The sequence below is a fragment of the Siphateles boraxobius genome, unplaced genomic scaffold (assembly GCF_051911475.1).
Source record: "Siphateles boraxobius isolate OS27281-9 unplaced genomic scaffold, OSU_SipBor_1 8, whole genome shotgun sequence".
NCBI lineage: Eukaryota > Metazoa > Chordata > Actinopteri > Cypriniformes > Leuciscidae > Siphateles > Siphateles boraxobius.
The window spans coordinates 25441054-25659809 of NW_027509208.1; the positions used below are offsets into that span (position 1 = coordinate 25441054).

Consider the following 218756-nt stretch of genomic DNA (forward strand, 5'->3'; position numbering starts at 1 on the left):
CGTGATGTGAGTTTTTGCTGAATTCTACAAAAATTAATCAAATAGGGATGTCAGTTATTATTTTACAATGATGACTCATTTTCAGAAGCATTCAACACATGTGAAAGCGTTCATACAGAGATGAAGATCACATGAATTCAACAGAACACACAGATAAAAACACGACAGAGTGCCAGACTCCCGTCAAGCCAGTCTCAACGGAAAGTGTGCATGCTTATTGTATATGATTATGACTGTTATCTGTAGTCAGCACAAAACTCTGTCTTTGAGGTGTTTTTCATTGAGAAGAACCGTCATCAATCAGTTAATATCAATGCCTGTTGTTTTCTTGTTCAGAACAAAAATAACATGTTCTGCAGAAAAGTTCTTAAGAAATTCTGGCAAATTGCACTCAGGAGCATTCTTACATTCTTACAACCTTTTTAGAATTTATCTTCAGAAATGTCTCAAATTCTTAAGAAAATTTTTGTGAATCCAGATTATAGAGCAGTGTTTCTCAGCTCCAGTTGAGATTGCACCTCCCAGAATGTTTTAGATGTCTCCATACCAAGCTGATTAGTTAAATCAGTTGTTTTAATTAGAGGGACATCTAAAACATTGAGAGGTTGAAAATCACACACGATGCCGGTTCTTTGATTAGAATACAAAATTCAGAAACTTAAACCTAATTCTTACTCTGAAATATGATTCATTTGTAGTTATGTGATACCATATGGATAAATTACGTTACAATGATAAGATGGCAGGGACACTAGCATACCAGCATCCCAAACAATATATTCTGGTAGCCTATTTTAGCAGCCTGGCTCACTTATACTTATTTAAATAATTGTATACTCTTAACACAAGATCAATGAAGAGTGTCTGAGATAATAATCTGTGCTAATCCCCTTGGAAGTGTCTCTCACTCAAACTATGAACACATTTGTACAAATGTCCATCTCCATACAGCATCCTCTCCACCCTAGTAGCCACTTTTCCAGGCTCCAGCCGAACTCTGTTTCATTAGCCTGTCAAACTCAATAATAGTTAAAGCTCGTCCACTCACCAGGCACTGCTAACTCAATCAGTTTGATGATTTCATAACCCTTGCTTTGTGACAGGGCTTATTTTATCGCGGCACCGATCGTCTCTGATTAACTGTGCGTGTGGGGTGAAATACAACACCGCCAGAGTGCCTGGGCTGGGGGAGAGCGAGAAGGCGGGAACAACTGTGTTCATAAATCAGGATTGTGGGATAGAGGAAGGTGCTGATGGGCCAGCAGAAGGCAGGCGTCCAGAGACAGTGATTATCTGTGACGGCCCTCGAGAAGCTGGAGATGGTAGACGATGTATGAAGAGTCAGCCACCATAAATAAACCCAAAGAGAAAAACAAACCTGACATTTCAGTCCCCATCCAGTCTGCTACCCTTGACAAATAGGGGAGAGAAGTAGAATATAATGCTTGCTCCATGATCCTATTTGTGTTGGTAGATTTGGCTTCACTTAAATGTTTTTTCTGTTTGTTTTGTCTCCACACGCCTCTGGCTGATCCAGCAGACGACGGATGACATTGTGTCCTCCGCAGAATGTTCCAGCGACGACGAGGATCTGGAGGAGTGTGACGGGGGACACACAGGTGGGATGGGTGTGTTATGGTTGTGCTTGCTTAAACTTGGTCTCTCACTCTCTTATATTTGAGTTCTCCCTCTCAAAGCATCATCCCCATGAGAACCCAGTGTAACTACAAAAGTGTCACTAAAATACTTTTTTTTTTTCAAGCTCAAAAGCATATATCTATAGTGATATTCAGTGGTCCCCAAATGTATTTGGACAATTAAGTCATATTAAATGTCTGTATGTTGAATAGGTTTGAATATAAAATATCTAAGCAAATGGCATCTGCAAACAAATTATGCTAGATCTTTTCTTAGGAGAAACTTTTTGTGATAACTTTTAAGACACTTTTAACTTTTGGAGTCACTTGACTCCAAAACATCAACTGTGCAGATGTTCTACTCATATCTGACTTTCAGAAAGTCTCTGTTAATTAATTATACTTAAGGCTATCATTAAAATGTTGGTATGATACATAAAATGCTGATTAATTTATCAAATAAATCACTATAAATTGCACTGATACACATTTGACTCTGATATATGTATATAGATTTGCTTTCAAGGTATGATATTTAAGATAAATATTTAAGATAAATTTGGCAGAGAACAAAATGTATTTGAACACTAGAATGCATTCTGTGTGAATAGCTCATTGCTTATTCTGTGCTGCCTTCTCCCGGCTAATGTCCTTTGTTTAAATAAGTTTTCTAAATTTTGAACAGTTTATCTATTGAATAATGTTTAGCAACATTATTGTTTGCCTGAAAAGTGTTGGTCTTTAAATACATGTCACTTGCTGTGATATTTTGTAATCTATTTTGCAGTGACATTCATACATTTTAAGGTGTGACTTGACTTTGGTCCAAACACTTTTTGGGACCACTGTTGTACTGAATCCAAATAGCTTGTGGACTTATTTGTCTAAATCGGTTCACATGCAGATGATATCGTAATGGAATTAAAAGAGTCGGGAAGCATTGGCCTGTTTCAGAGTTACACTTTATTATGGGGCCGAACGTCACTAACATGGTTCTGTGTTTATACTAATTTTGTCCTCTCAGCAATCAACAGAGAGCAAAACTTTATTCCAAAAGTACAAAATTAGTATCAAACTCCATGTAGTTCACTCTGATGCTTCAAAATGTATCAATCCTGTACACAATGGATTTCTTGCAGTGCGTGTGTGTGTGCGTCTTTGACGGATGATACATTTTGAGATGTTTACAAATCAATAAGAATAATGCTTTCAGCATAGAGATTTCTGATGTGTATCGGACTAACTGCAACAGAAACAACTCCTCCTTCCTGTTTGTTCCTTTGTTTCCTCACATTGAAGGCTTGCCTTTAAACATCTAATAGAGAACAGATATCTTCGAATTTCTGTGCTCACCTTTCTCCACATATAGCTTCTGTTTCCTCAAGGTTAAACAAGTGTTTTGCGCAGCATGAGTATGAAGTATTAATTGGTACAGTTTTTAAAGAACTTGGGATTCATCAAACTCCTGCCATCAGCCATCACAGTACATCAAAATCCTGCTGTTGATTTTAGTGCTTACAAGGCCATTATGGATGCTAGGGTTGTTTAGTTAATGAAAGTTCCGTGGTCTGCCTGTAGCCTTGTGGTCACCATTATTTTGCCAAGTAAGAATTGTTCCTGGATCAACATATTTTCTTGATCCTGGAAAAACATACCCTGTCCGAATTCCTGCCCTAACCCCATCCATAACCCTAAATCTAAACCTACCCATAACTTATCTCTAAAATCAGAGGGAAATGGTAGGTGAATAACACGGATGTAGACGCACCTAACCCTGGTTGTAAACCTAAACTTCACTGTAAACTTGTCCCTCAAATCTAATTGTTTGATTGCAGTGTTATTTTACTCACCCCCACGTCATCCAAGATATTCATGTCTTTCTTTCTTCGGTTGAAAAGTATTTAAGGTTTTTGAGAGAAACATTCCAGGATTTATCTCCATATAGTGGACTTCAACAGTTATCAATGGGTTGAAGGTCCAAATTACAGTTTGAATGCAGCTTCAAAGGGAAGTAAGGGTCTTATCTAGCCAAACTATTTTTCATTTTCTAAAAACATTTTTTATACATTTATATATTTATTGGGATCCTGTAGAGTCATTTGAAGCTGAACTGAAACTGCAATTTGGACTTTCAACCCGTTGAAAACTGTTGAAGTCCACTATAATAAGAAAGATCCTGGAATGTTTTCCTCAAAAACCTTAATTTCTTTTCAGCTAAAGAAAGAAAGACATGGACATCTTGGATGACGTGGGGGGGAGTAAATTATTGGGAAATTTTAATTCTGAAGTGAACTAATCCTTTAACAAAGATGTTGATCCAGGAGCATGCTGTACTTGGTGAACTCACGTTCACATTCATGTACCTCTCATCTGAAGGTGAACGTGATTATACCAAGTACAGCGTGTTTCTGAATAGGAGTAGGGATAAGGTTAGGACCAAGTTTTCAGACAGGAATGTTGTTCCAGGAACATGTCTTACTTGGAAAAATCACATCGACCCTCAACTGAAGGGCCTTTAATTGCTCCAAAATGTCTTCAGGAAAAAATAATTAAGGCCCTTAAAATTTACCTCGAACTACTCCCTGCATTTTTTGTTGTTGTTGCAGTTTTAAAAAAACAAAAAAACAATTCCAAATACACCAATTAAAACAAGTTTTGTTTGTTTGTACTTTCACTATCTATTCAGTCATAAAAACAACTTCTAGCAAAAGCAATGTTTTGTTATCATCGTTTTTAAAGTGTGTCATACCTGTTTACCTGGCAGGCTAGAATCAATATGGTTCCGTCCTTACCTTTGACTTTACAGATGGCCCCTATTTATTTGTTTGTTAGTTTTACAGTGTATTTCTCTCAAACTTACAAGGTCACTCTGCTCAAACCTGATGGTAGACAGTTGTGCTTCACATAAATTCTCCCTAACTGCATTAAATCTAATAACAGCCCCAAGTCCTCTCAAATTCAGCGGCAACAGGTAGTATGCTTAGGGACGGTTCCAGTGTTACCTTTCATCTTTTCTCATCTGAAATTCGATGCGGGTACACTTAGCCACAAACCACCACACTCATACGATTTCATGTTGACACAGAAATTCACATCATCAGTCTGACCTTCGCTTCAGATTTCGTGGAAGTTTGCATGATACTTTTCTGTTCTGTTTCTGTTTTGGTTAAACCTTTTTTTCATGTAGAAAAACATCTTCCTTCTGTATCCACTCTTTGACATCCCATTTATGTGATTTTGGTCAATTTGCCGTATTTCCCAGCATTTTCTCTTTTTTTCCCCCCTTTTGGGGGGCTTTTTTCGTTGAAGTCCTCATCCTTCCATTTCCAGGATTAAAGATGATCCTCTTGTTTCATCTCATCTTGTGCCGCATGGAATTTTGGTGGTTGGAAAAAAAAACGTAATAAATCTCTTCCTCGTTTTTGTTATGTTTTGTGCCATTAGGCTTAAAATTAAACATCCCCACATTCTATACAACAGGAAATAAAAGGCAACAAAATCTTTTCTTGCCATCATATATTTTATTTATAATTTTTGCCTTGTTCAGGCAACCCCATTCTGTCTCAAGAAAGTTGTGTGTGAAAGAATGACCCCCCCCCCCCCCCCCACCCCTCCATCCCTGATCTCATCTTTATTTCAGTGCCTTTCTGCAAAGACATGTCTGTTTGAATGTAGATGGCATAAAAAGAATTTTTTTGCCATAAAAGTATATCTGTTTTTCTATTCTATTTGTTGCTACTGATCTGATCAGTCGCGTTTGTGGCATGCATTGATTGCAAACTAACCAATCCCCAGTGGGAGATATCCATCATGACTCTTGCATGGAATCGGCTCCATCTTGCGTGCTTCTCCACCCATGCGTTTGCTAATGGGCTGACCGTTTGGGCTGACGTGCTTATCATCTGTCTGTGTGCTGATGTCTTTGTATTTGACTGTTCTATCTGTCTGATGTCCTGCTGATGTCGTTTCTTGTATTTTTGCACTGTGTTCTGTGAAACTCTAGAACACTTTTGAACTGATGGGAATTCCACAAAAGGGCAAATTTAAACATTTAGATAATGAACAGGGGTTACATTTGAATTACAGGGGGAAACTCCTAAAATCTTGTGGTGATTCTAATGTTCTAAATAGGCAAGGCTTGCCATGATGACATAAATGATCCAACGTAGGCATAATGGTTAGGGGCTTGTCAGGGTGTTTTAACAAAAACACAGTGTATAGAAATCAATCATTTAGTAACAATAGATATTTTATTATATGATATGATTAATAACATATTTTTTGATATGATGGTTTCATTATAAATATGGTGGCCATCTCTAAGATGGGTATCTCTAAGACCCAACTTAATATATATTATTTACCATCTGAATCTAACCATGTCCTGTCAACAAAAACAGTCAGCAAGCTGGTTATCATGTTAATTATTGTGCCTTCTGCCCCAAATACCTTAAGTTTAATTTTTTTTTCGTTGTTGAAAAACTGTTGCTTCAATTATCTTGAACAAAACTGAAAATCATTAAGAATTGAGTCTCAAATTTACTCAATTTTAGCAATTCTCATTTTCTACTTTCTACTACATTTTTAAAAATATCAAATATTAGATCAAATTAGCACAGAATCAACTTTGCATTGCTGCCCCCGATCGCTTTAAGGATCAGACAAATTTCCACATGCATCTTAAAAAGCGGATGTTTTGGAAAGTGCTGCGGCAAATTGTTGTGCCATCTAGTTGTTAAGAGGAAAATCAAATCAAAGACGCCTTTTACCCCGGTGTGCCCTGCTGTACCCTATAAGAAACAAATTAACGTAAACGTACATTGATTGTTGTACGTATCGTGGCAGTTTAAAAAATTAAATGTCCGCTGAGTGGCGCTACAACAGTCATGACACTAAACCTGACTGACCCTAAACTTAAGTTTTAACAAAAGCAAACGTGAGGTAAAAACACATTTACATCAACCCAACAAGTATACTATGTCAGAAAAGCTTTACATACAGTATAGCTGATTATGTGATGCAAATGTCTAAATGTATTAGTTTACAAATCATGCAATATGGTAAAAGTGTTTTTTGCAGACATAATAGTATGTGCAAAAAACCATGCAATTTTTTTTAGAGTAGAGGCACATTTTTCCAGTGAGCCTACTGTACAGTATGTTGATAGAAATAATAGTTATTAAACTGGGATGGAAAAGTATTTTAACATCCACAATTCAGCATTAAGATAACCAATAAATAAAGACATTCATGTTCTGACTAGTTTATAGGAGTGAACTTTGCCTAAAGACTAAAAATAAACTCAAACTCATGCACAAAACAACTGACATAGTTTCGACAATCCTTTGAATCAGAAGGGGGAGGGGGGAAGCTGCCAGTAGTGTAGTTCATGAAGGAAGAGTCTTTTAAAGTAAAACTGATGCTGGGTCTGTAGGGTCCCTGAGGTTTTCTCATGCTGTCATCGGCGCGTTTTTTTAAGATGGAAAAACAGTCTTCAAAGCAAGACATCATTCAGGAGGATGTGGAGAGGTGCACAGAGACCATGGGACCCTAAGGAACGGGTCACTGAACCACTGGCACCGGCTGAAGTTTGGTGTAGTCAGGCCCTGTTGGGCCGGCTATCACTTTGAAGCAGGTCTCAGTTAAAGGTTAACTGTTTAAAGCTTAATGGCCATACAACAAATTGTGCAGCAGACAGTGGTCGCATGCCTCTGGCTAAGGATACCAGTTTAACACCTGGGTCACATCGAGATCAAAGAAGTAGCAGAAGAATCTGTGACACTCCAAGCCAAAAGAGGCATTTAAAAAGACAAACTAGAGGAAACACAATTACAGCAACTTGACATCCCAACTAGGAAGGCCAAAGTAACTGACCCTACACAAAAACATACATTACAAAAAGTAGTTACTAGGGGTATAACAATATATGTTGTCACAAAATATCGCAGTACAAAAATGCAACAATATGTATCATGGATACTGACAATTATTTATTGTATATTTCACCCAAAATAAAATATACTGTGTGAGAAAAAAATTCAAGTTTTAGTGTCAGTACTACATTAAACTGCTATATTTAATGTTGAATATAATGTAGAGTATAATAATGCAATGGGGGAATATTTGTGGATCCTGATAATGCCAAATGTCTTATGTTACCAGTAAAAATTGTCCTAAATTATTTTAAATAAATCTAGTCAGTGACTGAGTGAAAGCCTATTAGTCTAAAAATAATTATTTTTTCAGCTTCAGAATCATGAATACTTTTATTCTGGTGTCACTATTGTCCTGTGCATTGGGTTTCCAGCACCAAGTCCAAACCATTTCATTTACACCCACAATGTAATATCAAATTTAGCATTTTTATCCACGGTAAAATTTTTGTTAACCTTTTATCACGTCTTGGAGTATCGCAATAATATGTATCGTGAGTTCAGTATCATGATATTGATTGACATGTGGTTATCATTACACCCCTAGTAGTTACTAAAAGTACAACAGAAATAAAAAAAAATGTATTTATTTATTTGCTCATAAGTAATTGAATGAAGATTAAGTAAAAAAAAAAATTAAGTAAAAGTAAAAAGCTCATAGTACAATGTTGAATTCACTGACACAGTTTTAAATAACTCTTTATTAAATAACTGCTAATTTATGAGCACAATTTACTGAAAAATAGCCATGTTTGAAATCTCAATTCATACAGGATTAACTTTAACCAAGGAGGGCGGAGCTTACCGCTGGCTCATTTGCCCAATCCCAGTGCAATCCGATACTTTGAGGAAGTGTCATAAAGGTCAGTTTTTGTATCTATAAAAACAGCCCCTCAGCAGTTACACAACCTTCTCATTTCCCAGGGTTTTCAGTTCTCATACTGCTGATGAGTTATCAGAGGAAAACCGCAATAGTCGCAGACTGGGCACAATGCATGGTTGACACAAAAGGATTTGACTGAACCACAGGGGCCAGCTCACACATACTCCTCTTTTAGGGGATCAGGGAGGTTTAGCCCCACACACCTGCGGCATTCATTGCTGTTTGGCTCGACTCAGCGAAAACAAGATGCTCACAGAATTTAGGCACGGATATCTGGACCAAGGGCTCTTGGATTTGGTTGGGGCCGCAAGAGAGAGAGCACTACTGTGAATGTCAGCTGTTATGGTTAATTTATTTCGTTTCGCATCCTCTCCGCTCTAAACGTGGAATTCTTTGCCGGAGACGCTTTTAGAGAGCATTAACAGATGAGAAAGAGGGTGGCCCTTCACATTTGTTTACAAGAATGAACTCCTGTAAGCAAATGAAGAGAACGCTGCAATCTAGCTGAGCTGGAGGCTTAAAGGAGAACTCCGGTCAATTTTTAAGTTAATCTTGATCGTTATACGTTTGTGAGTACTGTCTATAGAAAAAAAAAAACGAACCGGATTGTTGCTTGCAACACGGAGCAGTTCCTGCAAATGCCCAGAGCTCCCCCTCAGCTAAAACGGCAGTTATGGGGGCATATACATAAAGAGTGTCTTTGTGCCTTTTAATAGACACAAAATGCAATTAAAATGTCTGTCCAACATGAACAGGGCCCTTACATGTGAACAAGATGCGTTTAGCAACTTAGCCATTGTTTAAATTCACCTAAATAGTGTTTTAGACGGCTAGCTGTAGTCTCGCACTGAAGTCCCGTGGGAACTCCGTTGTAGCCAAAGGTAAATAGTAGTGATGGGAAGTCCGGTTCTTTACCGCGAACCGGTTCTTTCGGACAGTTCGTTTCAATGAACCGGTTCAAAAAACGAATTCACCGGTTCCCTTTCGTTGTCACTCCGAGTTACGTCGGATGTCGATGAATGGGGTTTCGCTTAGAAAGCCTATCAACTTCGAGTATTACAAAACGAGCCAATGGCAAAGAAATCCCATGGGTCTGTGGAATTTGTATAGCGTAACTCCGCCCCCCCTCGTGGGTATAAAAGGAGGAAGCCAGCAACATGCAGATATGTTTTCGCTTCGGAACCAAGTGTAATTCTTCACTCCCTAAGCTATCTCTGATTGTCAGCTTCTTACGAGACGAGCAACTCTCCAGTGTTGGGCGGACGGCGATCTCCCGGCGATTGCACACTTCCTGCCTATCTGAGCGTGGTTTGCCAGCGAGTGTGTTCTCCGCGGGCGCTTCAGCAATGAGTTTCTCTCACAAAAAGAGCTTGCACGCAGCACGTCTTTTTTTAAAGATGCCTCGCCCGTGCACTTCTGGTTGCGGTCGGCTTGTGTCTGACTCTGATGGGCACGAGCGCTGTCTGGTGTGTTTGTGCATTAATCACGCTACAGCAGCGCTCGTGGATGAGTCATGTTCTCTCTGTGGGAACATGACCATCGCAACACTTAGATCGAGACTCAATGATCTCGCAAGAGTGAGAGTCCCCTCATCCACACCCCGATCTAGCGCCTCCTCGAGAGGCTCTACTTCGGCTGGTGGCCAGGGTGATCTTAGGGTGACTGTGTGGAACAAAGCGCCGACTATTTGTCCATGCCCTACAGCACCTTCACCAGTGTTGCAACCCGCGAGCGTTCAGGGGATTCCGGCAGGACCGTCGTTTGAGGTGACGCGGGTTTCCTTTGGCGCTCCAGAGGAAGACGTGATGTCAATCGCAGCATCACAAGGCGGGTCTGATTCATCTGGAAGTGATGACTCATCACAGCTGCCACCTTCGGGTGTGAATACGGCTGTGGCTCAGTCTGATCCAGAGATGACGGCCATGCTTTCCCAGGCGGCCGCGAGCGCTCAGGACAGGGTGGAGGGGTCCACTCTAAACCAATGAGTGGACCCCTCCACCCTGTCCTGAGCGCTCGCGGCTGGACGATTGGTTTTTGGGTGCAGCTGCGGCTTCCCGTCCTCAGCCTGCCCCAATACCTTTCTTCCCGGACGTGCATGATGAAATCTCGAAGTCCTGGAAGACTCCCATGTCTTCCCGCGACCGCTCGCAGGTTTCATCCGATTTTCCTCCCCTCGATGGGGCAGCTGCCCGTGGGTACACTGGGCTCCCCCAGGTTGAGCGCTCTGTTGCGATGCAGCTGTGTCCTCAGAGTGCTTCTTCTCGCGGCGAGCCTAAGCACCCATCCAAAGCCTGTAGGTTCTCGTCTACCCTAGTGGCGAAGTCCTACAGAGCGGCGGGACAGGCGGCTGCCTCTTTGCATGCCATGGCCACTCTGCAGGTCTATCAGGCACAGATGCTAAGGGACATGCACAAGGGTAGGACGGACCCAGGGCTCTTTGATGAGCTGCGCGCCGCCACCGACCTCGCCCTCCGGGCGACGAAGGTGACCGCACGCTCCCTGGGTCTGGTGATGTCCACAGCTGTGGTCCAGGAGAGACATCTATGGCTGAACCTGGCTGACATGCGGGATGCTGAGCGTTCCCGCCTGCTCGACACCCCCATGTCCCAGGCCGGCCTATTCGGCGGTGCGGTGGAGGATTTCGCCCAACAGTTCTCCACCGCCCAGAAACAGACTGAGGCCATTAAGCATATTCTGCCCCGACGGCCCGCTGCTGCCTCCACCCAGCCGACTGGGCAGAACCCTCAGTCTGTTTGCCGCCGAGGGTGCCCTCCTGCGGCTCCCGCCCGTCCCGCCCGGCCCAAGCAGCAGCCTCCACCCGGGCCGGGTCGCGGAGGAAGCCGTAAGAAGGCGCCCCAGCCCTCTCCAGCCCCGCCCCCCGCTAAACGCTGGGCCAAGCGGCGCTCCTGAGAAGGGCTGCTCAGGGATGTTGAAAGTTACTTCACAGGAGATGGTAGCAGGACCACTCCTTCCCCCTTCCAATCATTTTTTTTCTCCACTCCCCGCTGCTCACCCCGGGTGGGCAGCACCCTAATGTGGTTAAAGAAAGAAGTGACATTCCATCCCTGAGCACACAGAGTTCTCGGACGACACGGTGCGCCGCCCCCGAGCCGTGCAACCCTCGTCCCCCTCTGTTCCAGAGCCGGTTGACAGTGCGCGCCGTCCCCGGACCGTGCCGCTCTCATCCGCCTCTGTCGCCAGCCCCCTGGCAGAGCAGACCCCCGTGGAACGTTCTTCCTTCCCTGGTCTCCTCTGTCAGGGCGCGGTTAATGACTGTGCCCCCACACCGGGCCGCTATGCCGTCCACGTCTGGGCCAGTCATTCCGCCCTGCTGCACCACCGGTGGTGAAGTCTGTGGTTTGAATGACCCCGCTGGTACAGTTCTTGGGAGCCTGGCTAGAGCTTCCCCTCCTGTCCCGCTGGGTCGCGTGGACGATCAGGCTCGGCTACGTGATTCAGTTTGCGCAGTCTCTTCCCCGCTTCAGGGGAGTCCGCTCCACTTTGGTCGGTGGCAACGCCCCTATCATGAGAGCAGAGATCGCTACCCTGCTGGCGAAGGGTGCGATCGAGACCGTCCCTCCGGCCGAGATGAGGACCGGCTTCTACAGCCCGTACTTCATTGTCCCAAAGAAAACCGGTGGAAATCCTGCACCTGCGCGTGCTGAACCGTTCCCTTCACAGGCTGCCGTTCAAGATGCTCACTGCCAAACGCATTTTCGAATGTGTGCGGCCCCAGGATTGGTTTGCAGCAATCGGCCTGAAGGACGCCTACTTCCATGTCTCCATTCTCTCTCGACACAGACCGTTCCTACGGTTTGCTTTCGAGGGGCAGGCATACCAGTACGCGGTTCTCCCTTTCGGGCTAGCCCAGTCTCCTCGCGTCTTCACGAAGGTCGTCGAGGCAGCCCTTGTTCCCCTTCGGGAACACGGGGTTCGCATCCTGAACTATATCGACGACTGGCCGATCCTAGCTCACTCTCGAGACCAGGTGTGCGAACACAGGGACCTAGTGCTCCAGCACCTAGCTCGTCTGGGCCTTCGGGTCAACTGGGAAAAGAGAAAACTTTGCCCCATGCAGAGGATCTCTTTTCTCGGAATGGATATCGACTCGGTCGCCATGTCCGCGCAGCTTACGAGCGAGCGCGCGCAGTCACTGCTGACTTGCCTGAGACAGTTCGAGGGCAAGAGTGCGGTTCCACTGAAACTTTTTCAGAGGCTCCTGGGGCATATGGCTTCTGCAGCCGCGGCAACGCCGCTCGGATTGCTTCATATGTGACCGCTTCAGCTTTGGCTTTGCGACCGAGTCCCGAGGTGGGCATGGCAACACAGCACCCTCCGAGTAACAGTTACTCCGACCTGCCGTCAGACCTTCACCCCGTGGTCGAACCTCAGTTTTCTACGGGCCGGATTGCCCCTGGAATTAGCTTTGCGGCATGTTGTTGTAACGACAGATGCCTCCTCCACGGGCTGGGGTGCCATGTGCAATGGACGTGCTGCCGCGGGCTCCTGGACAGGACCCCGACGCCTCTGGCATGTCAATTGCCTCGAGTTGCTGGCCGTACGTCTTGCTTTGCGCCGCTTCCGGGCCGTGCTCAAGAACCAACACGTACTAGTCCGTTCAGACAATACCGCCACTGTAGCGTACATCAACCATCAAGGTGGTCTACGCTCCCGCCGTATGTCGCAACTCGCCCGCCACCTCCTCATATGGAGTCAGAAGCATCTGAGGTCGCTTCATGCCATTTATATCCCCGGAGCCCTGAACTGTGCAGCCGACGAGCTCTCACGGCTTAAGCCCCTCCCGGGAGATTGGCTACTCCATCCCCAGTCGGTTCAGCTGATTTGGGACCAGTTCGGGGACGAACAGATAGATCTGTTTGCCTCTCACGACTCGACCCATTGCGACCTGTATTATTCCCTGACCGAGGGCACGCTCGGCACGGATGCACTAGCGCACAGCTGGCTGCGGGGCCGCAAATATGCGTTTCCCCCAGTGAGCCTTCTTGCACAGACCCAGCGCAAGGTCAGGGAGGATGAGGAGCAGGTCATTCTGGTCGCGCCGTACTGGCCCGCCCGGACCTGGTTCTCCGAACTAGTACTCCTCGCGACAGCACCTCCTTGGCCGATTCCCCTGAGGAAGGACCTCCTTTCTCAGGGACGGGGCACCCTATGGCACCCTCGTCCCGATCTTTGGAACCTCCACGTGTGGCTCCTGGATGGAACGAGGCAGGTTTGAGTACCCTACCTCCAGCGGTGGCGGCTACCATCACTTCCGCTAGAGCGTCGTCCACTACACACGTCTATGCGATGAAGTGGAACCTCTTCGTCAACTGGTGCTTTTCTCACCGAGAAGACCCCCGGAGATGTTCGATTAGTGTCGTGCTTTCCTTCCTTCAAGATGGGTTGGAGCGAAGGCTGTCTCCCTCCACCCTGAAAGTCTATGTTGCCGCTATTGCCGCACACCATGACCCGGTCGAAGGTAAGTCTGTTGGGAAGCACGACCTGATCGTCAGGTTCCTGAGAGGAGCGAGGAGACTGAATCCTCCTCGCCTTCCTCTCGTTCCCTCTTGGGACCTCTCAGTGGTTCTAACTGCCCTGCAGAGTGCTCCCTTTGAGCCTTTGCAAACAGTGGAGCTTAAGTTCCTGTCTATGAAGACAGCGCTCCTGATTGCATTGGCCTCCATCAAGAGGGTAGGGGACCTGCACGCATTCTCCGTTGACGAAGCGTGCCTGGAATTCGGGCCGGCTTACTCTCACGTGATCCTGAGACCCCGGCTCGGATATGTGCCCAAGGTTCCTTCCAAACCCTTCCGGGACCAGGTGGTGAACCTGCAAACGCTGCCCCTGGAGGAGGCAGACCAAGCCTTGGCACTGCTCTGTCCAGTACGCGCTCTCCGCGTCTATGTAGACAGGACGCAGTGTTTCAGGACCTCAGACCAGCTCTTTGTCTGTTATGGTGGGAAGCTGAAGGGAAAGGCTCTCTCCAAGCAAAGGTTGTCTCACTGGATAGTGGACGCCATTGCCTTGGCATACCAGCAGCAAGGTCGACCGTGCCCCCTTGGTGTGACTGCCCACTCCACCCGGAGTGTGGCGTCCTCTTGGGCTCTAGCGCATGGCGCCTCGCTAACAGACATCTGCAGAGCTGCAGGCTGGGCGACACCTAACACATTCGCCAGATTCTACAATCTCCGAGTGGAGCCAGTGTCCTCTCATGTACCTGCTTCAACCAGCTAGTACTGGATCCGCTCAGGTGTCTTCGCTTGCTCGCCATTCCACTACACGGACTGGATACGTGCGATATTCTCCTCAGGTGAGCTTCTCGGAAAGCCCTGAGTTCCTCCAGCACTCCTGACGTCGGCGCCAGTGTCAATTGCCTGCGCGTCGGCTAGGTGCCTCCCGTGTGCATGGTCCCTCCTCTTAGCGACCCCCACATGTGTATTTCCGCTGTAAGCCTCTCTGAGCATGTGTCTTTCCCTTGGCAAGCCACCTTGCCACCCCTGGGGTTGAAATATTCCACCTGCGGCTGGACACCCCAGTGTTCTCCATATGCATCCTTCGGGTCATATGTGTATTCTCCAAGTCCCCCCCGTTGGGCTGGCAATATTTTGCATATTTCCTCTAAACTATGGGATATGCTCCCCAGTGTACCTTGGTGTTCCTGTGCTAGATAGGAGTCCTTCGTCCGTGCCAATCTCACGACAAGCATCTCAGATTTACGCAGGGCACTGGAAGACAGCCGAAGGGGGGTGATTAGACTGGTAAACCCATTCGTCGTCATCCGACGTAACTCGGAGTGACAACGAAAGGGAACGTCTCGGTTACGTATGTAACCCTCGTTCCCTGAGTAGGTTACGTCTGCCTGCCACTTTCCGCTGTACCGCAGGGATCGCCTGAGCTCAGTCTTGGCTCCTTAGCGAAGAAACATATCTGCATGTTGCCGGCTTCCTCCTTTTATACCCACGAGGTGGGGCGGAGTTACACTATGCAAATTCCGCAGACCCATGGCATTTCTTTGTCATTGCCTCTTTTTGTAATACTCGAAGTTGATAGGCTTTCTAAGCGAAACCCCATTCGTCGTCATCCGACGTAACGTCTCCGTTCCCTACTCAGGGAACTAGGGTTACATACGTAACCGAGACGTTATTTTACGTCTTCACGCAATGACGTAAATTCTTTCATCCCGCGGGGATCATCGGTTCTCAAATGTAGGGTCCGAAAAAAGTTTTCGGTTCAGTGTACTGGTGATTCGAAACTGCAACAATTCTTGAGAATCGCTGTAGCAAAACGGCGCTGATCGCGCGCCCGTGCGCGAGAGAGAGAAATAGTAGTGTGCACATGGGAGGAGCGTAGTGTGTGAAGAGTAATGATCGGAGAGTTGCTCACAAGTGAAGAAGAAATGGTTCGCGTTTGTGCCATTCCGAATTATGGCAACAGAATGCGAAAATACAAGAACTTATTTTCATCGTCTTCCTTTCCATGAAGTCAAGATTCTGCATTTGTGGCCAGTTGTACTTCAACTTGATGCGCAAACTCCCATATAAGTACTACGCGCTAAAGATTACCGCATTTGCAGCGAACACTTTGACAAAGATGACTACACAGACAAAACACAGCGGGGCCGGTTGAAGAAAAAAACGATTCCGTGGATGAAGACGGGTGCTACCACTGTGTAGGTAATGTAAACTTTATTTATCCTTCCATTTGGGCGCTGTGTTGTGTCAGTGTAGTCATCCTTGTACGGCACAAACGGGAACATTTTCTTCTTCACCTGCACACTGCTATTTACCTTTGGCTACAACGGAGTTCCCACGGGACTTCAGCGCGAGACTACAGCTAGCCGTCTAAAACACTATTTAGGTAAATTTAAACAAAGGCTAAGTTGCTAAACGCATCTTGTTCACATGTAAGGGCCCTGTTCATGTTGGACAGACATTTTAATTGCATTTTGTGTCTGTTAAAAGGCACAAAGACACTCTTTATGTATATGCCCCCATAACTGCCGTTTTAGCTGAGGGGGAGCTCTGGGCATTTGAGGGAACAGCTCCGTGTTGCAAGCACCAATCCGGTTCGGGGTTTTTTCTATAGACAGTACTCACAAAGGTATAACGATCAAGATTAACTTAAAAATTGCCCGGAGTTCTCCTTTAATGCAGTGTGGAAGTGTGTGCTATGTAATGGAGCTTAGCCCAAAGAACATTTACTCCTATCTTCTCTCTGCAAAACAAATACAGTCCCCTAAGACAAGCACTCAATGTTTGAGCTGAATTAAAACACTGTGAAAATGATCAAAGCTAAGTTACTATTAAAGTATTTACTGAGACATGTCGGGGTCCTCTGTGGCGCTGTCTTTGTGCCTGTGGTTTTAGTAGATGCCTTCATCTTGATCAAATCATCTGAAGCCAATAAATTCACCCATTTAGCTCAGGACGAATTAGGGAATCAGTGAAACGTGATAAACATGGCAAAATTAGGCAACCTTTTTGCCAATTGCTATACTAGTGGAATTGCTCATTTGTGGAATTCCCAGTCTTTACTGTCATTTATGTTGAGCGAACGGCTGTTGGTTATGCAATGATTTCTGCAGAATATTTCTGTTCTAAATTGGCTGAATGCATTCAGGATTAGCATTATGTTAAAGTCGTCATAAGATCAACGAGGTCTTTATCTCTGTATTGAGATTGAGATTTGGTTGATTCGAGTTGATATCCAACAGCCTTTAGCCCATGGGTTTCTCAATATCCTGTAACCCTGTTCTCAGCCCTCCTGATCCAAGCTTGCAGTGCTGTGATTCTACTTTCCCTAAATGCAACTTGTTAAAAAGCATGATTTCACCTTGCAGAAAAAAAGAAGAAAAAAAAGTGATTTTCCTCCTTTTCCTGAAATACACCTACCCCTGCTTTTTGCTGTTAAGCTACTAATAATAGGATTTACAAAAGAAAACTAATAATGGTGTTATTAGTTGTGAAGGTGGTGACGGTACAGTGTCCCTCCTCTGTTTGGCTTCACTATGTGTTTTCTGATTATTTCAATCTTGATAGTGTGAGAGATTTTTTTTCAGTTATTCTTTTTTATTGCTTATACATGTATACATGTGTATACATATATATTGTCTGGTTTGTCTATATTTATATATGTATTTATATTTGTATGTGTATATTTATATATGGTCTATATTGATTCCTGTTTAGTTTCTCTTTTTTCTTGATTAGCTTGATTTGAACACTTTGATAGCTTTGATTTGAACACTTGATTTCAACATATTGATAGCTTTATATACAGATAATTTTTATTAAGAAAAAACAGAAGAAGCTAATTTTTAGTCGCCACTATCTACTCCAAACAATCAAAACAGTTACAATTATAGTTATGATTTTTCCCTGTGGAAATCTGACTCCTAAATTGTTTAAATCTGAATCTGACATTAAAACTGCATGGGACCGAAGTTGCAGCTTAGGGTCAGTATGAGTATCAGTCTTGAGTTCTAAATGATCTTGTAGATGGGCATGTATATGCTCATTGTTTGTATATCCCCATCCCTTCCTTACAGCCCAAAGCTCTATTGCCGCCCGACCGCTTCGTACCGCCCTTACATGGACATGGCAACTGACGTACACGTTCACTTCCATCTATGTCATTTCCTACCTAGTCTGTTCATAGGCCCCTCCCTCTCTCTCTCTCTCTCTCTCTCTCTCTCTCTCTCTCTCTCTCTCTCTCTCTCTCTCTCTCTTTCGACCCTCTCTTTCTCCTCTTAGAAACAGTACAGTATGTACAGTCATTCTATTGTTTAAGAATTCATGTTAAAAAAAGAAAATATGTATCTGTAGATACTTCAAAGCTAAATTATCTTTAAAAATGTACAGTTTTCTTTTGTAGAAAAAATGATTTATTTATCAAAAGAAAGAACAAATGAGCAGAATGGTGAAGTTATTTTTCATGTCATGGTGTGAATGTATGTGTCGTTACCTCCCTGTATCATCTTGTCTAAGAAAAAATATTATATATAAAATTAGAGGATAAATTGATTGCCTAATTAAACTTTTAAAGATTAACCATACTTATTCCCAAGCACTCTTACACAACTTTCTTTTGTAAAAAATTTTCTTCCTGCCAAAATCATGCGGGCAATTTGTTGATGTAAGTCACAGAACTGTTGGTATGCTTCCACCTTTTGATGAATTGTTTAATAGGCTTATTATTTTTTAGAATCATTTCCTTTTTTATGTGCTTACTACTCTCTTTTTGACTCTGTGCATTTGGTTTGCGAATGTTTCTAGTGATTTGCTCTAACCATTAACCAGTTGTTTGCATTGCTTTTCATTTTTCTTTTCTTTCCTTTCCTTTTGTTTCTTTTGGTCTGTTGTTTGAGACCTGTGTTGCCTTATAGTGCCCTATGTTTGTAATCAGCGAAGCCACCTTGGCGCAAGTTTGAGCAGATTCAATCAACATCTGGATGTATCCGTTGTAACAATAAAAAAAGGAAAACATCTTCAAGAAATGTACAATAGGCCTCCTTCATGAAAAACAACCAGGTTTTATTTGTAAGAACATTGGGCCTTATTCAGTAAATCGTTAAAAAAATCCATTAATCCTGTGAGCTAAATGCGTCAGTTTACTTAAGAATGGTTTTATGTTTTAACTTAAATTTAAAAAAAATTAGCATGAAGCCCAATGTGTGTATGTAATGTGTGTATGTACTGTTTTCAACAATTAAAATATCACCCTCAATGTGAATCGTGTGAATCAAACCTATAGTATGACAAAGTGAAATATGAGACAAAACATTCAGGTGTTGTTGAACTGTCTTGCGACTTGTGCCATTGTGGCAATTTCATAAGAACTGTCAAAAGGCAATTGGCTTTCATCTCAAGTGTGACAGACTTGAAAGAGAAAAGTAATAAGGTGATTTTCTTTACAGTCTTGATAAGCCGCTCAGAAAATTATAAATCTCAATACAATAATGGTATTTTTTGGGAGTGTTCCATATATTACTCTCTTCATTGGTCTTATGTTCGTTGATCCAACAGGATGCTTAGACATAAATTTCCTAAATGAATTCACAACGTGAGCAGTCAGATCAGCTGAGCTTGTTACTTTCACCTCTCTACAATTCTCAGGATGTAGCAAAATTAAAGACTATGTTTTCTAGTTTAACTTGTTTCAGATGCTCTACGTGGCAGGAGCGCAGTAATCGTGAGTAATAGGTGTTATGTAGAGGTCAGTTAAATACGCCAAAAAGAAAGCTAAGACCCTGCATGTCCCTACAAGCCTTTTGATAAATGTACCTGCCATTTTCACATTTTCATTCTTTCTTTCTGTTCTTTCTTGGTTTGGCCAAGAGTGTTTTTTGTCATATTCCTTTCCAATTATTCTTGCTTCGTTTTAATTTCATGTACAGTTGCCTGTTTAGCAAGCAACCGAACTTGAATGGACACTAATTTCCTTTCTTCTTCTTCTGCTTCCCAGGAGGGGAGTTAGTCATCCCCGTTCTAGTCGAGGATCCCATAGACATTCCCCCTGTTTCCACTCGAGCCCCTTTCATCCCTTTTCCCCCGACCCTTCACCCCGTCCTCACCATTATTAAGACCACCAAAGAGTCCCTGTCAATTGCCATCGAGGCGGGGGTACCTTGCTTGTCGCACCAAGGCAGCGATGATTGTGATGATGATGATGGTGATGATGATGATGGTGATGGCTTGGTGATTTCGGGGTTTGGCTCTGGGGAGGCCTTCGACTCTAGCCTCCCCCCTACTGACGATGAAGATTTTTACACAACCTTCTCCCTGGTAACAGATAAGATCTTGACCACGTCGACTTACGAAGGTGGCTACAAAGCTCTCGCACCCAAGTGGGAAGTAAAGGACTTTAAACCTAGCAAGGCCTCTGAGGCGGGCAGGACTACGGCCATCCCGCCTCTGCCTGACCTCAGGAGCTCATCCCCCGTCACTCCCGAGGCCGCTCCTAAAATCCCTGCCGGGAAAATGAACAACCGTGAGATCAAACCCCAACCGGACATAGTGTTGCTCCCACTCCCCACATCTTTGGACATGGACGGCACCAAACCGAAGGGGCCGTACATCACGCAGCCCATGTTGCGCACCATCCCCAGGGCCCTGCCCACCGAGCCAGGTATCAGGAGAGTGCCCCCTGGTGCCTCGGAGGTAATACGCGAGTCCAGCAGCACTACGGGCATGGTGGTCGGGATCATCTCTGCTGCCGCCCTGTGCATCCTCATCCTCCTCTATGCCATGTACAAATACAGGAACAGGGACGAGGGCTCCTATCAGGTAGATGAAACACGGAACTACATTAGCAATTCGGCACAGAATAACGGCACGGTAGTGAAAGACAAACAGCCCAGCACTAAGAGTGCGAGCAACAAGAGACCCAAAGACAAGGACAAGGAATACTATGTATAAAACGAAATCTAAATGACAAAATACAGAGAAAAAAAACTTGAACAGGAAACGGTAATTTTACACACAAAAAAGTCCTTTAAAAACTCAAACTCATTGAGTCAAAATGAACCCATTTCCAAGCTCTGTGATCTGAAGTACACTTAAGTGTACGGTAAGCGTATAGGGAGAAAGCAAATAGGACTCTGATACCTTATTTTCTGTCTGGTTGTGGGACAATGCCAGTGTAAAATATCTCATTGTTACATTGTTATCCCTCAAGTGACTTTCTAAGGTACAAAATACTTGGTGTAAAAAAAAAGACGAAAGGAGAAACAAAACCAACCCTTGTAACCCTGTATAAATCAACGCAGATCATGGGTAATGGTCATGATTTTGGGCATGCATGTGATGTGTGTGATGTAGTACTGATATCTTTGCAAAGAGGAGATCTAGAGGATGTTGTTTTGAAGATGCAAAGTGGGAACATTTGCCATAAAACAGTACTTTTCTAACCCAAGCAGGAGAAGAAATGTTCCATTAAACAAATGGTGTTTTTTCCCCCACATTTTTTTAGCATACTCATTTTTCCTTTGTTTCTGCTTTTATTTCTCATCCTTTTCTCTTCCAGTGTCCGTCAAGTACTAACTTGCTTTAATATTCATATTGAGCTCTGCCATGTATAAACAGATTCAACTCAAAAGCATCCATCTATTACAAATGGAAAATGAGTGCTTCTACAGTAAATTCGGGATTTTACTTTCAGTTTTGACTGCTTAAGTCATTTGCTACACACACGTCTCAAATATGGAGCAACTGTGAGCGAAGCAGTCTGTATTCTGAAGGGGGGCTGAAATATGATTTGCGGAAGACGAATTCAATGTGAATGAGTGTATATTTCATGTTGTCACAGTCAACTGTGTCAAACAATAAATATGTTTACATATTTTATTACATCATAGATGTGGTACTTTGTAGCTCATTATTGTACATAACAGTTGATTTTGAAATGTTCATATTCTATCTGTACCAACTGAACAAACATCTAGTTTATTGTAGCTCATACTGGAAAGTCCAAAAGTCTGAGCCCACATTGAAAATCTGTAAAACATTCAAAACGTAATATAAGCCTGGAAATGAGCAGAACTACATATACTCTTACAAAGTAATGGTGTAATGTACAGTGAAGATGAAATAGGTTGCTAATCAATAAGCTAATTTTTCCAACTCCAAATCTGACAATGGATCTGATTGCTTCCATTGATGTGCACAAATTGCGCTGGATAACATGGACCTGTGGAGTCCAGGCTGCTATCGGGCAAATCAAAAGGGGGACATACCAAAAACAAAGGCAATTAAAAACTCTTGACTAATTCCTACTTTTTACTCAAATTCCTTATGTATTTTATTATGACAAAAACAGATGCAAAACAGACACATATTAACTCTGTGGTCTCAGACGTATGGACCCCACTCTATATGCATAGTGTTATGAAAGATGCTATTCTGTCTCAATGGTGTTACTGAGTCAGATGTGCGAGAAGACGTCAACTGAAAACACCTTCCGCATTAACAAGGCTCCATGTTACTAGTTATTTTACTACTGGTTCTTCTGTTTTTTATTTAAACAAGCTTACAAGAGCTCATAATAAAGGTGGATGATGGATTGGATTCATACTGCCACCACATTTCTGGAGTCCATGATTATTTGGTTTTGTTTGTCTGTGTCTCATTCTGTGTGTTTATGATTTTCACCATGTTGAGTTCTATAGGTTTGTTGCATTATGACCATTTGTGTCGGCAATAGTGGAATTCCTCATCTTTTTATTCATGTATAATTTTTTTTTTTTTTCAACACATCACAGCACACATTTGTGTGCAGTCATTTTAATTTTGTGTTATTATTTTAAGTTCATCAGTTATTGTTTTCCCTCTTGACAGCTATGTCCAGCAATAAACTGTTCCCAGTTGTTTTCAAAGCTAGTGTGAAATTTTCTGCTTCTTATCCTAAGTTTCTGACACCACTGGTTAATGATATCGCAAATTACTGAACTATTAATTATTAACAGAGTAGAGTTTAAAAGTAAATATTTAGCAGCCTTGTCATGAGCCATCAGAAATTAAGAGATTGTCAATGTGATTCCAAGTTTAAAAAAAAATTAATTCCTGGAGAGATATCCTACCCAAAGTCCTGAGAAGAGATCTACCAATCAGTTGTTGTTACCATGAAAATGGGAATCACATCAAAAGAGTTCAGCAGTGACCGCCAACTCTCATAAAGCATTGCTAATGACACAGCAGTGTTAAGAATGTGTATGTCTGTGTTTGAACATTTTTCAATAAACCTTACATATGTTGTACTTTATCAAAAGTCAAGTCAAGTCACCTTTATTTATATAGCGCTATATCCAATACAAATAAAAAGCAGCTTTACAGTGATAAACAGGAAAATAATTCAATGATGCAAACAGTTTGTTTCAGCTGTACAGCAGCTCTGTTAGCAGAACAGTGTTTGTATGAGGGCGCCCGTTCAATAACAAAATAGTGTTATTGTTCAGCCGGGTTCAGTTCAGTGTTGGTTCAGTTTCGTTGTTAAGATCGACAATTATTCAATTTGAAGATTTAAGATCACAGACACAGCCAGATCATTTCCTTAATGACCAACACAATCTACCAAGAGCAGCGCAACTTAGTGTCTGGTTCAAAACATGCTTTTTTGGGGCGGAAAATAATGTCGCAAACACCAATAAATTGACTAGTGCAAACCTTAGTAAATCAACTTGCATGACTCTTTTAATTACTCTCCTCCCATACAATTTGCATTTGCATCTCAATTTTTATGGTTGGATAAATTGCTGAAGAATTTCTGCATATTGAAAAAGAAAAATGCTTTGGTGAAAATGAATGGAAAATAAGGCGGCTAAAAAGTGGATAGTGTTTCCTATCAGTGCTGAGTATCTATGCTTCTATGGAGATTAAGGAACTACTAGTTCTCTTACGAGAGGTTCTCTCGTATTGCGTAAGTTTAGCTTACGCTACGGGAAAGGTTCATTTTCTCGAGATATTGAAGCCAAAAAATTATCCTTAATTTTGTATTCATTGTCAACGCAGTGCAGCAGCTAGCAGACCTAGAGCAGGCCATCTCGCGTGCTCATTGGCTTCCCTGCGGGCAACTGCTGCAGCCTACCAGTGAGCCCGGCGTGACGTCACGCCCAATGAAGGGCACCCGCGCCTTCATAGCGTCACAGCCCGCCAGAATAGGCGTGGCTTAGCGTATAAAAGTAGGGGCTGTAGGCTGACTTCCCTGATTTTTCGTCTCTTCAGTGAGGTCTTCGCATCGCTGGATCTGAGAGAAGCCACCGCTGCCGTCGAACAAGCGAAACAGCCAGCTTAGGACAGCGCTGAGGAAGCCGGCCGTCTTCGCCACATTCAGCCATCCGTGCGAGCTACGCTATCCGGCAACATATCCTTTTATCTCTGTATTCTGTGTTCTACACTTCCTAAAAGAGCAGCGAGACGTCTTTTTCAAGATGTCTCGCACATCTTGTGGCTCGTGCAGAGTTGGAGACCGCCCATCTGCGCTCTCTGCCTGGGCCAGGAACACGCAGCCTCGCCCTCTATATGGAGGATGCGAGCACTGCGAGGAACTTCCGATGTTGACCCTGCGGGCTCGAATCGAAGTCTTTAACCACAGCGCCACGCGGCTAGCTCTCTTTACGTTACAAGAGAGTTTCCCCGCCCTCGCGCCCCCATTTCGCGCGTCATGCAGAGCCCTCTCGAGCCCTCTGCATGACCCGGATGGGCATCATCTGTGTCACATGTAGGTCCCGTGCCCACTACTAGTGCGCGCGCCCTCATACAAACACTGTTCCCAGATCTGCTCGACCAACGAGCACGCGGCTAGCTCTCTTTACGTTACAAGAGAGCCACCCCGCCCTCGCGTCGCCGTTCGCGCGTCATGCAGAGCCCTCTCGAGCTCTCTGCATGACCCGGACGGGCATCAACATACGCAACGTACTGGATGTGTGGTAAGAGCAGAAATTTTTATACAGCTCTGCTCGAGCAACGAGCACGCGGCTAGCTCTCTTTACATTACAAGAGAGCTACCCCGCCCTCGCGTCCCCGTTCGCGCGTCATGTAGAGCCCTCTCGAGCTCTCTGCATGACCCGGACGGACTTGCACGCCGCCGTCAAAATGTCTCATCCTGTCAGTCCCCTTAGATAAGGCTACTACAGCGGTGTATTTGGCAGCCAATGAGCCGGTAATGCAACCCGCTCGCCTGGAGACATCCGCCGTTCTCATGGCGACCCAGAGAAATCTCAAGTGAGTATAATGTCTGGTTATCCGGCTCACGCCGTTGGTGTCTTGAGTGTAGAATAGGTGCCCACATCTCGGTGTTCACCCTTACACACAAACACGATACCCCCCGTGTCTCCCGCAGAGCCCACTCTCATAAAGCTGGCAAATGCCGCTCGAGTGCTAGATGTAGGAAACGTGCCCACAACTCTGTGCTCACGCCTATTTTCTGCCCGCTCTGTCTCACGGCCAGAACAGCCTCATACATGTCAGGTTAAGAATGTAAGTTACGTGCCCGCTCACGAGCGCTCACGCTTATAAACAGACACATCGCCTCCGAAAAGACGCGCATGTCCCGCTGCGGCCGGACCGCCGTCAAAGTTTATTTCCCTGTCAGTCCCCTTCAAACAGGCCACTGCAGTGGTTCATTTAGCAGCCAACGAGCCGGTTTTTTCACCCTCTCGCCTGCACAAAAACGCCGTTTTCACTGCGACCCAGAGAAATCTCAAAAAGAGTATAATGTCTGGTCCGGCTCACGCCGTCGGTGTTTTAAGTGTAGTGAAAGTGCCCACACCCCAGTGTTCACCCCTACACACAAGCACTTCGAATCTCGTGTCACTGACAGAGCACACTCTCATAAAGCGCAGAAAAGACGCTCGAGTGTTGAATGTAAGAAATGTGTCCACAGGTCTCTGCCCACTATCTGCCCGCTCTGTTACACGATCAAAAAAGCAGGTTAAGAATGTAAGTCTCGTGCCCGCCAGAGAGCGTTCACGCTTGCTAACACAAACCTCCCCCCGGGCTCCGCCCGCGCGTATAAGTGTTATATCAAAACGCAGGGCATCAATAAGACGCTCCCCGTCCATTATGATCGGGGCGTCAAATACACTTGTAAGTCTCGTGCCCGCGCTCACGCTTACAGGAAGCTTTAAGCCAATGCGCTGCTCGCGCGTCATAAAGTGAAAAAAGAATGTTCCCCATCCCTTATGATTGGGACATCTCACATAAATCAGCCGGTTTCGGCTTTCAGCGAGCAGCCATTGCCCAGAACTGAGAGCACGCGCGCCGCGCTTTCGGCTCCGGTTCAGTTTCACAAGCCCGCAAATGGCGGCGATCTGAACCCGGAGGCCATTCTCCCCCTAGCGGCTCACATAGCTGCGTGGGAAACTATCCCAGGGATTTCAGAATGGGTGGTGAGCACAATAAAGCAGGGCTATACACATCAATTAATTCGCAAGTGAATGTGGAAGTAGCACACCTACTTCACGCAGAAATAGTCAAGTCAAGTCAAGTCATCCTCATTTATATAGCACTTTTAACAATGTAGATTGTTTCAAAGCAACTTTACAGAGATAAACATATAATTTAAGGTAACAGAGTTTGGTTTTATAGTGGCTCTTGAAAAATGTTTTTTCCAGCTAAAGTTATTTTTGATTGATTCACTTCCGTCTAAATGATCATTTGTTATTAAATTAGGGGCCGCTAAGACGACACCGTTCTCTCTACTTTAAACGTGAACCTGTGATAGACGCTGATGGCGTTCACATGCGCATTAAGAATTGATTCTATAGTTATGTGCATTTGAATATATGTGCGCAGGTTTGTAATTCCTTACAAACCATGCCTAAACAAACTACTTGTCTATAAATTTTGATGCAGACTTTTTATTTTATCTTATCACTTTGGGTAGGTACGCGAACCGAAAAATTCCACAACGCTTTATCTGTAGAGTGGTATAGGGATCCTCCATAGGGAGAGGCTAGTTGGCACTTCAGCACTGCATTCATCAGGTCCAGGCGAAAGTCCTTCGTCAGGTCTGGAAACGGCCTGGATCCAGCAGGCTGCGGGAAAACCTCGGGATAAACAAAGACACTAAAATTAGCGTAGATGACATTCTTCTTATGATGTAACGAGTACATCAGGATTTGAGGGAAGTGTTCCCAGTTCCGGCTGACCTAATCTAAGCAGCCTAATATTGAATTATAGAAGTCTATAGAGTGTTATGTGAATGCTAGGTCAAAGAGATGTGTTTTTAGTCTAGCTTTGAACTGACAGACTGTGTCTGCTTCCCGGACAATGTTTGGAAGATTGTTCCAAAGTTTTGGTGCTAAATAGGAAAAGGATCTACCGCCAGCAGTCGATTTATATATTCTAGGTATTATCAACTGGCCGGAGTTTTGAGATCCCAATAGACGTGCAAATAGCAAAGCTGCTGTGCAAAGGGGCTATAGAAAAGGTACCGCCTTCTCTGAGCGAGTCAGGTTTTTACAACCGATATTTTCTCGTACCCAAGAATGACGGAGCCTTCAGACCTATCCTAGATCTGAGACATTTGAACAAAGTGCTTGCGAAAAGGCCGTTCAAAATGCTTACGACCAGGAAAATACTCACGCATGTTCGCCCGAGGGACTGGTTTATTTCTCTAGATCTGAAAGATCCCTATTTTCAGATTCAGATAATACCTCGTCACAGGCAATTTTTGAGATTCGCCTTCGACGGTCAGGTATATCAATACACCGTCCTGCCGTTCGGCCTGTCCCTAGCACCCCGTAGATTTACGAAGTGCATGGACGCGGCGCTCGCCCCCCTGAGAAGTCAGGGGCTGCGAATAATGAACTATCTGGACGATTGGCTGATATTGGCCCAGTCAGAGACAGACCTGCTATCTCACAGAACAGTGCTTCTCAGTCACTTGGAAATCTTGGGTCTCACGGTCAACTGGACCAAGAGCTCATTACTGCCCAGCCGGTCAATTTCCTTTTTAGGAATAGAACTGGACTCGGTGACCATGACGGCTCGTTTATCGACACAGCGCGCGCGCCGTGTTCGCCACCTTGCCGCATCTTGCCAGAAGGGCAGCTTTCTCCCTTTGAAAACATTTCAAAGGATGTTGGGCTGTATGGCATCAGCTGCAGCGGTGCTTCAGCTGGGCCTACTGCGCATGCACCCGCTCCAACGCTGGTTGAATGCTCGCGCGTCCCGCCGAGCCTGGGTTTCTGGCGGCCAGAAAATCAGAGTGACTCAGACCTGCATAGCAGCTCTGCAGCCCTGGTTAGTAGCCGACTAGTACCAGCAGGGAGTGATGATGGGAACCATCTCTTATCGGAAAGGCATTCGACAGACGCGTCCAACTCGGGTTGGGGCGCGCTGTTCGAGGGCAGACCGGTCTTCGGCCAGTGGTCAGACCAAGAGAAGTGTTTTCACATAAACTGTCTGGAAATGATAGCGGTCAAGAACGCGCTGAAGCGCTTCCTCCCGTTCATACAGGACCAACATGTTCTTGTCCGCTCGGACAACATGTCTGTGGTATCCTATGTAAACCGTCAGGGCGGTGTCAGATCCAGAAATCTCTGCAATCTGACGGAATGCCTCCTTATTTGGTCTCAGATGCACCTGCGTTCGCTGAGGGCAGCGCATGTCCCTGGCCATTTGAACGACGGCCCAGACAAACTGTCCAGGGACAATGTTCCCCCAGGGGAATGGCCCCTGCACCCCCAAATGGTCCAGAAGCTGTGGCGCCTATTCGGCAGAGCGGAAGTCGACCTATTTGCGTCAAAAGACAACGCTCAATGCCCGACGTTCTTCTCAAAGGACGAGGACGCGCTGGCCCAGGTTTGGCCCAGCCTCCCGCTATATGCTTTCCCTCCGGTCTCTCTGTTACCACAGGTGATCAAGAGAATCAGGGAAACGCGCCACTCGGTGCTCCTCATAGCCCCGCGTTGGGAGAACCAGATTTGGTTCCCGGAACTAGCACGGCTGTCACTTACAGCTCCGTGGCCGATTCCGGTGAGGGCAGATCTCCTCTCTCAGGCTCGCGGCGCGATCTGGCATCCCCATCCAGAGCGCTGGTCTCTGCACGCATGGTTGATCAATGGGTACTCGTTGCCCTGCCAGAAGGAGTGATGAACACGATCACGCAGCCAAGAGCTTCTTCCACGAGAAGGCTCTACGCGTCTAAATGGTCGGTGTTCTCCGGATGGTGCACCGACAGAGGTCTGGACCCACGGACATGCGGGGTGGCGCATCTGCTCACCTTCCTACAAGAGCTGTTGGATAAGGGGAGGTCCCCACTCAAAGTATACGTGGCGGCCGTGGCAGCTTTCGCAGAATCGACACACGGTCAGTCACTGGGAAGACATGAGTTGGTCATCCGCTTCCTTAGAGGAGCTAGAAGGATGAACCCGCCACGCCCCCCGTCGGTTCCTATGTGGGATCTTTCATTGGTCCTCGAGGCCCTGAAAGCCTTTCCATTTGAACCACTAGACTCCGTGGGGTTGAAATATCTATCACTGGAAACCGTCTTTTTGACTGCACTGTCGTCAGTAAAACGTGTGGGCGACCTGCATGCGCTGTCTGTCAGCGCGTTGTGTCTTGAGTTCGGACCGAATGACTCTAAAGTCATCCTCAGACCTAGACATGGCTATGTTCCTAAAGTGATGGGCACTCCATTCAGAGCGCAAGTTATTTTGCTGTCAGCTCTGCCAGCATCTGACAGCGAAAGTGAGGTGAATCTCCTCTGCCCTGTCAGGGCGCTGAGATTTTACATTACGCGCTCAGCCTCCTTCAGGCGTTCAGAACAGCTTTTTGTTTCGTTTGGTGGGCGCACCAAGGGTCTCGCCTCCTCGAAACAGAGCCTGTCCAGATGGATAGTGGACGCTATAGCAGCTGCTTACGTGTCAAAAGGTCTGCAATGCCCTCTGGGCATCAGGGCTCATTCCACGAGAGGCGTGGCCTCATCGTGGGCGTGGTCCAGTGGGATTTCTATCCATGACATATGTGTAGCGGCAGGGTGGAGCTCTCCGTCTACCTTTGTCAGGTTTTATAACCTAGAAGTTCCTGCCTTGCAGGCTAAACATTTGTCAGTTTGAAGGAGAGGTGTATTCTGCCCCCTCCTGGTTGAGCTGCACTAATAGGGTATGTGCCATGTGCCTATACAGACCGGCGCGCTGCTCTGTTTTCCCTATGTGTGCTTATGTACAAGTGATGGCCTGCGTGGCTGGCCACCTTATTTTTTCGACTTATGGGGTTCCCCTGAAAGTTCGGGTTCTCATGGTGGATGCTTGGCGGGCACAGTGTTGACAAAGTGTTCCCGTAGCGTAAGCTAAACTTACGCAATACGAGAGAACCTCTCATAAGAGAACGATACTCGGTTACTATCGTAACCTCGGTTCTCTCTAGAGAGGGAACGAGTATAGCGTAACTGGCCGTGCTCGCGCCACGAGCGACTTCGCTTTAGTCGACGAAAAACCAGGGAAGTCAGCGTACAGCCCCCTACTTTTATACGCTAAGCCACGCCCATTCTGGCGGGCTGTGACCCTATGAAGGCGCGGGCGCCCTTCATTGGACGTGACGTCACGCCGGGCTCACTGGTAGGCTGCAGCAGTTGCCCGCAGGGTAGCCAATGAGCACGCGAGATGGCCTGCTCTAGGTCTGCTAGCTACGTTAACATGAATACAAAATTAAGGATAATTTTTTGGCTTCAATATCTCGAGAAGATGAATCTTTCCCGTAGCGTAAGCTAAACTTACGCAATACTCGTTCCCTCTCTAGAGAGAACCGAGGTTACGTTAGTATCCGAGTATCGGCTTTTATTATAAAACTTAATAAATTTTAAATAAAAACTTTTTATTATTAAACTGGTTTATCAGTTTAAGAACAGTAAAAAGTGGTGATCTATCTGTATTGACTGGTTAAGTAACTTTTTCCACATTACTCACAACATATGCCGGCCCAATAATCAATAGCCCAACCAGTGTCTATATTAAAGACTCAAGGTCTATTGTAAGCATAAGTGACTTTGAAAAACAGATTAATAGATCGCACACTGTCATTTAGAAGTCTAACACTTCCCAAGTGGAAACGTGGCATTGTGCAATTATATTCTTCCTCCTTTCATTATCTCCTGATTTATTTGACAGTCCCTCAGCATTATTAAATGATACATGGCTGGTGCATCATATGAGCTCAGTTATATCTGATCAGTGTTGTTGCTAATGTTGATGAATGAAATGAGAGCATGCAATCATCTTTCCTTATCATACTGCAGCTGGAGCCCAAATGGAGCATTTGATGAGCTCTCATCGGCACTAATTAACGTCCGTTTCACAAGCTCTGGCCAAAATTGAGGAAGGCTGCAATTAGGAGTTTAACTGGAGAAATAGTTCAGCCCAGAACGGAATTTCTGTTATTATTTAATTACCCTCATGTTGTTTCAGACCTAAAGGCTGCTATTTTTCATGTAACACAAAAGTCCTTTTGACTTGTGCACTATAGAATGTCACTTGCTGTAAAGGCATATGATAGTAGGGCAGTTTTTTTTTTTTTTTGGGTTTATTAAACCCTTTTCCCAAAACATCATTAATGTTTTGCATCACAAAAGGATGCCAATGCACAAGTGAACTTGAACATAGTCAGAGTGTGTAACTCCAGTTTTGGATGCACTTGAGCAAATAAAGAAAAAAATAGCAAAAAAGTAAAAGGAACTGACACAAAAAGAATTTACAACCTTGGTTTCCAGGGTTTGAAAAAGTGTGTAATTTGATTTGAGTAATTTCCAGGTCTGGATAACTATGGGAAAAAGACAACAAAGTATGGAAAATATGTTTCAAGACTATTGCCCCTATTCAGTTTGAAGAATGAAGAATTTCTAAAAATGAATTTGTCATGGAAAAGGTTTAGTGATTGTTTAGTTATTGTTCATGACTGAATGAATGCAAGGCTATTTTCATTACGCCAAACTGTTTGTCTTTATCATAAGCGAGTCTCTTTTGAACCTCGCTAAACGAATGTGCGTGTGCCACTCAAACCAGTAACAGATAAAGGAGCAAACAATCTAAATAGATGCAGATATGCAGGGTATAAAGTGTTTTAGGTTCTTCTCATAATGTAAGTGCATGGTATCACTTTGTGAAAACCAATGGGAAAAAAGTGAGAATAAAAATACAGATGACCGTACAGATACAGATGTACTACATGCTAAATTTAATGCTGAAAATAATGCTGTGTGAACCATTTATGTTTAATATGGTCTGAAAATCTACAGATTTGGAAATTTAAGAATGGAGAAGTATGGAATTTTGAAATGGAAAATTTGAAGGAACCCTGGGTTTCACTTTATTTTGATGGTCCCCTTTTAGACATTCTTTAGACATACTGATTATAAGTAATGTTGCATCTACATGTCAACTAACTCTCATAAGAGTATGAGTTATGTATTAGTAGACTGTTTGGTGTAGGGGTTGGGATAGTAAAATAAGGGGTTAGGGATAGTAGAAGTTGACATGTAGTTGCAAAGTAAATTAAAGCTGCAAGCAGCATTTATCGGGGTTCAAGCATTTAAGGCCTTTAAGCACATAAGTATTTAAGACATTAATTTTTATTAAGACCATTTACAGCCAATACAGGCAATTTACTAGGGGTGCACGATTCAGAAAATGTCACGATTCAATATCGATCTTTACTCTCAAGATTTGATTCAAAATCGATTTTCGATTCAAAAACTATTCTTGATTCAAAAAACGATTTACAGTATGTAAATGTAGTTTAATTTTTCCTATGTGATTGACTGTAGTAGATATACAATTTAAAAGAAAATAAACTTTATGTCTTCATACAAAAATAAAAACTTTTGCAACTAAAAATTGCAAAGTGCCAAGCTTTGGCCAGCTTTTAAAGGGATACTCCACCAGTTTTTCTTATTAAACTATGTTAGTCCCTTAACTAAGACGAGTTGATACATACCTCTCTCGTCTCAGTGCGTGCACTATATCGCTCTGTATTGCCGCAAAACTATGTTAGCACTTAGCTTAGCCCATGCATTAAATATGGGCCAAGCAGAGAAGCGACCAAACACTTCCACGTTTTCTCTATGTAAACACAGTTACTCGAGTAGTGTAACTTGACCTGGGCTGGTGACACAAAATAAACCGTTGCGCTTTTCTAAGCGTTTAAAATTGATGACTATATTGTATGGCGGAATACCATAACAAGTGCTTTTGAGCACTTCGACTTGGCGCAATAATATCTTCACTCGTGAAAAGTCCTCTTACCGGCTCCCGCTTCCTCTCCCCCTCCCTCTGACATTTCCGTCAATACAACCAACGTGACATGCGCCGGTAGTAGTAGTTCGAGCGGAGTTGACGAAGTAACAGGTTGTTGGAAGCTAGTTTGTGTAAAATAAAGGTTAAAGCGTGCATCGTAAAGGGTTGTGAAAATAAGGAGAATGTACATAGTGCTGTCATTTTTCACCGAATTCCAACACACAGAGAGCAGAGAGCTTGGTTAGCTGCTTTGGCCTTGGTTGGCCAATACAGCAGAGAGCTTGGTTAGCTGCTTTGAACAAGAATCCCAAAACACCATTGATGACTCTGAAGAAGTGGCGTGTTTGCTCCGAACATTTCACAAAGGAGGACTATACCTGCACAGGAACACGCCTAAAGGATGAGGCTACACCAACAATATTCAGATCACTTACACAAGAAAGAGGATCATCACCCAACGCTGTAAGTGTACTTTTGCATGGTATTTAGTTGTCCTGGAAGTGTCAGTAACCTTATTTGAGTAACATATCTGTGAAATCAGTGCGCTTCTGAGACAGGAAATAAAAAGTTACTGTTTTATTTAGATAAGGACTGAGCTCAGAAAGAAACATGTAGTATAAGCCTTAAACCGTATAACTCCTTAGTATAACGTTATAGTGACAACATATCTGATTCTCTGTATCTTGAGACTGCAAGGTTTCATTTACCATGCTAATACATTGACTAATGGTAGGGGGAGGGGTATTTCTGTCTCTGGTAATACCCTGTGACAATACTTTATTTTTACTTTGAACAATGTAAAAAATATATAAATATAATTGATATTTGTGTTTGTATTTGTTTTCCAAAAAAAATATTCTTGTCATTGTTTTTCCTGCCATAATTGCGTCAATTATTATTCAGGCAGAGTTGAGTTATGTACAGGAAGATCTGCCAGAACAAGAGGAAAACTTTTTTGTTGGTGTACCTCAATCAACCCCCCAGAAGCACAGAGCTGAAGAGCCTACTGCTGCATTCAAATTGCCCTTGTCTGTACAGCTAGCTAGTACTTTACGTTCAGGCAAACCAGCTGTTGCCCTGGCTCCCACATGGACAGTACAATCAGTAAGATAATGAATTTTCATGTTTTATACAGACTTATGATTGTAATATGACCTATACTTATTTGACATCTGATTAATGTCTAGGACCATGACTACACAAGGCCATCATTGTGTGTGTCGATGCAAAGATATTTTTACAAGATATTGTCTTGTATTCGAGGTGAGTGACAAGCTTCTATGTTTGCTATCAATAATCCATAATCCAATTTATGGAAAGCATTACATTTCATTTCCTATCATGTTATCTAATTGTTTAGTCACAATGTACTTGATGTGGCACTGGTATGCAAAACAAATGCATATTTTAATTTTTTATTTGTGTACAACAGGAAAAACACCACATTGAAACTACTGTGATGGATATGAGTGCAACATCAGTGTTTGATGTCAGCATGATTTCCGAGCCTGCTGTCGATACTGCAGACACTAGCTTTGTACCAAATTCAAGCCCCTCCACCACCACCACCACAGGAAGCTGTTCAAGCATCTATGGACAAGCCAAAGGTTGGAAAGAGAGGAAGTGGATTATAAATGAGTCCAAACTCATGGAACTATTTCAGAAATGTACAACCTGTGGTTCTGCGATGTGTGAGCTGAACCAGACAGTAACACATCGCGGCAGTAGAATCAATATAAATTGGCAATGCAACAATGGCCATTTGGGACAATGGGAATCATTTGATGCAGGTAAATTGACAATTATTTCCACAAATATATTGTAAATTCTATAACATTTTTTTTTTATTTCACCATGCATTGATTTGTGCTCTTTAGGTTTCCCAGACCTCAAGTTCGGTCGCAATGGAACCACTGGCCTTCAAGAAAGGCCTGGAGAAGATCCTGGAAGAGGGCATTGATGTAAAAGTGGTCACCAAGGACCGGCATCCGTCCATAAGAAAAATTATGAGAGAAGAATATCCTGGTATCATTCATCAGTTTGATCCGTGGCATGTCGCCAAAGGTTAGTTTACTGTTAGTCTAAGCTGTATAGCTAGAGAACAACTCCAAATAATTTATCTACATTATTGTCTGTTACCAGTGTTTCAAAAATGACTTTGTTTGGGTCTGTATAATGTGTGCAGTGTACTCATTTCCATGTTTCAAAAGCCAAATGTACCTAATTTGTTAGTGATGAGAAAATTTTAATTAATTCAAAAGACAAAAACAGGCAAAAGACAATGAAACACATGTATGTATGTAACAGATATGGCTGAAATGGTGCGCCACCGTAGTCTATGCAATATATGTGATTACCCATTGTACTTAGTTTCTATATTTTTTCAGGATTTAAAAAAAAAATGGTTGCCGCATCCAACAGAAAAGAATACAAGGATCTTGCTCCTTGGGTCAGGAGTGTCAGCAACCACATGTGGTGGAGCTGTTGCACCTCCAAAGGAGATGCAAAGGTAACCAAGCATACATTCATGCTATTTAATGTATCAAATGCTATATACAGCTCAAATGTTCATGCAATTTTTGGTCTTCAACAAGGAAGCCGAATCAATTGTATTACAAACGGTTAAAAGTGTGCCTCTGCTCTTGTTTTTTTCAGGAGCTGCTCCGACGATGGACGTCTCTTCAACACCACATCACTGGGGTCCATCGCTGGGAAGAAAACGGAACGGAATACAGATGTTTCCATCAGGACTTGTCAGCAGAGGAGCAAAGAACAAAGAGGTGGCTAAAAGGGAATTCCCCTGCCTTCAAAGCCCTTCAAGCAATGATTATGGACACACGTCTCATAAAAGACCTACAACAGATGACACTGTTCAAACACACAGGTATGTGTATCAAAGACATTGACAAACTAAATAGTAATATGGTTAAAGTCAAGTCTGTGTTAGTGAGAATAGATTATGGAAAACTAATTTGCAAAAAGTCTGTATGAGGGGGGGATTGTTACCTCACATTTGAATAATAGTACTATGCATCCTATTCATGTTGGTACAGTGCTTCGAAAGGACATAACTTTTTATGCACTTGTTTTTACATTGCAAAACATTTTCTTTTAATTTATTTCTCAGGACAACTTGAGGTCTTTCACAATGCACTTTTGAAGTACTGTCCAAAGCGACTTCATTTTCAATACCCTTCAATGAAGGCACGCACTATGCTAGCCATTATGGATCACAATGAGAATCACTCCACAAAGCGGGAACAGGCAACAACAGGATCCGGTGGGTGCTAAAGGAATGCAAATTACTATAATGTAACCGTGTGTTTTCCCTGCACTTCTCTGTATCATCCATACATAAACATGATCTTCCAAATAATGCTGGCACAAATATTACGGACTAATTTTTTTAATAATATATAAAAAAAACACACAGACAGCCACAGTCCGAACATATGTAATAACATTATAAATATCAGAAATTATACATGTACTAGACTACCAACACGTTCATTCATAATATTTTTGATTTCAGGCCTCACAAGACACAATGTTGTCTTTCAAAAGCAATCAAAGCAGTGGATTGCTAGACCAATATATGTGAAGACAACTCAAAAATTCCGAGATGATCTCATGGACAGAGTGATCCAAAGAAGACTAGACCCCACAGTCAGATTCAAAGACCCATCATCCCGTATCCAAGTACCTCGCCTAGCTGCCAACATTGCATTGCTACCAAAGCCCAGCAAAGAGGAGGTCATACAGTCACACACCTCGAGATTCAAAGGTCCATCGGAGCCATTGTAACTTTTGTTTACAGCTGACATGAAAAGAAACCTGTGCCATTGAAAAAACACAGGAGGGGACTTTTTCTTGCTTAGCAAGTGTAGAAGGCAAATGTCAGTTATTATAGTTAATATTTTTGTTGTTATATTTTTAAATTAAGTATTGTACAATTTTGTGACTTCACTAATGTTTGAATAAATCTGTCAAAAAACATTTTGCCAAGAGAACACATGGCCTGTCTTATTTAATAGGGGTTTTAATTGAAAAAAAAATCCTGGATGTTGCATGAGTGATTATATCAGAAGACATTGGATTTATCAAACGAGATAAAAGTATCACTCCAGATGTTGTAGGTTCAAAGCTTTATTTTTACAAAAAAATATAGGAAACTGAACTGAATACAAATAAGGACATTGAAAATAATAAAGTGATAGAAACACATCTACATTATGGTTGTAATATAGAAAAATATACAAATAGTAACAGTCATATGCCTACATATCCATTGCCTCATGTAGTTCTTGAAATCCAACATAGACACCGGACTCTGAAGGATATCTTTGTCGTATAGTCCCGACCACACATGATGGCAGTGGTTTCCGATTGCCTCTGCCCAAAGTTTCACCCTGTAGGGCCCATTCCAGCACTATCCGGTAGCATACCAACCTATTTTGACTGAGAAGACAGAGATAGACTAAGTTTATACATTTATAATTGAAACCATGATACATAGGCATATTTAAATGGTTATAGCACTTACTCTGATGATAGCTGGCCATCTGGTCCACTCGGCGTCGGTCGTTTCCTCCAATTTACTTTGTCACGATGAAAGAAAAATTTTACGACTGCCGGGTGAATCATCGCTGCAAACGCGTCGCTTGCCGAGACACATGCGATTTGTCCAGGGTCTTCTGGATCTACACTGACCCCCACCTTAGATGGCAATACCTTGTCCCATTCTAAACAGCACAGGCTCTCAATTTCGGTCGGCATCTGTTCGCAACAGTCACACTTGCACCACCAATTGCTGTTTGCCCGTGGTCTTTCGCCAGCTCCGGTCTGTTCTGGATCATATCTTTCTTGCCTCTCACGGTCCATAAGAGCTAATTCCTCCTCCGTGTACTCGGGTTCAAACAGATATGGCTCTGGGTCTTCTACAAAGAAGTCATAATCATCTACAAAGTCCGCCATTGCAAATGATCTGCAGTTTGCTAATAGCACAGGTAGTAAAAGTCACGTTGGTTGTATTGACGGAAAGTCAGAGGGAGAGGAAGCGGGAGCCGGTAAGAGGACTTTTCACGAGTGAAGATATTATTGCGCCAAGTCGAAGTGCTCAAAAGCACTTGTTATGGTATTCCGCCATACAATATAGTCATCAATTTTAAATGCTTAGAAAAGCGCAACGGTTTATTTTGTGTCACCAGCCCAGGTCAAGTTACACTACTCGAGTAACTGTGTTTACATAGGGAAAACGTGGAAGTGTTTGGTCGCTTCTCTGCTTGGCCCATATTTAATGCATGGGCTAAGCTAAGTGCTAACATAGTTTTGCGGCAATACAGAGCGATATAGTGCACGCACTGAGACGAGAGAGGTATGTATCAACTCGTCTTAGTTAAGGGAATAACATAGTTTAATAAGAAAAACTGGTGGAGTATCCCTTTAAATACATTTAATTCAAGTTTAAAATAAAACAAATAAAAATCTTTTACTTTTAGCTTTAAAATGCTGCAGTCAGATAAAACAAACAATCATGCTAAATTTGGTTTAAAGGTGGGGTATGTGATTCTCTTTTTGGTCAATTTTTTCAAAATAACTTGAAATCCTATTCCTAACCCACTTACAGCCACTGAGTTAGAAGCACTGAAATGAAAATTAAGCAATTTAATCATCTGTGGAACGGGCAGGACTCGAAAAACTCCAGCCAATCATTTCCAAGACCACCTAGAATCACTGGACAGTAAGTTCTCAATCAAACGGTCGTACCCCACACCCCTCCCCCCAGTGCGCGTGACCCCCTTCGTGCGCATACTCAAAGCCCGTGACGCATGCGCATCTTGTCAGTAAAACCGGTTCCATGATTAGTAGTAAATCGTCATTACAATCTCTCGCGCATCTGAGTTTTCGCTCGTGCATGATTCTTCTCCCATGTTCTTCGAATGGGTGGAGCCAGCATTGGAGGAAAGAAGGTAGGACCATTTGAATAGTATTTTTCCAAATTCCAAGCCACCGCTACTGGTAGCATCTATGGTTATATTGATTTGTTTAGATCCAGTGAAGTCGCATCATAGGCCCCCACCCCTTTTTCTCAGGATCAATATTGTCCCCCACTACTTTTTGAAACATTGAGGCACAGATGTACCTAATACAAATAAAACATCTCCAGTTACCTAGCAGGTAATTTAGTTCGCTATTAATAAAGAGATCTAGCGCATAAATCTGTTGTTTTTGAGATCCAGCTGAGCGCTCGTTGCCGCTGTTATCAGTTGCATGGATATACTACAGTTGTTCTCTTGTGGCTCGCGCACATTCTTCACTTGGACGCGCTCTTCAATCGATCGCCGTTGCAGAGACTCTCTATTCGTTCCGGTGTAATCACAAAATAAAATGCACACAAACATGTCCCTGCTTGATATAGACTGTAACCACTGATGGACATATTCGGTTTTGATGAGAGAGAGAAAAACTATACGAGTGCGGATTAGAACCCGTAACTTCTGACATGCTTGGCAAAAGATCTACCATTAGACCATTTAAGAACTCAAACGAAATTCCCGGATCAATGCATTTATTTACGGGTTGAGTTCAGAGGCTGCACAGTTTGACCAGCGGCCGCACACCAGGCTGCCGGATGGTGTTACTAACAACTTGCAATGTATAACTATTATCAGACTGGCCCTTGTGGACACTATCAGACCACCGGGAAAAATCCTGACTCTCTCGATTGCCACTCCGCCCCTGCACGCCATTTAAAGTAAATAAATAAATAAATAAATCGATTTTTGGAATTCTATGAATCGATTTTGAATCGGTTAAGCTTGAATAGCGATAAAAATGTTATAGCGCCACCTATGATACGATCTCCATAAAATGTTGCATGTTTGTTGAAGTGGTCACATATGCTCACCAATTTTTGTGAAGTTCTGAGTTTTTATTTACGATTTATAGGCCTTTGAGTGTATTTTGCCATGCCCCTTTTCTAAATCACCCTGTTATAGCTAGGGATGGGACGATTACCAGTTTCACTATAAACCACGATAAAATTTACAGATGGTTAGTATTATCGTTTAAAAGGTAATTATTAAAACCACGTTTGATTATCGCGATTTGAATAACTCACTATAAATCCTGTCCACAGTCTGGGACAGGCGCGCAGCCCGCAAAGTTTTTTTTTTATTGGAGAAGGAATGGTGGAAGGCAGTGTGCATGCTCGGGAGATTTTTCAGCCTTTTAAGAGGACCAAATGGTCATATTTTGGCACAAAAGTCTTGAGGGAAACTTAATCGAGGATAGTCACCCTGTCTGCAGAACATGCACAAAAAAAGTCGCTGCAATAGGGGGAAACACTTAAATCTGTCAATCGTCTTATGTGACCATCACCCACTGTTGTATAGGAAACGAAACATGGAAGGCAAGTTAACTTTGACCTCAATAACAAAACTACGTCTGGGAAATAATTGGGAACAAAATGTTATTTTGAATTGAAATATTATATCTCACTCACTTGAAAATAAACGTGAAGCTTCCGCTAAGAAAAAGTTCCCTGCAAGTGGCTTTGAGCCAAAGACGAATGAACACACAAACAAGACTATTAAGGGTGATATTTAAGAAATAATAGTGTATTTTGCACTTATTATACAGATTTTTCTTTGCCACATAATTACGGGGACATATTGAATTTAGATTAATGTTTTAAATCTTAACTTCTAAATCCATTTTGTACAGCTGATTTATTTTCAGTATAATCAAAAACGGAGACGCAAGAGTCAAGACGGCAAATTGTATTTGAAGGAAATGAGAGAGCGCGTTATACATGGATGTGCTGTGTTATAATGCGTTGCTATTGACAACGGTCATTATAAGGAAGGAAATGTCACAGAATAGAATCTTGCTTTAAAAGGTGCTTAGAGCTGCTTGTTTTATTTGTTGTTTGTTGATTTTCAAATATATATATTTTTTAATGTTTTCAGTGTGAGCATCAGTTCTTTTTAAAACTTTCATCTCGTTTTAACAAAACCGTGATAATATGGATAATCACGATAATTTTGCTCACTATAATCGTGATAATGAAATTTTCATACCGTCCCATCCCTAGTTAAAGTTCAACTTTCTTTCAATAATTACTGACCTAGAGTCCAGAGAATTGTCCTAGACTGGTCTGATTCCGATTAGGGAGAAAACCAGTTACTAGTTCGCAAAATGTATGTGTGGTGTGGCTTGGACGTGGTGTCCGTCGAAAGTAGACTAGGCGCCTATCTTTAGGGAAGCGGTGTCGAGAGACGCTTCTGAAATGTGCCTGGTGTAAACACAAGCATTCACTAGATTGGGCGCGATCAGCTCTGGTAGCCGAGCGTCAGAGCTCTAACGCACTGGAGAGTGTAAAAAAGGGGTTACAGTCAATAGCCTACGAATGGAATGTTATTATGCGTCATGGAACATTGCACTCCCCAACTTGCTAAAGGTTGGATTTGCTCCATCTTTTGAAGTTTTGTTGATAAAACCTTGAATCCATGTAAGACACAATGTCATTAGACACAATCCATGTCATTAGAGTCAATAAATCCATGTTATTCAGCACAACGTTAACACATGTAAAGGCCAATTATTTTTAATGTGCTGCGTCGTCTGTTCTCATCTAATTCTCGTCTGTTCATGCTGACTGACTGACAGCGGCGCCGGCGCGAACTGTGGGCGGGCCTAATGAATTGGCCGCATCTGTTGGCTCTCAGGGCTGTCAGTCACTGCAGCACAATCAGTGATTGGATGAATAGTGTTTCTTTGTAGAACACTTTAATTCTTTCTTTTCTTAACTTTTTCCAACTCTCAAGTCATTTACTGGTGGCCTGGGTTACCCGGGTTACAACTGTATTTCTAAAACAATGGTTCTAGCTTAGCTTATTGCCCAGTTGTTTAGTTGAGTGCATAAAGACAAAACATTTAAGAATAAGAATGTGCTGGTGAAAGATTGTCTCTGTTTTGTTTTATAAGAAATATTTCTGTGTCTAGAATTCCTAATTTCCTGTACTCTCAATTTTTGTATAGTAGTGCTAGTCATGATTTTAATACCAGGCATGCATAAAAGGGATGTTTTTATTTTATTTCTAAAACCACTGCAAAACATCGGACTGTAATGTATAGAAGAATGAAACTATGGAAGAATTTACAATTGATATTACACATTTTGACAAGAGACACTCTACACAAGAAAAAATTATCTAATCTAAATGATCTAATAATCGTAGATCATACTTAGGAAAGACAATTTAAACCCAATACAGGCAATTTAGTAAGGAAAAATATATGTTTTACAGTTATAGCACCTTGTCTTGCCTGATCTCCGCCACTTTTATTAGTAGTCCTCAAAAGTGTGCCCATATATATGTGTCAAATTTGTTGTAAATATCTCATTTCATTTTGAAGTAGAGACACTTATATTTATGAGAGCATAACAAATATTCATGGGTGTCATTGATTGGATTTTTTTTTCTCAGTTCCTATCATAATTTTGACATTTGGGCATTATTGTTTCGCTATTTACCTATGTTTTTCAAATTGCCTGTTTTTTTGTTGTTGTCTCGATCAGACTAATGGTCTTTGAAGATAACAGCAATTTTTTTAAGCTCTAAATGACACAAAACAAAAACCAAAAGTAAAAACTTGGCATGTTTGGTATCGTTGGATTCGGCAAGGATTCAGGAGTATAAGGAGGTCACTCCCGTGAAAAAAAGGCTGGCGTGAAAAATCTCAGGCTCCTTCAGGGCATTGTGCTGATGACGTATAATGAGTTTTTTGAGATATGCCAATGTTCTCATAGACTATTAAGGTACCCTGGACAAAGACACTGCATGCCATCTTTCATTAAACTAACGTTTGGATGCGGTTATAACCATTTTCATGATTTTGTTCCTTGTTATAGCGCCACCAAGTGGCCAATCGTCGCGATTTTTTTCATGTGACCTCAGATTGAGCTCATGAACATGTGTCCCAAATTTAGCAAAAATATCTCTTTCCGTTCACGAGTTATAACCGTTTTAGTAAAAGTGGCTCTGGTGCCATCAAACATTTTGGTTCCCCTAGACGACCGACAATTGAAATTTCGATTTTTTTTTTTGAAGATTATTGACAGTCAGACTCCAGAGAATATTATTGCAGTGATTTGGTTCCGATCAGGCCAAAAACCTATGAGTAGTTCACAAAAATAGGTTTTACACAAAAACGCAATTTACTCGGAATTGGAGCCCGAAGGGCCAATCCGAGGCATGCATCTGGTCCGGCTTGAGTCAAGGATTCCAACGATGTAAGTCACTTGAGCCTACGCCTGACGGTAGAGGAGTTATGAGCTATTTCGTACTTTTGGCCGCTGTAGCGCCCCCGTCAGGCCGATCGGGGCGGGCCTCGGTGACTTTGTAGGCGGTGTGAGTACTACCAGCCCCCAAAGTTTCAAGTCTCTACGACTTACGGTTTTTTCTGCCCAATCAGTTTTATGTGAAGATGTTGCATCATGGGAAAATTAACAATAACAATAGGGTTTCAGCACTTCGTGCTTGAACCCCTAATTATAGTCAGTAGAATGTCTGTTTGGCGCATTCAAAAGTGTTAGCAGATATTAAGCAGGCAGTCTACTATTAATCTAATGAGATTAATCATTTTTGGTCTTATGTTTGACAGCCATAATCACTTTGATGGGCACAGATGGACAGTCCATCACAGGGATAACACACATTCATATTATTATTATTATTATTATTATTATTATTTGTAGTAGTTGTAGTAGTAGTATTCCTTTAATCCCTTAGCATTTGTCCAAATAATTGAAAAACATATGTCTGTGCAGATAACTGAAAAAATGTCATGGTCTCACAGACTTTACACCCAGACAATGAATTTTATTCACAATTAGAAATGACAGAACAAAGCTTCACTGTTATCTGCCAGTGAAGAGATTGTTCAAGGTTTTGGCTCCAGTTGTACTAAACATTTTCTCTCTTTCAACCTGGCAGTTGTTAAACCCTAAAATTGCCACGGTTGCCTCCAAGAACAATTGTGTCTGGTCTAGAAAAAAAAAGAAAAGAAAAAAAACCACTTGTAATTGCAATTATGTAGTTAATTATGCAATCATTTGATCATCTGATGCTGTTCCAAACTCGTATGGCTTTTTGCTTGTGTAGAACATAAAACGGGATATTTAGAATCTATATATTTTTTTCCCATAGAAAGAAAGTGGATGGGAGTAGAAATAACTGTGGTCATTATTTACTTACATTCTGAGAAAAAGGGCTGCTTGTCATTCTGCTTGATAGCATTTTCCCACGAAAAAGAAAAAGAAAGTAATATAGGATGTGAAGGTGATAGACAAAAGCATGGCATTTTAGTTAATTTAATTCGTTTTTCAGTCAAATTACAAGTCTATCATTCTGTTACAACGAATATCACACTGAGCCTTGTGAAACGTTATGTCTACAACATAAATCTGCCATAAATTAGCAAATGACTTTATCCTCCTTCGCTCTATTGCTGGTAGACCGCAGACGGTCAGAAATCAGAATAAAAATAGTAAAAGAGAGTAAATAATTCACATTGAACAATAAATCAGAGGGAAAATGCAGATTTGATTATAAAATGAGATTTTGTTTTGTATTAAATTACGCAAATGCACAAATCAATGTACACAAATTAGTTTACCAGCTATGCTCAATGTCACACATTTTTTTATTTTATTAGTGACTTATTTTCTTAATTAGTGACTTATAATTTTCATTATTTTCTTACCCCAAGGATTTTGAATTCTAATTTTTCAGATCGTACTGTGTTAATGCAGTAGATTGTCGTAAAAATATAGAATAAATTTGCATTTGGGCATCATCCCTTTTGCTCTCATGAAACAATAAAAAGAGTGAAAGGGAAAAGGAAGATGGAGAAAAATATAGCAATTTAAGGACTTGCCATTGCACAGCTCTGGAACTGACAGTGATGTATTTTGTCCGGGAGGCTGGGATTTTGCATTCTCTAGTGTGATTGCGTCCAATGAGAATCCTGCAGATGAACACTCCCCTGGCACTGAAATCAGTCCCTGTTGATTTCGTCTCAGGCGATGGAAATGTGTTATCACAGCAGGAGCCACTGTAATAATGCGCCCACCAACCAGCCTTCATATACAGCACAGCACAGTTCTCTGTTTCAATCCAGCTATTTTACATGAACGATAGTGGAGATCTTTTAAAATAGAAATAAGGAAAAGGTCAGTTTATTTGTTTGAGTCTTTGAGTATGCATGTTTGTGTATGAATAAAAATCAGACTAATGTCTTCAGGATAGTTGAGAGCCAAAACCGACAACTGGAACGACCTAAATTCAGTTGGCAAATCTAAAGACACAGTGAGAGGCCGATTATTCGTTCATGCTTCAGTGATTTGAATATGACTCCCCTGTATGTCACTGAATCATATTTGAATGCATTTGGTTAGATTTTTTTTTTAACCAGCATCCACTCAGTGTTGTAATTCTTCCACAGAATGAGGGATGGGGACAATAAGTTAGCCCTGGCCCAGTTGCAGAAATTAACTCTGAACTCTAACTCTGACCCGTCTGATCACGAATCATTTCTTTCCACCAATCCTCAGCCATCCATGGGATCATCCCCTTTCCGCCGCCGGCTTCATCGCGTGGAAGTCGTTTGATCCGAACTGCCACTCGCATCCAACCAGTAAGACATCAACCTTTCCTCCCCAGGATCCTCTTAGACTCGAGTCCATCTTACAATCCCAGCCATTGAAATATAGACAGTTTAATCTGACTAATTCATATATTCAGTTTTCAGTACAGTTATATGACCTGTACAGCCAACCCTTTCCCTGGATCTACTTCAGGCTCCAGTCCAATTAATCAAGTGAGAAAAAATTACAAATGGGAAAAATGACAAAAATGACAATCCTATGGCAGGTGGCCTGAATCCGGCCCGTAAGCATTGATTTTGTGGCCTGTGTCATGCTAAATATTAATGCAGTTTTAGTATAATTTGAGCTCAAAAGTAGCATAAATATTAGGCAAAATGCGATTGACATTCATGATACTTTGCAGTGTGTAAGTGGCCGATGGTCCTCTTAACAGCATGAAAAACAAAACTTTTATTCAAATCGTCAATGGGTTTTTAACAGAAAGCAAGTACTCCCATTATAATGACGAGCTGTCATCACGTCAATGAGTTCAAGGTACTCTTGTGAAACCTCCTGTTATAACTGGCAGTTTAGTTAAGGAAGTAAAGTAACATGCGCATGCGTTACCATTGCTCCAGGACGAAGGAAGGAAGGATGGCAATGAAAACAGATTTCAACCCTGCGTGGCAAATGGATTTCGCCTTTGCGGAAAAGGCATTTGCATTTTTTGTCAAAAAACAATTGCTGTATTAAAGCGAGCTAATCTGCAACGCCACCATGAGCGACTTCATACCGATTTCAGTGTTGCCTATCCACATAGCAGCGATCTCAGGAGTCAGAAGGTACAGACATTGCTGGGTTTCATGCCTAGCGATTCATGTTCTACAGCAATGTTAAAACCGCTGACAATATTATAGAGGCCTCATTCAGAATCGCTTGGAATATTGCAAAAGCAAAGAGGCTGCTACAGAGGGAGAATTTCTCAAAAATACATTTATGGACTGTGCAGAATCGCTGTTTTCGCATTTTAAGAACAAGGACGACATCATCAGGCAAATCTCAAACCTACAGTTGTCAGTTGTCAGTAGAATTAATTTCAGACGATCTCTTTTCACAGTTGGTAAGGGGAGATATTTGTCGAGGAAATGTTGACCTTGCTCCCATTAGGGCTGGTCCGAATACCATTTTTTGAGCTTCGAAGCTTCGGTAGTAATGAACATCGAATATGCGAAGCTTCGGCGAGAGGGGGCTGAACATATTCTTTTCACTAATAAAGGCAGGAATCTCTGTGTTGGTCTGTCTTTTTGCATTTTGATTATTTCGAGAACCGTTCATCCAACCGACTTCACAAGGGAGTGCAGTGTTGCATTTGGTGCAATATAGATGGACACGCGAGACGCGACACATTCAGAATTAATAAACTTTTAGTCAGCTACAGAACAGCGCGAGCGGGAAGCAGCGCACCTCACGCGGGCAGGGTTTATATGCTCCGAGAACGGACACTCCACTATGATATAAAACGCACACACACAGGTCTGTTAAATTAAGCAATACTTTTAAGGTAGTCTAATATTTTTCTGACTAACAAATTACTGACACAGTAAAGGGTAGATTTAAATAAAGAAAAACGAAATTTAAATAAAGAAAAAAATAAATTTAAATAAGGAAAAACGAAATTTAAATAAAGAAAAAAATAAATTTAAATAAAGAAAAACGAAACTTAAATAAAGAAAAACGAAATTTAAATAAAGAAAAATGAAACTTAAATAAAGAAAAAAGGAAATTTAAATAAAGAAAAATGAAACTTAAAAAAAGAAAAAACAAAATTTAAATAAAGAAAAACGAAATTAAGTTAAATTAAAAACGAGATTAATTTAGATTGATAATAACGGGTAAAAGGCTAATACATTTTGTTTCTATTATTCTATTTTCCACAATGTCAAAGCAACGCAGCTTAACCCAAAACACAAGCTCAGGCATGCACTTCGGTCCATACAAACTCCGCTGTTCTGCGCTCTAGCCAGAGAACACTCGATCCCGTTGCAGTTAGGCGTCGGTTCTATTTCTAGCATGCATGCATTTTCCGCGTGGCTCGAGCCGCGCCTGAGACGCGTGTTTCACACAGGCAGTGTGCAAACTCCAACCTGTTAACATGGGAGCTGAAATAAAAACGTACATGCCACACAGCTGAGACGCTCACGCCATGCAGCCAGTGTGTCGCCGGCCTTATTCAAGCGCGAGTGAGAACCGTTTCGCGGGGGATCCCAGGTGTGCAAAAAAACAAAACAAAAAACGAATATTCGAATGTCAAATTTTCAAATCGAATACCAACCCACCGAACGAATATTCGAATATTCGAATATTCTGGTCCAGCCCTAGCTCCCATTGAAGGGCCAAACCGTTGGAGAGGTCATTCACTCTCCACTGATGAGTTTTTTTCATGGACCAGGCAAAAACATACATTTAAAAAACCTTGTTTCTGTGACTACTGATGGCACCACATCAATGTTTGGAAAGGGAAATGGATTAATTGCTTTACTTAGAAAATATCCTGAAATACCAGCCTTCTTCTAAGACCACTGCATTCTGCATCAGGAGCAATTGTTTAAGCAAAAGCTTAAAGGAGGAGAGCTCAAAATGACACAAACAGTTAATTTTATTCTTGCACACGCTCTGAAACACAGACAGTTCTGTACCTTGGTCGCAGAGTGTGAAAGCGCGTACCCTGGCTTGGCAATGCAGAGTTTCACTCACGTTTCTGTTCTGCATTCACAAGTCATAGAACCAGGCTCATTTTCACCCAGCGCTTACTGTTCATATCTCAGGGAACTAAAAGACCAGTTTTGCAGAGAGATTCTGGATCAAGTGTTCTGAGAGACATACCCTGCATTAATCTAGTGTGCTGAAAAGCCTGCTTTGGATCAAGGTATGTGTTTGAAATTGCTTTCTCTGCAATGGGAATAATAAAGTCAAAGCAACGTTCTCGTCTAACTGACAGACACTTGACAAACTGTCTTAGAGCAGATACCAGCGAGCAACCACCAGACCTGGAATTACTGGTGAAAATAATGCAGACTCAGATTTCCCACTAGGAATAAGGAGTTCTTTTTATCAGGGCTTGAGAGGTGTATTTGCTCAAGTTTGTTTTTCTTTATATATTTTCAGTTTTTTATATATTTTAATAATATTAATATTAATAAGTATTAATAAAGTTCAATTTAAGCTCAATATAATATTACAAGTTTCAATTTAATATTGCAAGAAAACTGTTAATCCACTTTTTTGTTCCAGATTTTTAACATCATGTTCAGTATTTCTTTAAATAGGACAAAGTCTAGCAAGACTTATTCATAGCCAAATAGGTAATAAACTGCATTTATAAATAAGTAAAAACTGTAAATATGTTTTTGATGCAAGCTGTAATTTGTGGCCCTTCACATTTTGTAGTTTAAATGTGGTCCTCTTGGCCTGTGAACTTGAGCACCCCTGCCCTACGGTCTCATGGACTTTAAAAGCTTATTGGTCATTGTAAGCCCACAAGGCACATATGAAGTGTGCCATTTGGGACAGGGTAAAAAGACAACTCAAGTACCAGGCCCGGGAAGGAGAGGACTTCACATTAGTCCACATACTCAAAGGTACTCTGGTGGTGGTGGTTTGGTAAGTTTAGAACAGTGTCTTTAACTGTGCAAATGAGTTCCACAGGGAGAAAGAAGTGTGAACACACTCTGTTGTCAACAGCAAATCACAGAACTGAAATGGAGAAACATCTCATCCTCATCAGAAAAAATAAAGGTATGCTTTCAACAGACACTCCTCATTTTGAGTCTCCGTCCAGAGACAAAAACAGGAATACAACCACATTCTGAGTCTCCAGCTTGCAAGGAAAGAGACGCTTACAGACATTATGTAATGGGCATTAAGAAAAATAACTTTTAGCTGATCTGAAACTTTTAAAAGATTTTATATTTTATAAATATTTTTATATTTTATATATATATATATATATACTTTTATCTAACATGGAGCCAAATATACTTTTTTAGTACAAAATACATTTTTTTTTGCTTAATATAAAATTATACAAACCAAACTGTTGAGTTAATGACAGGGAATGCGCGTGACGTCACCGTCAGCTGGAGTGATTGAGGCCACGCGAACTGAGTGGCAAAAAGACTGAGCGACAGCATTGGTTTTCAGCGTGAATGCCGTGAAAAACACAAAAAACACATCTAAAACGGGAACACGCTTTGCAATTGACTGTACAACTATATTTGACAAGAAATCTGAGGTATATTTTTACAGACTGCCTAAAGCTACAGAACAGAGAAGCAAATATCGCTGCAATTCATAGAAACAACTGGACTCCAGGCAGCGAAAGGTGGATTTGCAGTTATCATTTTTGTGTCAAAATGCTGAATTTAGTGGTAAAATCATTCTCTATATATTGTATTGTTATATATTGCAGTGACAACTCATCAATCAAATATTTACCACTGTATATTCTGTATAATTTGACATTTTTAAATAAACACTGACAAAAAACTATACAAGTTTTAAGTCTAGATGATAGGATGATATATATAACATTGATATAAGTGATAACCTGGATTTAGACCTGCCTATTTTGTATTTATATAAAGCGTTCACAGGCAAATTTGCTGTATGTATTTCCCCGGTGTCAAAATCAGGCACATATAAATGTCAGGAAACACGATTCCTGGCTGCATGTGAATATCCATGGATCACTGGATCTTTAGTAAGTTGTAAGGAACACTATATTGAGTCCAATCTTTAGTTTAAACTGATAATCGTTTGTTTTACTTGCGTTTTCGCAGTTTCCCCTATTAAATCCAGTCACGCAGCTGCTCTTCTGCCACTCAGTCCGGCTGAGGGGGCGTGTTCCGGCGGGAAAGTGACGTTAATGCATTCCCTCTATTATTGAGTATGTCATTACTCAATTCAAAGTAATGCGTGTGAGAACGGAAGTGAAGAGTAAACTACTAGATGGATGAAGTTCGCTTTATTACTTTACGCCTGAGGGACACCACAGAAACTTTTATGTTGAATTAAAACATCTAATAAACTAACTTTACATCTAAATAAAACGTTAATATCTAAATAATCTTTAACTACCAGGAATCAAGTGTCCTAACATTTAGCAGTTTATAAAGCAAAGCCTAAAGTCATACAAAAGCTATAAATACAACATAGCTGTATCTAAATCCGGAGGATCGCTTAAATCGTTGTACATTGTCATAGTGCTTTAACAAGTTTTTAGGTCTGGGCATTACGGACATAACATTATGAATTTCTGTTTTTACTATTGCAGTATTTAAAATAAAAAGTAAGCAAGATATTCTTTTCTATATCATTTTGCAAATGGCGTATCTTTACAGTTATGAATGCAAGAATATGTTCTGTGCACCCAATTTTGCATCCTGAGACAAATTATTACAAAGGAGTTTTGCAGCTGTGTGGTGATCATGTTTTTATTTGTTTCACATTCATTCAAGTATGAGTCTCATAATGTATATTCATTGTTTCAGACTTAGAAGTTAAAAAAAAACATTAATTCACAACATAAAAAGGTATAAAATACAAAAACTATCAGGAAAGGCACTGTAATGTAGCACAGAGTTCCTTAAATTCATGTAGCCTATAAAACTTAGGATAGTAGAAAAACAAACAAAGCTCAATTTATGTTACTAAGTTAAGGTAAAATAACAACATTAAATATTCAAAATGAGATATTTTAAAATATAAATACAGTTGAATCATAGAAATTAGTTTTCTTTAGTTAATACCAAATAGGTTTACCATGTTCTAATCATCTGATGAAAATATCTGACAATATACAGTTACATCATAGTTACAGATACATAAAAACAAAGACATATAGAACCAAAGCTAAGCACTACATTACCAGTACAATTAGCTGTAACTGGACTGTCATACAGGCACTAAATAGGAACTGTATGGGAACTAAATAAATGACACAGTATTACATTTGTACAGTGCACTCATTTTCTACATTGAAGCAATCTGATAAGTCTACCTCTGATTCCTACCAGATCCCATATGTTTAGTCAATCCCATGAGTTTTATCAATAGTTTATTACTGCCAAAAGTTTCTAGCTGTAGAGAGAGCACTACATGCTTGTGTGTTCAGAGTTTGCACCGTTGATTGTAGAAAAGTCTTGGGTCAGACTGGATTCCATATCCGGACTGGCAAGAGTTTTCCGTGTTGCTTTAAACAGAGAAGAAAACTGGATTTAAGTGCAGAGATGGATACAGACAAGGTTTATATATATATATATATATATATATATATATATATATATATATGTATGCATATATGTATATATGTATATATATATATATATATATATATATATATATATATACACATATATATTTATATACATATATATGTTTATATACATTAGTACCCAGAACACATCCATATTCTGAAAAGACCACATCCATCATCCAGGCATATTGAGCCTTTCTAAAAGGTGTTTTACTCTGAAATAGTTAAATTAAACTGCAAACCATAACAATATTACAAGACTTCCATCCAGCATATATCATCATATTTTAGGTCATTTTGCCAGGCAACACCTAACCATCTGATTATTAGCTTATACTGATAATGAGCAACAATCAAACTTTTTATAACTAGAGGAAATAAAAGAGATGGCCTTCTTCCACCCAACTGACTTGCATTGCCATTGACTTGAGAGTTGAATAAACTTGCCACCACCTCAGAGTCTTCCTTGTCAACCTCGCCACTCTACAGTATAAGCACCTAGGATTGTTTTTGCACTCCATTTTCCCGAGTCGAGTCATTATGGTGCGAGGCTTTTCTCTTTAACTTTCTTCAAACCAGCAGTCTTGGACTGGTTGCCCACTGAAGCTAAGCAGGGCTGAGCCTGGTTAGTACCTGGATGGGAGACCTCCTGGGAAAACCTGGAAGAGGTGTTAGTGAGGCCAGCAGGGGGTGCTCACCCTGTGGTCTGTGTGGGTACTAAAGCCCCAATATAGTGACGGGGACACTATACTGTCAAAGAGTACCATCCTTCGGGTGAGACGTTAAACCGAGGTCATTAAAAATCCCGGGTTGTTCTTTGGAAAAAGAGTAGGGGTGTAACCCCGGCATCCTGGGCAAATTTGCCCCTTGGCCTCTGTCCATCGTCATGGGCTCCTAATCATCCCCATATACTGATTGGCTTCATCACTGTCTCCTCTCCACCAGTAAGCTATGGCTGCCGTCGTTTCATCCAGGTGGATGCTGCACATTGGTGGTGGTTGAGGAGATTCTCCTACGGTGGCCGAGAGGTGCAAAACAAATCACAATTATAAAAACAAAACAACAAGTCAGAAAACACAACGACAATTCAGAAAACAAAATAAGTCAGAAAACAAAATAACAATTCAGAAAACACAACAATTCAGAAAACAAAATAATTCAGAAAGCACAACAACAATTCAGAAAACACAACGACAATTCATACAAAACTGAAAAGGCAGGTACATTTTGAGAATGGCAAACTTATCGCTGATTGGACAAGACACCTGCCCATCAAGCTTTACAGGAAGTATGAAATTTGTGATCAACTGTTTTGCTAAATGCGAAAATGGAACACATTAAACATTACTTTGAAGAAGGACATTCATATGCCGTGATTGTGGACATGCTGGCGACATACCACGACGTTAAAATGAGCTTGCGCTCAAATGGCTTTAGTTTATCGTACGCATCAACATGCCAAACATAGTTTGGTCTCATGGAGTGATATGTAGACATCCCAAGTCTCCCGGAAGTTCCGGGAGTCTCCCGCATATTGATAGCGGCTTCCTGATGCCCGCAAATTAGATAAAATCCCCCGGAATCTAGAGCTTGCGGGCACCAAACCGTGTAGCGCACGCACGGCATAGAGGGAGAGAGCGAGAGACCTTGCGTGTGTGTGCAAATGTGCGTGTGTGCCTCATGAAGCGCATGTAAGACTGGTACACGCAGCTCTGCTCTTATAGCATTCCTTACATCGTTTATAGGTGAATATTTCTTTCTTCTGAACATACCTGCATCCTTCAGGTGTGTTTTTAAAGAGCGCAAGCTCATTTTAATGTCGTGGTATGTCGCCAGCATGTCCACAATCACGGCATATGAATGTCCTTCTTCAAAGTAATGTTTAATGTGTTCCATTTTCGCATTTAGCAAAACAAAGTTGATCACAAATGTCTTACTTCCTGTAAAGCTTGATTGACAGGTGTCACGTCCAATCAGCTATAAGTTTGCCATTCTCAAAATGCACCTACCTTTTCCGTTTTGTATGAATTGTCGTTGTGTTTTCTGAATTATGTGTCCTGAATTGTTGTTGTGTTTTCTGAATTGTTGTCTTGTTTTCTGACTTGTTATTTTGTTTCCTGAATTGTTATTTTGTTTTCTGAATTGTCTTTGTGTTTTCTGACTTATTTTGTTTTTATAATTGTGATTTGTTTTGCACCTCTCGGGCACCGTATTCCCCACTTCCATATGTAAAGTTTTGTGAGAATCATCTTAAATGTTTTACCAAGATCTGGTTTAAATTTTTTCTTAATTTTAAATGTATATCTCAAATCCTAGTCACAAGACTATGTGAGCTTCTCTTAAACTGTTCCTGTACATAATTCTGACTCTTTGACAAAAAAAAATTCTAGACATTTTTAGCTTGTATGGGTGCAGGTTAAGGTGTTAAATTAAGTTTGTTTAATGCCATCTTTTACCGAACACTATAAAAGCCAGTATTGCCTGTATCAATACCACTATAAAACTGATTTTTTTTTCATCTTAGAGCAAAATGAGAAATTATAGCAATTTGACATCATATTTAAAAGCCATCATTTAGGCCTAAACAGCAAATAATAATTTTGTCTATCATTTATTAACAACAATCACAGAACATGATAAATTTGACAACTTTTAACTGCAGGTGTCCTGTACACGTTTACTCACAGGTGTGGGTAGACTGAGAGGAACTGGTCAGGAAATTGTTCTGACTGAGCAGAGATGATGTCAGACCAGGGAGCTGGAGACTCCGACAGGCGGCATCCAACTTCTCACCCTACAATTAACAGCAAGAGATCAGTCTTAGAGATTGAAGTGTTAAGTCTAAGATTTAAGATCCAATCTTACACAGTAAGAAAAGTGACCTGGACTGTTGGTCTAATATTGTTGTTGCTGAGCGAAACCAATTTCTAATGAGTAAACCATTGTTTATAGAGAAAATCTATAAAAAATTAATAACCATATTTTATTTGTCCTTTAATGACAAAGCTCAATGAACAGGCATATATAAATAAAGGTGACTTGACTATTGTCAAGTCACCTTTATGTAAATAGTGCTTTATACAATACAGATTGATTCAAAGCTTTAAGAGTGATAAACAAGAAACCGGCGATGAATGATCTGCTCTAAAAAGACAATAGCTGAAGTCAGTTCAGTGTTTATTCAGTTAAGTTGAAAAGCTAGAAAGTTAATCAATGGCTCTGCAGAATACAGTGATATCATCATTCAGCTCAGATTCAGTTCTCATTCGACAGTGTCAATGCATTCACTCAATAATATTGCTAAATATTAAAGTGATCGCACACAAAATTTTAAGTTCTGCCATTAATTACTCATGTTGTTCCAAACCCGTAAGACTTTCGTTCATCTTTGGAACACAAATGAAGCACTTTTTGATGAAATCTGAGAGCTTTCTGTACTCTATGCAACTGACACTGACGCTTCAAAAAGTTCATAAAGAGATCGTAAATCTAATCCATATGAATTGAGCAGTTTAGTCAAAATTTTCTGAAGAGACACGATCGCAACAGATTGAATTTAGGCTTTTATTTACATATTCACCAACACAGCAGTTCTGGTAAACGGAAGCTCAAGCATGTTCGCTTGACGTGCAAAAACCAATGAGGTTCACTCTCGTGTTACGCAGCACGTTTGAGCTTCAGCAAGAACCAATTAGGTTTATTCTCATGTTACGCAGCACGTTTGAGCTTCTGCAAGAACCAATGAGGTTCATTCTCGTGTTACGCAGCACATTTGAGCTTCTGCAAGAACCAATGAGGTTCATTCTCGTGTTACCCAGCACGTTTGAGCCTCTGCAAGAACCGATGAGGTTCATTCTCGTGTTACGCAGCACATTTGAGCTTCTGTAAGAACCGATGAGGTTCATTCTCGTGTTACCCAGCACATTTGAGCTTCTGCAAGAACCAATAAGGTTCATTCTCGAGTTACGCAGCACGTTTGAGCTTCAGCAAGAACCAATGAGGTTCATTCTCGAGTTACACAGCACGTTTGAGCTTCTGCAAGAACCAATGAGGTTCATTCTCGTGTTACGCAGCACGTTTGAGCTTCAGCAAGAACCAATTAGGTTTATTCTCCTGTTACGCAGCACGTTTGAGCATCGGCAAGAACCAATGAGGTTCATTCTCATGTTACGCAGCACGTTTGAGCATCAGCAAGAACCAATGAGGTTCATTCTCTTGTTACGCAGCACGTTTGAGCATCAGCAAGAACCAATGAGGATCATTCTCGTGTTACGCAGCACGTTTGAGCTTCTGCAAGAACCAATGAGGTTCATTCTCGTGTTACGCAGCACGTTTGAGCTTCAGCAAGAACCAATTAGGTTTATTCTCATGTTACGCAGCACATTTGAGCTTCTGCAAGAACCAATGAGGTTCATTCTCGTGTTACGCAGCACGTTTGAGCTTCAGCAAGAACCAATTAGGTTTATTCACATGTAACGCAGCACATTTGAGCTTCTGCAAGAACCGATGAGGTCCATTCTCGTGTTACGCAGCACATTTGAGCTTCTGCAAGAACCAATGAGGTTCATTCTCGAGTTACGCTGCACGTTTGAGCTTCAGCAAGAACAAATGAGGTTCATTCTCGAGTTACGCAGCACGTTTGAGCTTCCACATGAACCAAACAAGGTTTGTTCTCGCGTGTCAAGTAGGTTCGGTTGAGCTTTTGTTTGACTCTGATCAATGTTTAAATGTGAATAAACTATTAAATTAAATTTGTTCATCGTATAAAGCGATCGAGTCTTTTCAGAAAATCTAGTCACTTTTGATTATATCACTTATTATATAGCACTTTATACAATACAGATTGTTTCAAAGCAGCTTTACAGAAATAAACAGGAAAAGCAGTTCAGTGTTGATTTAGATCCATTGTAAAGATCAATTATTAAATTAAATTATTATTTTGCAGAACTGCTTTAGATGAAATTATGTCATCATCCAGCTCAATTCAGCTCTCATACAAGTGTGCCATTATAGTCAGAACAATGATATTGTTGGAAATTAAGTGATGAATATTATGTTAAAATGTAGACTAAACCACTCAATTCATATGGATTTGTTTTACTTTTTGAGGCGTCAAAGTGGTAGTTGCATAGCTGTCAATGGAGGGACAGAAAACCTCATCAAAAATATCTTAATTTGTGTTCCGAAGATGAACGAAAGTTTTACGGGTTTGGAACAACATGAGGGTGAGTAATTATTGACAGAATTTTCATTTTTGGGTGAACTATCCCATTTAAGTGTCACCAACTAAGCAAGCCAAAGGCGACAGTGGCAAGGAATCTAAACTCCATCAGGTGACAGAATGGAGAAAAAGGACAAGTTCGGTATTTTACACTTTAAGTCCTGTTTTAAGATTGTTTCTGATGAAATAGAACGGTTAAGATTGAAATTTGGACAAATGCTAGTGTCCCGAGAATTTTCGGTTTCTGTGGTAGCACCCCCCCACCTACACAATGGTTTCATAGGGGCACTGGAAGAATCATTCATAAAACGCATTAAACTTTAGTTTACAAAGACGTGAATCTCAGCGAGTGGTCTGGGGTGTTTACTGATATACTCACACAAAAATCGCTGCAAAAGACTCTTTCCAACAGGTGTTTTACCATTCGTTGTAAATCTGTGGACCTATTTTTCAAAACGCCTCACAAACGGACATTCTTCCGTTGAGAGCTTGAATAATAGACACTCCAGCCCAGTTGGTGGCGATAATGCACCTTTGCCAATGTTTGGATAGTTTAGCCTACGATACCGCGTACCCCTAGAATACAAACAACCCCATTTCCGGCGGCGGAGTAATACCGTACCTCTCAGAACATCCAAAACAAGTCAATGGAGCTGGACAAAAACTACAATAAAACCTGTTGGAAAGCATCTTTTGCAGCGAATTTTGTGTGAGCATATCAGTGAACATCCCAGACCACTCGGTGAGTTTCACGTCTTTGTAAATGAAGTTTAATGCGTTTTATGAATGATTCTTCCAGTGCCCCTATGAAACCATTGTGGAGGTGGGGGGGTGATACCACAGAAACCGAAAACTCTCAGGACAGCAGCATTTGTCCAAATTTCAATCTTAACCGTTCTATTTCATCAGAAACTATCTTAAAACAGGGCTTTAAGTGTAAAATACCGAACTTGTCCTTTAACCCTTTCACACGTAAGTTTAAAATATTCTAACTGACCCCCCAGCGTGAGTTTTTCAAGGCGACCGTTATTTAGAACTTGTCACTTTAATGTTTCCATTGTGACGCGTCATTGCTTGTCACGTGACACAGCGCAACCACAACACAGCGCTGAATGAATGATGATCTGCTTTTATGTAATTTTCCCTTTTTTATTAAAAATATTCACAAATGTATTAGCTATAGCATGAAACACTGATATTCCGATTGTCAAATGTGCAAGTGGATGTGTTTTGTTGTTTAAACACCTTTATAACGATCGCGTTAGTTGAGCTGTATGCGCGATGGGCGGCGCCATGTTAGTTTGTTTCACAGTTCAGAGAATCGGATCTGTTGGATTTACACGTCAATTCCTCCACTTCTCACGAAATGCATGAAAGTAAGTGGCCGGTGAACTGGGAGAAGAATAGGGTCAAATGTAAAACTACTTACACAATGTGTATCTGATATGAATAAAACGTGTTGTCTTATTATAATGTAAAGGATTATTATTGCCGCTTCCATAGACATCGTGTTACAAACTCAAAATCATTGTTTTGCTAGTACTTGTGTGTATTTAGATGTCTGAAACCTAAAATAAACATTATGTGGTTGAAAACACTCAATAGTTGTGATATATGACGGCACTGAGTGGGTCCTTCTCTGGCTCAGCGCCAGCAAACGCGCGAAAGCACGTTTGAATTTAGCAGTTGATCACGTGATGCACTGACCGTTCTAATCACACTGGTGTGATCGTACGCTCCAGGGACCAGCCAAGACTGATCACACCGGTGTGATCGTACGTGTGAAAGGGTTAAGAGAAACCAGGCTCAGTCAGGGGACCAGTCCTCTTCTGGCAAAACTAAATTTATTAAGTGCATGGCATCAGCGCTATATGTTCATACCCTGTATTCCTGAATCCTCCTCTTAGATTCCTCAAGCTGATGCTGGAGATCCCCAACTATCTCCTTATATTTGGCATAACGTTGTTCCACCATTTCTCTCTGCCTCTGTGACTCCTGAAACCACATAAGCCAACCATGATATCAGAGGGAGGTTAAATCTTGACCAAAACATCACCTATGATCCAACCTCGAGATCCTTGAAGTTTTCCAGCAGACTGAGTTTCTCAGGAACTGACTCCAGATGATCCAAGGCCAGCCTGGTGCTCTGGAAAATAATAATATTCTGTTGTTTATATTTATTTCATCTTAGTCTTTGAGAATTGCACTTTGTTTATTGCTTCAAGTCAATGGAATGAGTGCATCTCCCAGAAGAGGAAAGGGTCAATTTCTGACACCAGCATGTTGTTGTGCCAAGCAGTAATGATGTAAATAGACGGAGCTGTGAGTAAAGGCTGAAGGAGCAAATTTAATGTTCGTCAGTCAGCCATAGCACATTATGGTGATTGATATGGTAGGCGTCAGATAGCTTTTTTTAAACTGTATAAATACTGCTGAGTCGATACAGGCGTCAATTCTTATAACAAATGACGGCATATTTCTTAGCCAAGTAATGATTTGTAATTCAGACATTTAACAGAAATCGTTAGGCTTCTGCAAATAGTGTACTAAGGACTGGAACATTTCAGAAATGTCTGAAACATTTCTGAAATGCAAATCTAGTTTACGTTGTAAAGCTGAGTTTGCAGACAGAATATTCTGTATATATAGACCCTTTCTTTGCTTTGGTACAGAATATTCTGTCTACAAACTCAGCTTTACAACGCAAACTAGATTTGCATTTCAGAAGTGCTTTCAAGTCACCAAAAGAATAGTAGTGTATGTAGTTCTATGCAAATGAATTGTAGCATAAACAAAGATAAATTATAACAGAACTTTGCACGTTTAATGTAAAAATTGCAATCTATTCAAACTAAAGCAACACATTTCAGAGGAAAAAAAAACTAAAGTTAACAATAATTAACTGCATAAGTGGGCTGAACTAATCCTTAGTTGAAACACCCTTTGTTAGTTTATTTAGATAGGAGTCAATCAGTTTGGTACATCTTGAATTGAGAATATTTTCCCGCTCTTTTTTTTTTTTTTTACAAAAAACATTCCAGATCTGTTAAACTGCGAGGCCATCTTCTGTGCATGGCCCTCTTCAGATCCCCCACAGATTGTCTATACGATTCAGGTTTGGGCTCTGGCTGGACCATTCCAAAACATTCAATTTTCTTTGCTGAAATCATTCTTTTGATGTGTGTTTTGGATCATTGTCATACTGAGTTTCTCTTCATTTTCAGCTTTTTGCATTTTGTCCCAAAACTGGCTGGCACTTGGAGCTTTTCATGATTCCCTCCACCCAGGGATAGATTATGACTTGCAAAGGCCCTTCAGTTCTTTCCTTTAGCGCAAAGTGGAGGTTATGATGATCGTGAATATTAAAGCAGTTCTCACTATGGAGGCATCAAATCTCATAATGAACTGAAAATATGTTTAAACTTCGTAAGCTTTGGCAAAGTATCTGTCACACAAACTAAATTAGAAAGTGCAATATGGCCTTAATGCCCTTATCAAATCAGGAAAGACTGAAATTTAAGTATTAGAACTGCGCACTTTGTTCATGAGATCAGCTCGTGATTCAGTGTTTTCAGAGCAGCTCGGTTCACAGTATATGCAGTAAACTCCATCTCTACATGTGCTATCATTTTAATGCGCATTTAGGAATGCAACGGCACAAGTTAAGGCCAATTCACACTGTACGACAGTTGTCGACAGACTGTAACGGACACTACATCGGATTTTGTAGGATTAGTGTGTTATCCCTATCAGTGATTGTAGTTTGTAAAATAGTTTGTAGTAACTGTTGTAGTTGTGACTGTTAGCATTGGTTGCCATCTGTTGGTGTAGTGTGAATTGGCCTTTAAAGGCAGGGTAGGTGATTTGGTCCAGAAATGTTTTTAAGTTAGTTGAAAGTCTCTTCACATCCCACAAATGTATTTATATGTATACATGTCTGTGGAAGGCGTACGACCATAAAATGTTTGTCCGAATGCAATGATATGACGTCAGTCATTGTCGGAGCACCGTAACCGAAACAGCAGCCACCTTTTACAGTTACTGTAATTTGTTAGAGATGGAAACCGATGATGTTATACATGGAGCGGCTCGTGACTCTAATTTATGCGTTTCAATGGCAACTCTATCAATGCTGAAATTAATCTGCAGCAGTCAGGTGGATACAGGTTTAGAGCTCTTTAAGTTGTTTATATTCGCTATTATTATAATGTTATGTGCTTTGTGTCATGAGGTAATTTAAAGGGTTAGTTCACCGAAAAATGAAAATTCTGTCATTAATTACTCACCCTTATGTCGATCCAAACCCGTAAGACCTTTCGTTCATCTTCGGAACACAAATTCTGATATTTTTTATGAAATCCGAGAGCTCTCTGATCCCTCCATAGACAGCAATTTAATTACCACTTTCAAGGCCCAGAAAGGTAGTTAAGACATCTTTAAATAGTCCATGTGACTACCGTCGTTCAACCTTCATTTTATGAAGCGACGAGTTCTGAAGCGTTCTGACATATAACCCAGGAGCGCTGCACTGTTTTCACCAGCAGAGAAAGACGCACGCTGTTTGTAAGCTATTGAACTTCACATGAATTGTGCTTTAGATCTTAGTGTAGTGTTTAAAATGGCGCTAAAATGTGCATTTCCTGGATGCCCAAACAGTCAGAAACCAATGAGAGTACGTAAAAGTACCTTTCCAATACCGCCAGAAGAAAGGCTTACCTTTCACACCTTCCCATTAAATGATTCTGAGTTACTGAAGCTATGGCTGCTGGCTGTTCAGCGAATGTTAATTTACCGCTTCGATACGTCAAGCAAATGAAGTTGTGCAGTGAAAAATTTTCACCAGACGACTTCAAACCAGGTCAAGGAAAGCTACAACGATTTCTGAAATCAACAGCTGTGCCCAACCTGTTTTTACAAAACACAGAGGCATGAGTGAAATCGTCATGGGGAGATTGTTTAGGGTGTTACAGTACAGTAATTTAGTTATTTACTTCACTTTGATGTGATATTTTTAAAATATTATTTTTACAATGCTTTGCATGATACAGTAAATTACATTCAAGTTACAACAGTAATATGAAATGTTTTTGAAAACTACAAATGATCCATCACAGCTCAGTCAGGACCCCCAATCAGTAGGCTCTACACAGGAACCACGATCAGCAGGTCCATTACAGCCCAACCAGGACCCCCAGTCAGCAGGTCCACCGCTTACCAGTCTTCTCCCACAAGTAACTGATAAATGTTGAATTATTTTATTATTAACACAGAGGAATTATTTTCTGCTGCATATTTAGCTGGTGTTCCACAGTCAACCCCAGTTAAGCCACAGAGCATCCAAAGTTCTACATGAGAATCCAAGGATTCAGTTCAAAACTTCTGTTGGTGCTATCAAGTCCAGAAACAGCTGAACAGCGGTCACATCCATTAACGTCAGGGACATACTACTCCTTACCTCCCACGAAGTCCTATCAATCAGTAAGCCAACTTTAAATAATGGTACTAATCCTGTGGTTCTTATAAATCAAAACTGGACTATTATGTGGTCTATAAAGTCTACAATGTCATGTCTTTACTATATTCTATTCTAAGTTGTTTTTATTCTTTGTAATTATTCAAATCACAAAATTTTAATCAGTACTTTTCTTCATGTAGGATGAACAAATATGCTGGAAACCTGTCTGAAGATCTTAGTCAAGACATCAGCATGCTTTCCCTATATCCTCTAACAGACAAGAAGAACCTCAGTTTCTTTCCTCTATAGCAGGGATGTCCAAACTCAGTCCCGGAAGGCCACTGACATGCAGAGTTTAGCTCCAACCCCAATTAAACACACCTGGACCACCAGCTAATCAAGGTCTTATAGGCTAGAAACTTCCAGGCAGGTGTGTTGAGTCTGGCTAGAGCTAAACTCTGCAGGACAGTGGCCATCCATGACTGAGTTTGGACATCCCTGCTCTATAGGGTTGATAGACAATTGGAAAAGTTTTTGTGGCAGACCTGACCTGTTAAAAAGAGATGCTATTCATCCCTCCTGAGGTGGTGCTGCTCTTCTCTCTAGTAATATGGCACATAGTCTTAGAGTTGAACCTTGACTATCTGATTCTGAGGCCCAGGTCAGGAAGCAGACAGACTGGCTAAACCGACCGTCTGCTAGCTGTCTCACATCACAGAAGTCAGATAAATCCCAACACATGGAGACTCTTTCACCAAGAAATCATCACATAGAAACTGTCTGTTCTCCGAATAAGGAAATACAAAAACTCCCAAACCCATTTAAGGGTAAAACTTGAATTGGTGTTCAACAAATATAGATGCAACAAAAACAGATATAATACAAATGAACAAATTATAAAACTTGGGTTGCTGAATATTCAATCCCTTTCTCCAAAAGCACTTATTGTTAATGATATGATTACAGATCATAACCTAGATGTGCTGTTTGACAGAAACCTGGCTAAAACCAGACCATTACATTACTTTAAATGAGTCCATGTCCCGTGGATTGTTATAAACATGAGCCTCAACTGAAAGGCAAAGGGGAAGGTGTTGCTGTAATTTATAGTAATATCTTGAATATTACTGAGAAGTCCAGTTTCAAATATAATTGTGTTAGTGCTTAAATATGATACTAGGGCTTAGTGTAAATGATAAATCCCGTTTGTCATTTGTGCTGGCTACTGTATACAGGCCACCAGGGCACCATACAGACTTTATCAAAGAATTTGCTATTTGCTTGAATATCCATGTAGATAATGAAAAAGATGCATTGGGATTGGCAAGTAGAGACATTCTAATCTCTATTGGAGTTAGACAACACGTGTCAGGAACCACTCATTGTCGTAATCATACTTTAGATCTAATATTGGCACATGGAATCAATGTTGAGGCCGTTGAAATTCTGCAGCAGAGAGATGACACCTCAGATCATTATCTAGTCTCGTGTATACTTAATTTAGGCAAGGTTGCAGAGCCGACTCTCTATTACAAATATGGTATAACTTTCACTTATACCACTACAGATTGCTTTATAAATAATCTTCCTGATCAGTTTCATCATCTCAGCATCCCAGATAGCTTAGAAAAACTCGATGTTGCAACAGAAACTATTGACTCTCTTTTCCAGCAATTTAGACACGGTTGTTCCTTTGTGCTCAAAACAGATTAAAGAAAATAGTCCAACGTCGTGGTACAACGAGCACACTTGGGCCCTAAAGAGAGCAGCCAGAAAAATGGAGCACAAGCTGGAAGAAACAAAACAGTACAGAGGGACATTACAAACTGACAGATCTGCTTCTTTTTCGACCCTCTTAGAAGAAAACAAACACAACCCTAGGTATTTATTTGACACAGTGGCTAAATTAACAAGAAATAAAGCTTCAACTTCAGACGTTTCCCAAACATCATAGCAGTAATGACTTCTTTACTCTCAAGATTGATAATATTAGGGAGAAAATTATAACTATGCAACCATCTACTACAGTATCGCATCAGACATTGCATTGTAGTGTCCCTGAGTAGAAATTCTATTCATTCGTTGCTATAGGAGAGGAAGAATAGTCTAAACTCGTTAAATCATCCAAATCAACAGCATGTATGTTAGACCCTATACCGACTAAGCAACTGAAAGAGATGCTTCCAGAGGTCAGCTTCTTAAAATCATAAATCCATCTTTGTCATGAGGATATGTACCGGAAACTTTTAAGCTGGCTATTATTAAACCTCTTATTTAAGATCCTAGAGAATTAGTAAATTACAGGCCGATCTCAAGTCTACACAAGCTTACCAATTCACAATATTAACAGAATGCATAGCTGATATAAGAAATTGGATGACTAGTAATTTCATACTACTAAATTCTGAAAAAACAGTTTCTAATTATTGGACAAAAAAACTCTGCACATAGTAACCTATAATACTGTCTAACACTTGATGGCTGGTCTGTTAAAGGGATAGTTCACCCAAAAATGAAAATTCTGTCAGTATTTACTCACCCTCATGTTGTTCCAACCCTTTAAGACCTTTGTTTATCTTCGGAACACGAATTAAGATATTTTTGACTAAATCTGGGAGCTGGATCACTCCTCCATAGGCTTCTTAAGGGATTGAAACTTGTTCCCCGAAAAGTTAAAGACATCGTTAAAATAGTCCAAGTGACTACAGTGGCTCAATTTTAAGTTTATCAAACGACAAGAATACTTTTTGTGCGCAAAAAAACAACAAAAATAACGACTTTATTTCAACTATTCATTTCCTTAATCTTAAAATTATATCTAAATTACGACATATGCTTTCAATGCCAAATTGAGAAAAGTTAGTTCATGCGTTCATGATCTCAAGATTGGATTATTGTAATTCTCTACTGGCTGGTTGCCCTGCATGCTTAAAGGGGGGGTGAAACACTCGGTTTCAGTCAATCTCATGTTAATCTTGAGTACCTATAGAGTAGTATTGCATCCTTTATATCTCCAAAAAGTCTTTAGTTTTATTATATTTATAAAAGAAAGATAGGCTGTACCGAGTCTTTCCGGAAAAAACCAAGCGGGTGTGGGCGGAGCTAAATAATCACGAGCGCGCAAACCTTTTGCGTTGAGAGCGTCTGGAAGCTGTGACATCCCAAAACAAACCCTGGCTAACAATCAGATTCAGCCATACATTTTTGATCCCGAATCAGATCCAGTGAGATGGGCAGTGAGAAGGGGTTAAAAACACATGGTCTCGGGAGTTTTTTAAAAGTAGAAATTATTTGAACTTGACCGCAGTGTTTTTATAACACCATGTCATGCGCGAGTTTACAACATTTGTGTGTGTTTACTCGTGGTTTATGAGGACATGATTTTGTTTTACAATAAACAAACAGACACCTACAGTGGCCAGCTAAACAAATGTATTTTAAACACACACACACAATACATCGCATGCTCCATAGATACATTAACTATACGTGATCTTGTTGTTTACTTTCTGTTCTTACACGCCGATAGTTAACAACACTCAGACATTTGAAGCAGTTCTACCGCCTGCGGTTCCAACGCACGACCGTGAACCTTTATCGTTGGGACTGCTCCATCCTTAAGCATTAGACGATCTGCAAAAGCCGAGCACAGCACTTTGATGGGCAAACTGCTTTTGCTCTCTCGCTCTAGGCTACAGGTGCGCGCGCCCTTCCGGGAGAAGTGCACTTAGGACCCGTATAAGGACATTCCGGCGCATCTGACGTCACACACGCCCATAATCGAAAAAAACTTTCCGAAACTTGTGGCAAACCGGAATGAGTATTTGTGGCACAGAAATGTACTCAAACGTACAACTTAATTTTTTAAACTTTGTCCATGTTTAGCATGGGAATCCAACTCTTAAACAGTGTAAAAAAAACTCACTATGCATGAAATAGCATTTCACGCCCCCCTTTAATAAACTCCAGCTGGTCCAAACGCAGCAGCTAGAGTTCTTACTAGAACCAGGAATTATGACCCTATTAGCCCGGTTCTGTCAACACTGCATTGGCTCCCAATTAAACAATTTATATATTTTTAAATCTAGCTGATTACTTACAAAGCATTAAAACGTTTAGCTCCCCATTTCTTGAGCAAGCTCTTAACGCTTTATAGTCCTTCACGTTTATTGCGATCACAAAATTCTGGCCAGTTGATAATACCTAGAATATCAAAATCAACTGTGGGCGGTAGATCCTTCTCCTATTTAGCATCAGAACTTTGGAATAGTCTTCCTAGCATTGTTGGAGAAGCAGCCAGACTCTCTCTGTCTAAATCTAGACTAAAAACACATCTCTTTAACCTGGCACATATAACATTATACATTTCTATTATTCAAATCAGTTAAATGATTGTTAGGCCGCATAATCTATGTAGGGTATGAGCGCAGAATCATGGAGTCAGCATTCCTTAACACAATAAACACACGTTAACAGGGGTTTCTAAAGCCCCAACCTATGACTCTTCCAATTCTAAATCTTCCGTTAGCGCCAGCCAGTCTGGAGGGTAGATTAGTTTGTGACACCTTTACAGCGTAATGAGTCCCCACAGAGATCCTCGCGCGATCCTGATTTGTTCGTAACCTAACATCCAAGAAGACCGTTATCTCCAAACCCCCCCCCCCCAGCGAGGAAGGAATGCCAGATGCGCAAATGGACCACACACACACACACACACACACACACACACACACACACACACACACACACACACACACACACACACACACACACACACACACACACACACACACACACACACACACACATATATGCATCTATATGCATCTATAACATTAAAACCCAGAAATGAGTGATTATGAAATGTAAACATGATGTATTCCTGTATGTTTGAAGTTTATACTGTATCCTGTCTATCTAGGACTGTTAGTTATGTAGTTGAACCTTGCGGACTACTATAAAGGTCTAAGAGTTTATATATATCCTTGTATGCGTAACAAACACGGAGTGATTGGTATTAAACGAAATCGCTCAACTTGCTCGAGCCAAATATATGTAAGAAGTTAATGAAAAATATAGTTTACTATGTTTTCCATCTTTGGAGTGAAAAGAGACCAAAACTAACATCACTGGTGTTCTTAGATAACGGCGTTTACGACCCAAAGGAATGTTCACAGAACTGCCACCCTCTCTGAATTCTAACCAAGGAGGTGAAATGAATCCTGTATTCATATATATATACAGTATATGCTATTATATATCCACTTGAGAATTGTATGAACAATGTATCTAAGTTCCCTATTTCATGAGTTGCCTTTTTGTGGTTTGGTCTATGTTTCTCGACAACTCTAATGCGATAATGTTTTAAACTTGGCCAACTAATGTTTAACCAAATCCATTTGTGGCAAGTTTGGTCTTGATAAACTCCAATCTTCATTCCCCATTTGTTAATTGACATTACATTTTGCTAAACTTGTGACACATTAGTATTATAAGAATTGTGAAGATTCTGCTCTTAAACACCCTAATTTCGTCGGTTTCAAATGTCTCTCTCTTAGACAAAGAGCAATAAAAACCAAAGTCCCGCCTGTGAAATTCCAACCCTCTAATTGGCCAAGTCAACAGGAAGAGGCCGGATTTCTCCAAGGTGATAAATGACGCTTCCCCCCTCCGCTCTCTCTCTGTTACTTTCGACTGTCAAAATGTAAGGTCTCGCCTCCGGGCGAGCTCTTCGCCTTTCTTTTATTTGTTTCTAGTTTAGTTTGTGTTTTTCAGTCTTAGATAAGTCTCCGTGTTTAATTCCAATCGACGAGTGAAAAGAACACCGCGTGACATATCTCTTCAGCAAATCCATCTACAAGGGACCTTTAAACGAGCGCGCGCTCGTTTTGAAGGAGAAACACGCGCACGTGACCACGTGGCGAGAGACGCACACACGCTTCTTCACCAGCCATGCGAAGATGTGACGTTAACTCCGCGTGATTTCCCCGTAGAGATCTTTATTTCTTTTCTTTGTTAGTCAAAGTTTTGTTTTCCGTAGTCGACTCTGTTCACTTCCACAAAGTGAAACAAACTTAGCCGAACTATTTTCCTTTGGTAATGTTACCCCAAAGACTTGGAAACTCCGTTCAACGCGCGCCAAGCAGCACCCAGTGACGCTTCCTAAAGGACTCCGCTCACGCACGCGCAGGAATGCAGAGAGACCCAGAAACTTAAGTATATCTCTTTATAGAGCTTCTAAGAAGCATTAAGATGATGTTTTCGTGTTGTCACAGGCAGGGGACTGTCAGGGGAATGTTGCCAATGCTCTCTCTCTCTCTCGCTCTCTCTCTCTCTCTCTCTCTCTCTCTCCCTTCCCCTCTCACACGTGTTTCCATTGTCCACACTCTATGCATTTCTCGTCCATCTATGCCTTATCGTGTTTTGTTGTTTATTATGTTTGTAAATAAATATATCCCATGTAACCGTAGTAAATACATAAGTAGTTCTGCCTTATTAAATTCATTATATTCATCTGATTGATGTACTGCCTTTTTGCTCATTTAAGTCCCTTAAGTGCCAAAAGATCTTATAGCAACAAGCTTACAAATTAAAGATACTTTAAAGAGTATGTGTTTATAGGGCAGGAAACCCAATTCTTGTGGCCACAGAATTGCTTTTCCTGAAATCCTATAAAGTAAGATGATATTGTGGATTCCCACAGATATTAGTCTGACAATTGAGCTAATTAATTTAGCCTGTTTTGTAAGACGTGGTCCGTGCAGGTAATTGCAATCAACTTGTGGTTAAGTGCAAGGATACACAAGCATGCATGCAGGTAAAATTACATATCATCCCTTATCGGGAGTTTTATTAACATGTAAGACTGATCTAATCCAAACATGTATGAATAATTATTAATTACCAATTATTAATTATGATATGCAAATTCCCCACGGATTAGATCCGCCCCAGAGTCTTTACATAAATGGTGGAGAATGCAGGCACATTTTAAACTTGTTTTTGAGCAATTCAGTTTCAATCGATGTCTATATTGTGATTTAATATTGTACGCGCGCCTCGAGTGAGCGAACGCAACGCGAACTCACTGGCTGACTGATTAAAGGCACAAAGCCGAGTCCAGTTCAGCACATTAACAGCTGCAAAATAATGTCTAACATTCCTTTTGCCATTGTTAATAACTAAAAGTAAAACTGCAGTTTCATAGTATTAAATTTGTCCAACAAAAGACGAAGAAACCTCTTTTGAATTGTGACATTTTAATGTTAAACTCCCCTGTCCGAACGAGATTCTTCTGTCAGGTTGAAGACTAGATTTAGTGAAACGATGCTCTTTCACTATTCTTAAGAAAGGCCTGATATTATAATCGTTAGATTAACGATGAACTCCTGGTTAAACATTGACGTAGCTACTCAATTGTAAAAAACCTAAAGCATATTTAATCATAAGTGCTATTTGATAATATGTCATGGGAGTCGAAAAAACAGACGAATATTTCCTGTTTTATTTTTGCACGACGCAGCGAAGCAATCCTGTCAGACGTGTTTGTTAAAATATAGCACCAAAAAAATCCAAAACCGAAAAACATTTTTAATCATAAGTGCTATTTGATAAATGTTATTTGGATCCGAACGACAGACGTATAATTCCTGTTGTCCATATTAGTGTGTGGAAGCGAAGAAATCCTTCCGTGCACACGTGTGTCGAATAGAAAAAACCCGCCGAGGTTTAAAATTCATAAGCGAACACGTGTGAATAATAGCGCTAATTGTTTATGTGGGAATTGAAAAACCGATGCCTAATTCCGGTTGTCCCTATGTGTGTGTGTAGAAAAAATTCCTGCCACGCCGTTTTGTGAAATATAGCTGAAAAAAAAAAAAACGCTGAGATTTTATTTTGGATAAGTGTGATCTTACAGAAAACAAAGCGTCTGCACGCTCAAATTTGAATCACACATGGAAGCAGGGTGGTTGTTATTCCGCTGACAAACACTAGAGGGCAGCACTGAGGCCTAAGTGCTTGACAGTTCTCGAATTACGCACCGCCCCCTGACTTTACCCTCCATGAGCGAAATGGCGCCATCTCGTGGACACTAGTAGCGAGGCCGTCTTTTCCTAAACAATCTCTCTCATCACAATTTCAGATTTTTCCAGTGAATTTCTGAAATTGTGTTTCTAACTTTCAATGCATGTGCAAGTTCCAGTTTTACTAACATGATTTCACTCCCGACTGTGTACACTTATTTTGAATTTGGTTCAAACCACAGTTGAATTTAAAATTTAAAAGTAAGCAGTACCAGTTTCTGATGACCACTTAGGAGGAATGCGCCCCTTGTGGCCTCCCCCCTCTACGTCAGCTCATCACTTAGTTCCTAACATCATTCTTTTCTGAAGTGGCTTTCTCCCAGTTGGTTTTATTTTGGTTATTATCATTGATACCTCACCGTAGTCGTGATCATCATCAAATATAATGCCAACCTTTAATTTCCTACACTTAATCAAATTTGGTTTGAAACAAACAAATTTCAAGATCAATTTGAATTGAGTCTTCTTTCCTGTTGGGAACGGTTTTATGGCTTTATTACTATATTTCCTTTTTCAAATTATTTTTAATAATTTTGATTTGATGCGTTACGTTATGTATTTGATACGTTATGACAACTGTATCCTTACTATTCTAGAAGTTACTTAACATCTATGCATACGCTTGAGTTGAATTGTATTTAAACCAGTTTGAATGCAATTTAAATCAAGTTCTCTGTCAGCCAGGTTGACCACTAGGAGGAAGTGGCCCAAACCCTTAGTGGCCCAAACGCGCCACTACAGCTTGCTTCCTCCTGTGCTCTTCCTGCTGCACTTAATCTCTTCTCTGAATGGAGGCTAGGTTGTTCTGATAATTAACATTGTCATAATTCCCTTTTTGTTTGTACCATAATTTTAGTAAAACCGTTGCCTTTGATTTTTCTACAAAAAATAGACACTCAATTTGATTTAGATAGAGAGAGCTTTAATTCACGTTGAGGTTCACTTGTCCTTCATCCTGTTTTGTGTTTGTAGGTAGAAATTTCTCTCGTGCTGTGGTGATTTGACAGTCATCTCTGCTTGGGGTCCAGCTGGCTGGTTCGTCTGACCTGCGTCACCAGCGCTGACTGAGCACGGGTCTCGGACTTTCCTGCATTTCTCCGTTGGTGCAGCCCGCAACACGACATCACCAATTTGGCACTGCCGGTTGTGTTCAAGGTCGGGTTGCGTGAGGGCACACATCGGTACAGATGTGCGGAAGGGCCCGGGACACTGCTGTCAAGTGTTTGGGGACGACAGAGAGACCAACCAAAATGCTGACTCCAACCCGAATGACCTCAGTTCACCCCAGGGAAACTAGAAAAGGTATTAAATCCATCACTTAGTATTGGCCACAGAATTTAGAGATTCTCCCGGTCATTGAAGTGTTTGGCGCCCTCCTACTCTCCTAGCCACAAATCGCAGGCTTAGGCCTCCTCTTCCCCTGTAACACTTCCTGTGTACTATTAACGCCATTTCATTACAGACCTTTCCATCTTGGATGGTTGCATGTTACTTAAAACTTTGCTATCTTGCCATTGCTCTTTTCTGTTGTGCTCTGCTCCTTTCAGTTCACTTAGAGACAGAACCTATCTGAGACAACAAGGAACGCCGAATAATAGTTTGACAACCAAGCCGTTAGCATCAACAGGTGACCCCTAAGCTACCGCCCCGTTAAAAATCTTTATTCAGGCCCATGCTGACCTACCCAAATTGTCCTACCAAATGATTTAACTGTCGGCATCAGTTAACCAAAATTTTCATACGCGGCATAGCCCGTATTATAGCTTGTTAAACGTAGAACGAACCTGCATACAGATACAGATAGCTTTATTAATCCCCAAGGGGCAATTTAGTTCCATTGGTCTCTCTGTGTGTGTGTTGTGTTCCTCTCGCCCACAGTGAAGCCAGTATGTACCGGTCCTACAGTCCTACAACCCGCTGGGACAACCTGGAGGCATGGCTGAGATTCATGAAACCTCCATTCCTGACCAAGGTCGCCAGTGACTCAGAGCCCCGAGCCAAGAGCATCGCAGACGTGGACAGGCTGATGGCGCACAAACCAAGCCAAAGCTCCCACGACAAAGACCGGTCAGACACGTCAACCTCACTTGCCAGCTCATCGTACAAGCACGTCTCCACGAAAGGAGCCGCATCGCCCTGGAGCACGAAGTTGCAACGCTAAGGATGCAAGCCGAGGATGACAACGACCCCGAGCTACAGAAGGAAGTGGAAAGACTTCAAACTGCCCTATCTGATCTTCATCTGCACATAGACCAAAGAGTGCAGTCAGAGAAAAGAACCAGAGAGGAACTCAACGAGAAACTCCGACAAAAGTGAAGCCCCTTGCAAAGAGCTGAGACTGAACTTAAAGAGACTCGAAAGCCACGGCCTGCGAAAGAAACTCGCAAGAGGCCCGTGCTACCATCCACAAGCACGTTCAGCAGAGACAAGATCTCGAACACGAACTTGACACCGTTCACACAGAGTTGAAACCCTCTTATAGACTGCAGAAGGACCGGGAAGGGGAAACGCACACCACAAAGTTTCCCTGACCAGCCAGTCCGCACCTTTCAGCCAAGAACCCAGAGCTGTACAGGGGGGTGAAAGCCCACTGTTCAAAACATCACCAGCCAACCCACAAGAACCCCCGTCAGCAGCGAGGGGGGAAGAGCCTTTCCAGGAGAGCCCCGGCCACTAACCACGGCATGGCTCCCAAAAGACTTAACAAGCTGGCCAGAAACATCCCTATGTTCACTCCGAACCATGCAGGAGGCCACAACGTGCACGCCATCCGCAGGACATTGACTTTCACTTACAAACTGTTACCAACGTCACCGCGTGGGACAGATTGTACCTGCTCAGAATCACGTCCAGTCGTGATGCGCGCAGCTTCCTCGACCGTCAACCAGAGACAGTCAAGTCGGACTACCAGCCGCTGCGGCAGGCCTTCACTAAAGAATTCTCTGATCCAGAATCAGACCAAAGACTAATCACAGCCATAGACCTCAATCAGTCCGGCATGGAGGATGATTTCAACTTCAGAACTTTGTCTCTCCGAAATCTGCACTCCACAGTGAGTCATCATCTAGACATCCTGGCCTGACCACATAGCATGACTACTCAACAGCTAAAAGAAGCTTACACAAAGCAAAAGACTGTGTCCGAAAAGACTTTGAAAAACCCCACAATCTACTCTGTCTCTGAGCCCTACTCAGAGCTGCCTCTAGAGGGCGCCCCACAACACCATAGCCCTGTTTACAGAGAGTCAAGACCGTTCCAGGCCAACAGAGGGCAGCACTACTGCGATGGTGCTCGTCCAAGACACCAGAGCGAGGGCTTTGACAGATTCTGGGACCTGCAACAACCACCCGACCACCCAAAAGGTGGAGCCACATGGGAAACCGACCAATGGCCCAGAAAGAGCCGAGCCCCATCGACCAGACCATCAAGCCCAGAGAGCCCAGAGCGGAACCCCTCTCGACATGCCACTGGTAAGCACAAGTCTGAACCCACATCAGAAAAAAACAGTGCCGCCACATCTGAGACAGCTGAGACCCTGAAGTCGCTGAAAGAGCTTCTTCACAAAAGACTTTCCAAAGGAGACAAGAGGGACAAGACAGACATCCTATGTCTAAGCGTAAGACCTGAACCAGGCAACCAGAACACTGCTCGTCAGCCTCAGAGCTAACTGTCACATCACAAAATGACAGCATCACCCAGCCACCACAGCTGACAGCTGCACAGCCTGAGCGACACAGCACAGTTTCCCACAGCTGGGTCCAAAAGCCCAAAATACCTAGAAATGCTGCTTGTCTGTCTGTCTCCGCAGAGAACTACACAAGACCGGCCCTAACCGCCCATCGATCACCACACCAGCCCCTACACTAAGACTCCTGGGGAACCTGATCGAAAAAGGGGGTGGCCCGGAAACTCTACCTAGCCATCACTTTGGAAAATGAGGTGAGCTTGGAAGCCCTGGTAGACACCGGCTCAGACCTCACTTTAATGTCAGCTCAGCCCTTTGAAAGACTCGGCACTAAAGCTAAGAGCAAAGATCGAACTCTTATACCCCAAACGTGACAGCTGAACGTGCAGTCCTACAGCCAGAACAACATCCGGCTCGAACAAGTAGTTCCCAGGAACTCCAGCAGCCATCCATGGGTACACAGCCTCAGCACCAAGTCAAGATTCAAGTTCACTACCCTGCACCTTCCAGCTCGCCAGAGACCAAGAAATGCTGCTCAACGATGCGTGAACTGATACAGAAGGCCTCTAACACATAAGGCCTCCTCAGAAAGGGTCCCCTAAGATCCCATTGTTTCCGAACTGCAAAACCAGAGGGCACACAGAATGAACATAATGCAAGACTCTGTAAAAGGGTCCCTGGTCAGCATAAAACATAAAACTTTTAAAGTAGATGAAAATGTGTGCTCGAAGAGAAGCAAGACTCTGCATTAGACAATTTAGAATTTAACTGATTTAAAGAAAATCTTGAATGGACGTGTATGCCTCACCTGCCAACACACTATACACAACTTTTTCGAAACAAACATTTGCTACATGCTGGTTGAAATGACACTGCTAAACATTAGTTTCCATGACAATAAAGGGTTACAGGAAACCCTAGCTCCAAATAAGGCATACGTCACCTTGACGCCATAGTGTAGGAAAACCACCTGAGTTGAAACTACTGTTAACCTACAGGTTTAATTTGATCATTGCAATCCAAACGGAACACAACATGCGATAAGCATTTTGATCACTGGTTGCTGGCTTGTCTAAATGCAGATAAAACAATAGCTGGAATTGACATCTCTACTGTAAGTGAAAGAGTCTTAGATTTCCAACTAATATAAGTAAGTTCAGCAGTAAAGCGTAAGTCTGTTTGACAAAAAAAAAAATCTCATCTCAGCAGCTTGTAAACTGTACCGATATCTATCCTGCTTTGGTTAAAGAAATCCAAATTGCAGTATTGCTAAACCTGTTTCTGACAAAGGAAGCTCAGGACAGTGTTATATATACGTAGACCTGGGTGATGCTCCCCTTTCTACAATGTAAAAGCCTTACAAATTATTGTTAGATTGATGTAATTCACCTAAAAATTTTAGCTGCATCTACAAGCAGAGAGCTACCTAGCGATCAAAACTGTTCACTCGCTGAAGAGCCAGCATTTGTGCATGAGAGGGACGTAACTATAGATGCTTAGACAACCTTTGACTTACAGCAAATCTATTTCCTTACTCGGTAAACAAATAGAATAAGTTGTGTTAAATAAAGAGAAGAGTTACATGAGTAAAACTAGCAAATGCCAAAACACAGTCGCATTTTACTTAATGTAACGTCAAGTTCTCAAAAGACTTTTAAGTATAGGCGCCCCCTTATAACCCTTTTAACCCGTTAAAAGGTGCAGACATTCTTCAGGTACTGTCGAATTGTTCTGACATGCTCTAGTTCCCATGACAATGACTTGTCACAGGAAGTGCTAACTCGTGATGTCACGTTGTAAACAAACCAGCCTAGGTGGCTAAGCTAACCTAACCTAGCGTCCATCCAGCTTAGGCTAAGCTAACCTAACCTAGCATCCATCCATCCAGCTTAGGCTAAGCTAACCTAACCTAGCATCCATCTAGCTTAGGCTAGGCTAACCTAACCTAACATCCATCCCGCTTAGGCTAAGCTAAATAATAACTTCTACAGTTAGCAGTTAGCATCATTTACTTTAAGCCTTAATTACAGCTGCTGTTTATACAGCCCAAAGTATTCTAGAATACTTTCTTTAACCCCAGTTAGGGTTTGTAATTCTTCACTTTCCGTACTTTCAATTCTGCTCAGCTAAAGTTCACCTTCACTAGTTTAGGCATAGGCCTTGCTGAGCACTGTAGGCTAAATCGCCAATTAAACTTAAGCTTAAGTACATGTAAAATGTGTAGCTAGAGAAGAATCTGTATAGTAATGAGAATTTTCATCAGCATGTTGACTAAACATTTGAAGGGACACACAAAGTGGTCGTGAACACGCAACCGCTGTAACCCACCATCGAGTGTTGGTCCAAGCGAATTCAAAGTTTAGTCACTAGTGCTACTGACTATTCTCACATTCAGATCATTCCCGCTGTTTTGACCACTCACCCACGTTTTATTTTTATTTTTACTTTAATAATAATAGCATTCAGCTATTACCTTGTCTTTTCGGTCATCTATATGATTCAATTCCATTTCCTCTCTTGTTGGAATGTGGTTCCATTTCCCATAGGGCCCAGAAAGGAAACAGAGACACCTTTATTTGTGATTTTGTTTATTTTCAACAAGTGCACTAATTTTTATGACCCTGCAACACAAGTAATTTCAACGATTACTAGGGCATAACTATAGTCCTGAGGATTGATAATAACCATAATTTGAATAGGAAAGCTGTCCTTTTTCCCCCTATCATTCACTTCGTCAAGCCGTAGTGAACCACTAGTTAAGTCCTGAGAAATAATTTAGTCATAAGAACCATCTTAAGTCAGTTATTTCATCTCGGCTATGCCCTTTCCGGGAAATACTCTCGGAACCACATAAGTCTTAGCCTCCTAACATCCACAGCTAAGATGATAAGGATACAAGACACACTTCACTAGCTAGATACACGTGAAACGCATAGCTTTATGCTACATTCCTAGCGAACCCATTAAACCTTGGTTCTGAACTTTTAGGGTCATGCATTAGTCTCACCCCAAGTGCGACAAAATGTCACAGAACCTCTGCTTAACCTGACCTTAACGTTCCAGCTTACCAAAGACTATGACAAACAATGGACACTATGAGAAACCACCTCTCATACCCCTCCAACCACCCACGAACGCCGTCTGCACCCACCGACAACCAATGCCCCTGACAACCGACGTCTACCGGCACATGCTGCGTGCACAAGACAACATTCAGCGTTCTGCACCTGATGCCATCACTGCGCCACAGCTTGTGGTGCCACAGTGCAAAAGGGGGGTCATGCCAATGTATGCCCATGACGCACCATGTGCTGCACACCGCAGCACCAGAGACACTTGCAAGACACCGAACCAAGTGGCATACCGGCGTCCTCAAAAGCGGAAAGACTGTCCTAGCCAACCAAGGACGACACTCGCTGAAATTTTTCCTCCCTTTCTCTTTCTCTCTCCCTTTCACTTTTACCAGGATGCTGCTGTGGTTTGCCATCCTGTGCCTTCAGTCGACCAGAGGCCAGCCGCAATCGGAGATCATCTCACCAGGTCCGGCATCAGGCATCGTCCTGAGGGAACAACCGGGACTCCTGATCACCAACTGCCGGACCCACACCCAGAAAGTATATGTTCGACTAGACCCGCGTAATGTTTACAGAGCACATTACCCCAGCGCAGTGGCCCAATACAGTTGGGCCGGTGCCCGATGGACAGAGGACTCCCTCACTCACGCTGAGGCCGATGTCAGGCACATGCTCAACCAACTTGAGAAAATGACTGTCACACAAGCGGAGCTAAGTGGACACAACCGCCGCTCCAAACGGTTCCTTGGAGCTTTGCTCGGAGCCGCCGCTGCCGTCGGAACTCTGTTTAACATCGGTATGTCTAGTGTCAACTCAGTGAACTTAGCCACCGTGAGACGGCACGTGGCCGAAATCCGGACTGAAATCCCACAGATAAAAGAGCAACTCAACACACAAAGTGCCTCCCTTCAGACCATCGGCAAGACTTTGAGGGGAACTGTGGTGGTTCTCAACACTCACAGCGTCCTGCTGAACCAGACCGTGAACTCTATGAAACAGCTGTTTACGGTTTTCCAGAATGACTTTGCTCAAACTCAGCGCGTCACAGCCCTGATGGCAGACATGCTGCGGGAGGTGAGCTCTTCCATTGACAGCCTAGCCATGGGAAGGATTCCACCGTACCTGATACCCTTAAGCCTTGTCCAAACGGTGCTGGCTTCCGCCGTCACCACGCCAACTGACCCTCTACAAATACACCTCACCTGTTGTCCAAGCCTGGACCGCAGCCGACACCGCGCTGTGTATCTCTATGGTAGTCAGCCACATCCTGTCACTAGGCCTGGCCTTCATCCTGTATAGGAGGCTCAACGAGATGCGAACATCGACAGCCAAGCTCACGAAAGCCGTGTCTGGAGGTTTCCGACGGAACCCCCGGAAAGAGGGGATCACACCAGACACCGCTTTGAATCTCGCTGAGCCCTCAGCCTCAATAACCACCTGCTACAAAACCCTCATGATTCACCTGCCATCCGCCATTGTGATGATTGTCGTCCGATGATGTCTCCACAGAGACGTCATCCGACGAAAAGGGGGACTGTAGGGTATGAGCGCAGAATCATGGAGTCAGCATTCCTTAACACAATAAACACACGTTAACAGGGGTTTCTAAAGCCCCAACCTATGACTCTTCCAATTCTAAATCTTCCGTTAGCGCCAGCCAGTCTGGAGGGTAGATTAGTTTGTGACACCTTTACAGCGTAATGAGTCCCCACAGAGATCCTCGCGCGATCCTGATTTGTTCGTAACCTAACATCCAAGAAGACCGTTATCTCCAAACCCCCCCCCCCAGCGAGGAAGGAATGCCAGATGCGCAAATGGACAACACACACACACACACACACACACACACACACACACACACACACACACACACACACACACACACACACATATATGCATCTATAACATTAAAACCCAGAAATGAGTGATTATGAAATGTAAACATGATGTATTCCTGTATGTTTGAAGTTTATACTGTATCCTGTCTATCTAGGACTGTTAGTTATGTAGTTGAACCTTGCGGACTTCTATAAAGGTCTAAGAGTTTATATATATCCTTGTATGCGTAACAAACACGGAGTGATTGGTATTAAACGAAATCGCTTTTAAACTTACATTTTAAACTTGGCCAACTAATGTTTAACCAAATCCATTTGTGGCAAGTTTGGTCTTGATAAACTCCAATCTTCATTCCCCATTTGTTAATTGACATTACATTTTGCTAAACTTGTGACACATTAGTATTATAAGAATTGTGAAGATTCTGCTCTTAAACACCCTAATTTCGTCGGTTTCAAATGTCTCTCTCTCAGACAAAGAGCAATAAAAACCAAAGTCCCGCCTGTGAAATTCCAACCCTCTAATTGGCCAAGTCAACAGGAAGAGGCCGGATTTCTCCAAGGTGATAAATGACGCTTCCCCCCTCCGCTCTCTCTCTGTTACTTTCGACTGTCAAAATGTAAGGTCTCGCCTCCGGGCGAGCTCTTCGCCTTTCTTTTATTTGTTTCTAGTTTAGTTTGTGTTTTTCAGTCTTAGATAAGTCTCCGTGTTTAATTCCAATCGACGAGTGAAAAGAACACCGCGTGACATATCTCTTCAGCAAATCCATCTACAAGGGACCTTTAAACGAGCTCGCGCTCGTTTTGAAGGAGAAACACGCGCACGTGACCACGTGGCGAGAGAGGCACACACGCTTCTTCACCAGCCATGCGAAGATGTGACGTTAACTCCGCGTGATTTCCCCGTAGAGATCTTTATTTCTTTTCTTTGTTAGTCAAAGTTTTGTTTTCCGTAGTCGACTCTGTTCACTTCCACAAAGTGAAACAAACTTAGCCGAACTATTTTCCTTTGGTAATGTTACCCCAAAGACTTGGAAACTCCGTTCAACGCGCGCCAAGCAGCACCCAGTGACGCTTCCTAAAGGACTCCGCTCACGCACGCGCAGGAATGCCGCGACACAGAGAGACCCAGAAACTTAAGTATATCTCTTTATAGAGCTTCTAAGAAGCATTAAGATGATGTTTTCGTGTTGTCACAGGCAGGTGACTGTCAGGGGAATGTTGCCAATGCTCTCTCTCTCTCTCTCGCTCTCTCTCTCTCCCTTCCCCTCTCACACGTGTTTCCATTGTCCACACTCTATGCATTTCTCGTCCATCTATGCCTTATCGTGTTTTGTTGTTTATTATGTTTGTAAATAAATATATCCCATGTAACCGTAGTAAATACATAAGTAGTTCTGCCTTATTAAATTCATTATATTCATCTGATTGATGTACTGCCTTTTTGCTCATTTAAGTCCCTTAAGTGCCAAAAGATCTTATAGCAACAAGCTTACAAATTAAAGATACTTTAAAGAGTATGTGTTTATAGGGCAGGAAACCCAATTCTTGTGGCCACAGAATTGCTTTTCCTGAAATCCTATAAAGTAAGATGATATTGTGGATTCCCACAGATATTAGTCTGACAATTGAGCTAATTAATTTAGCCTGTTTTGTAAGACGTGGTCCGTGCAGGTAATTGCAATCAACTTGTGGTTAAGTGCAAGGATACACAAGCATGCATGCAGGTAAAATTACATATCATCCCTTATCGGGAGTTTTATTAACATGTAAGACTGATCTAATCCAAACATGTATGAATAATTATTAATTACCAATTATTAATTATGATATGCAAATTCCCCACGGATTAGATCCGCCCCAGAGTCTTTACATCTAGGTCAGCCAGAACCGGGAATACTTCCTATAACACCTGATGTACTCGTTACATCATGAGAAGAATGGCATCTACGCTAATATTAGTCTCTCTGTTTATCCCGAGGTTTACTGTAGTCAGCCGGATCTGGGCCGAATCCAGATCAGATGGTAGATCTTCAACCAAACCATATGGAACTGAATAAATATTCTGAATGTTCCAATCCAATCTGAATTCTGACCTGTAATTCTGCCTGAATCATAATCATCACTGTTCGTTCTTTGGCCAGAGGAGACACCATTATATGAGAACTGAACTGAGCTGGACAATGACATCACTTTTTTCTCCAGAGCGGCAGTATAGATACATTAACTAAATTAATAACTTTTTTACAACAAAAATTAACCATCACTGAACTTACTTAAGCTGGACTATGACACTATTTTCAGCTGTACAGCTGAAACAAACTTTGTTGCATTATTTTCCTGTTATCACTGTAAAGCTGCTTTGAAACAATCTGTATGGTAAAAAGCGCTATATAAAGGTGTTGTAAAAAAGTTATTAATTTAGCTCATTTATATATATATATAGCCGCTCTGGAGAAAACCATGATGTTATCGTCCAGCTCAGTTCTCATATAATGGTGTCAATGCAGGCAGATCAATAATATTGTTGAATATTAAATGTCCCCAACTAAGCAAACCAAAAGCCAAAGGCGACAGTGGCAAAGAACCAAAACTCCATCAGGTGACAGAATGGATAAAATAAAAACCTTAGGAGAAACCAGGCTCAGTCAAGGGCCAGTTCTCCTCTGGCCAACGAACGAACAGTGTATGATTATGATTCAAGCTATTCAGTCACAAGCAGAAACAACAATTGAGGAAGTAATTATAATTTTAAACATTTTTTAAAAGGTTACAGAAGCATCAAGCTCTGTTGCCATTGCTTTAAGAGAGGTCTGAATTCTCTTTTGGAGAATGGAATTGACATGAAAGTGATGACTATGGACAGATCCCCGCCTATATAATTCATCACGAGTTATTCATCATGTAGTGAAAGGTACGTACATCTTGCATTACTAAATCTTCTTATGGTTGTTTACATGTATAAATTTCATAAAATCTCTACAGCAGTATATAATTGCTGCTTTGAGTATTTTTTTTTGTGAATGCTCCTTGTCAGTTGCTCCTCTTTCTTGTGGGGTACCACAAGGTTCAATTCTTGGCCCAATCTTGTTTTCTTTATACATGTTACGGTTAGGGAGTATTATAGGAAAACATGACAATCTGGGGCTCAGGTCAGGAAGCAGACAAACTGGCTAAACCGACCGTCTGCTAGCGGCCTCGCGTCACCAAGGTCAGATAAATCCCATCACATAGAGCCTCTTTCACCTAGATATCATCATATAGAGACTGTCTGTTCCCCGAATTTGGAAATCCAAAAAAAGTCCAAACCGATCTAAGGTTAAAAATGTAATTGATATTCAACAAATAAAAAATAGATATAATACAGATGAGCAAACGATAAAGCTTGGGTTGCTGAATATTCGATCCCTTACTTCAAAAGCGCTCATAGTTAACGATATGATTTCAGATTATAACCTAGATGTGCTGTGTATGACAGAAACCTGGCTAAAACCAGACGATTACATTACTTTAAATGAGTCCACCCCCCATGATTACTGTTATAAACATGAACCTCGCCTGAAAGGCAAAGGGGGAGGTGTTGCTGTAATTTATAGTAATATTTTCAAAACCACTAAAAAATCTAGTTTTAAATATACTTATTTTGAAGTGTTGGTGCTTAATGTAAAAATATATAATGTAAACGATAAATCAAGTTTGAGAATTCTGGTGGCAACTGTATACAGGCCACCAGGGCACCATAAAGATTTTATCAAAGAATTTGCTGACTTTCTATCAGAATTAGTATTGACTGCAGATAAATTCCTAATTGTTGGTGATTTTAATATACATGTATATAATGGAAAAGATGCAACGGGATTGGCATTTAAAGACATTCTTAACTCTATTGGAGTTAGACAACACGTGTCAGGACCTACTCATTTTCGTAATCATACTCTAGATCTAATATTATCACATGGAATCAATGTTGATGCTGTTGAAATTCTGCAGCAGAGCGACGACATCTCAGATCATTATCTAGTCTCATGTAATTAGTACATTTAGCCAAGGCTGCAAAGCCAACTCCGTGTTACAAGTATGTTAGACCTATCACTTCTGCCACTAAAGATTGCTTTACCAATAATCTTCCTAATCAGTTTCATCGTCTCAGCATCCCAGATAGCTTAGAAGAACTTGATATTGCAACAGAAACTTTTAACTCTCTCCTTTCCAGCACTTTAGACACAGTTGCTCCATTACGCTTAAAGAAGATTAAAGAAAATAGTCCAACGCCGTGGTACAACGAGCACACCCGGGCCCTTAAGAGAGCAGCCAGAAAAATGGAGCGCAACTGGAAGAAAACAAAACTAGAGGTATTTCGGATTTCATGGAAGGAGAGCTCGATTGCTTACAGAGAGGCTTTAAAAGCTGCTAGATCTGCTTATTTTTCAACCCTATTAAAAGAAAATAAACATAATCCAAGGTATTTATTTGAAAAAGTGGCTTCACTAACGAAAAAGAAAAATGCTTCAAGCCCAGAAGTTTCCAAGAAACACAGCAGTAATGACTTTATGAACTTCTTCACTTATAAGATTGATAATATTAGGGACAAAATTATAACTATGCAACCGTCTACTACAGCATCACATCAGGGAGTGCATTATAGTCTCCCTGAGGTAAAATTTGATTCATTTGTTGCCATAGGAGAGGAAGAATTTTGCAAACTCGTTAATTCATCTAAATCGACAACATGTATGTTAGACCGACTAAACTACTGAAAGAGATGCTTCCAGAAGTCATAGATCCTCTTCTTAACATCATTAATTCGTCTTTGTCTCTAGGATACGTACCAAAAACCTTTAAGCTGGCTATGATTAAACCACTTGTTAAAAAAATGCAACTTGATCCTACAGAATTAGTCAATTACAGGCCAATCTCAAATCTACCTTTTCTGTCAAAGATACTAGAAAAGGCAGTATCCGCACAACTGTGTTCCTTTCTTGAAAGAAATGGTATCTGCGAGGATTTCCAGTCAGGATTTAGACCGCACCATAGCACTGAGACAGCTCTCATTAGAGTCACAAATGATTTGCTCTTATCATCCGATCGTGGTTGTATCTCTCTATTAGTGTTACTTGATCTTAGTGCTGCATTTGACACCATTGACCACAACATTCTCTTAAATAGACTAGAAAACTATGTTGGCATTAGTGGAATTGCATTAGCATGGTTTAAATCATATTTATCTGACCGCTATCAGTTTGTAGCAGTAAATGAAGAGATGTCTTATCGATCACAAGTTCAGTATGGCGTACCACAAGGCTCAGTACTAGGACCGCTGCTGTTTACTCTGTACATGCTACCTTTAGGAGATATCATTAGGAAACATGGAATTAGCTTTCACTGTTATGCTGATGATACTCAGCTCTATATTTCTTCCAAACCTAAAGAAACTCACCAATTCACAAAATTATCGGAATGCATAGTTGATATCAAAAATTGGATGACTAGTAATTTCCTACTACTAAATTCTGAAAAAACAGATATTCTAATTATTGGACAAAAAACTTCCACACGTAATAAACTAGAATACCGTCTAACACTTGATGGCTGCTCTGTTAAATCTTCGTCATCAGTTAGGAACCTGGGTGTGCTCTTTGATACCATTCTTTCATTTGAAATCCACGTGTCTAGTGTCTGTAAAACCGCATTTTTCCATCTTAAAAATATATCTAAATTACGTCATATGCTCTCATTGACCAAATGCGCAACAACTAGTTAATGCGTTCATGACATCAAGGCTAGATTATTGTAATGCTCTACTGGGTGGTTGCCCTGCACGCTTAATAAACAAACTACAGCTAGTTCAAAACGCAGCCGCTAGAGTTCTTACCAGAACCAGGAAGTACGACCATATTAGGCCGGTTTTGTCAACACTGCATTGTTTCCCTATTAAACATCGTATAAATTTTAAAATATTGCTGATTACTTACAAAGCACTAAATGGTTTAGCTCCCCAGTACTTGAGCGAGCTCTGAACGCATTATAGTCCTTCACGTCTATTGCGATCTCAAAGTTCTGGCCAGTTGATAATACCTAGAATATCTAAATCGACTGCTGGCGGTAGATCCTTTTCCTATTTAGCACCAAAACTTTGGAACAATCTTCCTAACATTGTCCAGGAAGCAGACACAGTCTGTCAGTTCAAAGCTAGACTAAAAACACATCTCTTTGACCTAGCATTCACATAACACTCTATAGACTTCTATAATTCAATATTAGGCTGCTTAGATTAGGTCAGCCGGAACTGGGAACACTTCCCTTAAATAATGATGTACTCGTTACATCATAAGAAGAATGGCATCTACGCTAATTTTAGTGTCTTTGTTTATCCCGAGGTTTTCCCGCAGCCTGCCGGATCCAGGCCGTTTCCAGATCTGACGAAGGACTTTCGCCTGGACCTGATGACAATGCAGTGCTGAAGTGCCAACTAGCCTCTCCCTATGGAAGATCCCTATACCACTCTACAGATAAAGCGTTGTGGAATTTTTCGGTTCGCCTACCTACCCAAAGTGATAAGATAAAATAAAATTCTGCATCAAAATTTATAGACAAGACAAGTAGTTTGTTTAGGCATGGTTTGAAAGGAATTACAAACCTGCGCACATATATTCAAACGCACATAACTATAGAATCAATTCTTAATGCGCATGTGACCACCATCAGCTTCTATCACAGGTTCACGTTTAAAGTCTGTTTAGAGAGAACGGTGTCGTCTTAGCGGCCCCTAATTTAATAACAAATTATCATTTAGACGGAAGTGAATCAATCAAAACTAACTTTAGCTGGAAAAAACATTTTTCAAGAACCACTATAAAACCAAACCAATCTCTATTACCTTAAATTATATGTTTATCTATGTAAAGCTGCTTTGAAACAATCTACATTGTTAAAAGCGCTATATAAAAGAGGATGACTTGACTTGACTTCAAATTTTGTCCAATTTTCTCCAACCATGTGCTCAAATGATCTTCGGACTGAGCCGCATAAAAGTACTGTTCCCGATTTTTTTGTTTTACTGGGAAAAAAAAAAAGTTATGGTGTCGCAAACTTAACGAAGTCCACCCAAAATTGGCTAAGAGGCTGTATCTCGGCCAAAATTTGATCAATTGAAACGGAAATTGGTACACTTCATCGGAAGCATGTTCTGAGGTTCCATGCCAAAGTTGGGAATAGCGCCACCTATGGGTCATGAGATATGAACAATTGCTATTTTGGCCAATAACTTTTGAACAGTTTGTCAGAAAATCATAATTGTGGTATCTATGGATTCCTTGCATCATGCCGAATCCGTGGATATCGATTTTGCCATGATGGGATGTACTACATGTCCGCCATTTTGAATTTTGTCATAATTTGCTATATCTTTTAAACTATTTGAAATTTCTTCACCAAATTTGGTATGGATCATCATTGGCATGGCCCGAAGGTACCTGAGAAGTTTGATCACAGCGCCACCTAGTGTTCCAGAGATATCATTGTTTTTTGAAAAAACGCTTATAACTTTTGCTAACATTGCTTGAAATTTGATTTCTTTATGTCAATATATTCCTTGGCTTATGCCGATTTCAACGATATCTCATATGCTATTTTTCAACAATGTGACTGGCTGCCATATTGGAACGAATGTAAAACAGTTTTTTCGCTACTCCTCCTTCAAAATTTGTCCAAAATTGTCCAAAATTTGCTCAAATGATCTTCAGACCGAGCCGCATAGAAGTACTGTTCCCGATTTTTTTGCTATACTGGGAAAAAAAACTTATGATGTCGCAAATTTAACAAGCTCGACCCATAATTGGTTCAGAGGCTGTAACTTGTGAATAGTTTGTCACAAAATCATAAAATTTGTGTATATCGATTCCTTGCGTCATGTCGAATCCGAGGATATCTATTTTGCCAGGATTGGATGTACCACGTCATAAGCTAAATTAGCATTAAGCTAGTTTAGCATGCTAATCTGGTTAACCTGCTTTTGTGTGCTCATTCTTACACTGAAACCTCTCCTCAGCAGGCTTGTGAACATGCATGAGTGATTAGCGCAGCGTGTTACACCACGGATCCCGATGCTTAGCGCCGTGGGTTCGCCACTCAGTTTGAAACGCGCCCAGACCGCATGAGGTACTGTGGCAGGGAAAGATGCAGAAGTTGCGTCTGTTCAAGGCATTGTGCCTAAGAATGATATCATCGGAAGCTGTCACATACAACATACAGTGCTTTTACATACAATTCATTGTTCTTCTTCTTCCAGAATGGTTGTCAATGGCAGCCCTATGAACCACAAGTAGGAAAATTGGCACACTTGTAGTGATTGTAATGAGTAGTAATCTGACCAATTTTGGATGATTTAATTAAACTTTTTAAATACAATATGCTCTGCATTTTTTTCTTAATTTTGAATGAAGACTTTAAACTATTGAATTTCGGCAGCTGTATAGATGCATGTCTGCCAAGTGGCGCAACGAGATGAGTGACAGGCACCTGATCTATAGAGAGTGGGTTCCAGTCCCGTGTGCGACAACTTTAATATTGTGTATAAAGTTGGCATGTCTATTCCTTTATTATCCGGGTAAGAGCTGTACTAATCTTTATTACTCTTGGATTAGAAATAAGTGTGTTTTTTTACTTTATTCTGTGTTCGTTCTCATCAGACTTTCTGTTCATTTTCATTTCATCCTATCTGTACTTCTGAACCTATCTGTTCTTCATGTACATTCAATTTCTGCTGTTTTTGTTATTCCGTCTCTACACTGCTGTTGGTGCTTAAATGCTTGCTGCGCTGCTGTGCTTACAGTACTTGCTGTGCTGCTGTAATTGATGTGCTGCTGTACTTGCTGTACTTGCTGTACTTGCTGTACTTGCTGTGCTTGCGGTGCCTTCCAGGGCTTGGGCCCGTGTTGCTGCTTGCAGCTATATTTTGCCTTTAAAACCGAATGATAGTGTCACACTTGTTTTCACAAAGTAGACCACTGACATTCACACAGTAATAGTTTTCCTGCCTCTTCTTGGATTTTTCTTTTATGGCTCGTTTCCACTGAGCAGTACGGTACAGTACAGTACGGTTCGGGTCGGGTCAGTAAACCATGATCCAGCTAGCGTTTCCACCGCCAACAGTACCCTACTTGATAGGCGTGGTGTTTGCCGGAAAGAAGGGATCAACGTCATTTTCGCGCGAAGAAGAAAGCGACAAAGTCAACACCAATGGATGGCATACAGCAGATCTTGTCCTTGCTTCTCGGCATGTTTGTCACAAGAAGACAAGCGCCGACATTAGGCATTTCTCAATACCAAGTATGTAAAGTTCTCAGCAGAAGGACTCCCGAGGACGCGAGTCCGGTAATTCTCCAAATGGAACAGCGCGTTCTTGAAAGCATCACTCAGCTCGTTCTGCATGTACATTTTAGGCAACAATAAAACGAATATGTTATAAAACACCACTCTGCCTCTTTTCGTTTTCATTTAAATAAATTTTAAACATTATAGGCACACAAATGTGGTTCAGGCAATGTATAGACCTGATTATATACATGTTTAACGTTAGCCTATTTATAACAAAACGAAATATAAAACACAACCCTGCATCTTTTCGTTTAAATTTAAAAAAATATTAAACATATTCCAGGCAATATGTGCATTTGTACAAATGTTGCAATAAACAACATTACAGTGATAATCTTGTAATAAAAAATGACAAAACTCAACCCTATCTCTTTTTGTTAAATTTCAGTTCTATCAATAATAGCCATTATAAAAGTATAAGTAAAAGGTAACCTTACAAGAAGCTATACAATAAGAAATAAAGCAAACAATTCAGTCAAATATACAAATTCAGCGCTAGTCTAACGTTAACTTTACAACGGAAAAGTTATAGCCTAAATATATGAAACTTCACTTAGCCCTCAGCCAAAACGATTGGCCAGGGAACGAATTATCGATTCACGAGACCAAAGATCACCCGTTAGATATACACAAGATGAATTACCACTGCAGAGTCAGCGGCAAACGTCAGAACGACTAGCCGAGGAAAGGCTGTTCCAGGTGGGGAACATGAGCGCCGAGCGCCCGGTGATCGCCTGGAATGGATCAAATGATCATAAATCATTACAAATAAACCGCAGATTTGAGCTTTAAACAACTACATTCTCGCCTCAAAAACTCATTTTTTACTACTACATTACAACTACATTTCGTGAAATAACCGTAGTATTATATTCCAACTGTATATTAAAAAATGGCGCTTCTTATCTTGCCATTCCCCTTGTAGCTCGCGCGAGTGACGATACTCTGTCAACCAATCAACGTTCTGCAGTGAGTCTAGCTCCTCCCTTTAGTACCGTACCACTGTGCTAGGTACCCCAACGGAAGGGTACCCAAAAAGTGGTACGGTACGGTTCGGCTTTTTGGTACCATTCACAACTTTTGACAGTGGAAACGCAAATAATTGGGTACCGTACCGAACTGTACCGTACCGTACCGTTCAGTGGAAACGAGCCATTAGTAAAATGCTAGCTGCATATGCATGTTTACCTAACTCTTTTTATTTGTGTAAAAACAAAATGTATAATGTGTAAAAGTGTTGGGAAGACCAGAAAATTGCTTATCTTATCAGTACAGTGATATAACAAAATAAGACAAAAAACCCTACCATATGGTAAAGCTTATTCCGACTGAAATGGTCTTAGCAGTTTTCAGTTGGTAGGCTGTAATTGACATACAAAAGCCAATTTATGTTGTGTAGAGAAGCAATACCCTCACAATGTGTTTGTTAAAAATAATTATAGTAATAATAAAAAAATAAAAAGTAGAAAATGTGTATTGTTTTGCTGTATTTTTCTTTAAATTAGTCAAAGCTTGTTTGGCTGCCTTGAAACCCACATACAGTATCAAATATATATATATATATATATATTTTTTTTTTAAACTATGCAACACGCGCGTTTAAACAACAAACAATAAAATCTGAACCAGCGCTTCTGCTCCTGTATTGAGAGATAACATACAGCGCGTTTCAGTTACGATCCTGGTTCCAGTGGCCTTAATACATTGATTCACGGCTTTTTAAAATGTCACAAAGCGTTTTGAGGTGGTTTTGAACGAAATATTGAAGTTTATAATTAAGCATTTTGACACACCGCGCCGAGTGCGTATTCTAAAATCGGGTTTTATCCTGGCATTGAATTAGAGTTCGACAAACGCGGCGCCGTGTTCACTTGAATTTATTTTTCTCATAACATCTAAAATAACTGAGGCTATACCCTACTTCGTAATTTTTGGTCATACAGATAAGATATCATCTTTTAAAACTGTAAAAGGTCTACTTTTATTCATGTAAAGTAGGCCTACACTCACAATAGGCTAACGACAAAACGTTTTCCACAAAAAATTAACCGAAAGCCACTTGCCTCAGCTCAGTCACGATAAGAAATCGGCTATGTCTGAAGCCTTTAAATGTCTAAATATTTAGGCTAATAAATGTTATCTGATTATGTAATCCATATGAAAACGAGAAGTACAGAGGATCTGCTCAAACATGTTTAGCTATCATGCAAGCACTTCCCAATGAGAAAATGACAAGGGTGAAAATCTCGCTCTAATTAAATGTAGGCTAAATCGCCCTGAATTAAAATGTAAAAACAGGTCAAACTATTCATTTGTCGAAATGTTGCGATATTGTTTCATTTAAGTTCATAATTATTCTATAAATGTTATTTAGTTTAGCAGCAGTACCACGAAGCACCATACGTGGTTCGAGATTTATTTGAATAATAATAATAAAAAAAACTTAATTCACAAATTGCATGCACCCTGGTTGTAAGGATCCAACGATCCCTGTAGAATTTAATATTGACTATTGAATATCAACATTTTGTTCATGACAACAAATGAGAATTCATGAGAACATGCGTTTGAAGATTATATTTAGTTTTGCTTGGAAAAAGCTGGCCCAGACCAGTTTTATTTCTTAAATTATTGAAATAATGAAATATTTAGTTATAAACTTTTATGAAAGAAATATCACTACATGTAGCTTAAATCATTTAATTCCTTCATTATCAACACTTTAATAGCCTAATGCTAATTTTTGTGTTAAAGTGTGAATTTTAAGATTTAAGATTTAAGTGTGAATTGCGACTTCTCTTTGTTTTAAGTCAGTCTCAAACTCAGATAGCCTGTGGGGGGGTTTGGAGGGACAGTTCAGTGCTTTATCGTGCGTGCAGGACAATAGGTGTTAATGTTCCGTCTTTCATATGGAGAGTGTCGGATAGCCAGTCTGATGAGCAGGCAAAGACAAAATTATTTTAGGGATAAATCTCTCGATGTGTCCAAATGTAGGCCCCATATCTAATTAAATTATCAATATTGTAGTTTATTTATTGTATCATATTTAAAGTTTTTTCACACAAAATTTAAATTGAAGTGTTCAATCCAGTTGTTTCAACTGGTTTTGTAGAGTTTTAGAATGTTTGAGCAGTGTGTATGATTGTCAACAATTTGGCATTATCTAAACATGAACTGTTGACTTCGCGGTCATGCCAAGAAACAAATGGGAGTGATCAGCAGATACAGAGCTCTTTAATTCGCGATCAACCTCGTTTTATTGCAAGGTGAATTCAACAAGGCATGCTGTGTCTTTGAAGCCACAAAGACTAAATAATTGGTTGCAGTATTTTTTTTCGCGATTTGTATGGATGACACGCAGCGACATACACAGTATAACCAGCTGTATGATATGTTATTACCCTGAAATGTTTAATTTCGAAAGAGACCCGGCGACGCAGCAAGGGAGACTAAATAAACTTGCTAAAAAGAGATCCAGCGCGAGAGAGAGGCAAAGAAAAACGCATGTTTTTAATTTTATGTTGTTTTGGACTATTTTCGTTTAGTACTGTTTTAATTGATTAATTCAGCTGCAATTTCTTTGGAAAAACAAATTTAAAATGTCGCAAGAATAAGATTCTCTGTTTCTTATTTTGCATCGCAAAGGAAATAAACTCTAAACTCGATGCAGCTGTTTTAAATAAAAAGAAACTGTCCCAACACTTTATTTAAACCTTGAAATGTTCGATGGGGTTTCAAACTTAATTTTAGTGTTTTTTTACACAATAATTTAGCAAACTAAAGACAAGCTTCTTCATTTTAATTTTCTGACACAATCGGCTCACAATCTTCCTTTATCAGTTTTGTCGTCTGTGCAGCAGCTCTACAGGAATGTAACAAATGTTACATTATGTTGTAATTTGCCATTGCTAATTAATCAAAACGCTTGACTTTAAATAAATAAACAGTCAATAAACTCACAAAAAATATATATATATATAAATATAGCTGCGAGCAGCGATTACGGGCCCAAGCCGGTGGCACCGCAACCCCGGTGCCTTTAGTTACCTAAAGGCACCGGGGTGGCGGTACCGCCGTCTTTGGCCCTTCATCGCTGCTCGCAGCTATATTTATATATATACATATATATATATATAAAAAGCCGGTGGCACCGCCACCCTGGTGCCTTTAGGGTTATTGTGCACGACGTGACACAAAATATCTGCTGGCTATCTGCCGAACGGCTCTGGTAGTTCCGCTTCAGCACTGATGATATTGTAGAAATAGTTGGTCTGGATTATTCGGGATTTTTTATTTTATACAGAAATAAGTTATTTATAATTCAGATGAGAATAAAGTTAGTGTTGATTAAAATGAAGGAAAACAAATATATTGATCTGAAATATAGCACATTAATTTTAAATTTATTTAGGTTCAATTACCAAACATACAATCTTAATTTAATTTAAAGCAAACAATACATTTAAAAGATATGGGTTGTATGCACTTTTTTTTTAATAAAAAAAGATATATATCCAAAAAACAAGGCCTTAAAGGGTTAAACTCTTGTCACTGTAACAGACACAATCTCTCTCTCTCTCTCTCTCACACACACACACACACACACACACACACACACACACACACACACACACACACACACACACACACACACACACACACACACACACACACACGTCAAGTCACTTCCATTTTAGATGCAATATTGAATAAGCAGAAAATTCGGATTTTCTGCTCTGAAAATATAAATAAGCATAAAAATTGAATAAGCACTTTTAATATTCTAAACAGAATAAGCACTAGTCTCTAATGAATAAGTACTAGTACTTAATGGAATAGATACTAGTATCTAAAAAATAAGTACTAGTAGCATGAAAATAGAGACTAGTAGGTTAAAATGATAAAATGTTAAAACGGCTTGCCATATTGGCTCAGAGAGAGAGAGAGAGAAAATGACCTTTTAAATACTAGTACCTATTAATAGATACTAGTATTTATTCAATAAATACTAGTACTAAGTCATTAGATACTAGTACCTATTAAATAGATACCAGTACTTATTCATTAGCTACTAATACGTATTCAAAAGAATATCTAAAGAATAAGCACTAGTATCTAAAGAATAGGCACTAGTACTAAAGAATAAGCACTAGTCGCTAATGAATAAGTACTAGTACTTAATGGAATAGATACTAGTATCTAAAAAATAAGTACTAGAAGCATGAAAATAGAGACTAGTAGGTTAAAATGATTAAATGTTAAAACGGCTTGCCATATTGGCTCAGAGAGAGAGAGAGAGAAAATGACCATATTCAAACCAAAATATCTGACTTCCTCTTGGTCTGAGCTAATGACAGTTAATTAGAAAGTTGTCCGGCTTGATCTGAACAATATGCGTACCGAGTTTTATGATTGTAGATAAAACTATAAAACTAACCCCCCCACTTTTGTCAAAAGCTGGCGCTACTGAGTCCCTGCACCACGCCCGTTTCTGAAACTTTGCACATGTCTACAGGCTAATAAATGTGATCTGTCTGTCGAGTTTCATGCAATTTTAAGCAATTTCAGGCATGCTAAGAGTCTCAAAAGCATCCAAAAAGAATATTAAAGTTTGATGCGTTGCCAGGGCACCAGTATCTAAGATATCAATAATCCTTTCACAGGTCTACATCTGCTGTGTATTTACATTATACAGATGAAGTTTGAAGCAAATCGGGTTAAAATAAGAGGGTGATTTAAAAGCATTTTGAAAGTGACACACTTCCTGCTGCCAGTTGGTGGCGCTATAACTTTGACTCACAATAGTCACATCCATGTGATCGGCCTCTTACAACGAACACACTGCTGAAGTTTCATTAAGATCAGCTAATGTATGCTGAAGTTATAACACACTTCCTGTTTCACGTTTCTCGCCATAAATTCGTTTCCTCGCCACGGCCAAACCGTTCGAGATATCAAAAATCCCCTGGCAATTTTTCATCCTCAATGTCTTGACTTCATGCTGACCGAGTTTCGTGGCATTTCTTTGAATTCTCTAGGAGAAGTACTTTAAATTCCATTGCATGCGTTTTACAAACAACCCTAAATAGCTGACTTCCTGTTGGGCTGGGGTAAAAAGTAAGAGCATGAAGTATATATGAACCGATGAGATCTATATGTGTACCGAGTTTCATATTATTACATGCAAGCGTGTTTGATTTATGGACCAAGTTTTCGGACCCCGTTCCAGGGGGCGCTGTCGAGCCCCCCTGCCACGTCCGGGTACCACCTTCAGCCCGGCCCTGATGGCCGCGGGTTCTGACCTGTGTGCAAAGTTTCAAGAGTTTTCGTGCACGTTAAGAGCCCCAAAAGTGCCCGTATAGTCGTTAGAATAATAATAATAAATATAGCTGCGAGCAGCGATTACGGGCCCAAGCCGGTGGCACCGCAACCCCGGTGCCTTTAGTTACCTAAAGGCACCAGGGTGGCGGTACCGCCGGCTTTGGCCCTTCATCGCTGCTCGCAGCTATATTTATATATATAAAAAGCCGGTGGCACCGCCACCCTGGTGCCTTTAGGGTTATTGTGCACGACGTGACACAAAATATCTGCTGGCTATCTGCCGAACGGCTCTGGTAGTTCCGCTTCAGCACTGATGATGTTGTAGAAATAGTGCGCTCTGGTTGGTCTGGATTATTCGGGATTTTTTATTTTATACAGAAATAAGTTATTTATAATTCAGATGAGAATAAAGTTAGTGTTGATTAAAATGAAGGAAAACAAATATATTGATCTGAAATATAGCACATTAATTTCAAATTTATTTAGGTTCAATTACCAAACATACAATCTTAATTTAATTTAAAGCAAACAATACATTTAAAAGATATGGGTTGTATGCACTTTTTTTTTAATAAAAAAAGATATATATCCAAAAAACAAGGCCTTAAAGGGTTAAACTCTTGTCACTGTAACAGACACAATCTCTCTCTCTCACACACACACACACACACACACACACACACACACACACACACACACACACACACACACACACACGTCAAGTCACTTCCATTTTAGATGCAATATTGAATAAGCAGAAAATTCAGATTTTCTGCTCTGAAAATATAAATAAGCATAAAAATTGAATAAGCACTTTTAATATTCTAAACAGAATAAGCACTAGTCGCTAATGAATAAGTACTAGTACTTAATGGAATAGATACTAGTATCTAAAAAATAAGTACTAGTAGCATGAAAATAGAGACTAGTAGGTTAAAATGATAAAATGTTAAAACGGCTTGCCATATTGGCTCAGAGAGAGAGAGAGAGAGAAAATGAACTTTTAGATACTAGTACCTATTAATAGATACTAGTATTTATTCAATAAATACTAGTACTAAGTCATTAGATACTAGTACCTATTAAATAGATACCAGTACTTATTCATTAGCTACTAATACGTATTCAAAAGAATATCTAAAGAATAAGCACTAGTATCTAAAGAATAGGCACTAGTACTAAAGAATAATCACTGGTCGCTAATGAATAAGTACTAGTACTTAATGGAATAGATACTAGTATCTAAAAAATAAGTACTAGAAGCATGAAAATAGAGACTAGTAGGTTAAAATGATTAAATGTTAAAACGGCTTGCCATATTGGCTCAGAGAGAGAGAGAGAGAGAAAATGACCATATTCAAACCAAAATATCTGACTTCCTCTTGGTCTGAGCTAATGACAGTTAATTAGAAAGTTGTCCGGCTTGATCTGAACAATATGCGTACCGAGTTTTATGATTGTAGGTAAAACTATAAAACTAACCCCCCCACTTTTGTCAAAAGGTGGCGCTACTGAGTCCCTGCACCACGCCCGTTTCTGAAACTTTGCACATGTCTACAGGCTAATAAATGTGATCTGTCTGTCGAGTTTCATGCAATTTTAAGCAATTTCAGGCATGCTAAGAGTCTCAAAAGCATCCAAAAAGAATATTAAAGTTTGATGCGTTGCCATGGCACCAGTATCTAAGATATCAATAATCCTTTCACAGGTCTACATCTGCCGTGTATTTACATTATACAGATGAAGTTTGAAGCAAATCGGGTTAAAATAAGAGGGTGATTTCAAAGCATTTTGAAAGTGACACAATTCCTGCTGCCAGTTGGTGGCGCTATAACTTTGACTCACAATAGTCACATCCATGTGATCGGCCTCTTACAACGAACACACTGCTGAAGTTTCATTAAGATCAGCTAATGTATGCTGAAGTTATAACACACTTCCTGTTTCCATTATTCGCCATAAATTCGTTTCCTCGTCACGGCCAAACTGTTCGAGATATCAGAAATCCCCTGGCAATTTTTCATCCTCAATGTCTTGACATCATGCTGACCGAGTTTCGTTGCGATTGGTTGAATTCTCTAGGAGGAGTATATCGAATTCCAGGGGCATACGCTTCCAAACAAACCATAATAGCCGACTTCCTGTTGGGCTGGGGTAAAAAGTAAAAGTACAAAGGATATATAAGGCCCAATGACGTGACGTGCAATTTTGATGTCCAAACCCCTTTATGAAGTCAAAATAAGGAAATGTTTAATAAAAAGCACATTTATTGAATCTATTAATCTCTGTTTATCAAATGATATGAACATATAGTGAGGGTATTACAAAGTGTAAGAATTATTAGACATTATAGTCTTATAATGTCATACCGGATAACTGTCCGGACCTTAGAGTGACATACAAAAAAGCCAAACAAACTGTAAAAAAATTAATAAACCCTAACATCTCTGCCACAGGCATTATTGTATGAGTCTTGACAACAATATATTTAAATATTACAACGAATATGACATCCAGTAGATTGTTATGCTTTGGTGCATTCTGTCCCAAAACTGGCTGCCAGCCAATGTCATACGGGATAACAAGCAAATTGGAGCAATTTTATTGTAAATTTTATTTTGACACGATGTGAGACAGCATGTTACACAATCAGGAAGACCCTGAAGGACCCCCAAACAATGGTGAAAGTCTTTTATGTCTTTCATAAAATGTGTTTAACTTACCCTTTTTCCTCACTAGCACACTATGTAGTAAAATCCTGTGTCATGTGGGATAACGCTAAAATAACATATATAATGTGGATTTTATGTCAATATGTTTATTTAGCATGACTTTATATATTTGGAAGTTGAAGGTAAAGGTTGCAGATTTCTATAGGTAGCCAAAAATACTGCCTGATTAAGATTTAATCTGAGTTTTGTCATACCGGATAACAATTTTGTCATACCGGATAACAATTTTGTCATATAGGATAACAGTTGTTAGCCCATAATGTCATCCGTTATCTTGGATGACGTGTTTGACAATATATTCTTATACAGTTTTCAGCTTTAATTTGCATAATTTCCATTCAAATGGTGATATTAACATATCATTAACATTGTTTAGTTGAATATTAGCAAATTATATAATTCATAATAATATTCAATTACAGTTACATTACATTTACTATAGACATTGTCTAAAATAACATTGTGTTCATTTAATGTAATTTAGTGATTCAGTGTTTAACCCATTAATAAGCTTTTTCTTTATAAATATGTTGTTCAATTAGATGCTTTTGTAAATTTGTTCAGTGAAATGAGTGAAGGTCGCCTACTTTAACCCTTTACATTATTTATGAATATCGATGTAGATTGACTATGATCAGTAAAATGGTTCAAGGTACTTTTCAGTAATAAATTAAACCTAATGTTGAAAAGTTGTGCTGTTTTGATATTCATAAACATGAAAAAAAAATGGTTTAAATGTATTTACTTGCCAAATCTGGGAAGAAACCACACTGAGTTTGTGTGTAACAGTTTACACACTGAAAACCACATCTCTATTTCTTTAAAGTGGAGCCTAATTAATTTCCTTGGAAAAACATTGCATAACATTAATTATTTATGAACATTATTATGTGTAAGTGTTGTAAAAATGACAATTCATGTGTTAACTCATATGGTGTCATACCGGGTAACAATTTAAGTCAGGCGGGATAACGCTGTTTTTTCCCATTGAAATGCATAATTTCACTTCATGGAGTTGAGGAAACAATAATAACATGATATCAAGTCCTGTAAAACTTTTTCAGAATTTTTGCATTTTAAATCACATTGCAGTGTTAAAATGTGTGTAAAGAACTTGAACAAGTAGGGTCAGGTTTAAAGAAATCACAATATAATGAGAAAAAAATAGTTGTGCAGATTTTTTTTTCTGAGCTTTAAATATTGTTTTACTGCATCACTTTACATATTCATTAAGTATTTTTGATTTGAAAAGTTTTAATATTATAATATTTAGAAAATGCATTAACGTTATCCCGTATGACATTTTGACTGGTGTCGTCACATATTTCTCACTTAAACCGCTTAAAATACATTGTTTAAAATTGAGATTTTAGTAATAAGTAAAAAACATCCCCATAAAGATAATAACTACTTTGATGTGCAGTTTTAACCTATTTGAATTTTTAATCAGTTGAAAACCTTATTTGTCACTGGCCCATAAACCGATGAGATCTATATGTGTACCGAGTTTCATATTATTACATGCAAGCGTGTTTGATTTATGGACCAAGTTTTCAGACCCCGTTCCAGGGGGCGCTGTCGAGCCCCCCTGCCACGCCCGGGTACCACCTTCAGCCCAGCCCTGATGGCCGCGGGTTCTGACCTGTGTGCAAAGTTTCAAGAGTTTTCGTGCACGTTAAGTGCCCCAAAAGTGCCCGAATAGTCGCTAGAATAATAATAATAATAATAATAATCCTTAGGAAAACAATAGGGCCTTCGCCTTTTCAAGGCTTGGGCCCTAATAATAATAATAATAATAATAATAATAATAATAATAATAATCCTTAGGAAAACAATAGGGCCTTCGCCTTTTCAAGGCTTGGGCCCTAATAATAATCCTTAGGAAAACAATAGGGCCTTCGCCTTTTCAAGGCTTGGGCCCTAATAAACAGTTAAGCATCAAGAACGGTAAAACATTAACGCTGTCGGCCAACAGCATGTATGCTACAATGCGATTCGATCTCGGGTCGCTTGAAGCTCCGTAAGCTCATGTCGTTGCGTTGACCACAGAGCTACCGACAGAACTGCTGTTCAGTCAACGTCTTATGCTCTTGCAAAGCCTCATTAATGTAGCCTAATATGTTTCTATTGCGATGTTTTAAGTTTTCATTATTTATTCAATTTAATTTGAGTATTGTGATTATGAATTATTTTAACTACGTTTCACTGGAATTAATCTGCTACCAGCTTTCAATTGCTCTGAATGAGCCACAGCGTGGCGGCAGAGATTACGCAATAGAGAGAATAAACGGACACTTTTCAAAGTCTGTGATTGTAGCGCCTCTTAGCGGTAAAAGGCAGCAAATACACCCCAAATTTTACAGCCGCGGCAATCATAGAGCCCTAATAGAGCCCTATTGTTTTCCTAAGGATTCTTCTTCTTCTTCTTTTTATTATTATTATTTTAGGCGCAGAGCCCTATTGTTTTCCTAAGGATTATTCTTCTTCCTCTCTTTTTTATTAGGGCCCAAGCCTTGAAAAGGCAAAGGCCCTATTGTTTTCCTAAGGATTATTAGGGCCCAAGCCTTGAAAAGGTGAAGGCCATATTGTTTTCCTAAGGATTATTATTAGGGCCCAAGCCCTGAAAGGGCGCAGAGCCCTATTGTTTTCCTTAGGATTTTTTTAGTTAGGGCCCAAGCCTTGAAAAGGCGAAGGCCCTATTGTTTTCCTAAGGATTATTATTAGGGCCCAAGCCTTGAAAAGGCGAAGGCCCTATTGTTTTCCTAAGGATTATTATTATTATTATTATTATTATTCTAACGACTATTCGGGCACTTTTGGGGCTCTTAACGTGCACGAAAACTCTTGAAACTTTGCACACAGGTCAGAACCCGCGGCCATCAGGGCCGGGCTGAAGGTGGTACCCGGGCGTGGCAGGGGGGCTCGACAGCGCCCCCTGGAACGGGGTCCGAAAACTTGGTCCATAAATCAAACACGCTTGCATGTAATAATATGAAACTCGGTACACATATAGATCTCATCGGTTTATATATCCTTTGTACTTTTACTTTTTACCCCAGCCCAACAGGAAGTCGGCTATTATGGTTTGTTTGGAAGCGTATGCCCCTGGAATTCGATATACTCCTCCTAGAGAATTCAACCAATCGCAACGAAACTCGGTCAGCATGAATTCAAGACATTGAGGATTAAAAATTGCCAGGGGATTTTTGATATCTCGAACGGTTTGGCCGTGGCGAGGAAACGAATTTATGGCGAATAATGGAAACAGGAAGTGTGTTATAACTTCAGCATACAGTAACTGATCTTGATGAGACTTTAGCAGTGTGTTCGCTGTAAGAGGCCGATCACATGGATGTGACTATTGTGAGTCAAAGTTATAGCGCCACTAACTGGCAGCAGGAAGTGTGTCACTTTCAAAATGCTTTTAAATCACCCTCTTATTTTTACCCGATTTGCTTCAAACTTTATGTGTATAATGTAGACACACGCCAGATGTAGACCTGTGAAAGGATTATTGATATCTTAGATACTGTTGCCGTGGCAACGCATCAAACTTTAATATTCTTTTTGGATGCTTTTGACAAAAGTGGGGGTGTTAGTTTTATAGTTTTACCTACAATCATAAAACTCGGTACGTATATTGTTCAGATCAAGCCGGACAACTTTCTAATTAACTGTCATTAGCTCAGACCAAGAGGAAGTCAGATATTTTGGTTTGAATATGGTCATTTTCTCTCTCTCTCTCTCTGAGCCAATATGGCAAGCCGTTTTAACATTTAATCATTTTAACCTACTAGTCTCTATTTTCATGCTTCTAGTACTTATTTTTTAGATACTAGTATCTATTCCATTAAATACTAGTACTTATTCATTAGCGACTAGTGCTTATTCTTTAGTACTAGTGCCTATTCTTTAGATACTAGTGCTTATTCTTTAGATATTCTTTTGAATACGTATTAGTAGCTAATGAATAAGTACTGGTATCTATTTAATAGGTACTAGTATCTAAAAGGTCATTTTCTCTCTCTCTCTCTCTGAGCCAATATGGCAAGCCGTTTTAACATTTTATCATTTTAACCTACTAGTCTCTATTTTCATGCTACTAGTACTTATTTTTTAGATACTAGTATCTATTCCATTAAGTACTAGTACTTATTCATTAGCGACTAGTGCTTATTCTGTTTAGAATATTAAAAGTGCTTATTCAATTTTTATGCTTATTTATATTTTCAGAGCAGAAAATCCGAATTTTCTGCTTATTCAATATTGCATCTAAAATGGAAGTGACTTGACGTGTGTGTGTGAGAGAGAGAGATTGTGTCTGTTACAGTGACAAGAGTTTAACCCTTTAAGGCCTTGTTTTTTGGATATATATCTTTTTTTATTAAAAAAAAGTGCATACAACCCATATCTTTTAAATGTATTGTTTGCTTTAAATTAAATTAAGATTGTATGTTTGGTAATTGAACCTAAATAAATTTAAAATTAATGTGCTATATTTCAGATCAATATATTTGTTTTCCTTCATTTTAATCAACACTAACTTTATTCTCATCTGAATTATAAATAATTTATTTCTGTATAAAATAAAAAATCCCGAATAATCCAGACCAACCAGAGCGCACTATTTCTACAACATCATCAGTGCTGAAGCGGAACTACCAGAGCCGTTCGGCAGATAGCCAACAGATATTTTGTGTCACGTCGTGCACAATAACCCTAAAGGCACCAGGGTGGCGGTGCCACCGGCTTTTTATGTATATATATATATATATATATATATATATAAATATAGCTGCGAGCAGCGATTACGGGCCAAAGCCGGCGGTACCGCCACCCCGGTGCCTTTAGGTAACTAAAGGCACCGGGGTTGCGGTGCCACCGGCTTGGGCCCGTAATCACTGCTCGCAGCTATATTTATTATTATTATTAGGGCCCAAGCCTTGAAAAGGCGAAGGCCCTATTGTTTTCCTAAGGATTATTATTATTATTATTCTAACGACTATTCGGGCACTTTTGGGGCCCTTAACGTGCTCGAAAACTCTTGAAACTTTGCACACGGGTCAGAACCCGCGGCCATCAGGGCCGGGCTGAAGATGGTACCCGGGCGTGGAAGGGGGGCTCGACAGCGCCCCCTGGAACGGGGTCCGAAAACTTGGTCCATAAATCAAACACGCTTGCATGTAATAATATGAAACTCGGTACACATATAGATCTCATCGGTTCATATATACTTCATGCTCTTACTTTTTACCCCAGCCCAACAGGAAGTCGGCTATTTAGGGTTGTTTGTAAAACGCATGAAATGGAATTTAAAGTACTTCTCCTAGAGAATTCAAAGAAATGCCACGAAACTCGGTCAGCATGAAGTCAAGACATTGAGGATGAAAAATTGCCAGGGGATTTTTGATATCTCGAACGGTTTGGCCGTGGCGAGGAAACGAATTTATGGCGAGAAACGTGAAACAGGAAGTGTGTTATAACTTCAGCATACATTAGCTGATCTTAATGAAACTTCAGCAGTGTGTTCGTTGTAAGAGGCCGATCACATGGATGTGACTATTGTGAGTCAAAGTTATAGCGCCACCAACTGGCAGCAGGAAGTGTGTCACTTTCAAAATGCTTTGAAATCACCCTCTTATTTTAACCCGATTTGCTTCAAACTTCATCTGTATAATGTAAATACACGGCAGATGTAGACCTGTGAAAGGATTATTGATATCTTAGATACTGGTGCCATGGCAACGCATCAAACTTTAATATTCTTTTTGGATGCTTTTGAGACTCTTAGCATGCCTGAAATAGCTTGAAATTGCATGAAACTCGACAGACATATCACATTTACTAGCCTGTAGACATGTGCAAAGTTTCAGAAACGGGCGTGGTGCAGGGACTCAGTAGCGCCACCTTTTGACAAAAGTGGGGGGGTTAGTTTTATAGTTTTACCTACAATCATAAAACTCGGTACGCATATTGTTCAGATCAAGCCGGACAACTTTCTAATTAACTGTCATTAGCTCAGACCAAGAGGAAGTCAGATATTATGGTTTGAATATTGTCATTTTATGTATCTCTCTCTCTGAACCCAAGTCTATGTGTGTGTGTGTGTGTCTGTGATTGTGGGGAAGGGGAGGGGGGCTAGATTAACCATTTGACTGCTGTGTGGTTTGGCCTGCATTAAGAAAGAAAATAAATGTCTTACGCCTTGTATTTTTTAAATAAGTTATATTAATAAGTAAAGGCATATAACCAGTTGAATTGTAGTGCATTGAAAATAGTTTTATATAATTAGTTTATTAATTAAATTAACTTGGTCCTTAAACTTGGTCAGAAAATTTGGTCCATAAATCAAACACACTTGCATGTAATATTATGAAACTCTGTACTCATATAGATCTCATCGGGCCAAACAACTCTAAGCCAGCCCAACAGGAAGTGGGCTATTTTGGTCTTAATGTGGATGTTTTGCAAAACCAGGCTCTACATTTTTACCCACTCCTCTTAAGTGGTTTATTTTATTCCCACCAAACTTTTTCAACATGATGAAAATACATTAAAGAAGCATAATTGTGAATATCTATTGAATATCTCTAATTGTTTTGCTATGGCGAGGGATTAAAGTCATGTAAAAAAAATAAACACTAAAAGCCTCATATCTTCTAAAAATTTAATTATACACCATTTATTTCTAGATAAAATTATACAAATATCAGAACTAAACCCATTTTATTCTTGTTTTCAATTTAAGAATAATGTACAAGTTTAAAAACAGCCAGGATGCACTATTCAGTTAAAAAATAAATATATCAAATAATACATAGGGCTATACTGCCCTCTTGTGTTCAAAATCAGGTAGGCCTGTTGTATTTAAATATAGGTAGCTGCTATGTGACTCCGAGAATTTTTTCTCACCGGTTATTTGACGTGTAACACCGCTGGGGGCTTTTATATCGCTAAGTTAAAAGTGAAAGTAAAGTAAGGACATTTATAGTGGTGGCGCTCGCAGTGCGCTCGAATGAATTTCTATGGAAGTAGAAATGAAAAAACGTTCGCTCTGTTTTGCTCGCTCGTCGCCATGGACGCGCACCGTAATGAATGCCACTGCAGCCGCATACTTTTTAGTGTCACTTTAAAATTAGTGCAATATCGGGGGCCAATTGCTTGAATTGTGAGTTCAATAGTCTATTATTTTTCACGGAAAACACAACAACAAAAGAGTACAATGACAGATTCGCTTAAATAGGCGCTTTTACATAAAATAGCCTATTCCGTCATCATCTTTTCAGTCAGCTCTTCACTCTCGTGATTAATGAAATTTGACTCCTGTTGCTGATATTTGCTGCAACTTTCGTTCTGCTCACAATTTAGTAAGCAAACACGCTTCAAATGTGTTTTTATTTTATTTTTGTGTATATATATGTGTGTATATATATAGCTTATGTTTCAAATATGAGTTAATTAACAATCGTTTGAAAGAATGATACTTTTAAACATATCACTAAACCGTCATTAGGTGTCGCCAGGCGACCGTCTTAATGAGCGAGTCATTGATTCATTTGTTTGAACGATTCGTTCGAACGGCTGAGTCATTCATGAATGAGACAGATTATGGATTGGTCATTGAATCTTTGAGTCAACCGATTCGTTCAAAATGCTGAATCATTCAGTAGAGAAAACACGTTGCTGTGAGATGCTCGATGGTTCTGCTGTGATCTTTGTTCAACTATTTTCACTGCTGAAACAGAAAAAAGTCAATATTGCATATAAAATGTAAGTGATTTGACTTGTGTGTGTGTCTGTGTGTGTGTGTGTGTGTGTGTGTGTGTATAATTGTGTCTGTTACAGTGATTGTTTAACCCTTGTTAAAGTTTAGGCCTTGTCTTTTTGGATATATATCTTTTTATATAAAAAAAAAGGGGCATACAACCCATATATTTTAAATGTATTGTTTGCTTTAAATTACATTAAGATTTGTATGTTTGGTAATTGAACCTGAATGAATTTTAAATGAATGTGCTATATTTCAGAGTTTTCCTTAAAATTTGACCTAACACTAACTTTATTCTCATCTGAATGATAGATTATTTATTTCTGTATAAAATAAAAAAGAGATTTTGGTTGGGTGACAGTTGTAGTTTACAGTTTGACAAAAGCACAATGTTGTGTTTTATTGCGATTGTTCACAAATATAAGTAAACACTTTGCAGTTTGAATAATGTCCTGTATGAACAAAAGGACGGAGTATGTTTTTATGTCTACATTGTTCAATCACTTTTCACACACACACACACACACACACACACACACACACACACACACACACACACACACACACACACACACACACACACACACACACACACACACACACACACACACACACTTTTTTTCTAATCAGATCAGGCAAATAATATTCTGTCTTGGCACAATTGATTTAACTTTCATAACTTACTTATTTCATGTGTCCATTAAGTCCATGAGACCGTAGGGTGTCTCATTTTTCATTTTAGGTTTCAGAAGGTTGCTCGCGCATATGATATGTGCCCTCAATGCACACTTTTGCTCACACATAAATATAGCTGCGAGCAGCGATGAAGGGCCAAAGCCGGTGGCACCGCCACTCCGGTGCCTTTAGGTAACTAAAGGCACCGGGGTTGCGGTGCCACCGGCTTGGGCCCGTAATCGCTGCTCGCAGCTATATTTATTATTATTTTACTACCTTTTGGGCACTTTTGGGGCCCTTAACATGCTCGAAAACTCTTGAAACTTTGCACACGGGTCAGAACCCACGGCCATCAGGCCCGGGCTGAAGATGGTACCCGGACGTGGCAGGGGGGGTCGACAGCGCCCCCCTAGAATGGGGTTTGAACACTTGTCCATATATCAAACACGCTTGCATGTAATAATCTGAAACTCGGTACACAAATAGATCTCATCGGGCCAAACAACTTACATACTCTAAGTTTTACGTCAGCCCAACAGGAAGTCGGCTATTTAGGGTTGTTTGGAAACGCACGCTCAGGAATTTGGAACACTTCTCCTAGGGAATTCACCCGATCATCACCAAACTCGGTGTGCATGAAGTCAAGACATTGAGGATGAAAAATTGCCAGGGGATTTTTGATATCTCGAACGGTTTGGCCGTGGCGAGGAAACAAATTTATGGCCAATAATGGAAACAGGAAGTGCGTTATAACTTCTTTATACATTAATTGATCTTGAAGAAACTTCAGCAGTGTGTTCGTTGTAAGAGCCCGATCACATGGATGTCACTATTGTGAGTCAAAGTTATAGCGCAACCAACTGGCAGCAGAATCCACTCCAGTACAACCCAGTACGCCATAAGTCTGCACTGGCTGTAAACAGAAAACCGATGTATAGTAAGTGTCTAGGCTGCATGTATAATACCTTATTAGTAAAGAAATTGGCTACTTACTCTACAGATAGTGAGCTACCCGGTCCTTCTGGCCTCAGACGTCACCTCCAATTCACTTTGGGCAAATAAAAAAATCACTTCTAAAATACAGCGGGGGCGGCAAGCTGGGATCCTCTGTTACACAGCGAGATACACGTGTCGTCTGAATTATCCAAACTTTCAAGCTGTGGCATGAAAATATCCCAATTAATGCAGCACTCTCCTGTTCAGTAGGCATCGCTTGGAATTGATAACATTTATGACACCACCAGCTCTCCAGTGCTCTCTGTCTGTGGTTGTGTTGCAGCATCTTCTCTCTCTTAGTTCATTGTCTGTAATGTATATTCTGGTTCGAATAAGTAAGGTTGGGCAAAACATTGCAATTCATCCTCTATGTTGAAATCTGAAGACATATTTATGAACCATTTTATGTACAGCGTGCATTTTCCTTTACTTGTAAACACAAGCTTTCGGGTTATATATCAGAACGCCAGCTCCTGCGTCATCTCCACACGCATGCGTCGTAGTGCTTTCGTGAACACGGATTTCATTGAAAATATCTTAATCTGTGTACCGAATATGAATAAAGGTCTTACGGGTTTAGAACGACATGAGGGTGAGTCATTAATGACAGAATATTTTTTTTGAACTAACCCTTTAACCCCGTCTCGTGACGCTTTGCAAAATCTGCAGTGGTCATGTGTTTTGAAGGAGGCGTGGCTTTGGAGACGCTCTAAAGGGAGGGTGGGATCTTATGCTTTCAAAGCTAGCTTGCTATTGCCTACCCTACCTTTAAGCTTTATTCCAGATTTGCATACTTTCCAACATTTTTGTGGACAGATGATTACAGCATTTCACAAGGTTTGTAATGAGACGAGTTTATAAACTGTTTTCACAGAAACTAAGTGTTAATCTCATGCAAGAGAATAATTAAGGCAAAAGTATTGTAATTCCCATCCTGTAGTGTAAAGTAAATGTCATTAGAGTATGAGAGCAAAGAGAGTATGTTTTAACAGTTTTTGACAAATTTTAAATCATAAGCATGCGAAAACATACTCTGTTGCTCTCTCATGGACCGTTTTGTTGGATCATTTAGAATAGTCAATTTAGGCAAAAGAAAAAAAGAGTGATGTCAGGGTGGTGGGCACTGCGCAAATTTCCCAACCATCTCCCTTCTTTCTTTCTTTAAGCATGTACGATTCTAACTTCAACCTAGGGAAGATAGGAAGATATATACGTTTTCACACCTTGAAAGTCCACACCAAGGTCCAAACCAAAGTTCATGTTTTGATACATTTTATACATTCGGTAAGTTTTGGTTTGGTTTCACAATGCAATTATGCTCGCGCACTAAAGAACTTTACATGACATACTTGCGCCCTGTCGTCATCATCTATGTGGGCTGCATCTTGACATTGAATGGTTTGTAAACGGACGTGCGTCTGACGTCAGTGTGTTGTCAATTTGGCGGTTAATTTTGACAAGAATTAATGAACAGACACATATCGTTGCCACTATACTGTTATTATTACGGCATTACTACCTGCAGCACCAACTATACTCGAGGCTAGTTCAAATTCGCCAAAAGAACGTCCTCATTGTGCGAACATTTTATCGTCGCCGGCAGGAAAGGATGAGAAGACTGCAAGCAATCCTGCGAGAACCACCGGAACTTCCTGTAAATGGTCTGAAAGTCCAAACCATACAGAAAATGTTTTCACACTAGAAACGAACCAAACCTTTCTTCAGTTTGATCCGGAACTGAGACTACCTCTTTTCGTCTGTCTAAATTTCGTCTGTTTGGTCCGGACTATGGTCCGGGGGATGTTTCACACCTGAAAAGTCAGAAAATCCGGACCAAACAAGGTACACACCAAAAAAGGTGCGAAAGGGCCCTAAAAAGTACTTTTTACAACACCTTTCATACAAATAATGAAGCTCAACGAGTGGTTCAAATAAATATAATTTGAAACAGGATAGGAAAAAAGTTCTCTTAGAGGTTTGGGGGCCTTTATATAGGGTCCAGCAGTAACTGAGTGCCAGTGAGCCCTCTTAGTCCAAGAGCCTTGTTTAAGAGGCCTTGTATTAGCTATGGGATCCATATATTCAGGCATAAATAACCATTTGCTATCATTGTTGATGGGTTTTCTGTACCAAACTGGATTGCACTGCCTTAAAACCCAGAAAGCCAAGATGATGTCAAAAAATCTTACAAGAACAGCTGAGAGTCAGTCAGTCACTTCAGGTGAAGACATGTATGTACTGTTTTACATGAGCTTGATGATTAGTTAAGTGTTTATGTTTATCTTTTTTCTCTGAAATGTCACTGGTTTTCAGTGCCATTGCATATGTTGTAATTGTTATATTAAAGGTGCAAAAGTTCTGATATGATTGATCTTTGTTCAAAAGAAACACAATGAAACAACACAGGAATTCAAAGATTAACTCCTTTTGAAGCATCTTATAAAGCAAAACATTTAACCAACAAAAAACACACCTTTATAAAAGCCATCAATTGAAACAGCGCATGTGGAAAATAGAAACTCATGACAGAGATCACCACCATTCTGTTGGGTTCACTCTGCGCCAGTGCAGCTTAAGGCTGAATTATCTACAAAAGGTTGCAATGGAGTCTTTAAACAGGTCAAGCTGAATTAATTGTAGAAAATTCTGAAGATTAACATATTCACTGGACAAATAAGTATATGACAGATTTACTAACACTATGGGGGAAACAAATCTTACCATTTCAAGATCTACAACCCGGTCCTGAAAAAAAAAGAGAAACAGAAATTACTTTGACTGTACACAGGAAGTTTTGTTTCAGAGATTCCTAGCAGTTTCTAATCCACCAGTTAAAAGCAGCATCAAGGAAAATCTAAGGCCAAGTGTAATTACTGAGTCTGTGTCCTATTGTCTGCCAGCCTGCTGCTGGTTTCTTCTGAGCCCCATTAAGGGGATTGATTCATAATGGACGTAGGATAGCAGGTGTTCCAGATCCCAGTGGGTTTGGTTTGAAAGCATGCAGACAAGCAAAGGTAAGATGGTGTTATTACATGCCTGCCACATGCAGGACAACTGATGTGCATGCAGAATTACATAAAGGTTAAGATTGCAACCACTACACTACAGAGGAGATGTATTTATGTGTGTGTGTGTGTGTGTGTGTGTGTGTGTGTGTGTGTGTTCCTGGTAAACACAAGGATGCCAAGTAAAGATGTCAATAAAAATATTTGTCCTGGTGGGGAAATTTTTTGGTCCCCATGAGTAAAACAACTTGTAAAATCATAATAAAAAAAATGTTTCTTGCAAATGTAAAAATGCAAAAAATTTCTGTGAGGGTTGCTTTTAGGGGTAGGGTTAGGGGAAAGAATATACAGTTTTTACAGTAAGAAAATCATTATGTCTATGGAAAGTCCACATAAAACATGGAAACACACACACAAGTTCCAATAAATCCCATCACATAGAGGCTCTTTCACCTAGATATCATCATATAGAGACTGTGTCTGTTCCCCGAATTAGGAAATAAAAAAAACGTCCAAACCCATCCAAGGTTAAAAATTTAATTGATGTTCAACAAATAAAAAACAGATTTGATACAAATGATAAAACTCGGGTTGCTGAATATTCAATCCCTTACTCCAAAAGCACTTATTGTTAATGATATGATTACAGACTATAACCTAGATGTGCTGTGTATGAAAGAAACCTGGCTAAAACCAAACGATTACATTACTTTAAATGAGTCCAGCCCCCAAGATTACGGATATAAACATGAACCTCGTCTGAAAGGCAAATGGGGAGGTGTTGCTGTAATTTATAGTAATATTTTCAAAATTACTAAGAAGTCTAGTTTCAAATATAATTCTTTTGAAGTGTTGGTGCTTAATGTAACAATATATAGTGCAAATGATAAATCACGTTTAAGATTTGTGCTAGCTACTGTATACAGGCCCCCAGGGCACCATACAGACTTTATCAAAGAATTTGCTGACTTTCTATCAGAGTTAGTACTGGCTGCAGATAAAGTCCTAACTGTTGGTGATTTTAATATACATGTAGATAATGAAAAAGATGCATTGGGATTGGCAATTGAAGACATTTTTAACTCTATTGGAGTTAGACAACACGTGTCAGGACCTAATCATTGTCGTAATCATACTCTAGATCTAATATTATCACGTTGAATCAATGTTGATGCTGTTGTAATTCTACAGCAGAGTGATGACATCTCAGATCATTATCTAGTCTCTTGTAAACTTCATTTAACCTATCACTTCTGCCACTAAAGAATGCTTTATTAATAATCTTCCTGATCAGTTTCATCATCTCAGCATCCAAGATAGCTTAGAAGAACTTGATATTGCGACAAACTTTTAACTCTCTCTTTTCCAGCACTTTAGACACAGTTGCTCCTTTGCGCTTAAAGAAGATCAAAGAAAATATTCCAAAGCCATGGTACAACGAGCACACTCAGGCCCTTAAGAGAGCAGTGAGAAAAATGGTGCGCAACTGGAAGAAAACAAAACTAGAGGTATTTCACATTTCATGGAAAGAGAGCATGATTGCATACAGAGAGGCCTTAAAAACTGCTAGATCTGCTTATTTTTCAACCCTATTAGAAGAAAATAAACAAAACCCTAGGTATTTATTTGAAACCGTGGCTTAACTAAATAAAGCTTCAAGCTCAGATGTTTCCAAGCAGCACAGCAGTAATGACTTTATGAACTTTTTTACTTACAAGATTGATAATATCAGGGAGAAAATTATTACTATTCAACCGTCTACTACAGTATCACATCAGACAGTGTAGTGTAGTCTCACTGACGAAAAATTAGATTAATTCATTGCTATAGGAGAGGGTGAATTTTATAAACTCGTTAAATCATCTAAATGGACAACATGTATGTTAGACCCTATACCGACTAAACTATTGAAAGAGATGCTTCCAGAGGTCATAGATCCTCTTCTTTATATCATTAATTCATCTTTGTCATTAGGATACAAAAAACTTTTAAGCTGGCTAAGATTAAACCGCTTGTTAAAAATACCAAACTTGATCCTACAGAATTAGTCAATTACAGGCCAATCTCGAATCTACCTTTCATGTCAAAGATACTAGAAAAGATAGTATCTTCACAACTATGTTTCTTTTTAGAAAGAAATGGTATCCGTGAGAATTTTCAATCAGGATTTAGACCGTATCATAGTACTGAGACAGCTCTCATTAGAGTCACAAATGATTTGCTCTTATCATCCGATCGTGGTTGTATCTCTCTACTAGTGCAACTCGATGTTAGTGCTGCATTTGACACTATCGACCACAACATTCTTTTAAAAAGACTCGAAAATTATGTTGGCATTAGTGGAATTGCACTAGCATGGTTTAAATCATACTTATCTGACCGTTATCAGTTTGTAGCAGTAAATGAAGAGATGTCTTATCGGTCAAAAGTTCAGTATGGTGTACCACAAGGCTCAGTACTAGGACCATTGCTGTTCACTCTGTACATGCTACCCTTAGGAGATATCATTAGGAAGCATGGCATTAGATTTCACTGTTATGCTGATGATACTCAGCTCTATATTTCTTCACGCCCTGACAAAACTTACCAATCCACAAAATTAACGGAATGCATAGCTGATATAAAAAACCGGATTAAACTAGTAATTTCCTAGTACTTAATTCTGAAAAAACAGAGATTCTAATTATTGGACAAAAAACTTCCTCACGTAATAACCTAGAATACTGTCTTACACTTGATGGCTGCTCTGTCAAGTCTTCGTCGTCGGTTAGGAACCTGGGTGTGCTCTTTGATACCAATCTTTCATTTGAAAGTCACGTGTCTAGTATCTGTAAAACTGCATTTTTTCATCTTAAAAATATATCCAAATTACACCATATGCTCTCAATGAAAAATGCAGAACAATTGGTTCATGCGTTCATGACATCAAGGGTAGATTATTGTAATGCTCTACTGGGTGGTTGCCCTGCACGTTCTTACCAGAACCAGGAAGTATGACCATATTAGCCCGGTTCGGTCAACACTGCATTGGCTCCCCATTAAACATTGTATACATTTCAAAATATTGCTGATTACTTACAAAGCACTAAATGGTTTAGCACCCCTGTACTTGAGCGTGCTCTTAACACATTATAGTCCTTCACGTCTATTGCGATCTCAAAATTCTGGCCAGTTGATAATACCTAGAATATCGAAATCGACTGCTGGCGGTAGATCCTTTTCCTATTTAGCATCAAAACTTTGGAACAATCTTCCTAAAGCCCCTTTCACACAGAGATTCCGGAAAATACACGGGTAAAGTGGCCTGGGATTTTACCCGGGTTCGTTTGCCTTTGGTTCATTCACACTGCCAATGATTTTCCGGAATCAGGAGTGCGTTCACACACAACCCGTAAAGACACGTGACATCGATGTGACATGTAATGTCTCAGCAGTGTCTATAGTTTGCTTATGAGCTGCGATTTCTCTCTCTCTCTCTCTCTCTCTCTCTCTCTCTCTCTCTCTCTCTCTCTCTCTCTCGAGAAACCACGCTTGTGCATTTTTTTCTCTGATTCGATCATAAACTAGCGCATTACGTACCGTTTCACGCTGGCGAACGATCCCGGCTTCAGCGCCATCATTACGACACGGCATTGATTGCAGCTTTTGTTCACACAGCGTGCGTTCCAGGACTGAACACGGCAATGTTACTAGGTTCCCCAACCCGGCATCGGTCCCGGCATCGATCCCGGCATCAATCCCAGGTCGTGTTTGCGTTCACACAGAAGGTGTTCTGGCAATTTCCCGGGATCAACGTGCTGTGTGAAAGGGGCTTAACATGGCCCGGGAAGCAGACAACTGTCAGTTCAACTCTAGACTAAAAACACATCTCTTTGGCTTAGCATACACATAACACATTATAGACTTCTATAATTCAATGTTAGGCTGCATAGTTTAGATCAGCCGGACCCGGGAACATTTCCCATAAATCCTGATGTACTTTGTACATCATAAGAAGGATGGCGTCTACGCTAATATTAGTCTCTCTGTTTATCCCGAGGTTTACCGCAAACCGCCGGATCCAGGCCATATCCAGATCTGATGAAGGACCATTGCATGGACACAACGACAACTCATCCCTGAGGTGCCAGCCTCACCAACCCTGTGAAGGCCTCATGGACACCTCAACAAACTCGTCTCCATACCAGCGTGATGACTCCGACCCCCAACCAGATGGAACTGGATAAATATTGTGAAAGTTCTGATCCCATCTGACTTCTGACCTATAATGCTGCCTGAATCATAATCATACACTGTTCGTTCATTGGCCAAAGGAGGACTGGCCCCCTGACTGAGCCTGGGTTCTCCCAAGGTTTTTTTCTCCATTCTGTCACCTGATGGAGTTTTGGTTCCTTGCCACTGTTGCCTTTTTGCCTTTGTCGCCATTGGCTTTTGGCATGCTTAGTTTGGGACATTTAATTTGGTATTTAACAATACTATTACAACATTATTTTCCTGTTATCTCTGTTAAGCTGCTTTGAAACAATCTGTATTGTAAAAAGCGCTTTATAAATAAAGGTGACACACACACACACACACACACACACACACACACACACACACACACACACACACACACACACACACACACACACACACACACACACACACACACACACACACACACACAATCTAAGAGTGCAACATTTATACAAACTCCTTTACACTGACCTGAAGATTTCTCATCTCTTCTTCTTTCTTGCGGCCATTTTCTAGAAGACCTGGAAGACCATATTAATGAGCATTGGTATTGAAAAAGAGTCATCAAATGAATCATTCACTCAAAACGTATGCGACTTTTTCTTCCATGCAACACAAGATTTTTTTAAAATAATATTTAGAGTAAAAACTGAAATATACTAAAAATACAAAACAAAAAGATTAATTTACTTGATTTTACTATTAAGATTTCATATTAAGTTAATACCTTTTTTATGTGCAAATATGCAAAAAAAAATATTAATATCTATTATTGATGTAAGTCTATAAGTACATTTTATCTCACTGCCAAAAATAATTCAAGACAGTCTCTGAAAACAAGTCTTATCAAACACATATTTGCTTCGAGTATATGATATTTTAAGATTTTTTTTTAACTTGAAAACCAAACTAAACTATAATGATTAAGACCAACAGTTTTTTTTTCTACAGTGTGATATGACTCTCTTAAAACACGTTGCAAAATAAAATGGAAACTAGTAACTTACATTTTAGACCACTTTCTTTGTACACTTTTGCTTTACTAATGGAAATAATTCCAATTGAAATGAAATGCAAATATCTGGAGCATTCAAACAGTGAAAAACTCGGGCAATAGGGCTGCACTATATTGGAAAAAACTGACAAAGCAATATTTAATTAAACAAATGTGTTTTATAAAAAAAATTAACAATGATCTATAAGCATTTTGGAGATTTAACAGATTTCTTTGCAAATCTATTGAAGTTGCAAATCACTTCAAAATCTTTGCAGTCAATCTATTGAACCATTTACAGAGATTTTAATCAATGAGACAACATGGTGGACAACATTCGTATTAAGACCCTCTTTTGATCATCTACCAGTATCTAGTATCCATACCGGTATCCATTGACAGAAATGGCTAATATTTTAAAGCACCCACGTGAAAACAATTCTGGAAAGAGTCATGAGTGAGGATTGAGTCTTTGAAAAAATTTATTAAAATTATTTTAAAAACGTATTGTCTGGGGCATCTCGAGATGGTGGATACTCAATTTCGTGTGAGGTATAAAAACAGGCTAGGAAGAGTTCGAAAAAGTATGTTTAAAATAACTTTTTTTGTGTGTGGAAAAGGAAACACAACTGAAGAATTGTATTTCAACTGAAGCGAAGAATTTCTTATCTTTATTTACATGAGACGGGTAAGTCCATGGAGGCTTCCATGTCGTACCGCCATCTTGAAAAAACTATAATAGCAGAGAGGGACAAAAGGCACTAGCCTACCTAAATGCGTTTACACAATGCGTTTTCGCTCAGAGCCAGCGTCACATGACTGAAACCAGCTGAGCCGAAACGGACAAGGAGATCAGTGAGAGGCGCTTGTCACTGCCCCGGCAAATTTGAAAGGCTGCACTCCACGGTACTTTATAATGCAGGACCATAGTTATGCCGAGCCATAGGAGAAGGAATTCTTTTAGCCAAAAAAAACTAAAATTGAACGTAAAAGGAAACTTGACCGGCGATTTCAAAAAATGAGCGTTAATGTCCAGGTGGAAAGAGCTAATGAAGGAAAAACACTTCGAAAGGGGCACTTAAGTTGCCTGCTTTCATCTTGACAGGTAAGTCAATGTTACGGTCTAAATTACAAGCTTTTTTTCTTTGCTTGGTTGTGTAATTTATTATATAGGCAGCATAACAGTCTAGTTAAAAGCGAACATGTATAGTTAAAAGCTAAACAGGCTCTTTGATGAATAGCAGCATAGGCTATGTTTGAGGTAATAAGCGAGGAGCTAGAGAGCACTATTCGTTTCGATGCAAAATACAATTCCGCCGCTAGATGGGAGAAATTACAACACAGTGTACATTTAACATGGGGTACTTCGTTTTCCAGTCACACATAGGACTTTCACGGTCAAAAGTGACCGGACCCCTGAAATCAAAATTGTTATTTTTTCAGTAAAATCAATTAAATGTATTTTTGTTCAATAATATTTTTTCTTTGGTGTTTTGAGAGAATTCTATGATAATAATTAATATTTATGCAATAATTATGATCCATTTTTTCCCATTGAATATAATAGAAAATTTATATATTTTTTTAATTATTTTTTAATTAATGCTGTATTTCAGGTTAAAGTAGAGACTAGGCCTATAGAAAAAAAAATTGAAAGCAGATTGGTGCCATCTGTTGGAAGTAGGGAGCATAATTATCATGCAATATCATATTGTAACCACTAGATGGATTGCCAGCTCTCTGTAGAAAGGCTTGTGAATTCTAGTTGTTTTGCACATATTTGCCTATTTTTTTCAGGTTGTGGATGTTAATATATAATAACAGATTCTCAAATACTATTTTTGTCAAGTTTTTTGAGAATTTTATGATAATAATTAATATTTATGCAATAACTATGATCCATTTTTCCCCATTGAATATAATAGAAAACGTGTATATATATATATATATATATATATATTTTTTTTTTTTTTTTTTTTTAAATGCTGTATTTCAGGTTAAATTAGAGACTAGTCCTATAGAATTTTTTTTTAAATCAGATTGGTGCCATCTGGTGGAAGTAGTGAGCATAATTATCATGTAATATATTGTAACAACTAGATGGATTTACAGCTCTCTGTAGAAAGGCTTGTGAATTCTAGTTGTTTTGCACATATTTGCCTATTTTTTCAGGTTGTGGATTTTAATATATAATAAGAAATTCTCAAAGACTATTTTTGTCAAGTTTTTTGTTTGTTTGTTTGGTTGGTTTAAAATTATTTTTTGTACAATTCAATGAACAGTAACTTGAATTGGAAAAAATTGGCAACAGCAATTATGAACAAAAAACTAAAATAACAGCACAAGTATAATAATTATCAAACAGTAAATGGAAAATAGGATGATATTTAAAACACTTTTTTTACTTGTCTATTTTCCATTTACTATTTGACAATTATTATACTTTTGCAGTTATTTTAGTTTTTTGTTCATAATTGCTGTTGCCTTTTGAATAAGAGTTACTGTTCATTGAATATGTAAATAATATGCACATAATACGTGAATATAGTTAGGATGATATTTAAAACACTTTTTTTATTTCTCTTACTATATTTACATATTTACATACTAACTGTATTTGTAACTAACTGTAACTGTATTTTATTTCACATATTCTCACATTTCTCTTTTACAGTTTCACCAGTCTCATATTTCCCTGTGTGTGTGTGTGTGTGTGTGTGTGTGTGTGTGTGTGTGTGTGTGTGTGTGTGTGTGTGTGTGTGTGTGTGTGTGTGTGTGTGTGTGTGTGTGTGTGTGTGTGTGTGTGTATTTTGCAAACTTGATGGCTTACAGTCTCATGCTTTTATTGCTGTGCGCTTTTTATTCCTTACATTGATGAATAATAGCTTTTATTTCACACTTTTCCCAAAATTAGCTTTTGCAATGACACACGTTCATTTGTGTGTGCGTGTGTTTTTGTGTGTATAAGTGTGTGTGTGAGTGTATTTGTCTGTTTTGCACTCTTGATGTTTTAGAGATTCACTCCTTCACTGTTGTGTGCTTTTTTTCTGCATCATGGCTGATTTGTAGATTGTACGCACAAAAAAACTCTGTATTTTCATATTTTTGCCAATTTCCCATTCATTTCCTATGGCGGTCACTTTTGACCCGAAGGTCTTGAGTGCGACTATTTTTTTACGACCACTTTTCAAATCATGTTCACAATTTTTTTGTGTGTTCATATGCCAAATATGGTTTCGTACCATTCCGATGACGCTACGATTAAAAAAATTAAATTAAATTAAAAAGTCCGGTCAGAAGTGACCGAAGTACCCCAGAGGGTTTTAATGCTTATGCAGTAGAATTATGGGATACAATTGTGCTGAAGTGTCAGACCCAATAAATTCTGATCTAGAAATTACTTTTCTCTAAGGTGAGTTAGTACCTCTCTTCTCTGATTGGATGTCTCTGAGGAGCAGATCTTGCTGGGTAATGCGGTCCAGGAGGCTCTGCAGTTCTGAGTCTCTGCTTTGCTTCAGTGCTTTCATCTGCTCCTTGTGCTGCTGTAGTGTCCTCCTCAACCTCCTCTCACTGGATTCCCGCTCACGCACCTCCTCACACAGCCACTGGAGCTTTGTCTGAAAACACACAGACAGACACATTAAATATACACATCTGGAACACAAGAATATGTACAACTGCATTACAAGAAGAGTAAAAACTTCTGAAATAGGAGGGTGTCTCTGCAACTTCCTTATGATACACATCACGACTCATGATATAATAACTACTTGTCATAAAAACAAATGATAAATGCCAGTTTAAGAATTTATGCTTTTTAGGAATACCTCCTAGATTAATTAAACTGTATTTATAATATAACTATTATAAAGGTAAAAATCCTATTTTTAAGTATTATCAAATTAAACTGAATTTTGTTGAGTTGTAATGAATATTACTACAAAGTTGTCATTAATTTGAAAAATTCCAATAAAAATGACTTTACTGTAGGTTTCATATTTTCAAACAATGTTAGATGGCCAAGATGGCCAGCGCTACCCAATTAGACAGGGTGTCTGATTGACGTGTACAACAGCCAACCCCAGCATTTTCCTATAAATTTTAATCATTGGCAGATTGAAAGAATTAATTGTGCTGTGTTATCCACCTTATTTTTCCATACAGATGTAAGGTGTTTTCTGTGAATGTGTGCAACTTCCGATTTATTAGCCGCTATGGGGAAATAATGAGAAGAATATTTCAAAGTGCAGTAAACTGTAAAACTGTTTACAGTTTTATAGTTCAAACTAGTGTGTTTATAATTAAGACAATAAATTAAAATAATATGGTAAGAAATAGCAGTTTGCAATATTAAGCAGCATAACAAGCTGTTTTGCACAGCTAAAAATAACTGGAAGCCAGAAACATTAAAATTACAAATGGCTGCTACCGCACTTATCTGTAAAATAAGGTGGATAAGGGATAAAAACTAACTAATGCTGAAACAAAATTAAAGCTACATTTTGTTTACTCATTTTGCAAAGATACAAAGAAACAAGTTTTACAATTCTATTCGCAGAACTATAACAACCCTGATGCACACAAATATTAATTAAAGCTGCATTCCGTAAGTTTTTTGGGTTAAAAATTATCCAAAATACATTTTTGAGCAAGTACATAATCAGCCAGTGTTTAAAACTACTCGGTTACTCACATAACCAAGTTCCCTGAGTTAGGGAACAAGTATTGCGTAGCTATACGCAGTGGGGAAACTCCTTTTCCTCGATTTACTGAAGCCTTTATGTAAAGGGCATTTGCAGCTGCACAGCTAGAACATGAGCGTCTGGCTCGCTCATAGGCTGCGCTGCGGCAACTGCACATCCAATGACGCGGGCGCCTCTGACGTGCGACCAATGAGATCACTCTGGGTCATACACGTCAGAGCCCGCCAAGGGGGCGTGACCTCAGTCTATAATAGTCCCCGAATTCGCCATTATAGCAGGTTTAACGACTGAAGCGACAACTTGCCATGTTACTATAGTGCGGCTGGCTACGCAATACTCGTTGCCTAACTCAGGGAACTGAGGTTACGTGAGTAACCGAGTAGTTCCCTTTCGAACGGTCACTTCGTATTGCGTAGCTATACGCAGTGGGGACGCCATGCAAAACGCTGCACTGAGTAACTGGCTGCCACTGCAACTCAGGCCCCTGAGCATACAGAACAAGCCATAACCGCATAATTATGTATAAATAGACCAGACACCGTCAGGTCTAAAATAGTACACATCTGTTAGAAATAACCCAACATACTAAACCAATGAACCTAGACACTGTCGGGGTTATTAGTATATGAACATATAACCAGTCAAGTGGGTTTATATATGAAATTATAACCGGCCAAAGCGGGTTTTATATGTGTCATATAACCGGCCAAAAGCGGGTTTTATATATGTAATATAATCGGCAACAGCGGGTTAATGCATGAATACAACCGGCCAGCAGCGGGTTTTATATATATGTGAATGTGATAGTGCACAGTAATATATGACAAGACCAGCCACCGACGGGTCTTAATCATACCGAAAGCACCTTCGCCTGCAGGGAAGGCACTTCCCTATTATAGAAACTCATAAATGTGGAAGGCGAGGACCAGCCGGCCGCATCACAAATATCACTAATGGGAATGCCAGGTGACCAATAGCATCCACTATCCATCTAGACAGTCTTTGCTTAGTGACTGGATCCCCCTTGGATCTACCACCAAACCAGACAAAAAGCTGTTCTGATTGTCTAAAAGACCCATAACGCTCCCGATAGATTCTCACCACTCAGACAGGGCAGAGAAGATTAACCTCTCCATCCTCTGCAGAAGGAGGGAGGGCTGATAATGTCACCACCTGTGCTCTGAACAGTGTTGAGAGCACTTTAGGAACGTAACCATGTCTGGGCTTGAGGATGACCAGAGGCCGGATGCAGGCATGCCCTCGTGCAGCGCTCCCCAACCCAGGTTGGACGCATCTGTAAGAACCACTTTCCTCCTGGAAATTGTTCCCATTGTCACCCCCTCGTGGTGCCAGTTCTGAGCCCGCCAGGGAATCAGGGTTCTTAAACAACTGTGATTCACCATAACGCGCAAGCTGCCTGACTGCCATGCATGAGTTGGCACACGGCGTTTCAGCCAATGCTGCATCGGGCGCATGCGCAGTAATCCCATGCGGAGTACTGGCGATGCTGCTGCCATGAGACCAAGCAGTTTCTGAAATTTCTCCAGTGGCGCGCGCTCGCGCAATCTGAAAGTGCCTGCAACCGCTCGCACCGAGAGCGCGCGCTCTGTGTGAGTCGCGCTGTCATAGCTCGAGTCTAAAACTGTGCCCAGAAAGATCATGCTCTGGCTGGGGGTTAGTTTGCTTTTTGAAACATTGATTGTGAAACCCAGGCATTTTAGATGGTCGTCGAGATAATTTAACACGCGCACTCCCTGAAATCTCAGAGGAGAAAGCGCTGGATCCACACACTTCGTGAATGTACGGGGTGCTAACGATAGACCGAACGGCAGAACGGTGTATTGATAAGCCCGGCCCTCGTAGGCGAATCTCAAGAATGGCCTGTGACGAGGATTTATTTGAATGTGAAAGTAAGCATCTTTCAGATCCATTGTGACAAACCAATCCCCCGGGCGCACTTGCGCGAGGATATGTTTTATAGTTAACAAATTGAACGGCCGTCTCATGAGAGCTTTGTTCAAATGTCTCAAATCTAGAATGGGTCTGAGACCGCCGTCTTTTTTCGGAATCAGAAAATAGCGGCTGTAAAAACCCATATTTTTTAGCGCGAGGAGGTTTAATTCTATCGCCCCTTTTGCTAATAGATTTTGTACTTCGGTGCGAAGCACGTGACCCACGCTGCTTCTCACCGAAGTCTCGAGAACCGCCTGAAAATTTCGGGGGTCTGCGAGCGAATTGGAGCGAGTAACCTCGCTTAGTAGTGTTTATGACCCAACTCGACACATCGGGGATAGCTTGCCAGGCTAGAACCCGTGTGGCTAGGGCTTGACACACTGATTGGGGCTGGTCGCCTAACGTAGGGGGACCTGATACCCTTATATTGTGATTTGTGCACACATTGAGTATTGGACTGACTGTACAAGCATTTGCGTGTGGGGAAATCAGTGTTACAACGGGGGAGGGGCCGCCTAGTGAAGGGGGACCGTGAACCCATATATTGTGATTTGTGCGCACTTTGAGTATTGGACTGACTGTACAAGCATTTGCGTGTGGGGAAGTCAGTGTTACAACGGGGGAGGGGCCGCCTGATAAAGGGGGACCGTGAACCCATGTGTTGTGCTTGTGAAACTGATAGCTAACATTTTGAACGGCCGTCTCATGAGAGCTTTGTTCAAATGTCTCAGATAGAGTGGGTCTGACGCCGCCGTCATTTTTCGGAATTAGAAAATAGCGTAAAAACCCGTATGTTTTAGCACAGGGGGGACTAATTCTATCGCCCCTTTTGCTAATGAATTCTGTACATTGCGAAGCATGTGACCCACGTTGCTTCTCACCGAAGTCTCGAGAACCGCCTGAAACTTTGGGGGTCCGCGAGCAAATTGGGGCGAGTGGCCTCGCTTTATAGTGTTCATAACCCAACTCGACACATCGGGGATAGCTTGCCAGGCTATAACCCGTGTGGCTAGGGCTTGACACACTGATTGGGACGAGCCGCCTAACATAGGGGGACCTGATGCCCTTATATTGTGATTTTTGCACACATTGAGTGTTGGACTGACTGTACAAGCATTTGCGTGTGGGGAAGTCAGTGTTACAACAGGGGAGGGGCCGCCTAGTGAAGGGGGACCGTGAACCCATATATTGTGATTTGTGCACACATTGAATGTTGGACTGACTGCACAAGCGTTTGCGTGTGGGGAAGTCAGTGTTACAACAGGGGAGGGGCCGCCTAGTGAAGGGGGACCATGAACCCATGTGTTGTGCTCGTGTGCTTTATTTGGGTCGCCATGAAAACGGCGTTTGTTTGCAAAGACGCGCTAACTGCTGCGGGCCTGTTTACAATAATAAAATCCCCAGCCGCCTGAACTGAACAGGGGGCTGTGAAAAGTTTTGCTGGCTTCTTTGAGGGTGGTCCGGCAAGCGCGGGACACGCGCCCTCTCTTTCCTTTGCGTGCTAGGACGGCTTTGGCGGGAAGCGTTCGGCATCAGCCGCAGGGCGGGGCTGAGAGGCCTGTTTCGCCGGCCTTGCTGGTCGGCGCCAGCTAGCACGGTTAGTTCCACTCGAGCTCGAGGTCCGCGACGGCCTGTGTTAGGATCCGAAGCATTTCAGCGTCGGAGTTAGTCCTGCCTCGCTGGGTCCGCCGAAGGAGACTAGGCCCGCCACGTGGGTTGGGGGGGGTATGGGGGGCGCTGATCTCCCTCGAACGGGACCGGAGATGACTGAGCTGGAGAGAGTGAAGCACGCGGGGACGTGGCCGGCGTGCATTCACAAACGTCCGTGCTCTCTGGATGCCGTTGGCTGCGGCACTTCTTCTTCCTCGGCTGAAGTAGGGCCGGAGAAGGAAGCGCGGTATGACGCGGTGCCGCCGTCTCGAGAGAGAGCTAACGTTAGCCGAGTTCGCAGCACGGAGATAGGCATGCACGCGCAGGCCGCACATACGCCGACAGAGAGTGCATTCTCTGCGTGGTAGAGTCCCAGGCATGAAATGCAGCTCACGTGTTCGTAGGCCTTGCTTAACATGAGGCATATGGAACAACGCTGATACAGATATAAACACATAATAAACAGATATTGAAAAGGATATCGCCGGATAGCCACAGGAGAGACGGCGTCAGGAGAAACACGTTTGAGATGTGTAGTCTGCTGAACTGTAGCTCGCTCAGGCTGATGGCTTGTTCGACGGCGAAGGCTCAATAAATGGTCAGAGACGTGAAGTTTTTTTCGCTGAAGGAGTAAAATCTGCTTTAATGGCGAATTCGGGGACTATTATAGACTGAGGTCACGCCCCCTTGGCGGGGGCCCGCGCCATTGGATGTGCAGTTGCCGCAGCGCAGCCTATGAGCGAGCCAGACGCTCATGTTCTAGCTGTCCAGCTGCAAATGCGCTTTACATAAAGGCTTCAGTAAATCGAGGAAAAGGTGTTTCCCCACTGCGTATAGCTACGCAATACGAAGTGACCGTTCGAAAGGGAACTATCTGTTTGACTTAGCTCGATTTAAAACGGTAAGCTTGTAATAATGTTTTAATTCCAGTGGTACTGGTGGATTTCGGCTGGAAATTTGAGCAAGTCTTTGCATCATTACGTCATATCTGTACACATAAAGGAGTCTCGGCTAGTAGGCTATATTGCATGTGAGGATGTTGGAGTCGGAGATTTATAGCCTTTTCTCACAGCACTTATAATTAAACTTATTAATTTGATGCCGGATCCAGAAAGGTTCAATCGACAATCACCAGTGACAACAGGATATTCACACGTTGTAAAATGCAAAAGACTTTGGACATGCAGAAAAAAAGAGACTGCAACCGGGCCCATGCGAAAACAAGGAAAACATTTGGAAGGGCATTAAATGTAGTCACGCAATGCTGATGTTGTTAACATTAACAATTTGAGAACAAAGTATAATTTGCACGGTTTGACGTGATATAAGCGATCGTTAGATTTAATCAGTTACTATCAGGACTATTTTAACGATGTCTTTAATAACTTTTTGAGCCCGGCAAGTACAATCCCTCAAGAAGCCTATGTACTAGTATGGATGAGTGATCCAGCTCTCAGATTTCATCAAAACTATCTTAATTCGTGTTCCGAAGATGAACGAAGGTCTTACGGGGTTGGAACAACATGAGGGTGAGTAAATACTGACAGAATTTTCATTTTTGGATGAACTATCCCTTTAAAGACCCCATGAAATCAAGTTTTGTGACTTTTAGTCAGTGTGCATTAGTTTTGAAGTAATCTATATTAGTGTACTCTTAATGTTTGCAGCATTAACTTCTAGCAGCTGCAAACAACAGTTAGAACACTTACAAAAACTTAGTTTTTCTCTGTATTAAAATTGACCAAAAATTGTCTATGGACTCTACATTTTTATCCAATAAAATACTCTCTAGAAGGAGAATGTCCCTCCATTTACTGACTAGCAATATAAAGTAGCAAAAAATGGTTCACAGCTATGATAAAGCAGGGCCTTTATTGACCTATACTGTTCCAATAATAAAACACATAAAGACAGGAAGGAAAACTCTGTCTGTCAAGCCATTTCACGGGGTCTTTAAATGTATTGATGTAATATATCAGACACACCACTACAAACAGAAAGCAACAACCATCTACACATGCATTTGAATGTGTTAAAATACACATTTTGGAAATAAAACCTGATAAAACATGAAATTAGGTCCATGAGAGCAGGAAGACGTTTCCGCCAGTCTATCTGAGACAGTAAAGAACAGCTATGTTAAGATGCATGACATCAGCTAGAGAAATGATAATCAAAAGCTGGGCTGAACAATATACCTTAACCTCAGCAAGCCAGCGATGAGAATCCTTGTGCAGTCCTGGACTCTGGGTAATGGCCTACGACACAAAAAAACATACATGGCACGTTAACACTGTTTTGCTATACAAATTATGCATGTAAGTCATAAAACTAGAAACTCCTGAAAAATAAGGCACTATGTAAAATTGCACATCTCTGCGGAGGTTGAGAAGGAAAAATATTCTGAATTGTTCAGGGTGAGCTTTCTCTGATGCATTCTGAGATGGTGACAGTCTACTGGAGGATCGTAAACCTCCCAGATCTTGGGCTCCATGGAAAAACCCCACTGCACAGATGAATCACTTACGAAACAAAAATGAGCGGATTTACAAATTTCATATTTAGAGCGATGATGTACGCCTCCAGAGCGAGCGATCACAGGAGGGGGATCTGTCACCTTTAAAGAAAAAAGCAAGTGTGTGGAGGTGGATTGTGTTCCCCCGACAGCTCTCGCCTGTCACAATCAACGACGCTTGAACAACGCCATGCCGCTTTAAACTGCTGACACAAACACATGATGGGAAAGGAGGCCATTTTGTCACTTTTTTTTTTCTTGAATCAAAGTAGAGTGCCGGCAGAGGATAAAAAGGTGTGAAGGATGCAGAAGAATGCTAAAGACTGGGATATAGCATGGATGTTGACAGCTCGAGCTGAGAGCAAAGAAAGTCTACTTAAAGCTTTGAGAAACAAGTACAGACAACCTGCAAGAAGCAGGGAGTGACTTCGCAACTCAGAGAGGAGACTTCTGTTCATGTTGGGGGAACACTTAGCATGATCCGAGATCTATTTATTGGGGGTCTAACGAATGTCAAACTAAACTGAAAAACCTCTCACTGATAGTCTCATGGTGTACCGAACGAGCCCTGCCCCTGCTGCCCCGGGCCAGCCGTGGCCCTTTGACCTCACTTTACCTGAAGTCACAAAACTAATTTTTCTTCCTTGACATTTGATTAAATAGTAATTAGGGGTGTAACAGTACACGTATGCATCCCACAAATTTCCTTGTGTCGTATTATGTGTACAAGACTAATACAGTGTTGTAGCCTCACAACCATTAACCACCAATAACCGCAATAAGCTCAGCGCATGAATGAACATCTGAAGGTATGTAGAAAGATACAGTGTTTACTGAAACGTATCATATCCCGTGTAATCACTCAATCAGTGTTACAAAGGCAGAAAGACGTCAATAAAACAGCTTGTAAACAAATGTCATGTAGCATTACATTTACCTCAGGCAAATCATTCTTCAGTGTCCACAGCTTGTTAGTTCGCCAGAGTAATGAACTCTTTTGCCAAATATATGCATTTATTAGCCTATATATTCATAATATTTTACTTCACCTGTTAGTGATGTCATGATTATTTAATGTATGTTTAAAATATCTGTTATGAAAATGACAGCAACTGTGTAAATGGTTAGGCTATATTCAACAACGGTGAAATCTATTATTAGACTTAGTAGTTAATGCAAAAACTGCCTTATGTGCAGTTTACATGTTTGCATACCATTTGTATGCAGTACAATTTGTATCAGTTGAGTGTTGATTATTAGATCTAAAAATAAATAACAACTGAATTTAGGCTAAAAGTTTGGGCTCCGTTGTTAAGCTTTAATGTTATATAGCAATGTGCAAATAAGGAATCCCTATATGTAGTTTACAGCATTGGCAGCATTTTAATGGTACAAAGACCTCTTATATACCAAAAGATCAAGGCAAATTTGGTTTCTCATGTCATGACCGCTTTAAAGCACATGCCAACATGCCATTTGTAGCATGTCAAGATTATAAGTCAATAAGTAATAAGTCAAGAAGTGAGATCTTTATACAAAGCAGTACATACTCTGACAATACACAAATTTGGATGCAGCTTTTACTATAGTGTAGCAAGTGTTTTCTGTAGTGTACTGTAGTTTGTGTGTGTGGTTGTGTGGGTACTTCAAGCTTGGCGGCTGAGTCTTTTGACAAGAACTGGCAGGCTGAGTCAATTTGAGCCCCTACGGCATGGAGGATGGACTCCTGCTCCGTCTGGAGGCCCGTGACCCGCTCACGTAGCTCCGCCATGGAGCGCTTTGCAGTCTGCCGCCTCTCCTCCTCCCGCTCTGTTAAATTCACCTACACAGGAGACATTAAGAAAACATACGAGACACTGAGATATCGGTGCAGGCACAACACTACCCAGCTCTTGAGAAAAAGACAATATTGTGTCAGATCATAATGTGTTCAGTGTTATCAAACCTTGCATTGCAGTAGGCTAATAATTATATAGTTACCATTGTGTAAAAGACTAAAAAAATAATAATAATAAAAAACTACATACAGTATTGGTATTGCATGTAGGAATACAAAAGCACTAATACAAAAATAATCTTTATCATTTTGGTTGTAATCAAGGAAAATGTGGGTGGCAAGTAACACTAATTAACTCGTTGGCCAATTTGGCAGGTTATGATTTATAAAATATATCCTCTAACCAGGAGCCTCCAACGTTAGCAAAACTAAGCATAAAGAGGGTTGCGCCATATTTTGAAATTTTAGTACATTGTTTTCTTTGAGTGTAAAGGATGTCAATGGAGGAGAGGCTTCAATACGCTGTATCCCGTATGCTGACTTTTGTAAGGAAACGGCTGATCCCTTAATTGACAGCCAAAAATCTTCAATGTGTTTACCATAATTTTGTTTATTTATTTTAATTTTACTTTAATTGTATCTGCAAAAATGTATTGACTCATAAAACTGAAAATCTTTAAATGATTCAGAATCAGATATAATACTTTACTATAATACTTAATACTAATCTTAGAATTAATCTATATATTTCAGGAACATTTGTCTGTCTGTCTGTGTGTGTGTGTGTGTGTGTGTGTGTGTGTGTGTGTGTGTGTGCGTGCGTGAGTGTGTGGAGTTTTGGATAAGAAAAGCAAAATGTATCGTTAAATATATTGGTAAGAGAAGCACACATTGAAGTTGTGGTTTAAGTAAGGGTTAATGCCCGACGAGGTGTCCATTGTCAGGTTTTAATGGACGACGGCGAGGTGTGAACCGGCCGACGCGCAGCGGAGGACGGTTGCCTCCGCCGAAGTCCATTAAAACCTGACAATGGACACCTCGGAGGGCATTAACCCGCTTATACCATGGTCACTTGCCAAATATATATTTTTAAAACATTAGTTTATATTTTAATTAGGCTAAATCTAGTTTTTACAAATAATAACTTGCCTGACGGTTTATTTAGCAACCGGAGATATTTATAGTCCGCTCAGCTTGTAGAACCCTTCACGCTGTAACTGTTAGCTGCTACTCTCCTCCTGCCTTGGTTGTCTGGACAGCTGAGTAAAACTCCCGCAGGGTCTCATTCAGAGCAGCAGCGGTGTAATTTTCAAAGCTGGAGTCCATTTCTTTTTGAACAATAAAGTCTCTGAGTGTATTTACTGCCCATTTCATATTTTTTTTTCTGTTGATATCATCTTTTTCGTCTTCTGTTTGATTCAATTCTCCCGGTGTTATCTCTTTGTGTCGTTTCTCCGTTTTATTTACATTTTTTCTTTCTTCAGCAGCATCCCAGTCGTCAAAGTTGTCATATTCTCCATAAATGTTAAAAGAAATAACGAAGTCGCTCATTGTTGTATTAGTGGGCTATGTAATATCTAACTAACGTTAACGTTAGATGTTTGTTTTGATAGAGCAAATTGTTAACGGATACTTTGACTGCATGTTGCTATGGTTACTCACAGCTGTTGTAGGCGGCGCATTTATTTATTAATTTCGAATGGTAAACAGGCAGTTTCACCAGAACTACTTTACTAGGTGTCCTCTATCACTTTTTAATGGGCACCCTGCAGCCAATCAGAATCGAGTACTCACCCAGACCATGGTATAAGTTAAAAATAAACATTCTTTCAGCTAAACATTAAGTAAGCTACACTTTTACTTCTGAATATTGTAGTTATTCAGAAGTAGTTAGTTGTCAGTTGTCAGTTTGTAGTTCAATCTTAATTAGTTAGTATGTAGTTCAATTTTCCATATTTATTTGAATGTCTGTATGTCATTATGTCAGTATCAGTATTTGCTTTCAACCATGCTCAAATAAAAATGTCACTGAACTTTTGCTGTGTAATTGTAACAATGATCACTCAAACACACCAAACCAACAATTACTAAAAACACACACAAAAACTGATTTTGCACATACTGTCAAATAGATTAATCGCGTTTAAAAAAAATATACAGTACAAACCAACGTATAATATACAGTATATATAAATATAATATAGCCTATACACAGACACACATACATAGATCTATCTATAAATTACAGAAACGTCTGTTTGTGTGTCTGTTATTCGCATTTCTCAGTAAAAGAAGCACAAATTGAAGATGTTTACAAGGTTGTGGTTTAAAAATAAACATTCTGACGGTAGAAGGTTGTGGTTTAAAAATATCTGAATATTATATTTTATTCACGGCCATCATTTGTAGTAGCCTATTCACAAACTGTTTGCTCAAGCGTAGCTTTTTCTCGGAGTTCACAGTGTAGCTGCTCCCTAAATCATGGCGCTTATTCATTTGTGGATGTTAACTGAATCTGTAAGTCAGCTACACTGTTTACTTCTGAATATTATATTTTATTCTGGTGCACTTAACATTATCGCTACTGTGTAATAGTAGCCTATGCTATTCACCAGCTAAACATAAAAGACGCTAACTGCCTTTCATTGTCTCTATAATTGTAATCTGCACAATGACAACAAACTCGACACTAATGTAAATCTAATCTAATCTAATCTAAACTCCTGCTACCTGTACACAGATACCCAAATACATGTCACCTAATATCACCATTATAAATTGTTTTGCAACCAAGTTCAGTTTTCTATATTGTATGTCATTATGTCAGAATCAGTATTTGCTTTCTACCATGCACAAATAAAAATGTCACTGAACTTTTGCTGTGTAATTGTAACAATAAGCAATCACACACACACCAAACCAACAATAAAAAAAAAAAAAAAAAACGCACAAAAACTGATTTTTTACGGGCATATCTGTTATTCGCATATCTCTCGAAACTTGACAGGTGTCTTGCTATGGGCATGAGTAAGTGCAGTGCCGAGTTTGACGTTGTTTCGAATAGAAATGCAAAAGATATCGTTAAATATATTGGTAAAAGAAGCACACATTGGCTTTTGCCTCTCTAGCCGCTGGCCAATCTGGCTCACACTGCACAGTGCCATAGAGAGAAAGAGTTGCGACACGCTTTGATGTCGCCGCTATGGCTGTCACGTGATTCATGTAAGCCCCAAATAGTTCCAAAACATACGCTGGCTGTCATGTTCTTCTATGGGACAGACAGCAGTGATTACATTATTGAACGGTAAATATAAAATAAAACACACACCCAAGTATTTTTTCAGCTGTTACTGCATTATTGCATTTAGTTAATGTCACTTTTGCATTTGCTGCGAAGTACAGTATATTACTTAGATAAGCTTTAGGGTTTTTTTGGAGGGAAAAGCTTAGTGTTCATGTTCGCATGGGTAGTAGCACTGGCTTTAGCGGCTCATCTGATGATGGACGTCTCATGATATTTATTTTAGCACAACTGGGCTGTAGTAGGCCATTGATCCGTGATCTTGCTTATAAATTCCGATTCAGCCATTAGCCTACCTTCGTGATCACGCAAAGAGGTCTGCAGTGGCGGTCCGTTCAGAATTCCAACCAACATAAAATATAAATAATTACGCTGTGCATGTACAAATGAATGATTTAGGAGGGAAATGGACTGCTCCTATAACGTAGAAAGCAACGACTATCTTTGCAGCAATGTTCGGTAAATATTAACTTCATAAAATGAAACTGGAGAGATAGTTAATGACTGAATTAACTATATATATATATATATATATATATATATATATATATATATATATATTATTATTATTATTAATAATATTATATATTACAGACATCAGGTTACCGTAAGTTAGCTAACGTTAGTGTCACGTAAGCTATAGCTGCAATTAACCTATTATCTTCCAATAAACATGAACTAAAACTGGCTACATAAAATATATGTGTGTGCATGTATATATAATATGATATATATATATATATATATATATATAAATATTATTATTAATAACAATATATATTATATACATCAGGTTACCGTAAGTTAGCTAACGTTAGTGTCACGTAAGCTATAGCTGCAATTAACCTATTATCTTCCAATAAAAATTAACTAAAACTGGCTACATAAAATATAACTACTGACTAGATTCACGAGAGGTCGGTTAATGTGTGTAAAAGTAAAAAAATACAGTAATTTCATTAATTTACCAGCGAGCGTACTTCGGAAACACTGAAAATGAATGGGGTTCAATGCTGGAACTATCAGTGTTTGGAACTTTTTTTTTTTTAACTTTTTTTTTTTTATTGAACAATAGTATTAACAACCATAATTATCAGTGTTTGGAACTATTGGCTGCTCAACGACACGCGTTACTTCTGCATTCCAAAGTTCCTATGACGGTCTATGGGAGTGTCGCAACTCTTTCTCTCTATGGCACTGACATTGCACACTTAGTGGCCACTCCCCAAAATAAACATTCTGAGATTAGAGGGTTGTGATTTAAAAATATCTGAATATTATATTTTATTCATGGCCATCATTTGTAGTAGCCTATTCACAAACTGTTTGCTCAAGCGTAGCGCTTATTCATTTGTGGACGTTAACTGAATCTGTAAGTCAGCTACACTGTTTAATTCTGAATATTATATTTTATTCTGGTGTGCTTAACGTTATCTCAGAGTTTAGGCTCCTGTGTAGCCTAGGCTATTCAGCAACTCAAACATACCAAACCAACAATTACTAAAAACACACAAAAACAGATTTTCCACGGGCATTGCACTAGTAATTTAAATCTAAGCAGTTATTGATAATCTGGTCTATTTCTGATATTTGTGTTTTGGTTAGTAGAAATTCTGAACGGCCAGTAACTTTAAAATGGTGTAGCCTGATTAGCTTGTGAGTGAAAAAGTTACATGAAAAAAAATACACCATATAGATGGCCAACATTTAAATGTAAATTCTATAAATCAAAATTAATCATTGTGATTACAATATCAAGGTACAAAATATGATTTTTGTCAAAGTTGTGCAGGTTATCGGACTTCTATGCTGTACAATGTAACATTCAAATTCCAGAAATGACATGGATCTTATACATTTTCAGATTGAAAGTATTGAAAAAGACTCTTTGTCTTTATTATACTTTTACCAATGAAAACCACTGATTTGATCAGAAAATCCGTGATACCTTTACATCAAGCTCTTTTCTGAGGCCATGGTTTTTGCGGAGGAGCTGAGCGTGACTCTCCTCGCTGGACCTCAGCTGCTCTGTCAGTTTATCACATTCAGCCTTCATTTTGTCCAGCTTCAGCTGCAGAACTCTCCTTAGTTCACTATCTGCCACTGCCTCGGACTACACAAACAACAAAATAATATTATCTTTTTTTATATTATCATATTATATTGTTTTCTTCCCACAAGATGTAGTTCACTAGCTTGGAGGAAATTGTGATGGATTTATAGGAGCAAGAAATCAATGTAGATTTGTAAGATCCTTGAATAATATTAGCAGAGAAACCCGCTAATATTATTGTGTAAAGGACTTGGTCAAGACACCTGGTTTAAATATTCAAGCCTACAGCTAGCTTCTGTTCACGCTGCTGTTATTCTTTCCATAAATTTTTTTTTTGTAAAAAGACGAATTATTATTACACAACTCTTGACATACAAAAATTTTTTAAAACACATAAGTAGTCCACAGAAACTCTATGTTTCATATAAACAAAGAAAAAAAATATTTTCTGTCGGCTGTCGGCCACCAGCTTTCGAATGCATGAGAGATTTATGCTGCTTCTGTGCTTTATTTAAAAATAATTATCTTTTTAGATATTTAAAAATCTCTTTCTGTGACCAAATTTTAAATCTTTTTTTTATTTATTTTTTGTGGATGCCTTGGACCTGTCAATTATGGATTTATTTGGTAGGTAGCCATGTAATAAGCGGGATAATGTAGAGCAAGGCGGTTTTAATAGCAAATACAACCCCTTCAGGCTGATTCAAGTCCTGATCAGCCTGTCGGTGTTGTATTCGCTATAACAACCTCGCTCTACATTATCCCTTATATATATATATATATATATATATATATATATATATATATATATATATATATATATATAATGAACTAAAATAATAACTTTTTTACAACAAAAATTAATCACTGAACTTACTTAAGATGGACTATGACACTATTTTCTTCAAGAAACAAACTTTGTTGCATTATTTTCCTGTTATCATTGTAAAGACTAACTTTACAAACTAAATGTAGCTAGACGATTACTTTATTCTAGAGCTGCTCTAAAGCCAAAACAATCTCTGTTACTTTAATTTCCTATTATCACTGTAAAACTTATTTGAAACAATCTATATTGTTAAGCACTATATAAATGAAGGTTACTTGACTTAAAGTTACTTTGAAACAATCTGTATCGTAAAAAGCCCTATATAAATAAAGGTGACTATTTCATGATTAATATTCAAACCTTAAGGTCTCTGACTAGAGCCTCTAGTTCATCTTTCTCTCGCTGGTATAATCTCAGCATGTCGTGTACGTCTCTGTCCTGTTTTGCTTTGCATTCTTGCTGTGTTGTTCGGAGGTGGCTCAGCTCCTTCTGATGCACTTGCCTCTCAAGTTCTAGCTGTCGTCCAAAAGAGGAGCTCAGTTCCTGAGCCGCAGTGAGCTGTTTTTCTAGATCCTTCTTGGAGCTCTCTACCTCGCCCAGTCTGGCAGTGAGGTCAGCTCTCGCAGCGCTCAGGTTCTTGACTGAGCCCTGGAGATCCAGCAGAGATCTCTGCTCCTCCTCTCTCATCTGCTCCTGGAGCTCCACACGCTCCTTCAGCCGGATGTTCTCTTCTCTCATACGCACCTGTAAGGAGATTTGCTTCTGGGCCTCCTCTTCTTGGCCTCTCAAGCTTTCCTGAACCTCCCGGAGCTCGAGATCTAAAGTAACAAGCCGTGAGCGAGCTTCAGAAAGATCCACATCACAGCGGCGTACGTCCTCTTCACGCTGAGCGAGACGTCCGAGGGCATCGGCGAGGTGTCGGCGGGCACCTTCTGCCTGCTGGCTAAGAACACCTTCTCTCTCTTTGCTCTGAGGAGTTTTTTATTTATTTTACGGATTAGTAATACATGAAAAGCAATTGCCTTTAGCCACGTTTCCACCGAAATTACCCGGAACAATTGTGAACCTGGATCACAAAACCAGTCACAAGTCGCACAGGTATAGTTGTGGCAATAGCCACCAATACATTGTATGGGTCAAAATTATCAATTTTTCTTTTATGCCAAAAATCATTAGGATATTAAGTAAATATCATGTTCCATTAAGATATTTTGTAAATTTCCAACCCTAAATATATAAAACATTTATTTTTGTGAGTGAATGCAGCACAATCGCGAACATAAATGGACAACTTTAAAGGTGATTTTCTCAATGTTTAGATTTTTTTGCACCCTCAGATTCCAGATTTTCAAATAGTTGTATATCGGCCAAATATTATCCTATCCTAACAAACCATACATCAATGGAAAGCTTATATATACAGCTTTCAGATGACGTATAGATCTAAATTTCATAAAATTGAGCCATGTGACTGGTTTTGAGGTCCAGTGTCACAATTTGTCCCAGAAACTTTTTTTCCCCCAGACCTGTTGCTTTCTGCGTTTCCACCACGGTCTAAAGTACCGTGAAGATTAGGCAAATAGACCAGTGACGTAGGACAGTGCGCCACTTTCCAGTTCCCGCTAGATTTCATTCTCTGAATTTAAGCTTAATAAAGCCTGAACCTCGTCGTCGATCCATCGGTCTTATTTTTTAAACTCCATTGTCGATTCGAATAGCAAACAACTGTTACTGCACACACCACAACAGATGGTGGTTAAAATAAAATGCTGCGTGAACTCAACCAATCAGCATGTTCAGTGCCCAAGTCCCACCCCTGAAAGTTCCCGAACTTTGAAAAAGTACTATCTCATGAGCAGGGACTTTCTGAGGGGGAAACATTTACACAGAACTTAAATTTAGACAATGGTTCCTGCGGTGGAAACACACAGAGTACCACCCCAAAGTCCCTAGTTCCTGGGGAAAGTTCCTGCGGTGGAAATGCGGCTTTTTCAATTCAACTCAATTCAATTCAATCACATACAATGGAAAGTGTGGCAAAAAGCTATTTTTATTTGTATCCCTTCAAAGGGTTGTGAAGTCTCACCCGTTTATCTTTATCAGTGTTGTTTCTGCTCTCCTCCTTTAGTTCCTGAAGCTCTCGCTCCCGTCTCTTGCACTTGTTCTTCCACTGTCGGACTGCTTCCTGAGCTTTAGAGCGCAGCTCCTCTCTCCTTCTCTCGCTCTCCATCAGCTGGGCCTCCAGACGGGCACAATCTGACCCGTTGTCCTCTGAACGAGACTGGATCTCCTTCAGTTGGGCCAACATCTTCGACTGCTGCTGCTCACGCCGCTGCAGATCTGCAGAAAGAGTCTAAAGAAAGAAAGAAAATGTAGACAGACAAAAAGAACAAAAATAATAATGAACAAAGGAGACATCTGAACACTGTTATGAATGATAATTGGATAAATTATTCCATCCCTTTTACATCTAAATAATTTGTATAGCTTTGACAGAGATGTGTAATTCTAAGCAATCATTATCAAGTACGAGAAATGTCTTCAAATATTTAGTTTGATTCAAGTAGGACATCATTTTCATCCTATGTGGTGTCATTGTTTTTATCTAGCATGTAGGCAGAGGGCTGGAAATCTCTCACTGCACTTAACCCTTGTGCATCAATTAAAAAAAGTTACACATAGGTACATAGAGGACAAAAATGTCTGTGTCAAAAAACTGTCATAAAAATGTGAAGCTTGGAAGCACAGACTTAAGTTTGGTATCATTTTAAAGAAGACCCTTGGCAGATAAATTGCTGAAGTAAAAAAATCATAATAAGTAAATCTCCAAAAAAGTTATATAGGTATAAGTTTATGAAAATTATTTATGAAAATTATTTTATATAAAAAATATATTTTATAAATCAAGTTGAACTCTAAAACGGCAAAAAAATCAAAGCCATAAATCTAAATAAGTTTAGTTCCAAATTTGAGGATGATATCTCAAAAAATGAGCTTTCGGTAAGAGTTTGTTTGGGTGCAGTAACAGATTTTCCCCATTGGGTGCCAGCAAAACTCCACTGGTGCACACAGTGATTGCATTTGTTATTTGCAGTTGGAGTTTTTCTCTCTCAATATTACAAACACACGCATGCACACACACACATATTTTTTTATAACACACATACTAATCACACTCTGACATCCATACCAACACACCCACACAAATTTTGTTGCATAATTTATCCAATTGGCTCTATAATATGCCGAAGCAGAAAACAGGAATAAAGCGATATTTGTTTTATAGGCCAAACCTAAAAAAAATGGCACCATCTGATAAAAAATAGTAAAAATTAAAATTTTGAAGCCTTGCCAACAGAATGAAAGCCTCTTAACAAATATTGCAACATTTTATAGTTGAATGGCCCTGAGATTAAAAATAGCAGTTTTAATGGGTTTCAATGGGGACATTTTTGTGTTTTGTGAACCTAGTGCAAAAAAGATTTTTCAAAGGAAATGGGGGTGAAATAGTAAAATTACAATAAAAATACACACCTGTGCCAAAATTCATGCAGTTAGCATTAACAAAAAAAATAAGTTACACATAGCTACAAAGTGGACAAAAATGTCCATGTCAAAAAACTGTCATAAAAATGTTAGGCTTGGGAGCAAAGACTTAAGTTTGGTCTCTTTTTAAAGAGGACCCTTGGCAGATTATTGCTGAAGTTAAACAAGTGAAAAAAGTGAAACCAATTTTTTTTATAGAGGTTTAAGTTTATGAAAATTATTTATGAACATTATTATCGTTATTTTATATAAAATATATATATTATGAAACATGTTGAACTCTAAAACTGATATAAATTCAAAGCCATACATCTAAACAAGTTGTTTTCCAAATTTGAGGATGATATCTCAAAAAATGAGCTTTCGGTAAGATTTTGTTTGTGCGCAGTAACAGATTTTCCCCATTGGGTGCCAGCAAAACTCCACTGATGTACACAATAATTGGATTTTAGATTTGCAATTGAGTTTTTCTCTCTCAAATATTACAAGCACACACACACACATTTTTTTGTTTACACACATACAAACCACACTCTGACATCCATACCAACACACCCACACAATTATCATTGCACAATTTATCCAATTGGCTCTATAATATACCGAAGCAGAAAACAGGAATAATATTTGTTTTATAGGCCAAACCTGGAAAAATGGCACCATCTGGTAAAAAATAGTAAAAATTAAAATTTTGAAGCCTTGCCAACAAAATGAAAGCCTCTGAACAAAGATTGCATCATTTTATAGTTAAAAGGACCTGGGATTAAAAATGGCAGTTTTAATGGGTTTCAATGGGGCCATTTTTGTCCAAAAGGCGCTGAGTGGGAGTATTTTGTGTAGCTAAAGCAAAAAAAGATTTTTTTAAGAAAATGGCGGTAAAATAGTAAAATTCCAATAAAAATACACACCTGTGCCAAAATTTACGCAGTTAGCATTAACACAGGCAAAGTGATAAAAATAAAATAAAAAACTGAAAAGGACAAAAATGTCCATAAGGATGCACAAGCAGAGATAAAAATCTGTGCCCGGTTGCATAAAGCACCTTAAGTTTTTCCCTTAAGTGTGATACCTAAGAGAATAACTTAAGGGTGTTGCATATAATCTCTAAAACGGTTCTCTTAGGTAAGGGAAACATTTAAGTGTTTCACGACAGCGATCCTGGATTCACGTTATAAAAGTCTGTTGTTGCCATAGATACGCAAAACACTAACACTAGCAATTACGCGTTTTCATCAAATAAAGTAGGCTAATAAAGTAGGCTAGGATATCGGAATGGATAAAGAAAACAAAAAAAGAAAGCCTAATTGGACAGAGGAGGAGAAATGCATTCTTCTTGACGAATATGATAAAAGAAAAACAAATTTTAAAAGCAAACTAAATCCCCATGTAACTGCTGCAAAAAAACAGAAACAGTGGGAAGAAATAACGGAAAAAATCAACGCAAGGAATCTTGATGTGAAGAGGACGGTTCAGGAAGTCCTTAAAAAATATGAAAACATCACTGTGGTCGCAAAAAAAGAGTTGAGCGCTTATAAGAAAGAAGCCAACAAAACAGGTAAGATTGAGCAAGACTAGCGCTACGCTTTTAAGATTGTAAGCACCGCACCCTGGTGAAGAGTGCGCTTTATTGCTGTACAGTGTTAAGACCTAACGATTACAAAACTGACCAACAGGTGGAGGACCCCCACCGGCTGAGTTGTCGGACTGTACTATAATGGTACAAAACATCATTGGAGCTGACTCACCTGTCCTGTCTGGCATGTGTGACGGCTTAGAGAGTGAAGCTGAACCAGTGCAACAGTGTAACATAGAGTGAGGCATTAAGTTATTTTCCTGTATCATCATATAATAACAGTGGCTTAGAGGATAAATTATTATTTTGACATCATTAGAGACATAATACGTTATAACATAATGATTTAACTGACATTAATGTCACATTTAGACCCTTGCAGCACTCTGAAAAACAACTTCAGCACCATCAGATCGTCAGCAGAACGCCGATACAGGCAACCCCTAAGTAATGATTTATGTTAACTATTGCTTCAGCCTATAATTAATCCAACGAACAGCTTTAATATTATTTTTTAAGATTTTCTTAATTTTCCCCATTACTTGCGTATTTCAGAAGACCGCAAATATCACCTGCAGCCAAATCAAGAGAAGATGTGCTGGAACTGCAGAGAGAGGTTCTGCAGCTTCAAAAGGAGAAACTGCAGCTGGAGATTGAAAAACTAAAGAAGGAGACGGAAAATCAGGAGCTCTATAATTTTATTCTAAATAACAAACTTTTACAGCTAAAGGCTGAAGGAAAAATAACAATAACTACAATTGAGTAATTTTTTGACAATTGTTTTTTTAAATTGCAGATTGTGTGTGTGTGTGTGTGTGTGTGTGTGTGTGTGTGTGTGTGTTATAATAATAAAAACTACTACTACTACTACTACTACTTCTTATTTCTTCTTATTAAGATGACTACTATTAATACAACTATATTATCAGTTAAAGAAAGCATTTACAATGGCATCTCTAGCAGCATATCCAGCCTGTTGGAAATCGTGATTTTGAATCAGATGCAGTTCCTCATAGCCCTCTTCATTCCCGTGCTCATCCTCTTCTTCGATAGCAGAATACGTCTTGGAAAGGTTGAAGAGCACAACACACGCTACAATAATTCTGCATGCCCTTGAAGGGAGATGGTTCTCACTGCGGAACATGAAATCCACGGGGAGGAGTCGGATCCAGATCCAACTCCTCCCACCTTACATCCACCTAAACCTAGCCAACTCCGCCCCCTGATCCCTAAACACACCCCTAATCCCTAAACCCAACCCTAATCCTACCCATCTCCACCCCTTGGTTCTTGATCCGACTCCTCCCCGTGGATCTCATGTACTGCATTGAGGTGCTACTGCTTGAAGGCTCAATACGCAGTTCGCTGTGGAGACAGTGAAACCTGCGCTTCAGCTGTCCGATGGTCCTCTCAATAATCGACCTTGTGTGGGTCAGCGCATTATTGTACTTTTCCTAATCGGGTAAAAAAAATAAAGAAAAAATAATAAAGATTTTTACCAGTAGGCTATAAACAGTGCTTTAAGATAAATACTATGAAGGTAATGTATTGCATAAAAGATTTTCTCTTAGAGTGCAAAATATTTGAGGCTTTGATTATTTTAAAACATACGCAAATCAGGTAAGGTGTTACAGAATTGACAACGTGTAGCAGCAACACAATAGAAAGTGCATACCTATTTTAAATACATATTTTAATACATTTATAATTCAGTAAACTACTGCTAATATTTCTTTAATGCTCACAATTTGATTAACATTTTCCATGCAAATCTTTTAGGCACCAAATTATACCTTCATAGGAATATACGTATTAATTAATTACATGCCTGTGCAGCATTACGGGGATTCATGAAGGGCGTCATGAGCCATGGACGGCAGGGGTAACCACTGTCCCCGAGCAGGAGACCAGTGTGCACTCCAGCTTCAAAATCACTCCCTAGTTTGCTCTCCACAAAATCCTGGAGTCATGTGTACTCCCGGGCCATGATGCAACAACATTTGTAATTTTGCAGAGATGGTCACACACTAATTGTACATTAATTGAATGGTAGCCTTTTCGGTTTACGTACTGGTCTTCGTGTGTTTGGGGCGTCTGTATTCTGATATGTGTGCCGTCAATAACACCACATATGCGAGGAAAACCTGCTTTCCGAAAAAAAACTGGTTTGAATGACCTCCTGGTCATGATGGGATGGAAACTTGACCGTTGCGTTTAAATGACGGGAAAGAGCCCCCGCAACCCGGTGAACCACTCTGCTGACAGACGATTTATGCAATGTGGAAAACATCTCCCACTACCGTCTGAAAACTTCCAGTTGCAAAAAAACGCAGTGCTATAAGCAGTTGTAACACTGCAGGTAAAGAGTGGTTGCGATGTGTGACATGGTCAAGGTCGCCGTCTAGTTTGTTAGCGATGTTAAAATTGCGCGTCGATCAAACCGGTATTCAAGCAACAATTTTTCATCGCTAAGATGGTCCAAAGGGTTCTCCCGATCTCTAAAAATTCGTCTTTGCACATAATTATCTTCAACTGGTTCCATAAATTCAGCCATGTCGTCTTATTTTTGTCCGCGTTACTCTTAAGGTTACGATTTCCAAACCTTAAATTATACTTAGGGAAATGACCGTTAAGGGGTTTTATGCAACATTTAACGCTTTTTAAGGGATTACTTAAGGGAAAAAACAGCATTTAAGGGAAATTCTAAGTGTTTATGACGTTTCACTTAAAAAAAACGTTAAGTAACACTTAAGGGTATTTTTCTGCAACACCCTTAGATTTAAGGGAAACATAAGGGCGAACTTAAGGGAAAATGTCACTTAAGGTGCTTTATGCAACCGGGCACTGACCTGTTGAGCACTCGTAAAAAAACAATATCATCAACTTTAACTTTATTTATGTCCCCCAAGGGGAAATTAGTTTCATAAAAATAAACACACAAACCTCAACCTGGAAAGCGAGCTGAGTTCTCTCTCTCTCTTTGCGTTCTACACATTTTTTCAGTTCCTCCATCTCACTAGAAACACCGATTCTACCCAGCTGCACCCGCAGTTCTTCAACCTCTCTCTCCAGGTCTGTGCATCCTGGGGAAAACACACACACACAGCGATTAAACAGTAAACAATCCACAAAACACTCTAATCTTACCCATATCGACATATTTTACCACGGTCAAGACTTGTCACCCCTCTCTCCTGCGGTCTCCTTGCGCTTCTCTGCTGAGATGAGAGTAAAGACAACTCCCTCTGCAAATCTACACGCTCCTTCTCCATCCTCAGACGCTGAGAATGCATGGCATCCATCTGCAGGCCAACAGCACAGATACACACATTAAAAAATAAAAACTGTCCACCATTTAAACTTGACCCGTTTCATTATTAACCTTAGAATATGGAATAAATGTGAATTAAAATACATTGATATAAAAATACAAAATTGGCATAGTCCTAATTTCAACCATATAAAGTAGGGGTTAGCAACCTTTTTGTAAAGAAGTGCCATTTTCAAGTTTCCTTGCCAATACTAATTTGTCAAAATCATACAAGTGTGTTCGCTTTGTAGGTTTAAATTAGACTTTGAATAACAGATTTCCAATGTTACTCCACTGACTGAACCCAACTACGCATGAAAGGAGATCACATCAACCCCTTAGTTGTGCTTAATAGGACTCTACCACTGTATATACTTAGTTGAATATCTCAGAAATTTAAAGCATTAACTTGGTTTTTAACTTTGTGCAACAAATACAGAAGAACAAACTGTTGAACAAGCGGTCTTGACCTGCGTCGTGCTTTCAGCAGCTTGTGATGCGCAGAGGTAGTGCTAAAGGTTTGCCAGAGCTGTGTGCTTTCATTGATTTGCACAGTTCAATTCTCACACTTTATTAGTATTTATAGCTCCAAACTTAATAAAACAAGCTGTGTTACTCTGTGGAAAGACTACCTCAAAATGTAGAACTGTATAGTCCACACGACTGGCGCACTAAAAATCTTTTGAAGTTCTATGATAGCTTTGTGTGAGAAACAGATGTTATTAAAAAATGTCCGCTATTTAAAATGCCATTTTTGTGTTTTTTGGAAGATAGAAAGTTTAGTTTTGGAACAACATAAGGGCAAGAATAAAATGAAGGAGAGTAGATGATGACAATTTACATTTTAGATGAACAAAGGAAAACATATTTGCATCAGCCAGCGCTGTAGCAAAACAATTCAGTGGAAGAAAGGGAAGCTCACCCGCTGGAGAAGGGTGTCTCGACCTCCTTCTGATTGATCCAGCTGCTTTCGGAGTCTCTCCAATTCCTGCTGCATCTGTAGAGGAATTTCTGGCATGATTCTGGGCATAAATTCTGCTCTAATTTCTAGCTTATTCCAATTGAGAAACACCCACTTAAGGAGCCGTCTGAACACACTCAACACAACTCAAATTTGGTTTTAGCATTTTAAAAATAGCGAATAAAATAGAAATAGGAGTACCAAGCACACATGAACAATAGACCGACTTCTTTCATAGAGCAGGTTCACCATGTAAATGTGTTTGATGTATACACCGACGATGAGCCAAAAAATTATGACTAGGGCTGGGCATTGACACAAATTTCACGATTCGATATACAAGCTTGTGATTCAACTCAATTTAGTTAAATTCAATATCGATTAATTGTGGCCTATCAGGTACAGTACATGGCAGATTTCCTCAAGGAAAAAAATATCTGGTGGACTTCCGGTGAGGCGCGCAGCGAGATGGTCGCATTGCATTGAGCTCCTGCCAAAAGGCCTTTGAATGGCAGCCTAACTGCTTATTTTTTGCAACAATTTGTTTGTTTAACATACCGGACAGTGTTTATTTTCGTTTTTATTCTTTTCTTTTACATCAGCATCGTAAAATGGCGTCAAAGAAAAGCGCAGGCTCGCCGGCCAAACAAAGCCCCGGTAAGCGATTCAAAACTAGCCTGAGCTCCGGTGCTTCGTCAGCTAGTTTACTCCCCAAAGAAATCTCCTTGCTCATTAGGCAGACGGTAGAGGCAGAGAGAGAGACGCTACGAGGCCTTGTATCCGAAATGCTGAGTGAGACGTTGGCTAAAGCTTTAACAACGCTCGAAAGTCAAATAGCTGAAAATGGGGCATTACTGAGATCACTGAACAACGACATCAACACTCATGCCAAAAATATGGAAAAGGTGACCGCTAAAGTCGACACAATGCACGGAGTGCTCCGTCAGACTAAAAAGGACACCAATCACTGTCTCACAGAGCTAGACAGCCTCAAGAAGAAAGTCACCGAGATGGAAGATAGATCGAGGAGGAACAACGTGAGATTAATTAACTTACCAACGGGGGCGGAGGGTGATGATCCGGTCGGATTTCTTTGTAAAATGCTACCTCAGTGGATTCCGACACTGGCCCGGAATTCCATAGAAATTGATAGAGCCCACCGAATCTTCTCTGCTATCTCTGCCAGGCCGCGGACAATGATCTTCAGAGTGCTCCGTTATCGTGATCGTCAAGCCATTCAGCAGGGAGCTCGTAGCACTAAACCTAAGCTACCAGACAACACTCAGCTGGAATTCTACGCCGACTACAGTGCCAAAACCGTGCAGAGAAGAAACAAATACAAATCAATCCGAGCCCAATTGCGACAAAAAGGCATCGACTCGTTCTTGATCTACCCAGCCATCTTGAAGCTCACGTACAAAGGGGACAAAATGTCGTTCGATTCGGCAGAGGAGGCTGAACTGTTCTTCGCGGGACAGGACACTGCTTCAACTCTACAGAGTGAGAATAATGCCAGGTCTTCTGCTAGAGAATCCTTGCGCTTCACTGACATGGAATGACTGCGAGCAGGTTAAAATGTGTAGGCATATGATGCTCGAGTTTAACATGATGCTTGATGTTGTGTTTTTTTTTTTTTTTTTCGGGGGTTGTAAGCAGTTTATCGTATTCTCTGTTTTATTAGATAGGATGATTATCCCCCATTTTATATTTTCCTTTATCTTTTGAATCAAGGTTTTTCAATATGTTTCAGTTATGAAGCAGTAGAAGCTGTTCCAATCAGGGCTAATAGGCACAAGTTCATTGTTAGACATCGCTTTGTGGTTCTCACAGACGACAATGTGGGTTGGGGGTGAGTTTAGGGGGAGGGGGAGGGGGGTTGGGGTGTTCAGGGGGGGTTTTTTTCCGCATGGGATGGATATGTTCTTGCACAGTCATTTCTTTCTTGACAGTAGTTTCTCATATCTCGTTATATACATCGGCAGTTTATCTCAACCTCACTACACACAGTTTGTTTTGGGCTTACCTCAATGGAGACAATGGATAGATACAATGTTTTGACATTTAATGTGAGAGGGCTCAATTCTCCATTCAAAAGGTCCAAGCTCTTAGATTTCCTTCATCGCAAATATGTTGATATAGCACTGTTGCGGGAAACTCATCTTAAACCTAACGATACTTTAAGACTGCAAAATAGGAGATATAGAATTGTCGCTGCCTAATCGGATGGTAGCAGCACCAAGGGGGTAGCTGTGTTAATGAGACGTAATCTGACCATAAACATAGTTAAGGTAAGCTCGGATATTTCAGGAAGGCTAGCATTTTGTTGTACCTCCATTGATGGAAAGAAAGTAGCCTTTATTAGTATTTATGCCCCAGCTATCTTTGACGGTGCATTTTTTCAGAACATTACCAAAGAATTGCTAACTTTAGACGAGTACCATTTGGTTATTGGCGCGGACATGAATGCAGTTTTTGATAACATCCTAGACAGATCCACCACTGTTGCTACTCACACTCAGATAGCCTCCTCTAAGGCTCTAGGTAATTTAGCAAAGGACCTCAATTTGGTGGATTTTTGGAGACTACATAATCCTTCATCAAAGGATTACACATATTACTACCCTAACCATAAGTCTTTCTCTAGGATAGATTACCTACTTACTTCAACTGATCTGGTTTCTACATCTTCATCAATAAATCTTCTTCCCAGACTTATCTCAGACCATAATCCTATTGAAGCAACATTTAGTTTTGGATTATATTAGGGACAACAAGTCTTCTAGATGGAGGTTTAACTCCTCGTTACTACAAAATGAAAACTTCCTCAATCAGCTCAAGCTTGAACTCAACGAATTCATAGACATTAATAAGGGGAGTGTAGAGAACCCAATGTTCTTATGGGCCTCCATAAAAGGTTTCCTCAGAAACAACGCAATCAGATTTTCATCTTACATTAAGCGTAATAGACTTCGTCAGATTTCGGATTTAGAACTAAAATGTGAACAAATAGAAACTCAACTTAAAAGGAAGTATAATAAAGATACAGAATCTCAATTGAAGGCACATCAAGCTGAACTGAACAATTTGCTTCGACACAGAGTGGAATATTTAATGCATATTACCAAACACAAGTATTATTCACAAGGCAGCCGCCCGAGTCATCTTCTTGCCCTGACTCTTAAACGTCAGGAGGAAAGTCGATCAATAGCATGCATCAAAAGGGGCCAGGGCGAAATGGCAACAACTAATCTAGATATAAATGAGGCGTTTGCATCCTTTTTTGCCAAACTGTACTCTAGTGAATGCCAGCCCTTGGAGAGTGATTATACAAATTTCTTTACCAATCTGAATCTTCCCACTCTTTCCATAGAGGATGCGGAACATCTTGACTTGCCTATCTCACTAAGAATTACATCTAGCATTAAGAAGTATGAAGAAAGGGCGTTCTCCTGGCCTGGATGGTTTGCCGGTTGAGCTCTATTCAGTTCTGTGGGAGACTTTAGGTCCTATCTGGCTGGATTCTATAAATTTTTCTATTGAACAAGGACATTTCCACAAAGATCTTAACACTGCTCTTATTTCAGTTATCCCCAAACCGGACAAAGACCCCTCTGACTGTGCGAGCTACCGACCAATATCTCTTATTAATGCTGATCTTAAAATTTACTCCCGTGTATTAGCGCGCAGACTAGAGTCAGTACTGCCTGATCTAATACATCCAGACCAAACTGGCTTTATGAAGGGACGTTTGGCTGCAGACAATGTTAGGCGACTAATTCACATTTTGGGTGAAGCTCAGAAGATTCCCCCCTCTTGTGGCCTTCTCTTTCTCGACGCCGAGAAGGCCTTTGATAGGCTCGAATGGCAGTACTTATGGCGTGTCCTTAGTGAATTTAAGTTTGGGCCCAAGTTTATTAAAATGATTCAGGTGCTGTACGCGAACCCTTCTGCTAGAGTGTGTATTGGGGGTGTCATTTCAAATCTGTTTACTATCAATCGTGGTACAAGACAGGGCTGCCCCTTGTCCCCTTTAATTTTTAATCTTTCTATAGAACCTCTAGCGCAGTATATCCGTAACAGTATAACTATTTCTCCTATTCACATTGGCACTTCTACTCACAAAGTGTCAATGTATGCGGATGATACTTTAATATATATGTCAGAGGTTCAAAATTCTCTTCCCAACACTATTAGAGCATTAAATGTGTTTGGTGCACTCTCAGGTTTTAAAATTAATCTCTCTAAATCGGCCCTGATGTTAATTAACGGGGATAGAAGTCAGTTGGTTTTACCTACTAATATTACAATTACCAAAGAGGTCAAATATCTAGGGGTGTTGATTCAAACATCTGTCACAGCCCTATCTAAATCCAATTACACAAATGTGTTGAAGAAGGTTGAGGAGGATACTAAAAGATGGGCTGCCCTGCCTGCTTCTGTCCCATCTCGCATAGCAGTAGTGAAAATGAACATTTTACCACGTGTTAATTTCATTTCCTCTATGCTGCCACTATCCCCACCAAAGAACTACTGGTCTAAAGTTGACACGCTACTCACCAAATATATATGGAAGGGGAGGCGACCTCGTATTAAACGGTCCACACTACAGCGTAACAAGTTAGATGGAGGATGGGCACTTCCTAACTTTAAATATTATCATTGGTCTTTCATTATGCGTCCAATTAAGCAGTGGTTGGATCCAAATTATACATCACCGTGGAAGACAATAGAGCAGGACATAATTGCCCCTATTAGGCTTAAGGACTTTTTATTTTCTGGTCTCTCCATTAATCGTTGTACACTGTGGTATGGCCCGGTACTGACATACATGCTTCGGACTACCAGACAGGTTGAGAGGCTAGTGGGTTTTGCAGCAAAATGGCATAGATCATCTCCCATTTGGCGTAATAACAAATTATTGTCTGGAAATAAACCATTCATTCAAGGTGTATGGGCAGAAAAAGGTATATGGGTCATGGGAGACTTGAATGGGGAAGATTCTTTATTAAACTTTAACGACTTGGTTTCACTTTATGGTATCCCCAGACACTCCTTATTTTTGTATTTCAGACTTAGATCAGCTTTTAAAGCACATAATGTTGTATGGGGCTCAGAGATGAAGGAACATCCAGTAATCAACTGGATAAATGTGGCCCCAAAAAGTGTTGTTTCTTTTTTGTATGCCAGGCTTCTGTCATCTTTGTCTCCTAAGCCTAGTACTCTGTCATGGGATCGATCAATGGCACTTAGGGGTAAGGAAATAAACTGGGGCACAAGCTGGAATAACATATGTAGCTCGTCTCAGAATCCCAACCATCAGTTTATTCACATGAAGATCTCCCATAGGGCATACCTTACCCCTAGAGTCAGGCACTTAATTGGTCAAGCCCTGCACCCTTTTTGTTCTCTTTGCTCACAAAATATCTTGGGGACTTTTATGCACATAATGTGGGATTGCCCTAAAATTTATGACTTTTGGTCTAAAGTGTTGCAAATCACTGTATGATCTGATAGATGTTCAACTCCCTATGGACCCTGTTTTACATCTCCTCAATGATGATTCTGAACTTGAAGGCATGGATGAAAGGTCTAGGAAAATTTGGTTAGCTGGGCTAACGGCAGCCAAGAAGATCATTGTTCAAGTTTGGGTTCCACAACACAACTTAGCTCATAAACATTGGCTGAATACATTCCTGGAGATTCTTTTTCTTGAACTCTCGTCTGCCAGGATCAACTGCGCCACGCCTCGGACAATTCAAGCATGGAATGATGGAATTACCAAGGTTCAGAGTATTCTGCTGGATGGACATTAAGCGGACTGTTCTTTAACTCTATCTGTGCTACACTGATATTTTTGTTATATCATGCGGTAGGGGAGAGGGAGGGAGGGAGGGTGGGAAGTTGGTACAACTGTTTTTTGGTTTGTATCTGATTTGTCACAATGTCTCTCTGTGTTGGTACCATATAATAAATATAATAAAAAATGAGTACTAAAAAAAGGAAAAAAATATCTCTTAACTAATGCTGTAAGGTATAATTATAATTAAGGTATACATTATAATTAATATCTTAAAAATATATCTAAATTATGACGTATGCTCTCAATGACAAATGCAGAAAAGTTAGTTGACCTTGTTCATGACCTTAAGGCTAGATTATTGTAATGCTCTACAGGGTGGTTGCCCTGCACACTTAATAAACAAACTTAAGCTGGTCCAAAATGAAGCAGCTAGAGTTCTTACTAGAACCAGGAAGTACTGCAAGCATTGGCTGCCTATTAAACATTGTATACACTTTAAAATCTTGCTAATTACTTACAACGCACTAAAAGGTTTTGTTCCTCAGTACTTAAGCGAGCTCTTAACACATTATATACATTATAGACTAATAGAAACAACTGGACTCCAGGCAGCAAAAGGTGGATTTGCAGTTATCATTTTGTGTCAATATGTTGAATTTAGGGGTAAAATCAAACCCTATATATTGTGTTGTTTTATATTGTTTAACTGCATAATTGGACGTTTTTAAATAAACACTGAAAAAAAAAAAAAAAAAAGTTTTAAGGCTGGATGATATGACGATATACACTCACCTAAAGGATTGTTAGGAACACCTGTTCAATTTCTCATAAATGCAATTATCTAATCAACCAATCACATGGCAGTTGCTTCAATGCATTTAGGGGTGTGGTCCTGGTCAAGACATTCTCCTGAACTCCAAACTGAATGTTTAGAATGGGAAAGAAAGGTGATTTAAGAAATTTTGAGCGTGGCATAGTTGTTGGTGCCAACCATTTCTAGGGTTTACAAAGAATGGTGTGAAAAGGGAAAAACATCCAGTATGCGGCAGTCCTGGGGGCGAAAATGCCTTGTTGATGCTAGAGGTCAGAGGAGAAAGGGCCAACTGATTCAAGCTGATAGAAGAGCAACTTTGACTGAAATAACCGCTCGTTACAACCGAGGTTTGAAGCAAAGCATTTGTGAAGCCACAACACGCACAACCTTGAGGCGGATGGGCTACAACAGCAGAAGACCCCACCGGGTACCATCTCCACTACAAATAGGAAAAAGAGTCTACAATTTGGAGTACTCATCTCCACTACAAATAGGAAAAAGAGGCTACAATTTGCAAGAGCTCACCAAAATTGGACAGTTGAAGACTGGACAAATGTTGCCTGGTCTGATGAGTCTCGATTTCTGTTGAGACATTCAGATGGTAGAGTCAGAATTTGGCGTAAACAGAATGAGAACATGGATCCTTCATGCCTTGTTACCACTGTGCAGGCTGGTGGTGATGGTTTAATGGTGTGGGGGATGTTTTCTTGGCACACTTTAGGCACCTTAGTGCCAATTGGGCATCGTTTAAATGCCACGGCCTACCTGAGCATTGTTTCTGACCATGTCCATCCCTTTATGGTCACCATGCACCATGTACCCATCCTCTGATGGCTACTTCCAGCAGGATAATGCACCATGTCACAAAGCTCGAATCATTTCAAATTGGTTTCTTGAACATGACAATGAGTACACTGTACTAAAATGGCCCCCACAGTCAACAGATCTCAACCCAATAGAGCATCTTTGGGATGTGGTTGAACGGGAGCATCGTGCTCTGGATGTGAAATCTCCATCAACTGCAACATGCTATCCTATCAATATGGGCCAACATTTCTAAAGAAATATGCACACATATAAACCCTTGAACATTTACATTTACATTTAGTCATTTAGCAGACGCTTTTATCTAAAGCGACTTACATCTGAGGACTAAAGCAAGCGAGTCATCGTGAAGAGGGAAGAACGACGCAAGAAGTGCTCAAAATACAAAGTTCAGGTATTGCTCAGAGTAGCAAAAGCCAGACAAGGGAAGATTTAAAAGGGAAGGAAAGATTTAAAAGAGAAGAAGATTATTTTTTTTTTGATTTTTTTTTATGTTAAGTACTCACGGAAGAGATGAGTTTTCAGTTGTCTTTTGAATGCTGTCAGGGATTCTGCATTACGAGGGTGGGGAGATCATTCCAACAGCATGGAACCGTGAATGAGAATGTTCTGGAGAGTGATTTAGTGCCTCGCTGTGATGGCACCATGAGCCGTCGCTCCTTGGCCGATTGTAGGCTTCTGGTAGGGACGTAGACTTGTAGTAGGGAGTGAAAGTAGGTCGGAGCTGAGTCTGTGGTAGATCTTTAAATAAGCGTCAAAGCTTTGAATTTGATGCGAGCAGCTAGTGGTAGCCAATGCAGTGAGATGAACAGAGGAGTGACGTGAGCCCTTTTGGGCTCGTTGAAGATAAGGCGGGCTGCAGCATTCTGGATCATTTGTAGAGGTTTAGTAACACATGATGGAAGTCCAGCTAGAAGAGCATTGCAGTAATCAAGCCTAGAAATAACCAGGGCCTGGACGAGAAGTTGTGTTGCATGCTCAGTTAGGAAAGGCCTGATCTTCCTGATGTTATACATTGCAAACCTGCATGATCGAGCTGCCTTTGTAATGTGGTCTGTGAAGGTCAGCTGGTCATCAAATATTACTCCAAGATTTCTGACCGACCTTGATGGGGTGATTGAGGATGACTCTAGCTGGATAGTGAAGTTGTGCTGTAGAGACGGCTTGGCAGGGAGGACGAGAAGCTCAGTCTTTGCCAGGTTGAGCTGCAGGTGATGTTCCTTCATCCATGCCGAGATGTCCGCCAGACAGCTTGAGATACGTGCAGCTACTGTGGGATCATCTGGTTAAAATGAGAGGTAGAGCTGGGTGTCATCAGCATAGCAATGGTAAGAGAAACCATGTGCCTGTATGATGGGTCCCAATGATGTGGTGTAGATGGAGAAGAGGAGCGGTCCAAGAACTGAACCCTGAGGAACCCCTGTGTTCAGTTGATGTGCTTTGGATACCTCGCCTCTCCATGTAACCCTGAAGGACCTACCTGTGAGATAGGACTCAAACCAGTGGAGGGAAGTTCCTTTGATGCCCAGTGATGAGAGGGTGGACAGAAGGATCTGATGATTCACAGTGTCGAAGGCAGCAGAAAGATCCAGCAGAATGAGAACTGAAGATTTGGAAGCAGCTTTTGCGATCCGCAGGGCTTCTGTGACCGACAGTAGTGCAGTCTCGGTTGAATGGCCTTTCTTGAAGCCAGATTGGTTGACATCTAGCTGGTTGGTCAGAGACAGGAAAGATGACACTTGAAGCTACATATTTTCTGAGGTGATCACAATGTTCACAATAACCGTGATTATAAGGTCATAGAAGAGTGTAAGCATTCTGATTTGATAATAGAAAATAGCTAAAAAAAACAGTCAACCTATTACATATAACTACCAACATACAGGAATTGCAAGTTATTTATTAACCTAAACTTTAAAAGCTTACATTTCCTACCTGTTCTAAATATTGCTGTCATCACGTCATCAACTAAAACTTTTTTTTTAACAAAAGTTTACTTGGTAGCCATAGTGACCTGTGGTCATATCATATCACATGGCTGTCAAGCAAGATTACTTGTGAGATCAAGAAAAGTAAGGAAATCTACTCTGTTTTATTTGTGTTGGCGTGTACACTTATTAAGTGTCATTATCATTAAGGAACGGGCATTGTGGTCCCAGTCCTTTAATTACTGAAACACATATGTTTCTGATCACCAACTCTGCACTGAATGAGCTCTCATTATCATCCCATACCTGGACTCTGTTGTGAAAGTTTTACCTTGCAACACAGGAAATAAACAACAGGTTTATTCCCTGTGTTGCCAGGTAAAACTTTCACAACAGAGACCAGGTATGCGGATGATGATGATGAGAGCTCATTCAGTGGTAGGATTTTTACAACTATTGCCTCCCTTGCATTTGCAGTACTTGCAACAACGGATTCCAATGATAATAGCAAGGTTGGATATAAAATTTCTGTATATTAATCAAATGCTTGTTTTCTTTCTTTTAAAAAAAAGTCCAGTGTTTATATACAATTGTATTTATAATTTTCCATTCAATACAGCACAAAACAGGACATGATTAGTTTTTAATATTTATATATATTTTAATATTTAGTTTTACTCGATTTTTTCAGGTTCCCCTATTAAATCTAGTCAAGAAGCAGGCTCTTTTGCCACTCAGTCCGGCTGAGGGGGCGTGTTCCGGCCGTAAAAGTGAGGTTAATGCTGTCTGCCTTGCTGCTGGTTTGTGTCTGTAGCTTCGTATATCTTTCTGTTTTTAATCATTATTTACTACATTTCCCTGTTGTTTATACTGCTAAATACAACTTACTCAACATCACATATTAACCCGACATCGCTAGCTTCAATCTTAATCATTGCTAGCACAACAAGTTACAAATTTGCTAGCCTGTTAGCGTGCCATCCGTTCGCTCTTTATTTATTTATTTAGCTCGCTCGCTCTCGCCTTTCACAAATCCATCAAAGCTGTGGTAAGTAGAATCAGTCAACAAACATGGTGAGTCATGTCATATTCTCCTCTTATTGTCACTTGCACTTCATGTAACATGCATAGTATAGCCTTCTCCGTCTGCATAGGATTTACATGTGATAAATGCAGTGAGATAGTCAGGGTGACGAAGAAGATTTCAGAACTAGATGCACGCATCCAAACTTTAATTGAGGTTAATTGTAAGAGTGCAAGGGCTTTAGATACTACTTTTGATGCGATTAGCTTAGAGAACACTGTACATTGTTTGGTTCCGGCTGAAGTAGAGCCTGTGCAGCAGGGCAATTGGGTGACTGTGAGACGCTGTAGTCGCGGAACAAAACACCCTCTTACGTTCCGATTACAACATCAAACAGATTCTCCCCACTCAGTGAAACACCCACTGAGAATCCTGTTGAATGTGCCCTAGTTATTGGCGATTCTATTACATGGAACGTGAAAATAGAGACACCAGCCACTACAGTCACATGTTTGCCGGGAGCCAGAGCGCCTGACATCAAAGCAAATTTATAAGTGCTGGCAAATACTAATCGTAAATTCTCTAAGATTATTATTCACGTCGGCACTAATGATGTTCGACTTCGCCAGTCGGAGATAACTAAAATTAATGTTAAAGAGGTGTGTGATCTTGCAAGTATGATGTCAGGCACTGTAATTTGCTCTGGCCCCCTTCCTGTTCACAGGAGTTATGAGACACTGCATACCAATTTTCAAGTCAATCGGACTAACAGTCAGCTGGTCATAGCCCTATTTATGTTTTTTTAATGTTATAGCGGCACCTAGTGTTAGATCGACGCGTTTTTTTTGCTGTGACCCCAGACTGTCCTCATACACATGTGTGTCAAGATTACACACACACACACACACATTATGTTGTAGATACAGACATTTGAACTATGTGATGGAAAAACAAAATGTTTACTGCAAGTCTCCTTCAGGATTCACATTTCTCAATGTGCTACAATAGTCAGCAGGAATACTTCAATAGATGAATTTTGACTAAATGTGAGTGTAAATGTTAAAATAGTGATTTTATAAAGTCTAAATAACAATTATAGAATTATATTAGTTAGTACCATGACAAAATGACTATTTTAAACAGCAGGGGGCAGTAGAATACCACTTATTGGCTTAAAATGCCATTATGTTCATATCATTTTCACCTTTTTAACTGTTATAGAGGCATATTTGCTCCAATCTGTCTGAAAATTGTCATGCTTATTTAGAGTCACATGTTCTGACTTGTTTTTAAGAAGATCTGAGCATTCATTGAAGAGATATAGGCTTTCGGGGACACTTGGTCAAGGCCACATTTTGAAGTGACCCTATTAAAGTCATCCAAATGCAGACGTTATTGATCTAGAGAGTCCAGAGTATTGTACTGCACTGGTTTTTAACATTATGATATGAACATTATATGATCATAGATGGAAAAGACCATTTACAGCTAATACAGGCAATTTACCATAGGAAATATATGGTTTTGAAGCTTTTTAACAATTATAGCGCCACCTATGGTCCGATCTCCATGAAACTTTGCACGCTTCTTCACCATGTTATGTCACATATGCTCATCAATTTTTGTGAAGTTCTGATTTTTTATTTATGATTTATAGGCTTTTGAGTGTATTTTGACACGCCCATTTTCTAAATGACCCTGTTACAGCCATCCAAATGCAAAAATTTAACTTTTTTTTGATAATTATTGATCTAGAGAGTCCAGAGAATTGTCCTAGACTGGTCTGGTTCCGATCGGGCAAAAAACCTAGGACTAGTTTGCAAAAGTAGGTTTTTAACATATTTGTGAATATTTAATGAACGATTTGATTGACAGCCATAGTTCTAGAGGCAAAGTTGCTCAGCGTGAGGAGATCTATCAAATGATATACATTTTGTGGGGATGTGTGCAACACCACGTGATTACAGAGCTGTAAAACTCGTTAGCGCCAACTAGTGGCCGATTTCTTTCAAAACTCTTACAGACCTCTAGGGCCATGAGTCAAACATGCCCACCGAGTTTCGTTCCGATCGACCTCCATTAACCTCGTCTCATAGGTGCTCAAACTTCATTGGCTGATGGTGGCCATGTTTTTTGAGATACACCAATGTCCTTATATACATACACGGGGCTTTGGACCAAGACACTGCATACCAATTTTCAAGTCAATCGGACTAACGGTCAGGTGGTCATAGCCCTTTTTATGTTTTTTTTAATGTTATAGCGCCACCTAGTGTTAGATTGACGCGATTTTTTTACTGTGACCTCAGAATGAACTTATTCACATGTGTACTGAGTTTGGTGAAGCTATCTCATTTAATTATTGAGTTATAGCCATTTTAGTAAAATAGGCTCCGCCCACAACGTTCATTTTGCGCCCCCTAGCGACAGTGAATCAAAATTTCAACTTTTTTTCGATAATTATTGATAATCAGACTCCAGAGAACATTTTGGCACTGGTTTGGTTCCGATCGGGCGAAAAACCAGGGACTAGTTCGCAAAAATAGTTTTTAAACAAAATTCAAAATGGCGGAAAATCTATCATGGCGGAAATGAAATCGTAGATATATGTTTTTTACTCCAGGTTTCCAGCTTTCCAGTGATATAAGATACTTGAGTCTACGACATACGGTCTAGGAGTTATGAGCAGTTTCGCGCAATTGGTTGCTATAGAGCCACCTATAGGCCAATCGGGCTCATAATTTGATAACCTCTCCTCGATTTTTCTACTACCATCTGACAAAGTTTCAAGTCTCTAGGCCTTACGGTTTGGGCTGCACGATGCGTTTTAGGGGAATTTTTTTTTTCAAATAGCAATTACAATAGGTTTTCAGCACTTCGTGCTTGAACACCTAATAATAATGAGACCTTTTTGACAGTTATAGCGCCACCTATGGTCCGATCTCCATGAAACTTTGCATGCTTCTTCACCATGTTATGACACATATGCTCATCAATTTTTGTGAAGTGTTGACTTTTCGTTTAGGATTTATAGGCTTTTGACCGTATTTTGCCCCGCCCCTTTTTTAAATGACCCTGTTACAGCCACCCAAATGCAAAATTTCGATTTTTTTTCGATAATTATTGATCTAGAGAGTCCCGAAAATAGGCCTAGACTGGTTTGGTTCCGATCGGGCCAAAAAACAGGGACTAGTTCGCAAAAGTAGGTTTTGGACAAAATTGGACGTAATTTTTTGTTGTTGTTGCTTAAATCGGAGATATACATCTTGTTTGTCTGGAGCCAGGGATCACAGTGGTGTGAAAAGCTTGAGGCTAGGACCAACGGTCTAGGAGTTATGAGCAATTTAGTACTTTTGGTTGCTGTAGCGCCACCTATGGGCCAATCGGGGTCATACTCTGATAGGTTCTCCCCAAAAGTGTGGCCTACCATCTGGCCGAGTTTCAAGTCTCTAGGCCTTACGGTTTGGGCTGCACGATGCGTTTTAGGGCAATGTTTTTTTTTCAAATAGCAAATACAATAGGTTTTCAGCACTAAAGGGCTTGAACACCTAATAAGAATGAGACCTTTTTGACAGTTATAGCGCCACCTATGGTCCGATCTCCATGAAACTTTGCATGCTTCTTCACCATGTTATGACACATATGCTCATCAATTTTTGTGAAATTCTGAGTTTTTATTTATGATTTATAGGCTTTTGAGTGTATTTTGCCCCGCCCCTTTTTCTAAATGACCCTGTTACAGCCACCCAATTGCAAAATTTCAACTTTTTCTCGATAATTATTGATCTAGAGAGTCCAGAGAATTGTCCTAGACTGGTCTGGTTCCGATCGGGCGAAAAAACAGGGACTAGTTCGCAAAAGTAGGTTTCGGACAAAATTGTACGTAATTTTTTTGTTGTTGCTTAAATTGAAATCGGAGATATACATCTTGTTCGTCTGGAGCCAGGGATCACAGTGGTGTGAAAAGCTTGAGGCTAGGACCAACAGTCTAGGAGTTATGAGCAATTTAGTACTTTTGGTTGCTGTAGCGCCACCTATGGGCCAATCGGGGTCATACTCTGATAGGTTCTCCCCAAAAGTGTGGCCTACCATCTGGCCGAGTTTCAAGTCTCTAGGCCTTACGGTTTGGGCTGCACGATGCGTTTTAGGGCAATTTTTTTTTTCAAATAGCAAATACAATAGGTTTTCAGCACTTCGTGCTTGAACACCTAATAAGAATGAGACCTTTTTGACAGTTATAGCGCCACCTATGGTCCGATCTCCATGAAACTTTGCATGCTTTTTCACCATGTTATGACGCATATGCTCATCAATTTTTGTGAAGTTCTGAGTTTTTATTTATGATTTAGAGGCTTTTGAGTGTATTTTGCCCCGCCCTTTTTTCTAAATGACCCTGTTACAGCCACCCAATTGCAAAATTTTAACTTTTTCTCGATAATTATTGATCTAGAGAGTCCAGAGAATTGTCCTAGACTGGTCTGGTTCCGATCGGGCGAAAAACCAGAGACAAGTTCGCAAAAGTACGTTTTGGACAAAATTGGACGTAATTTTTTTGTTGTTGCTTAAATCGAAATCGGAGATATACATCGTGTTTGTCTGGAGCCAGGGATCACAGTGGTGTGAAAAGCTTGAGGCTAGGACCAACGGTCTAGGAGTTATGAGCAATTTAGTACTTTTGGTTGCTGTAGTGCCACCTATGGGCCAATCGGGGTCATACTCTGATAGGTTCTCCCCAAAAGTGTGGCCTACCATCTGGCCGAGTTTCAAGTCTCTAGGCCTTACGGTTTGGGCTGCACGATGCGTTTTAGGGCAATTTTTTTTTTCAAATAGCAAATACAATAGGTTTTCAGCACTTCGTGCTTGAACACCTAATAAGAATGAGACCTTTTTGACAGTTATAGCGCCACCTATGGTCCGATCTCCATGAAACTTTGCATGCTTCTTCACCATGTTATGACGCATATGCTCATCAATTTTTGGTGAAATTCTGAGTTTTTATTTATGATTTACAGGCTTTTGAGTGTATTTTGCCCCACCCCTTTTTCTAAATGACCCTGTTACAGCCACCCAATTTTTTTAAAATTTAAACTTTTTCTCGATAATTATTGATCTAGAGAGTCCAGAGAATTGTCCTAGACTGGTCTGGTTCCGATCGGGCAAAAAAACAGGGACTAGTTCGCAAAAGTAGGTTTTGGACAAAATTGGACGTAATTTTTTTTTGTTGTTGCTTAAATCAAAATCGGAGATATACACCTTGTTCGTCTGGAGCCAGGGATCACAGTGGTGTGAAAAGCTTGAGGCTAGGACCAACGGAGTTAAGAGGAGTTAAGAGGAATTTAGTACTTTTGGTTGCTGTAGCGCCACCTATGGGCCAATCGGGGTCATACTCTGATGGGTTCTCACCAAAAGTGTGGCCTACCATCTGGCCGAGTTTCAAGTCTCTAGGCCTTACGGTTTGGGCTGCACGATGCGTTTTAGGGCAATTTTTTTTCAAATAGCAAATACAATAGGTTTTCAGCACTAAAGTCCTTGAACACCTAATTAAAGCTGCAAGCAGCATTTAGCGGTGTTCAAGCAGTTAAGGCAGTTAAGCTGAAAAGCATCAAAAGACATGAAGTTTTATGTAGCAAGCATTTAACCACTGACATCATAGATGGAATAGACCTTGTTTTAGCATGATTTACCATGATATACCAAATTTTAGTGTGATTTTTCATGATTTACCATGTTCCAGTATGATTTACCATGATTTACCCTGTTTCAGCATGTTTTACCACAAATGAACACATTCTAGTATGATTTAATATGATTCTAGCATGATTTATCATAGTTTACCATGATTTACCATGTTATAGAATGATTTACCATGTTATAGAATGATTAACCATGATATACCACATTCTAGAATGATTTACCATGATTGTAGCATGATTTACCATGATTCATCACATTGCTAGCATGATTTGCCATGATACACCAAGTAATAGTATTATTTACTATGATTTACCATGTTTCTATTGTGATTTACCATGATTTACCACATTGCTAGCATTGATGTGAAGTGTCAATAGCAATGAAGTGATAAACTGACAAAAATGATTGTCTTATAATAGTTAACATGGAAAAACAGGTTTGCTTTAGTGCAGAATAGTGGTGAAAACCAAGTCTGTGAAAATGAAACTGAGCCAATAAGTGGTCTTCTACTGCCCTCTGCTGGCCATTATACTTATTAATGAAGTGTTTTCACAGGTCTCTTATTTAGACATATGCTTACACACACACACACACACACACACACACACACACACACACACACACACACACACACACACAAAGACAAATGTTTTTGTTGATTTTTTCAATGCTATTGGGATGTGTCATTATGAAAATATACGTTAATGGTCTATAAGCATTTCACATAATGTCTTTGTAATCTATTAATCCGATTATTCAGCATTTATTCAGAAATATAGGACCACACACACACATTCTGTTGTAGATACAGACATTTGAACTATGTGATGGAAAAAAATGTTTACTGCAAGTCTCCTTCAGGATTCACATCTCAATGTGCCACAATAGTCAGTAGCAATACTTCAATAGATGAATTTTGACTAAATGTGAGTGTAAATGTTAAAATAGTGATTTTATAAAGTCTAAATAACAATTATAGAATTATATTAGTTAGTAGCATGACAAAATGACTATTTTAAACAGCAGGGGGCAGTAGAAAACCACTTATTGGCTTAATATGCCATTATGTTCATATCATTTTCACATTTTTAACTGTTTAAAAGGCATATTTGCTCCAATTTGTCTGAAAATTGTCATGCCTATTTAGAGTCACATGTTCTGACTTGTTTTTTAGAAGATCTGAGCATTCATTGAAGAGATAGAGGCTTTCAGGGACACTTGGTCAAGGCCACATTTTGAAGTAAATCCTATTAAAGTCATCCAAATGCAGAAGTTCAACTTTTTCTGATAATTATTGATCTAGAGAGTCCAGAGTATTGTACTGCACTGATTTTGAACATTATGATATGAGCATTATATGATCATAGCTGAAAAAGACCATTTACAGCCAATACAAGCAATTTACCATAGGAAATACATGGTTTTAAAGCTTTTCAACAGTTATAGCGCCAACTATTGTCGGATCTCCATAAAACTTTGCAAGCTTGTTCATGATGTTATGTCACATATGCTCACCATTTTTGTGAAGTTTTGAGTTTTTATTTATGATTTATAGGCTTTTGAGTGTGTTTTGACACGCCCCTTTTTATAAATGATCCTGTTATAGCAAACCCAAGGGCAAAGTTCGACTTTTTTTCGATAATTATTGATCTAGAGAGTCCATATAATTGTCCTAGACTGGTCTGTTTCCAATCTGGCGAAAAACCAGGGACTAGTTTGCAAAAGTAGGTTTTTAACATATTCGTGAATATTTAATGAACGGTTTGATTGACAGCAATGGCTCCAGAGGCAAATTTGTTTAACATGAGGAGATCTATCAAATGATATGCATTTTGTGGGGATGTGTGCAACACCACGTGATTACAGAGCCGTAAAACTCGTTAGCGCCAACTAGTGGCCGATTTCTTTCAAAATTCTGACAGGCCTCTTTGGCCATGAGTCGAACGTGCCCATCGAGTTTCGTTCCGATCAGCCTCCGTTAACCTCGTCTCATAGGTGCTCAAACTTCATCGGTCGATGGCGGCCATGTTTTTTGAGATACGCCAATGTCCTCATACATATACATGGGGCCTTGGACCAAGACACTGCATACCAATATTAATTGTCAATTCAATTCTAACGGTCAGCTGGTCATAGCCTTATTTATGTTTTTTAATGTTAAAACGCCACCTAGAGATAGATCGACGCGGTTTTTTTACTGTGACCCCAGACTGTTCTCATACACATGTGTGTCAAGTTTGGTGAGGACATCTCATTTAGTTCTCGAGTTATAGCCATTTTAGTAAAATAGGCTTTGCCCACAACGTTCATTTTGCGCCCCCTAGCGAACGTGAATCAAAATTTCAACTTTTTTTGATAATTATTGATATTCAGACTCCAGAGAACATTTCTGCACTGGTTTGGTTCCGATCGGGCGAAAAACCAGGGACTAGTTCGCAAAAGTAGTTTTTCGACAAAATTCAAAATGGCGGAAAAATTTGCATACCTTTACCTAAAGGCACCGGGGTGGCGGTACCGCCGGCTTTGGCCCTTCATCGCTGCTCGCAGCTATATTTATATATATATATATATATATATATATATATTAAAAGCCGGTGGCACCGCCACCCTGTTGCCTTTAGGGTTATTGTGCACGACGTGACACAAAATATCTGCAGGCTATCTGCCGAACGGCTCTGGTAGTTCCGCTTCAGCACTGATGATGTTGTAGAAATAGTGCGCTCTGGTTGGTCTGGATTATTCGGGATTTTTTATTTTATACAGAAATAAGTTATTTATAATTCAGATGAGAATAAAGTTAGTGTTGATTAAAATGAAGGAAAACAAATATATTGATCTGAAATATAGCACATTAATTTTAAATTTATTTAGGTTCAATTACCAAACATACAATCTTAATTTAATTTAAAGCAAACAATACATTTAAAAGATATGGGTTGTATGCACTTTTTTTTTAATAAAAAAAGATATATATCCAAAAAACAAGGCCTTAAAGGGTTAAACTCTTGTCACTGTAACAGACACAATCTCTCTCTCTCTCTCACACACACACACACACACACACACACACACACACACACACACACACACACGTCAAGTCACTTCCATTTTAGATGCAATATTGAATAAGCAGAAAATTCGGATTTTCTGCTCTGAAAATATAAATAAGCATAAAAATTGAATAAGCACTTTTAATATTCTAAACAGAATAAGCACTAGTCGCTAATGAATAAGTACTAGTACTTAATGGAATAGATACTAGTATCTAAAAAATAAGTACTAGTAGCATGAAAATAGAGACTAGTAGGTTAAAATGATAAAATGTTAAAACGGCTTGCCATATTGGCTCAGAGAGAGAGAGAGAGAAAATGACCTTTTAGATACTAGTACCTATTAATAGATACTAGTATTTATTCAATAAATACTAGTACTAAGTCATTAGATACTAGTAACTATTAAATAGATACCAGTACTTATTCATTAGCTACTAATACGTATTCAAAAGAATATCTAAAGAATAAGCACTAGTATCTAAAGAATAGGCACTAGTACTAAAGAATAAGCACTAGTCACTAATGAATAAGTACTAGTACTTAATGGAATAGATACTAGTATCTAAAAAATAAGTACTAGAAGCATGAAAATAGAGACTAGTAGGTTAAAATGATTAAATGTTAAAACGGCTTGCCATATTGGCTCAGAGAGAGAGAGAGAGAAAATGACCATATTCAAACCAAAATATCTGACTTCCTCTTGGTCTGAGCTAATGACAGTTAATTAGAAAGTTGTCCGGCTTGATCTGAACAATATGCGTACCGAGTTTTATGATTGTAGGTAAAACTATAAAACTAACCCCCCCACTTTTGTCAAAAGGTGGCGCTACTGAGTCCCTGCACCACGCCCGTTTCTGAAACTTTGCACATGTCTACAAGCTAATAAATGTGATCTGTCTGTCGAATTTCATGCAATTTTAAGCCATTTCAGGCATGCTAAGAGTCTCAAAAGCATCCAAAAAGAATATTAAAGTTTGATGCGTTGCCATGGCACCAGTATCTAAGATATCAATAATCCTTTCACAGGTCTACATCTGCCGTGTATTTACATTATACAGATGAAGTTTGAAGCAAATCGGGTTAAAATAAGAGGGTGATTTCAAAGCATTTTGAAAGTGACACACTTCCTGCTGCCAGTTGGTGGCGCTATAACTTTGACTCACAATAGTCACATCCATTTGATCGGCCTCTTACAACGAACACACTGCTGAAGTTTCATTAAGATCAGCTAATGTATGCTGAAGTTATAACACACTTCCTGTTTCCATTATTCGCCATAAATTCGTTTCCTCGTCACGGCCAAACCGTTCGAGATATCAGAAATCCCCTGGCAATTTTTCATCCTCAATGTCTTGACATCATGCTGACCGAGTTTCGTTGCGATTGGTTGAATTCTCTAGGAGGAGTATATCGAATTCCAGGGGCATACGCTTCCAAACAAACCATAATAGCCGACTTCCTGTTGGGCTGGGGTAAAAAGTAAAAGTACAAAGGATATATAAACAGATGAGATCTATATGTGTACCGAGTTTCATATTATTACATGCAAGCGTGTTTGATTTATGGACCAAGTTTTCGGACCCCGTTCCAGGGGCCGCTGTCGAGCCCCCCTGCCACGCCCGGGTACCGGGTACTTCAGCCCGGCCCTGATGGCCGCGGGTTCTGACCTGTGTGCAAAGTTTCAAGAGTTTTCGTGCACGTTAAGAGCCCCAAAAGTGCCCGAATAGTCGTTAGAATAATAATAATAATAATAATAATAATAAATATAGCTGCGAGCAGCGATTACGGGCCCAAGCCGGTGGCACCGCAACCCCGGTGCCTTTAGTTACCTAAAGGCACCGGAGTGGCGGTTTGCCGGCTTTGGCCCTTCATCGCTGCTCGCAGCTATATTTATATATATATATAAACAAGCCGGTGGCACCGCCACCCCGGTGCCTTTGGGGTTACTGTGCATGACGGGCAATAACGTAACCCCGCTTTGACCTTTGAGAAGATGTGTGCTGTAGAGCTTGCATTGGTGTGGGCTCTGCAAAAGTGTGCATTGAGGGCACATATCAACCACAAAGTATGCGTGAGCAACCTTCTGAAACCTAAAATGAAAAATGAGACACCCTACGGTCTCATGGACTTAATGGAAACATGAAATAAGTACACAAGTTTGAAAGTTATATGAAGTGTGCCAAGACAGAATATTTGCCTGATCTGATTAGAAAAATAGTTTGTGTGTGTGTGTGTGTGTGTGTGTGTGAGGCGTGATTGAACAATGTAGACATAAAAACATACTCCGTACTTTTGTTCATACAGGACATTATTCAAACTGCAAAGTGTTTACTTATATTTGTGTACAATCGCAATAAAACACAACATTGTGCTTTTGTCAAACTGTACTGCTAAACTACAACTGTCACCCAACCAAAATCTCTTACACACACACACACACACACACACATAGTTTAAAAGCAAAAAAATCTTTTGGACATTCATCATATTGCATTGGTTTTCATTTCTTGTCCTCGAACAGAGCTCTAATCTGTTTATTTTTTCAGTTACACATTCTACATTGATTAAAAAAGAAAAATCAAATGTGTTTTTATTTTATACATAAATAAATAATCTATCATTCAGATGAGAATAAAGTTAGTGTTAGTTCAAATTTTAAGGAAAACAAATATATGATCTGAAATATAGCACATTCATTTAAAATTCATTCAGGTTCAATTACCAAACATACAAATCTCAATGTAATTTAAAGCAAACAATACATTTAAAATATATGGGTTGTATGCTATTTTTTTTATATAAAAAGATATATATCCAAAAAGACAAGGCCTAAACTTTAACAAGGGTTAAACAATCACTGTAACAGACACAATCACACACACACACACACACACACACACACACACACACACACACACACACACACACACACACACACACACACGTCAAATCACTTACATTTTAGATGCAATTTTGACTTTTTTTCTGTTTCAGCAGCGAAAATAGTTAAACAAAGATCACAGCAGAACCATCGAGGATCTCACAGCAACGCGTTCTCATTACTGAATGATTCAGCATTTTGAACGAATCGGTTGTCTCCAAGATTCAACGACCAATCCATAATCTGTCTCATTTATGAATGACTCAGCCGTTCGAACGAATCGTTTGAACGAATGAATCAATGACTCGCTCATTAAGACGGTCGCCTGGCGACACCTAATGGCGGTTTAGTGATATGTTTAAAAGTATCATTCTTTCCAACGATTGTTAATTAACTCATATTTGAAACATAAGCTATATATATATATATACACACATGTATACACAAAAATAAAATAAAAACACATTTGAAGCGTGTTTGCTTACTAAATAGTGAGCTGAACGAAAGTTTCAGCAAAGATCAGCAACAGGCGTCAAAATTCATTAATCACGAGAGTGAAGAGCTGACTGAAAAAAATGATGACGGAATATTTTGTGTAAAAGCGCATATTTAAGCGAATCTGTCATTTACTCATTTATTGTTGTGTTTTACCTGAAAACCGGAAACAATCGGCCCCCGATATGGTGATAATTTTAAAGTGACACTAAAAAGTATGCGGCTGCACTGGCATTCATAACGGTGCGCGTCCATGGCGACGAGCGAGCAGAACAGAGCGAACGTTTTTTCATTTCTACTTCCATAGAAATTCATTCGAGCGCACTGCGAGCGCCACCACTATAGTATAAATGTCCGTGCGGACGTCCTTATACTTTACTTTCACTTTTATATTAGCGATTTATAAGGCCTCGCTGGTGTCTAACGTCGATTAACCGGTGGGAAAAGATCCTCACAGCCACATACCTAATATATTTATATTTAATTACAATAGCCATACCTGATAAAAAAGTTTTACGTACTGAGTTGATATCATTTTGGACACAAGAGGGCAGTATATAGCCCTTTGTATTACTTGATGTATTTATTTTTTAGCTGAATAGCACATTCTGGCTGTTTTTAAACTTGTACATTATTCTTAAATTGAAAACAAGAATAAAATGGGTTTAGTTCTGATATTTGTGTAATTTTATCTAGAAATAAATGGTGTATAATTAATTTTTTAGAAGATATGAGGCTTTTAGTGTTTACTTTTTTGACATGACTTTAATCCCTCGCCATAGCAAAACAATTTGAGATATTGAATAGCCATTCACAATTTAGCTTCTTTAATGTATTTTCATCATGTTGAAAAAGTTTGGTGGGAATTGAATAAACCACTTAAGAGGAGTGGGTAAAAAATCAGAGGGTGATTTTGCCAAAAATCCACATTAAGACCAAAATAGCCCACTTCCTGTTGGGCTGGCTTAAAGTTGTTTGGCCCGATGAGATCTATATGTGTACCGAGTTTCATAATATTACATGCAAGTGTGTTTAATTTATGGACCAAATTTTCTGACCAAGTTTATGGACCAAGTTAATTTAATTAATAAACTAATTATATAAAACTATTTTCAATGCACTACAATTCAACTGGTTATATGCCTTTACTTATTAATACAACTTATTTAAAAAATACAAGGCGTAAGACATTTATTTTCTTTTTTAATGCAGGCCAGACCAAACAGCAGTGAAATGGTTAATCTAGCCCCCCTCCCCCTCCCCACACTCACAGACACACACACACACAGAGACGTAGGCTCAGAGAGAGAGAGACATAAAATGACAATTTTCAAACCAAAATATCTGACTTCCTGTTGGTTGGAGCTATTGAGTGTAAATTAGAAAGTTGTCTGGCTGGAGGAGAACAATACACATACCGATTTTTATTACTGTAGATAAAAATAATCCCCCCACTTTTGACAAAAGGTGGCGCTACTGAGCCCCTCACCACGCCCGTTTCTGAAACTTTGCACATGTCTACTGGCTAATAAATGTGATGTGTCTGTCGAGTTTCATGCAATTTCAAGTATGCTAAGAGTCTCAAAAGCATAAAAAAAGAATATTAAAGTTTGATGCGTTGCCATGGCACCAGTATCTAAGATATCAATAATCCTTTCACAGGTCTACATCTGCCGTGTATTTACATTATACAGATGAAGTTTGAAGCAAATCGGGTTAAAATAAGAGGGTGATTTCAAAGCATTTTGAAAGTGACACACTTCCTGCTGCCAGTTGGTGGCGCTATAACTTTGACTCACAATAGTCACATCCATGTGATCGGCCTCTTATAACGAACACACTGCTGAAGTTTCATTAAGATCAGCTAATGTATGCTGAAGTTATAACACACTTCCTGTTTCCATTATTCGCCATAAATTCGTTTCCTCGTCACGGCCAAACCGTTCGAGATATCAGAAATCCCCTGGCAATTTTTCATCCTCAATGTCTTGACATCATGCTGACCGAGTTTGGTGGTGATTGGTTGAATTCTCTAGGAGGAGTATATCGAATTCCAGGGGCATACGCTTCCAAACAAACCATAATAGCCGACTTCCTGTTGGGCTGGGGTAAAAAGTAAAAGTACAAAGGATATATAAACCGATGAGATCTATATGTGTACCGAGTTTCATATTATTACATGCAAGCGTGTTTGATTTATGGACCAAGTTTTCGGACCCCGTTCCAGGGGGCGCTGTCGAGCCCCCCTGCCACGCCCGGGTACCACCTTCAGCCCGGCCCTGATGGCCGCGGGTTCTGACCCGTGTGCAAAGTTTCAAGAGTTTTCGTGCACGTTAAGAGCCCCAAAAGTGCCCGAATAGTCGTTAGAATAATAATAATAATAATAAATATAGCTGCGAGCAGCGATTACGGACCCAAGCCGGTGGCACCGCAACCCCGGTGCCTTTAGTTACCTAAAGGCACCGGGGTGGCGGGGCCGCCGGCTTTGGCCCTTCATCGCTGCTCGCAGCTATATTTATATATATATATATATATATATATATATATATATATATATAAAGCCGGTGGCACCGCCACCCTGGTGCCTTTAGGGTTATTGTGCACGACGTGACACAAAATATCTGCTCGCTATCTGCCGAACGGCTCTGGTAGTTCTGCTTCAACACTGATGATGTTGTAGAAATAGTGCGCTCTGGTTGGTCTGGATTATTCGGGATTTTGTATTTTATACAGAAATAAGTTATTTATAATTCAGATGAGAATAAAGTTAGTGTTGATTAAAATGAAGGAAAACAAATATATTTATCTGAAATATAGCACATTAGTTTTAAATTTATTTAGGTTCAATTACCAAACATACAATCTTAATTTAATTTAAAGCAAACAATACATTTAAAATATATGGCTTGTATGCACTTTTTTTTTATAAAAAAAAAGATATATATCCAAAAAGACAAGGCCTTAAAGGGTTAAACTCTTGTCACTGTAACAGACACAATCTCTCTCTCTCTCACACACACACACACACACACACACACACAAACACACACGTCAAGTCACTTACATTTTAGATGCAATATTGAATAAGCAGAAAAATCGGATTTTCTGCTCTGAAAATATAAATAAGCTTAAAAATTGAATAAGCACTTTGAATATTCTAAACAGAATAAGCACTAGTCGCTAATGTATAAGTACTAGTACTTAATGGAATAGATACTAGTATCTAAAAAAAAAGTACTAGTAGCATGAAAATAGAGACTAGTAGGTTAAAATGATTAAATGTTAAAACGGCTTGCCATATTGGCTCAGAGATAGAGAGAGAGAGAGAGAGAGAGAGAATGACCTTTTAGATACTAGTACCTATTAATAGATACTAGTATTTAGGCTCTAGATCCACTCCGAAAGTCACTTCGTGATCATTTAACCGCTTCATTTGAGAAAAACTATCATTATGACATAAACAAACAAACTCAAAAGGTCTTCACGGCAACCCGTCAAAATAAAAGTTCGGTTTAACTTGACAGAAATATATTACCGTTGTACAGTAGAATTTAGATATGTCCCAATGTAATAATACTAACACTAATCCAAATAAATTATCATCAAAACTGAATTTAAGGAATAATCCATGTTTTAATTTTAAAGTCCCCGTGAACCGGAAGTTGCAAACGACTTTTCTCCAGTGTTGTGACGTATTTCCGAGAGAAACGGAATACTAAATGAGGCAAAATGGTGGGCGTGGCTTTTTCCCCAACTAGCACCTGATTGGATCTAGAAAAGTAGGTGTTTTCATTCAGCCTGTCTACTGTCAGTTGGAGGGGCGTGATTACGGATGTTAAGAAGACGCCCAAACCGTGAAACCTACGTCATCAGGCAAGGTCCTCCAACGCAGAGGGGAGGGGAAATTTCAGATTTTGATTAAAGATTACGAAGCCAAACAATTTTTTTGTGTGGATTGACTTGCATGGATGAATTGTTCACCACAAAACGATCAATTTAAGCAAACAGAGTAAGTATGGTCAATTTTGAATTCATGGGGACTTTAACAGTAAAGCTCATTGTGCAGCACGTTATTTGACAAAAAGTTTATTTAATTTCATATGATTAAAATTGATGATAAATGATCAAATTTGTGTTTTATGTCTTCATTTTATTACCAGAAAAAACACAACACAGAATTAGTGTGACATTTTTTTTCATATTTTTTTTTAAATGTTGTATACGTTTAATGATTCATAATACACTATTTCAATTAATTAGACATGCTTTTTGATTGCTAAAAATTTTACACCACGTATTCGTAATACACCCGCTCCGCAACACTAGCAGTTCCCCCAATCCCCCCCCCCCCTGAAAAAAAATCCTAGGGGAAACACTGGGCATTCATAATGGTGCGCGTCCATGGCGACGAGCGAGCAGAGCTGAGCGAACGTTTAGTTAATTTATTCATTCGAGCGCTCTGCAAGAGCCACCATTATCAATGTGGACGTCCGTATTTAAAAGCTCTCGATCCTCAGTCACATACCAAATATGTATATAATTTTGAACACAAGAGGGCAGTATGGCCCTATGTATGAGTTGGTGTTTAAACTAAACTATCACTCAAAGAGCACCCCCCCCTCCCCTCCTCCCCTCCCCCCCTCCCCACACAGACACACACACACACACACACACACAAACAGAATGGCAGGGGGACAAGAAATCCATTCAAACTACAATATCTGACTTTCTGTTGCTCTGAGCTAATGACTTTAAATTAGAAAGTCGATTGGCTTGATGAGAACAATATGCGTGGCAAGTTTTGTAACTGTAGGTAAAACGAGCAAAGTTATAACACACTTTATGTGTCCTTTTTTAGTCATAAAATTAATTTCCTCGCCACGGCCAAACCGTTCGAGATATCAAAAATCCCTCCGGAATTTAGCATCATCAATGTCTTGACGTCATGCTGACCGAGTTTGCTTGAAATCCGATTAATTCCCAAGGAGAATTAAATAGAATTTCAGGGGTATGCGTTTCCAAACAAACCATGATAGCCGGCTTCCTGTTGGGATGTCGTAAAACTTAGAGCACGAAAGTTGTTCAACCCAATGAGATCTATAAGTGTACCGAGTTTCATATTATTACATGCAAGTGTCTTTGATTTATGGACAAGTGTTCGAATCCCAGTCCAGGGGGCGCTGTCGGTCCGCCCTGCCACGCCCGGGTACCAGCTTCAGTCCGGCCCTGATGGCCACGGGTTCTGACCCGTGTGCAAAGTTTCAAGAGTTTTAGAGGATGTTAAGGGCCCCAAAAGCCCCCAAAACCTTGATCAACAATAATTAAAAGCTTTGTCACTCAAACAGACACATCCCCCTCCCCCCACAGACACAGAGGTATGCAGAGAGAGGGAGAGAGGGACAGAGATTACTCCAAAACATCCCATTCAAACCAAAATATCTGACTTCCTGTTGTTCGGAACCAAAATCTGTAAATTAGAAAGTTGTCCGGCTTGATCTGAACAATATGCCTACCGAGTTTTAAGATTGCAGGTAAAACTATGAAACTAACCCTCTCACTTTTGTCAAAAGGTGGCGCTACTGAGTCCCTGCACCATGCCCGTTCCTGAAACTTTGCACATGTCTACTGGCTAATATATGTGACATGTCTGTCGAGTTTCATGCAATTTCGAGTCTCAAAAGCATCAAAAAAGAATTTTAAAGTTTGATGTGTTGCCACGGCAACAGTATCAAAGATATCAAGAATCCATTCACAGGTCTACATATGGCGTATGTTTACATTATACAGATGAAGTTTGAAGCAAATTGGGTTAAAATAAGAGGGTGATTTCGAAGCATTTTGAAAGTGACACACTTCCTGCTGCCAGTTGGTGGCGCTATAACTTTGACTCACAAAAGTCACATCCATGTGATCGGCCTCTTACAACGAACACACTGCTGAAGTTTCATCAAGATCAGTTAATGTATGCAGAAGTTATAACACACTTCCTGTTTCACGTTTCTCGCCATAATTTCGTTTCCTCGCCACGGCCACACCGTTCGAGATATCAAAAATCCCCTCGCAATTTTTCATCCTCAATGTCTTGACTTCATGCTGACCGAGTTTCGTGGCATTTCTTTGAATTCTCTAGGAGAAGTACTTTAAATTCCATTGCATGCGTTTTACAAACAACCCTAAATAGCCGACTTCCTGTTGGGCTGGGGTAAAAAGTAAGAGCATGAAGTATATATGAACCGATGAGATCTATATGTGTACCGAGTTTCATATTCTTACATACAAGCGTGTTTGATTTATGGACCAAGTTTTCGGACCCCGTTCCAGGGGGCGCTGTCGAGCCCCCCTGCCACGCCCGGGTACCATCTTCACCCCGACCCTGATGGCCGCGGGTTCTGACCCGCGTGCAAAGTTTCAAGAGTTTTCGTGCACGTTAAGAGCCCCAAAAGTGCCCGAATAGTCGTAAGAAAAATAAAAGAGGAGAAAAAAAAAAAATAATCCTAAGGAAAACAATAGGGCCTTCGCCTTTTCAAGGCTTGGGCCCTAATAATAATAATAATAATAATAATAATAATAATAATAATCCTTAGGAAAACAATAGGGCCTTCGCCTTTTCAAGGCTTGGGCCCTAATAATCCTTAGGAAAACAATAGGGCCTTCGCCTTTTCAAGGCTTGGGCCCTAATAATAATAAATATAGCTGCGAGCAGCGATTACGGGCTCAAGCCGGTGGCACCGCAACCCCGGTGCCTTTAATTACCTAAAGGCACCGGAGTGGCGGTGCCGCCGGCTTTGGCCCTTCATCGCTGCTCGCAGCTATATTTATATATATATATATATAAACAAGCCGGTGGCACCGCCACCCCGGTGCCTTTGGGGTTACTGTGCATGACGGGCAATAACGTAACCCCGCTTTGACCTTTGAGAAGATGTGTGCTGTAGAGCTTGCATTGGTGTGGGCTCTGCAAAAGTGTGCATTGAGGGCACATATCAACCACAAAGTATGCGTGAGCAACCTTCTGAAACCTAAAATGAAAAATGAGACACCCTACGGTCTCATGGACTTAATGGACACATGAAATAAGTACACAAGTTTGAAAGTTATATGAAGTGTGCCAAGACAGAATATTTGCCTGATCTGATTAGAAAAATAGTTTGTGTGTGTGTGTGTGTGAGGCGTGATTGAACAATGTAGACATAAAAACATACTCCGTCCTTTTGTTCATACAGGACATTATTCAAACTGCAAAGTGTTTACTTATATTTGTGTACAATCGCAATAAAACACAACATTGTGCTTTTGTCAAACTGTACTGCTAAACTACAACTGTCACCCAACCAAAATCTCTTACACACACACAAACACGCACACACACACACACACACGCACACACACACACACACGCACACACACACGCACACACACACACACACACACACACACACACACACACACACACACACATAGTTTGAAAGCAAAAAAATCTTTTGGACATTCATCATATTGCATTGGTTTTCATTTCTTGTCCTCGAACAGAGCCCTAATCTGTTTATTTTTTCAGTTACACATTCTACATTGATTAAAAAAGAAAAATCAAATGTGTTTTTATTTTATACATAAATAAATAATCTATCATTCAGATGAGAATAAAGTTAGTGTTAGTTCAAATTTTAAGGAAAACAAATATATGATCTGAAATATAGCACATTCATTTAAAATTCATTCAGGTTCAATTACCAAACATACAAATCTCAATGTAATTTAAAGCAAACAATACATTTAAAATATATGGGTTGTGTGCTATTTTTTTTATATAAAAAGATATATATCCAAAAAGACAAGGCCTAAACTTTAACAAGGGTTAAACAATCACTGTAACAGACACAATCACACACACACACACACACACGTCAAATCACCTACATTTTAGATGCAATATTGACTTTTTTTCTGTTTCAGCAGCGAAAATAGTTAAACAAAGATCACAGCAGAACCATCGAGGATCTCACAGCAACGCGTTCTCATTACTGAATGATTCAGCATTTTGAACGAATCGGTTGACTCAAAGATTCAACGACCAATCCATAATCTGTCTCATTCATGAATGACTCAGCCGTTCAAACGAATCGTTTGAACGAATGAATCAATGACTCGCTCATTAAGACGGTCGCCTGGCGACACCTAATGACGGTTTAGTGATATGTTTAAAAGTACCATTCTTTCCAACGATTGTTAATTAACTCATATTTGAAACATAAGCTATATATATATATATATATATATATATATATATATATATATTAGGGCTGCAACAACTAATCGATAAAATCGATTATAATCGATTATGAATATCGTTGTCAACGAATGTCATTATCGATTAGTTGGTCTGCTTACGTCACGGGGAGCGTTTACTGGTACGCACACACACGCAAGGTCTCTCTCCCTCAGGCGCTCTGCCGAGCGCGGGCGCTACACGGTTTGGAGCAGTCTCTTCTGTCTCGCATGCGCGCTCTTGCTTGCGCGCTCTAGATTTCGGGAGTTTGAACTAATTCGCGGGCATCAGGGAGCCGCAATCAATATGCGGGAGACTCCCGGGACTTCCGGGATCTTGGGATGTCTGTATTTTGTCTCGAGCATCAGGTTGCGCAATCAGTTCGCTCGCAACGTAAGTGATGGATTAAAATAGCGCTACCGCAGAAATAGGTTAAATTAAAACGGTCTTTACAAAGCGAAGCACTAAATATAAAGGCAGTTAATAGCAGCAGTAAAATATTGTTTTTTAGTCACTGTACTCAGTGGTTTTCAGCGAATGCTTGTGCACTAATGCATAATTTCTCCTGTCCTTTACTCAAGCCTGTTAGCTTGCTGGGTAACGTTACCTCCATTCCGTTCTCTTTTTATCATAGACAGTAAAAGAAATGGACACAGCGACCCCGTTGATTTCAAGAAGAAGTGGCTAAAATCGACTTTAAAATAGCCTACTTTAGGATTGTAATCGTTTGAGTAGCCTATCTGCAGTTCTAGTAATTTTAGTTAGTTAGTTTAGTTTATTTTGAACATGTTTATGTATATATCCATTAGATTTAAATATTTGGCTAGTACACACACACACACACATAATACAATCAAACATAACAGATAAATAAATGCATGTAGGCTACAGCACAATCTTCCAAAATTATTAAAAATGATTCAAATATAGGCACATATGCAAATAATTTTTTCCCTTCTTTTTCGTTTCCTTCTACATCAAACAGAATAATAACCCATCCAAAAAATACTTCTTAGTATGAGCCCAGGAACCATATAATAATGTCCCCTCGAGTCATTTTCGTATCCATTCAATATTACATGACCATATAATATTCCAATATATAAAGAATTGTGAGCTAGGTGTGGCTAATAAATCACGGTCACAAACACTTGAACAAAACCGTTTTTCTTTATTTCACGTTATGTAGGCATTTTTATACATATGGCTTCCGAACGGGATCACATTCATCTTCAAGCGTAGATGTGTAAATAAATAAAGGAACAACATTAACCGCGATAGACATTGAGATGTTTTTTTTCTTCTTCCATTGCCTGTATAATTTCCTGATAATTAATTTCCCCATCCCCCGTAGGTGTAGTAGTAGATAAATAATTTAAAGTTCGTGGATAAATGTTACTTCATATGTATTCACTTGCCACATATCGAATTATTTCCAATTCCTTAAAAACGTTGTTTAAATATTTTGTCGCGTTGCTTTTATGGACTCTATCTATGCCATGGGCTGACTTTAGACAGTAAAAGACTGCCTGCGAGACTGTGCGAGCTTCTCCTCCTGTCTATACGGTAATGTCTCTATTGTGCGACAAAGTCGCGTGGTTATGACGCAATTTTTAGCCTATTTCTACAAGAATGGCTTCTACGTAAGGTAAGATACGTAAGCTATTATCTCATAACGTAAGATACAAAGTAATGGAGCCTTTTATACATTGTCGTGTTTCTTTAGAAATAAATAATGGACAAATGGAGTCTTTGGACACCTCAGATGTAAAGTTATTCGCTGTCAAAGTGACGCCAAAATGAATGGGAGTCAATGGGATGCTAACAGCAGGTGATAGCCAGCTACAATGGCGGCCCCCGGAGGCAGCTTCAACTTCCGGCTGATGGATTACCCCCTTGCTTTTTATAGCATTTGTCCACTAAGTTTTAATTGTTTTTCAAACGCGATCTACTGCGGCTCTACGTTCACACAATTGTTTTCAGTCTTTCTATATTTATTTAATCAATTTATCCTTATATTATTCTTTTATATATTATATATAATATATATTATATTCTTTATCCTTATATTCCTTATATATAATTAATTTTAAATAAAAATTAAATGAATTATATATTTTAGATGTTTTTAGTTTGTTTTTAGTTCAGATATTCACATCTGAACAACATGTCTGTGTAAATTTGTTTTAACAAAAATTGTGTTAAAACATAATATGTTGGATATCATTTTTTTAACAATAATCATGTTTGTCAACTTGCCATCAGCAATTATCATTAAAAACAATGCAAATATTGATATTAGTAAAACTCAATGTGTGGCTTTTGCACTTTTTAAAGTACACTTTTACACATAAATACCCTGATTTACGGTTTTATTTAGTTATAATAAAAAAAAAATCTAATTTAATTTCTATCCGATTAATCGATTAATCGAAAAAATAATCGTCCGATTAATCGATTATCAAAATAATCGTTAGTTGCAGCCCTAATATATATACACACATGTATACACAAAAATAAAATAAAAACACATTTGAAGCGTGTTTGCTTACTAAATTGTGAGCTGAACGAAAGTTGCAGCAAAGATCAGCAACAGGAGTCAAAATTCATTAATCACGAGAGTGAAGAGCTGACTGAAAAAAATGATGACGGAATATTTTGTGTAAAAGCGCCTATTTAAGCGAATCTGTCATTTACTCATTTGTTGTTGTGTTTTACCTGAAAATCGGAAACAATCGGCCCCCGATATGGTGCTAATTTTAAAGTGACACTAAAAAGTATGCGGCTGCACTGGCATTCATAACGGTGTGCGTCCATGGCGACGAGCGAGCAGAACAGAGCGAACGTTTTTTCATTTCTACTTCCATAGAAATTCATTCGAGCGCACTGCGAGCGCCACCACTATAAATGTCCGTGCGGACGTCCTTATACTTTACTTTCACTTTTATATTAGCGATTTAAAAGGCCTCGCTGGTGTCTAACGTCGATTAACCGGTGGGAAAAGATCCTCACAGCCACATACCTAATATATTTATATTTAATTACAATAGCCATACCTGATAAAAAAGTTTTATGTACTGAGTTGATATCATTTTGGACACAAGAGGGCAGTATAGCCCTTTGTATTACTTGATGTATTTATTTTTTAACTGAATAGCACATTCTGGCTGTTTTTAAACTTGTACATTATTCTTAAATTGAAAACAAGAATAAAATGGGTTTAGTTCTGATATTTGTGTAATTTTATCTAGAAATAAATGGTGTATAATTAATTTTTTAGAAGATATGAGGCTTTTAGTGTTTACTTTTTTGACATGACTTTAATCCCTCGCCATAGCAAAACAATTTGAGATATTCAATAGCCATTCACAATTTAGCTTCTTTAATGTATTTTCATCATGTTGAAAAAGTTTGGTGGGAATTGAATAAACCACTTAAGAGGAGTGGGTAAAAAATCAGAGGCTGATTTTGCCAAAAATCCACATTAAGACCAAAATAGCCCACTTCCTGTTGGGCTGGCTTAAAGTTGTTTGGCCCGATGAGATCTATATGTGTACCGAGTTTCATAATATTACATGCAAGTGTGTTTAATTTATGGACCAAATTTTCTGACCAAGTTTATGGACCAAGTTAATTTAATTAATAAACTAATTATATAAAACTATTTTCAATGCACTACAATTCAACTGGTTATATGCCTTTACTTATTAATACAACTTATTTAAAAAATACAAGGCGTAAGACATTTACTTTCTTTTTTAATGCAGGCCAGACCAAACAGCAGTGAAATGGTTAATCTAGCCCCCCTCCCCCTCCCCACACTCACACACACACACACAGAGACGTAGGCTCAGAGAGAGAGAGACATTAAATGACAATTTTCAAACCAAAATATCTGACTTCCTGTTGGTTGGAGCTATTGAGTGTAAATTAGAAAGTTGTCTGGCTGGAGGAGAACAATACACATACCGATTTTTATTACTGTAGATAAAATTAATCCCCCCACTTTTGACAAAAGGTGGCGCTACTGAGCCCCTCACCACGCCCGTTTCTGAAACTTTGCACATGTCTACTGGCTAATAAATGTGATGTGTCTGTCGAGTTTCATGCAATTTCAAGTATGCTAAGAGTCTCAAAAGCATAAAAAAAGAATATTAAAGTTTGATGCGTTGCCACGACAACAGTATCTAAGATATCAAGAATCCATTCACAGGTCTACATCTGCCGTGTGTTTACATTATAGTAGTGAAGTTTGAAGCAAATCGGGTTAAAATAAGAGGGTGATTTCAAAGCATTTTGAAAGTGACACACTTCCTGCTGCCAGTTGGTGGCGCTATAACTTTGACTCACAAGAGTCACATCCATGTGATCGGCCTCTTACAACGAACACACTACTGAAGTTTCATCAAGATCAGTTAATGTATGAAGAAGTTATAACACACTTCCTGTTTCCATTATTCGCCATAATTTCGTTTCCTCGCCACGGCCAAACCGTTCGAGATATCAAAAATCCGCTGGCAATTTTTCATCCTCAATTGCTTGACTTCATGCACACCGAGTTTGGTGGTGATTGGACGAATTTCCTAGGAGAAGTGTTTCGAATTCCATTGCATGCGTTTCCAAACAAACCATAATAGCCGACTTCCTGTTGGGCTGGGGTAAAAAGTAAAAGTACAAAGGATATATAAACCGATGAGATCTATATGTGTACCGAGTTTCATATTATTACATGCAAGCGTGTTTGATTTATGGACCAAGTTTTCGGACCCCGTTCCAGGGGGCGCTGTCGAGCCCCCCTGCCAAGCCCGGGTACCATCTTCAGCCCGGCCCTGATGGCCGCGGGTTCTGACCTGCGTGCAAAGTTTCAAGAGTTTTCGTGCACGTTAAGAGCCCCAAAAGTGCCCGAATAGTCGTTAGAATAATAATAATAATAATAAATATATATATATATATATATATATATATATATATAAATATAGCTGCGAGCAGCGATTACGGGCCCAAGCCGGTGGCACCGCAACCCCGGTGCCTTTAGTTACCTAAAGGCACCGGGGTGGCGGTACCGCCGGCTTTGGCCCTTCATCGCTGCTCGCAGCTATATTTATATATATATATATATATATATATATATATATATATATATATATATATATATATAAACAGCCGGTGGCACCGCCACCCTGGTGCCTTTAGGGTTATTGTGCACGACGTGACACAAAATATCTGCTGGCTATCTGCCGAACGGCTCTGGTAGTTCCGCTTCAGCATTGATGATGTTGTAGAAATAGTGCGCTCTGGTTGGTCTGGATTATTCGGGATTTTTTATTTTATACAGAAATAAGTTATTTATAATTCAGATGAGAATAAAGTTAGTGTTGATTAAAATGAAGGAAAACAAATATATTGATCTGAAATATAGCACATTAATTTTAAATTTATTTAGGTTCAATTACCAAACATACAATCTTAATTTAATTTAAAGCAAACAATACATTTAAAAGATATGGGTTGTATGCACTTTTTTTTTATAAAAAAAGATATATATCCAAAAAACATGGCCTTAAAGGGTTAAACTCTTGTCACTGTAACAGACACAATCTCTCTCTCTCTCTCTCTCTCTCTCACACACACACACACACACACACACACACGTCAAGTCACTTCCATTTTAGATGCAATATTGAATAAGCAGAAAATTCGGATTTTCTGCTCTGAAAATATAAATAAGCATAAAAATTGAATAAGCACTTTTAATATTCTAAACAGAATAAGCACTAGTCGCTAATGAATAAGTACTAGTACTTAATGGAATAGATACTAGTATCTAAAAAATAAGTACTAGTAGCATGAAAATAGAGACTAGTAGGTTAAAATGATAAAATGTTAAAACGGCTTGCCATATTGGCTCAGAGAGAGAGAGAGAGAGAGAATGACCTTTTAGATACTAGTACCTATTAATAGATACTAGTATTTAGGCTCTAGATCCACTCCGAAAGTCACTTCGTGATCATTTAACCGCTTCATTTGAGAAAAACTATCATTATGACATAAACAAACAAACTCAAAAGGTCTTCACGGCAACCCGTCAAAATAAAAGTTCGGTTTAACTTGACAGAAATATATTACCGTTGTACAGTAGAATTTAGATATGTCCCAATGTAATAATACTAACACTAATCCAAATAAATTATCATCAAAACTGAATTTAAGGAATAATCCATGTTTTAATTTTAAAGTCCCCGTGAACCGGAAGTTGCAAACGACTTTTCTCCAGTGTTGTGACGTATTTCCGAGAGAAACGGAATACTAAATGAGGCAAAATGGTGGGCGTGGCTTTTTCCCCAACTAGCACCTGATTGGATCTAGAAAAGTAGGTGTTTTCATTCAGCCTGTCTACTGTCAGTTGGAGGGGCGTGATTACGGATGTTAAGAAGACGCCCAAACCGTGAAACCTACGTCATCAGGCAAGGTCCTCCAACGCAGAGGGGAGGGGAAATTTCAGATTTTGATTAAAGATTACGAAGCCAAACAATTTTTTTGTGTGGATTGACTTGCATGGATGAATTGTTCACCACAAAACGATCAATTTAAGCAAACAAAGTAAGTATGGTCAATTTTGAATTCATGGGGACTTTAACAGTAAAGCTCATTGTGCAGCACGTTATTTGACAAAAAGTTTATTTAATTTCATATGATTAAAATTGATGATAAATGATCAAATTTGTGTTTTATGTCTTCATTTTATTACCAGAAAAAACACAACACAGAATTAGTGTGACATTTTTTTTCATATTTTTTTTTAAATGTTGTATACGTTTAATGATTCATAATACACTATTTCAATTAATTAGACATGCTTTTTGATTGCTAAAAAATTTACACCACGTATTCGTAATACACCCGCTCCGCAACACTAGCAGTTCCCCCAATCCCCCCCCCCTGAAAAAAAATCCTAGGGGAAACACTGGGCATTCATAATGGTGCGCGTCCATGGCGACGAGCGAGCAGAGCTGAGCGAACGTTTAGTTAATTTATTCATTCGAGCGCTCTGCAAGAGCCACCATTATCAATGTGGACGTCCGTATTTAAAAGCTCTCGATCCTCAGTCACATACCAAATATGTATATAATTTTGAACACAAGAGGGCAGTATGGCCCTATGTATGAGTTGGTGTTTAAACTAAACTATCACTCAAAGAGCACCCCCCCCTCCCCTCCTCCCCTCCCCCCCTCCCCACACAGACACACACACACACACACACACAAACAGAATGGCAGGGGGACAAGAAATCCATTCAAACTACAATATCTGACTTTCTGTTGCTCTGAGCTAATGACTTTAAATTAGAAAGTCGATTGGCTTGATGAGAACAATATGCGTGGCAAGTTTTGTAACTGTAGGTAAAACGAGCAAAGTTATAACACACTTTATGTGTCCTTTTTTAGTCATAAAATTAATTTCCTCGCCACGGCCAAACCGTTCGAGATATCAAAAATCCCTCCGGAATTTAGCATCATCAATGTCTTGACGTCATGCTGACCGAGTTTGCTTGAAATCCGATTAATTCCCAAGGAGAATTAAATAGAATTTCAGGGGTATGCGTTTCCAAACAAACCATGATAGCCGGCTTCCTGTTGGGATGTCGTAAAACTTAGAGCACGAAAGTTGTTCAACCCAATGAGATCTATAAGTGTACCGAGTTTCATATTATTACATGCAAGTGTCTTTGATTTATGGACAAGTGTTCGAATCCCAGTCCAGGGGGCGCTGTCGGTCCGCCCTGCCACGCCCGGGTACCAGCTTCAGTCCGGCCCTGATGGCCACGGGTTCTGACCCGTGTGCAAAGTTTCAAGAGTTTTAGAGGATGTTAAGGGCCCCAAAAGCCCCCAAAACCTTGATCAACAATAATTAAAAGCTTTGTCACTCAAACAGACACATCCCCCTCCCCCCACAGACACAGAGGTATGCAGAGAGAGGGAGAGAGGGACAGAGATTACTCCAAAACATCCCATTCAAACCAAAATATCTGACTTCCTGTTGTTCGGAACCAAAATCTGTAAATTAGAAAGTTGTCCGGCTTGATCTGAACAATATGCCTACCGAGTTTTAAGATTGCAGGTAAAACTATGAAACTAACCCTCTCACTTTTGTCAAAAGGTGGCGCTACTGAGTCCCTGCACCACGCCCGTTCCTGAAACTTTGCACATGTCTACTGGCTAATATATGTGACATGTCTGTCGAGTTTCATGCAATTTCGAGTCTCAAAAGCATCAAAAAAGAATTTTAAAGTTTGATGTGTTGCCACGGCAACAGTATCAAAGATATCAAGAATCCATTCACAGGTCTACATATGGCGTATGTTTACATTATACAGATGAAGTTTGAAGCAAATTGGGTTAAAATAAGAGGGTGATTTCGAAGCATTTTGAAAGTGACACACTTCCTGCTGCCAGTTGGTGGCGCTATAACTTTGACTCACAAAAGTCACATCCATGTGATCGGCCTCTTACAACGAACACACTGCTGAAGTTTCATCAAGATCAGTTAATGTATGCAGAAGTTATAACACACTTCCTGTTTCACGTTTCTCGCCATAATTTCGTTTCCTCGCCACGGCCACACCGTTCGAGATATCAAAAATCCCCTCGCAATTTTTCATCCTCAATGTCTTGACTTCATGCTGACCGAGTTTCGTGGCATTTCTTTGAATTCTCTAGGAGAAGTACTTTAAATTCCATTGCATGCGTTTTACAAACAACCCTAAATAGCCGACTTCCTGTTGGGCTGGGGTAAAAAGTAAGAGCATGAAGTATATATGAACCGATGAGATCTATATGTGTACCGAGTTTCATATTCTTACATACAAGCGTGTTTGATTTATGGACCAAGTTTTCGGACCCCGTTCCAGGGGGCGCTGTCGAGCCCCCCTGCCACGCCCGGGTACCATCTTCACCCCGACCCTGATGGCCGCGGGTTCTGACCCGCGTGCAAAGTTTCAAGAGTTTTCGTGCACGTTAAGATTCCCAAAAGTGCCCGAATAGTCGTAAGAAAAATAAAAGAGGAGAAAAAAAAAAATAATAATCCTAAGGAAAACAATAGGGCCTTCGCCTTTTCAAGGCTTGGGCCCTAATAATAATAATAATAATAATAATAATAATAATAATCCTTAGGAAAACAATAGGGCCTTCGCCTTTTCAAGGCTTGGGCCCTAATAATCCTTAGGAAAACAATAGGGCCTTCGCCTTTTCAAGGCTTGGGCCCTAATAATAATAAATATAGCTGCGAGCAGCGATTACGGGCTCAAGCCGGTGGCACCGCAACCCCGGTGCCTTTAATTACCTAAAGGCACCGGAGTGGCGGTGCCGCCGGCTTTGGCCCTTCATCGCTGCTCGCAGCTATATTTATATATATATATATATATATATATATATATATATATATATATATATATATATATATATATATATATATATATATAAACAAGCCGGTGGCACCGCCACCCCGGTGCCTTTGGGGTTACTGTGCATGACGGGCAATAACGTAACCCCGCTTTGACCTTTGAGAAGATGTGTGCTGTAGAGCTTGCATTGGTGTGGGCTCTGCAAAAGTGTGCATTGAGGGCACATATCAACCACAAAGTATGCGTGAGCAACCTTCTGAAACCTAAAATGAAAAATGAGACACCCTACGGTCTCATGGACTTAATGGACACATGAAATAAGTACACAAGTTTGAAAGTTATATGAAGTGTGCCAAGACAGAATATTTGCCTGATCTGATTAGAAAAACAGTTTGTGTGTGTGTGTGTGTGAGGCGTGATTGAACAATGTAGACATAAAAACATACTCCGTCCTTTTGTTCATACAGGACATTATTCAAACTGCAAAGTGTTTACTTATATTTGTGTACAATCGCAATAAAACACAACATTGTGCTTTTGTCAAACTGTACTGCTAAACTACAACTGTCACCCAACCAAAATCTCTTACACACACACACACACGCACACACACACACACACACACACACGCACACACACACGCACACACACACACACACACACACACACACACACACACACACACACACACACACACACACATAGTTTGAAAGCAAAAAAATCTTTTGGACATTCATCATATTGCATTGGTTTTCATTTCTTGTCCTCGAACAGAGCCCTAATCTGTTTATTTTTTCAGTTACACATTCTACATTGATTAAAAAAGAAAAATCAAATGTGTTTTTATTTTATACATAAATAAATAATCTATCATTCAGATGAGAATAAAGTTAGTGTTAGTTCAAATTTTAAGGAAAACAAATATATGATCTGAAATATAGCACATTCATTTAAAATTCATTCAGGTTCAATTACCAAACATACAAATCTCAATGTAATTTAAAGCAAACAATACATTTAAAATATATGGGTTGTGTGCTATTTTTTTTATATAAAAAGATATATATCCAAAAAGACAAGGCCTAAACTTTAACAAGGGTTAAACAATCACTGTAACAGACACAATCACACACACACACACACACACGTCAAATCACCTACATTTTAGATGCAATATTGACTTTTTTTCTGTTTCAGCAGCGAAAATAGTTAAACAAAGATCACAGCAGAACCATCGAGGATCTCACAGCAACGCGTTCTCATTACTGAATGATTCAGCATTTTGAACGAATCGGTTGACTCAAAGATTCAACGACCAATCCATAATCTGTCTCATTCATGAATGACTCAGCCGTTCAAACGAATCGTTTGAACGAATGAATCAATGACTCGCTCATTAAGACGGTCGCCTGGCGACACCTAATGACGGTTTAGTGATATGTTTAAAAGTACCATTCTTTCCAACGATTGTTAATTAACTCATATTTGAAACATAAGCTATATATATATATATATATATATATATATATATATATATATATATATATATATATATATATATATATTAGGGCTGCAACAACTAATCGATAAAATCGATTATAATCGATTATGAATATCGTTGTCAACGAATGTCATTATCGATTAGTTGGTCTGCTTACGTCACGGGGAGCGTTTACTGGTACGCACACACACGCAAGGTCTCTCTCCCTCAGGCGCTCTGCCGAGCGCGGGCGCTACACGGTTTGGAGCAGTCTCTTCTGTCTCGCATGCGCGCTCTTGCTTGCGCGCTCTAGATTTCGGGAGTTTGAACTAATTCGCGGGCATCAGGGAGCCGCAATCAATATGCGGGAGACTCCCGGGACTTCCGGGATCTTGGGATGTCTGTATTTTGTCTCGAGCATCAGGTTGCGCAATCAGTTCGCTCGCAACGTAAGTGATGGATTAAAATAGCGCTACCGCAGAAATAGGTTAAATTAAAACGGTCTTTACAAAGCGAAGCACTAAATATAAAGGCAGTTAATAGCAGCAGTAAAATATTGTTTTTTAGTCACTGTACTCAGTGGTTTTCAGCGAATGCTTGTGCACTAATGCATAATTTCTCCTGTCCTTTACTCAAGCCTGTTAGCTTGCTGGGTAACGTTACCTCCATTCCGTTCTCTTTTTATCATAGACAGTAAAAGAAATGGACACAGCGACCCCGTTGATTTCAAGAAGAAGTGGCTAAAATCGACTTTAAAATAGCCTACTTTAGGATTGTAATCGTTTGAGTAGCCTATCTGCAGTTCTAGTAATTTTAGTTAGTTAGTTTAGTTTATTTTGAACATGTTTATGTATATATCCATTAGATTTAAATATTTGGCTAGTACACACACACACACACAATACAATCAAACATAACAGATAAATAAATGCATGTAGGCTACAGCACAATCTTCCAAAATTATTAAAAATGATTCAAATATAGGCACATATGCAAATAATTTTTTCCCTTCTTTTTCGTTTCCTTCTACATCAAACAGAATAATAACCCATCCAAAAAATACTTCTTAGTATGAGCCCAGGAACCATATAATAATGTCCCCTCGAGTCATTTTCGTATCCATTCAATATTACATGACCATATAATATTCCAATATATAAAGAATTGTGAGCTAGGTGTGGCTAATAAATCACGGTCACAAACACTTGAACAAAACCGTTTTTCTTTATTTCACGTTATGTAGGCATTTTTATACATATGGCTTCCGAACGGGATCACATTCATCTTCAAGCGTAGATGTGTAAATAAATAAAGGAACAACGTTAACCGCGATAGACATTGAGATGTTTTTTTTCTTCTTCCATTGCCTGTATAATTTCCTGATAATTAATTTCCCCATCCCCCGTAGGTGTAGTAGTAGATAAATAATTTAAAGTTCGTGGATAAATGTTACTTCATATGTATTCACTTGCCACATATCGAATTATTTCCAATTCCTTAAAAACGTTGTTTAAATATTTTGTCGCGTTGCTTTTATGGACTCTATCTATGCCATGGGCTGACTTTAGACAGTAAAAGACTGCCTGCGAGACTGTGCGAGCTTCTCCTCCTGTCTATACGGTAATGTCTCTATTGTGCGACAAAGTCGCGTGGTTATGACGCAATTTTTAGCCTATTTCTACAAGAATGGCTTCTACGTAAGGTAAGATACGTAAGCTTTTATCTCATAACGTAAGATACAAAGTAATGGAGCCTTTTATACATTGTCGTGTTTCTTTAGAAATAAATAATGGACAAATGGAGTCTTTGGACACCTCAGATGTAAAGTTATTCGCTGTCAAAGTGACGCCAAAATGAATGGGAGTCAATGGGACTTTTCAAGGCTTGGGCCCTAATAATAATAATAATAATAATAATAATAATAATAATAATCCTTAGGAAAACAATAGGGCCTTCGCCTTTTCAAGGCTTGGGCCCTAATAATAATCCTTAGGAAAACAATAGGGCCTTCGCCTTTTCAAGGCTTGGGCCCTAATAATAATAATAATAATAATAATAATAATAATAATAATAATAATAATAATAATCCTTAGGAAAACAATAGGGCCTTCGCCTTTTCAAGGCGTGGGCCCTAATAATCCTTAGGAAAACAATAGGGCCTTCGCCTTTTCAAGGCTTGGGCCCTAATAATAATAATAATCCTTAGGAAAACAATAGGGCCTTCGCCTTTTCAAGGCTTGGGCCCTAATAATCCTTAGGAAAACAATAGGGCCTTCGCCCTTTCAGGGCTTGGGCCCTAATAATAGGGCCTTCGCCTTTTCAAGGCTTGGGCCCTAATAAATAATCCTAAGGAAAACAATAGGGCCTTCGCCTTTTCAAGGCTTGGGCCCTAATAATAATAATAATAATAAATAATCCTAAGGAAAACAATAGGGCCTTCGCCTTTTCAAGGCTTGGGCCCTAATAATCCTAAGGAAAACAATAGGGCCTTCGGCTTTTCAAGGCTTGGGCCCTAATAATCCTAAGGAAAACAATAGGGCTCTGCGCCCTTTCAGGGCTTAGGCCCTAAAAATCAGCACAAATACAATAGGTTTTCAGCACTTCATGCTTGAACACCTAATAAAAATCCTTACAAATACAATAGGTTTTCAGCACTTCGTGCTTGAACACCTAAAAATCAGCACAAATACAATAGGTTTTCAGCACTTTGTGCTTGAACACCTAACCAGTACATATACAATAGGTTTTCAGCACTTCGTGCTTGAACACCTAATAAAAATCAGTACAATTACAATAGGTTTTCAGCACTTCGTGCTTGAACACCTAATAATAAGAATCAGCCCAAATACAATAGGTTTTCAGCACTTCGTGCTTGAACACCTAACCAGTACAAATACAATAGGTTTTCAGCACTTCGTGCTTGAACACCTAATAAAAATCAGTACAATTACAATAGGTTTTCAGCACTTCGTGCTTGAACACCTAATAATAAAAATCAGTACAAATACAATAGGTTTTCAGCACTTCGTGCTTGAACACCTAATAATAAAAATCCTTACAAATACAATAGGTTTTCAGCACTTCGTGCTTGACCACCTAATAATTAAAGCTGCAAGCAGCATTTAGTTGTGTTCAAGCAGTTAAGGCATTTAAGATTTTTAACCACACAAGCATCAAAAGACATTAAGTTTTATGTAGCAAGCATTTAACCACTGACATCATAGATGGAATAGACAACCTTTTAGCATGATTTACCATGTTCCAGTATTATTTACTATGAATCTAGCATGATTTACCATAGTTTATCATGATATACCAAGCTCTAGTATGATTTACCAGGATTCTAGAAGGATTTACCTTATTTACTATGATTTACCATGTTTCTATCGTTATTTACCATGATTTACCACATTGCTAGCAATTATGTGAAGCATCAGAACAATTAAGTGATTAACTCTAACAAAATATGATTGTGTTATAATAGTAATTGTTATATAAGGGATTTTTAAGTGTCTAAATATATGAATGCAAAGCACATATGAAAATACTGTTAATAAGTAGAGTGGCCAGCAGAGGGCATTAGAAGACCACTTATTGGCTCACTTTCATTTTGAACTACTTGGTTTCACCAGTATTCTGCACTAAAGCAAACCATTTTTTCCATGTTATCTCCATAATGCATGCTTACACACACACACACACACACACACACTTTTGGGATTTGTTATTGTGAATTGTTGATATTATTATTTTAATTTTTATATTCTGTAATTTCACATATTAGTTCAAAATTATTATTACACACACACACACACACATTATTGTGAAAATCTCTTTTAATGGTCTATAAGCATTTCACATATTTCTTTGTGATGTAATAATATTTAAACTGTATTACCAGTCCATCATAATAATATAAAAATAGCTTTAAGCATTTGTTTGTTAGCCAATGCTGAAAGCTGATAAAAAGATTAAGCATGTATAATCCTGCTGCCCCCCTTTAGTGGACAACAGTGGTATTACAGCCTATATAGAGTTCAAATGAATGAATGGAAATTTTGTTTTTCACTTATATCTCAGGAACGAGAAAGTGAAAAAATCTGAAACTCAGAACTTATATAGTGTCCGAGGAGCCCGTTGAACGAGACCCGGTGTTGGGTAGCCGATCGGGGCCGGGAGTTATGAGCGTTCAAAGGCATATCTTTTGGGGCTTATATCCCGGGAATGCCCAGGCTGAATCGCACCAAACTCAAATCAAAGCTAGGTGAGGACTCTTTCCAACAAGCTATCCCACAAGAATCTAGGTGGTCTAGGTCGGGAATTTTAGCCGTTCCAAGTCAGGGGATCTCATGGATGAGCGACCCGCACTTGGGGGAGCGCTCCCGAGGCCCGCGACGATAGATTTCGATCAAGGACCAATAGAGGACCTTACCATCCAAATTTGAGCGCGCAGGGAGTTTCCGTTTTCGAGTTATGAGTGAATTTGTACTGGGAGGGCGTGGCCTGACATTATACTTTCGTTTTCAGCCTTCCTGTGACACAATTGTGAATAATACATGATTTTTAAACAAAATGTGATTGTAAGTGTTAAAATAATGATTTATACAGTCTAAATATTGATTATATATAACAATATTAGGGAGTAGTATGATGAAATGACAGCAGGGGGCAGTAAAATACCACTTATTGGCTGCTATAGCTATTATAACCATCCAACTTACACCCTATTATAGCCATCCAAATGAAGAAGTTATACCTTTTCTGACAATTATTGATCTAGAGAGTCCAGAGAATTGTACTGCACTGGTTTTAAACAGGCAATTTACCATAGGAAATATATGGTTTTAAAAATTTTGACAGTTATAGCGCCACCTATGGTCCGATCTCCATGAAGCCAAAGTTTCAAGGCTCTAGCCCTTACGGTTTGGGCTGCACAATGCGTTTTACGGGAGAATAATAATAATAATAAAAATCAGTACAATTACAATAGGTTTTCAGCACTTCGTGCTTGAACACCTAATAATAAAAATCAGTACAAATACAATAGGCACAACATTTTCACCCCTTGTCCCCCACGTCACATATTGAGAAAATGTCCCGCATTTTTATCAGTCTGTTTGTTTTTAATTATCATATTAAGAAAATCTGCATGCGTTCTTTTGCCTTTTTAAGAAAGCATTTTATTTATTCTTTTTGCGCCGTAGTTTTTCACCTATATTTAATAGCGCTTCGTCAGAAGTACAAATACAACAGCCGTTTTTAAAATCATATCCAATGGTTGAAAAGAAAGGAGTAAACACGGTCACTAGTAGGTTGTCAATCAAAATGTTGAGCGGTGATTCGTTCCATGTGTTCCCTGTCAGAAAACAAATGGATAATTCGGTAAATTAAAATTTTAATTTAACAGAATTTATCAACTTATTGCCTGCTGTAGTTGTTTTAATTCACATCCTTTCTAAAAATATGACAGTGTTTGGTGTAATATAAAAGTATTTTTATCAGCTGAAATGCAGAATACAAATGTTTTTATTAAGTTAAATGGACATTATATAACAGTTTCAGATTATGTTTTAGTGTTGGTAACATGTCCCACATCGTCCCACATTTGGTTTGTTTGATGGTGCTCACCCTATGTGCGACTGTGTAGAATTTCTTTGAATTGCCATGAATTTAATTCCACTTCCTGTCATTCAAATTCAAATTCAAATTCAACTTCCTGTGGGGCGGAGTCAATTCAATTCAAATTCCAATTCATGAATTGAATGGAGGCCAATTCTGAAATTCTGAATTTTGCACAAGCCTGATAACCACACATAAATGTTATTTTCTCCAAATTACAAACATGTACATACATGCTGCTCACATATTGTTGTTGCCAAGTTTGTGCTGAATACAGTGTAATGAGACTTTAGCCATTAATACGTTTATAAGCAACTGAAAAAAAAAAATGTCAGGGCATGTCAAAACTTCTCCAGGGCCCCAAAACCCCCTCAGACCCCAGTTGATTCTCACTTGAACTTCGTCACCAGTGTTAACACACGTCTTCCCAGTGGTGCAAAGAAATGAGCGATAGGGACCTGACCCAGAGACTGTGTCTTTGAGTCCCTTGTTGTACAACTTTATAAAACTGTGTGTAATGTTGTATCATTTCAATTCCTTTATAGCTTACCAGGTAAGCGTGAAACTAATCTTTCTTCCTCTTGGATTAGAAATGTGTGGTTTTTTTTTCATTCATTCTATGTTCATTCTCATCTGAACGTCTGTTCATTTTGAGTTCATTTTTACCTGTACTTCTCTACCTGTTTTTCATGTACGTTCAATTTCTGCAGTATTTGCTCTTCCTGCTCTGCATTGCGTTACAGTCACTTCAGGGGCTTGGTCCTGTATAACTGCTAGCAGTTCTTGTTATTATTATTATTTTGTACATTTAGAACTAGAATGATTTATAAATCATTTCTATGATTTTTTTTCCCTCCAAAAATATACTGTATAAAATATAAATTATAATTAATATAAAATATATCCTTCCTTTTTATATTAAAATTAATAAACATACTTTTTAGTACTGAAAAGGTTTCCTAATCTGCTTTAACACATGCATTACATCAACGGTGCATAACTAGTCTAGCACTGTTAAAGGATCAAAGATGCTACATGCATTAAAGTTAATAAAAATATTAAAATATTGTGCTTCAAATCTTAAATGATTGTTTAGTTTTAAACGTACAGAACCAGATGTAATCACGCCTTACATAAGCTTATCTGAATAGCATACAAGGCACTGATTAATAATATCAAAAGACAAACACACCTTGCTTCTCTCGTTCTCTGATCTCTGCAGTCTATTTCTGAAGGCCTCATCAGCCTCTGGTGTTTGGGCTTCATGTCTTCTCAAAGCCTTTGAGGACAGAGTGGAGCCGACAAAGAGAAAGAAAAAAAAGATTAGCAGCCTTTCTGTTAACATCCCGGATGGATGGATGGATGGATGGATGGATGGATGGATGGATGGATGGATGGATGGATGGATGGATGGATGGATGGATGGATGGATGGATGGATGGATGGATGGATTTGCATTTGCATTTTCAGCACCGCTTGAGGATTAGCTTTACTATGAATTTAGGTATTTGTCACTTAAAAACACACACTCACTTGTAAAATTCCTTTAGTAAGAAAGTTTCTACAAAGTATATGATTGTAATGTGAATATAAATGTAAAAGTTATACAGAAATAAAAGGCAAGTAGGGTTTCCTTTATTATTGGGCATCTTCTCCACTATATGCAAGCGTATAATATAATAAAGCTTTCAATAGAATACAAATGGTCATCTTTTCCTGAAAAAAAAAATATGTTAGTGGTGCAACACCCGTGACACAATGCAACTGGGTGTTGTCAAAATAGATATAGCTCCCTTTTCCTCCTCAGGTGTAAGTACATAGGATTTTTTTCACTCGTTGTATTGTCCACCAAGCTGAAATCAAAAGTGTGATTGCTTAGAAAAATAATGAAGAAAATTAATTCATATCTAGAGCACAAAAAGTATAAGCACCACTATGCCTAACCATAAGCAGTTTTGAAAATTATGCTTGCCTTAGAAAGCACCACTAATTAGTATTCGGTAGACCACTTTTATTGAAAGCCTATTTTGGAGATTTGCAATTTAGTTTCTCAACTCCAAAATTCAGCACCGCATGGCAATGCTTAGAGGTTGGAATAATGGCAGGATGCACCATTTCTCCACTGGCTTTTACCATGGCAATGGAAGTAATCATTAGGGCATCAAGATGGGTAGTAGGAGGAGAGCGCTTGGCTTCTGGGATGTGACTACCACCAATCAGAGCATACATGGATGACATGACAACCATGACTACAACAGTAGCCTGCACTAATCGGTTATTGGGGAAGTTAACAGATAAGATCGAATGGGCACGAATGCAATTTAAGCCCTCTAAATCAAGGAGCATCTCGATAGTTAAAGGAAAGGTAGTAGATAAAACATTCTTCATTAATGGTGAGGCAATACCAACAGTTTCTGAGAAGCCAGTGAAGAGTCTTGGGAGATGGTACGATGGGGATCTAAAGGACACAGTTCGAGTGGGAGAAGTTAGACGACAAGCAGTGGAAGGGTTGAAGAGCATAAACAGCTGTTCTCTACCAGGCAAACTAAAACTCTGGTGCTTTCAGTTTGGTCTACTGCCAAGGTTGCTGTGGCAACTGACTGTGTACGAGGTTTCTTTGACAACAGTGGATAAGCTGGAAGCATTAATAAGTTCATACATCAGGAAATGGTTGGGAGTTCCACGCTGCCTCAGCAGAGTGGGACTTTAGAGTAAAGGAGTATTGCAGCTGCCAGTCTCTGCTTTAACCGAGGAGTTTAAGTGTGCCAAGGTCAGACTGGAAATTACTTTAGCAGAGTCACGCGACAAATGTGTAAGGGAGGCAGCCCCTGTGGTAAAAACTGGTAGAAAGTGGTCAGCAAAGACATCTGTAGTAGAGGCAAAGGCTGACCTTCAAATTGGGGATATCGTGGGACAGGTACAGCATGGAAGAGGGGGTTTTGGACTCAGTTTAGCTCCTCCTAAATGGCACAAGGCAGGCCCAGCTCAAAGGAGGAAGCTGGTAGTCTTCGAGGTGCTAAACCAAGAGGAGAGGATGAGATGTATAAAGGCCATTTCCCAGGCCAAGCAGGGAGAGTGGATGAGATGGGAGAGTGTGGAACAACGCAAAATGGGCTGGCAAGACCTTTAGTCAGTGGAAGAGAGTAGGATCAGTTTCCTTATTAGGTCAACATATGATGTTCTCCCATCACTGCAGAACCTAAACCTCTGGGTAGGAGAGGATCCCTCTTGTCCTTTGTGTTCATCACCTGCCACATTAAGGCACATTTTGACAGGATGTAAGGTGGCTCTTAGCCAAGGTCGGTTTACTTGGGGCCATGACCAAGTATTGCGATATTACGCTTTAGCATTGGAAGGCAAGCGTAGTATGACCAATAAGTTACCGCCTGTTCTAGCAAAACATTACACGCAGAAGACAATATTCCTCCACCCAGGCGAGCAACCACCAAGAAAAGGTGCTAACACCAATTCTCGCCCAGGACAACTGGAAGCTGCTAGGGACTGGAAGATGCTGGCTGATCTTGATCAACGGCTTATTTTTCCACCTGAGATTGCCACCTCTAACCTACGACCAGATATTGTTTTGTGGTCTGGATCAGCACGCATTGTTCAACTGATAGAGTTAACAGTGCCATGGGAGGATGCGGTAGATGAGGCATATGAGAGGAAGAAACTGCAGTATGGCCACTGAAGCAGAACAGCTAAATGGAGAGTCCAGGTTTATCCAGTGGAAGTGGGTTGTCGAGGTTTTGTGGCACACTCTACAACCCGGTTCCTCAGAGACGTTGGATTCAGTGGCCAAGAGTTGCGTCGCACAGTAAAGAACTTATCTGAAGCAGCAGAAAGGAGCAGCAACTGGCTGTGGTTGAGACAGAAAGATTCTAGCTGGCTGTGTACAGGCCACTATGCTACGGTTTCTTAGAATTCTTGAAAACTTGAAGAGTCTGTTGGTTTATTTGTATAGGTTGTATAGTATTTAAAGTCATTACGTTCCTGTGTATATTGCGTGAATGACGGGTGGTTGGGCAGATATTGTGTTTTGCGGTAGGTGGTATGCCATACGGAACCGTTGCAACTGAAACTGCATATTAACGCACCAGTGGGGCTCGACAGCCTTAGTCAAACGGGTTGGCGCGTATGGTTGGGTTGCGGAGAGATTGTGAGATTGTGGTTAGGTCTCAACAGCAGGAGGGATGTAGAGGTCAGTAAGCTGGGCTGAGTTGAGTGGGGGACGGAGGGGGGTGACTCTGGGACGCCAGAGTCACTGTCGAGCCCTCTTGAGGTGTCGTGGGCTAGTCGACAAAACACTGAGGACGGAAGGTGCCCACTTAAAGACCCTAGCGATGTCCCCTACTCAGCTCAATCCAGACGGTTGTCATGGGGGGACCGCACTGTGGTTGCAGCCGTTGTGTGTGCTGACGCGTGTTAACACTAGACAGAAGGAGATTTACATCACCATATGGAAAGAATCGTAAATGGATGGAGAAGCATAGGTTACTGTAAAGCTATGTCTTAGTTGGTGCTTATCTTGGCGAAAGCCGAGTACAAATCAGCATGAAGTTTTAACATCTACTCTCGTGTAATGGAAATCTGAGTAATTGCATTTGCATATACAGAAGATGCAATGTACTAGAATGAGTCTGAAAAACAAAAGTGGCAAATAAAATATATTGGAGTAAACTGAAATCACTTTTGAAGATTTGAGAGTAATCCCTGAGTTGCAACAGAAACTCACATACATTATGTGCCACATGCCATTTAATGTGAAAAACCAGCATGTGTTATTCCAGCATGCACATGGAGCACAAGATGAATTTGCTATATGTATTCATGTACGAAACAGTTGGAAATCGATTTATCATCAGAAATGACATACACTAACATCAAAATAACTGAGATGCATAATTACAGAAGGCGAAACATAATTACTATGATTAATTGTATCATAGACAGACCCCAACTTCCATATCACATTAAGGTACCACCCAGCCAAAGACTGATGCAATTAAATCATTGGGTTCAAATTCACAATTCATTGTGTGGATTATTTCGTATTTGTATGCACTGGAGAACTTCTAATGAAACATATCTGCCTAATTCACAACACCATCTGTAAAACGTGTAGACTGCAAAACATAGACTTAAAAAAATGCATACGCACATGAATTTGTTCTTAACATCTCATTTTATTATATAATTTTATGGATAATCCAATTAATGCAACATCAATATAATAATAGTCGTGTTAGGATGAAATCTACTTAACATGATTATAAGGCCATAAAAAGTAAGTGCTTTTATGCGTATGTGTGGTTTCTATATTTGTCCGTAAATTTAGAAATAATTTTATTACTAACTTTTTGGTGAATTGTGATTTGTTCTTAAAATTGTTCGTACATTTCACTCACACATTTGTGCGTACACATGCTTAGTGAATGAGACCCATTGACTTTATGTTAGGTAGCATTTTAAGGAAGCATTTCATAGTCTAAAATCACTTTGTGAAATGCTACGGTGACATTATTCACCGCTCTAACAGCGTTCGGGATCATATGGGTGTGCAAAAGAGCGGAACATTGTTTTTCTCAACAGCTCTTTGGTGACTAAGCGTTTGTTTATCTGCCTTGATTTGCTTGTCTTGTTTGTTTCTCATAATTTCACAACAAATGCATTATTTCTCTAGGCCTAAGGCACACCGCCTTTTCATAAGCAAACTGCAGTGGAGATGCAAATGAGGCTCCATTCATCAGTCGACTCTCAGATAAATAGGACAATTGTTAATGGAAGCTAAACACAAGCATATACTGCCCCCTGCTAGTAGAAGCACGGCATGACCCTGCTCTGAAGTTTCCACTAGATCACTGGTTTTAACACTGATTTCCCCCTATTATCATCATACCTAATAATGTCAACCGGATATTAAAGCAATTTGAAGAAGTTACTTTAGTGGTTCAACTGGAAGTATCTGATGCAAGTGTGCAAGGAACTTTTCATTCAATCACAAATTTGCTGAAGCTGTGAAGCATTTTATGTCAAGTAATGATATAAACACATTAAGCTAAAAAGCAGACAAATGACAGCAAGTGCAAGTCTTAGAGAACAAGTGACATCTTAAAGAAGCCAGATCATATCCCCCCGAAGTCTATTTTTTTGTTTGTCATGATTCGATTTTTCACTTTTTATCTACCTTCTCTCTGCACTTACAATAAAATGGTCTGTATTTTGACATTGTCTCCTGAAAGAACAAACAGTGCTTTAATCCACTATAACATGGGCTACACAATTTCTGTCAAGATCAATACAGTTTGTAACTGTCCATTCCTTCAATAACATTGTGATGGGATCACAAAACAATTCCTACTGAAATATGGAGTTAAAAAAGAAAAGATCAGACCTCAATGATCAAAGACCTTATTAAATATAAACTTCAGCTGCTTGTACTTTTCAAACGATGGGATTCTTCGCTAACACTTGTGAGAGTCACAGAGTCTACACAGAGCCAGGAATAGTGCAAAGTTTATTCACACACATTATGGTCAGTAGTTAACAAAATAATATCATCTATTCTGCTTTTTCCTTATTACCTCACTATTGAACACGTTTCTGATCACTCAACAGAAAGCACTGATATATTAATATATTTGGGTTTCCCCACATCAGAAACGTGTGTAAGTTAGTTCAGATTGAGTTCTTGGTTTCATTAAAAGATCCTTTTGGACTGGGGAGGGAGTTTTGAGTTCTGAACGTTACAATATGTTTTCATAGTACATAGTACATCAACATCATTTAGCTCAGAATATCCAAGAAAATGTGAAGTGTAATGATATGGCCCCTTTAAAACATTAGCAAATAAAAAACAATATGCATTAGCGTAGTGTTCTACCTTCTGCAGTTCTCCAGACATGCTTTTTGGTTTCTCTCTGTGATATCTTTCGGAAATCACCTGCTGCCCCGAGCGCATCTCATCCTCGATCTCCTGTAGACGTCTCTCCACCCGTAACGAGACCTAAGACACATCATACATCTCAAGCCTGACTTAACGTGCCGTGTTCAGCCCTTTTCAGCTAGAGCAAGTTGCTGTTATTCAGAAATTATTCAGTTGCTCCTATGTACCATGGGAGACCGAGCTTTCTTCTGTGCTGCCCCTCGCATCTGGAACTCCCTCCCTGAACATCTGCGAAAACCCCAGTCAGTGGACAATTTTAAAAAAGAGCTAAAAACTGTTTTGTTCAGGCAGGCTTTCCTAAGTGGTCCTTAGGCTTTGTTATTTTTCCTTTCTTTTTTTTATTCTTTATTTTTTATTATTTTATGTATTTTGTTGGTTACTGATTTTAGATTGTTTTATTGTGGTTGTTATTGTATTGTGGTCTGTAGCACTTTGAGATTCTTTTATGAAAAGTGCTTTATAAATAAAATGTATTATTATTATTATATCAGTTTCTGTACAGCAGGTCACCTTAGAAACTGGTTTCAACTTACAGCAGAAGAAAAGACACAACAAGTGCATTCTGACAAGAAGCAAGACAAGTGGTCACAGGCAGCAAAAAAATAAAAAAGTGAACACTACATGCTGTTACAAAAGCAACACTTACGGTTTCTTCTCTCTGCGGTGCCTGTACGTGGCCTGCAAGACTCTCCAACGTCTTCTTGGTTTCTATGTCAGTCCTTTTGAGGGGCAGAAAGCAGAAAAAACACAACACTGTGTTTTTTAACAATTGCACAAGGAATTTATTATCATCAACAAACACGATGCATTGATTTGAACAAGTAGAAACATTAAAGCGACCTGTTTCTTCTGCTGATCTCTCTATCAATGTCATCACCCATCCGAAGCTGATCACTCCGCAGGTCTCTCAGGGACTGATGCATTGAGTGAACCTGAGAAACAAAGAGAATTAGATTTTAATGTGAGGGGTTTAATGGTAGAAAAGGAGACGTTGGGATATCTTTCAATGCAGAAGTTACTCTTTATTGAGGACTTTGCTGTTGCAATGCTTTAGTCGTCCAAGACTAAACTCAATAGCTTAAACACAGTGTTTTTACCTTCCAAGGGGGAGGGATTTAGCTTGTGCTAGGGTGTAGTGTGGGTGCTTGCCAGAGTGTTGCTTTGGAGTTTCTAGGTGTTTTGAGTGGTTGGTAAAAAATAAAAAATAAAATGCTATGAGGTTGCTAAGGTGTTTGGGTTGTTTGCACGGGCATTGTTAGGGTGGTTGCTAGGAATTTGTTGGTGGCTGCTTACTTGGCCAAGTCAAAAGAGCCCATCCCAGAGTCTCTATTATATTTTCATATATTCCTTTAAATATAGCTTGAGTCCCTCGTTCCATGCCATTCAAATGGGACTTTTCTTTTTGTCTGTTCATTGTCCTCCATGTGAAAACTACATGTTTTATCTCTTAAAAGAGTCAGTTAAATTTTTTTTGGTAGGAAAGTTATTATCAACCTAACTGAAATAAAATAACCATGAATTATTGTCAATTTTTTTAAACCTTTAAAACCTTGATTTAACATCCTACATTACACGGCTACCTCCAAAATATATAAATAATTTAGCCTAATGAGGAAAACATGGCAACTGTCTGGTCTTCTAGCACTTTTTAATTGGGCAGAATATTCAAAAAACATAATAAAAAAACACAATAATTAATAAACTAATGTAAACTAATGTTTTTAAGAATGTGATCGATCAACTAAATGTTCTACTGACAATGGCACAGATGCAGCCAAATCATTCCCATAATCAGTAGGGGTGTAATGGTTCAGATTACTTTTAGCACAGTTTTAGTGTCACAGTTTCGGTATGGTTCGGTATATGTTATGTTCATGGAAAAAAGGACTACTGTCAAATAAAAATAAAGAAAATAAGAAACAAATAATCAAACTAAAAGCAACAGCACAAATAAATACAATGGAGCAAAAATACAAGTAAATAAAAAAAGCTTTTCAGGTTATTGAGAGTATCTCTCGTACTGCGTAATATCTTATGCTATGGGGAAAACCTCTTTTCCAGGAGATATTGAAGCCAAAAATTATCCTTAATTTTGAATTTTTTAAGAATGTGATCTTAAAGGAAATGTAATCTTAGATCATATGGGCAAACTATGTATGAAATCCCACGAACGAGAACTGTCTTCGGTAAAAGTGCCTTTAAAGTTTTTGCACCGGTTTCCTGGTATAAATTGCAAAATCAGCTAAAATTTGACTGTTTACCGACAATGACACAATTTAAAATGAGGATAAAGGACTATTTGAGTACTAGTTGCACATGTGCTGTTACTGAGTAACTGCTGATTATGTTGAGGGTATGTTAAATTGCCAAAATGTACTTTTTTCTTGTTTGTTTTGTTTTTTGTTAATGTTTTAATATGGAACTATTATTCTGCTGTCTTGGCCAGGACTCCCTTGAAAAAGAGATTCTGAATCTCAATGGGACTATTTCCTGGTAAAATAAAGGTAAAATAAAAAAATAAAATAAAATTTAATGTAAAACGCTGTGCGGCAGTGTGCAGACCAATACTCAAGGCCCAATACTCAGTGACGTGATACCCAATGGGGGCGCTTCGCAGCCCGCGCACAACCGTCTGGACGGATGCTTCCTCAAAAAGGACTGCGCGCCGTCACACTCCAGACCCGCGCCTTTTCTTCCTGAGCTTCACGAAGAAGTTGCGAGGTCTTGGAACGCCCCCTTCTCGGCCAGGATACGTACCTCTGTCTCTGCTGCATTCTCCACTGTGGATGGTGCGAAAGATAGAGGGTACCTTTCTCTTCCTCCAGTGGAAGCAGCGGTAGCATCACATCTCTGCCCGCCCTCCGCTGGACGGCGAGCGCAGACAGTGCTAGTGCTGCCATCCAAAGCCTGCCGAGTGACGTCAGCCATGCACGGTCACGCTTACACCGCCGCCGGACAAGCTGTGTCAGCGCTGCACACAATGGCCATCTTGCAAATCTTCCAGGCTGACCTTCTCCGTAAAATGGACGAGGAAGGCGTGGAATCGATCAGCATCGCGGATTTAAGGAGCCCGAGGTCCCAACGCCTTCCTAGCCCTCCTAGGAAAGCGACGGTGTTCAGATCCCGCTGCGGCCGGATTTTCACCGAAACGATTTGCTCGTCCAGTCCCATGCAATGTGACTGTTCCAGCGTATTTAGCAGTCAACAAGCCGGTTCGTTTGCACGCTTGCCTGCACACAAAAGCCGTTTTTACGGCTACCCAGATAAATCCAATAAAGAGTGTATTTTTTGGTGTTCCGGCCACGGCCGATGGTGTTATGAGTGTTGTAAGAATGCCCACGTCTCAGTGCCCATTCCCAGACACAGCCCGCCTCAGTTCAGGGCTAGCACAAATAAAATCGACTCATGTGGATTGTGCGAAAAATGTAGTGAATGTGCCCACGTCACAGTGCCCACAAACACTACACGATGCTTGTCCCACGGTTTCTGTAAAAACGAAACCAGCACACATTCAGTCAGCACAAGCTGACGGTTTTCTCAGTGCAGTGAGTGTGCCCGCTGTCCCGCGCCCACATTCCCTCACAAACACGCTCAACCCCACGGGGTTTGTCCCGCTAGCTCTCTCTCCACAATCTGTCATAGAGAAACCGAGCGCAAACCGGCTGCCCGCCGTGATCGGCGCGCCCCCCGCCTCGCACGCTGTAAACACAGTGTTTATGTCTCAGCACACAGAAGCTCTGCGGCCGCCGCTGTGCCGCGGCCAGAGCCCAGATTTCATTCTACCTCTAGCTATTCACGCAGATGCACGGGCAAAGCTTCCCGGGGTATCAGAATGGGTGTTGAACACAATAAAAAGAGGCTATACGCTACAGTTAGCTCGACGTCCCCATCATTACACGGCGCGTGTCGAAACCACAGTAAACAACGAAGTATCTCATTTACTTCAAGCTGAAATTGAGAAACTACTGAGCAAAGGGGCCATAGAACCTTAATCTCGGCTCAGAGCGAAGGGGGGCTATACAGCAGATATTTTCTGGTACCGAAAAAAGACGGGGGTCTCAGACCCATTCTAGATCTGCGACAGCTGAACAGAGTGCTTGTGAAGCGCCAGTTCAGGATGCTGACAGCCAGGAAAATCCTTGCGCAAGTTCGCCAGGAAGACTGGTTTATGTCAATAGATCTGAAAGACTCCTATTTCCAAATACAAATAGCGTCACGTCACAGGCGCTTTTTGAGATTCGCCTTCGAGGGCCAGGCATATCAATACACAGTCCTACCGTTCGGCCTGTCCCTAGAGCCCCGTATATTTACGAAGTGCATGGACGCGGCTCTCGCATCCCTGAAACTTCAGGGCATGCGAGTTTTGAAGTACTTGGACGATTGGCTGATTCTAGCTCGATCGCACTCAGAGCTCATAGAACACAGAACCACATTACTCGAGCATCTCGAGAATCTGGGTCTCACAGTCAATTGGGCGAAGAGTTCACTGTTTCCCAGCCAGAAAATGTATTTTTTGTAAATATTCTAATCCAATCAGCCGGACTATTCAATGACTAGGACAGGGGCTCCGAGAGCCATTAAAACAAAGGGTGAGTCTCAGTAAATCTGACTCATTTAACTTACAATAGAGAGAACAGGACTGGCAATTAATCTCTTGCTGATAACTCTGATATCTAAATGCAGTCTACTAAACTTTCTCAGTTTCTATACTATTGTATTGGAACCTAAATTAAACATTTAATAAATTTGTAACACTACACTGTACACACGCTTTCCATGTGCGCGCTTCGGATGAGTGCACACACAAATCTTATTACAGCACGCGAGCGAGTTGTCTTCTGCGTCGTCTTTGAATGGTTAAATTGGCAAGGCTTAAATGAGTTTAGTTTAAACCGCAACGTGTTCTGTTCAGGTCTTACCTGCGCTTGTGCGCTATCAACGCCCAGGTGATGACTGGTCACATTTGAGCATACGGCACTCGCATTGAACAAAGTTTAGGAAGCCAAAATGTGTATCCATCGACAGAAACATACATTAGCCGAACTCTATCGCCATGGCGCGAGCGCAATTGGCTTTTAAAGGGAATGGGAGATGAGACTCTGATTGGTTTATTGTACGTTACGCTCAAAACACACCCATTACTCATGAAGAGAATAGGGACAACCCTTTTAGACCATGTGGCGGGTGCGCCGCATATTTTTCCCGTCGTTAACCTAGCAAAAGTGGATTCGGACACACCCTAAGTGCACTTGCGCCATGCGCTATGATCGTTAAAATAGGTTTTTTTGGGGCGCGTCAAATAGCGGTATATGTAAGGGATAATGTACATCCAGCCCGTGGTTCTCTCAAAATAACCTACGACAGGATGATGAGGATTACACGACTACTTGTAAATAATTAGACACAAAATATTGATCTGAGTTGAAAAATTTTATTAGGTCTTTAAATGCAAAGCTTCCGCGGAGAGAGCAGTTGCAGACAAACATCAAACTAAACGGACATTTAAAGGTATTGTAGGTAGAAATCACCAAAAATACTTTTTTCCAAATTTGTTTAAACTGTCTTTATATATCGATGCATAATTAAAATGTAAGTACTCTGGAAAAGAAATTTTAAAAATCGAGTTTCTGTAGTTCTCTCAGGACTGTAATAAATACAGCTAATTATTCCATTCGGGACGAAAGAAATGATTGGCTGGGGCGACTGTCACTCTCCCTCGCTACCATGGATACCACCTCTGCTGATACAGGAGCAGCCCAAATGTGCGCACCCGTTTGAAGAGGCATGGAAGCTAGTAATAACAATTATGGCAGAGAAAGAACAGTCAAAATTCTCAGTAACGTTACCTGCATATAGAGGCAGCGAAGTCAAACAAGTTAAAAAAAGGAAGACAGTATTTGAAAAGGCTATGAACAAAAAGTCTTTGGATAAATAAAGAAATCATACGAGAGTCAATATCGGCGTGGCTTTCCAGTGGTGGCGACTACTGAGGGATCACAAGGGGCTGAAAAGTGACTCCATGATGGCTTTATATCTGCTGGACAGGTAATCTTGCTGTTTTCATTTTGATGGTATTTATTTTTTCATGAAGCATGTATCACTAGCACACGTAGCGACCTAATATAGCTACCTAACGTTACGTAGCATAACTAACGTTACACTGGCTTAGCTATGACAGTGTAACTTTGGTGTCGACTGGTATAACGTTACTGTTAGTGAGCCAGGGTTGAGACGATAAATAAGCAATAGGCCTATCTGCAGTTGAAAGCTGTTTTGTTTAATTTCGCCAAATCTAACTTTAGGTTAAAAAGTTTAGGGGATCTATTTTTATACCTAGCTTTACCCTCTGCCTAAACTTTGTTCCTATGTTCAACGTGAACTCTACCTGCTCCGTTTTTTCACGTTTGGTTTGTTGTTATATGGTCTTCATATGATTACCTATGTCTTTATGTTGTATCTGTATGTGCTATACAATATATGTTGTGTGAGTGTGTTATATTATCTTGGGTCTGCAATGCAGTTGTGAGAAGGTGTTTGAGTGTATGTTACTCAGTTTATCTGTAAACAATCTTATTTTATGAATCTTACAAATTCACCTTCATCACAGTGTAACTGATAGTAACGGCAAACGTGTATCAATGAAGCTATTTATAGCTTTGCCTTATATTGAATTTGATTCCGTTACGAGCTAGTAAAATATTTTAAACTTTACCAGTATCGATATGCGAGCTTGATAGTGAGTACTAACAGCCATGTTAATTGTTTATATTCATACTGATAAAGTTTGTTATTTTATTACTTGTGATTCTGACATGATGTCACTACATCTGGTAAAGCTGGTAAACGCGTCCGACTCTTCCAGCTGAGCGAACGGCCGGGATCGCGCGTTCATTTGTTTTGGGGGCGTGGCTTTGGAAGGAGCCGAGAAGGGAGGCGGTGGGAGTTAATGGAATAATGAGCTGTGTTTATTACAGTCCTGAGAAAACTACAGACACTCGACTTTTATAATTTCTTTTCCAGAGTACTTACATTTTAATTAAGCATTGATATATAAAGACAGTTTAAACAAATTTGGACAAAAAGTATTTTTGTGGATTTCTACCTACCATACCTTTAAGAGATACGGTATACAGTCATTCATATAACTTATTAAACAGCATTTAGCCACATAAATATTTATAGGGATAAGATATATTGATTTCAGATTAAACTAAAATCATACCTGTTTGTATCTCTTAAACTCTGGAATAGCCTTCCTGATATTGTACGAGACTCAGACTCGCTGTCCCAGTTTAAAACTAGATTAAAGACGCATCTCTTTAACCAAGCATTCACTTAATGCTTAACCTTTGATACTGCTGAATCAGTTCGAATGCATTAACATTATGAACATCAGCTATGCTAATTATTTCCCATCTGCCTTTCTGCTGTTATCTCGGGACGCTAGTCCCGAGGTAAATAGCGTTCGTCAGCTCCAGTTTGTATCCAGCCTCTCACGGAGACTTCAGATGCCCCAACGCCTGTGAAGAGACGACTCGATGCCTGTGAAGAGACGACTCAAAGCCGGCGATATGTTATGCCATAAATTAATACTTGATTAACTAACTGTATTTTTCGATGTACATTTCCGAAATGCAATTTCTGTAAAGCTGCTTTGAGACAATGTGTATTGTGAAAAGCGCTATACAAATAAATTTGAATTGAATTGAATTGAATTGAATCTAACAGTGTACAAAACAATAGTCACAAAATGGCAGCAGCTGCGCTTGGATGAAACAAGAGTTAGAGCTCATATAATGACTGGAAGCATCATTAAAGAGATACTAAAACTTAATGAGTAATTTTAAATATCAATGAAATTTCATAATTATTGATACTTCAGTTCAGGGAAATGTACAAAAACTAAAACTAGGTTAACTAATATACAAAAAAGGTCCTCAAAACAATTACATTAAACAAGTAAACAGTATGCAATACAGTAAAAACAAAGAAACTACTTGCAAACAAAACAGACAAATAAATACAACACAACAAAAATACTAATAAAATAAACAGTGGTATTTAGAAAAGTTATAGTCTACAACAACAAAAAATTAACAATTAAATATAAAATAACACTGCACAGCCAAATTAAAAAAAAAGCCAAATGGCAACATTAAAGGTACTGAAGTTATTCAGTCAAGATCAGTGATTTTTATTTGTCATTTGTTGTTTGATTATCATTAATTGCAGACTGCAGCAAGGCTGCTATCACTTTAAGAGCTAATGCATGGATCCAATATACTGTTACACAAGTTTTCTTTCTCAACTGTGTTTGTTTTACTTAAGACATAACCTACTTTATTTAATTGAATACTCTCCAAATGTTTTATGTATGCATTTAGGCGCATATAATTTTTAATAAACTTTAATATAATAGTTTTATCAACAGTAGACTACGTTTTACAAAACTCACATATTTGGCTGATTTGAATGTTAATATTGGGCTTTTAGGGAGGAACAAAGGCACACCGCTATGAAGGAAAGGAAGGTGCGTTGGTAGGAATACGGCAGCGAGTCCATTCTTCAAGTAAAAAAATTACTTGTAAGAAAAGATACAGTATATTTACAGTACATTACTACTTAGACAATGTGCCAACTCAACTGAATAACAAAGTTACAGCATGAACTGTATGGAATGCCAAAGTTGACTTAATTAAAAATAAATAAACACATAAATAAATATACAAATAAATGTAAAAAAGCAAAAATACATAAATAAATACATAAATAAATATACAAATAAATGTAAAAAAGTACAAATAGAGTATTTATACTTTTATTTCCTTATTTATGTATAATTGTATTTTTGCACACATTTATTTATTTTTTATTTATATATTTATTCATTTATTTATTTCCACTTTTATTTATTTCCACATTCATTTATGTATACAGGTCCTTCTCAAAAAATGCTAATTTTTTGAGATAGGAATTTTGGGTTTTCATGAGCTGTATGCCAAAATCATCAGTATTAAAACAATAAAAGACCAGAAATATTTCAGTTGGTGTGCAATGAATCTAAAATATATGAAAGTTTAATTTTTATCATTACATTATGGAAAATAATGAACTTTATCACAATATGCTAATTTTTTGAGAAGGACCTGTATATGTTTTTATGTCTACATTTATTTATTTTCACATTTATTTATTTCTACATTTATTTATTCCCACATCTATTTATTTATACATTTATTTATTTATACATTTCTTTGTCCGTATGCTAATGAGGGGGGCGTGTTTTACCTCAGACATCAGCAATCGAGCTCAGAGTGGCAGTGCTGAAGCTTTGAGGCCACAGTGACACCTTGTGGTGTGTGACCAAACGAAACGCAAGAGGTGTGCGGACAATATCACATTTTAAGTCATGTATATCACCCTAACTGTATGTAGGGTAGGCTATATAGGGTTAACACACATAGCACACATGAACAGAAACTGCACTTCAATGGGTCTGATAGCAGACACTTGGACATGGAAGCGCATGAAAGTATCCACTATTAACAACAATGTAAACGTGGTGGATAGGGCTGAAAAGAGCTTGCGTTTATTGTCGATGAGACTCGCACACCAGCGCAGAACGCGGAGAGAAACCAGCGCACATTTCACTGACTCCTACGCAAGCATATTGATCAATGAGTTTGAAACGCGACTCAATACACGGTTTACATTCGCGTTTCATAATTTCTTATGCATAACAGGTGACAATTCAAATGCTTAAAACACAACCCATATTTCATAGATGAATAATGAATGTGATTAATCACAAGTCATCAATTTGGAATTATTCTTAAATCAAACAAAAGGGCTCATGTAAACGCAGCTATAGTAAGCCACGCATCTCAGCCCATGCAGTAGAGGACAGAAGCATCATCATGCCCATTCAAACGCACCTGTCGTGCCCATGGTTGTGGTGATATTTCCCCCTATAAATTGATTTTATATCTACCAAAACCTTATTAAATAGGTAGAAAGTAAAAGTCGTTATGAGATTAATGTTAAAAATAAATGAATATAGAAATATGAAATGATGGAATCAATTAAATTGTATGTTTAAATATGATCTAAAACAGCCAGTAGGTGGCGGTAAGTCACTGTCGGTAATTTGTTAGTGAGAAAAATATTAGACTACCTTATTAAAAATATTGATTAAGGTTAACACTCCTGTGTGTGTGTGTGTGTGTGTGAGTGAGTCATATCATTAATCTCATAACGACTTTTAAGCAATTGTAATTGCAGTGTAAAAGCATTCTCCTCTGTATTAAGATTTTGACTTTTAATGACTTATAACTTTTGTTAATTTTATTTTACTGATAACAGCATAGTGCCCTATTATAATTATAACTGAGTAGTTTATCGATTAATATGAAGAACTTGACATATATGATGTGTATAGCCTACCTATTTAATAAGGTTTTTGTAGATATAAAATCAATTTATAGGGGGAAATATCACCACGACCATGGGCACGACAGGTGCTGTTTGAATGGGCATGATGATGCTTCTGTCCTCCACTGCATGGGGTGAGATGCGTGGCTCACTATAGCTGCGTTTACATGAGCCCCTTTTGTTTGATTTAAGAATAATTCCAAATTGATGACTTGTGATTAATCAGTATCTTAGAGCAGCATCTATGAAATATGGGTTGTGTTTTAAGCATTTGAATTGTCACCTGTTATGCATACGAAATTATGAAACGCGAATGTAAACCGTGTATTGAGTCGCGTTTCAAACTCATTGATCAATATGCTTGTGTAGGAGTCAGGGAAATGTGCGCTGGTTTCTCTCCGTGTTCTGCGCTGGTGTGCGAGTCTCATCGACAATAACCGCAAGCTCTTATCAGCCCTATCTACCGCGTTTACAATGTTGTTAATAGTGGATACTTTCATGCACTTCCATGTCCAAGTGTCTGCTATCAGACCCGTTGAAGTGCAGTTTCTGTTCATGTGTGCCATGTGTGTTAACCCTATATAGCCTACCCTACATACAGTTAGGGTGATATACATGACTTAAAATGTGATCTGGTCCGCACACCTCTTGCGTTTCGTTCGGTCACACACCACAAGGTGTCACTGTGGCCTCAAAGCTTCAGCACTGCCACTCTGAGCTCGATTGCTGATGTCTGAGGTAAAACACGCCCCCCTCATTAGCATACGGACAAAGAAATGTATAAATAAATAAATGTATAAATAAATAAATGTGAAAATAAATAAATGTAGACATAAAAACATATATACATAAATGAATGTGGAAATAAATAAAAGTAGAAATAAATAAATGAATAAATGTATAAATAAAAAAATAAAAAAATGTGTGAAATATACAATAATAAATAAGGGAATAAAAGTATAAATACTCATTTATTTGTACTCTTTTACATTTCTTTGTATATTTATTTATGTATTTATTTATGTATTTTTGCTTTTTTACATTTATTTGTATATTTATTTATGTATTTATTTATTTTTAATTAAGTCAGCTTTGGCATTCCATAGAACTGTAATCCAGATAAAATCTGCAGACAACAAAAAAGCAGCAGTGATGTGTAGATTAAAGGTGGATTATTTAGTGTTAAGTCATGCAGAAAAGTCAATATGTCAGCAGCCAGGATATCATAAAATCAGTACACCTGATGAATACGTGTGTGGACTGTATGGAGAAATGTCAACATTCCCTCAAGCTCCCAGACACTCTTATCATGGCATGTATTTTGGTATTTTGTGTGTAGTGACTGGAGAACTAAAGCAGAGCAACACAGAAATGTGGAAACCAGTAGTGATTCTGCTATAACATTTATATCATCAGGGAGGTTTTCAAAAGTAGACACCAAGCAGAGAATTATTGTGTAATCTGCAAACTGTGTTCCTTAGTAGAAGCAATTTCGTTTTTAAACATTCTTGAATGCATGAATTTTCCGCATTAAATATAAATTGAGCTAATATGTGCTCATACTGTAGGTCTACACGTTATGTTATGTAGCATTGCATAAGTAAGCTATTTTCTGTGTTTGTTTGAGCACTTTTGATTCTTTTGCCGTTATAGGTAAATTACGGGAGGAATAACAAAATTATGTAAACTGTAAAATAATTTGCGCTACAAACCAGTGTGTTTATGATCAAGGTAATAAATTAAAATAATAAGTTTGCAATATCAAGCAGCATAATGGACTGTTTTTGTACAGCTAAAATAAATTAAAGCAGATGAGACCGGAAGCTTTGACACAATCAAGTTACAATGGCCGTGCCAGCTCTTTCATTAAGAATAAGGTGAATATTTTCTTTCAAAAGTACAAAATGCAATGCTGTATTGTGAATACATACATACACTGGACAAAATTATAAACATTTTAGAGTGGCCTTTTATTGTGGCCAGCCTAAGCACACCTGTGCAATAATCATGCTGTCTAATCAGCATCTTGGTATGCCACACCTGTGAGGTGAATGGATTATCTCGGCAATGGAGAAGTGCTCACTAACACAGATTTACACAGATTTGTGAACAATATTTGAGAGGAATAGGCCTTTTTTGTACATAAAAAAGTCTTAGATCTTTGAGTTCAGCTCTTGAAAAATCGGGGCAAAAACAAGTGTTGCGTTTATAATTTTGTTCAGTATACATATATATTCACTTTGTACTTTAAAAAAAATATTCACTACAGACAGACAGACAGATAGATAGACAGATAGATAGATAGACAGATAGACAAATAGACTCACCTCTTCCTTGTGCTACCATAGCACATTAATCTCAGTTTTATTTTATTCAATTTAATCATTTTATGTACAGTGGGGGAAATAATTATTTGATCCCCTGCTGATTTTGTAAGTTCGCACACTTATAAAGAAATTAAGTGTCTATAATTTTTATGGTAGGTTTATTTTAATTAGGGTGACCAGACGTCCCGTTTTTCCCGGTACAGCCCCGTATTTCCACTCTAATTTTAGTGTCCCGACTTATTCAGAAAAAATCATGTTTTGTCCCTTATTTCATCGTTAATATATATATATTTTTTTATATATATAATAGGTTTCGTTTCCGAAAGGCTAAGTGAATATATATGTTACGTTCAAACCGTGTAGCGCGCGCATGACAGAGAGGGAGAGACCTTGTGTGTGTGTGCTAGTGTGCCTAATGAAGCGCATGTAAGACGCATTAATAGAGGGAATGCATTAACGTCACTTTCCCGCCGGAACACGCCCCCTCAGCCGGACTGAGTGGCAGAAGAGCAGCTGCGTGACTGGATTTAATAGGGGAAACTGCGAAAACGCAAGTAAAACAAACGATTATCAGTTTAAACTAAAGATTGGACTCAATATAGTGTTCCTTACAACTTACTTAAGATCCGGTGATCCATGGATATTAACATGCAGCCAGGAATCGTGTTTCCTTACATTTATATGTGCCTGATTTTGACACCAGGGAAATACATACAGCAAATTACCAGGGAAATACATACAGCAAATTTGCTTGTGAATGCTTTATATAAATACAAAATAGGCAGGTCTAAATCCAGGTGATCACTTATCAATGTTATATATATCATCATATCGTCTAGAGACTTAAAACTTGTATAGTTTTTTGTCAGTGTTTATTTAAAAATGTCAAATTATACAGAATATACAGTTGTAAATATTTGATTGATGAGTTGTCACTGCAATATATAACAATACAATATATAGAGAATGATTTTACCACTAAATTCAGCATATTGACACAAAAATGATAACTGCAAATCCACCTTTCGCTGCCTGGAGTCCAGTTGTTTCTATGAATTGTAGCGATCTATTTGCTTCTCTGTTCTGTAGCTTTAGGTAGTCTTTAAAAATATTCCTCATATTTCTTGTCAAATCTAGTTGTACAGTCAGTCTCAAAGCTCTTTCCCGTTTTAGACGCGTTTTGTGTGTTTTTCCGCAGCATTCACACTGAAAACCAATGCTGCCGCTCAGTCTTTTTGCCACTTGTGGGCGTAACTGCAGTCACTCCGGCCAACGGTGACGTCACGTGCATTCCCTCTATACGCATGCGTTCTGTATCTGTCCCGTATTCCACTCCGAGAAATCTGGTCACCCTAATTTTAATGGATAGAGACAGATTATCAACCAAAAAATCCAGGAAAAGACATTATATAAAGATTGTAAATTTATTAACATTTGATCGAGTGAAATAAGTTTTTGATCCCCGAGCAACCAGCAAGAATTCTGCATCCCACAGATTGGTTATGTGCCCATGTGGAACACAGATTAGCCCTGTCACTTTAAGAAAGTACTCCTCATGTCCTAATGTCAGTGGACACCTGTCCACAGAATCTGTATCTTCCAATCCAACCTCTCCACAACCATGGGCAATATCAAAGAGCTGTCAAACATCAGGGACCAGATTGTAGACCTGCACAAGGCTGGAATGGGCAATATGACCATCAGCAAGAAGCGTGGTGAAGAGGAGACATTTGTTGGTGTGATTATTCAGAAATTAAAGAAATAAAAAATGAAAAATCAATCGCCCTCGGTCTGGAGCTCCATGCAAGATCTTGCCTCATGAGGTAAGGATGATCATGAGGAAGGTGAGGGATCAGCCCAGAACTTCTCAAGAGGAGCTTGTTAATGATTTCAAGGCAGTTGGGACCACAGTCACCAAGCAAACCATTAGAAACACACTACGCCGCAATGGATCGAAATCCTGCAGCGCCCGCAAGGTCCCCCTGCTCAAGAAGGCACATGTACAGGCCCCTCTGAAGTTTGCCAATGAACATCTAATGATTCAGAGAAGGCTTGGGAGAAAGTGCTGTGGTCAGATGAGACCAAAATTGAGCTCTTTGGGATCAACTCAACCCGTTGTGTTCAGAGGAGGAGACATGCTGACTATGACCCCAAGAACACCATCCGTGCAGTCAAGCACGGCGGTGGAAACATTATGCTCTGGGGCTTTTTCTCTGTTAAGGGTACAGGACGACTTCACTGCATTGAGGGCCGATGGACGGGGCCATGTACCATAAAATCTTAGACGAGAACCTCCTTCCTTCAGCCAGAACAATGAAGATGGGTCGTGGATGGGTCTTCCTGCATGACAACGACCCAAAACATACCGCCCAGGGAACAAAGGAGTGGCTCAAAAAGAAGCACATTAAGCTCTTGGAGTGGCCTAGCCAGTCTCCAGACCTTAATCCTATAGAAGATCTGTGGAAGGAGCTGAAACTTCGACAGCCAAGAAACCTTAAGGATTTAGAGAGGATCTGTAAAGAGGTTTCTCCACAAGGTTTCTCCACAAGACATAAGGCATAAGGCATGTTTTGCTTGCGTATCAAATACTTATTTTACTCACTGAAATGTAAATCAATTTATAAGCTTTATATAATGTGTTTTTTCTGGATGTTTTGGTTGATATTCTCTCTCTATCCGTCAAAATAAACCTACCATAAAAATTATAGACCCTTAATTTCTTTGTAAGTGGGCAAATATACAAAATCAGCAGGGGATCAAATAATTATTTCCCTACTGTATACTATATGATTCAATCATTTATTGCATCATTGTATATTTTTTATATTATTTAACTTATTTTACTTGCTCTTGCCATGCTTTCTATTGTTGTTAAACCTTATGTTTGTGTGGCTTCCAGGGATATCTGTCTTCATGAGTAAGAGAATGTCTTTATTTTAAGGTGTTTAATGTCAGAGGACGATGTTGTGAAGCAGTACTTTTCTATTCCATTTGTTTTGGTTGTACCGGTACATTTGTACATTTGTACAACACTTGTACATTTGTACTGGTCAGACATAAGCCCGATTCGAACGGTAATTGTTTCTCATGTGGACGTCCATAAAAATAAATTAGCATGGCACCTCAATGATAAAACTCGATGCCTTCGGATGGCGATTTATTCATGTTGTTTTAATTAAATAATAGGAAAACATAATATCTTAATTATTATTTGATTATTTAAATCTCCTGTTTAAAAATAGGAAGATAGATACACTATACTTAAAATGGTTGTCTGTCTTGTATTTTATCTCAAAATGATGGATGTCATTTTCAAGATGTGAAAATTAGCAGAAGTTATTACAGCCTCTTATTGACATGAGGTAAACATAAAGCTGCTTGGTTTATTTTTTAATGTATATAATTGCTGTCATAATAATGGCCCATTTTAAATGTTTACGTTCTTTTCCTCTCTTTCTTCTTTGAGAGAATGATGAAATGATGTTCTTGTAAATAATTTCCAGCATTTCAGTAATAAAAGTGTAGGCTAGATCTTTAAAATGCATCCAAATTAGTTGCAAAGTGCAACAGTTATCGTATATTCTGGATTCATACGGCAATGAAACATGGAGACGTAATCTAATAAATTGAGTATTAGATTTAAGTATTTAAGTGCAAAAAGATAGTGACTATACAGTTATAAAATGTATTATTAATACATTTTGAGTTCAATAAAAATAACTATAACGACACAATTAGTCTCAGATGTACAGTCATACCTGCTCTTCAGCTTGAGCGAAGTCTCGGAAACGCACTGCGACAGATCTAGACCGTCTTCTGTTACCTGTGCCCGCACTCCCATAATCTCTCAAAGGGGACGTGGGTAGGTAGCGCCTCCTGTCTACAGGGCAAGAGACACATATCTGGAACTATTGTACTGCTTACTGCACACTGTGTAGTAAATACTATATTTTTAAGTTATATGTGCAATGCTAAGATTTTTCACAGCATTTGAATGGTATTGCAACAATTACACTACCATTCAAATGTTTTTGAAAAAAGATTCTTATGTTCACCAAGCATTTATTTGATCAAAAAACATGTTACATATTATGTAAACATGTAATTGTTTGTACAAAAAAACATGTAATTACATATTAAAAAATATATGTAATTAGAATTTTAACTGTTGTAATATATTTTTTTTTTATTCTGTGAAAGCAAAGCTCAAATATTAGTAGCCATTACTCCAGTCTTCAGTGTTACATGATCCTTAAGAAATCATTTAAATATTCTGATATGGCACCCAAGAAACCTTTCTTCTTATTATTATTATTCGACGATAATGGCCCCAGGGAATCAGGGGGCCCCATCAAATACCCAGAAATTAGAGTGGACTATTCCATTAATACTGCACGTGTGCACGCAAAGTTTAGAGCTACAGCAAGCGCAAGCTCATTAACAGCAGAGCTTTGCTCATAAAATTATTAAGATACATTTAGCTCTGATATATATTTATGAAATTAATCATACCATTGATATTACCCTGCTCATTCTTAGACGTGTCTAAAATGCCCATGCACAGTTCAGCGGAATGACAAAGGTTGCCCTAACGTAATGCTGTTAAACTGAATGCATAAAGTAAATTGTTTACTGAAATAACCACAACAAAATTATTGCAGTGCGCTGTCGTTTGTCAATCAGCATCACGTGAAAGTTGTGTTCGTTACTATAGCAACTGTGCTTCAGAGGTGTGTTATAAAATTTTTGGCATTAATAAATATAGCTATTAAGAATAATGCACTTATTTTCCATCACCAGTAAAGATGCAATAATCTAGAGAAAGAGAATAAATAGGGCAATTTATCATCTAAGATAAGTTTATTAAGGATTAGTTGGGAGATATACCGTATAAAGTGCATGATTTTTTTTATGGTTTATACATTAACATGATGAAATTTTACATTGCATTACATTAAGATTCTACAGCTCATATGTGTTCCTCATATTTGTATTTGCTTTATTAGGGAGTATCAGAGTAAATTTGTTAGGCTTAGTTAGCAAAGATACTAGTAGTTTTAGGAGGAAGTATATACTGTGCTTCATGTATTAGCATTAACACACTATTAATAAAATGTATAGACAAGCTTCCACTCATTTAATGAAGCAAGTCCTAGCTTGTGCTGCACCTGAGGCGCTGGCGTCTTCCAGGTCACTGGTGTGCAGTGTGGAGAGCGAGGCACTCCAGCCACCCGTGCTCCTCTTCAGCCGCTGACCCTGCAGATGCTGGATGGACTCCTCTAAGCTCTCCCTCAGCTAAAACACAGGACAAGCTCTCAGAACAACACCCTTATCTGAAATCAGAGACAATCCCATACAACTCTGGGTAGCGATACTCACCGTCGCCATGGCTTCAGCTTGGTCATCTGTGTGTTCCTTATACTGTCCCAACATCTGATCCACTTTGTTTAGATTTCGGCTTGTATCCTGCACAAAAGCATAAGCTTGCATGTCAAAAGAAAAGACCCCAGCTGTACACAACAGAGCAGACAATGAATGAAGGCAGCTTACCTGTAGAGTGTTTGCTAAAGTGTAAATTTTGTCTGATATGTCTGATACATGTGTATCCCTAGGAAACCTGCTGGCAGGTCTTATTCGGCTCCCTCTGACCCGCGATCGATGCCCCCTGGGTCTGTCAAAGGTGTCAGATTCACTGGAGGAGTCCATGCTGACATGTGCCAATGCCTGAAAATAAGCAACAGCACTAAACTGAAATCAGAAACCACCTTTCCGATCCTGACACATGCATTATCTGTTTGCCGAGCTAGAAGACGCGTGTAATTACACCAGGCGAGAAAGTATTGAGAGTAATTAAATGTTTAAGGCTGAGGAACACTAGTCTAGTCAATTAAATCGTCTATTTGATGAAAATAAAGACCTTGTAAACACTCGACTTGGCACAGAGAGTTGACGTAGAACTATCGAGCTAACTTAGTTAGCTTTGTGCTTAACTTAACGTTAGCCTTTCTTTCCTAAGATGTAAGTTAACAAAGCCTTGTCCGTTTGTATAATATAATACCGAATCACAAAATGATAAAACCACACGAAAAGTACGTCAAACTCCCCCTACCCGTGCGCCCAGAGGTTTGATGTTATCCTAGGTGATCATTGTAAGGCACCGGCATCCTCTGCTATGGCAACTTGAACTGGCCGCCTAACAGGAATACAACAAACGCTATGAATCATGGAAGTTGTAGTTTTGCCACCCGCGCCGTAACGTTACCTGTTACGTTTCAGAAGTCCTTCATATATTATATTATATTATATTATATTATATTATATTATATTATATTATATTATATATCTTTAGCCAACATTTGGCTCAATAATACTAACAATTAAGGTGATGATACACAGGGCAACTTTTTGAGCAATGTTATCTTGCCGAGCGATTGTTGCTTGGGCACTTTCCCATTGAAAATGGGCAATCAATTTCTATCTGGATAATTTAGATCGGCCGTGGACCCTGTGCCTCATCTGGTTGCCCGTTGACGGCAACATTGCCCAGAAACAAAAAGTTGCCCTGTGTATAATCATCATCACCTTTACTATTCTATGGGCTATCTATTATAATTTACATTTTAAAAATCCTTGCTACGTGTGCTGTACTGGCATTTGGATAGTGTTGCCCTATTGTTGATTTGACTGCTTTTATTGCTCTCTTCATTTGTAAGTCGCATTGGATAAAAAGCGTAAATGTTGTGCATGTCGTCTATTGTATTGTATTGTACTGCATTATATCATGTTCTATTATATTATATTATACAGTCACAAGGAATGGATAGTGTGCAATGATTATTATTTAACATAATTATAATATATAATAGTAGTTGTCATTATTATTGTTAGTAGTAGTAGTAGTAGTAGTATATAATCGTATTATACACATTATTAATAAAGTGTTTAAAAAACCCTTACCAGTCGCCCCCCTTTTTGGCAATCGAGTGCAAAATGACACCCATAATAAAATGGTTGTTGCTAAGGAGTCCTTCTGACTACACACAAAACCAAGGTATCATTTAAAAGCTAACACTTGACAGTTTACTGTGAAATACTCAGAATTGCTCTAGCAATTACTAATAGAGAGATAAAGCAGTTCAAAAACAATGCACAATTTTTTTTAATGTAAAATTCGGGATCACCAGTGATCCCTGCGGCTCAAGGGGTTAAAATAGTAGGCCTGTTTAAAACAATGTTTTAAAAATGATTTTATTGTCTGGGGTCCAAAACATCCCAAGTGTACGGCCCCTGATTGCGCAGACCTTCGCGAATGAAGACAAAAGATCTAGCCTACTTTAGAAAATGCAGCTTAATTTGCTGGCATTATTCAGATCGGGCCTATCCGGAAAGAGCCATAGTGATGATGTAATGTAATAAAACTATACATCTCTGATTTGTTTTAGCCTACTTATTTGGAATTCAGTGGAATACAATAAATTATTTATTTATTTATTCATTCATAATAGAGTTATCAACATTATCATAATAGGCTGTCATAATAGGTTTTCATTCATTATTTTAATTATTTTTGGAAAAGGTAGGCAACAGATGCTAACTTGTGATGGTTTTGTAATCAGCATAAAACGATTTTGAATTGACTGAGGCTTCTAGACAAAGAGAAGATATGCCAACAGTTTATCAGTATACATAAAGTTTGTGTATTGTTTTTACACATTTTGTTATATATTACACATAATTGACACTTTGAAACATTTACATATAGCCTATGTCATGTAATTTAGGCTAGGCTATATTTTGCTCACTTAAGATATATACACATATAATAATATATAAAATATTACCTATATACATATGAAATACATTATTTAGACAACATCATTTCCTGAAAAAGTAATTATTTGTGTTGCTTTATTTTTGATAATCCACTGCATGTTGTAACTGAAATCAAAATTGACTAGGCATATTATCCTATTATTAACCTGACTAATCCTATTT

The 218756-nt window shown here is 39.5% G+C and overlaps 3 protein-coding genes and 2 long non-coding RNA genes across 42 annotated transcripts in view; 3 read left to right on the forward strand and 2 right to left on the reverse strand.

The window, feature by feature from the left end:
• nrxn3b (neurexin 3b) overlaps positions 1–23210 on the forward strand; it is a 623191-nt gene extending 599981 nt beyond the window's left edge. For 13 of the 31 annotated variants that reach the window (XM_077219934.1, XM_077219943.1, XM_077219922.1 and 10 more), the window contains 2 exons: positions 1538–1619; positions 19917–23210. In XM_077219934.1, the coding sequence (XP_077076049.1) occupies positions 1538–1619; positions 19917–20869 (1035 nt within the window). In that variant the 3' untranslated portion in view covers positions 20870–23210. Of the gene's footprint in view, positions 1–1537; positions 1629–18000; positions 18588–19916 lie in introns of all 31 variants that reach the window. The other 18 variants (XM_077219935.1, XM_077219926.1, XM_077219927.1 and 15 more) reach the window with 5 other exon arrangements.
• Positions 23211–33213: 10003 nt separating this feature from the next.
• On the forward strand, positions 33214–37187 carry LOC143728592 (uncharacterized). 2 transcript variants are annotated; one of them, XM_077219382.1, is made up of 9 exons: positions 33214–33642; positions 34084–34284; positions 34368–34443; positions 34613–34970; positions 35058–35244; positions 35568–35689; positions 35836–36064; positions 36308–36460; positions 36713–37187. In XM_077219382.1, exons 4-9 carry the CDS (start codon positions 34935–34937, stop codon positions 36982–36984), a joined length of 999 nt encoding a protein of 332 aa, XP_077075497.1. In that variant the 5' UTR covers positions 33214–33642; positions 34084–34284; positions 34368–34443; positions 34613–34934; the 3' UTR covers positions 36985–37187. The 2 variants fall into 2 exon arrangements, with proteins under 2 accessions (XP_077075497.1, XP_077075498.1); XM_077219383.1 differs by having other exon boundaries at positions 33222–33642; positions 34088–34284.
• Positions 37188–51306: 14119 nt separating this feature from the next.
• On the reverse strand, positions 51307–216979 carry cep128 (centrosomal protein 128). Of its 7 annotated transcripts, none has more exons than XM_077219951.1 (24): positions 216871–216979; positions 216312–216485; positions 216141–216227; positions 215930–216056; positions 214520–214641; positions 198844–198935; positions 198650–198722; positions 197941–198063; positions 192250–192336; positions 143740–143814; positions 142674–142809; positions 142451–142590; positions 136475–136741; positions 134749–135357; positions 133455–133619; positions 128074–128250; positions 126112–126171; positions 119032–119224; positions 115085–115134; positions 110091–110114; positions 59435–59512; positions 59248–59361; positions 54831–54939; positions 51307–52082 (listed from the first exon to the last, which is right to left on the reverse strand). In XM_077219951.1, the coding sequence occupies exons 2-24, from the start codon at positions 216465–216467 to the stop codon at positions 51985–51987; spliced, it is 3162 nt and encodes a 1053-aa protein (XP_077076066.1). In that variant the 5' UTR covers positions 216468–216485; positions 216871–216979; the 3' UTR covers positions 51307–51984. The 7 variants fall into 7 exon arrangements, with proteins under 7 accessions (XP_077076066.1, XP_077076068.1, XP_077076069.1 ...); XM_077219953.1 differs by lacking the exon at positions 192250–192336 and adding an exon at positions 150918–150974 and having other exon boundaries at positions 216871–216961; XM_077219954.1 differs by having other exon boundaries at positions 128137–128250; positions 216871–216961.
• On the reverse strand, positions 139488–142092 carry LOC143728976 (uncharacterized). The gene is made up of 3 exons (XR_013199931.1): positions 142041–142092; positions 141709–141765; positions 139488–139596 (listed from the first exon to the last, which is right to left on the reverse strand). It is a non-coding gene; the product is annotated as an uncharacterized LOC143728976 (long non-coding RNA).
• On the forward strand, positions 139707–140253 carry LOC143728974 (uncharacterized). Its single transcript, XR_013199930.1, has 3 exons — positions 139707–139746; positions 139880–139954; positions 140063–140253. It is a non-coding gene; the product is annotated as an uncharacterized LOC143728974 (long non-coding RNA).
• Positions 216980–218756: the final 1777 nt, after the last annotated feature.

Excerpts from the sequence above, each read along its gene's own strand:
- LOC143728592 (XM_077219382.1), top strand. The coding sequence starts at position 34,935 with ATGGCCATTTGGGACAATGGGAATCATTTGATGCAG. Across the intron at positions 35,690-35,835 it reads CCTCCAAAGGAGATGCAAAG|GAGCTGCTCCGACGATGGAC; the intron begins GTAACCAAGCAT and ends TGTTTTTTTCAG. Across the intron at positions 36,065-36,307 it reads GACACTGTTCAAACACACAG|GACAACTTGAGGTCTTTCAC; the intron begins GTATGTGTATCA and ends TTTATTTCTCAG.
- cep128 (XM_077219951.1), bottom strand. The coding sequence starts at position 216,467 with ATGGACTCCTCCAGTGAATCTGACACCTTTGACAGACCCAGGGGGCAT. Across the intron at positions 142,591-142,673 it reads GGTGACAAGTCTTGACCGTG|GATGCACAGACCTGGAGAGA; the intron begins GTAAAATATGTC and ends TGTTTTCCCCAG. Across the intron at positions 119,225-126,111 it reads GCTGGCTTGCTGAGGTTAAG|ACAAAGCTCCAGTGGCTGTG; the intron begins GTATATTGTTCA and ends GTGTGTTTTCAG.